The sequence below is a fragment of the Dipodomys merriami genome, unplaced genomic scaffold (genome assembly GCF_024711535.1).
Source record: "Dipodomys merriami isolate MVZ:Mamm:240054 unplaced genomic scaffold, mDipMer1.0.p SCAF_1, whole genome shotgun sequence".
In the NCBI taxonomy this organism is placed as follows: Eukaryota; Metazoa; Chordata; class Mammalia; order Rodentia; family Heteromyidae; genus Dipodomys; species Dipodomys merriami.
In genome coordinates, this window is record NW_027202270.1 from 128,308,650 (window position 1) to 128,562,480 (window position 253,831).

General features: G+C 45.1%; 6 protein-coding genes and 1 pseudogene across 20 annotated transcripts; 3 read left to right on the forward strand and 4 right to left on the reverse strand.

Annotated features, from left to right (window-relative positions):
• The first annotated feature begins 53,127 nt into the window (after window positions 1-53,127).
• Window positions 53,128-131,037, forward strand: Mideas (mitotic deacetylase associated SANT domain protein). Of its 4 annotated transcripts, none has more exons than XM_070030448.1 (13): window positions 53,128-53,266; window positions 104,456-106,140; window positions 108,033-108,332; window positions 118,265-118,610; window positions 120,450-120,516; window positions 120,924-121,066; window positions 121,179-121,282; window positions 121,799-121,874; window positions 122,756-122,844; window positions 126,238-126,387; window positions 127,560-127,772; window positions 129,255-129,451; window positions 129,694-131,037. In XM_070030448.1, the coding sequence occupies exons 2-13, from the start codon at window positions 104,707-104,709 to the stop codon at window positions 129,854-129,856; spliced, it is 3,282 nt and encodes a 1,093-aa protein (XP_069886549.1). In that variant the 5' UTR covers window positions 53,128-53,266; window positions 104,456-104,706; the 3' UTR covers window positions 129,857-131,037. The 4 variants fall into 4 exon arrangements, with proteins under 4 accessions (XP_069886549.1, XP_069886570.1, XP_069886559.1 ...); XM_070030439.1 differs by lacking the exon at window positions 53,128-53,266 and adding an exon at window positions 85,096-85,622; XM_070030469.1 differs by lacking the exons at window positions 53,128-53,266; window positions 127,560-127,772 and adding an exon at window positions 85,094-85,622.
• A 4,273-nt stretch (window positions 131,038-135,310) lies between these two features.
• Pnma1 (PNMA family member 1) lies at window positions 135,311-136,994 on the forward strand. Its single transcript, XM_070030483.1, has one exon. It carries the CDS (start codon window positions 135,809-135,811, stop codon window positions 136,868-136,870), a length of 1,062 nt encoding a protein of 353 aa, XP_069886584.1. The 5' UTR covers window positions 135,311-135,808; the 3' UTR covers window positions 136,871-136,994.
• An 8,253-nt stretch (window positions 136,995-145,247) lies between these two features.
• Window positions 145,248-146,426, forward strand: LOC138824041 (cytoskeleton-associated protein 2-like pseudogene; annotated as a pseudogene).
• Window positions 146,427-148,045: 1,619 nt separating this feature from the next.
• On the reverse strand, window positions 148,046-167,079 carry Dnal1 (dynein axonemal light chain 1). Of its 2 annotated transcripts, none has more exons than XM_070030524.1 (8): window positions 167,038-167,079; window positions 162,696-162,734; window positions 159,362-159,471; window positions 157,088-157,143; window positions 154,742-154,797; window positions 152,597-152,723; window positions 150,771-150,911; window positions 148,046-148,158 (listed from the first exon to the last, which is right to left on the reverse strand). In XM_070030524.1, exons 1-8 carry the CDS (start codon window positions 167,038-167,040, stop codon window positions 148,118-148,120), a joined length of 573 nt encoding a protein of 190 aa, XP_069886625.1. In that variant the 5' UTR covers window positions 167,041-167,079; the 3' UTR covers window positions 148,046-148,117. The 2 variants fall into 2 exon arrangements, with proteins under 2 accessions (XP_069886625.1, XP_069886634.1); XM_070030533.1 differs by lacking the exon at window positions 167,038-167,079 and adding an exon at window positions 166,291-166,537.
• An 866-nt stretch (window positions 167,080-167,945) lies between these two features.
• Acot6 (acyl-CoA thioesterase 6) lies at window positions 167,946-178,651 on the reverse strand. Of its 3 annotated transcripts, XM_070030503.1 has the most exons (4): window positions 177,883-178,651; window positions 176,709-176,911; window positions 175,152-175,244; window positions 174,676-174,792 (listed from the first exon to the last, which is right to left on the reverse strand). In XM_070030503.1, the coding sequence occupies exons 1-4, from the start codon at window positions 178,358-178,360 to the stop codon at window positions 174,766-174,768; spliced, it is 801 nt and encodes a 266-aa protein (XP_069886604.1). In that variant the 5' UTR covers window positions 178,361-178,651; the 3' UTR covers window positions 174,676-174,765. The 3 variants fall into 3 exon arrangements, with proteins under 3 accessions (XP_069886596.1, XP_069886613.1, XP_069886604.1); XM_070030495.1 differs by having other exon boundaries at window positions 167,946-175,244; window positions 177,883-178,644; XM_070030512.1 differs by lacking the exon at window positions 177,883-178,651 and adding an exon at window positions 177,707-177,733 and having other exon boundaries at window positions 167,946-175,244.
• A 9,432-nt stretch (window positions 178,652-188,083) lies between these two features.
• Window positions 188,084-236,937, reverse strand: LOC138832475 (peroxisomal succinyl-coenzyme A thioesterase-like). Of its 8 annotated transcripts, XM_070030547.1 has the most exons (5): window positions 236,262-236,902; window positions 228,260-228,462; window positions 224,501-224,831; window positions 217,164-217,366; window positions 213,493-215,748 (listed from the first exon to the last, which is right to left on the reverse strand). In XM_070030547.1, the coding sequence occupies exons 1-5, from the start codon at window positions 236,737-236,739 to the stop codon at window positions 215,149-215,151; spliced, it is 1,815 nt and encodes a 604-aa protein (XP_069886648.1). In that variant the 5' UTR covers window positions 236,740-236,902; the 3' UTR covers window positions 213,493-215,148. The 8 variants fall into 8 exon arrangements, 6 of the variants coding, with proteins under 6 accessions (XP_069886657.1, XP_069886692.1, XP_069886683.1 ...); XR_011373570.1 differs by lacking the exons at window positions 213,493-215,748; window positions 217,164-217,366; window positions 224,501-224,831 and adding exons at window positions 190,109-190,195; window positions 190,368-190,532 and having other exon boundaries at window positions 236,262-236,937; XR_011373573.1 differs by lacking the exons at window positions 213,493-215,748; window positions 217,164-217,366; window positions 224,501-224,831; window positions 228,260-228,462; window positions 236,262-236,902 and adding exons at window positions 190,109-190,195; window positions 190,368-190,532; window positions 190,644-190,846; window positions 197,672-198,164.
• Window positions 236,938-242,932: 5,995 nt separating this feature from the next.
• Window positions 242,933-248,879, reverse strand: LOC138832499 (acyl-coenzyme A thioesterase 1-like). Of its 2 annotated transcripts, XM_070030621.1 has the most exons (4): window positions 248,366-248,879; window positions 246,071-246,273; window positions 243,539-243,726; window positions 242,933-243,426 (listed from the first exon to the last, which is right to left on the reverse strand). In XM_070030621.1, the coding sequence occupies exons 1-4, from the start codon at window positions 248,838-248,840 to the stop codon at window positions 243,126-243,128; spliced, it is 1,167 nt and encodes a 388-aa protein (XP_069886722.1). In that variant the 5' UTR covers window positions 248,841-248,879; the 3' UTR covers window positions 242,933-243,125. The 2 variants fall into 2 exon arrangements, with proteins under 2 accessions (XP_069886722.1, XP_069886714.1); XM_070030613.1 differs by having other exon boundaries at window positions 242,937-243,726.
• Window positions 248,880-253,831: the final 4,952 nt, after the last annotated feature.

Here is a 253,831-nt window from a genome sequence, read left to right on the forward strand (position 1 = left end):
ATTCCAGCCCCGCCGTCCTCGCGGGGACCGGGAGGGAAGGGGGGACGGGACCCCACTTCGAAGGATTACAAACTAACTGGGACTGGTGTCCTGTGAATTCCCCTGCCTTCCGGTCCAAAGAGTAAACTGTTCGACCTTGACCAGAAAATTCACATCCGTCATCTGTCAGTCCTTGAAGGGCTGTGTCTGTGCCAGTACTGAGGTTGAACGCAGGACCCTATCTCCAGCCCCTCCCCCCTTCCCCCTCCCCCCCCCCCCCCCCCCCCCCGTCGTGGGGCCTGAACTCTGGACCTGGGCGCTGTCCCTCAGCTCTTCAGCTCAAGACGTCTGGATTCAGGTGTTTGTTTTTGTCAGTCATGGGGCTTGAACTCTGGACCTGGGCACTGTCCCTCAGCTCTTCAGCTCAAGACGGCTGGATTCAGGTGTTTGTTTTTGTCAGTCATGGGGCTTGAACTCTGGACCTGGGCACTGTCCCTCAGCTCTTCAGCTCAAGACGGCTGGATTCAGGTGTTTGTTTTTGTCAGTCATGGGGCTTGAACTCTGGACCTGGGCACTGTCCCTCAGCTCTTCAGCTCAAGGCTAGCGCTCTACCACTTGAGCCACAGCACTACTTTCGGCTTTTTTCTGCCGAGGAATCAAACCCAGGGCTTCATGCATGCGAGGCAAGCACTCTACTACTGAGCCACCTTCCCAGCCTGTCTTCTTGTTCTCATAGCTAATGCTCTAACCACTTGAAACACATCTTCAGTCCAGTTTTTCTTCTGGTTAACTAGAGATGACGTCTCACAGACTTTTCTAGTCTGGCTTTGAACTCTGATCTTCAGATTTCTTCCTCCTGAGTAGCTAGGATTACAGGTGTGAGCCAGTAGCCCAGTGCTCTACCACTATACTATATTCATTCTATCTCCACCCTTTCTTTCCCTAAGCCTTTACCTCCCTCTTCCACTACTTTACCCTCGTGAGAGTGCTGTATCAGAAACACAGACAGACTTGTGACTTTCCACAAAGTCATAATTTATTGGATAACAAATTTACAGTCTACATCAATTTCATTTCATACTACAGGTTCTTTTACTCTAAATTACTAATTACTCTCAGATCACACATTAAGATAGCTGAGCTACAGAGTTCAAAGAGGCCTTGTTGTCTAAAGCCAGAGCAGAGCATGGACACAGCTGTAAAAAGGTCATTACAGGCAGATACGACACTGGTAACAAACTCTGGCACAGCTGTCACAGAGCTGCTGAGGTCCAGTTGTGTGAAAAGGTTCAATGCCAACTGAAAGTGTACAGCTGATTTCAAGCACAGATATGTTTTCCGAGTCTAGGCACAGAGATGATTTGGGGGCTAACTAGGTACAGAAGCATGGCAATTCTGACAGCAGTTTCACAATTCAAGTGGGCCTTGTGGAGCAGGTGATTAGGCTGAGCTGAAGTCCCAGGAGCATATTTAGTAGTCCTCACCTGTTAATCCTTGACACACACAACAATGAATCATCTGCTGACGAACTGGTATGTGTGGCTGCGTCCCAGGACTAGAAGTTCTTCCTTTTATGTGATTCAGGTAAGGGTCTGGTGTACTCAAGTTCATGGGCCTGGTTTTATTGATATGATGTGAGGTATTTGTTGATAATAGTGACATAGTTAAATTATTTATCTTTCCAGATGATAGTTGTTTATGTGTATAAACAAGATGCATTCTGTTTTGGAAGTTAAAGTAGAAATATCTTATGTCAAAAGGCTTATTACAAAATGGGAGTGGATGGAAATAAGGCACATCCCTAAAGCTGCTGTTCTATGCAACCTGCAGTAATTCAGAGCAGGATAAGTCTGTTCCCTTTACTCCACTCCCCACTGTGCCAGTCTCTTCCCTTTCTCTTCTCTCTCTCTCCTTCTGTCCCCCTCACCTCCTCTTTCCCTCCATTCCTCCCCCTTCCAGATCTCTGTAGCTCCATATTTACCCAGGCTTTAATCTTTCTTTCACAAAGTATTCTTGATTCTCAAAAGTAAATTGCCTAAGGACTTCCACTCATCTTGTTGTATCATTACTAAATGACCCCATGCTGCTGACTACTTATATGGTATATATGCACACATCTGAGGAAAACTAGGAGGAAGACACAGAAACAGGGGGAAACACAACAGAGGGACTCATCAGCTGCACATTGATGAAAATGAGCTAAGCAACTCAAGGGCAGGGATGGGAGGGAGAGAATGAGAGGGATAGAAGGAACAGCTAACACTAAGCAAAAGGAAAGAAATGTACATATTACCCGATATGGAAGAAATAGTTGTCAAAGGTCATGGAATTCACAAACTTTATAAACCACAATAATGACAATTTGCCTCAGGAAGGTTAGAATGTGTTTGTGACTTTAAGTATCACTATCTCACAATACTATGAAATTTGTGAAATTTATGTAATAACTTCATCAAAATAAAATTTTTTAAAAGTAAATTGCCTATTGTGGACTAATTTATCAGTTCCATTCATTATTAAGGATCTCCATTTATGATGAGCTAGATTAAGAAAGGCTATTCCTAGGAGAGCTTCGGATTTTCAAATCTAAGAGAGAATTAAGAACTAGTCAAATGTAGGAATTGCTGTTTATGTTGTAAGACTTACAATGTAGGAGCTAATAGAGTAGCACAAGTCATGGTAAAGAATAGCTGGTTGAAATGGCGGTGTCAAGAACTTTAGTCCTGAATGGGCCTTGAACCATGATTCTTCTGATCTCTGCTTTCCAAATAACTAAGATTACAGGCATGGGTCACCGTGCCAGCTAAATTTTCTTATGGAGATATAATTCCCATATCATAAATTTTACAGTGAAATTACAATTCAGTCATTTTAAAAACATTCACCAAATTGTGACACCATCATCATTCTCTAGTTATATATTATCTTTATCATTCTGTACCTATTAGCATCATTCTTCCTGTTTCTCCTAGTCCAGAAAAAATGATCAATGAGCCAGATGCCGGTGGCTTAAGCCTGTAATCCTAGATACTCAGGAGGCTGAGATCTCTGGATCATGGTTCAAAGCCAGCCCAGGGCAGGAATGTCCGTGAGACTCTTATCTCCAATTAACCACCAGAAAACCAGAAGTGGTGCTATGGCTCAAGTAGTAGAGCACTAGCCTTGAGCTGAAAAGCTCAGAGACAGCGGCTCAGACCCAGAATTCAAGCCCAACAACTGACAAAAAAAAAAAATCAATAGTCATTTGTGTGTGTTAGTACTAGGCCTGAGTTCAAGCTTTTTTTTTTTTTGTCGGTCATGGGGTTTGAATTCCGGGCCTGGGTGCTGTCCCTCAGCTCTTCAGCTCAAGGCGAGCGCTCTACCACTTGAGCTACAGCGCCACTTCTGGTTTTCTGGTGGTTTATTGGAGATAGGAGTCTCACGGTCTCTCCTGCCCGGGCTGGCTTTGAACCGCGATCCTCAGATCTCAGCCTCCTGAGTAGCTAGGATTACAGGCGTGAGCCACCAGCGCCCGGCATGAGTTCAAGTTTTTTAGCTTAGCTTCTGCTCAAAGCTGACACTCTACCAGTTGAGCTAGACCTCCACTTCCAACTTTTTGTAATTAATTGGAGATAATAATCTCATGGACTTCTTTGCGTGGTTGACTTTGAACCTTGATCCTCAGATCTCAGCCTCCTGAATAGCTAGGATTACAGCTTTGAGCTACTGGCATCTGGCCGTTATTTTTGTTTTTGTTTTTATTTTGTTTTTTTGAGTTTCATCAGGGAATAAATACACAAGCAAACAAATACATCAATTTTCTGTAACAGGAGGGAAATATGTTGTTTCATCTCATCTCTACTACCAAGCTCAGAAAACAATAACCCACAGTATGATACTTTAGTGTGACTAGTACTTTGAATTAAGGCCATGCAGAGTCCTCAGAAGCTGCTTCAGATTCAGCTTCTCTCTGGTCTTCTCCTGCCCTTTGGTGTCTTACCTTCCTTTTCCTCAAAACAAATTAAATAAACAAAAATTCCTCTTCACAAGTCAACCATAGAGACTAGAACACTTTTCCTCCGAAACAAGCCTTAAATCGTCCTCTGCCTTTCTACCTAGGAGCTAGCCATAAAGAAACTCTCTGACCTACCTTGTCTGATAAGAGGTCATAAGATCCTTTTCTTTCCAGAGGAGCAGGCCCAGGAGGAAGGAATATGCCAACTAAGAGGCCAAGGAGAATCTGAATGTACAGGCCTTGCTAAGTTTACTCTACTTCATCTTTTTGTATTAGATCATAATACTATGATCTTTTTGTCCAATTGTATTTCTTCACAGTGGTCCCTACTCATTATCCTAAGCATAAAATAGGTATGTTTCCCCTGTGTTTTGTCTTCATTCTAAAGGCTCTCATACTATGTGAAACTATGATTCATTTGTTATGCTAACATAGTTCCATTAAATAAGATGTTGGGCTTTTCCCTTTGCTAACTTATCTTTTGTTACTGTAGTATGAGCCCTGACCCCTGTGATAGTGAGGAAAGGGGTTTCTGCTTTTGCCTCCGCACACTTCATGTTTGTTGATGTTGATAGCTACTTCCAGGCTACAGACCCTGGCCACGAGGCATTATTTTATCTTGTTTATCCTCTCTTCTTCCTTTTATTCCTCCATTTTAGGTACTTTCTTTTTCTTTTCTTTACCCGTCCTGGTACTGGAGGTTGAACTCAGGGCTTTGCACTCTTGTTTAATTTTTCTGTTCATGCTGGCATTATACCACTTGAGCCACATCTCATATCAAGCTTTTTTTTTGAATGGGTTAATTGGAGATAATAGTCTCTTGGATTTGTCTCCCTAGCTGGCTTCAAACTGAGATCCTCAGATGTGAACCACCATTGCCCAGCTCACAATCTGATTATGGTTGCCTTTTAAAAGAGTCACTCCGCAGACTCTAATTTCTTTTCAGATCAGATAAATCCTTCTCCTTTTAAAGGAGTCACTCTGCCTAGAATAAGAAGATGGATTTTAAATGCACTGGACTGGAGGCAGGAAGTCTAAGCAGAATATAATTGTGACCTGAATAAATACAATGATAGAAGGACTGGAAAGAGAAGCACAGACTATGGGCTATTTAGAAGTGAGAGCCAATAGAACAAATAGACTGAGATGGAGAGTACCAGCAAGCAGAGTACAAATTGGCATATGTTGTCTAAGCAAGACAACTAAACTAGAAATACAGAAAGTCAGGATCTGTGGCACGAGATGAGCTCACTCACTCAAGGACAGGAAGAAAGCCCCAGAAAGAGGGCCCTAGAAAAAAACCTGAATAACTCAACATTTAGAGGAAGGATACAGAAGGAAATATGCAAAAAAGCAGCAAAAGAATGGTTGGGAAGAAAACCAAGATAGCAAGAAAAGAAATTACTTTAAAGGGAAGGCAAGAGCTAGGGGTATGATGCAGGGTGTACTGTATACCCAAGGCCCTAGGTTCAGTCCCAAGCACCACTAAACAACAATCAAAAAAAAAAAAAAAAGAGGCATCAAAAAAAAAAAAAAAAGAGGCAAAAGCAATGGTACTAAGACTGCAGAAAGGTAAAGGAAGAGGAAAAGTGAGTGTGACTTTTAGATCATTTAGCCTCTGGGAAATGGTTGGATATCTTGGTCAGAAGCATCTCTGTGGCATGGTAATGGTGGTTACAAAAATTATATGAAACAATGCTATTTCTTCACATTGTATATTTGCCCCTTTTGAATAGAGGAAGTCTTCTTCTCGTTCCAAGTTATCTACAGCATCGCAGACAAAATATCTAAGGTCTATGGTCATAGATTTAAAAGTCCTGAAGTGCTAAACCCCACTTCACCCTTATTCAGCAGGAAGCAGCCAGTCATTGTCTCTGTGCCCTCACCGCAGTTACAGTTTTCATCCCAGCGGAGGAATGAGGGAGATAAAGGGGAACTGTCAAGTAGATATGGATAAAAAGTCGTGAACATAACACATGGCAGATAACAGGTGGCCCATTGTGGCACTTCTTGCTACCATAGTACATTCTGCTCAAATACTTCTTCCCATAATGCCATGGGTTTTTGCTCAATCAATGTAAAGAGCCAGGGCAGGGTATGTACAAACCATCAAGCAATCAGCACAGAGCCCAAAGGAGGAGATATGGGAAGAGCCTCTTCCTATAATAACTGCCCTGGGAGAACTCCATCGGATTCCTCTTTGTGGCCCTCTCTTTGGAGAGTCTCCCTACTTTTTTTTCCTGATTTTACTTTCAAGTACAATTTCTTTCTATGGGAAAGGAAGGAAGGAAGGAAGGAAGGAAGGAAGGAAGGAAGGAAGGAAGGAAGGAAGGAAGGAAGGAAGGAAGGGAAAGAAAGAACAAAAGAAAGAAAGAAAGAAAGAGGGGGAGAAGAGGGAGGAGAAAGAAAGAAAGCAAGCATTAAATAAACACACAGATGAGAACAGAAGCTAAAACCAAAAATTCTGTCTCCACGTCATCTGTGCAGCTGCTCATTCATCTCTAGGCTAGTCCCAGGGACTCTCTTTTCTCATTGTTCTCATCTCTGATGTGAATACCTTTATATTCACTACCAAAGGAGTTTGTTCATTTTGTGCATGTTTTGGGGAAATTGTTTTGCTATGTGGGTTAGGGTTGGCCTCAAACTCTCAATCCTAGCTTTCTAAGTGCTGAGATTTCAGATACCCCCACAACTGGCATTGCTAGAGGTATGGAGAACCTTAATTAACATTTAGGAAAGCATTATGACCCTCATAGCCTGAGACCCATAATTGAGAGACCATATCATTATCATGGTCCATTTCATTGTACCTGGTTTTATATTTCAGTGTTAATGAGTATGCATCTCTATTGTTAAATTGAGTGTTGAATTTTCTCCCCAAAGCATTTTCTCCTTCAATAATGAGGGGACAAAAGAAACATACATTACTGCAGAAATAACACCCTTACTTGTGATTTTGCAAGGATCTTAAAACAGGGATTGGGCTGAATTATTGCTAAGAACAGTGCTCTTTGCAGTAAGGACAATCTTTTGCTTTTTCTTTTCTTTTTTCTTTCTTTCTTTTTTTTTTTTTTTTTTTTTGCCAGTCCTGGGACTTGAACTCTGTGCCTGGACTCTGTCCCTGAGCAACTTTTGCTCAAGGCTAGCGTTCTACCACGTGAGCCACAGCTCCACTTCTGGCTTTTTCTGTAGTTAATTGGAGATAACAGTCTCATGAACTTTCCTGCCCTGGCTGGCTTGGAACCATGATCCTCAGATCTCAGCCTCCTGAGTAGCTACTATTACAGGTGTGAGCCACCAGCACCCAGCTGGGGAAATCTTTACTGGTATTATTTACATTTTCCTTTTTTTTTTTTTTTTCCTATTTCCACATTTGATTTGTAAGCATCCAGGAGATGATGAAGTCAGCATCCTAAAGACTCGGACACTTCTTTTAAATATCTCATTTCTCCCTTACTGTTATGTCTGTTCAGTGAGGCTCCTCTCAGGGCCCCTTTGATACTCTAGGAAAAAAAAAAAACAAAAAAACTTTCAGATAACTAGCTCTGGCCAGTCCTCCGTTCCCTGTTGGTTACTGAAGAAGCAGTAGGCAAGAGTTCAGAATTTAAGTAAATTGCCAGTCCATAGTTGTTGTGGATTGAATATGAGATGTCTCCCAGAAGCTTGTGTGCTGAAGGATTGGTCCCCCTTTGATGTCACTATATGGAGTTGTTCTGGAAACTTTAGGAGATTGGCCTAGTTGGAAAAAGTAGGTCACTGGAGGGGTGTCTGGAAGGATATCTTGTCTATGGATACTTCCTCTGTCTCTTTCTACTTTCTGTCTGCCATGAGGTGAGCTGCTTTGCTCTACCACACATACTTATGAGGTGAGCTGCTTTGCTCTACCACACATGCTTCCTGCAGTAAGATTCAGGCTCATCACAGGCTCAGAAACAATGGAGCTAAGTGGCCATTAACTGCAACTTCTGAACCCATAAACAAAAATAAATGTTCCTCCTATGTAAGTTGCCTTTCTCAAGTGTTTGACACAGTGGTGAAAAACAGACTAACACAACATTTCATTGTGAGGAGCCTTGGTACTTGTGAAAGCTCATCCATTTTCTTCTGGAATTCCACCTCTTTCCTCCTACTGAGTCCAGAATTCAGTCATGAGCATGATTCTGTCCCTAAACAAATCTACACATCACTGTCTATTAGTAGTTCAAATTCCTAGATATAAAAGCACACACATTTTCTATTTAGATTTTCTATTTGGACTTAATACAGAAGAAGAAAAAATGCAGTTATTAATTCATTGTGTAATTACTTTGCTTATGACTACTTGTTGGAAAATGAACTTAATAAAAAGTAAAGAAAATTTAGTGTCATTTATAGCAAAAATAAATTTTTTTTTAAAAAAGGAATTTATTTATTTCTGTCAATCGTGGGGCCTGAATTCTGGGCCTGGGCGCTGTCCCTCAGCTCTTCAGCTTAAGGCAAGCGCTCTGCCACTTGAGCCACAGTGCCACTTCTGGCTTTTTCTGCTTATGTGGTGCTGAGGAATCGAACCCAGGGCCTCATGCATGCAAGGCAAGCACTCTACCATGGAGACACTTTCCCAGCCCTGAAAATAAATCTTTTTTGAAATAGCCTATGTAGCCAAAGCTGGAACTTGCTATGTAGCTCAAGCTGGCCTCAATCAGACAATCATCCTGCCTCAGTGTCCTGAGCGTTGGGATTTTAGGTATGTAATAAAATTTGTAGAAATTATGTAAAGTATATTATTTATAGACCTATTTACTAGAGTACTGTATTTTCCTCAAACTCAATGCATTAAAACTCAGGCTTATCTACTTTGAAAAATGTGGAAAAAGCAAAGCCAAGATTATGACAGATAGTTTTATAATAGATGAAAGAAATTGTAGAGATAAAAAATAGTTTAAGAGCTGGGCACCTGTGACTCCCACCTGTAATCCTAGCTACACAGGAGGCTGAGCTCTGAAGATCACTGTTTGAAGCCAGCCTTGGCAGGAAAGTTCATAAGACTCTTATCTCCAATTAACCACTAGAAAACGGTAAGTGGTGCTGTGGCTCAAAGTGGTAGAGTGCTAGCTTTTAGTGGAAATAGCTCAGGAACAGAGCCCGGCTTACTTCAAACCCACAACTGACACAAACACACACACACATACACACACACACACACACACGCAATTAGTCGAAGATTGTATTTATGTTATTACTTGGGTGTCTTCTCTTTAAAATGATGCACATAGGGCTGGGAAGGTGGCCCAGTGGTACAGCACTTGCCTTGCATGCATGAGGCCCTGGGTTCAATTCCTCAGCACCACATAAGCAAAAGAAAAAAGCCAGAAGTGGCACTGTGGCTCAAGTGGTAGAGCGCTAGCCTTGAGCTGAAGAGCTGAGGGACAGCGCCCAGGCCCAGAGTTCAAGCCCCATGACTGGACCCCCCAAAAAAATTATGCACATGGCTGGGCACTGGTGGTTCATACCTATAATCCTAGCTATTCAGAAGGCTGAGCTCTGAGGATCAAGGTTCGAAGCCAACCTTGGAAGACAAATCTAAGAGACTCTTATCTCCAGGTAGCCAGCAAAAAGCTGAAAGTTCAGATGTGGCCCAAGTAGTAGAGGGCAGCCTTGAGCAAAAAAGCTAAGGGAGAACTTGATGCCTTTACTTTGAGTCCCAGTACAGGCACAAAAACAAAACAAAACTTGTATGATCATACATTACTTATTTTATTTCACTGTTCCATCAACTTGAACACAAAAATCCATTAAAGCGGCATTGCAATAATATCTTCTGACAGCTAGCACAGTGCCACTAAATAGATGTGTGGGTATGTGGTAGGCGGAGGATGTACTGAAAGAAAGTGTCTGTATAATAAAATCAGGAGTGAAAATAAATTGGAAGAGGTGTTAAGTGCAACTAGTCTGAAACACAATGTGCATCCAAGTTCTTGACAACGGTATGAAATTGCTCTCAGAAAGAACATCCAATTAAACCACTGTGTTCAGAAGCTAGTTGGAAAGGATTATTGAACATCATCTTTAGGAAGAGCTCAATGACAAATACATAGTAAAAGTGGGTACATAAATACATGAGTAAAGATGGAAGCATTGGGGTTAAATTATTCTGATTGAATTAAGAATTTGTTTTGAGTATATTAAGAATTTCTGGGGCTGGGAAGGTAGCTCAGTGGTAGAGTACTTGCCTTGCATGCATGAAGACCTGGGTTCGATTCCTTAGCCCCACAAAAGCAGAAAAAGCCAGAAGTGGTGCTATGGCTCAAGTGGTAGAGCACTAGCCTTGAGCTGAAGAGCTGAGGGATAGTCCCCAGGCCCAGAGTTCAGGGCCCACAACCACCACCACCAACAAAAACGAAAGAAGATGAAGAATTACTTAGTCAGGTGTGGGGGTACACACCTGTAATCTCAACTATTGGATGACTGAGGCAGGAGGATTATGCATTCCAGGCCAGCCTGGGATACATACTGAGACTTTCTAACAAGGAAAAGAAAAGAAAAGAAAATTTTAAGTTACAGCAAGAAGAAACTTGTTAAATAGCTATTTAAGTGACAGCAGATTTTAATGTTCCCTATCACCTGTGGTGGCTGTGATGCTACAGCTGCTGAGATCCTTGTCTTAAGACACCCAAACCAACACACAGTTCCTGCATTCTACAAAGATACGTACGTGGAGTTTGTTAACTCTTACTGCACAAGTCCTAATGCAGCATAAAGTCTAGCTCACTGCATGTCAGAGTCATTGGAACACCTGAAAATTTGCTACTTGTTCTTTTTTTTTTTTTTCTTTTTTCTTGGGGCCTGAACTCTGGGCCTGAGCGCTGTCCCTCAGCTCTTCAGCTTAAGGCCAGCACTCTACCACTTGAGCTATAGCGCGGCTTCCAGCTTTTTCTGCTTATGTGGTGCTGAGGAATTGAACCCAGGGTCTCATGCATACAAGGCAAGCACTCTACAACTGAGCCACCTTCCCAGCCCCTTGCTACTTTTTCTGGACTGACATTTTTCAGCCTTCTTGATCTAACTTTAGTTTACAGATTTAGTTTAGTTCTACATATCTGACTGGATTAGGGGTGTGTGTGTGTGTGTGTGTGTGTGTGTGTGTGTGTGTGTGTGTGTGTGTGTGTGTGTGTGTGTGTGTGTGTGTGTGTGTGTGTGTGTGTGTGTGTGTGTGTGTGTGTGTGTGTGTGCGTGTGTGTGTGTGTGTGTGGTGGTTTTTGTTTTTAATTTCTCTCAGTACTAAGGTTTGAATTCATGGACATGTGCTTGCTAGGTAGGCAACTCTACCACTTAAGCCACTCCAGCCATTTTCATTGTTTTCTTTTTTTGTTGGTTGTGGGGCTTGAGCTCAGGGCCTGATGTTGTTCCTGAGCTCTTTTGCTTAAGAGTAGCACTCTACTGATTTGAGCCATATTTCTACTTCCCAGTTTCTGGAGGTTTATTGGAGATAAGAATCTCAAAGACTTTCCTGTCTGGGCTGGCTTTGAACTATAATCCTTAGATCTCAGACTCCAGAGTAGGTAGGATTACAGGCATGAGTGGCCAGCACCCAGCGCGTTCATTATTTTTTAAATAAGTTCTCATATTTATGCCAGGACTGGCCAGATCTGTAATCTTCCTAATTTGAATAACTAGTATGTATGTACCCAGCTTTTTGGGGGTTTTTTGGTCGGTTGTGGGGCTTGAACTCTGGGCTTGGGGGCTGTCCCTGCGCTCTTCAGCTCAAGGCGAGCGCTCTACCGTTAGAGCCACAGCGCCACTACTGGTTTTCTAGGGGCTTTTATTGGAGATAAGAGTTTCACGGACTTTCCTGCCCTGGCTGCCTTTGAACCACGATCGATCCTCAGATCTCAGCCTCCTCAGCAGCTAGGATTATTGGCGTGAGCCAGCAGCGCCTGGCTTCCAGTTTGTTTTTTTTTTTTTTTTTTTAATTTAGAAAGTCTCCTGAACTGGCCTCAAACCATTATCTGCCCAATCTCTACCTCCTGAGTAACCACCCTCAGTTTAGATTTGTTTTAAATCCAAATGCTTTAGCTGAGCAATGATGGCTCACGCCTGTAATCCTAGCTATTCAGGAAGCTGTGAACTGAGAATCAAGATTCAAAACCAGTTGGGTCAGGAAAATCTGTGAGATTTCTTTTTCTTTAGTTAACCACCAAAAAGTCAGAACTGGAGCTGTGGCTCAAGAGGTAGAGCATTAACCTTGAGCACAAAAGATCAAGAACAGTGCCCAGACCCTGAGTCCTAGTCCCAGTAATAGCACAAATAAAAATAAAAATAATAAAAGCTGGAAATGTGTTCTCTAGCATGACCCTGGAATTTGGCAAGCAAGTGGGGCACAGAAACAAAGGTGTCACCATATCTGAAGGGAAAGCGGCAGTGACTTCTTTTTTTCTTTTCTTTCTTTTTTATGTCAGTCATGGGTCGTGGACCTTGAACTCTGGGCCTGGGCGCTGTCCCTGAGCTCTTCAGCTCAAGGCAAGTGCTCTGCCACTTGAGCTTCCAGAAGTGACATCTTCATGGTAACATTCAGTGATAGCAGGCACCAAATCCAACTTGGAAATTAGAAACGATTTGAAATCTTCATCGGATTCCAAGGTGGAAAGCACTAGGAATGACCAAAGTTAAGTATGTCAGCAGCCTGTCAGAGTGGAGTTCCCAAGCAGAGGCTCAGTTGATATGTCTAACAATGAAGATGCTGCTCTGCAGACCTGACTGTGGACAAGAAGTCACAGAGTCCATCGAGTGCCGCTGGAACTACATTTCCCAGAATTCCCTTTGCTGTAGTAGGTGAGACAACTTACAATTCTGAGGATTGGAAGGATGAAGTGGAGCGGCACAGCCATGCTCTGAAGACCTCACACGTTGCCACTCCCCTGCTGACTCACCAAGTTGCTGTGGGCAGCAGCTGGCCCCACAACTCTCCACCTCCCTAGCATTCCTAGGGTGCTTCCCAAATGATCTATTGCATTCAAATCCTTCCAGTGAAAACCCAAACCAGCTGCTCAAATACAGGAGAGATTCCATGCCAGAGCAGCTACCAGTCTTAGAGTTGGAGCAGGCATCCCGTAGTATATATTGGAAAGTCCAGGAAGGCCCCCAAGGAGCCCAGGTTTTATCTATCTATCTATCTATCTATCTATCTATCTATCTATCTATCTATCTATCTATCTATCTATTTTTAATGTGTGAGCATCACATTTGCTAGGCCAGCACCCTACCACTGAACTGTATCCCTACCCTTCAATAATATCACAGCCTGGACAGCCATTCCAGTAGAATAAATGTTGTTTGTGCATGACATGTCGCTGATGAAGATAAGGCAGAGCACATGAGTCTGACCCAAATACATCTGAGCCCCTGTTTCCTTCCTTACGATCTGCAGCACTGCACCGAGGTCAACAGAAACACAAAGCTCACTCCAGTCTTAAGTAGCAAAGCCTTTCTGCAACATCTCTTGGCGTCACATAGGAAAGGAGATACTGTATGCTACAGATAGCAACTTCTCTAGCCCTGAAATTGAATTGCTTAAATCTTTCCTCAGTTCTTCAAAAGCTTCAGGCTCTCTTCCTAGCCCTGTCTTTCCAGACTGTTCAGGTCTCCTCAGGGTAGTATCTGCCTGTCTCACAAACCAAAAGTTAGGTCAAGAGGTTGGGATTTGGGGGAAAAGAAGACAGGCAGAGGGGAAAGAATTTGGAAACACATCACTATATATGAAAGCAGCATAAGGAACCTCAATGAAAACTGTTGGTCCATAGGGAATTGGGAAGGAGGGGAAAAGGAAGCAGGATCTGTTGGGAAAGGTAGGTAATAGTGGAATGGGATTAGGCTAACAAATTTGGTGAATGTAGATTGTTTGCATGTATGAGAATAGAACAATGAAACCTGTTGAAATTGTTTTAGGAAGGGGATAAAGGAGGGGTGGGATTGACTGGAATTCGTTGTATACTTGACTGGAAATGTCGCAATGAAACCACCCCTCCCCCCCACCATAACTCATGTATGCTAATAGTAATACAAATAATTTTTAAAAGGATGTTGGGGAAGGGAGAACAGAATGATTGACTAGTTGTACTTTAATTTTTTTTCCTGTAGCGTGTGACTAAAATGAATCACAAGTTCAGGATTAACTTTCTCACTACTGTTAAGCCGCCTCTCAGAGAAAAGTGACATAGAATAATAGTATATCTAGAACCCAGTTTCCTCCTCCTCTTTTTCCTTCTCCTCCTCCTCCTGATTTTGCTGGAACCTGAATGCTGGGCCTGGGCTTTTGTGGTAAAGGCTAGCACTCTACCACTTGAGCCATAGCTCTACTTCCAGCTTTTTGCTGGAGATAAGATTCTCATGGAGTTTTCCTGCCAGGGCTGGCTTCAAACCATGATCCTCAGATCTCAGACTCCTGAGTAGCTAGGATTAGAAATATGAGCTACCAACAAGTGGCTCATTTTACATTTTTGTAATGTCCTTGTCCGTTTAATAAGTTTGTATACTTTTTCTCCTTTTAATCTGGTTGTTGTCAGCTTGTTTCAAAAGTCTGTATTATAAAACCTTTAGAAAACAGAGGGAAGCTTCTCTTCAGTTCTGCACTGGACTCTTCAAAATCTTGCCTCTTAGTTAGGTGCCAGTGGCTCAGGCCTGAAACCCTAGGGATGTAGAAGGCTGAGATCTGCGAATTTCGGTTCAAAAGCCAGCCTGGGCAGGAATGTCTGTGAGACATTCCCCAGTTAACCAGCAAAATGCTGGTTGTACAGCATTAGTCTACACAACCTTTTCCTTTCAATCAGAATCAGTTGATACTATCCTAACTTGTGATACCCTTCCTTCCTTCCTTCCTTCCTCCCTTCCTCCCTCCCTCCATTCCTCCATTCCTCCCTTCCTCCATCCCTTCCTCCCTCCCTTCTTTTCTCTTCCTTGATGGTGGTACTGGAATTTAAACTGAGAGACTGATACTTGCTAAGTACATGCTCTACCATTGAGCCATGTCTCCACCCCTTTCTGGGTATAGTTATTTTTGAGATATAATCTTGCTTCTTGTCTAGGCAGGCACCTAGGCTGAAATCGTCTTATTTTAGGAACCATTGTAGCTAGCATGATAGACACGTGACACTACACTCAGCTTCATCCATTGATGGAGTTTTGTGGACTTTTCTGCCCAATCTGTCCTGGAACCAAATCCTTTCCAGCTCAGCCTTCCACATAACTGAGAGGTACACACCAGTGCACCCAGCTATTAGTTGAGAAGAGGTCTTCCAAGGCTGGCCTTGAACGCTAATCCTTCTGATCTCAGCCTAAGTAACTAGGTGTATCAATGTGAGTCACTAGCTCTTAGCTTCTTCTTATGCTTTATAATCAACCACTCATATTTGAACTTTATTTGTTTATATTTCCACTGCATATATTATTCTATATCATGCTTCTTTCACTCAAAATTGTGTTTGAGAGATACAAGTTGTTTTTGATAGCCTTAGGTCACTTTTATTGCTGTATTGTAGTCCATCATGTAAATATAATACATTTTTCCATTCTATTTTTGATGGATAGGGCTGTTTCTGATTCAAGTCCATTATAAACAATTCTGCCAAGGGCATTCTTGTATATAGATCCTATATTGAAAATGAACTATATAATTTTGGGTGGGAGTGAGAGGGAAAAACTGGGAGAGAGTGAGGAAATGGGTAACACTGTTCAAAAAGAAATGTACTCTTTACCTGACTTATGTACTAATGACTCTGTACATCACCTTTGTAATAATAATTTGTTGTTGGTGGTGGTCCTGAGTTTTGAAATCTGGGCCTGGGCGCTGTCTCTGAGCTCTTCAGTTCAAGGAGAGTACTCTACCACTTGAGCCACAGCACCACTTCCAGTTTTCTGGTGGTTAATTGGAGATGAGATTCTCACAGATGTTTCTGCCCAGGCTGGCTTTGAACCACAATCCTCAGAACTCAGCGTCCTGAGTAGCTAGGATTCTAGACATGAGCCACTTTCACCCAGCTGTAATAATAATTTAAAAAAAAAACACTTTAAAAACAATCTTGGCCGGGAGCTGGTGGCTCACGCCTGTAATCCTAGCTACTCAGGAGGCTGAGATCTGAGGATCACGGTTCAAAGCCAGCCCGGGCAGGAGAGACTGTGAGACTCCTATCTCCAATAAACCACCAGAAAACCGGAAGTGGCGCTGTAGCTCGCCTTGAGCTGAAGAGCTGAGGGACAGCGCCCAGGCCCAGAGTTCAAGCCCCACGACCGACAAAAAAAAACCAAAAAAACAAAAAAACAATCTTGGTGCTGGGTGCTAGTGGCTCATGCTTGTAATCCTAGCTACTCAGAAAGCTGAAATCTGAGGATCTTAGTTTGAAGCCAGCCTGGGAAGGAAGGGCCATGGGACCCTTATCTCTAATTAACCACCAAAAAATCAGCAAGGCAATGGTGGCTCAAGTGGTAGAGTGCTAGCCTTGAGCAAAAGAGCTCAGAGACAACACCCTGGTCCTGAATTTAAGCCCCATAACTGAGCAAAACAAAACAAAACAAAAACAAGCAAAAAAAAGTCCTGGTACCCATGAGCTCTTGCTCTTTCCTAGGGTAATGATCTAGTATGGGCTCCCTTTAATCCAGGTTTAGTGCATTCATGCTTCTCCCTTATCTCCTGTTTCAAAACAAGCTCCCAGGAAAGGATCATAAATTCACTCACACTAAGTTATAAGTGGCCAAGAAGGATGAATATCTATTCTTTCAGACCTAATTATGAGACAAGATCAAATGAATTAATTTCTAATTGTAGAAGTTTAAGTATCTGGAGGCTGGTGGGAAAGAAATTCATTAAGTTTGGCCCTGGTGGGGAAAAAGTATTATATCATGAAAATACCATGAGCCAAGAACATTAAAAGAAAATAAATAGCAGGTAGTGGCTACAAACCAGCCACAGTGTTAATATTCTATCTGAAAAGTAATAAAACCAGACATAAGAAGTGATGATTTAGCTGGGCCATTTTAGCTGGTGGCTCATGCCTGTAATCTTAGTTACTCAGGAGGCTGAGATCTGAGAATCTCAGTTCAAGATCAGCCCTGGCAGGAAAGTCTGAGAGGCTCTTATCTCCAATAGCTACCAAAAGGCCAAAAGTAGAGCTGTTGCTCAAGTGGTAGAGCACCAATGGAGAGTTCAAGGGCCTAAGTTCAAGGCCCAGTACTCCTATTAAGATTTAATTTCCCTTGTGAGGATGGTGTTAGATGTGGGGCCTTGAAGTAATCAGGATAAGATAACGTCTACCTCATGGTAAATCCTGGTGGTTGCCTGAGACTGTGAGAGGACCCATAATACGTGTATTCTCCCTGTCTCTTGTCATGTGCTGCCCTGTGTATCACACCTTGGGTCTCTGCCAGAAAAATGGCATTTTCATCCAGATGCAGCCCCCCCCACTTGAAGCAGGCCCTGAGCCACAATGAAAGTGATTTCTTTCAGATGTATCTGTCTGTGTAATTAATAACAGAAAATAGACTAAGACAATGCTTAACTCAACTCTTTACATCTGAGATCCAAAAAAAAAGGGGGTCAGGGAGGAAGGAAGGCAGGAAGGAAGGAAGAAAGGAAGGAAGGAAGGAGGGAGGAAGGGAGGAAAGGAAAGAGGGAGGAAAAGAAGGATCATTATAACCTTAAAAAAAGGAAGGTATCAAAGTAGAAACTGCAAAAACAGGACTGGGGCATGGCTCAAGTGATATAGCACTTGCCTAGAAAACCTGAGTTTAAACCCTTGTGATCCCCAAATAAGAAAGGAAATACATAAATAATAAAAGAAATATTATAACAATACATTTTTTAATGTCAACATAGCATTTTAGCTAAAATGTGGAAACAACCTAAAGGTTCATCAAGGGAAAAATGGCTTATTGTGGCCAGTTTATTTCAGATCCTTCAGACACATAAATATACACACATAAATATACAGGAGTCAGATGTGCATAGTATAAAATTTAAGGAGCCTTTTTTTTTTTTTTTTTTTGGGTCCGGTCATGGGGCCTGAACTCTGGGCCTGGGCGCTGTCCCTCAGCTCTTCAGCTCAAGTTTAGCACTCTACCACTTGAGCCACAGTGCCACTTCCGGCTTTTTTCTTTTTGCTTATGTGGTGCTGAGGAATCGAACCCAGGGCCTCTGGCATGCAAGGCATGTGCTCTACCACTGAGCCACCTTCCCAGCCCCTTAAGGAGCCTTTTTAATTTTTTTTTTTGTCAGTGTGGGACTTGAACTGTGGGCCTGGGTGCTGTCTCTAAGTTCTTCAGCTCAAGGCTAGCGCTCTATTACTTGAGCCACAGAGCCACTTCTGGTTTTCTGGTGATTTATAAGTCTCACAGATTTTCCTCTCCCAGGCTGGCTTTGAACCACAGATCTCATCCTCCTAAGTAGCTAGGATTACAGGCATGAGCCACTGGCACCTAGATAAAGAACTATTCTTATAAACAGCAGTGTCTTGCTTGTTTCACCCTAGCCCTGACCACTCCAGGACATATCAACAAGAGAAAGAAGCAGGTCAAATAATAATAAATAGGATATAATACAATTTATATTTTTGAATGGAGAAAAGGCCCCAAAATAAGTTTGTATTTTTCCTTGAATATTCTGTACATACGTAAATACCTAGAGTAATTCTGCTAAAAATTCCGTATGTGAAAATTGGGTAGGGAACAGGAAAGGGTTGCTACATGACTAATTGTTCTGTGGCAAGTACCTCCAGAACAGTTTTGAGCAATGAGGCCAGTCTTTCCAAACGTCATTGAGTTCTTAAATATCACATCTCCTTGATTCTATCCTTGGAGAAATGCCTTGGGCCAGAGCCTGTACTTCCCCAAACTTTCCAGCAGGGGTCAGAAGAACCAAGAAAGGGCTGCCCTGGCAAAGTGCCCTGTGACCTGGAATTTAGAGCTGGGTCTTGCCTGCTAGAGCTGTAGACTTTTGACCTGCTTTTCCACCATCAAAGGATGCTTATTTTTTTAAGTTTTCCTGCAGAGCAACACATTTAAATATGTGTTCTTGGCTGCATGATTTTAAAATTCTGAACTTGTATTTGAGTTCAGAGGTAAGACTTAAGGAAATGACCACGTTTTAGCCTACATTATTGGTGTTGTTATTATAGTAAAATGCACTGATTAGGAACTATTTTTACTAGACTTTTTTTTTTGTCGGTCGTAGGGTTTGAACTCAGCCTGGGCGCTGTCCCTCAGCTCTTCAACTCAAGGCGAGCACTCTACCACTTGAGCCACAGCTCCACTTCCTACAAAGTATTTTTGGAAAGTATAAAGTGGAAAAATTCTAATTCTGTTACCTGGAGAAAATATTAAGGTGGGACAGTACATTCGTAATTTCAGCATTTGGGAAGCTGAAGCAGGATGATCTTGCTTCTAGGCCAGCCTGAACTATGTTTGTTTTGTCTCAAAACAAACAAACAAAAGTCAAAAGGGGGTGAACTAATGAGTCCTTTTTTTCATACGCAAATAGTTTGTCAAAAGGGGTCATCAAACTATACAAATTATTTCATAGATGCCTAATTTCAACTAGATCAATAAAATCTCATGGTTAAAGTTACTCTGGAGGCTGAAATAGGGAGGATCAAGGTACAAAGCCAGCTCAGTAAGAATAGTTATTGAGATTCCTTCTCAAGCAATAGCCGGGCATAGTGGTTAATTCCTGTCATGTCAGCTGGGATTAGGAAGAACATAATTCCAGGTCATTACTGGAAATAAAAATGTTCTTGAGACTCCTTCTCAATAGAAGAAATTGGATATGATGATGAGCAAGCACTTGTCATCCCTGCCACTATGGGAAGCACAAAATACAGATAGGGTCTTTGTATGTACCTCAGCTATCTGCCAAGCACATGGCCTAGGCAGAGGCAAAGACCCTATCTCAAAATAACAGTACAAAAAATGGGCTGGAGATGGCTCCATAGAACACCAGTATCCATGAGACCCTGAGTTCAAACTCCAATATCAACAAACCAAAACGTTCTCCTGGGAGAATGACCCACCCTGTCCCTAAGAAGTGAAGACTTGGGATAATTAGATTTACATTTAGCTACTTCTCCTTTAGGGGGAGATGATTGTCTCATTGCAGAAATGTACACATTTAGCTCATGCTAACTACTTTCATTGAGAAGTTTGGCTCAAAATAAAGGATAAAGTAATGGCTTCATACGCTAAATGGCTTCATATGCTAAATCTAAACTAGGAGAAGTAAAGGGATGGGAGGAATTCACATTTGTGGGGGAGGGTTTCAGTCATGGGGTTTGAACTCAGGGCCTGGGCATTGTCCTTGAGCTCTTTTTGCTCAAAGCTAATGCTCTACCACTTTAAAACACAGCATCACTTCTAGATTTCTGATATTTAATTGGAGATGAGTTTCATGGATTTTCCTGCCCCAGCTGGCTTTGAACCATGATCCTCAGATCTCAGCCTCCTGAGTAGCTAGTATTGCAGGCATGAGCCACCAGCACCCAGCTCAATTTTCTTTTAAAGTGAATTTGTTTACTGCTTGGGAAGAGGTTGAAATAGAAAGTTGAAGGATTTGCTAACAAATATGAGAACAAATAAATCTACCATTTAGAGAAGATCAAGAACCATGCTCAGGGCTGGAAAGGTGGTTCAGTGGTAGAGTGCTTGCCTTGCATGCATGAGGCACCACACAAGCAAAAAAGAATAAACCTGGAAGTGGTGCTGTGGCTCAAGTGGTAGAGCGCTAGCCTTGAGCTGAAGAGCTGAGGGACAGTGCCCAGGCCCAGAGTTCAGGCCCCACGACCAGACCCCCCCCCCCCCAAAAAAAAGAACCATGCTCAAGGAAAGGAGAACAAATTTTGCCACCAGTTTACCATAATCAATGAATAAAGGCTACAGGGAGAAAAATGTGAGATCATTTGCTCAAGGGCAGAAGGAAAGGTTTCCAAGCCCAAACATCTTGACAGACAATGGCTCAAACAATAGCTGGACTAAAAAAACAAAAGCACAGAACAAGGAGCCCCAGATGGAAAAGAGCCCTGGGGTGGTCAGGCTTATGGAAGGTGACAGATTGCCAAGCAACAAGGCCCCTTCAAAGAGCCCTGTAGTTGACCTCCTTCCTCAGGATTGAGGTCAGAGGAGACTGACCTGCTTTAAGCCACCAAGCTTCACCATTACAAAGTTGTCAACTCTTATAGTACCTCTGGTCTTGGTCTAAGGTAGAACACAATCCTAATTTCAGGCTGGAAAGCATATTTTATTACATACATGTTTGATTTTGACATGATGGAAGTCAAAGGCAATTCCACGGATGAATGTCTGTTTCACAGAACTAAGTATGACCAACTTTGTTAAAGACATAGATCTTACTCTAGTGTAAAAGGCAACAACAGATGATCTAGAGAAAATTACACCAAGCAAATCTGCAGTAAAATATATTTTCCCTGAAAATGAAAGGAGGGGATAATGGATATAAATGCTAGAGCTTAAAACTCTAAAAATTCTTAGAAGAAAACAGCAGTAAACCTTTGTGCTTTTTATTAGGCAATGGTTTCTTAAATGCTACATCTAAAGCACAAGTGACAAATGGAAAAGGACTTCATCAAAATGAAGACTTTTGCATTTCAAAGAATATCATCAAGTAAGTGAAGATAACCAGGTACCAGTGGCTCATGCCTGTAATTCTCCTGAGTACAGGAGGCTGAGATCTGAGGATCATGATTGTTATTCACAGCCAACTCAGGCAGGAAAGTCCCTGGGACTCTTTTATTTTCTGATAGATATTTATAGCAACATTATTCATAATAGCGAAAAAGTGGAAAGAATTCAAATGTTCATTGTCAGATATATAGATGAATAGATAAATAAAATGTAGTATGCCTTTATAATGGAATATTATTCAGCCATAAATTACTGGGCTCAAGAGGCTCACGTAGCTTGGAAAGGAACATCTCCCTAGCAAGTGTAAGGCAGTGAGTTCAAACCCCAAACACAAAGTAGGGATACAGGCTAGAACATAGATGATCCTTGTGTGTTGGGTAAGGGGTATAGTGTATTTGTAGAAAACTTGCTGAGTATAGTGTATATACATGGCCATAGCTCAATTCCCTAGCACCACAAAGAGTCACAAAGCTATGTTCTGTGGAAGGAGCTTGTGACAGGGTCTTGCTGTGTAGTCCATCCTACCTCAAACCTGCCATCCTCCTACTCAGTTTCCAAAGTGCTAGGGTGAAGGGAAGTGGAAATGGAGAATGAGCATTCATGGGCTTGGAATTCCTTTTTGGGAGTGAGGAAAATGTTCCCAAATTAGTTAATGGTAATGGTTTTGCAACTCTGTACCTACACTAAAGCTACAGTATGGCCCACACTAAAAAGGTAGGCTTTGGGAGATATAAACTATATCTCAATAAAGCTGTTAAATAAATAAGGGAGTCTAAAATAAACAAATAAAGGGAAACTCACTGGCCGCCCTGGTTCCCTCTGTCAGATAAGCAGGAGCTAGGTGGAGTGACCAGGCCTAGCCAAAGTTCCAGCTGCCAAGGAGAACTGAGAAGCATTTAGGAGGAAGTACCGATAGACTGAGGTATAACCAGTACCCACCAAGATGTCATTGCTCACCGGGAAATCCTCGGAGGTGGCAACCCAAGGAAATCGAGACAACTAAAATCGAGTAAAAGGCGTGGCAGGAAGGTAAGAGCTGAGCTTCTCTAGGTTTAAAGGACACAGCCAGTTTGATAGGTAGTCTGGGAGCAGGTATAAGCAGGGAGAGAGCTGCTGAGAAGAAGTTGTGTGTATTTCAAGAAAATTCTTTAGGGAAAAAGTCCATCTACTGTCTCCAAAGTGGTTTGTGACTTCTTTAGGGAAAAAGTCCATCTACTGTCTCCAAAGTGGTTTGTGACCTCCAACTTATTCCAGTAAGTCTAGACTCTATGCTAGTCCTAGAAAATAAAAGGAAAAGTAAGAGTCATGACTTACAGCTGTGTGAGAAAGACATACAGTAAATCATGCTGCCGCAGGATAGATGCTTAGGTGAAAACAGATACTAGAACATGGAGAAAAATCACCAAATTCATGCAGAACACAGCAACCAAGCAAGATAACAATTTGGTACTCTGAGTCCATTGGGACATAAAATCCTGTCTTTATAACATGTTCCCCAGTGTCTTTAGTTATATATTGAATGTGACAACCCTCCACCCCCACCACAAAAAAAATAGTATGTTGAAATTTTAACCTCCTGTATAGATCCTGATTCTATTTAGAAATTGATCATTGCAGGTATAATTAATTAAGATGATGTCATACAGGAATAAGATGGCCCTATAAGCCAACATGACAGGTGTCATGAGAAAATGGCCATGTGAGGTGAGACTATGTGAGAGTGGGGACAGAGGTTGGAGTGCTGCAGCTGCAAGGCCAGGCAAACCCCAGCAGCAGAGAAGAGGCAAAGAAGGCTTTCTCTGAACCTATGGCGCTGTCCACACCCTGACTTTGGACATCCAGCCTCTGGAACTGTGAACAGTAAGTTTCTGTTCATCCACCCGGTTTGTGGAACTTTGTGGCAGAGCTCAAGGAACCCATACAACCTCCTAACACTGAGCCTTAATAAGCCTGCACCCAAACACCATTGGTAGTCTTGATTTAAAGGGTGGAATTCTTTCTTTTTAGATCCCCTGCGTCCTCAATGCTGCCTCTGAGTGCTGGAGTTTCCTGGAGGAATCTAGGCCTTTTACCCCTCAGTGAAATGGATTCAGATTCCTTGAGCAGCATCTGAAAATGTCATTCTTCAAGTCCTTCTTGGGACTGACATAACGAAAGAACTGGGATCCTTTTTTCTACTGGGTTTTAACAAACATTATAGAACTCGCACTGGTGCAGGTGTGGGTTATTATTCATTAAACAACCCATACAGTATGCGATAGACAAAAGTCAGTGTCGGGGCTGGGAAGTGTGGCTCAGTGGTAGAGTGCTTGCCTTGCATGCATGAGGCCCTGGGTTCAATTCCTCAGCACCACATAAGCAGAAAAAGCCAGAAGTGGTGTTGTGGCTCAAGTGGTAGAGTGCTAGCCTTGAGCTGAAGAGCTGAGGGACAGTGCCCAGGCCCAAAGTTCAGGTCCCACAACCAACAACAACAAAAAAGTCAGTGTCCATGGCCAATACATGGTCATAGCCCCTGTCCTCCCTGAACCTTTAGTCTGGGATGACCACACCCTTTCCCACCTGTGCTGACACTCTCTCTACACTTCTCCAGGCCTCCTCGTTAAGTAAGGTCTGACTGTCTTTTGTAGTACATCCTCCATGGGGACAGTTCTTTGAAAGAAAATATGAGTTTTTGACTGTTCAGTGTGCTTCAGAGACATGTCTATGAAATAAAATGTATAGTAAGCCAGAAAAAAGTCTAAAAACCTCAAGGGAAGAAACTTCCAAATATTGTGTGTGTGTGTGTGTGTGTGTGTGTGTGTGTGTTCCTAGGGCTTGAACTCAGGGCCGGGGTGCTGTCCCTGAGCTCTTTTGCTCAAGGCTAGCATTCTACCACTTGAGCCACAGCTCTATTTCTGGCCTTTTGCTGGTTAATTGGAGTTAAGAGTCTTATAGATTTTCCTGCCCAGGCTGGCATTCAACCATGATCCTCGGATCTCAGCCTCCTGACTAAGATTACAGGCATGAGGCACCTACTCCTGACCTCCAAAATACTTTTTTCCAGTCCTGGGACTTGAACTCAGGGCACTACCCCTGAGCTTCTTTTGCTCAAGGCTAGTACCTTACCACTTAAGTAACAGCACCAATTCTGGCTTTTTTTGTTTATGTGGTACTGAGGAATTAAACCCAGGGCTTCATGCATGCTAAGCAAGCACTCTACCACTAAGCCAAATTCCTAGTCCCCCAAAATATTTAATAGCAATTCCAATGGGATAGATTCATAGCTCAGAAGATAAGGATGTTGAAGAACAATGTTATTTGGATATACAAATAATTTATTTTGTATCACAGACATATAAGTTCAGCCTTTAAACTCAAGCCCAGTGTTTTTTTTACAGTGGCCTTCCTGTCATCTTTCTTCTGTATATTTCCTGCTCTCAAAATAGAGGCACATGGTGAAGGCAACTGTGTGCTTCATCTCTTTCTCTTGAGTTAATAGATGGTGATTAGGACAGAGTCCCCACCTTTCCAAGCACCCAGTTCTCCCCAGAGTGACTCTTGATTGTCCTCATTCTTTTTCCTGACTTGTCCAGAGCTCTCCTTCCCAATGTTGTCATCTAATTGGGACATGAACCTCATCACAGCTTCCGTAACACATCACAAGACAGCACACCGCAGACACTCACAGAACTGAGCTGCAAGTGAAAACAGGAAGCAGCCTGGGCTTTCCATTCACAGAGGGAAGTAAGTGGCTCCGGATGCCTGAGAAAGTGACTCCTGTGCTGCTGCCCAGTGAGCTTATTCCTAAGTCAGAAGAGTTTCATGAGGTATAAAATGGCAGGTTAAGTTCTGTGCTTGAGGAAGCAATCGCCTATCTGATCACTACATTTGTTAGTGGTGAAATATTACCAATCAGCTGGCTGGGGTCATTTTACTCTACTTAGATAGAAATAATGAATAGGCAAGAACAAGCTCTTCTAATCCCAATGCTTCTGCTCCCAGTCCTGAGAGTTATTGTTCTGGGTTTTAGAAACCAAAGACTTAGGGCTCCACATACTCAAAGTTAGCAGCTCATAGTTCTGGCTTTAACCACCAGCCCCTATCATTTGACAGCTCCTATTGTTAGTCCTCAGCTTCCACCAGCTGCAAGCAGAATCAGGCAGTACTTCTTCGTGGTATAGATCTTGAAGAGGCCTCAGATGCTGGGATTCTCAGCGTCAGCAACAGGTGCTACAGCTCTCAGGCCCTAGGTGTCCAGATCCTCAGGCCTTCATAGAGGCTAGTGTTAGAACTTAGTGGCCTAAAGTCCCTGAGACCTTGGCCCTCAAGGCTTGCAGCTTCCAGCTCATCCAGAGACCAGGATCAGCAGTTTCTCACCTTCAGTTTTTCATCGCTTTCATTGTCTTTTTCATTGCCCTTTCTGTCCCAGCCACTTTCTGGAACTCTTCGGTTGCCCTCTCAATACTGCCGTTGCCACCACAGCCCCTGTCTTTTCTTCATGTTTCCAGTGCAGCTCAGTCCATTTTACTAATGATAAACATCAAGAGTAAGTAAGAGAAGATATTTAAAAGAGGGCTTTTATTGGGCCTATTGTACCTAGAGAGCAGGAAAGGTGGGTGTCTCCTAGCTCAGTGAGCTGAACAGCCTGAATGGCATGTGGCAAGGATTTTGGCACCAGTCACGGGAAACCTTTGTGCAAATGAAGAACTATGTTGGTACCAATCACAGCAGCACAGTTCCCCATGCAAACGCAGGGCTGTGTTTGCATCAGTGACAGGCCTATTGCTGTGATATAAGGGAAAATGCTCTTACTCTGTCTTAAGTAGAAATAGCTGCAGGGTCATCTAGAATTTATGGAGGTTTGTGATAGCCAAAAATCTGGTGCAAGCTGTTTGAAATAGTCATGGCTGGAACAGTGCCTTCTGCAGTAAGAGTTGTGTTTTGGCAGCAAGCAGTTATGGTTGCAGCGTAGCTTCTTCAAAGTGTCTGTGGGAGGTGTTTAAGCAGCAGGGCTGGTGTGAAGGCAGTCCAGCTGGCTGCCTGGCTGATGGCACTTTACTTAAGGCAGCTGGGATACCAGGGAAAAGCCTGTCAATTAGAGAATACCAGGGAAAGGACTAACAATCGTCAGCTAGGAAGTCAAATTTTCTTGACCTACATCTCTGCCTAGTTAAAGGAAAAATGAACATTCAAAGGATTTCTTATAATAAAGACTTATCATTAGCAGTGATTTAGTGGTATTTAATGGTGCTCTAACAATGCCCAACTCCTGCCTAAGTGCCCCAGCGAGAAGTGGGCAGCAAGAAGACCACCATTGCAAAGGCTGAAGGGGTGTATACTCTTTCATTTTCTTAGTTATTCACTGGATATGGCCGTAATAAATCTGAAGCCGGAAATGTAGTCTCTATCTTTGAGGGGTTTATGGTAGGATGACAGAGATAAACAATCTGGTGGGAGAGGGCCTGAAGTTAACGATGGCTTTGTGGAAATCTTTATTCTGCTCCAAAATCATTCTGAGCAGGTAGGGGGAGGAGGCAGGCACCATATATCACCACCAAAAGTCCTTAGTCATCTTCTTTTAAAGCATCTCTGCTCTATCCCCCAAACACCTCTAACATTGTAGTTTCTGTATCTTGGCTGTCCTTCCTGTCATTCAAAAGCAGATTTGTAGCTTTTCTCTTCTCTCCACATCATACCTCAATCTGACTTAGTAAAATAAGACTTAATGTTTCTTAAGACTGCCTCTAAGGATCCTTGATCCAATGTGGGTTGGTGTTGTTGGACTGTAGTGTGTAAAGCAGGAGGTAAAGAGAGCAGAGAGAAAGCTTGCAGCCAAAGTACTATGTACCGCATAAACCTGGCTGGTTTTTCCCCCTAATGACTATACTTACCTTTGATTTTTTTATTCAGAGTGCAAACAATATTCTCTCTCCACTGTGCAAACATTTCTGACTCCACTATTTGAAATTATAATAACCCATTTTGCAGAGAAACTATGTACCTTGAGGTGTATTTACTTTGATCTATGTTTTCTCTTCTATCATCTTCTAACATGATGTAATCTTACATTAATGATGTTGACTGCCTGTCACCCACCATGAAACAATGGGATTCTTAGGTGTAGGAACTTTTGTACATAGTACACACTCAGTATCCTTTAATGGAAATGTTTGTTCTTGCTGTGGTAGAGAGGGACCATTCAGAAACAGAGAGGCCAGTTAAGAGGCCATGTTATTTATCCAGGTGAAAACTGATGGTGGCTTAAAGTTGAACCATATCTGTGGAGATGGACAGGAAGGTAGGGTAGTGACAGTATGTCACTTTGATTGAACAAAGTAATGGATTGCATGTGGAAGATAGGGGGAAAGAAAGGAGGAAAGATGGCTTCTAGTATTTGGCCTAAGCTGAAAGATGGATAAAGATACTGAAGGAGTGAAAGGGAAAGAAGAAATGAGTAGAAGATTTTGCAGATAAAGTTAATCCAGAGCCCCGTTTTGGATGCATACGTGAGGTGCCTATGTATGTAAGGATGGATCTTAGCTCAGCAATAGAGATGTAAAATTGGAGTCATCAGTATCCAGGTGGTCTTAAAAGCACTGGGAAGAATGAGGTTATCTGGAGAGCAACAGACAGAAATTAGAGACTCAGTATGAAGCCAAAAGGTATCCCAACAAGGAAGAAAAGCCTGTCAAAGAGACTGAGAGTTTAAGGACGTGGAAGGAAAACCAGGGAAGAGGGTCATCATTAAAACAAAGAAAGAAGGATGCATCAAGGAGAAAGTAGTCATTGTGTCACATGATTCTGGGGAGGTCATGTTTTTGGGGTTTTTTTGTTTTGTTTTGTTTTTTGTTTTGTTTTGGTTGGTTGTGGGGCTTGAACTCTGGGCCTGGGCATTGTCCCTAAGCTCTTCAGCTCAAGTCTAGTGCTCTACCACTTGATCCACAGTGCCACTTCTGATTTTCTGGTGGTTAATTGGAGATAAGAGTCTCACAGATGGGCTGGGAAGGTAGCTCAGCGGTAGAGTGCATGCCTTGCAAGCATGAGGCCCTGGGTTCGATTCCTCAGCACCACATAAACAGAAAAAGCCGGAAGTGGCGCTGTGACTCCAGTGGTAGAGCGCTAGCCTTGAGCTAAAGAGCTGAGGGACAGTGCCCAGGCCCAGAGTTAATGCCCATGACCAGCAAAAAAAAAAAAAAAAAAAAGAGTCTCACAGATGTTCCTGCCTGCGCTAGCTTTGAACCGGGATCTTCAGATCTCAGCCTGCTGAATAGCTAGGATTATAGGCGCCCAGCCAAGGTTTTTGTTTTTTTTGTTTTGGTTCCATTTCCTGAAGTTCATTTCAATAAATATTATTTTATATGATCAGAGGCACATAGGTATTGTGCCTTTGGTTGGGAGGTCAGTTTTGATGAGGACACAGATAGATCCACTGGATTTTGCAGTACATAAATTAGAGGTGACTTTAAATAGCATCTGTTTAAAGAGGTGGAGAATGATCAGAGACTATAAATAGAGGTGGGGAATAACCAGACTACAGATTATATAAAGCTTGCAAAATCATGGGGTTTGAACTCAGCGCCTGGGCACTGTCCCTGAGCTCTTCAGCTCAAGGGTAGCACTCTACCACTTGAGCCACAGCACTATTTCCAGTTTTTTGGTGGTTAATTGGAGAAAAGAGTCTCACGGACTTTCCTGCTCAGGCTGGCTTTGAACCATGATCCTCAGATCTCATTCTTCAGAGTAGTTAGGATTACAGGCATCAGCCATCAGTGCCTGGCATTGCAAAATCATTTGGTATATAACAGTCAGACATGTGTGCATATTGCCTGCTTCCCAAAACCCATCTGGCTGTATTGATAATTTTTATGGCCCATGAACAGTGTTATAAATACCCAAATGGTCAAAGGCAGGAAAAAAAAAAAAAAAGATGTGTTAGTAACACAAGAAGTTTCAGTGGCACAGTAGGAGGAGATAAGAGAGAAGAAAGTGAAAGATGGAATCAGAAAAGTCAGAGTATTATTTCAAGAAGTTTGTGGTGAAGGGGGGGAAATGGAATTAGGAAGCTAGGTGCAATATAGGGTGGGGTGGGGGGAGGAGAGGAGATCTTCAAGATGGCAGATGTCCCAAGCATATTAGGACAGCCTAATGACACAGAGTTAAAAAGCAGCCATAGGAGACTTTTGGCAGGATCCATGTAAGAAAGAAAGAACCTAATACAAAGTACCAGAGCTTACTAAACTTCTGAAGCAGGTTGACTAAGGGGGTCTCCCAATTTCAAACCAGGAGGCAAATACTTTGGGATCCAAACATACCTGCACAATAGTCTTTCCCCCTCTTCATCCTCATTCCAAATAAACACATGAATCACTCGACTCCTTCAAAAAGCACAGAAAATAGGACTCACATTGAGATCCTGGACGAATGCTCATCTGTCCCCAGAATGGCCTGATGTGGGCCCAAAGCCGAGAAGGATCACAGGCTTTCCTTGTTCCCTTCGCTGGATTGAAGTGGTTTTCAAGCGCTCTTCCCGGCTACCCAAGGATTAGCCATGTGTTTCAGCAAGTGATTTTAAATCATTACTTGTCTCTTTTGGTTGAACCTCAGACATTTGAAATGTACACAGCTTGACAGGCTGGATAGTGCGGCTGAGCATCAACAAGACGTGTCCCAACCATCTGTTGTCCCACTTAATTCCAGTCTTCTGCCCTTCTCACTGCTGGGGAACACAGTGCTTGACAGGCAGATGTAGGACAAAGACAACTGCCGCTGTGGCTCAGACAGTTGTTCCACGCAGTGTTCTGGGTGACAGTGGGGAGGAGGGGAAGTTACTGAGTTGCTTTTAAATGCTGTGTGTGTGTGTGTGTGTGTGTGTGTGTGTGTGTGTGTGTGTGTGTGTGTGTGTGTGTGTGTGTGTGTGTGTGTGTGTGTGTGTGTGTGTGTGTGTGTGTGTGTGTGTGTGTGTGTGTGTGTGTGTGTGTGTGTGTGTGTGTGTGTGTGTGTGTGGTGGGAGTCCTGGGGCTGGAACTTAGGGCTTGGGTGCTATCTTTGAGTTTGGGGTTTGGTTTTGTTTGTTTTTATTTTTATTTTTGCTCAAGGCTAGCTCTACCACTTGATCAACAGTGCCACTTTCAGGTTTTTGGAAGTTTATTGGAGATAAGAGTCTCACAGCCTTTCCTGTCCCAGCTGGCTTTGAACTGCAGTCCTCAGATCTCAGCCTCCTGAGTAGCTAGGGTTACAGATATGGAGTTTTCCCTCTATCTCAGAGGTCCAGAGAATTTTAGGGGCAGAGACTAAAGACATTTTTATCTTTGATTTCGCTCCTGTCAGAGCTGCTTAGGGGATTTCAAACTCTGGTCAACAATTGAGGTGATTCAGTGATGTCAACAGGAAATTGAGAATCTTTTAAAATGTGTTATTATATTTTTTGTGTTGGTACTGGGGGGCTTTAACTCAGGGTCGGCTACTGTGCCTTAGCTATTTTGCTCAAGGCTGACACTCTAACACTTGAGCCACAGCTCTACTTCTGGCTTTTTGGTGGTTAGTTGGAGATAAGATTTTCATGGACTCTGCTGCCCTGGCTGGCTTTGAATTGCAATCCTTAGATCTCAGCCTCCTGAGATCTGTATTATAGGCATGGCTACCAGTGCCCAGTTAGAATCTTTTTTTTTTTTTTTTTTTTTTTGGTGCTAGTCTTAGGGCTTGAACTCAGGGCCTTGGTGCTATCCTTGAGCTTCTTTGGATGAAGGCTAGCACTCTACCATTTGAGCCACAGTGCCACTTCTAGCCTTTTTGTGAGTAGTTTATTGGAGATAAGTGTCTCATGGACTTTCCTGCCTAGACTGGTTTCGAACTGCAATCCTCAGACCTCAGCCTCCTGAGTAGCTAGGATTTTACATATGAGCCACCAGCACATGATTCCAGCTAGAATCTTATTATACTGTATATTTCAATAATTTAAAAAGGACTATTGAAATGTATTTAGTCCAAGCTGGTTGTTCACACCTGTGGTATGGTGATACACATCTGTATAGTCCCAGCTAGGCTAAGACAGAGAATCTCTCAAACCTACAAGTTCAAGATCAGCCCAGGCAATAATGTAGTCACTCCATTTCTCCTCCCACAAGCGTTTAAGCTACAATATAAATGCCTTGCCTACTTATTTTATTTTGTCAAAATCTTAATGGCAAATTAGGCACCAGTGGTTCACTCCTGTAAACCTACTTATTTATTGATTGATTGATTTTGGTCTGGTTGTGGGGCCTGAACTCGGCCTGGGCGCTGTCCCTCAGCTCTTCAGCTCAAGGCTAGTGCTCTACCACTTGAGCCACAGCGCCACTTCTGGCTTTTTTTTTCTGCTTATGTGGTGCTGAGGAATCGAACCCAGGGCCTCATGCATGCAAGGCAAGCGCTCTACCACTGAGCCACTTTCCCAGCCCAAACCTACTTATTTAGGAGACTAAGGTCTGTGGATTGCTATTTTGAAGCCATTTGGAACAGACATGAAACTCTAATGTCCAATTAACCATCAAAAAGCCAGAAGCAGAACTGTGGCTCAAGTGGTAGAGCCTCAGCCTTGAGTGAAAAAGCTAAGGAAGAATGTAAAGTCCTGAGTTCAAGCCCATGGTACTAGCATAAAAAATTATATAAGTATGGACTCAAAGGTATTTATTTAACACATGGGTTGTAATCTAATAGTAATTAATTTTGTTATTTAAGTAGTTCCCACTTTGGGAGCTAGAAAGGTGGCTCAGTGGTAGAGTGCTTGCCTAGCATGCATGAAGCCCTGCGTTCAATTCCTCAGTACCACATAAACAGAAAAGGTGGGAAGTGGTGCTGGGCTCAAGTGGTAGAGGGCTAGCCTTGAGCACAGAGAAGCTCAGGGACAGTGTCCAGGCCCTGAGTTCAAGCCCCAGGACTGGCAAAAAAAAACAAAACAAAACAGTTCCTACTTTGGCCTTTTGGAGTTCTGTCCATTGAACCCTGGGCCCCTTTCTCATTTGGAATCAGCATGGAGCTTTGGTTTTGTTGTTGTTTTGGGAAACTGTGTTTTGTGCAGTTTGGCACCAGATCCTCTTGGCATCCCTGAGCCTGGGCTGGTCTTGAGAATGGGTATGTCATGTTGAGGTTGCCATGCTATGCCAGTCTGGGCACGTCTGCTTCTCAAGGGCAGAGCAGTGAGAAGCAGAGCACTCCTGTACTTAGGCTTGCCAGGCTTCATAAACAAGCAGGCTAATAATACTATGACCGGAAGAGCCGTCACTTATCTCGTTCCTTTAGCATTTATATATTTTAGTTGTTTATTGCCTAGTTTTTATGTTTATGATGAGGGGAAAGAGCAGTTGTACATGTTCATAGTTACTCATTCAACTTGGGAATAAAAATTTTTACTGCTTTTCTTTCTAGCTTCTAGATTGCTCTTTTAATCTCAAAAGAGACACTGTGTGAAGGTGGCTCAGTGGTAGAGTGCTTGCCTCACATTCATGAGGCCCTGGTTCGATTCCTCAGCACCACATAAGCAGAAAAAGCAGGAAGTGGCACTGTGGCTCAAGTGGTAGAGCGCTAGCCTTGAACTGAGGGACAGTGCCCAGGCCCAGAGTTCAGGTCCCATGACCAGAAAGAGAGAGAGAGAGAGAGAGAGAGAGAGAGAGAGAGAGGCACTGTGGGGCTGAAGATATAGGCCAGGGATAGAGTGCTTGCCTAGTACATATGAGGCCCTGGGTTCAATCCCTAGTACCACAGAAAGAAGAGAGAAGACTAGGGAGAGAGAGTAAGAAAGAGAGAGACACACACAGAGAAAGATAACTAAGGGCATACATATTGGAATGTAACTGTTTTGATTTAAGCCCTTGACCTTGAATAAATTATTTCTCCTTACCTCAGTTTTGTCTTTTGTAGCAGGGGAATAGAGATGAGCACTCATGCCTGTAAATCCTAGCTACTCGGGAGGCTGATCTCTGAGAATCAAGTTTCAAAGTCAACCCAGACAGGGGCTGGGAAGGTGGCTCAGTAGTAGAGTGCTTGCCTTGCATGCATGAGGCCCTGGGTTCAATTCCTCAGCACCACAGAAGCAGAAAAAGCCGCAAGTGGTACTATGAGCTGAAGAGCTGAGGGACAACACCCAGGCCCAGAGTTCAGGCCTCACTTCCAACCAAAAAAAAAAGGCATTCCAGACAAATCTAAGAGACTTTTAGCTGGTACAGCGCCAGCTATAAACACAAAAGCCAAGTGAGAGCTAGAGACCATGAGTTCAACCCCCACTCTCCCCAAAGTGAGAAGAATGGTGGACCTGCCTCAAAAGGCTAGCATTAGCACATGCAAAATAATGAGAATAGGTTCTAGCATATACCAAGTACTATGTAATGGTTGCTACCATTAGTATTTATAACTATCCATCTGTAGAATTAGAATTTTCTCAGAACTGTGTGTACCCAAGCAAAATACAATAAGTTGAATGCTGAGATTGACATGAGATTGGGTTGGTAAGAGTTCTGACTTCAAAATGCAGCAAGCATTTGCTCTGGATAGTTAAAACCAAAGAGGAATTAGTAGAAAGGATGGTGGGTAGCTGTGAGAAGGCTGAAGAGTCAGATTTAGGTTATGAATGAGAACAAAGGATACTGGGCCACCGCCAGGAGCAAAGCCAAAACAGTATCTGACAAGCACTCCCAAAAGACTGGCTGTGGTCTCAGAACCTTGGGCAACTGCTACCATGACCCTGGGATCTGCACATGGCTTTGCCATCTTTGGCCACTCCTACCAGAAAAGATTCTTAGTTGGGATCTGTGGTGGGTATAGGATCTAGAGTCAGGGCAGTGCATCTGATTAGCAGAGCCCACCTCACATTTCTAAGCCCTGTGGATAAAGGAGGCTGGTAAATGGATGGTTAGCATTTTCCAGTTTTTAACCTTTATTGTAAGAGCGAGCAGTATGCTTTAACTTCACCAAGAGTCATAAGATGGACTCTTCCACAAACCTAGGAAGGGATTCCAAACCTGGGTGGTCAAAAATACAACAAATATTACCCCTCAGCGTGGCTTTCCAATTTTCCTCAGCATATTATTGACATACAAGTGATACTAAATACTAACATCCCTTGATTCCCACCTTCCCCCGAGGTCAGAGACATAGGTACCTGATTTCTGTAAGCTCTAAGGAAGTTTAAGGGCTCGGCTGGTTAGATTAGGGTAGGAGCTTGGCATGACTCTGAGCCTGACACTGACACTCTAGCCTTCATTCAAGGAATGAATTCCAATGTGATGAAGAGTGAATGCGAAGTTTATTCAGAAGCTTGAAGGCTCCTGATACTGGGTCAGTCTGCCATGTGTTTGTGTATCTGTTCTGCTGGCTCAGAGTTTATGGCTTTTTATACCCTGGGCTGTGTGCTGACTGGTTGCTTCTATTATAATTAAATGTTTTGGAAGATAGCATTTTATTAGTTGAGTCCCATAACATTCTGATTGGGTTAATTCCTGATCAAGTCACTATGGAAATTCTCTTCTGAGGGTGATTGGGATTTTATCAAAACCAGAAGGGGAAATTGGGCCGTGGTGGCTCATGCCTGTAATCCTAGCTATTCAGGAGGCTGAGATCTGAGGATAGCCGTTCAAAGCCTGGGGCAGGAAAGTCCATGAGATTCTTTTTTTTTTTTGGTCGTGAGGCTTGAACTCTGGACTTGGGTGCTGTCCCTCAGCTCTTCAGCTCAAGGCTAGCGCTCTACCACTCGAGCCACAGCGCCACTTCTGGCTTTTTTCTTTTTGCTTATGTGGTGTTGAGGAATTGAACCCAGGGCCTCGGGCATGCAAGGCAGATTCTTATTTCAAGTTAACCACCAGAAAACTGGAAGTGGGGCTGGGAAGATGGCTCAGTGGTAGAGCGCTTGCCTTGCATGCATGAGGCCCTGGGTTTGATTCCTCAGCACCACATAAGCAAAAAGAAAAAAGCCGGAAGTGGCGCTGTGGCTCAAGTGTAGAGTGCTAGTCTTGAGCTGAAGAGCTGAGGGACAGCGCCCAGGCCCAGAGTTCAGGCCCCATGACCGGACCCAAAAAAATAAAAATAAAAAAAAAAGAAAGAAAGAAAACTGGAAGTGACACTATGGCTCAAGTATTAGAATGCTCTCCTTGAGCTGAAGAGCTCAGAGACAGCGCTCAGACCCCGAGTTCAAGCCCCATGGCAAAAAACAAAACAAAACAAAACAGGAGAGGAGGAGGGGCAAAAGCAAGCCTTTTTGAAACAATGTTTCTTTTGCATCTGATTGTGGCTTGCTAGATCAAGATGGTGTCCTAGAGGCCTGGATCTACCCTTTCAAAAGAATGCTATAGGGGCTGGGAAGGTGGCTTAGTGGTAGAGTGCTTGTCTGGCATGCATGAGGCTCTAGGTTCAACTCCTTGGTACCATATAACCAAAAATTAAAGTTAATTAAAAAGACTATAGGTCTCCCTAATGTTTAATGAAACAAATTTCTTTCAAAAGATACACAAGTTGTTTTTTTAAAATATTGTATTTTTTAAATTAACAGGTACCAAATTCCTAAATTTCCATTATGATCATGTGGAGGAGTCTTTGAAGAGTTGGGTTTTTTTGTTTTGTTTTGTTTTGTGGTACTGAGGAGGTACTGGTACCTAGAGCTTCATACATGGTAAGCAAGTGTTCAACTACAACCAAGCTTGAAATGTTTTTCATTTAGAAAGAAGTCTTCATAGCTGGGCTCCAGTGACTCATGCCTATGATTCTAGCTATTCAGGAGGCTGAGATTTGAGAATCACAGTTCAAAGCCAGACTGGACAGGAAAGTCTGTGAACATCTTATCTCCAAACACACACACAGACACACACAGACACACACAGACACACACAGACAGACAGACAGACAGACAGACAGACACACACACACACACACACACACACACACACACACACACACACACACACACACACACACACACACACGAAGAGGTCTTTATATCCAAAGGTTGAAAACATTCATTACATTTCACTCATCCTCATACTCCTTTTCTAAATGCAGAATAGAGGCTCAAGAAGTAGAGTGACGTGTTCAGGGCCACTCAGCTGGTTATGCAGCAGATTCTGGGCCTTGTGCCCCAGTCCTCCATGCTTGCTACTGCCCTATTGTCAGCTGCTGGCCAGGGAACAGGCTTGTTCAGCACTAGCCACACCTTCCTGAGGCAGGTCCTGACAGGAGACCCACAGGTGATTTGCCATATTGGCCTGTAGCTCCCGCCGCCGCTGCATTCACCTCTTCCTCTGGGCCAGGGAGTCCAGAATGTTTTTCTCTCTGCCTCCTAGTTCTTCACCCAGAGAGAAGAAAGAGGGGGGAAAAAAGAGCAAAAGGCCCCCACAACCTACTCTTTCTGAATCTATTTCTCTGCCGGGGTGGGAGGATGTCACCTGCTGGACTCTGACCTTTAGCAGCCTCAGCTCTGCCTCCTGGCATTTCACTGGCCTCCTACCTTCACCTTTGACTTGCCTAGTCCTGCCTTCCAGCATTGGCTCCAGGTCAGATCCTGATGATCTGTTGTGTACATCCAGCATCAAAACTGCTTGTCTCCTTGTCTAGCCAGCCAGATGTGGACTGAGCCAGCCACTCTATAGGAAGTCCCTGGCAGCTGGCCTCATGCTCTCCTCTCTCCTGCATCTTCAGCACCCACCAGCATCCCTGCCACCCTCTGTTAAAGGGTTGAATGCCTTGCTGTGATTGGGTATTGCTCATACCTCGTCTTGACTAGTTAGAGCAAGGGGAGGTGGTGATCCTGAGAGGACAATTGCAATGAATTGTGAGAGGAAAACTTCCTTCCATACTACCTGAGGGATTTCCTGTCTTGTATTCAAGCCAGCTATTGAGATCTGAAATCAAAATGCCATCAATAAATTTGGGTTGTAACTTGCCCAGACCAGAACAAGGAAAGTGGGTGCTGAAAATCCAGAAATAACTGCAGGATCAGGACAGGTTTGTTGAGTTAAATTAGGGAGTAAAACATTCTTCATTTAAAGACCTGTATTCAGTACCATATGTGTTAGGTTCCGTGTGTAGTGACACCCAGAGACTCAATGGTGAATTTGACATACTCTCTGCCCTCAGGGAAGACCAAGCAGGGAACTGCCATTTACAAAAGATCATGATGCATTCAGAAACAATAATAGGTAGTATTTATGGAGTGGTCACTATATGTGGGACTCTGCACAAAGACACTGGCTCTATACTGTTTCATGAAATCATCACAGTATTCTTATCTCTCCTTAGAGATGGGGAAATAGAGCCATAGACAGGCTAAGCCCAAGGGCAAGCAGGATCCCTTGAACTTTAATCCAGATAGTTTGACTCCAAGACCACATACTTCCAGTTTCTCTGCTATAGTTCTGTCACATGCTGGTGAAGGAAAACCTAGAGTATCATCTAAGTATATCAAGGAAAGTGTGAGGCAGGCTTCTTTGATGAGATGATTTGTAAAGAGTCTAAAAGGACCATTAGGAGGTGGGTGGAAGAATAAGATGGAAGAAAGTGCATTTCAGACTAAAAGAACAAAGATAGCAGCAAAAGAGCAGGTGCATCAACTTTTTTTTTTTTTTTTTTGCCAGTTGTGGGGCCTGAACTCAGCCTAGGTCCCTCAGCTCTTCAGCTCAAGGCTAGAGCTCTACCACTTGAGCCACAGCACCACTTCCAGCTTTTTCTGCTTATGTGGTGCTGAGGAATGGAACCCAGGGCCTCATACATTCGAGGTAGGCACTCTACCACTGAGCCACCCTCCCAGCCCGCACGTTTTTGTTTTTGTATTGATACTGCAGCTTGATCTTAGGGCCTGGATGTTGTCCTGATGCTATTCGAAACTGATACTCTGCCAGTTGAGCCACATCTTCACTTCCAATTTTTTGATGGTTAATTGGAGATAAGAATCTCAAGGACTTTCCTGCCCAAGCTGGCTTCCAATCATGATCCTCAGATCTCAGCCTCCAGAGTAGCTGAGCCACCAGATTCTGGCTTTGACTACTGTAAGTCATGTCATATTACTGGCCCATAAGGGACAAAGAAAAGATTAGACAGAGAAGAGGTTAGAGTGTTCACTAGGTATCAATAACATAGATGTTTTGAATCTAGAATGATAGGTGAAGGCTTTTTAAACCACTGATCGTAGGGGAGATGCTGAAGGATAAGCAAGAGTTTGCAGAAAACTTACTTGTTTGTATTTTTCAGAGAAGGAATAGAGTCAGGCAAGACTGAAGACCAGCCAGGCACTGATGGCTCATACTTGTAATCTTAACTACTCAGGAGGCTGAGATCTAAGGATCATGGTTCAAAGCCAGTCTGGGCAGGAAAGTCCATGAGACTCATCTCCAGTTAACCACCAGAAAATGAGAAGTGGCATTGTAGAGCAATGTGGTTGAGCACTAGCCTTGAACAAAAATTGCTCAGAGACAGCGCCCAGGCCCTGAGTTCAAGTCCTGTGACGAACCAAAAAACAAACAAACAAACAAAAAACACCAAAAACCTGAAGGCCATTGTAACAAGCAAAAAGTCAGTGGTAGAGCACTATCTTTGAGCAAAAAAGCAAAGTGACAGCACCCAGGGCCTGAGCTCACACCCTAGAATGGACACACACTCACACATACACACACACACACACACACACACACACACACACACACACACACACATATACCTTTAATTGTGCAATCATTAATATAGTGAATTTTAGAAAATGTTTATAATTAACTTACTTTTAAAGGAAATTTCATGTCTGAAAATGGAAAACAGGCATTATTTGCCATAAATGGAAACATTTAACATTAAAAACAAAGCAAGGTGGGCCGGGCAATCTTTCTAAATGTTCTCTAGAGAGTGCTGCCTGTTGAGCATCAGAGTTTAAGACTTTTGTCTTTTTTCCAAAACAGGGAAGTTAGTCAAAGAGTTGTTAAACATGCACCAGCATCAAGCTGAGACTATCTATGTGATATAGACAAGAAAAATAAAAGGAGAATTAAAAAGAAAATTTAATTTTTAGATGTAAGTTAATACTATGTCCTCAAAGCCATTTAAAACCATCTGTGTCTTCATATCATATCTGTATCCCTTAGGAAAGGATTGATTTCCCCAGGACTCTGCAGCCAGGTAGTGGCAAACTGGGCTCAGCATGCAGAAATCTTAACTTCTAATGCTGTGTTCTTTCCATTCTATTATAGTCAGATTAGGTCAAGTGCCTAATGTGTATGCAAGGCAGCCCTGTTACAAATTTATAAAGCACAAATTTTCCAGCTAGAAGGATCCTGAGAGACAACCTGATTCTACTCATTTTACAAATGAGAAAACCAATGAATTTGTTCATTTGAGCAAGTTTACAATTGTCTGTCAGTCAGTTAACTGAAACATACAACAAGGAAGGGTCCAGAATTACTATGATCCTCCTCTGGTCTCAAGCTTAAGCCAGTCTTGTAGACCTCTCAGCCCTGTCACCACGTCCTGCCCTACTTTCAATCATGCTCTTTAATTTGATCTGTCTTCACCTCTTAAGGGTAGTTTCCCTTTGGCTCCAACTGCCAAGATGGCTTTCAGGATCACAGATGTGAAGGGAATTAGATGGATTGAGGAGGTGTGTTATATGAAAAAGAAACGAAAGAGTGTCAAGAGGTGTGGAGGGCCTGAGAATTTTGCCTTGCCTGCAAGCTAACGAGTGAGCTTGCTGCAGTGTTGTGCAGCAGGTGGGCAGAAGACACAATGCATCTGGCATATCAGAAGCAAAGGTCTTCTTTATTCATAGCAATAGCATTAGGACTATTGACTTCTGCTTGTGCTTCCTCCCTGAGTCCTAATTATTCCTTTCTTTCTTCTTTCTTTCTTTCTTTTTTTCTTTCTTTCTTTCTTTCTTTCTTTCTTTCTTTCTTTCTTTCTTTCTTTCTTTCTTTCTTTCTTTCTTTCTTTCTTTCTTTCTTTCTTTCTTTCTTTCCTTCTTTCTTGCCAGTCCTGGAGCTTGAACTTGGCCCCTGGGTACTGTCCCTGAGCTTCTTTTGCTCAAGGCTAGAATGCTACCACTTGAGCCACAGCCCCACTTCCAGCTTTTTCTATTTATGTAGTGCTGAGGAATGGAACCCAGGGCTTCATGCATGCTAGGCAAGTACTCTATCTCTAAGCCACATTCCTAGCCTAATTCTTTTTTTTTTTTTTTTGGGTCCGGTCATGGGGCCTGAACTCTGGGCCTGGGCGCTGTCCCTCAGCTCTTCAGCTCAAGGCTAACGCTCTACCACTTGAGCCACAGCACCACTTCTGGCTTTTTCTTTTTGCTTATGTGGTGCTGAGGAATCGAACCCAGGGCCTATGCATGCAAGGTAAGCACTCTACCACTGAGCCTCCTTCCCAGCTCTACTAGCGTAATTCTTTTTTTTTTTTTTTTTTTTTTGTCGGTCGTGGGGCTTGAACTCTGGGCCTGGGCACTGTCCTTTAGCTCTTCAGCTCAAGGCGAGTGCTCTACCACTTGAGCTACAGCGCCACTTCCGGTTTTCTGGTGGTTTATTTGAGATAGGAGTCTCACGGTCTCTCTTGCCCGGGCTGGCTTTGAACCGCAATCCTCAGATCTCAGCCTCCTGAGTAGCTAGGATTACAGGCGTGAGCCACCAGTGCCCGGCTACTAGCGTAATTCTTTTTTTTTTTTTTTTTTTTTGGGTCCGGTCGTGGGGCCTGAACTCTGGGCTTGGGCGTTGTCCCTCAGCTCTTCAGCTCAAAGCTAGTGCTCTACCACTTGAGCCACAGCGCCACTTCCGGCTTTTTTTTCTTTTTGCTTATGTGGTGCTGAGGAATCGAACTCAGGGCCTCAGGCATGCAAGGCAAGCGCTCTACCACTGAGCCACCTTCCCAGCCCACTAGCGTAGTTCTTAATGCAAGGAAGGCCAGGTGACATCTGAATACACAGCGACGTAGTCTTAAGATCCTAAAACCTTTGATAATCTGACTCTCCGGTACTAGACAATAAGCAGCCTACACCTTGCTTTGGGAGACTGCTTGTGTGTGTGTGTGTGTGTGTGTGTGTGTGTGTGTGTGTGTGTTCAAGAAAGGGGTATGACTGGGCTCAGGTGGCTCACGCATGTAATCCTAGCTATTCAGAACGCTGAGATATGAGGATCACGGTTTGAAGCCAGCCCAGGCATAAAGTCTGTGAGAGGCTCTTATTTCCAATAAACTACTTAGAAAAAGCCAGAAGTGGTACTGTGGATCAAGTGATAGAGTGCTAGCCTTGGACCCTGGCTCTGAGTTCAAGTCCCAGGACCAGAAAACAACAAAACCAAGAAAGGATTTTGCTATATAGCCCAGGCTGTCCTCAAACTCATGATCCTATTCCTTAAAAGACAGTGTGTACCTTGGGACTGGTAGCTCATTCCTGTAATCCTAGCTACTCAGGAGGCTGAGACCTGAGGAGCTAGATTCAAAGGTAGCCTGAGCAAGAAAGTCTGTGGGACTCTATTTCTAATTACCTAGTAAAAAAAAAGCCAGAAGTAGAGCTGTGGTAGAGCCATAGCTTTGAGGGAAGAAGCTAAGGGACAGTGCTCAGTCCCTTATTCAAGTCCCAATACCAGCATGAAAAATAAATAGGCCAGCCCCAGTGGCTCATGCCTGTAATCCTAGCTACTCAAAAGGCTGAGATCTGAGAATTGAGGTTCAAAGCCATCCCAGGCAGGACTCATCGCTAATTAATCACCAGAAAACCAGAAGTGGCATTGTGGCGCAAAGTGGTAGAGCACTATCCTAAAAAGATATATAGATAATGATAGTGGGGAACAAAGGCAATCACTGATTATTCCTGAGGCATGTAGATATGTAGAAGATGCATGAGGAACTCTCTCCCAAATGTAATATACACATGCAGAAAATAAGCTCACGGAACTATGCTATATTAGAAAGCAAGAGGTGGGGAAGAGGGGCATGCAGAAGCCCAAGTTGACTGTTCTTTCAGCTTCTTATTGGTGGCCAGTTACAGAAAGAGCATTAGGAGGCGCATTGTCTCACTTTTCAGTATCCATAGCTCTCAACACACTGTCTGGACTGTGTCGAGACAATTTAAAGCATCCCTTTGCATAACTGTAAGAAATCCCTAGAACCCGTCAACTCCTCAGATAGGATAAGAATGCAGCCCTCTAACTGTCATCTGCTTCCTGGAAACAGTGTGCGCGCAGGGAGAACCCACAGTTGCTTCAGTGCCGTTTCTTGGAGGTTATGCACGCCTCTCTTGTATGGTGTCCATCAATACCTACGGTAACTGTGGTAAGGTTTGCTGGTCACCACAGTGTAGATGACACTGTTAACTTATCTAATCTGTCATTGGAAACTATGAGTACATGGGCCACAAAATAGACTTCATTTGCTACCATGGGACTCCATCTCTGAAGCAGCTATTTTGTATTTATAAACCAAACCGAGGATCCAGAGCTTTGGTTGTAAAGTTTAAGGCTGTTCATTTTGTTTCTCAAATTTAGAAGAGGAGGTAACCTTGGACAAGAGAGCAAAAATGACTGCCAGTACCAAGCAGGGATGTGGTGCCCAGAGGGACTCCACATCTGATGGGAGTTAGCCTATTGACAGGACTTAGGCAGTGGGTTCCTGCAGGTGAGTCAGCCGCACACCTTCCAGCTGAGGGCAAAGGGCAAAAATTATGTCAAGAGAACAGGCAAAGCCCAGCCACACCACAGGGCAAAGGTCGTTCAAGTGAGATGGCTTTAGGGATTCTAAAAGAGTGATATGGGAGCTGTGGGTCTGCCAGCTGATGTGGCAGCTCTCAATGGAAGTATCATATAAATAGAATTAGAATTGGCCATCCAATGTGGTCCTTCTGGAGAATTCTATTTGGAATTGGAAAGTCCAAAAGGATAAATTAAGGGGTATATGGAATTTTTTTTGGTACAAACAATCCACAATTACAGTTTCTATATACAGTTCCTAGGAATCTGTGAAGAATTTCAATCACAAAGATCCTGAACAGTTCCATATGGATACTATATGTTGTCAAAGGCCTGGTTCCGGGGCTGGGAAGGTGGCTCAGTGGTAGAGCGCTTGTCTTGCATGCAGCAGGCCCTGGGTTCGATTCCTCAGCACTACATAAGCAAAAAAAGAAAAAAAGTCGGAAGTGGTGCTGTGGCTGAAGTGGTAGAGCGCTAGCCTTGAGCTGAAGAGCTGAGGGACAGCGCCCAGGCCCAGAGTTCAGGCCCCACAACTGGACCCCTCCCCAAGCCCCCCCCCAAAAAAAAGGCCTGGTTCCTTGCTGGGCTCCAGCAAGGATATTCCATGTAGATATTACCACACCCAGGACAGGAGGACTTCCTTTAGGGCCAAAAGAAGCCAAGGCCTAAAGTAACCTCATGATGCCTAGCCCTCTTGGCAGTAAGCCCAATGACACCTCCCATATTACACTAAGGCTCATGTCCCAGGATTCACCCTTATTACTGGTAGAGGATTAAGAGAAGATTTCCTTCCCAAACTTTGCAGTGAGCTCTGACCTTTGAGCTGTGCCTACCAATAAACATTTACCTGTCAACGAGGAAAAAGCAACTTATGCAGGTTGATGGTACAAGACTTTGGCATTCCTGCCAACTTAGATTGCAGGAATGCTGTGCGTAATGCCTTCATTCTTGGGTTTGTTTGTTTTCTTTCTTTCTTTTCATTGTGAAAAGAATTATTCACAATTCTTGGGTGGTGGGTCAGCATTGCTGCCTCTTTGGAGGGGGTGTGGGGGGTGTGGGGGTGTTACTGAATACCCAGAACTGTTCACTGAACACTGACCTTTGACTATGGTCACTATTGTGAACCATTTCTACTCTTGACCTCCACACTGAGGTTTATAAACTAATGTGTTAGTCAGCCTTCTATGGCTGTGACAAAATACCTGAGATAATCAACTTCATGAAGCAAAAAGTTTATTTTGGCTCATGATTTCAGAGGTTTTAGTCCATGGTGGCCTGGCTTTGTTGCTTTGGGCCTATGGTGACACAGTACATCATAGCAGGAGCAGAAGATTATAGGAAGACTGTTCATTTCACGGCAGCTGGAAGCAAAGATAGAGATAGGAAGAGGCCAGTGCCCTAGTAGCTCCTTTAAGTGTAGCTTCCTCCCACAAAACTCCACTTCCTAAAGGTTGTACCACCTTCTAACAGTGCTACAGTCTGGAGTGCATAAACTTTTGAGGAACACTCAAGAAAACTAGTTTGTAAAGAAGCTCCAAGAACAATGTGTGGCTCAAAGGTCATGCCTAAGACAATGGACTACATACATCTTGTACTTTTTTTGGGGGGGGGGTCCGGTCGTGGGGCCTGAACTCTGGGTCTGGGTGCTGTCCCTCAGCTCTTCAGCTCAAGGCTAGCGCTCTACCACTTGAGCCACAGCACCACTTCCGGCTTTTTTCTTTTTGCTTATGTGGTACTGAGGAATCGAACCCAGGGCCTCGAGCATGCAAGGCAAGCGCTATACCACTGAGCCACCTTCCCAGCCCCATACCCTGTACTTTTAAGACACTATCTAAGAGTTTGGAACTAATGCCCAAACTGAGTGTCTAAGGCCTGTTACTCTGGAAACCCCCTGGTGACCTGGCCTCCTGGGACTTTGCCTGGCCAACCCAGTCTAGTTTCCTGCTCAAGTTTTAATATGAAAACTAGGGCTTGTTATACACAGCATTAAGACTTTCCAGAAAGCATCACATTTAGAAAATGTTCCTACATTGTTTAATTCCTATGGCTTCTGTAACGAATTACCAGAAACTTAGTGGTTTAAAACAATACAATTTTTTAAAAAGTCTTATAGTTTTACAAGTCAGAAGCCCAACACAGCATCACTAGGTTTAAATCAAGGTATTGGCAAGACTATTCCTTTCTGGGGCTCCAGGGGAGAATTTGTTCCTTTGCCTTTGTTAGCTTCCAGAAGCTGCCCACATTTCTTGGCTTGTAACCACTACTTTCCATCTTTGAAACCAGCAACACTGCAGCTCTTCATTCATTCTTTCAGTTACATCTCCATGGGTCCCTGATTATGCTTTTGCCTACCTTCCACTTTGGAAGATCCTTGAGATTACATCAAGCTCATCTCCATAAGCCAGAACAATCTTTTCATTTTAAAGTCAGTTAATTTGTAGCTTTAATTCCATCTGCAATCTTAATTCCCTCTTTGCCACATAGTCTAACATGTCCACATATTCATTAGGAGATGGATGTGTAGCAGACCATTAGTGTACTTATTGCAGTCTCTTCTTGAATGTCATCTGAACTCTCAGAGGTAACTGTAAAAGCTTACATTGTCTATCTTCCCACATGGACTGAGTAGAGGGATCAAATCTTATGTACTAACTCTTCATGACACAGTCTACAACCCACCTGGTTCTCTTCATGAGCTGAGAGTTGGGGAGATTTATTATTGTTGTTGTTGTTATTATCTTTAGGGAGTTGCACAAAGGAATTGCAATTTAACAAAGCAGTTTATGAATACATAATGCACCTTGATCAATGTCACCCCTTCCAATATTCACACCCATGGGCTGGGAAGGTGGCTCAGTGGTAGAGCGCTTACCTTGCATGCATGAGGCCCTGGGTTCGATTCCTCAGCACCACATAAGCAAAAAGAAAAAAGCCGGAAGTGGCGCTGTGGCTCAAGTGGTAGAGTGCTAGCCTTGAGCTGAAGAGCTGAGAGACAGCGCCCAGGCCCAGAGTTCAGGACCCATAACCGGACCCCCCCAATAAAACAAAAAAACAAAAAACCCCACAAAAATCAATATTCACACCCATCCCTCCGTCCCTTCCTCTCTCTCTCTTTCCCTTTCTCCCTTCCTCTCTCTCCCTCCCTCTCTGTCCCTCTCTCTCCTTCCTTCCTCCTTCCTTCCTTCCTTCCTTCCTTCCTTCCTTCCTTCCTTCCTTCTTCTTTCTTTCTTTCTTTCTTTCTTTCTTTCTTTCTTTCTTTCTTTCTTTCTTTCTTTCTTTCTTTCTTTCTTTCTTTCTTTCTTTCTTTCTTTCTTTTCCAGAACCTGGGCTTAGACTCAGGACCTGGGCACTGTCCCCAAGCATCTTTTGCTCAAGGCTAGCACTCTACCACTTGAGCTACAGCACCACTTCTGGCTTTTTCTGTTTATGTGGTACTGAGGAATGGAATCCCCTCAGCATTTCCCCTCCCCCCACCCCAAGGCTGGTGATCTGCCACTTGAGCCACAGCTCTGCTTCTATTTAGTGGCTAATTGGAGATAATGATCTCATGGACTTTCCTGTCCTGGCTGGCTTTAGATCTCCATTCTTAGATCTCAGCCTCCTGAGTAGCTAGAATTATAGGCGCGAGCCACTGGCACCCAGCTATCATTATCTTTAAGAGTTGTACAAAGGGGTTTCAATTCAACATGTTCTGCTTGCTCTTTAGAGCTCTGCTACTGTTTTGAGAAAGCTTGTGGCTCATTCTTCACCAGGGACATCCCCTTGTACCTTGTGTTCTCTCCCGCTTGCAACCTGACCTTCATCTTCCCCTCCATTTTCACAGGTGCAGACTCCTAATCCTTCACTGAGCTTGCTGAAGTTTCATTTTGCTCCACCAGCAGGCTGCTCACTTTCAAGTCTATGTCCATGCTAGGAGGAAAATACAGAGATTCAAGGGAGTAAGACAGAGCCTCTCTTGGCCCACTCAGGTTTGACTACTGGTTCCCTTAACATGGCAATCCCTGGTTTGGTGTAAATCAGCCTTGGACACAGCTTCCTTCCAGAATCACCAGTGTGGAGATGACTAAAAGCCCCCCTTCTGTGCGTAGAGAACAGTCATTAGGTAGTGTGCCTTTCTGGCTCCCATCCTAGTCATGGAAAGGAGGAAAAAGCATGACGCACTTCTGATCCTTCCTTTTCGCCTTTCTCCTTCTCACCACCTGCTAGGCAAGAAAAAGGGTGAGGCCTCTGTCCTGAGTGGCAACCTCGCCTTGCAGTTCTGAGTGCCAGGGTGCTGCTCTATTAAGAGAGAACTCAAGAAGCTCCATGTTCAGATGTGGCCTTTAATTCACTAGAGAAGAAGAATTTGGAAAACTTCTAAATCAGAGCTAATTTCTTATCTGATTCATCATTCTCTAAAAGGAGAACCTTCACACTTCCTTGTCTGGATGTAGAACATATATTTTACATTCTGACCTCATACAAATATACTGTACATGCATATTGTATACAACCAGAACAGATGCTACATGATACAATACCTGGTCTTACTCAATACAATGAATCCTGATGAATATATATATATATATATATATATATATATATATATATATATATATATGTATGTATGTATGTATGGCAGGTGCTGGTGGCTTACAGCTCACATCTGTAATTCTAGCTACTCAGGAGGCTGAAATCTGAGGATCATGGTTCAAAGCCAGACTGGGCAAGAAAGTCTGTGAGACTCTTACCTCCAATTAACCACCAGGAAACTGGTGCTGTGGTTCAAAGTGGTAGAATGCTAACCTTGAGAGAAAAGGCTCAGGGACAGTGCCCAGGTCCTTAGTTCAAGCCCCACAACCAACCAAAAAAAAAATCATATATATGTGTGTGTGTGTGTGTGTGTGTGTGTGTGTGTGTGTGTGTGTGAAAATGCCTGATGAAATATGCCCTTGCTTGACACAACAGAAAAGAATGGTGTAGCATACCCACCTAGTCTGGTATTGGAGAGCTCAGAACTTGACAGCGAACAAGTAGGGTCTGGAAGGTATCCCTGTAGACACTAGTACATACCCCTCTTGCAGACAGGATCTAAATGCATAACAAGAACCAGAGATTAACTAGTTCTTTTTTTTTTTGCCGGTCATGGGGCCTGAACTCTGGGTCTGGGCGCTGTCACCCAGCTCTTCAGCTCAAGGCTAGCGCTCTACCACTGGAGCCACAGTGCCACTACCGGCTTTTTCTGTTTATGTGGTGCTGAGGAATCGAACCCAGGGCCTCATGCTTGCAAGGCATGCACTCTACCGCTGAGCTACCTTCCCAGCCCCCATTAACTAGTTCTTGACCCTTGATTTCCCCCTGCCCCAAGCCTACCTATATGTATCCCTACCTTAAATTACATCCTCCACAGTAATTTAATGGTGTAAAAAGTGTGCAGACTCAAACTTGGGCATTTGGAGTTTTTGTAAAGCCAGACTCTAGGAAACATGCCCATTGCTGAACATTGGATGTGGTTTAGGTAGCAAAGCAAATGACCTAACAAGGAATATATGTGCTGAGCCCAGGTCCTGAGAAATTAATAGATTCACATTCTGGCACATTCACAACCTCATGAGTCATAGCAACCGGATGACAGCATAGCAACACAGCAGCTGTGGCCACTGCACAAGAGAAAAAAATCTGAGCCTGGTATCCCTGGAGGGAAAACAGAAATGGCATGTACAATTGCCAGTTACTGCAAGGTTGGTTAAGGGGAGGAGGCTTGGGGACTGAAGCCTGTGCTAGTCAGGGCTGAAGAGAATGATATCTGTCTTGCTTTTTAAAACTTTTTTTAAATCTCAAGAGTAAATAATTGGGCTGGGAAGGTGGCTCAGTGGTAGAGTGCTTGCCTCACATACATGAGGCCCTGGGTTTGATGCCTCAGCACCACATAAGCAGAAAAAGCTAGAAGTGGCGCTGTGGCTCAAGTGGTAGAGCCATAGCCTTGAGCTGAAGAGCTGAGGTTCAGCGCCCAGGCCCAGAGTTCAGACCCCAGCCACAGAGGAAGTGATACTGAAAGACAGATCACACTGACAGCCTGTTCTTAGTCCTGCAGCAGTACGGAGATGATTCTTATCAGAGAGCCAGTGATTTGCTCTTGCAGGACCTCAACTCTTTCAGGTTTTTAGGCTACTCCTGCAGGTCATCTACCCTTTCTGGCTGCCAAAGTTGAAAGCCCTTATTTCAATCTCTCCTTCTAGAATCAAGGTTCAACTTCATGCTCCCTGACTGTGCCAAGACTTCGGGGATCAGAGCAGATGTCCCAAGGAGGAGGGACACAAAGACATCTGCTGTCAGGTAGGTGACACCCAATACCAAAGCTACCTGCAACTGAGCAGTAGTCCACACCCTTTGACCTAGTTTTAATGGAAGGATAACCTTTGTTCTGCAAAAGGAATGAGGGCCAGGACTTATGTATTACACTTGAAATCTGGTTCTAACTCTCTTACTTTTTTTCTTCACCTTTTTGTTTTCCAGATGAGGGATTAGGAAAGTCTAGTAGGGTTGTTACTGGATGCCCCTTGACTGTTCTGTGGACCTCTATATAAGTTATTGTGAGGCTACCTCAAAACATAGCAACTTGGACTAGGGACCTACCTTATTCATAATCTTGCCAAATCCTCACAAAGTCCTCAGTTCAAACCCCAGAACACACACACACACACACACACACACACACACACACACACACACACATTTTTAAAATACAACAGCTTGAGACATCAAACATTTGTTAATGTACAGTTTCTGTGAGTCAGGAATCCAAGTAGCTTAGGTGCTGTGAAGTTGTAGCTAAGCAGTTGATGGAATTGCAGGTAGCGTTGGAACACTTGTTTAGCAGGGGATAGAGGAGACATTATTTTCCAAACTCAGGCAGTTGGTTGTGAGCAGGCTTTACTCCCTCTCCACAGGACAGTCTTAGGATATGCTAGGTGGCTTCTCTCACAGTGAGCAGTCCAAGATAAAGTAAAAGACAGAGAGTACTGAAGATGGAAGCTATAGTTTTCTTTATCATCTAACCTCAGAAGTGACAAGACCACTGGAAGTAGAGGCCTGCCTTAAGAGGAAAAAGCCAAGCAAGAGCACAAGGCCCTGAGTTCAAGCTCCAGTACCAACACACACACACACACACACACACACACACACACACACACACACACACACACACACACAAAAGGAAATGACATCATATCACTTAGTCCATTTGTTAGAACTGAGTCAATGGGTCCAGCCTACACTTCAGCAGAGATTAGGCAAGGCTGTGGCTACCAGGAGGCAGAGATCATTGGCAGGGCTCATGATCTAGAAGCTGTCTACCACATCGTCCACACAGTGCCCTGAAACTTCAGCAAATGCCACCCATGCGGAGAAAGAACATGCATGTGCATATGTAAGTGTTGAGGCTCCACAAGTTTACACTATCTGCTAATTACTGCTGGGCATGAAGAAATACTGAATATTCATGCAATTGTGGCTGAGAATTTAAAATCACAATACTGAACAAAGAAATATTTTGTTTTTAGCAAATAATGAAATATCACATGATTGTCTTTAGAAGCCAGACTTGACACTTCTCTTTTTGTTGGTTGCCTTAAGCATAAGGCACTAAGGAATTACTTCCAATTCTTTCAATTCCAAAATTGAAATACTCAATCCTACCACCATCTACCCCCTTCACCACAGCATGATGTAATAAAAATTTCAGAGAATTATAACCATTAAGTCTAATGATGCACTTATTTCTTAAAACAGTATTATTTTTCTTACACTGTACATTATGTATTTATAATGTACCATTACATGTACCCATAGAAATCAGAACTAGCATATCCATAGCTGTAACTTGGAGGATTTCATGTTGCTGGGAGAGCTAGGATCTATATTTTCCCAATATTTGAGTGGATCTGTGTTTTTTCTGGAGGGATTTTTTTTTTTCCAGTCCTGGGGCTTGAACTCATGGCCTGGGCACTGACCCTGAGCTTCTTTTGCTCAAGGCTAGCACTCTACCAGTTGAGCCACAGTGCCCCTTCTGGCTTTTTCTGTGTCTGTGCTACTGAGGAATCCAATCCAGGGCTTCATGCATACAGGGCATACCACTAAGCCACATTCTCAGCCCTTTTGTTTTTAAAGCAGACCCAGGAATTGTTCCCCAGATGTCATTTCTTTTCTACACAAAAATATCACTCATACTTATGGTCTTCTGTGCTTCAGAAAAAGAAATATAGGGAAGTCTTATCCTGCCATGTGTTAGTTTAGCTAGGAGTAGGATTTGGGGGGAAAATGAAAATTGTTCAGACTTAATTGAGGCTTTTCAACCACCTTTTAAAGGTCTCTTTTCCAGGGCAGGCTACAGTAAGGCTAATGTTCCTCTTAGGAAACCCTCTACTGTGATGAGGCTGTCTGCTATTTTGTAAACCACAGTCAAGGCTAGCTCTAACTTCTCAGTTGAAAACAATTAAGAATTCTTGAACACAGCTGTTTAACTACTTTGTTGCTACTTACCAGAAACTCCAAAGATAGTCTTCTTCTTTAGCTGGGCTCCAGTGGCTCATACCTGTAATCCTAGCTACTCAGGAGATCTGAGGATGGCGGTTCAAAGCTAGCCTGGGCAGGAAAGTCCGTGAGACTCTTAGCTCCAATGAACCACCAAAAAACTGGAAGTGGAGCTGTGGCTCAAGTGGTAGAGCGCTAGCCTTGAGCTGAAGAGCTGAGGGACAGTGCCCAGGCCCAGAGTTCAAGCCCCAGGACTGAAGGAGGGGAGGAGTAGGTGGGAACATAGCCATCCTCCTCTTCTTTTTATTTGGCAGTCCTGAGTCTTGAACTCAGGGCCTGGACATTGTCCCTGAGTTTGAGCCACAGCGCCACTGCTGGCTTTTTCTGTTATGTGGTATTGAGGAATCAAACCCAGGGCTTCATGCATGCTGGGCAAGCACTCTACCACTAAGCCACATTCCCAGACCTCAAAAGGTGGTTTTCTATTATATCTATTTTTTTTATTATAAGTGAACAAATTTATTCTGGGCAATGTAAATTTCAAAAGTACTATTATTACCTGAAGCTCCTGTTCTCAGGTCTCTACCCTATCTTTTAGGTCACTTTTGGCCAGTGATGGACTGCCTTCTCCTTCCCCATCCATCAGGCCTCAAAGAGACATTCTGAGATTTGAGTGCAAAGAATGAAGTGGAAATCAGCCCGGGGGGGAGGTGCGGGGGGGGGGGAGGAGAGGACGAGAACGGTCCACGGTCTCTGACAACTAACATACTGGAAAGGTACTGCGCTCCCCCAACCCGTGAACCAGACAGGCAGGCAGATAGATAGTGAGGACCTTTTAGGGAAATGTAGGGCCAAGTGAAGGCATAGCTTGATCATTATTTGGGAAAGCACAGAATGCACTGCGTTCTAATGGGATTTTTAAAATCTCAACAGCAAACTGACAACGTTTGTCTTTCCCTTGGCTTGTCCGTGCGTGCGTGTGTGTGTGTGTGTGTGTGTGTGTGTGTGTGTGTGTGTGTGTGTGTGTGGGTTGGGGGGCGGGGGGGGAGCAGTTTTCCAGCTCTCTGGGGTCCTGCATCCTAACACCACCTTCCAGGGCAGCTTGAGAGCAGGGCCCCTCGGCGTGGCGCCCCCGATCGCACTTCGGATCGCAGTTGGAGCGAGGCTTCCCCAGAGGCAGAGCTCCGAGGCCGGGGGTGGGGGGGGGAGGGGGCGCAGAGCCCGGAGCGCGCCGAGCCCGGGGCTCGGGCGGGGCCGCGGGCGGCTGCGGGGGCCCGGCGGGGGCGCGGGCCGGACGGGCGGCTGCAGGGCCCGGCGCGCCGCCACGCTAGTTACCGAGTCACAGCCTGGGCCGCGCCGCCGCCTGCTCGGCGAGGAAGTGACGATTGCGCCGTCCCGTGAGCAACAAAGTTTGGGTCTGCGGGGCCGCTCTGCTCTGCGCCCCGCGTCCCTCGGAACGGCTCCAGGATCCTGCGCCCAGGTGAGCAGTGGACACCGCGTCCCGTTCCGCCGCGGGGGCGCCGACGTGGAGCTCGGAAATGCTCCGGGGCTCGGGCGGGGATTTGGCGAGCCGGGCGCCGGGGTTCGGGGTGCGCTGCGCCGGAGCGGGACGGAGAGAGTCGCGTCGCTGGGCTGCGTCCCCAGAGTCGTTGCTTTGCGGTTTTGTTTTTGTTTGTTTTAATACAGCGATGGCTGTAGCCAGGCTGGCTCTAGACGCAGTTCGCGAGAAGAGGGGTGCGGAGGAAAGGGGGTTCCCCTGGGCCTAGATGCGGGCCCCGCTCCCCTCCCCTCACCCCCGTCCCCCGTCCCCGCAGGCTGGGCTCTGCCTGGCCTCCCGCTCCTCCGCCCCCAGTGGGAAACATGCTCTTCTTCTTTGCAGCCTTCCACTCGACTGCTGGAAGGAAGTTAAAGGAACTTTCCCCTCTTTTATTTGCTCGGCCTTCCCAGTGAGGGAGAGTGGAGCAACATCGAAATGTGGAGGAAGAAAACCTTACGGATTTCCAAAAAGCAAAACCCGAATCGCTTCCGATCTCTCGCGCGCGCCCCTGCATTCTCCCCCCTCCCCACGTCCCCAGCCCGACTGTAATCCTTTGCCCTTTGGCCATAAAAACTGTCAGCGCGCCCATGTCCATATGTGTGTTTTCTATATAAAACCCAGAAAGCCGCTTCCAGGGGGACTCGGTCCTTTCTGTTCTCTAAAACTGCTGGGGCTGCAGGAATGCAGCCTGGAAACTTTGATGGTGGTTCCTGCCGCCGCCCTCGGTAGCCTCGTGGCGCTTGGCTTTTTAAAAAAGAACAGCTGAGAAGTTTATGACATCTCTGAGAAGTGTTGGGCCTTCCTTGGCGGGCGGAGCACATGGCCGCGTGGACTCCTGCTTTTGAGTCTGTCTGCCACTGTAGTGGCAGAGGGGTCCTGGGGGTTGTGTGCCAGAATGTGCTTCTGAGCTGTGGAGCCTCCTCCATGGGATGTTTAGAGGTTGAATGGTGCCGTTCCTAGCAGCAGCTTCCTGCCAGCCTGTAATTACAGCCTGACTGCACAGTCAGGCATTGTTGGTGGGGATGTTTATACACTGGCTATTGTGCAAGACCTTGGTAGAGTTGGCCTCCAACAACATGCAGATTTGCATTGCAAATACTCAGGGCAGATCTGGGCCTGCAGCTTCTGAGTTCTTTTATGCCCTTTAACCTTACCTAGGTGGTTTGGTTCCTTGCCTTTCCCTGAACCTTTGATAACTTGCTAAAAGCTTGAAGAGCTGGAATGGACCCAGTAAGGCAGGACCCTTCCAACTCCTGCTTTAGGCAGCCCCAAAGAACCGTGCCAGTAATTTGTGTCCAGAGAAAATGTGAGATGACGTCAGTAGGAAAGAGGTAGGAGCTGGCAATCAACCCCTTTAAATGGAAAGGTTGTTTGAATTTGCAGCTTTGCAATGGTAATTGGTCAGATCACGCAGGTATGTCTGAGTAGGCCAGCTAGACTTTGAGCCTGGAGGTGTCAGCTGCAGGTATTTAGGTCACCTTTAATTCCTTAATTGTGTTCCACAGTTCCTTAACAGTGTTCTAGGGAAAACATGCTCTATCTTTTTTTTTTTTCTTTACTGGGGTATGCCAGTATTGAGTGAGGCGAGTGAGGCTTGAACTCAGCCTGAGTTCTTGCTTTTTATGCTCAAGACTCGTGGTCCATCCACTTGAGCCATACCTCCACTTCTGGCTATTTGCTGGTTAATTGGAGATGAGTCTCTCAGATTTGTCTGCCCCAGCTGGCTTTGAATCTTGATCCTCAGATCTCAGCCTTCTGAGCAGCTAGGATTACATGCACGAGCCACCAGTGTCCAGCAGGAAGCTTCTCTCTGGGACTTTGAGAATGTGTATTTGTGATGGTGTCTTCAGGGACAAGAGACGTCAGAGTGACTCACTCATGTTTTCTCCAGTGTGGTCCCTAGCTCTTATTTCCTGAGTAGGGCCTGAAGTACAGGGCATGTCCAAGGTCCTTGCAAAAGATGATACCCTGCAGGAAGAAAACCAAGCCTGCAAATGGGGGAAGTAGGCACTTTCTCCATGAGGACCTCAGAGAAGGCCAGTTATAATAGTGAGATCACACAATTTCTCTAGTACCCAATCAGAAAGCATGTACTAAAGTTGTGCCAGACTATTCTTCTCTCATTCTAAATGACCTCACATCCTGAACTAGGCAGAAGACTTTCCAGGACAGTACTCCACCCCTCTGTAGTACATGGGTAGCCTCTTTGCTCAGAATGGCAGTCATAGATGGCCCTGGCATGCTGGAGCTCCTTCATGCACAGCTTTTCCCTCTACCAAACAGCTGAGCTTCACCTGGAAGGAAAAGGCTGTTTGCAGTCTTATGCCAGCTGTATGTCACAGGCAGTGACCATTTGTCAAACCAAAACATGAACAGTCCCAGGAAGGTCGATATGTGCTTCTAGATACTCAACAGTTTTGGACAGTCTGGGATGGTTGGTCACAGAGAGTGAAGTTTAGAGCAAAGCCCCATTCCAGTAGGAGTCACTCACCACAGGTTGCATAACTCCCTGTTCTAGGAACATTGAGTTTTTACTGAACTTGACTGTCAAGGTCTGGGCTAGCTGTATCACCTGACTAGGACTGCTTTAATAAGGGCCTTGTGGTGCCCCAAGCTTAGTTGGATGGGCAAGAAAGGATCACATTACCTTCTGTTCCTAAAGGAAAGAAAACAATGGGCTGGGAATGTGGCTTAGTGGTAGTGTGCTTGCCTAGCATGCATGAAGTCCTGGGTTCGATTCCTCAGTACCTCATAAACAGAAAAAGCCAGAAGTGGCTCTGTGGCTCAAGTGGTAGAGTGCTAGCCTTGAGCAAAGAGACTACAAATGCCTAAAGGCCTTCCAGAGTGTGACTGGGAGAGGGGAGGATCCTATGCCAGGCCAGAAAAAGAAGGAAGCTCAGTTGCCTGGAGTTGTAAAGTCACCTGAGCAGTCGTCACCTGCCCACACCTTTAGTTCAGCCTGGCTGAGTTTCGCATAAAGCCCAGGCCCTTTCCAGGCTTGTGTGTACTTTGATGCTGTGCTTCCAGAGTTTGTCCTGCAGTGGTACACAGCCCAGTTTAAGACTGGAAACTTGGCCCTGACTTCCTCCCCAACTTTATATAAATGGTTATTTATGGCTTGAAGTTGCCATAGCCCAGTTCATAGCCCCTGAGCAGCCTTGCCTGCCATGTAGCTGTGCAAGGACTGGCACTGAAAACACTGTTTCAAAACTGGACAGGTTTTTAAGAACAATTTTCCAGTTCCGAGAGGAAAAAACACTGCAGGTAATTAAGGAGTGCTACAATTCTAGCAAAACTTGAAGATGCTACTGAGAAAAGCTTGAGGTCTCCGAGTAGAGGCCTTTTATGCTGTCCAGGCCTGGTATTAATATTTTTATTACTGTGTCCTCCTGGCTATCTCCCTACACAGCCTAGTGTTTTGACATCATAACTAACCTCCAAAAAAGGAGGCTGAGCACCCCTAGCTGAAGGGGCATTCCATATTCTTCAGAAAGAGCTGGAATTTTCCAAAGGCTGTGGCTGATTGCTGTGCCCTGCAGATTTAGTTCCTTCTTTAAGATATTCCCCCTCTTCATTTCACATTCTCACTAAAGCATCTCCTTGTAAGATCCTTAAGCCGCCCTTTTCTGGTCTACATGACACCGGGGCAAAAGCATTATGACTTCTCTGTCTCAAGGGCCACTTGAAACTCACACAGAGCTTTGGCTATGCCTCTGATGAAGAGCTGCTCTATAGCCTCACTTCAAATGCCTGTTGGCAAGGGTCACCCTTCTCAGCAACTTTCAGTGGCTCCCCATTGTCTGCACAGTAAAGATCAAACTGGTTGGCTGGTGGTCAGGGTCTTCTATACAGGGGTCTTGTTTCTGTTGTTGTGCCCTTATTCACAGCCCTGACCCAGTGACCCAGTCTTGGTGTTTGTCCAAACCACTGGTGGCAAGCATCCCTACCTCCCGTGCTTTCCTGGAAGCTGCAGATGACTCCCTCTTCCACTTGGCTCAGTCCTGCCCCGCTATTGGTCCTGTTCAGGTTCCTATCCTTAAGAATGTTGCTGTCTTACCCATTATGCTTTAATAACATTGGCTGAAGAAAACCTTGAATTTTGGCCTAAAGATTTTCAGCTTCTTTGGGGGGCTATGGCTTCATCCATACCCTTTGTCCAGCTCTGTAAATGTGCTTTAGATAGATAAAAATTATCACTTTTTTTTGGGGGGGGGGAGGGCCTGGTCCTGGGGCTTGAACTTAGAGCCTGGGTGCTGTCCCTGAACTTCTTTACACTCAAGGCTGGTGCTCTACCACTTGTGCCACAGCACCACTTCCAACCTTGGTAAGAGTCTCACAGACTTTCCTGATTGGGCTGGCTTTGAATCATGATTCTTAGATCTCAGACTCCTGAGTGCTTAGAATTACAGACGTGAGCCACTGGTGCCCAGCACTTTTTGTTGTTGTTGTTAAAATAGAAGTTGGTGTTTATTTGATTTGTTGTTTATTTGATTTTGATTATTTATTTGATTATTTATTTATTTAGTGGTAATAGGGTTTGAACTTTGTGCTTGCTAGGTAGGTGCATTACTGCCTGAGCCATGCCTCCAGCCCCCCTGAAATGATCTTTTTTTTTAACTAAATAGGAAGCCCCTTCCCCCTTTTTCTATATCATCTCTGTATCTCCAAGATTAGTGCTCTACTCAGCAATGTCAGCAAACATTTGATGATACAAATGGTCAGACTGTATTTATCAAATTCTGCCCTCTGTGCACAGGTATGCCCATAAGCCAAGCACAGAGTGTAGTGGCTTTTGGTTATCTTTCCAAACATTTGCCTCAGCCTATTTCTTCTCTCTTCGTTTTTCCTCTGGCTCCTTTTAGCTTTGCACTTTATTGCTTTTTTCCATTTCCTGCTCCTCTTTCCCTTGGGTATCAGACAAGTGTCCACCTTGGGACACTTCCTCCTTGTCTCATTGACCTGCCTTGATGTCTTCCTGTGCCTTGGGGCCAGTTCCAAGGGGAAAAGGAATTATTGTCTGGTGTGACCTGCCTTTTGCAGGAACTTAACCACTGGGAAGAAGCAGGAACTTCTTTGCACTTTCAGCCAAGCTTGTGAGGAGAAATAAGACCTGCTGCCTGGCTGGCTTGAAGGCTTGCTTTGCCCAATCAAGTGTGAAACCTATAACACTAGGTTAAACTACAAAGATTAGAGATATCCTGGCCACATGCTCATGCTGGCTTGATGGGGTGAGGCTAGTTCTCTGTTAATCCCAGCCTTAACTCATAAATAGAGTTTTTCTTTTTAAATTAAGATACAGTTCACAAAGTATAAGATGCACCCATTTAAAAATGACATCTGGCTGGGCGCCAGTGGCTCACACCTGTACTGATAACTACTTAGGAGGCTGAGATCTAAAGATCACAGTTCAAAGCCAGCTTGGGGAGGAAAGTCCTTGAGACTCTTATCTCCAATAAACCACTCAGAAAACCGGAAGTAGTGTTGTGGCTCAAGTGGTAGAGCCCTGACCTTGAGCTGAAGAGCTGAGGGACAGCACCCAGACCCAGAGTTCAAGCCCACCACTGACAAACAAACAACAATAACAAAAAACATCTGGTAGATTCTTCTCGCAGTTGTCTATTTGGAAAGCTAGTTCATACACATAGTTCAAAATTCAGAATTCACAGTGTATTTTAAAATAATCTTAACATAGATAAGATTATTATATACATATATATGCAATAGGATTAGAAAAAAAAAAGGTTGTTTTTTTTTCTTTTTTCACAGTCCTGTGGCTTGAACTCAGGTCCCTGAGCTTCTTTTGTTCAAAACTAGCACTCTACCACTTGAAGCCACAGCATCACTTCTCGCTTTTTCTGTTTATGTGGTACTGAGAAATTGAACCCAGGGCTTCATGCATGCTAGACAAGCACTCTGCCACTAAGCCACATTCCTCCCATCCCCCAAATTAAGCAGTTTTAGCTAACAGAGAAAGAAGACTTTCTAAAGAATGATACAAAGCCCAAAAAGCATAAGAAAATATTGATAAATGTGATTATATAACGTTTGGAGAAAGCGAACTTTTCATCCTTTACTTTCTTTTTTATTTATTTATTTATTTTTTGTTGGTCGTGGGGCTTGAACTCTGGGCCTGGGTGCTGTCCCTCAGCTCTTCAGCTCAAGGCGAGCGCTCTACCACTTGAGCTACAGCGCCACTTCCGGTTTTCTGGTGGTTTATTGGAGATAGGAGTCTCACGGTCTACTCCTGCCCGGGCTGGCTTTGAACCGCGATTCTCAGATCTCAGCCTCCTGAGTAGCTAGGATTACAGGCGTGAGCCACCAGCGCCCGGCCCTTTTACTTTCTTCTATCCAGTTTATAATCCTCCCTTCTTAGCTACAACAAAACATTTTCCCCTACTCTTCCAGACTATAGTCTTAGAAGGTAGAAGAAAAGTCAGACTCAGGGCTGAGAAGGTAGCTCAGTGGTAGAGCGCTTGCCTTGCATGCCTGAGGCCCTGGGTTTGATTCCTCAGCACCACATAAGCAAAAAAGAAAAAAGCTGGAAGTGGCACTGTGGCTGAAAAGGTAGAGCACTAGCCTTGAGTGAAGAAGCTAAGGGACAGTTTTTAGGTCCTGAGTTCAAGCCCCAGTACTGGCACTCAAAAAATGGTAAGAGAAATGTATAAATAAGTGCTATATGCTTTATATATTCTAGAGACTGTTCTATACCGGTATACATAAATGCTTCATTTTTCCAATGGCTATGAAAATGCCATGAGTTATTTCACTGTTTCCTACTGAAGAACATTGGAATTGTTTCTACGCCTTCCCAACCGTGCATAGTGTTGAACTCATTTTTATAGTTGAAAATTCTTTTTTTTTGGTGCGGGTGGGTTTGTACTCAAGGCCTGGGCCCTGTCCCAGAACTCCTTTGCTCAAGGCAAAGGAGTCTACCACTTTGAGCCACAGTGCCACTTCCGGTTTTCTGTTGGTTAATTAGAGATAAAGAGTCTCACAGCCTTTCCTGCCCGGGCTGGCTTTGAACCGCGATCCCCAGATCTCAGCCTCCTGAGTAGCTAGGATGACAGGCATGAGCCACCGGCACCCGGCTTAGTTGAAAATTCTAAATAGCTCCATGTGAGTAAAACTAGATTACCATAGAAAGCTATTTCTGAAAAGTTATGTGTAAAGTGATTTAATAAGTCAGTATATTTTAGAATCTGCTGCTTCACAAAAGAATCAACTTTTTGAACTGCATAGGATCTTAGGAATTATCATTTTGCCCCAGGATTTTGTTTTGTTTTGTTTTTTGTTGATGGGGCCTGAACTCTGGGTCTGGGTGCTGTTCTTCAGCTCTTCAGCTCAAGACTGGTGCCCTATCACTTGAGCCATAGCACCGCTTCCAGTTTTTTTCTGCTTATGTGGTGCTGAGGAATCGAACCCAGAGCCTCATGCATGCAAGGCAAGTGCTCTACCACTGAGCCACCTTCCCAGCCCAGGATTTTTTTTTTAATTAAAAAATATAAGTATTTGTACAGAGGAGTTGCTATTTAACAAAAGTTTATGAATACAATGCATCATCACCCCTTTCAACATCCTTCCCATCCCTTCCTGCACTCTTCTTAATTTTGTAGGATATACATTGAATTGTTGACTGCATTCTTTCCCCCTACCCTATTCCCACCCCCTTTCTACCCTACCGGTTTCCTGGTGTTTATTTTATTGAACTTTGACTTTGCCTTTCTAAGGAATTATACTATTTGAGTTTTCCCTTGCATCTATCATGTTTCAATTAGTACATTTGTATATAATTGCATACCACCTAATGTATTTACTTGTAAGTTAATAAGCTTTCCTTTCTAGCCCCAGGGGTTTTTCTTTTTGTTGTTGTTGTTGTTATTGTTTTGGTCAGTCATGGGGCTTGAACTCTGGGCCGGGGCTCTGTCCCTCAGCTCTTCAGATCAAGGCTAGTGCTCTACCACTTGAGCCACAGCGCCACTTCTGGCTTTTTCTGCTTATGTGGTGCTGAGGAATAGGACCCAGGGCCTCATGTATGCAAGGCAAGCACTCTACCACTGAGCCACCTTCCCAGCCCATCTATTCCCAGTTTTATAGTGACTGCAGCAAGAGCATCTCTTCAAATCCATGCAGTTATCAAGGATTTACACAGGAAAGATACCTGTGCTAAAGCTCTCATTTGAACCAAGACTCAGAGCAGGTGTGCAACATTTACTAAGGTTACACAGCTGTGGAGTGAACACTTCTTTTCCGTTGCCTCTTGCATTGATCATCATAGCAAATCAGTTCCTTGGTTTGTCAACCAAGAATTCCTTAAGGCAGTACTCAAATGTTTACAAAGAAGAAACTTATAAAGAAACCAAATGGGGGCTGGGAAGGTGGCTCAGTGTAGAGCACTTGTCTTGCATGCTCGAGGCCCTGGGTTCGATTCCTCAGCACCACATAAGAAAAAAGCCGGAAGTGGCGCTGTGGCTCAAGTGGTAGAGTGCTAGCCTTGAGCTGAAGAGCTGAGGGACAGCGCCCAGGCCCAGAGTTCAGGCCCCACGACCGGACCCCCCCCCCAAAAAAAAAAAAAGAAACCAAATGCCAGATGAGAGGGTGAAAGTCTTTGGGGAGAGGTTGGGATGTGAATAGATATTTCACTATTATGTTTTTTCATTTTACTCTTAGTTGAGTTTGTTTTGATTTTTGGTTCTGAGGTATGACTCAGGGCCTTGCATATACTAAGCACACACTCCTGCCATTGAGCGACACCCCCAGCCCTTCATAGACTGAATCCCCAAAACTTTCTCAGCAGACTTAGTTGGCTAACAAAACCACTTAGTGCTTTAAGTGTGGAAAGTGAGTTGAGTAACACCAAGAAATAGAGGAACTTCCCCAGTTCCCAAGGAGCAAGAAGAGAAGGTTCTAGAACATAAATGTGACACCTTTAAAACAGAGAGTTAATGTAGACCCAGCTGTCCATGTCCTTTATGCAACAGCTGCAGTACTCTCTAACACAGTCCAGCACAATGACCACGCATACAAAGTAGGTCCTGAATGCTCTTCCCCTCTAGGAGCCTTGCAGCCAACTCTGGAAACAGATCAGACCCAAGAGGGAAGGAAGAGCAGACTCAGGGTGAATCTGTCACTGGGAGCAAGGAATTTGGTGAAGCATGTAAGATAAAAAATAAAATTGTAGGGCTGGGAAGGTGGCTCAGTGGTACTGCGCTTGCCTTGCATGCCTGAGGCCCTGGGTTCGATTCCTCAGCACCACATAAGCAAAAAGAAAAAAAAGGCTGGAAGTGGTGCTGTGGCTCAAGTGGTAGAGTGCTAGCCTTGAGCTGAAGAGCTGAGGGACAGTGCCCAGGCCTAGAGTTCAGGCCCCACGACCGGACCCAAAAAATAAATAAATAAAATTGTAAGCAAGTCAGGGACCACTAGTGCATGCTTGTAGTCTTAGCTTCTCAGGAGGCTGAGATCTGAGGACAGTCTATGAGACTTACCTCCTGATTAGCCACTGAAGAGTTGGAAGTGGAGCTATGGCTCAAGTGGTAGAGTGCTAGCCTTAAGCAAAAAAGCTCAGGGACAGTGGCCAGGCCTTGAGTGCATGCCCCAGGACTGGCACCAAAACAAAACAAAAAGATAGTCAAGATTAATCTTGAAAGTATTTTTATATTTTATTTTTTGGTCATGGGGCTTGAAGTCTGGGCCTGGGTATTGTCCCTCAGCTCTTCAGCTTAAGGCTAGTGCTCTGCCACTTGAGCCATAGAGCCACATCTGGTTTTCTGGTGGTTTATTGGAGATAAGAGTCTCATGGACTTTCCTGCTCCGGCTGGCTTTGAACCGTGGTCCTCAGATCTCAGCCTTCTGAGTAGCTAGGATTACAGGCGTGAGCCACCAGCGCCTGGCTTTGAAAGTATTTTTTAAGGATGGTAGCAGGTGGGTGGTGGGCAGACTGCTTCCCGTTTTGGTGTTCTCTTTGGTTTTGGTTTTGTTTCTTGATGTAGGGTCTTGCTATGTAGCCTAGGCTGGTCTTCAACTCATGATTTCCCTGCTTTACCCTCACTCCAAAATGTTAGGATTGCCATTGTACATCATTGTGTGTGGTCCTACTGCCTCTTGATACTTAACTTGTTACTCTTGTTCTAGAAGTTACCATCTCTCAGGCTGAACACCAGGTGAAGTGGAGAGCATTTGGTGTGCAACAGATGTGTGTTTAAATGCTACTGCCTCATACAGTATACTTATATTACACTATCCCTATACCAGTGGGGCTATGGTTCTTAGCCGGTGAATCCCTCATTAGAACTGCAGGTTTACAGGACTATTTTTCCTTGTTTTCTTTTGCTTTTTTTTTTTTCTTTTTTTCTTTTTGGTCAGTCATGGGGCTAGAACTCAGGGCCTAGGCGTTGTCTCTGAGCTTTTTCGCTCAAGGCTTATGCTCTACCACTTTGAGCTACAGCTGTACTTCTAGTTTTTAGGTGGTTAATTGGAGATGAGTCCCATGGGCTTTCCTGCCTGGGCTGACTTAACTATGATCCTCAGATCTCAGCCTTCTGAGTAGCTAGGATTACAGGAGTGAGCCACTAGTGTCTGACTCTATTTTGCTTTTTTCCTTCTTTCCCCCTGTGCCTTTACTTTCCTGTCTTTTGCTAAGTAAGGCGATTTGAATTTCTGTCAGTTAAATGTGCCTATCAAGAACTTCCATTGCCCTGTGTCCCATGGGAAGATCATGGGGGCTGTAAGCTCGAAGATAACATAGGCAATTAATTAATCAAGACAGGCTCTAGAATACGTGTGTAGAGTGTTATGGGGGGGAGAGGCCCTGGAGGAGGTTTTAAACTGCAGTCCATGTACTCATTGCAGATGAGAGCCTTAGGCTTGGCTTGTCCTATCATTAGTGTGGGGCTGGGAGAAGGCAGCATCCATATGCAGTGGGCACTTTATTCCAAGGCCGGCTGCCTTGTTCCTTGTCCTCTTCCAGTTTCCTTTTGGCAAGAGGCCTGTAAGGAATCTACCACCACGGCTCTTTGTCTTCCTTCCTCTGGGGTAACTTAGAAGTCAACAGACACTTCCTAGGCCCCTCCTGCACTTGTAGCACAGGGAGGAAGGCTCAGAATTCCATCCTCCATCTCTGTAAGGAGGCTGTGCTGACCTAGCAGATAGCATTTAGGATTCATTTCCCTGGTTCTAGAGAAAAAAAAAAAACCCAGCTGAGCATGGCAGTGGTCACCTTGCTCCATATGATTTATAAAGTACTTTCCCTCCCATATTCATCCTTTCACTCACCAATGCTATGTGCATATGTTGAGTCCTTGCTGTGTGCTTGGCTGTGTGCTTAGTTCTGAGGACACGGCCATGAAGAAGGCTCAGCCCTCCCTCCTCCCCCACTTCAACATGTTCCCAGTCTGTGAAAGGAACAGCTGTGCACAAAAGCTAAGAGCAGCCAAGTGCCACAGAAGTCAGTGAGAAAGAGTTCATGAGTCTCTTGGGCTCAGAGGAGGGTTCTGGTCACTTCTGACAGGGCCCAAGGGGTAGGAATAGTGAGGAAAGGCTAGAATGGACTCCTGCCTCCAATGGTGCCTGTACTCAGCGACTGTTGTGGAATTAGTGAATGAGAGGCTGCCTGAGGGGCCTGAGGAACAAGTAGACATCTACCAGGTGGCCAAGGGCACCAGGGCATTGTAGGCATAGCAGCAGCTCAGCGAGGCCTGGAGGTACAGCAAAGCTGCTGGGAACAAGTGGTAGGGTGCTGGGAAGGCAGGAGCCAGATCATGAATCAGCAGCGCATGTCGGCTAAGGGGGACTAGATCTTCTCCCAAGGCAGTGGGAAGCTTCTGAAGATTAGACAAGTACAAGTGGGTGAGTGGAGAGATCAGAGTTTCCTGACTCAGATATGAAGATAGACTGGAGGGGGGGGGGGAAGGTGGGCAGCAAAGACACCAGGAAAGAGATCAGTGCACACTTGAGGCAAGAGGAAGAAAGGTAGATAATTGGTTTAGGGAGGTTAGAAAGGTGGGTTGATAAGTTTTGAGGGCTCCCCAAAGATACAGTGTGAGTGAGAAATAAAAGGGTTTGCTCAGATTTCTGCTTAAGATACAGAAGGTAGTCAGGTGCCAAGTGGATCATGCGAGTAATACTACCTGCTCAGGAGACTGAGATCTGAGGATCACAATTCAAAGTCAATCCCAGGTAGGAAAGTCCACAAGACTCTTACCTCCAATTAACCACCAAAAAAGCCAGAAATGGAGCTGTGACCCAAGTGGTAGAATGCCAGCCTTGTGCAGATAAAGCTCAGAGACAGTGTCCAGGCCTTGCGTTCAAGTCCCGGGATGAGTTCAGTCCTAGGACAGGCACAAACAAAAGAAGATAAGTGGTTTTTAGAGAGACAATGAGTCTAATTCCAGCCATATTGAATTGTTGGAGCCTGCGGGACATCTGAAAGAGACATACAGTAGGCAGTTTGGAGCCGAGAGAGATGATTTTAAAGAGAGGCATGAGGGAGTTAGTCTCTGTACCTGATATGAGGGAGTTAGTCTCTGTACCTGATATAACCTCCATGAACCCTGACCAACCACCAGCATCATCTAAATAAAAATGAGACAAGCGGCAGACAAAGCTGATCACTTCCTCTTAGTCCCCTTTGTCTGTCAGACGTTCTGGAGCAGATATCTGGAGAGTCCCCACCACAGAGAAGAACAGCTGGAACTCAGGGAGCTACTAACGTCTTCCAAGTAGTACATATAGAAGAAGTGAGAGAATGACTGTTTGGAGGGGCATTAGCCACGGAGACTAAAAGCAAGCAAGTGAGGAAGGAAGAACAGCAGGAAAGTATGTGTGTCAGGAGAACCGGAGGAGGAGGATGGAGCTTTGCACTTTATGCCAAAAGGGTCCATCATTTTGTGTACACAGTATGTACGGTGTGTTGCCCTTGCAAAGTTCTCCATTAGTGTTTCTTAAACTGAGTTGAAATTGATCAGCCATTGATCAGTGGCAAGTCAAGAAAGAGTGCTTGAAAAGATGTATTGATTTGTGAACTAGGAGGTTATGGAGGCTGGAGGAAGGGGTACCTTCCCATCTGGTGTAAACTCCCTGTTAACAAGGCAGTGCCAGCACCACTTACCTCAGGTTGAAGTGGCATGTGCAAGTTCTAGAATATAGTTTCCCTGAGCTGATGGGGAAATATGAAAGAGACTAAGGCAAGAGGGATGTCTTTAATTCTGATAGTAATGCCCTAGACTGGGACATCTGGTTAGGTCTGGGAGCCAGGGTTGTGGTATTTCAGCCTTGTAGCATTTGTCTTTGCTTGCTATTCCTAGGTGATTGTAATGCTTTTGGACTGCGTGGATATTTTAACTAGATTCTGCACAGAGGAGAAGATAAAGGCTTGAGGGGAGTGTTGTTCCAGGACAGAGGACCCCATGTGCACACAGAAGGAAATGCTGGTGGCAGTCCCAATCTTAGGTCTTCAAATAGCAGATGATGACTCTGGCTAAATTGAGGAGAAAAGGGTTTATTGGGAGGATAGCTGTTTTGGCTCATTAAGTGTCTTGGAAGTTGTAGAACATGACCCACAAAGCAATTAGGACTTGTGGGAAGTTTGATGGCCAGAATCAAAGCCAAGATGATGAAGACACTTCTCTGAGATCACTGCTCTTAGCTCTTAGCAGACCTGGATGCTCTAGATTAGGTCATTTCTTCCCAGTTCTTGCTGTTGATCCTGTAGAACAAGGCACTGGAGGCTGCAGCTTCCCTCCTGTCAGGTGGAATTCTGTCTTCCATTGGGTGTGCATGCTAGATGGACAAGTGAACTTCCCTCTCCTAGAACCTGGAGCTCATTTTACTACTCAAACTGGGATGATGGGGCTGTGCTGGGTATGAAGGAAGAGACAGGACATCCCTCTTGAGCCACTGACAACATCCATAGCTCGATCTTAATCACTTTGGATATCTTTCTAGATCATTAGCTTCTAGCTGAACTTTAAAGATTCTTATATGCTCTAGAGAGCTGAATATTTTAAGCAACTGGATTTCTCCTGTGGAATCTGAACTATTCCAGTGGAAAAGTATGGTCATCTCAGCCAGCATCTGGCTCCTTCCTGTACTTTTAATTTCACTTGGAAAACTTCTGTGCTGCCTCGTGAGAACAGAGGCCAAGGCTTGGCACTCTCTGGCTAAAACAGTTACAACTTGGATTCTTTCCTCTTCCAAGATTGGGTGAGACTGACAGAGCCATGGGGTGTTTGGGAGGTACCACAATGCTTCTGAGACTATAGGCTGGAGTTTGACTTCTGGTTTGATTTGTGGAGTAATTGAAATCCTTGTGGCCAAGCTGCTCAGATGAGTACAGAGGTGGGCATCTATCCAGTTCTGAAGATGTCAATCTAGGTAAGATATTCTTCCTAGCCTCTTGCCTAAAGGAGCTAAAGGAATAAGAGCTTTGTTTGCCTGGGGTTGTCAGCTTCACCTAAAACATCCTTGCCCAATCTTGCATCCAAAAAACCCAGTGAACTGAACTCACTTCCCCCTGCCCCCACCCATGCACCTTTTCTTTGGTGTACTGGGGCTTTTTAATTGAGGGCCTTGGACTTGCTAGACACAGACATTCTACTATACCCCTAGCTTCCTTCCTTCCTGCCTGTCTGTCACCTTTCCTGCCTCCCTCTTTCCTTCCCTCCGTTCCCTTCCCTCCCCTCCTTTCCCTTCCCTCCCCTCCTTTCCCTTCCCTCCCCTTCTTTCCCTTCCCTCCCTTCCCTCCCTTTCCTTTCCTTTCCTTTCCTTTCCTTTCCTTTCCTTTCCTTTCCTTTCCTTCCTTTCCTTTCCTTTCCTTTCCTTTCCTTTCCTTTCCTTTCCTTTCCTTTCCTTTCCTTTCCTTTCCTTTCCTTTCTCTTGTTTTTTTCTCCCTCTTTCTTGCCTGCCTGCCTTCCTTCCTTCCTTCCTTCCTTCCTTCCTTCCTTCCTCCTCCCTTACTTTCTATCTTATGTTTTTGCCTGATGCTAGCTTCAGACTATGATCCTCCTACCTGTGGCCTCCCAGCTGGCCTTCTGTTTAGCTGGGGATGGCAGGCATATGCCCTCATACCAAGCTTATTGATGGAGACACTATATCCAGCTTATTGATTGAGATAAGGTCCCTTTTTTGCTGCAGTTGGCCTTGAACCTGAGTAATAAGATTGTAGACATGAGCTACCATGCCCAGCTTCTAACACTTTTCTTGTCCTCAGATCACCTGGTTTAGCTCTTTGAAGTAAGGGTACCTTCACTGAAGATGTGGTTATTCAGTTCCCATGACCTTAGGTTAATGAGTTAATTTCCTTCAAAATGCAAAAGAAAAGTGTAATTTTGTGGGGCTGGGAATGTGGCTTAGTGGTAGAGTGCTTGTCTAGCATGCATGAAGCCCTGTGTTCAATTCTTCAGTACCACATAAATAGAAAAAGCTGGAAGTGGCACTGTGGCTCAAGTGATAGAGTGCTAACCTTGAGCAAAAGCAGCTCAGGGACAGTGCCCAAACCCTGAGTTCAGGCCCCATGACTGGCAAAAAAAAAAAGGCGTAATTTTATGTTTACAAGCTCTTGGCTGTGATGATCGCTGTGGTCTAAGACTTTGCCTTCGTATCTTGAAATGGGGAGCCGCTGACCTCACAAAGCTTGATGTGTCATATCCTGGGTTCTTGCAGTCCCGAACTGGACACCATTCCCAACGTGGAGGCTTTGTGACCCGTGACCAGTGGTGGGGAGGAAAGGATGGGACCTTGAACTTGCCTATTTGTGCCTAGGTGAAACATTAAAGTGGAAATGAAGTCTCAAGGGACCCGATTATTTATTCTATGGAAACACCACTTAGGTTGTGTTACCCTCTTCACAACCTTTGAGATCAGCCCACATCCTGTAGGAGAAGCCCCACCTTCCTTCGAATGGTCTCCAAAGCCCTTGTTTCAGCCCCAGCCCCCTTCTCCCTCCCCTGCCCACTGGTTCTACCCCCAGTACAGCCCTTTATGTTCCAGCCAGCTCCTGGCTTCATTTGTACTCTTCTGTCCATTTGCTCATTGTTGCTTCTGCCTGGAATGCCCTCCTTGCCCTTTTCCTCTTGGCAGACACCCACAGGGCCAACCAGAAGTCACCTGCTTACATACCGTCCTCCTGCGCCACCAGCTTTGTGTTTCTGCCACTGGATTTCCTCACTGTAAGATACTGGAGTCAGATGCACATGTTTCTGGCATCTCATCACCCTGGAACTGTGCCTAGCACACAGTAAGTGTCCCACGGTGGGCACTGGCTGTGCAGCCAGGGAGACCTGAGCTCGGGGATGGGCATGCTTGAAGAACTGGTTTTCTGCACAACAGCTCCCAGTCTTTCTTGGTGACTCTGCTGTTTTTGTTGTTGTTGTTTTTTGAACCATTCACCAACCAGACCCCAGAAGAAGTGAGTGGGAAGGAGTTTGGGAATACAAAGCCCAGCAACTGGCCTTGCTTATTATTTTGAGGATAACTCTGAGGGATCACCCTTACAAGATGCCGTGGTGCGTTGCTGTTTAAAGGTGGCAAACGCAAGGAAGGCACCAGTGGCTCACACTTGTAATCCTAGCTACTCAGGACACAGAATCAGAGAATGGTGGTTTGAAATCAGCCAGGCCAGGAACGTCCATGACACTCTTATTTCTAGTTAATGACCAAAAGGCAGAAGTAGAGGTGTGGCTCAAGTGGTAGAATGCCAGCCTTGAGCAGAAAAAGCTAAGGGACAGCACCTAAGCCCTGAGTTCAAGCCTTAGTACTGGTGCGTGTACACATGTGTGTGTGCACGTGCATGCATATACACACACACACACATACATACACACACTCTGGCAAAGACTTCCTTTCCCACCTTGAGGAAGAACGAATCATGGCTACCCTCAGAGGACCCCTCTATTTGCATGCCTAGCGCTATCTATCTATCTGCTGGCTTTGCACTGAGACTGAAGGGTGGTGGTAGGGACGAGTCAGCAGGCCATAGGAGGAGAGGTGGGGCGCTTTCAAATGAAAGCCCTGTTCAGTGTGGTCACGAGGCTGTCAGAGTGGGCTGCAGCTCTTCCTGTTGGAGGGTGAGAGGAGCGGATCTTCTTGTCAGTGGCTTTAGGGTACAGCTCGAGCCTCAGCACAGGAACACGAGGTCACAGCACATCTATTCAATGAGGGGCTGGAGCACCTGGGGTCTTTCATCACGTGGGGATTGTGCAGTCCCGTGAGCAGAGTCTGGGGGAGGGGGGTGTCTTCATGGTGTCTCACAATGCGAGCTGGAGGGCTTGCAGAGGCTTCCTGATGCTGACTAGACCTCCTGATGAGCAAGTGTGTCACTTACCCCTGGGGAGCCCTTCCCACCATGATGGGCTGGTTGGACCTTCTTTCATAAAAGCCTTTTCTTTCTTAAAGCTGGAGTGTCGTTAGGGTGGAACTCAGATGTGCATGGTCCTGCTAGACTGTCGGAGAGTGCGCCACTTAGGTTGTTTGCAAGGTATGTTTCCAGAACATTCTAGACACATGTGATGTTTTTGGAATCCCATTTAGGGGACCCATCAATATGTGTTCCTTTTCTTACTTCCTAGAAACTCAGCTCTGGGTCAGCCTGAATGGGTGGGGAAATTTTGATGCCCAGAATTGTTGGCTCATTTTAGGAGGGACAGTATGTCAAATCTGCCTCCCTGTGTGTGTGTGTGTGTGTGTGTGTGTGTGTGTGTGTGTGTGTGTGTGTGTGTGTGTGTGTGTGTGTGTGTGTGTGTGTGTGTGTGTGTGTGTGTGTGTGTGTGTGTGTGTGTGTGTGTGTGTGTGTGTGTGTGTGTGTGTGTGTGTGTGTGTGTGACTGGGGATTGAATTTAACGCCTTGTGTTTTTTAGGCAAGTGTTCTACCACTTGAGCCATGCTTCTGCTCCTTTTTAGTTTGTTTCATCAGCTAGTGTCTTACCTTTGGCTAGACTAGCCTCAAATCCTGATTCTTCTACCTCTATCTCCGCAGGAACTAGGCTTACAGATGTGTGCCACCACACCCAGCTTACTTATTGAGATAGAGGTCTCACTAACTTTTTGCTCAGACTGGCTTCTAATCTCAGTTCTTACGGTCTCTGACACTTGGCTCTCACTTTGTTTTTGTTTCCTTAAGGCCTGTTTTCCCTTCTCTACCCATCTCAGTCTTCTACCTTCTGATCCATATCCTTCCATCTTCCTTCTTCATCTCGTTAGCCTATCAATTGTGCTTCCTCCAATATACCCTAAGTAGTTGGGTGTGACTTGGGTGCCCATCCCACTGAGGAGTTGGGAAAAGTGCATATTAAAATAGATCTGTTAACTCACTAAACTTTATGTTGAAGATGAACTATACAACATATAGGTGGGGACAGGAGAGAAAAACTAGGAGAGAGTAAGGGAAGGGATGACATTGTCCAAAAAGAAGTGTACTCATTACCTGACTCATGTAACTATAACCCCTTTGCATATCATAATTATAATAACAATAAAAATTAAATTAAAAAATTATAAAAAGATGGGCTGGGAAGGTGGCTCAGTGATAGAGCGCTTGCCTTGCATGTCTGAGGCCCTAGGTTCGATTCCTCAGCACCACTTAAGCAAAAAGAAAAAGGCCGGAAGTGGCGCTGTGGCTCAAGTAGTAAAGTGCAAGCTAGCCTTGAGCTGAAGAGCTGAGGGACAGAGCCCAGGCCCAGAGTTCAGGCCCCACGACCGGACCCCCCAAAAAAAAATTGTAAAAAGAGGGTTGGGAAGATGGCTCAGTGGTAGAATGCTTGCTTTGCACACATGAGGCCCTGGGTTTGATTCCTCAGCACCACATAAGCAGAAAAAATAAAAAAGCTGGAAGTGGCGATGTGGCTCAAGTGGTAGAGTACTAGCCTTGAGCTGAAGAGCTGAGGGACAGCGCCCAGGCCCAGAGTTCAGGCCCTATGACCAGACCCCCCCAAAAAAAAATTGTAAAAAGAAAAAAAAAAGAGCTGTATACAAGGGCCTGGATTCAGTCCCTAGCAACAGAAAAAGAAAAGAGATAGACCTTGATTTGTGAGACTGGGAAGTGTTGCCAGGTAAATTCTCTTAGAAAATAAATAATCCAGGAACCAATACAGAACAATATGTATTTTAAAAGGTAGGATGTAAAGTTGTAAGAACATGTTCATTTCCTTTTATTTATTAGTGTTACTGCTGGGAATTAACTAGTTCTAAAAAGGATAAGAAAATATAGACACAAAGCTATTTATGGCAGTTTTTTTTCTTTTGCTCCCATTCTGGGGATTGAACTCAGAATCGTAGTGCATCCTTAGCTCTTTTATTCAAGGCTAGTGTTCTACCAATTGAGCCACACTTCTACTTTCAGCTTTTTGGTGGTTAATTGGGGATAAGAGCCTCTCAGATTTGTCTGCCCAGGCTGGTTTCAAACTGCAATCCTTAGATCTCAGCTTCTTAAGCAGCTAGGATTATAGACATGAGCTACTGGCACTTGGCTGCCAATGTTGTTTAAAATAGCAAGAAAACTGTGTGAGCTGCCTGTGTTCAATGAGGCTATATAATTCATGATACCTGAACTCTGGGAAGTGTTGTACATTATTATGTTAACATGAAGATGATGTTCATTCATGGGAAAGTGTTGATGAATTTTGATGGACATGGTAACAAAAGAACATACACTGGATGAATACATGAAAACTTTGTGCAGGGGCTGGGAATGTGGCTCAGTGGTAGAACTTTTGGCTAGCATGCATGAAGCCCTGGGTTTGATTCTCAGTACCACATAAACAAAAAAAGCTGGAAGTGGCACTGTGGCTCAAGTAGTAGAGTGCTAGCTTTGAGCAAAAGAAGTTCAGGGGGCTGGAAGGTGGCTCAGTGGTAGAGCGCTTGCCTTGCATACCTGAAGCCCTGGGTTCGATTCCTCAGCACCACATAAGCAAAAAGAAAAAAGCCAGAAGTGGCGCTGTGGCTCAAGTGGTAGAGCGCTAGCCTTGAGCTGAAGAGCTGAGGGACAGCGCCCAGGCCCAGAATTCAAGCCCCACAACCGGACCCCCCCCCAAAGAAAAGAAGTTCAGGGACAGTAACCCTGAGTTAAAGCCCCAGGACTGGCAAAACAAAACAAAACAAAACAAAAAAACCCCAAAACCATAAAACCCAAAACTTTGTGCAGGGGCCATAGTATAAACTTGAATAATGTTAATACTAGATTTAGATGAAGAGGTCATATGTGGAATATTTGTGTTTGAAGCAATTCTAGTAAAGCATACCGTGTTTCTACATTATTTCTTTTTTCACTCTCTTTCTTTCGCTTGTTTGATAGCTGCTACTAAAAACTGCACTCTCTCAACTTTTTATGAACAAGGTTGGTGCTCTACTATTTGAGCCACCACTCCACTTCTGGCTTTTTGGTGGTTAACTAGAAATAACAGTTTAACATACTATCCTATCTAGGCTGGCTTTGAACCTTTATCCTTAGATCTTAGCCTCCTGATTGGATTACAGGCACAAGCCACTAGGAGTGGCTTTTTTTTTTTTTTTTTTTTTTAAGACAAGGCCTTAACATCAAAGAGACCAGAGAGGGACTCCTAGCCTCCCATCTGTTGCTTCCAGGAAGACAGAATTGCTCAGTCTTATCAGCTACCACTATTGCATGCTGGGGCTGGAGGGGTCAGATTGGCTTGCCTGCACAGGCTGCTAACTGAAGGTACAACTTCAGGGTTCAGAGTATGGACTCAGCTTCCTGAGCTGGGGCATGCGACCTCAGGTGGCCTCAGAGCCTTAGAAGATTGCTCACACTTGGGTTTCCAGGGAACCAGCCAGGGGGCGTGAGCACGAAGCCCTGGGGGCTCTGTACCCACCACCCACTCACCTGCAGGCCCCAGCCACAGCAGGAGGGAGTCAGTTCTTCTGCAATTTCCTACGGCTGCGGGAGGGCGTGCTCTGCTGACCTTCGGTAGCACAGCCTCACCCAGGTGGGGCCCTCGTGAGGTAGTGTCTTGGGTGTGTCTGTTGTTGCACATATTTTAGTATTGAATTTAGACTTGTTTCTTCAGGCTAGCCTCGGAAAGGCCCCGTGTGCATCCAGTCTACTCCTGTTAAAGGCAGGATCATTTGGCTCTCTTATTTTGCAGGAATGGCCCTGTGGCTGTGCAGCCAACCTTCTGATCGACCACCTTGTCATAACCAGGTATCTCTGAACCTTTTGTGCCTGGTAAATGGTTTACTCCCTCCTCCAGGCTGTGTGGGCTAGTGTGGGTAGCCTTTTTTTTTTTTTTTTTCCTGAGTGGAGAACTTTCTTGTCTTGTGGAATTTCTGTTTAGAAAGGCTTTGCTCCTCCTATGCTGTGACTAGCTGGGGGCATGATTGGGAATGGGACCCCCCCCCCAAGGAAAAGGAGATTTCCTTGGTATTGTTGGGTAGCCTAAGGAGGGTAGGGGCCGTGGAGCCCTGGGAGTTCCTTGAGCAGGCTTATTGGAGCTTGCTAAACAGAGACCACTGCAGCACAACCTGTGTGGAGAAAGGTTCCTGTCCCCCCGGGGGACCCAGTTATCTCAAGTATATATCTGCTGAAGCCAAATCCCAAAACTGTCAAAGATTTTTTTTTTTCTTAATGTGTGTGTGTTCTGTGACCAGACTGAAATAGGACTAAAGAATGTGGGTTCCAGCTGGGTGCTGGTGGCTCACACCTGTAATCCTAGCTACTCAGGAGGCTGAGATCTGAGGATTGCAGTTCAAAGCCAGCTGGGGCAGGAAAGTCCCTGTGAAACTCTTATCTCCAATTAACCCTTCAAAAACCAGAAGTGGCGCTGTGGCTCCAAGTGGTAGAGCTCTAGCCTTAAGCAAAAGAGCTCAGGGATGGCACCCGGGTCCTGAGTTCAAGCCATACCACTGACAGATTAAAAAAAAAAAAAAAAAGAAGAAGAAGAAGAAGAATGTGTTTCTGGGCCTGCTGGAATGCTCAGGAGGGGTACCCAGGCCAGTCTGTCTGTGAGTTTGTGTGTAGTGGGGGTGGTGGCCATGCCAGTCCTCTAAAGTATCGTTCTCAGAAGCTCTGGCCCTATGGTCACCCTACAGTGACATGGAGCTCAGTTCTGATCATTGCTGGTAACTGAATATTAACTGCCACAGATCTAAGAAATCAGCTTTCTTTTTGAGCTCAGGACCTAGCCTGTCTCGGTTCCCTTATTTAGGGAACACATGTATACCCCAGGGTTGTCAGCAACTCAGTGTATTTGAGGCTTGAAACACATTTCCACAGAAACAATACTATAAGGAAGTGGTGCTGTGGCTCAAGAGTTAGAGTACTCGCTTTGAGCTGAAGAGCTGAGGGACAGTAGTACCCAGGCCCAGAGTTTAAGCCCCACACCGACAAAAAAAAAAAAAAAAAAAAAAAAGAAACAATGCTATAAATGGCAGTTGCGTTTCTGGGCTAGCCCACAAAGAGCCCTGATAGCACCTCAGAAGCTGCTGAAATAAGTTATTAGTAAAATTGAGAGTGCAAATACAGCAATCAGAGCTCAAACCCAGGGCAGTAGAGGTTAAATGGTGTGGGTTTATTTGGGTAATTTTTGTTTGTTCCGTGAGAAGTGCATTTCAAAGTCCTCCAGGTAAGGGAAGCACTGAAGCCCTTCTGCCCAGACTTACAAACTATGCTAAAACTTCCACAGGAACACTGGAGGCGATCCAAAGGGAATACTTAACATGACATGCTCTGTCTCCATTTGCATTCTTCTTCCTGTCCTCCAGTCAGGGACCTGGGCCTACCTGTGTCCTGGGACCCTGGCCTAGGGTATTTTTATGATGAGGAAATCCTGCTCAGTGACCCTTACATCATGATCACGGTCAGGATCATCATAGTCTTTATTGTTACTTAAACCATCTTCCTTCGTCAACTGGGTAGAATAAACATTACGCCCTAACAATTTACAGTGTTAAGAATTCCCCTCTGATTGCTTCTAATGTTCCTGTGGAAGTTTTAGCATAGTTTGTACGTCCACTTCTGCGTAGTTCTTTCTAATTTTGTCATTTCACATGATTTTTATCAGATTGTTTCATGTAGTGAGCCCATTGTATTTCATTCTACTGAATTGATTTTGATTTTTTTTTTTTTTTTTTACTTTATAGCTAGGCACTATGAACATCTTTTTAAAAAAACTCTTTTGTGCTGGCATTCTAGAATATTTTCATGGAAGGGTCAGGGCCTTAGGACCTTAGAGTCTTGCAACAGAATGTCAAACCTCATTGAAGAAAGACTCAAAGTTTATAGCAGCACAGCAATGTATGAGCAGCTGTTCCCCCATAGCCCTGCCAGCAGCAGCATTCTTGTCTTATTTATTTACTTATTTTCAGGTTGACTGGGGCTGTAATGAGGCCTTAATGGTTTTCTAGTTTGCATATCTTAAATTGCTGCTGAGACTATATTTTTCCCTCTTGATGATTTGCTGTTTGTGTTTCCTCATGTGTCAAACCCTGCTCATCTCCTGCAACTGCAGAGCCTCCTGCTTGCATTTATCTCCAAGAACTACCTTCCTGTTGGGAAACGCAAAGTCCTCCCTCTCTGGGTTGGGCAGGGCTGGCTCCTCAACCTTGTGTAACTCATCCCCACACCTGTTTCATTCACCACCCCTAGTCCTCGGACTGCTGGGGATAAAACTGATGGACACTGAGGGCCTGGGCTGGAGGCTGAAGGACCAGAGGTTGAAGGGGGAAGCAGGGGCCTCATCTGAGTGGTTGTTAAGGTGTTCATAAGGCAACCTCCTTGGAGGGGAGGCTGTCCAGGGAGAGTCTAGGCACTTCCTGCCTGTAAGAGCTGGAAAGGGCACAGGAGTTCCTCTGATTCAGGGTTATATACTCAAAAGACCAGCAGGGAACAGACAGAATGAAATGATAGAGGCCTGGCACAGTGTGATGATAAATGATAGTGACCCGTGACCTAGTAATGAGTAGGACCAGCAGATAATTAGAATGTGTGAGTCTCAGCCAAGAGCTACTCCATGCCACTCAGCTCCACCTTCAAGAAGCAAGGCTTCTTGTAGCCAGAGTTCAGTGATTTTCTTTTTCTTTTTATGACAAAGTAGAATTCCTGCTTTTTTTTCAGTAAATTCAATTAGAATAAAACACAATATATGGGTCAACTAAAATGAACTAGTGGGGGAGAATGGCTTGTCAGGCTTCCGTCTGACCCCTCATTTTGCTCAACTTCCTTTTGGTGGAAACACAGACCCTTCTCTGTGATGAAGCAGAGAGGACTCCCAATCCAGGGTCACATTCCATCTGTGTGACCTTAGGAGAACCGTTGAACCTTTATGAACTTCAGCTTCCTTACCTATAAAATGGGGACAATGGCTTCCTCTCAGGATGCTGGGTGGATCCAGTGGACTTGCATCATGTCAGGCATGCAGTAGAAACTCGATAGATATGTTAGATAGGCGCTGTGGTAGGGTCACCCAGAAAATTAGACCAGGCTTAGAACTTGGCTCACATGACTCTCAGTCCAGAGCTCATGCCACATGTAAGCTTGCTTTTCTGGGAGTTTCTGGAAGTTCTGGTCATAAGGAGTTTTTCTTTCTTTCTTTCCTTCTTTTCTTCCTTCTTTCTTCCTTTTTTTTTTTTTGTCTTTTCTTTTTCAGTACTGGGGATCAAACCCAGGACATTGCACTTGCTAGGCAAGCACTTTGCCATTGAGCTACATCCCAGCCCAAAGGAGTCTTTCTTATCCCTAGGAATTTTGGTCACTTTGTGACTACTGGGGCCTCACAGCTCTTTGGACTTTGCACTGCAGCACCTAGAACTCAGGAGACCAATCCTTAGTAGTTATGATAATAATGCCACACACTATTAAACCTAAGAAGCCATTGATTATTATATGTACCATTATTTAATATCTTGTTTAGAAAGAGAAAGTGCTGCTAATTAAACCATACATACAACTTGGGCATGGTGGGTCCTAGCTTCTTGGGCATTGAGGATTTCTTGAGTCTGAGTTTGAGGCCAGCCTGGGCTACACAGAAAGATACCATCTCACATATACATACAAAACAGAAATAAAAATCATGCATGCTATCCATCATAAGAAACATCTTTATTCCAAAGATGTTAAAATGGGGGAAATGTAGCAGGTGCTGGTGGCCAGCTACTCAGGAGGCTGAGGTCTGAGGATCATGGTTTGAAGCAGAAAAGTCAGTGAGACTCTTAATCTCCAATTAACCACCAAAAATCCAGAAGTGGTAGAGTGTTAGACTTCATCAAGTAAAGCTCAGGGATAGCACCCAGGCCCTGAGTTCAAGCCCCAGGCAGGACTGGCATTAAAAAAAGGGCGGAAAGGTGGCTCAGTGGTCGAGTGCTTGCCTCACATGCATGAAGCTGTGGGTTCGATTCCTTAGCACCACATAAGCAGAAAAAGCCGGGAGTGGCACTGTGGCTCAAGTAGTAGAGCGCTAGCCTTGAGCTGAAGTGCTGAGGGACAGCGCCCAGGCCCAGAGTTCAGGCCCTACAACCGGAAAAAAAAAAAAAAAATGGGCGGGGGTAATGTATATCTTAGAATTAATGAAATAGAACTAGATTACCAATAACAGTAGTAGTGATTGTCCCATTTTAGTGATTACTTTAAAATGTATATTGTTTTATTCATATAGTTCTCACAAGTATTCACTAGGCAATCACTATGTGCAGGCAGAGTGGAAGCCAGGGATTCCAAGACAAGGGAGATCTGGACCAGCCCTTAGTGGGCTCTGCTTCTAGATGGTGGTGCTATGATCTCAGAGCTGGGGCAGTAAACACAATAGAACAGTGTGCAGGCAAGGAGGTAGAGATAAACAGAGGTGCCATGATGTGCAGCAGAGACCAAGAAGGGCTTTGGATGCCTGGAGTTTATTTAGGAAGTGCTCTCAGGAGGACCAAAAGCAAGATAGAGCAGGGGAAGCAGCTAAGCAAAGCGGGACACATTGCAGCTGGAGCCCACAGGGAGCCCTGACATATGAATTACCCCATCACAGATTTGATGCCACCATAAGGCTTACTTTGAGAAGGGGCAGCTGTGAGCTCTTGGCAGCCAACACTCACAGTTGCCAGGGGATGCTGCACCAGCTGATAAAAGACCTGGGAGGGCTCTAACACTAGGCCCTCCAGAAGCTTTCACATTCTTTGAGAAATTAACAAAGACTTCCTAGAAGAGCTACTGTGAAGCTCTGGGGTCTGCTGGGAGACCTGGGCATGATTTACCTGCAGATCAAGGTGGAGGGAGGGGTGAGTGAGGCATGGGCATGAGAAGGCAGACCTCTTAGAGAACCTCAGATTGTCTGGGTTGGGCTAGAGCTGGGAAGAGTAAGATGGCACCGAGAATGTCAGTGGTTAGCTGGATGCCAGTGGCTCACACCTGTGGCTCATGACTGTAACCCTAGCTTCTCAGGAGGCTGAGATCTGAGGATCACAGTTCAAAGCCAGCCGGGGTAGAAAAGTCCGTGAGACTCTTATTTTCAATAAACCACCAGAAAACCAGAAGTGGCGCTGTGGCTCAAGTGGTAGAGCACTAGCCTTGAGCTGAAGAGCTGAGGGACAGCACCCAGGCCCAGAGTTCAAGCCCCACAACTGACAAAACAAAACAAAAAAGAATGTCAGTGGTTAACAGCCCCAGCTTTATGTCAAAGCCATGGAAGCCATGGAGGGGTGAACACTCTGATGGCAGTGTGGTTAGTAAAGTGTGCAAGACTAGAAGCAAAGAAATCAGTTAGGAGATGAGGAACAATGATAGCCAGCACTGATCAAAGACTTGATGTAAGGCAGTTTTTAAGCTCTTATCATCTTCATTTTGCAGAGGAGCCAATTGAGTGGTTAAATAACTTACTCAAAATCCAGTCAGCACAAGCCAAAATTCAGTCTCAGATCTCAGCCTGTACCCACATGTATGAATATGAAGTTTGGATTCTGGTCCATGACTTAGCAGTATTTGTTTTCATTTTAAAATGCAGCTTTAAAGCATGCTTCGTGGCACACATTGGCTCTCCGGGGATCCCCGTTCCTCCTGGCTCAGAGCCACAAACTGAAGCCAGGCTCCAGAGAACAGCCAGCCGGGGAGTCTGCTCAGGGACGGTTCTGCAGGGGGTTTGGAACTGTGCTGAAGCTGGCAGCTCTTGTTCTCTGATGAAAGGGTCTTTCTGTCCCAAGGCCCTGCTGGCCGGCCCTCCCTGGCAGTCACACCTGTTTTGTCCTTCTTCCTACACCCAGCCAGACGTCTCTTCCAGAGTGACAGCAGCAACTGGGGACATCTACAGAAGTTCCTTCTCAGACCTAACAAAGGCACTCAGAACCTGGCCCAGCTCAAAGAAGAGGGTGTCAGGAAGGGCCAATGGGAAGACCAAAGGATGCAGACAGCTGTGGGCTGGTGTGGCAGGCTGGGGCCCTGCCCCTGAACAGGTGAAGTAAACTTGAACTGAGAAGGAAGGTCCCTAGGTGCTCAAGGGTAAAAGAGACGAGCGTGCAGGAACTTTGCAGTACAGTGGCTTCACTGAACAAGTTTTGAGCTCCCTGTTCCCTCACAATGGACCTGGCAAACAGGGATGAGGAGAAGGCAGCCATCAAAGGGGTCCCTATTCAGTCCAGCAGGACGACATTATGGAAAGCTGTGGAGGAAGAGGCACAAAGAGCAAGGGTTGGAGAGCACTCTCGGCAGGACACTTCAGACAGACAGACAGGACACTAAGTTCATATTGTGTAGTCTTTGAGGCCAGTAAGGCCTCTGGCAGGGGCAAAAAGATCTCTGGAACTTGACTCTTGAAAGGGAGAACCTACATTTTGGGAGGAGGAACTATGGAGAAGTAACAGTTGTAACTTATTTGTACATAGCATGATGCAGTGGCAAAGCAGATTTTTTTTTCTTTTTGTTTTTGTTTTTTTTGGTTGTTGGGTTTGAACTCAGGGCCTGGGTGCTATCCCTGAGGTCTTTTGCTCAAGACTAACCCTCTACTACTTTGAACCACAGCACCACTTCCAATTTTCTAGTGTTTAATTGTAGATAAGAGTCTCACAGACTTTCTACCCCGGGCTGGCTTTGAACTGTTATCCTCAGATCTCAGCTTCCTGAGTGGCTAGGGTTATAGGTATGAACCACCAGCACCCGGCCATTAAAGCAGTTTTTAGGACTAGTACGATCTTGTCAGATCCTAGAAGGTGGGTACTCTTTCATTATTCATACAACAAACATGGTGCAACTGTTATGGGCCCAAAATGATGAAGTGCAAAGAATTACTGACCACTGTCTTCAGATCATGCAACAGGTTGGTTTCAGACAGCCCTGATTCTCAATCTTGGTTCTCTGTTCTTTCCATAATGTTCTTTCGCCTCTTGCAAACTGAAGGCAATGAAGTCTTGGTTCTGCAAAGGGGAATGACTATAGGAATGGAAGCACATCAGGGTCACAAGAACCTGGCACTTGTACCCCTAATTCCTCAAATTAAGTAAAGATTAATGGTTCATTTACACACCCCATATGGCCTTCATGGAAAGATCCTGACAGGAAGAGGATAGGAACAGGAATGCAGGCGTAGGGACTGAGGACAAAGCCTCATTTAAATCATGAGCCATGGCAGCAGGAAATTAATGGAGGTGGGTGGGTAAGTGGTAAGACCCTGGCTTCCTTGGAAGCTTCCCCCCACCCTTCTTTATAACAGCTTTATTGAGATAGAACTTACAGGGCATAAAATTTGCCCTGGGAAGATTTTATGGCTTGAACACTGGTGATGACCACTCCAGGCACTGCACTCTGAGCAGAGTCTAGAGAGTTGACCCAGACCTAGGAAGCCTCTATAATACCACACTCCACCTTTTGTTGGACCTAGGGTTTGGAGTCCTGATCCAGGATGCTTTGCTTCCTGGAGTATTTCTCAGCAGACACCCCCTGGGAAGTGGAGCGCTATACACCTCTCTTCTCAGCAGTTTGTGGAGAAGTAGGATGGAGGAGAAAATAGCACTCTACAGGTAAGGTCTCAGGAACACCTCCCTAAACCCCTAGTCCTTATATTTCACCTTCTTGGTTGCCTAAGAGGCTTGTAGAAGAGGCTAGAGTTTCTACATCCAAAACTTTCACTTCATAAGTCAGTGATTATCTTTTTGCATTGTCTTATCTGCAGCAAGACTGACCTCCAGGGCTTTCCCAGAAAGGCCACAGCTTCCTTTCTACCTTCTCATCTGCCCACTGTTGGGAGACAGATTTCTTCTGCCAATTGGAACTGTCTTCAGCCCTCCCTCCCCTCCTTGCTGAGGCAGCCTGCATATAGTTTAGTTGAGGTGAAGGAGTATGGCTGCTTCAAGGGTCCCTACATCTGGCCACCTGCCTCTGTTCGCTGCCTTGTTCCTGGGCCAAACCCCACAGCTGGTCTGGGAAGGGAGGAAGCCCTGGCAGGATTGGGCCGAGCAGTACTCTTTGGAGTGGCTCCCACTTCTTCCCTGGAGGCTGGGCCCTGGCTCTATGGTGGCAGGCGCTTCTAGGAATGTGCTCCCCAGCTGGGTTTTCTGGTTGGTTGGGAATGTCCCTGGCTAGTCTGCATTCTCTCTCAGGGGCCCCCTCTGGGCTAGCCCTAGGCTAACTGAAGGGGCTGGGCCTTTACAAGTCAGGATACCTTACAGGTCTGCCAAAGAACCTAGTAGCAGTGGGCTTTGGAAGCCAAGTGGCTGCTTGTTGTTTTCCTCATCTGGATGAACTGTCAGTAGGAGGGAAGAAACCAAACAAACAAAAAAAGCAAAAAGATTTTGGACCCCGCTTCTGCCAGGAATCCTGACCTTCTAGTCTCTACTGGGCTTGTACACTGCTGTCCCTCAGTTGCTTATTTCCTTACTCTGTGGGAGACTGGAAGAGAGGTGATACATGATTGACTTGCCCCATGGCCTTGCATAAACACCCAATCTCTGCAAACTCATGTTCTCCTCTGTTGCATGAGAGGGATAAAGATCACACAGTTGTTCACTAGCTTATGGGACTTGAGCTATATCAAGAATACTGTGTATGGATGTTTGATCTGGGAGTCTGAGCTGAGCTTTTCTTTGCAGAACTGGGTTTCCCCAGTTTTTCCATATTTCTTTTTTAAAAATCAGAATCATGGATCTTTTTTTTTTTTTGTCCTGAGGTTTGAACTCAGGGCCTGGGTGCTGTCCTTGAGATCCTTTTTCTCAAGAGCAACACTCAACCACTTGAGCCACAGCACCACTTCTGACTTTTTCTGAGTAGTTTATTGAAGATAAGCAGTTCATGGTCTTTCCTGCCTGGGCTGGCTTCAAACTGTGATCCTTAGATCTCAGCCTCCTGTGTAGCTAAGATTATAGGCATGAGTCACCAGCACCCAGCAGAATCATGTATCTTAAACTAGAAGGTATTTCAAGAGGTCATCTAGTCTGGTTCCTGGCATAATAAGTGGTATTTTGTAGATAAGACTGTTTTAAGTGGTCATTACTTTGACATATCTGTCATAACATAGGTCAAATAAGCCCTTGTCCTTTGGATGAGGCTTCTAGGTGGTCACCAATGCTCCAGCCAGTCAAGGGAAGAAGAGGGCAGATGACAGGAAAAAGTCCTGTCTCTTAGGAGCAAGTTTAGGTTTTATGGGGTTTCTAGGCAGAGGGGCTATATGTTGTCTATGTCATCTACTCCCTAGGTGGGGTGAAGGCCCAGGCCCTGCAGACTCAGGGTGTGCATAAGAATCCTATTCTTGGGCTGGGAATGTGGCTTAGTGGTAGAGTGCTTGCCTAGCATGCATGAAGTCCTGGGTTCAATTCCTTAATACCACATAAACAAAAGCTAGAAGTGGCCCTGTGGCTCAAGGGATAGAATGCTAGCCTCAAACAAAGGAAGCTCAGGGACTGTGCCCAGGCCCTGAGTTCAAGACCTAGGACTGGCAAAAAAGAAAAAAAAAAAGAAGAATCCTATTCTTCTTTCCTCCCTCCCCAGTCCCCGCTTCTCTCCTTTCCCTGAGAAAGCAGAGATGTTTCTAGCTCTTAGGACTGACCACAAGGGAAAGTGGCTACCAGTATACAGTATATTCTTTGCTGGTTTTTCCTTCAAAGGAAAATCTCTTTCTGACTCATCTTAAAAAGCAACACCAAAATGCACGGAAGGAAGAGCAAAGTCTCCTCATTTGACTTTGCCTTGGCCCTGTTAAGACCTCCCTGAGCTGAGCTGCAGAAATTGTTTCCTATCTTTTGCCACTCAGGCCAACAGGCCAGAAAAATATTTGGGGCTATTTACGGTAGGCAGGGTGGGAAATGGCCTGAATTGCTAGACTTCAACCCAGGAGTTTTTCGTCTCTTGTAAGGGCCTTGTTGGCTACTGTATAGGGGCTGGGACTGTTTGTCGGTAACCTTTACAAACTGCCGGGAGACTGGTGGGCCAGAGGCTGTTTACTAAAGTGACTTGGAGAGGATTGTGCATGATTTCCCCGCATCCAGCAGCAGCATCTTCTTTGTGGAAGAAAGCGACTTGTGTGCAAACACACACACACACACACACACACACACACACACTTTCCTGGCAGGCTCCATGGGTTTCCAAACATTTCGTCACCATCTCCTCCTGACCTTGGTGTGCAAGGAACAAACCGCGTGGCCTGTTGGTTCCAGCAAAGCCATTGGGGGCGCCGGCCTGGGCTGAGAGAGGGTGACAACCGACTCCGGGAGTGGAGGTGAGGTCTGCTGGAAATCCCCAGCCTGGGCAGCCACCCGAGGAGGTTTGAAGACGCCTCCCTCGGCCTTATTTGGTCGCAGGAAGTGGGCGGCGCCAGGCCTGCAGGCGGAGAGGCCGCCCGAGACAGTTGTGCTGATGAAGTGGTAGAGCTGGTTCCTGCTCGCCGCCGCGCCGCGCGCCGGCCCGCCGCTGGGCGCTCCGCGCTCCCAGCCTCGCTCAGTTGTGCAATCCTTTGTAGCACGCCAGAGTCCTCCTCCTTCGCTGTTGCCTCTCGCCCTCTCTCTGTCTCTCTGTCTCTCTCACTCTTTTTTTTTTTCAAGCTGTGAGCTCAACCGATGAGTCAGAGCCGTGCAATCCTGACACTGCATCGCAGGACTGGGGGTGACACGGAGGGAGGGAGAGCGCTCTCGAGGCGGACCGTGCGGACACAGGGCGCGCCACGGCTTGGGGGTGACAGCCCGCCTGTCCCGCCTGGGCCCTGCCAGCAAACTTCCTTGCTTTGGGAGGCGCGGGCTGGCGGAAGCCCCTTAAACGCCGTGGGGAAGGCGGCAACGACGACTGTTTGTTTTTAAAACCGGAGAGTGCGTGCAAGCGGCTGGAGTCCCGGAGGCGGCTGGAAGCCTGGGCGGGCGGCGGAAGGGGGACAGCCGAGGCCATTGCTCAGGCAGGAGCGGGGTAAGTGGGGCTGCCCGGGCGGGCGGCCGAGGCCTTGCACGCGGCGGAGTGGCGGGGGAAGGCGCGGTGGGGGGGGGGCGGTCCGGGCGCCGCGCAATCGGTGGCCGCTCACCCCGCGGGGTTTTGCAGGCTTGGCCTCGAATTGGGGGTCGGGTACCGGGTCGCGGGAGGGGGGGAGGTGGTGGCGCCGTGCGCTTGCGCGCGCCAACTTCTATGGCCTGGGCGGCGGCGGCGGGGGAGGCTGCGAGGGGACACGCGGGGGCCGACACGCGGAGGGGGGGCGCCGCAGCCCGCCCCCGCGTCGCCCGCACCCCGCACTCGCTGGCTGCGTGTGCAGCCCAACCCCGTCTCGGTGGTGCAGCTACGCAGCTCACGCGCGGCCCCCGCCCACCCAGGCTGGGTCCCCAGCCTCCCCGAGGGGCCGCCGCCGCTGCGCCCTCCTCCACCGCTGCAAAACGTGGTGGCCGCAGGGACCCGCTGGTGTGATGGAGCCCAGGCCCGGGAGGCGAGACGGGGGGGGGGGGGGGGAGGGTGGGGGTAGGGAAGTCGCGAGCTGTGAGAACTTGGCCTGGGATCCCCCTCCCCCCAAAAGTGGGTTTGGACGCTGTGTTGATGCCAGGGGCACTTCTAGGGGACAGAGGTGCAGCGGGGGCAGGGAACTGGGGCAAGTGCAATGGAGGCCTAGGCTGGAGCGCCGAGCGCGGGCGGGCGTAGAGCCGCCGTACCCGCGCGCCCCGGTGCTGCAGGCGCACCCCAGATCTGTCACCCGTCTCGCCCGCCCCCGCACTCCCCGGCCCCGCTGCGGCCCCGCCGAGCCCTCGCGGCGCCCGGCCGGGGATTGGGAACTCTGGAGCCCCGGTTTGCCTAGCCTCCATGTATAGGGCAGACTCAGTGGAATGAACCCAACCCTCCACATTCACACCGACTGGAGCATGTGTCCGAGGGTGGGGGGTGGGAGGGTGAGACCACCCAGGCCTGTGGCGGGGGTGGGTGAGTGGGGTGGGGGAGGAAGGAGTGGGGAGGCCAGAGATACTCAAGCACCCTGGAGTTTTCAGGCTTCAGCTCTAAGGTAGAGGTGCTAGTCACCCAAAAGGGAGGCCACTGAGTCTTCCAACCTATCCTCTGGTCTGAACTGCTGGACAGATGAAAGGGGAAGTTCCTTGCCCCATTTAAAACTTGGTTGGTCACAACTTCGGTGACTACTTCCTGCTTGCACCGTCCTGGAGACGGTGTGCCAGGCTGTGGAAGCTCACGTGCAGGTGGTGGGACAAGGGAGGGCTAGCTGGGCCTTGGCTGGTCCTAAAGGCCACCGTGGCACGCGTTTGCAGGGGATGCTTGGCATCAGTGGCTGGGGAGGGGACACGTGTCTGGCTTCCTCCAGCAGAGGAAACCTGGCCTGAGGTTTAGATTGGCCTGTCCATGGAGTTTTAGAACTGAGGAGATCTGGTGAAAAGTGCAAAGGAGAATTATGGCGCGAAGGGGAAACTACTTCAACCTTGGGGTCTTCAGATGATGGGAGGAAACCATCAGTCTTGCTCCAGAGCCTCCCAGGAAATGTGTGGCCCAAGTTCCTGTAACATAAGAGAAATGCTCCCTGTCCACAGGTGTTCGATGACCTCAGAACCAAAAAGAAAGGTCAAACTTTCCCAGGCCGAGAACTTCTGGGACCTCTCCTGCCTGCCCCTCTGTGTAGTGTATAGGAGTATAAACATTCAATTACTGTGATAAACCATCTCACTGCATGGCCCTGGTCCAGTCTCCACTGTAATTGTATTGGCCGCTGGCTGGTTTCTCTGGTCTGTGTAGCTCCCAGGGGACAAAAGGGTGAAGAGCCTGAAGAATCCCTCTACCCCACCTCAGGTCTTACAGCTTGCTCTGGAACAGTCTGCTCTAAGTACCTGGGCAGAATCCTCACACCCTGTGACTTTGTCAGCCTCTCACCCCACTCCAGGAAAGCATGTCCTTGGAGTGCCCAGGAAGATGGAAATTTAACTTTTAAACATGGAACTTAAAAATAACCCTAGTGGGCTGCTACTTCTAATAAAGAAAAGGAAAAAAAAAAGGCAGCATACAATTATGTATGTAGCAGAGGGTCTCTTGTGGCTGCAGAACCCAAGGGAAAGTCACACATTGGAGCCAAGACCACTGGAGGAAGAGGGCAGTGGGAGGAGAATTAGGGTGTGGTGGGTGTGGGGGATAGTGTTCTGAAAGGGAAATGACTCCATCTAGGAATCTTTGGCCTTGCATTGGGACTCCCAGAAGAAAGCTTTGCACATGGTAGAGTGGAGCTGGTCACCAATGGCTGGAAGATCCCTGCTTATTCTTTTAGTCCTCTTTCAAATGCCATCAGTTTGGCTCCAGAGTGACGTGATAGTTAAAAACAGAGACTCAGGCCTGGATTCTTTGTTTCCTTTGTAGAGTTGCTGTAAGGATTCTGAGTTAAGAGTATGTAAAACATAACTTCTACTCTAGCCTAAGCTATGTTGTTCTCACAATGCCTAGTATCCAGTAAGCATTTAGCCTATGCTAGTTGAATGAGTGAAAATTTTCCATTAAAAAGAAAAATTGGGACTTGCCTAGCAAGTATGGAAGACTTAGAGGATCACTTAAGCTCACAGGTTTGAGGCCAGCCTGGCTACAGAGTGAGACTGTCAAAAGAAAAAAAAAAAAGATCTGGCATGCAGAGGGTCCAGTGAGCTCCTACTGCTAGAGTGTCCTTAATGCTGCACCATCTGGACCATCTGGTGTTGGTGAATCCAGTTCCCTAGCACTGTCCTGCAGCTGGCCTTCTGGAGCTGGTGTCTCGGTCATCCTGACCCCAAGGGGGCCTCACAGTGAAAGAGTTGTGCAGCCTCCTGCCTCTGGATTTGCTAAGCTGGACATTTCCTGTGACCAGGCCCGGTTGGCATCCTTCCTGTGTGTGTGCACATGTACCAGTGCAGGGGCAACTGTGGGGCACCATTCTTCCCTGACTCACTGCTGCAGACTACAGGAAATGCAGCCAGTGGTCACATTTGGCTGGAGGGATTACTTCTTCTACACCTTAGAACTTGTACCCTGGACTGGAACTAGGTGGAGTATGCTGAAATCCCCGTTTCTTACTAAGGGATCTGCATTTGCATTCAAAGCAACATTCAGGTTACAGTCAGGCTGTGAGCTCATTTTATGAATCAGAAGCATTACGGCATAACTTTGGTGTTGGAAACTGCTCTTTGGAATCCAGATCACCCTCCCTTCCTCCACCCCAGTGCGCATGCACACACACACGCACACACACACACACACACACACTTACATTGGTTCACACAGTCACACACTTGGGAATGGTATAGTTAGTAGGGGCATTGATTCAGATTCTAGAGCCATCAAGCAAAACTTTGTCCACACTCACTTAAAGCACCATTCCTGGATGGTGTATGCACCGTCACCCTGGCAGTGACTCTGAAGGAGCCTGGCCCATGCATGCATGGGAATGAGGTCTGGGCAGACCCAAAGTTCATACTCCAGCTTCTCCATTCTCAGTGTGGCTTTGGGGCTTGCTTAATTTCAGTTTCCTTCTCTGTAAAATGGCGAGGGTAATAGTTCTTTGCACAGTTGCAGTGCAAGTTAAACAAGATTTTGCATGCAAAATGACTGACACATTGTAGATTCTCAGAACATGGTAGTTGGCATTTCACTGGTCCAGGTTCAGCTTCCTGTTTGCCTTTTGTTCCTACTGGGGAGGAAATAAAAGGGGTCCTGCCTGCAGTAGGAAAGCACTGTCCCAGGCCCCTGGGATTTGTGCAAATGAGGCTCATTTTCTAACTTCCCAGTCTCTGGGCCCAATTCATCCACTTCCTGCTAGATGACCCCAGGCTCTGGTGCCTTTGTGGAGGTCTCTGTCTCTGAAGACCAGGTTTGAGGGCTCAGATTCCCAGAGATCTGATTGAGCTCTGGGGAAATCTACCTTCCTGGCCCCAGGCTGAACTGCTTACATGGGTGGGAGGTACTTTCTCCACCTAGGAGAAAGTGTCCTCTTTGCAGTCTGCCACTGTGATTTGGGTGCAGTGTCCCACCCAAGACCACTATGGCATTTCTCCAATTAAATGAGGAGCTGGGGTGAGGAGAATACCAAGATTTTTAGAAGAAAGTTGCCACAGGTCAGAAAAGAGCTGAGGTTTTCCTGAGTAGGGGTGAGGGTCTCCCTGGGGGAGGCGATTGCTGGCTGTGGTTTGTAGGGCTGGGGGCTGATGCTTCCCTTAAAGCCACCATTGCTCTTGCTCTTCCTGGAATGGAGCCTGTAGCTGAGCTGTGGCCAGCCTGGAAGGTGCTCCCGGTTCTCTCCGCTGTTCTTCCCATCTTGCCTGCTGCAGGGAGTTCGTGTTGACAGTGTTTTTTTCCAGGCACTGTTGCTTCCTCCACAAGACTCCAAAGGCAGAGGAGGGGAGCAGCCAGGGTGAGGTTTCCCTTCCATGTGCTGAGAGACAGAAGTACTCTAGGCCTGCAGTCAGAAAGGGCTTCCCTCAGAAAGGGGGGTCCAGAGAAGAACGAATGTGATGAGAGCTTTGGGTCCTTGGCCTTCCCCGTAGAGGAGCAGGTAGAGGTCCCAATTCAATTCTGCTACGGCCCAAACTTGCCAGTGCTTCTGGAAGGTAAGGATCCTAGAGCTCGGGAAGGGGCCAAAGCGGGTAAAACTGGAAACTTGAGAACAGAAAGGCTCATCCTTCATCTCCTCTTCCCAACCTCCTGTAGCTTCTGGAACAAGCACCTGGCTTCTCACCTGTCTCTGCTCTGTCTGAGATCCCAGCTGGTCTTGGGCTCCCCAGCTCTGGCGAGTCAGTGTAGCACTGAAAAACACTGATATTGAGTCCTCTAGTCCTTCACTTTCATACAAGGAAGCCCAGAGTGGCTTGATGGCTCCACTCTCCTCCCAGAGGGTGGGAAGAGGGCTGGGCCTGCCTTTGGCCCTACTAGCTTTCGGCACCTCCCAGTTTGGAAGTTGGGAGGGCTGCTGCCGTGCAGGAAGAGCCCACAGGAATACTGTCTCGGCTCCTGGGTGTGGCTCAGCCCTCGACTGGCTCCACGGTTATTTATTTGTCTGTTTGTATGTATGAGCTCTGTGGTTGGAAGGCTGGATCTGAGTGAAAGCAGAAGTACCCACACTGTGTCAGCTATGCAGTATGCAGGTTGGGCCTTATAGAGGATTGAGGGCGAAGGGGAACAAAGGGGCAGAGGCCCCTCTGCATGGTAGCTGCTGGTGCTCTCTCCGTCCCTGCCACAGGCCTGCATACTCAAGCATAAACAGCTCTTCCATGTTGCTAGCAGCTGCCTTTCCTTGCTGGCTCTGGGCAGAAGAAGTGCCAAAAATAACCAGACGGGCACTTCCACTTGTGGGACACTTACTGTGGTGGCCTCTGGGCAGGCTTGCTTGCTTGCTTGTTGCAGGCCCAGTGTCTGTGCTGTCCCTGTTCCTACTTCCTGTGGCCACTCTTCCCCACCCTCCTGCAGGCAATGACGCTGTCCCTTTTATTGCTCTTCTAGTGGCTCATCCTGTAGGCCTGGAAGCTCTGCCTGTATTATCTGGGAAATACTCCTGGGCCCATGGTGTCCTCACAGGCCCTGCTGTGACATGGCTGTATCCAGAAGAGGCCTGTGCTGTGTGTGTTTTGGAATTTTTGCCAGCCCTCTCTCCTGGGTCTCAGATGCCTTGTGTACCCACTGAGCCCAACACTGTTGCTAGGATTTCTTGTCTCCTTGTTCTACTCTGGCCTGGCCAGCCCTGCTTTCAGCCATGTGTGGAGCTGGAAGAGACAGACCATTTCTCCCACATGGTTAGACTGCTTCTAACATATCTGAGCTACCACTGCCTGGCAAAGGGGTAAGGAAATCCCATTTGCTGAGTATTTCGTGCCAAGCACTAAATCTATGTATTTCCTCATTTAATCTTACAATAACTGTAAGACAAAACTATTATGCTCATTTACCAGTAAGAAACCTGAGGCACAGAGACTGATGATGAGGGGAGAAAGGCATGAGTCCTGTCTGACTCTTACCTGACATCTCTACTCCTAACTGTTCTCATATGCAAAGAGAACAGTGCTTTGCCTTTGGAATGAAGTGCTGATGGTAGGAATTTGAATACCATTAAGCCCATTAGGAGTGAGAGTTGAGGCCTGGAAGGGGGGGGGGGAAGATCCCTCTGTGCCTCCTTCTCTAGACACAAAGATGGGCAGCCGGAAGTCCAACCTTGAGCATTGAAGCCCTGTTTTAGAAGGCTCATTGATAAGCCTGGGGATTGTCATGCTTGTGAGTCAGTCCTGCATGGGAGGAGTGTAGATAGGCCTTCCAGGGACCTCCCAATTGTCTTCTCCCTGCCCCTCCTGCCCCCAATACACCATGGTCTCTGCAGTTCTGAGAACTATAGGCTGGGAGTTGATGGGATCTTGGGTCTCCCTGGCTGCAGGATTTGGTCCTGGGGCTTATTCCTGTTGCTGTGGCCCAAGTCCCAGAGAGCCTGGTCGGTGTGTTCTTGGGACTTAGGCTGAATACTCTAGTGTGTTATGCCACAGGCTTCTGGGTGTATTTCAGGAACAGTAAAGGATAAATCAACATAGGAGAAAAGGCCCTATAGCAGCTGCTCAGAGACTGGAGAAATGTAAGGAATGTGTAAACATTTGGCAGAGGTCCTGCATCTTGACGGGCCTGAGAGTGAGTTTGACGCTGATGATGTTCCAGTCTGTAAGACAGGCATTCCTCTGCAGCCCCTCTGGGATGCTCCAGGCAGCCATTCTGGGAATCTTCCTCTGCAGTTAGCAAGTTTTTGTGTGTCCTGGTCACTAGCAGCATTAGGGAACCATATCACCTTCCTTCTTTTTTTTTTTTTTTTTGTCTGTTGTGGGGCTTGAACTCTGGGCTTGGGCGTTGTCCTTCAGCTCGTCAGCTCAAGGCCAGTGCTCTGCCACTTGAACCACAGCCCCACTTCTGGTTTTCTGGTATTTAACTGGAGATAAGAGTCTCACAGACTTTCCTGCACAGGCTGGCTTTGAACCTTGGTCCTCAGATCTCAGCCTCCTGAGTAGCTAGGATTACATGTGTGAGCCACCAGCACCTGGCACTTTTATTCTTTATTCTTACCCCCAAGCCAGCAGACACCAACCTTACCCCTCTGCCTTCCACTCTTGGCCACTGGGTGCACATTGGGCTCTCTAGAGGTGGTCAGACATTTACTTGGGATCCTTTACTCCATATATCAGAGTCCACTGTTCTACTCCATGCTAGAGGGAGGAGATAAGCTAAACAAATGTCAAGGACCTGGCTTGTAAAGGGCTTCCAAGTGTGAGGACATCCACCTTAGACCCCTGACCACAGCTTCACCAAGTCTTCTATTTGTCCTTGGGCTCAAGTGACCATGGGCCTATGATTACTTTCCCTCTAGGATATTAGTGTCATTAGCCATGAAATAGGGATTTTAGTGTGGTCTTTGGACCCTAGTCTCCTCTCCCCTATCCAGGATGTACCATGGATAGCTTTGACTTAGAAATTTAAGTTGTTGGGCAAAGCAGCCTGCTGAGAGTCCTAGGCTAAGATGTAGGTGGTGAACCTGAACTTCATGGGGGTTTGGGGCATCTGACAGTCATTGGAGAGGCTTTGTTTTTAAAGAGTTGTTAACCCGGCTGGGCGCCCGTGGCTCACACCTGTAATCCTAGCTACTCAGGAGGCTGAGATCTGAGGATTGCTGTTCAAAACCAGCCCGGGCAGGAACGTCCGTGAGACTCTTATCTCCAATAAACCACTAGAAAACCAGAAGTGGTGCTGTGGCTTAAGTGGTAGAGTGCTCGCCTTGAGCTGAAGAGCACAGGGACAGTGCCCAAGCCCAGAGTTCAAGCCCCATGACTGACCAAAAACAAAAAAAAGAGTTGTTAATCAACTATGTGCACTGGATAGAGGGTGTGGGAGAAGTGTGGCTTTGTCTAGGGGAGAAGATGTAACACCTTCCACAGGTTGGCCCAGGCTGGGAATCACTCACCTGCGGGCCTCTCCCAGCCTTCTTCCCCAACCAGGCACAGCTCTAGAATATCACAGTGATTTTCAGGCCAGCTGAAGCCACTCTGATTCTGAGAGGTGTGAGCAGCCTGGAGGCTTCTGTTCTGATGCAGACAGCCGGGTGTGGCATCCAAGCAGGAAACTGGAGGAAGAAGTTTGTGGAAAGACCTTTGGCAGGACTTTGCTGCAGTCCTGGCCTTGTTTCTGTACTGGGACCTTAGGCAAGTGATGTGACCTATTGATTGGATTGTTTCGGATTCCTTGTTGGGAAAGAAAGAGAATAAAATATTTGCCTTGTTGTGAGAGTTAAACAGGATTAAGAGTGTATAGAGTTCTGTGAACCATACCTACACGGTAGCACCCTCAAGAGAGGTTAGAGGTCTTGGGAAAGCCTTATTTGTATGATGGAAGATTAACCTTGGCTCCAAGTATAGCTCACTATTTTGCAAAGAGGTGGGGCTTGCCTGACTTGAGGCATTGTTTATTGGAGTCCTAGATCCTGAGGCCTTGCTGTCCTCCTGGCTATATATCCTAAGGCAAGTTTCTTTCCTTCTCTGGCTGGGTAAGCACCCACTTCCCTTGTTATTTGGAATCATTTGAACCCTGCTTTGTTCTGGAGGTAGGCTCTCCAGGAGGCTCTGGAGGTAGGGCCAAGCCATCTTCTTCATATGGTGGAAGGCCTTTATCCAGACAGATACTACAGATGCTGCACCTTTCAGGGTACTTCTACAGGAAACCCTTTTCCTCTCCACTTATATATCCTGTGTGCACTCCTTTTTCAGGGGCTTTTAACTAGTGTCCTAGGCTGGAGGGGAACCTGTTTCTGGAAGTCAGGCTGGGATTATCTCTGGAGAAACATTATAGACTGCACTCTGGAAATGACCCTGGGAAAAGCAGCCTTGGGAAGGAACAAGTGGCAAGGGAGAGAACCTTTGCTAGCTTTTCAAATGTAGCATTCCTTCTGAGGCCCATAAGACTTAAATGATGCAAAGAGTAGAGAGCTAGGAGGTAGACAGTAAATAAGCATTTGACTCTTCTGCCACTTTGACAGAAGAATCTCAGTTTCCCTCTGCAGAAAGGAAAGATCCCTCTATGGGGGGTTTGTAATGTTAGCTTATGGATTAGAATTTACAAAGACATACCAGGTTTAGCAAAGTGTTTGGTAAAATGTTAACTCCTGTTTTGGGGGAAGCTTTCCAATAGGAGTGCTCACTTCAATGGAGGAAATAATTGCCTGTTGAAATGCAAGGCTGCAAGACCTCTTCATTCCACAGCTGTTTTAGTTCTAGGATCAAAATTGGGGTAAAAATTAGATGTGTCGGGTGAGGAATGGGCAAGAGTCTATCTACCTAAGGCATTCACGAATACATATGAGGGTCTACTGTGAAAGAAGACATGGAAAGCAGTAGCTGGTGGAGGGAGGGGGCTTTTTGAGCTGGGAAACTGTCAATAGTTATTTCTAACCTTAAAAATATTTTTTTTTTGGCTGGGCGCCAATGGCTCATGCCTGTAATCCTAGTCACTCTGGAGGCTGAGATCTGAAGATCACAGTTCAAAGCCAGCCCAGGCAGAAAAGTCTCCATGAGACTCTGATCTCCAATAAACTATTCAAAAAAGCTGGAGGTGGTACTGTGGTTCAAGTGGGAGAGTTTTAGCCTTGAGCACAAAGAAGCTCAGGGACAGTACCCAGGCCCTGAATTCAAGCCTCAGGACCAACAAAACATATTTTTTTGCCTTTATTATTTATTTACTTTATTATCTTTGTAAGTAGTTGTGCAAAAGTTGCTGTTTAACAAACTAGTCCTAACCTTTGTTTTCTGTAATTTTCTCAAATTTATTATTTCAGCCCATTTTAATCAAAGAACATACTTTATATGATTTCAGTTCCTTTAAACTTGGCTTGATTTTTTTTTTTTTTTTTTTTTTTTGCTGGTCCTGGTCCTGCTTGAACTTAGGGCCTGGGCACTGTCCCTGAACCTCTTTGTCTTCAAGGCTAGTGCTCTACCACAGCACCACTTCCAGCCTTTTTTGAATAGTTTATTGGAGCTAAGAGTCTCATGGACTTTCCTGTCCAGACTGGTTTTGAACCATGATCCTCAGATCTCAGCCTCCTGAGTAGCTAGGATTACAGGTGTGAGCCAGTGAGGTAGTGCTTGGCTGCCCCCATGTACTTTTTTTTTTTTTTTTGGTCAGTAATGGGCCTGAACTCTGGGCCTGGGCGCTGTCCCTCAGCTCTTCAGCTCAAGGCTAGCGCTCTACCACTTGAGCCACAGCACCACTTCTGGCTTTTTATGCTTATGTGGTGCTGAGGAATCGAACCCAGGGCCTTAAGCATGCAAGGCAAGCACTCTACCACTGAGCCGCATTCCCAGCCCCACCATGTACTTTTAAGAAGACTATATTCTGATGTTCTTGGGTGGAGTTTGTATACGTGTCTATGAGGTCTAATTGGTTTATAGTGTTTAAGTCTTCTTTTCCTTGTTGATTTGTTTAGTTGTACATCCAATATTGAAAGTAGAATGTTGAAGTCTCTGATGTTGAATGATCTGTTTTCCCCTTCAATTTGGATAGTTTTGTTTTGGGGGGGCTCTGATAGTTGTGTGTGTGTGTGTGTGTGTGTGTGTGTGTGTGTGTGTGTAGCTCTGATGGTAGGGTGTGTGTGTGTGTGTGTATTCCAGTTAGGGGGCTTGAACTCAGGGCCTGGGCACTGTCCCTGTGCTTTTTCACTCAAGAATAAAGCTCTACCACTTTGAGCCACAGTGCCACTTCCAGTTTTTTGGTGGCTAATTGGTGATAGCCTCACAGACTTTCCTGCCCAAGTAGCTAGGAATTACAGGTGTGAGCCACCAGTGCCTGGCTTGTAATGGCTTTTTGATGGGCAGACAAAACTTTCCTCATTTCTAAATGTCCTATGCCTGCAGTTACCATTTTTGTCTGAAGGCCTATTTTGTCTGATGTCCATTCGAGCCATTCCAGCACTCTTTTGGTTGTATTTACATGGTATCTCTACTGTCTTCAAATCTACCATGTTTTTGAATGTAAAGTATGTCTTCTGTAAACCATATGTAGTTGAGTAATCTTTTTTTTAAATTTTATCACCCACTGGTTTTGATGCATTTATATTTAAAGTAATTATTGATAAAATAGAATTTCTGTCTATCATTTTGCCATTGGATATTTTATGTCTTACGTATTTTGTTCCACTGTTGCTCCATTATTGGCCTTCATTACTGTTAAATAGGTATTTCCAGAGTATGCTATTCCTAGCCTGTAAAGTGAGACAAAGGTAAGGTTTGAATAAGATGCTGTCGGTGGTGCAATTAAGGACTGTGCCTGACAAATAGACAGTGCCCCATAAACGTGGGCACTCATTTGGGTCTCATGCTCTGTAAGAGCCACAGCCATCCCTATGGTTAACTGAGAGCAAAATCCATCCAGAACAGTGGACCCTTATGTCTTCTGGGTAGGGTACAGCACACTGGCAGGAAGTTCCTATTGAAGGGTGGGTAGTTATGGGTGTTGGAAAACTTTACCGTATTAGACTTAATCTCATCCCCTGTTCCAGCACCTGGCATACTTTTTTTTTTTTTTTTTGGTCAGTTGTGGGGCTTGAACTCTGGGCCTAGGTGCTGTCCCTTAGCTCTTCAGCTCAAAGCTAGCACTCTAACACTTGAGCCATGGCACCACTTCTGTTTTTTTCTGCTTATGTGGTGCTGAGGAATCGAACCCAGGGCCTCGTGCATGCAAGGCAAGCATTCTACCACTGAGCCACCTTCCCAACCCTGGCATACTTCTTGTGAAGATGTGTCCTCTTGTTCCTTTCTTACCCCAGCCAGATCCATGAACCTCTTATGGCGAGTCTTCTGCGCACACTGAAGTTGGATACCCACAAGGATGGGCAACAGAGTGTGACAGAGAAAGACTCGGTTTGGAATCAGTTAACTTGGATTAAATCTTGGCTCCTTGCTTGTGAGCTCTGGGATCTGGGATGAGCTGCTTCTCAGAGCCAGCATCTTCATGTTTCAGATAGAATAAGTGCTTCTACCAGTAAGCCATGGCCACATACCTCAGGCACACAGACTGTGCCGATGGCTACTGTTTCATGTGGCAGATGCTTGTTACAGAGGTGTTTCCTTGGTTCCTGCATCCCCCTTACCCCACCCCTAGTTCTTAAGTTCTTCAAAGGCAGAACCAGTGAGTGAAGACTATTGAATGGGACACCTGGTTCCCTGTAAGCAGTCTGCTGTCCTCTGCCTCACTGCCTCCAGATCCTGCTGTTTCCAGCCTTGGGGCAAAAACAGATGGGACTTGAGGAAACATCATGGGATAATGCTGGAACAGAATGAAGATTCAGAAAGAGTGACAGTAGTATGTGTTCAGGGCTCCATGGAGGAGGCTGGCTTGAAGAAAGGAGATCATTAGAGTAGAGGTGAGGTTTTCAAGGCAGGAGTAGCTTCAGCAAAGACTGAAAGTCAGGGAGATCTGGATTGAGGGTAGGGAGGGTGGGAGATCACCTGTTCCTTGTGTTTATCTATAGCCTTTGAACCAGCCACCTTGCATTATGATTAATATGTGTTTCTATGTCTCTCTCTGCCCACCCACCATTTGGGAGGCTCCACAGAATAGAGACACAGTGCCTTGTCTCCCTGTCTGCCCAGTGCCTGGCCTCCAGCCAGCATTAACTGGCAAATGCTTGCTGAATGGATGAAGAGGCCTAGGCAGACCTACAGGGCTGCAGCAGGGTGTGTGGGGTGGAGGAGGAGGCAGGGCGGGCCTGGTAAGGGAGGCCCCTGTGACTGGCCTCCTTTGTATCCTGGCACAGGGCCAAGGTAGGCACTGGGGCACTCACCGGGGCAGTCATGCATGGACTCCACAGGGCCCTGCCCTAGACCTGCTAGGAAGCCAGACCTTTCTAGAAGAGGAGAGAAGAGCCAGAGCAGCCTCTGGTGGTATGCATAGAGCATAAAGGGTGTTGTGAGGGGCCAGACCCAGAGGCCCCAGCAAAGCCCAGAAGGCTCTCAGCAGGGAGTGTCAGTCACTTTGTTTATTGTACAGAAAGCTCACCTCTGCCAGCTAAGTCTTATGCCCTGTTGGGAAGGGTTTTCTTGGACTACCTGTGCTCTTGGCCTAGGCTATAGCACCAGCTATTCCCGCAGTAGAGACACTCACTAAGCCTGGTGACGTGATTCTCTGCTGGCTTTGCTTATGATTCTGAGTTTCAGTCTACCTCAGCTTCCACCCTGTAAAATGGACCTAGTTATCTTGTCCTCTGCTGGACATATGACCATATTTGTAGGACAGTAGGGGAGGGAGATGACAAAGGTAGATGCGGATGCTTGGATGGAATCTGGGATGTCTCACACACCAAAGGATTCACTTCTCACATATCCCTCTAAAAGCATCTCGGTGATGGCAAGTTTGCTGTCAAACTGCAGCCAGCCTGAACCCTGGCCAAGATTCTGAGTCTGGCCAAGACCCTAGGACTCGCTCCTTGATCTCTTACCTGGCTTCTGTGTCTCAGAGTTGAAGTTCAGTGCAGGGAATATTTAGGGATTCTGGATTGAGAAGAGGGTTGAAATAGGTCTCTTGCCCACTCCCCTCTTCCCTGTGACTGCAGGGCTACACCTCTTGTATTGGAGCCTTCTTCATTACTGGTTTGCAAACCTCCTGAGAACAGGGCTTATGTGTCCAGTGATCTGGAGAAATGGAGTCCTCTGGACTAGGGCTAAACTCTCAGTTATAGTAGGGTAGTGAGCAAATGACAAATAGCTACTATGTCCAGGGTAAAAGTTCAGGGCCTGGACAACTCTAGCTAGCCCACGATGGCAATTCCAGACTATTTTCTCAGTCTAGCTGTACCCAGAGAACCAGATACCTGAGAGACAGCCTTTCAGAAAGTGAGCCTGAACTAGAGAGCCAGCTAAACCACACGGGACACCTGGTCAAAGCCCCTGGTATTCTGACCCGACCTCGACTTCGGTGTTTTAAGATTCAGCCCAGCCATGTCAGGGCACATGGTAAACAGATCCACAGCCCATGTTCCTGGCCATGGTGTAGACAGGAGTGGGAAGCTCATGGAGGGAGCTGGTTATTTTTCCAGGTGTTTTACATGTAGTGTAGGAGCCAGTGACTCATGGACTGGCCACTAGAGGACTTGTGTTCAGCCTTGTTTTCGAGGGCCTGTGTTGTGAGGGTGATAGGGTTCTGAGACTGGGCCTCTTCATATGATCTCAGCTTTTTGGGGAGTTCTGCTGAGCACTGGAGAGAGGGGGGGGGAGAGAGAGAGAGAGACTGGCCTCAGGACCAGGCAGGAACTGTAGCTGGACACCTGGCTATGAGTAGTGCCTTTGCCTGGGCATGCTCTGACTCACCTGGGGCGTTGTCTTGAGTGAACATTCTATGTGTGAAAGCACAAAGGCCTGCAAGCTCTGCCTCAGAGCCCACCTGGGGGATGAGGAACCAGGCATGAGGAGGTCGCGTGGTGAGCACGTGGGAGCCGGCTTAAGACTAGGTGCTACACTCACAGCAAGTTCCTGTCCTTGCCTGGGGGTTAAAGAAGCTTCCTGGAGGGAGGTGTGTGAGGCCTGGAGGACAGCCTGGGCCAGATGAGAAGGGTGGGAAGCTTTCCTAGTCAGATGTACAGTCTGCATTGAGATCTGGAAGCAAAACAGCAGCATCACATTGGAGGCCTTGATTGGAGGCCTCAAGCATGAGGAGACGTGCAGGAGCCAAGGTTGGCCGGGATTTGGAATTTAGACTCCTACGTACTCAAGAAGTGACTGTCTTGAGTTTAGGGCTTTGTCTTTATTTTCCTCTTTGCTTGGGAGATCATGAGCTCTGTCGCCTCTGCTTCCTTGTGTTGAGCTTGCAGGGCCTGAGGTTGTGCAGATTTAAGAGCAGGAGCTGGAGGCATCAGCCTCCAAGTGCTGGGGTGGGGGGAACTCTCCAGCCAGCTCTCACCGCCAGATCAGAGCTGAGCTGTGGCCTTAGGATGAATAGCTCCTTCCTACCCTGTAGGACTGACTCACAGCCATCTGGTTTCTCAGATGAACACCTGGATGAATGCCCCAGGTGACTTCTGTTGGCATCCAAGGGTATGTGTGTGTGCATGTGTGTGTGTTGGAGCTGCCATCCCTATTATGCCCCAAGCTTTTCTCACACTTGCCTCTCATGAGTCTGGAAAACTCCTGTGTGGGTACAGTACTGCTTTTTTTTGGAGAGGGAAAGGTGTTTGTTTGTTTTCTTACCATAGATCTTTCTGAATGCTGACATTTGCCTGGTCTTCAGCCTTGGCAGACCTCTGGGTCTGGTCAGAAGTTGGTTGCAACAGAGAGGAGGAAGCCTGGTAGAAAGGGAGAGGGAGGGTTTAAGAAAGAGTGACAGACAGGTAGTCACAGGGACTGACAGCAGGCTGCAGCGTGGGTGCCTGGGCCTCATGGTGGCTGTGGGTTTCCTTTTGTAGTGTCAGATGCTCCACAGCTGGTTCCAGAGGGGAGCTGTCTGCAGAGGTTCCTCCTTACACCCTCTTTCCTGCACCTCAGCTGGTAGCAGCCTTGGAAAAAGTGGCTTTCTTCCTCTTCTTCACTGAGAAAGGCCAGACAGAAGCCACCTGAGGGACAGAAGAGTGGGGGCGGGGAAGGAGAAATGGAGGAAGTGGCTATGCTCTCCTGAGTTGCCAAGTTGGGATATGCCATGAGCCCTGAGTGTTGGGACCCCCACCAGCTGTAACCACGTCTATGTAACCATGCCAGGGATGGGAGTGCAGTGGTTGGAAAGGCCAGGTTCAAGGGGTGGGCCAAGATGGCTAATGCAGGTATCAGACCTCCCATAGCTAGACCTCACACCCGCACTGGCCCACCTCTGTGGTGAGATCCCTGCTTCTTGTACTAGTGTGCGTCTTAGCTATGGTAGGGGAGAAAAGCCATTGAGGAGGGAGATCTGTCCAGCAAGTCCTTGGTCTGAGCAGGGTACTGTGGACAGATGGGTGCAAGGGGACCGGAGGTCTTAGAGGAGTCTGGCAAAGCTGGCTTCAAGTCTCTGCTTTGTAACATAATTGCATGCACCATAGGCAAGAAACGTAGCCCCTTCAAGCTTCCTCTAGTTCACCTGCAACGGTGGAGGTTAAGATAGCAATGCTTAGTTGTGGGAATTAAAAGAATGCAAAAGCTCTTTGGGTCCTCCTGGTGCAGGCTTAGTATTACTTCTGCTATCAGTGTTTGCTGCCTGGGTGGTCTCTCCTCATTTCTCCCCCTTGCTGCCCCCCCCTCCAGGTTCCCCAGCATCCACTCCTCTTTTCCCCTGCCTCACAGGGCCTGTGTGTCCTTGTCCCTGGCACTCTTACTCTCCAGAGAGACCTCTGTGGCAGGAAAGTTCTTGGGTGATTCATCCTCCCCTATACCAGGCCCCTTGATTTGTTTTAGTCAAGTCCCTGTCTCAGCTTTAGAAAACTGCTGTGGTGTTATGTGTGATGACCCTTGTTGGTGAGCAATGGAAAGGAGGCCGAGCAGATGAGCCTAGCCTCTCCTTGTCTGCCTTAGGCTTCTAGTCCCTTCTTTGGGCCAGAGCAGCCAAGTCCTGGAGTCCATTTCATAGGCTTTACGTTGTTCCAAACTCTGTACCAGGTCTGAGTGGCCTTTCCTTTGCCAGTATCAGGAATCCACTGGCGCGTGTCCCTGAGCTGGCTGGCCACGTGGACCAAAGCCCTGTAGTGGCTCACAAATTGACAGGGCTGTGATGGGAGGGAGGCATAAACACATGTGAGTATCCTGGAGCTCACAGCCTCCTGGAAACATGTGGTTTGCTGGGCCACCTCTGTACTGCCCCCTCTATTGCACGTTCTTCCTTCCTCTCTCGCTTCTGTATCTGCAGTGAAAACGTTCACTAGGCTTAGGCAGTGTCCCAGAGAAGTGCACAGTTCCACCTTGCAGCTTCATGGAGTTGCCCAGGGTGACTCAATCTAGGGATGGGCTTTTGGGTCTTTGCTCTGAATGGGATTGCCAATAACAACAACAAAGGGTTTAAAATCAAGAGAAAAGGCGATTTCTCTGGTTTAAAATCAAGAGAAAAGGCGATTTCTCTGGCCTTCCGATCTTTCTTGTCTCAGTCTACTCCCAGATCTGTTAGCCTGGATGCTTACTAACTAACCTGCCTCTCTCCCTCCTGGCACCTTTTCACAAATGAAGACAAAGAGGGTGTACTGGTAGGGTCTCTTGGGGTCCAAGAGTTGAGGAAGGAAATGGAGAAGTTAATTTCCTTCTGGGTGCCTGGTGAAAGTGAAAGACAAGGAGGGGACCTCCAGTGAGTCAGGCAGGCCTGCAGCAGACAAGCAGGTAGGCGGCAAGTAGGCAGGCAAACAGGCCCAGGAGCCAGGCGCAGGGCTGGAGCTGAGGAAATGTGCTGAGGAGTGATAGCTTGGCAAATTGAGGGGAGGGGCTAGTACTGGGTGTCGCTGGACTTTGGACCCGCCCACCCTCCCTGTGCTAGGCTGGTTTCCTGGGAACTGCCTGGGCTGCTGACAAGATCTGGAAAATCCAAGGACTGAGGTCACCTGGACCTGCAGATTCACTCTCCCAGTGAGCCAGCAGGCTGCGTCCCTCTTCCCTTCTCTCTCCCCTCCCTGGCCAAGTAGCCCAGGACCAGAATCTTGAGGAAGAGGTGAACCATTGGACCACCACCAACTTTCTAGAGAGAAACAAGAACAACACACACACACACACACACACACACGCACACACACACACACGCACACACACAATCTGAAGAAAGAAAAAAATAAAAATACATGGAAGCAGCTATGTAAAATGCAGGTCTGGATTTTGCTCTGTAGCAGGATGGACCTTTTTAAAAATCAAGTCTGAGGGAGCTGGGGGTATGGCTTAGCATGCGTGAGGGCCTGAGTTTAAGCTTCAGCTTTAAAAAGAAGCTCAAGTTAGCAAAGGCAGAAAAACCAGGCACTTTACACATGCTGTCATGGAGAATACCTGGACCGAAGTTCTAGCAAATGTACCCCTCCTATTGGAGTTGGGCTATTCTTTGCCCAAAGTAGCAAGGGCTCTAGCAGTAGAGGGGCAAGGATTGGGGAGCAGCAGCAGCTACTGACCCTGATGGGCTACTGAGCTAGATCTTGCCTCTAGCCTGCCAGGGCTGCAAAACGGGTTCTGTGCTAGTTCAGAAAAGACTTGGCAGCCAGAGCCCCACCTAGTAGCTCTTGCCAGGGGTGGGGCCTCATCTGCACACCTGAGCGGGAAGGACTGAGCCTGGGTCCTGAGCGCTGGACTCTGTGAGCGCCTGGCGGGACTACCCAAGAGCCATGGCGGTGCTGGGAGTGACCTTTGACCTCCCACTTATTGTGTCTGGGATGTTGGAGTGTGGAAGGAGGCTTTGTCTGGATAAAGAGCCTTCTGGGTGTGGTGGGAGGATGTTACATGGACAGATGTGTGAGAAGGGCCAGACTTAGCTGCCCAGTGGTCTGTGGCCTGGGCTAGGAGGACAAGGGAGCCCAGTTTTGCCTGTGTCATCCATTTCCCAGCTTGCTTCAGGGACACAGGCTGAATATCAGTTCTGCAGGGCACAAATGACCCAACCAAGCACCACAGCTCTGGAGCCTAACCAGGAGGTGGTGGGACAAGAGGAGAGAGGCAGCATCTCAGGGGAGGCTGCCAGTTCTCCTGCCTTTCTGGCTCTTGTCTCACTAGTGCTGCTCTGTGGCATAAGGTGGGACCTTCTTGGGGGATCTTCGGGCCTCCTTCTTGCATTTATACTGGCATACCATGGTCCTGAGGCTGACACTGCCACTGTGTTTCCTTCTGCAGGCTCCCAGACCCTGTGGAACATCATGAACTGGGAAGCATAGCCGAGCCCAAGAGCTTCCAGAAGGAGGAGGAGGAGCCAGCCTTCCTCTCCCAGGACCTAACCCCTGATCCGGTCATCTAGCATCTTCCTCTGCCTCTGCTCTACCCTCACTTGGCTTCTGAACAGGGACCTGGTTTCCTGCAGGCTCTTTCCCCAGGGAATGGGCAGCTGGTGAAGGAAGTCTCAGTGCCCAGGCTCAGTTGGTCACACCATGAACCTCCAGGCCCAGCCCAAGGGTCAGACCAAGCGTAAGCGCTGCCTCTTTGGGGACCAGGAGCCAGCTCCTAAGGAGCAGCTCCCACCCCTGCAGGCCCCACAGCAGTCCCTCAGGGGGAAGGAGGAGCAGTATCGGGGGCACGAGGCCCCCCCAGGAGCTGCTTCCACCTCTCAGCCTGTGGAGCTGGCTCTGTTGAACTCTGTGGTGTACGGGTCCGACCGAACCACTGCGGCCGTGCTGTCCCAGCAGGTGGGCTCCTCCGTGAAGTGGCCCAACTCCATGATGGCTCCAGGGAGGGGTCCCGAGCGCGGAGGAGGCGGGAGCGTCAGTGACAGCGGCTGGCAGCAGCAGCCGGGCCAGCCTCCACCCCACTCCGCCTGGAACCGCCTGTCCCTCTACGGTGGACCCAAAGGGAGCCCTCATCCTGGTGTGGGGGTCTCTACCTACTATAATCACCCAGAGGCACTGAAGGGGAACAAGGCCGGGGGCCCACAGCTGGACCACTATGGAAATGCAATGCGGCCTGTGATGCCGCAGAAGTTGCCTCTGGAGGTGGGGCGGCCCCAGGCACCCTTGAACTCTTTCCACACAGCCAAGAAAACACCAGGCCAGACACTGCCCCTGCAGCCCTTCCAGCTGGCTTTCGGCCACCAAGTGAACCGGCAGGTCTTCCGGCAGGGCCCACCCCCACCCAACCCCGCCGCGGCCTTCCCGCTGCAGAAGCAGCAGCAGCAGCCACAGCAGCAGCTGCAGCAGCAGCAGCAGGCAGCCCTGCCCCAGATGCAGCTCTTCGAGAACTTCTACTCCATGCAGCAGCCACCCTCTCAACAGCCCCAGGACTTTGGCCTGCCACCCAGTGGGCCCCTGGGACCGTCCCACCTGGCTCACCACAGCATGGCCCCCTATGCCTTCCCCCACAACCCGGATATGAACCCAGAACTGCGCAAGGCCCTCCTGCAGGAGTCCGCCCAGCAGCCTGTGCTACCTCAGCCCCAGATCTCCTTCCCTCGCCGCTCCCGCCGCCTCTCAAAGGAGGGGATCCTGCCCCCCACTGCCCTGGACGGGGCTGGCACCCAACCTGGACAGGAGCCCGCGGCCAATCTGTTCCTACATCACTGGTCCCTGCAGCAGCCGCCACCTGGCTCCTTGGGACAGCCCCACCCTGAAGCTCTGGGGTTCCCACTGGAACTAAGGGAACCTCACCTGCTGCCTGATGCGGAGAGACTGGCACCTAACGGTCGGGAACAGGAAGCTCCTGCCATAGGCAAGGAGGAAGGTTTGAGGGCAGGGGGCACAGGGGACTGTGGGCAGATTGTACGAGGTGGGGTGATCCAGAGCACAAGACGGAGGCGGAGAGCGTCCCAGGAGGCCAATTTGCTGACTCTGGCACAGAAGGCAGTGGAGCTGGCCTCGCTGCAGAATGCAAAGGTGAGCTCCACACTGGGGGCTTGGCCTAGCAGGGGGCGGGTAGCAAGTGCCCCTAGACTCAGAGTAGGGTTTTTTTATTTTGTCAGTTCATTGAAAGAAATGGGAGAACTTCTTCAGTGCAAAGAAGCTTTGCTCAAGGCACTCTACCTGAAGGGAAGCCAAAGTTTGTTATACTACAGAGACAGGCAGGCAGACAGAAAGAAAGGTGTCACACACCACCCTGCTAGCTTCTTCATGTAGGACTTGATTGGGAATTGAGGGAGGTGAGACCGTTTCTGGATTAAGTTTGCTAAAAGACAAGAGTGTGGAGATTGCCAGGTGCCAGTAGCTCACTCCTATAATTCTAGCTACTCAGGTGGCTGAGATTAGAGGACCAGAGTTCCAAGCCAGTCTGGGAAGACAAGTCCAATTAAATTAGCAAAAAGCCAGAAATGGAGTAAGTGGTAGAATGCCAGCCTTGAGCAAAAAAAAAGCTAAGCAAGCGCTCTAGACCCCAAGTTTAAAACCCAGTACTCACACACACATAAAGAATATAGTGATCATTACACAGTAGTTTTGTTGGTCAAAATGCATTGAAGTGTAAATAGGTTTTAGTCAAGTGTTGGTTGCTTACCCCTGTGTTCCTAGCTACTCAGGAGATTGAGATCTGAGTTAAGGATTGAAGTTCAAAGCCAGCCTGGGCAGGAAAGTTCCTAAGACTCATCTCTGGTTAACTACCAAAAAGCTGGAAATGGAACTGTGGCTCAAAGTAGTAGAGTGCTAGCCTTGAACAAAAAAGCCCAGGGACGCCCAGGTCCTGAATCCAAGCACCACAACTAACCCTCCCCCCTTTCTACTCCTCCCCCCAAGATAAAGGAAAAAAAGGCTTGTTTAATTGGGCATGGTGGTTGCATACCTTCTAGAGTTAAAGATTGGGAGGATCAAAATTCTAGGCCAGTTTAAGCAAAAAGTTACCAAGACGGCCATCTTAACAAACAAGTCAGGTATGGTGGGGCAAGTAATTAAAGTTACACTGGAGTTATAAGTAGTAGGATCACAGTCCAAAGCCAGCCCAGGCATAAATACAAGACCTGACTGAAAAATAACTAAAGAAGAAAGGAATTGGGAGTGTGGCTCAAGTGGTAGAACACCTGCCGAACAAGTGTGAAGCCCTGAGTTCATACCCTAGCACCTCAAAAAGAAAATGTTGTATGTTAATTGTAAAACAATAAAGTTGTTCTAGAAAAATGAACAGAATTTGACCACCGTTGTTATGCTTGGAGCTTTTAATGCCAGATCACAAATAATTTATCACACCCAATAGGAAAGGTGCTATTACCTGTTTTCTAGTTAAAGAAGCTGAGACTCGGGTTGCATTTTCCAAGGCCACATAGCTGAGGTGGAAACCTCATTTCTGACTGCAGTGCTAATGTTTGTCCCTTTCTTCATAGAGGTCTCACTGCTGATGCCTCTAGGGCCAGGCTTGGTATATAGGGGGCTTCACAATTAGCTTAGAATTTCCTTACGGACCATCTATTTACTATGGCCATCGGCTTGGGGAGACATAGATGCAGGAACCCTTCCACAGGTTCCTTGCTTGCTTCTTTATAGATAGTATTTTTTGAATATTTACATGCTATGCTTTGTGCCGTACATTGTGTCTAACACACTTGTGGCATGAGATGGCTATCCAGAACCCCTGCTCTGGGGCAGGATGGCAGGCCTGGTGGAAGAGAAGTTATAGAGAGAGAATGCTTGGAAAATGTGGGTGGAGAGAGGGCTAGATTGTCAAAGACCAGTGGGAGCCATTGTGGTTGTTTGCGTTCCCTGGATTCATGGGTACTGGGGATAGGATGTTCTAGGGCTTCTCTTCTGAATCTCACTTTCATCTACTTAATTTCCCTTTTCTTTAGGATGCCAATGGCTCTGAGGAGAAGCGGAAAAGTGTATTGGCCTCCACTACCAAATGTGAGGTGGAGTTTTCTGAGCCTACTTTAGCTGCCAAGCGAGCACGAGATGAGAGCGGGATGGTACCCCTCATCATCCCAGTGTCTGTTCCTGTGCGGACAGTGGACCCAGCCGAGGTGACCCAGCTTGGCAGTGTGGATGAAGATGGGAAGGGCCTGGAACAGAGCCTCTCCGAGCACAAGCCATCCGTCATCGTTACTCGGAGGCGGTCCACCCGTATCCCTGGAATGGATGCTTCGGCTCAGGTAGGAGAGACTGTTCTTCTAAACCCCTCCTCTCTAGGGCTGAGAGCTTCAGAGGCCCAGGATGTCATGGGATGAGACCTTTTCGTATTTGAAATTAAGACTGTCCGGGAAGATCTAAGATGTGTGAATCACTCTTGGTTCAGGTCAGCAAATTGTGACTGTCCCCTAAAGTGAGTCAGGGCCCTATATGTAAGGTAGTGGGATGTAGCAATGTTTACTTGCTATGTTAGTACTGAGAGATAGGTACCCTGAAATCTTCCATTCAGATGGAGGTTTTTGTCCATTTCTCCTTTTATTTCTGTCATTATTTGTGGTATATGTTTTCAGGTAATGCTATTCAGGTACATACTCCTTTAGAATTGTATTAGACACTTCATTGCTATGAAATGTTTCATTTTATTTAGCAATAGTTTGTCTTAAAATCAACTGGTATTTGGCTTCCATTTGATTAATATCTGGAAGGTATATTTTTTTTTGTTTCTTTTTCTTCTTTTCTGTGTCTTTATATTCAGTTTTTCAAGTTTATTAATTTTTAGTCTAACAACTTGTCTTTTTAACCAGAGTATAAATACAATTTACCCTTTTCTTCTGTTTACCTCCTAATAAAACTATACATGGTCCCAGGCATACTTATGCATAGCTGCAATGCCACTTACTTGGGAGGCAGAAACAGGAAGAGGCTAGCAGGGCAGTATTAGGAAAACCCTATCTAGAAAACAAAATACAAAAGAGAAAAGGATTGGTAGTATGGCTCAAGAGGTAAAGCATATGAAGCACAAAAGGTTTCAAACTCCTGACTGGGGTGAAAATTGTATATATGGTGAACAACATAATGTTTTGTTATGTGTGTACTTTGTGGAATGACTAGATCATGATAATTAACCCAGTCATTACCTCACATACTTATTTTTTGTGTGTGTATGGTAAAAACACTTAAAATCTGCTGTCTTAACACTTTCAAATATGCAATACGCTGTTATTAATGAGAGTCCGTTGGAGTATATAGTCGATCAACTTGAACTTAACTTCTGTCTGACTGAAGTTATGTTTCCCTTGACAGCCTGTCCCCAGTCCTCACCCCAAGTTCCATCTATGAGCTCCACTGTTTTAGACGCCACGGATCTACTTATGATGGACTCTTTTATTTACTCTTTGCTTTCTTTGTATCCTGTCCTGTCTCTCCTGCACTGTGCAACTTTCTTCTCTTTTCCCCTTGATTTTGATTGGTCAGCCTTGTCATTGTGTTTTGCCACTTTGGAAATATGTTAGTTTTTTTTTTCTTTTTGTCTTTTTATTTTTGGTACTGGGGATCGACCCAGGACGTTGCACTTGCTCAGCAAACACTTTGCCACTGAGCTACATCCCAGCTCGAATTTATTAGTTACATACTGGGATTACTCCAGCAGGTCTCTTGGATTTCTGTAGAACTAGAAAGAAACCGATGCATGAACTGTTCTCTGACGAATGGTCAGTGGTGAGTACCAGTGTAGATGAGCAGGAGGGAAGCTAACTTGTTATGTACACTGAATGCACCCTGATACTGGGGCTGAGAAGACTGCTGGAGATTTAACCACGTGTTCTTGGCTTATTGAAATCTAATGGAAGCACTATGACCTCTTCTTGGATTCTGAGTTTTTACAGGACTCTAACTCTATTTGCCACAAATATAACATGATTGACAGGCATTTTCGTTTTGTAGGTATTTTAACATCAACAAGGCCTTGTAACATGTTTTTTTTTCCATTTGTTATTAATTTTAGATTTGCCCCTAACATATATCCCTTTCGCTGCTTTTACATAGTTTATCTCGTACCTCTAAGCTTTTCTCGTGGATACGCAATATGCTGTTTGTGAAGAATATCCTATAATATTTATTTCCTTTACTGTGAGTCTACTAATGATACATCTTTGTTAGACTTTGATTTCAGAAGATGTTTTCATTTTATCTTTCTTTTCGAAGGATAGCTTCACCAGGTAGTAGATTCTATGTTTGTGGTTATTTTCTTTTGACTCTTTAAAGATAACATCCTATTGTATTCAGGCTTCTTTTTTTTTTTTTTCTTTTTCTGGTTCTGGAGCTTGAACTCAGGGCCTGAGCACTGTCCTTGAACCTCTCTGTGCTCAAGGCTAGTGCTCTACCAGTTGAGCACAGCACCACTTCCGGCTTTTTCTGTGTATGTGGTACTGAGGAATCAAACCCAAGCTTCATGCAAGCCAGGCAAGCACTCTACCACTAAGCCACATTCCCAGCCCTCAGGCTTCCATTTTATTTGCTGTGTTAAACAATTCCGGTCCTTAAAGTAGGCTGAGGCAGGAATATTTCAGGTTCAAGACCAGCCTGGGCTACCTAGTGAAATCCTGTCTCAAAAAATTTTTTTTAATTGATTGATGAATGTTTAAGCCATAACTATCATTTAGATGTAAGGTACCTTTTTTTTTTTTCTTGTTACTTTCTAGATTTGGGATATCTTTTTTTGTTGGTGGTGGTCATGGGGCTTGAACACTGGGCCTGGGCACTGTCACTCAGCTCTTCAGCTCAAGGCTAGTGCTCTACCACTGGAGCCACAGTGCCACTTCCAGTTTTCTGATGGTTTATTAGAGATAAGAGTCTCATAGACTTTCCTGCGTGGGCTAGCTTTGAACTGCAATCCTTAAATCTCAGCCTCCTGAGTAACTAGGATTACAGGCGTGAGCCACTGATGCCTGGTTTGGGGTTATCTTTTGTCTGATTGTTTTTTGCTTTTACTTTTCAGCAATTTTGTTTCCATAAATGTAGTTATTCTCTTTTAGAGTTTGTAGTTCATCTTAAATATTTCTTCTTCATCTTCTTTCTTCTTCTGGAATTCGTTACATGCTCATTAGACCTTTTCACATATATTACTTATTTTATGACTATCATGCATTTTCTTGTATTTTCTAATTTTTTTCCTGTCTGATCTTTCACTTCACCAATTTCTCACTAGCTGTATCTAATATGTTGTTAAACCCATTGGTTGAGTCATTTTAGTTCTTTCACTTTTTAATTCTGAGATTTCCATTTAGTTCATTTTCAGAGTTTCTAGTTCTTTGATGAAAGTTTCAAATTTGGCTTTTATTTCATAAATTAAATCTAGTTTTTCTTTTTTTCTTTTTTTTTTTGGGTCCAGTCGTGGGGCCTGAACTCTGGGCCTGGGCGCTGTCCCTCAGCTCTTCAGCTCAAGGCTAGCGCTCTACCACTTGAGCCACAATGCCACTTCCAGCTTTATTTATTTTTGCTTATGTGGTGCTGAGGAATCGAACCCAGAGCCTCATGCATGCAAGGCAAGCGCTCTACTACTGAGCCACCTTCCCAGCCCTAAATCTAGTTTTTCTTACAGTTTATATCTGGTGGTTCCATTAATATGTTTTATTCTATTGCCTCATTGGTTTTTTGGGTTTTTTTGGTTTTTTGGTTTTTTTTTTGTCAGTCATGGGGCTTGAACTCTGGGCCTGGGCGCTGTCCCTCAGCTCTTCAGCTCAAGGCTAGCGCTCTACCGCTTGAGCCACAGCGCCACTTCCGGTTTTCTGGTGGTTTATTGGAGATAGGAGTCTCACGGTCTTTCCTGCCCGGGCTGGCTTTGAACCGCGATTCTCAGATCTCAGCCTCCTGAGTAGCTAGGATTACAGGCGTGAGCCACCGGCGCCCGGCTGGTTTTTTGTTTTTGTCGGTTGTAGGGCTTAAACTCTGAGCCTTGGTGCTGTCCCTAAGCTCTTCAGCTCAAGGCAAACGCTCTACCACTTGAGCCACAGCAGCGCCTCTTCCCATTTTCTGGTGGTTTTTTGGAGATAAGAGTCTCACAGACTTACCTGTCCAGGCTGTGAACCTCGATCCTCAGGTCTCAGCCTCCTGAGTAGTTAGGATGACAGGTGTGAGCCACCAGCACCCAGCTTTTATTTCTTGTTTTTAAATGACGTCTTGCTTTCTTGTCTATGGAGTCACTTTATTGAGAGCCAGTATACTAGTCCATTTTGTTATAGTAACCTGAAGTTACATAAATTTTTTTTAATTTAAATTTATTTTATTTGTGAACATACTGTACAGAGGGGTTACAATTACATGGGCAGGATAATGCGTACATTTCTTACCAAGCATTGCACCCTCCTCCTTTGGTTTACCCCTCACATCCTTTCCCAGCCTCCCCCCTCCCCCCCACATACTTAAATTTTTTTAATGATTTATTTTGCTCATAATTTTGGAGCCTAAAATTCCCATCTGTTCAGCCTCTGGTGAGGACCCCCTGACCACGTACATCACAGCAAGGCAGATGGCATCAAGGTGGGAGTCTGCAAGAGAGAGCAGTCATGTAGTGAGAAGGGAAGCAAGAAGAGTGGGACACATGGGGCCAGACTTGATCTTACAGCAATTTATTCTCGTGAGAAGGAACCTACTTCTTGAGAACAGTGTTAATCTCTCTGAGGGCAATGGCCTTCTGACATAATTACCTAGCAGTAGGCCCTAACTCTTAAAGCTTCTGCCACTTAAACACCACCAAACTGGGCTGGGGTGTATGAAGTCTCAGGGAACAAACCACATCCAAGCTATAACATCAGAGACTATGAAAAGATTGCTTAATGTCTGAGGAGTGTGGCTTTGATTCCTAAAGACCCGCCCTCTGATTCCTTCTTTCTTCAGAGCTTGATTGGGACTATGTGCAGGTGGGTCTGGGAACTCTCTGTACTAGCCTCAGTGTACACTAATCCCAGCACTTTTCCCATGGTCCTCCTATTGGAAATCCTGAAAAACGGGTACCTAATTCTAGTATTCTGTGTCGTGTGTGTGTGTGTGTGTGTGTGTGTGTGTGTGTGTGTGTGTGTGTGCGTGCGTGTGTGCGTGTGTGTGTGTGCGCGTGTGTGCGTGCGTGCGTGTGTGTGTGTGTGTGCATGCATGCTGGGGCTTAAAATCGGGACCCAGATGCTATCCCTGAGTTGTGGTTGTTTTACTTAAGGCTAGCACTCTACCAACTTGAGCCACAGCTCCATTTCCAGCTTTTTGGTGATTAATTGGAAATAGGGTCTCAGGAACTTTTCTGGCCTGGGCTGGCTTTAAACCACAATCCTCAGATCTCAGCCTCCTGAGTTGCTAGGATTATAGGTATGAGTCACTGGTACCCAGCTCTAATACTTTATTTTTTCATATAAAAATGTAAGTCTCTTCTCCTTCATTCAGTATTGTTCAGTTAGCATCTCCCCATTTCAGGCAAGATTTAAAAGCTTTCTTTTTTCCATTTCAATTAGATATTTTATATGTTCAGAGGCACATAGTTAAAAGCGTTCTTATTATGTCTCCTCATTGTCATGCACCATTTATTTCCCAGATTGGAAACCATGACTTCACAACTAAGTTCTAAAATGACCTGAAATAAAAATGTGTTTTGTATGTATGTATATCTGTGTCAGAGAGACAGAAAGAGACAGAGAAGAAAGAGACAGAGAGAAAGAGACAGAATTCCCTCCAGATGTGATTCTTTATTTTTACTTAAAGACTGGAGCCAAGTGCTGATGGCTCCTGTCTGCAATCTCAGCTACTCAGGAGGCTAAGATCTGAGGATCACAGTTCAGAGCCAGCCCAGGCAGGAACGTCTAGACTCTCCAATTAATCAGCAACAGGTCTGAAGTGGAAGTTGGCTCAGGTTGTAGAGTGCCAGCCTTGTGCAAAAAAGCCAAGCATGAACTTAAGGCACTGAATTCAAGGCCCCCCCTGCCCCACAGTACCAGCTCATCCCCAAAATAAGGCTCTAGATGATATTTTCCTCTTCCAAAGAGGATTTATCTTCACTGTGGTATGTAGCAAAGGGCACACAATCTTGAGTTTTTGTTTTTTTGGTAGTGGGGCTTCAACTCTAGGCCTCTGGGCGCTGTCTCTCAGCTCTTCAGCTCAAGGCTAGAGCTCTATACCTGAGCCACAGTGCCACTTCTGGTTTTGGGTGGTTTATTGGAGATAATAGTCCCATGGACTTTCCTGTCTAGGCTGGCTTTGAACCACAATCCTCAAATCTCAGCTTCCTGAGTAGCTAGGATTACAGGTGTGAGCCATGGGTGCTTAGCCCTAAGTCATTTTAATCAGAGGTTGAGATGGGAGGATTGGAGCTATGAATTAGTTTCCCTAAGGACCAGCCTATTTCTGATTCACCGTTGTTCTCAGATACAGCTCTTTGCAGTCCTAGTCCAAACCTGGTGTTTACCAGACTCTCCTTCCTTGGTAAGCCCTAAACTCCAGTTCTTATTCTGATAGCTTCTTTGGGTTTCTTAGCCCCTCAGCTTGCAGTTATGGCATCTACCTCTAGGGAAAAGGTAGCTAGCTCCCGTGCGGCACTTACCTCCTGAGCTTCCTCCCCCTTCTCCCCCCTGCCCCCAAAACCCACTACATCCTTGGTTCTTTAATTTGTTGCCAACCTGTGTGTGCTCTGATACCTTCAAAACAAGTGTTGTTTGTTGTTGTTTTTTTAATTGAGATCAGGTTTTCTAGTTATTTCCAGTTAGAGAGTTGGCTTGCTCTCTATAACAGAGTGGTGGTGTTTGAGCAAGAGGGCTAAAACTCCCAAGATTATTATGTTAATTAATCCAAGACTATCTGTTTTCTGTGGTTTGGGGGGGAATGTTCAGGAAAGAGCCTGAACAACTAACTACATGGAGGTGTTTAATATTTCAGGTGAGGAAATAGGCCCAGAATAGACAAAAGATAGATTGTATTAGCCTGCTTTTCATTACTATAATAAAACATCTGAGGAAGGCTAACTTATAATGAAAAAAGGCCCATTGGATTCATGGTTCTGAAGGTACAAGGTCCATAGGCCTTATCTGGTAATAGCTTTTTGTTTTTGTTGTTGTTGTTGTTGGTCATGGGGCCTGAACTCTGGCCTGGGCGCTGCCCCTCAGCTCTTCAGCTCAAGGCTAGCTCTCTACCACTTGAGCCAACGGTGCCATTTCCGGCTTTTTCTGCTTATGTGGTGCTGAGGAATTGAACCCAGGGCCTCATGCATGCAAGGCAAGCACTCTACCACTGAGCCACCTTCCCATGTTGTTCCCCTACCCCCCGCCTTTTTTTTTTTTTTTTTTTTTTTTACTGTCACAATCCCAAGGTAATTCAGAGAATCATATGGCAAAAATTAGGGAGCACATATGTCTGGTCTTTGTTCTGCTTCCTGTAAAGCCATGAAGATTCATCTAATGACCTCATCTAAACCTAGTCATTTTCTAAAGACTCCACCTCTTAACACCATACTAAGTATCTGCCTTTTTAATGCCCTTGCACGAGTATGTGCTAGGGTGTGAATTTACACCTTAGCACTATCTGCTCAATGGTAGAGCACTGGTCTAGCATCGGTGATGCCACAGTTCCGTTCTCAACACCAAAACCCAAAACTCAAACCTAAGCATGGCGATCATCTCATGCAGCAGATAATGGCAGTGCTAACCCTGGAATTCGGGTGACGTGAATCTGTGCTCAGGCTTGTCACAACACCAGGCATTTGTGGGAGGTTTATTTTTATTTGTTTGTTTGGTTCTTTTTCTTTGTATTGTAGATGTTTCAATCATGAATAAAACAGAAAGGTATAGTGAGGAAATGTTTAGTCATCACCCAGTTTTTCCACTGGTCATAGCCGTATGCAGGAGACTCTGACTAAAGCAAACAGGGCTGGAGGTATGCCTCAGACATTAGGGCATCTGATTAGCAGGTGAGAGTCCCTGGGTTCAAACCCTACTACTATCAGAAAAACAAACAAAAATTATAGCCATCTGGGCACCGGTGGCTCACGCCTATAATCCTACTTAGGAGGCTGAGAACTGGGAACGTGATTCAAAGCCAGCCTGGGCAGGACAGTGTGAGACTCTTATCTTCACCAAACTAGGTAGAGTGCTAGCCTTGAACAAAAAAGCAGCTCAGGGAGAGCACCCAGGACTGGCATGTTACGTGTGTGTGCACGTGCGCACACGCAAACACTACACTACACTCAGTTGTATTCCATCTTTATCTTCAGTTTTCCCTGTCCCTAGGTTATTTTGAGGCAAATCTCAATACACACAATCCCTACACACTATCTGAATATATACATTTCATACATACATGCATACCATACATACCATCTGAATACAGAAACACATGCATCTGAATACATCCTTTTTTTTTAATTTGCCAGTGCTGGGGCTTGAATTCAGGGCCTGGGCACTGTCCCTGAGCTTCTTTTGCCCAAGACTAGCTCTTTACTACTTGAGCCAAAGTGCCATTTCCAGCTTTTTCTGTTTATGTGGGTACTGAGGAAGCAAACCCCAGGCTTCATGCATGCTAGGCAAGCACTCTACCACTAAGCCACATTCTCAGCCCTATATCCTTTTTTTTAACCTACTCTCCATACCATTATCACATTTAAAGAATTGTCAGATGTATGGGATCGTTTCTTTTAACTATGAATACTCTAAGCTTTCTGGATTTACGTTTTATTTCTTGTCTAGCAAGTGGTGGAGGGAGGCCTTTTGTGCTGCTGCATTGTTTTCTGTCTAGTCGTGTTGTTCCCTTTAAGAGTAGAGAAATGAGCACTTCAGTTTTATTCTGTGTATAAAAGAGAAAAGAGGGCACAGATGGAGGAAGACCATGGCTAGGGCTTCACAGGGAGTCAGGGCCCTCTGGTGGAAGGTGGCATGGGAGTTGGATTGTCAGGGAGGGGGAGAGCCTATTCTCCATTCAGTCAACATGGCCAGCCTTGCTGTTCTGTGTACCCAGAGAGATGGATGGCCTGGGTGCTGCTCACCCCTGCAAGTTCTATCCTCTCCGTGTATGACTGAAGCAAGGAAAGGTTTCTATTCCCTCACAGCCCTTCCTATAGGCTGTGAGACATACCATGGAGTCTGAATCAGGGGGCCAGCCTCTGACAGCATGAGTGGGGTAGCCTCTGATAATAGATCGAATCCTGCAAAGGCCAGGGATTCTCTTGTTCCATTTTGGTAGTCCTATGCCTAGCTCGGGTCTTGGCACAAAATAGGAGCTCTCATCTAATGCAGAGACTAGAGTTTAAGTAGTGATAGATTTATGGAGTTGTTACTCTGTGCTAGGGAATGCACAGATTGGTTTCCATGAATTAGATCACATGGTCTTCAAGCTAGCGTATTAGTTTAATTTTTTGAGACAGGGTCTCCCTATATAACACAGATTGGCCTATGTAACTAAGGTGGCCTCAAACTTGATATCCTCCAGCCTCTGCCTTCCAGGTGCTGGGATTACAGGCCGGGACCACTACAGGTAGACACAGACTTCTTTTTCCCATGTTAAAAATGACACATATAGGTTGTATAATTTTAAGTGGCATGGGGCTGGGAAGGTGGCTCAGTGGTAGAGCTCTTGCCTTGCATGCCAGAGGCCCTGGGTTCGATTCCTCAGCACCACATAAGCAAAAAGAAAAAAAAAGCCGAAAGTGGCGCTGTGGCTCAAGCGGTAGAGCGCTAGCCTTGAGCTGAAGAGCTGAGGGACAGTGCCCAGGCCCAGAGTTCAGGCACCATGACCGGACCCAAAATAATAATAATTTTAAGTGGCAAAGAAAAGTGATAGACCCCAATGCAAGCAGTGTAGCAGCACCGCTGAACCCTTCACCGCTGAACACTCCACAAAAGGGCATCAGAGCCATGGTGGGGCCACATAACAGAGCTCAGGATGGTTTCTACGTTTTTACAAGATTTTTTTTTTCTTTTAAGAAGAAGAAAAAGAGATGACGTGAGCAGCACAGAGAACATGCAATAACACTCTCTGGCCCTTTACAGAGAAAGTGTGTGACTTCTGAGGAGGACTGAGACCTGCCTCCTCCTCCCCAGCGTGCTGGGTGAGCACAGAGGCCCGCCGTTTCCGAGGTGGCACTGGCCGGCCAAGATGTGAGCTTCCTTTGGGCTGCAGGAGGCTGAAGCCATCTTTACTTTTCCTTCTCTAGGCTGAGGACCTGAATGTTAAGTTGGAGGGGGAGCCTTCTGTGCGGAAACCAAAGCAGCGGCCCCGGCCAGAGCCCCTGATCATCCCCACCAAGGCGGGGACCTTCATCGCCCCTCCAGTCTACTCCAACATCACCCCGTACCAGAGCCACCTGCGCTCCCCCGTCCGCCTCGCTGACCACCCCTCGGAACGGAGTTTTGAGCTGCCCCCTTACACGCCACCCCCCATCCTTAGCCCAGTGCGGGAAGGCTCCGGCCTCTACTTCAATGCCATCATATCAACCAGCAGCATCCCAGCCCCTCCACCCATCACGCCAAAGAGTGCCCATCGCACCCTGCTCCGGTCTAGTAAGTGACTGAGAATGCAGGGGAAAGGGCAGGGGAGCAGCTTGCTTTATGGGGTTGCTGAGGATTGGACTGGACGCTGTGGGAGACCAGAAGTGGAGTGGGGGTGGTTGTACTGTTCACCTTCAGATCCCAGTTCCATTATTTATTACATCCCCCGCGCGCCCTCCCCCCCATACAAATCATTTAAACGCTGTTTCTTCAGTATTAAAATGGACCTTAGTAGTACTTGGTTGGTGATGAAATTGCTGGTATTTAGCTATGTTTTGGATCTACAATTGCAGTTTCCTATGGTACAACTTGATGGCTACCTACCTCTTAGGGTTGAAGTGAGGATCAGATTCATTAGCAGGTAGGAAGCACCTAACATCGGGCCTGGCAATTCATAATGTTATGGTATTATGTTACTCATAATATCATAATATTATAATATTTATGCAGTAGGTCTTGTCCCCTAGGCCTCTTGGGTAGTATTTTGACCAAGAGCAGATATTTTGGCAATGTTTGACCTGGGTGGTATATTGCTGGAAAAATGTTGCCCATTCCAAAAAGGGAAAACAAAACGAATAATCCTAGCTATCCCTTAGGGAGAGGATATTGTGGTATAGCACTTGGTTGGTTGCCTTCACCCAGTTCACCTCTGACCTTCACCTCTGACCTAGACCTCACCCATGATTTAGCTCTCTGGCGACCCCTAGTGTCTGTGGGCAGGAATGGTTTGCCCTGTGTCTGGCAGGGCAGCCTGCTTTCCCCCCACCTCCCCCGCTACCCCCCCACCCCCACCCAAGGAAAGCTTTTCTCCCTGGCTAGGTTGTGCAGGAAGCCATTGTAGAGAGCAGACTGGCAGACAAGAGGAGGTCAGTTTGTTCATGAGTATTTATGGAGTACTTGGGTATAAAACGCCTTGAACTGGGTCTTGTGAGGAATCCAAGAATGTATGGGACATCATGATCTATTCTAGAGAGAAAGTGCAATGCAGGGTCATTAGGGAGCTGGCAAGAAAGCCTTGGAGACAGAAAAGCAGAGGTTGAACAGTTTGAGACCAGCAGCCAGTGAGTGAAGCTGACACTAAGTTCCAAGCCTGGGAGGGTGGAAAGCATTTGGGAGTGGGTGGGGCTAGGGCTGAACTCTGGAGGGGGAGGGGCAGGAAGAACACGCCAGGCCAAGCAGATGACTGCTGCAAAGATCTGTAGGTGAGTCTGTGCAGGAAGTATGGCCAGGAGGTGAGCATGCCATAGGGCTGCTAGGATGGACAGGCCAAGCCTTGGGCTGGTGGGAGGCATAGACAACGGGAAAATCTGGAACTCCTAGCTATGGATTTCAGGCTTTATCTCCTGTTGTGGAAGGTCTTTTGTTTGTTTTGGATCAAGGGAGTATCTTAATCTTGTGGAGCCTGAAGATGAGTTTGGGAGAAACTGAGGCAGAAAATCCAGAGATAAAGTGAGAAGTTAGTTATAAAACCATGATTCTGCTCACCATTTTCCTAGTGCACCCAAAGTTTCAGCCTCTCTGCTAGCCACCATAGTTTTAGGTTATAGTTGGTTCTGTAGAGTAGAGCTTGTGGCAGTAATAGCTCTGTGCATTATTTCATGCAATCTTTATGTTAACTCTCAAGACATAGAAAGAGCCCCTTTAACAGATATGAAAAACCAAGGCACCTGAATATTTAGTAAAGGGCCTGAGTTGGCACATGCTTATCAGTCTGGGCATCAGGACGGGTGCCTGAGTTCCAAGTGCACTCTGAGTCACCGCTGTGACTGTTGCATGCAGGACTGTCACCCAGGGCTGTGGGTGCTTTGCTGGAGGAGGGTGCCATTTATCAACATGCTCTTTGTCCCATAGACAGTACTGAAGTTACTCCGCCTGTCCTGTCTGTGATGGGAGAGGCCACCCCTGTGAGCATCGAACCGTAAGTGCCCTTGGAGGCTAGGGGGTGGGGGTGGGGGCAGAGGGATTGCATGCAGGTGGCTTCTGAGAACAAGGGGGGGGGGCTAAATTGTATGTGTAGAGAGCCAGGCTACTTCTTTGGACTTTTCTGCAAATTGGTCCTGGCATCTGCTATCTGTCTTCTTCTGCATTCCATGTGGAAGTTTTCCTGAAACTTCCAGCTCAGCTTGAATTTTTCTCTGAGAAGAGCAGGACTGGGGAGGTGGGGGGGGGGGGTCCCAGAGATCTCCCTGTCAGCATGGAACAGCTTCTCCCCCCTCCAGCTTCTGGGCCTTTCCTTTCTGGTGGTGCCAGGCTGTCTTCACAGTCTTCCTAAAGCCAGACTCCCTGCACCAAGTGGTCTTACTCTCTGTCCTTTCCACCCTGCAGACGGATCAACGTGGGCACCCGGTTCCAAGCAGAAATCCCCTTGATGAGGGACAGTGCCCTGGCAGCTGCAGACCCTCACAAGGCTGACTTGGTATGGCAGCCATGGGAGGACCTGGAGAGCAGCCAGGAGAAGCAGAGGCAAGGTGAGGAGAGTCTGGGGGCTGAGCATGTCGGGTGAGGCTGGTATGAATCAGGCTTAGCCAGGCATGGCCCTAAATATGATTGCCTTCTCTTTATGATTCTCATGAAATCCAGTGGAAGACCTTATGATAGCTGCCTGCTCCAGCATTTTCCCTGGTGCTGGCACCAACCAAGAGCTGGCCCTTCACTGTCTGCACGAGTCTGGAGGAAACATCCTGGTAAGACAGCACCATTGGTTCAGGGCTGGCCCCTTGGAAAGGCCGCCATAGATCTGTGTCTGCTGCCCAGAAGCTAGGCCTGCTGACATGCTGTGTGGAAGGAGGGGGGAGGGGGATGCTTGACACTAAGAAGGGGTTCAGCCCAAGAACTCTAGTTCCATATTCCAGATTGGATGTGCAGAATCCTCTTGTCTGTTCCAGTCCCTAATTTTAAGGTCTCAGGGTCCCACTGTCAGACTGGACTGTCACCGCAGGCCTTCTGCATCCGTGCTACTTGCTTCCAGGACCATGTATCCCCTTAAGAGCCCTGGTAGCCTAGTAGTTCCTGAGCAGCCCTGCCTCCCGTGACTTTACCATCCTCCTACACTTCCATCCCTCAGCAGTTAAGGGGGGCAGGAATAAGTGCCCGCCCCACTGAGAGGTTTGAGGAAGTCCTCTGCCTTTTATCCAGGCCTAGGATGCTAGTCCTTCACTGAGACCACACTGACCTTGACCTTCCCTTTGCTTTCCCTCCAGGAAACACTGAATAAGCTGCTACTGAAGAAGCCCCTGTGGCCCCACAACCACCCACTGGCAACTTATCACTACACAGGTGGGTGGGACCAAGGTGGCCTGTGGCCTGGAGTCTTGAGTCTCCAGCCTCCATGTCCCTGCTTAGGGCTGAGTCATAGATAACCCATTGGGGTCAGCTGAGAGCTGACCAAGTTAGGTAGGTCCTGAAAGACTTAGTGCCCTAGAGAGGAAGAGTGAAAAGGGCGGGCAGGTGGGTGTCCCTCCGGGCAAAAGAGCCCAAGTCAAACATACAAGGGACAGGAACCCAGGAGTACCATCTAAAATGCCCATGGGTACCTGGGAGCTTAGGTGTCTCCTGGAGTATCATTTTGGAGAATCTACTTTAAAAGGGATATCGAAGCTGGGTGCTAATGGTTCATACCTGTAATTCTAGCTACTGAGGAGCCTGGGATCTGAGAATTGCAGTTCAAAGCCAGCCAGGAAAGTATATGAAACGCTTATCTCCAATTAATCATCAGAAAGCTGAAAGTGGTAGAGTGCCAGCCTTGACTGTAAAAGCTAAGGGACAACACGCAGGCCCTGAGTTCAAGCCTCAGTACCAGCACACAAAAAAAAGGGAGGGGGAGGGACATTGACCAAATCATTTAATCCTAGCAGCCACCATATTCATCTGTTCGAGTGCCACATTTTGTGTGCACTGCATCATGTCTGTCCCCTGCCCCTTAGTCCTCACCACACCTGGTGGGTTCTGGTGTCAGCTTCCCATTTCTCAAGTACGAGAGTTAGGCTCCAAGTGACTGCGAGTGAGTAGCCAAACTAGGATGCGGAGTCAGCTCAGAGTGCCTGCAGAGGCCATGTTAACACTTTTCTAAGCAGGTGCAAACCACCACCATCTCCTCCTCCTCCCCCATGCTTACCACCCTGCCTACCTCACAGCCTGCCTCTCTCTCTGCATCTCAGGCTCTGACCAGTGGAAGATGGCTGAAAGGAAGCTGTTCAACAAGGGCATCGCCATTTACAAGAAGGATTTCTTCTTGGTGCAGAAACTGGTGAGCCTGGGGCACGTGAGGGCTGGGAGCTATCGCCATAACTCCCTCTACAGGAGCCAGGGTGAGGAGAAGGGGAAATGTAGCTGCTGACCGAGCTTGCTAGGGATGAACTTAGTGGTTCAACATGTGCCGGTTACACCTGGCGCTCTGTTTCCATCCCTAGCACCGCAGAAGAAAAGAAAAAATGTAATTCCATTAAATAGACTGAGAGACAGTTTTCTAAACAATGCAAGAAGGGGAAAAGATCTGACCTTGGTCGTCCTAAGTTCCCTTCCCCTACTTTAAGGTTCTGTGGTCATGCTCTAGCAGGGTTGAAGAATGTCTAGCCAGCAGGCCAGGCCTTCTAAATCATTTGTGTATGACTGGACAAACACATGACAGACATGTATGTCTCTTGTTGGCTCTAGTGGGCTATCCGAAGTGCATCTGCTTGTACTGATAATTTTGTACACATGTGTGCAAGTACTGGGGCTTGAATGCAGGAACTCAAGCTCAGGCTTGGCTTTCTTGCTCAAGGCTGGTGCTCTACCACTTGAGCCATATCTCTACTTCCTGACCTTATGCTGGCTAATTGGAGATAAGAGTCTCATGGGCTTTTCTGCTGGGTCTGGCTTTGAGCAGCTAGATTACGGGTTTGAGCCATGAGCACCAGCCTATAGTGATAATTTTGTATGGCCCTCTAAAGTTACAAATATCCAAGTGGCCTTGGACAGAAAAAAAGATTCCCTAATCTTGCCTCATTGTCTCAGTTTAGAGGGAGGCCTTGGTGGCAAGACAAATCAGGTATGAGGGCTGCACACAGGTGAACCTGTTGTTTTTTGTTGTCGTTGTTGTTTTTGCCTTTATTTATTGGGCGCTGTCCCTCAGCTCTTCAGCTCAAGGCGAGTGCTCTACCGCTTGAGCCACAGCACCGCTTCCAGTTTTTTGAGTGATTTATTGGAGATAAGAGTCTCACGGATTTTCCTGCCCAGTCTGGCTTTGAACCGAGATCCTCAGATCTCAGCCTCCTGAGTAGTTAGGATTATAGGCATGAGCCACAAGCGCCCTGGCTCGTTGTTTTTGCTAATCCAGAGACATGCATCTTTTCCAGCATTATCTCACAGACTCTGGTCTATGGGGAGAGTGAGTTGTGTGGGTGGCCAAAGGAAAAGAGCTTCTGAGAATGGGCTGCTTCCTCTTGGGATGTACATTGTATCTGGAATGGTCCTGAGAACCTGACCAAGTGTTGACAAATCTGTGAAGGCCCTGTTAGGGCAGTTATTTGTTAGGCCTTAGTAACATTGTTGCCAGTATTTCCAGGAAGCACATGTTCATGAAGTTCACTGAGGCATCCAAATGCCTAATGAAGACAGCAGACTAATGGTCAGATTAAGGAGCAGGGAGAATTGACTGGATAGCTGCAGTCTAATTAATAAATGTGTGGCTTGGCCATTCCCATGAGACAAGGCATGTCTTCTTTCTTTCACGGATCAGAGTAGTGCACTGCACCTGGGCTCTCTGAACTGGACGCCCAGCCCAGTAGTGGCTGGGTCCAGGGAGTAGGGGATGAGGGAGGGGAGCATCGGAGAAAACAGCCCTTCTGTAGGAGAGTAGTCCAAAACTAAAGCCCAGTGTCCAAATAGATTTATGAAATGGAAGGAGCAGAGTGTCAGGAGTCCTTGGGGATGACTCACCTCACTGGTGCCATGTGGAAAACTTCAAATTAGGAAGTGGGTGACTTAACCTGAGGTTGTACAGCCATTTGTTGGGAAAGTTAGACCTTTTGCTTCCTCTCAGGCTTTCTTACTGGTTTCCTTGGGGTTGCTTTTCCCATATTTTTCTCCCTCTCACTTGTCAGGTGCTGCTCCCTGAAGAGCAATCCAACAGCTCACATGAAGGGGCCCGTGTTGCTAGGTAGAAACTGGCTTAAGATGGGGAGTGGTTTAGATCTTCCTCTTACCTTTATTTGCTTATTATTTTGTCAGTCTTGAACTCAGGGCCTGGGTGCTGTCCCTGAGCTTTTGTGCTCAAGGCTAGCACTCTACCACTTTGAGCCACAGCTCTACTTCCAGATTATTATTGTTCATTTGAGATAACAGTCTTATGGACTTTTGTGCCTAGGCTGGCTTTGAACCTTGGTCCTCAGATCTTAGCTTTCTGAGTAGCTGGGTTTACAGGCCTGAGCCACTAGCATGCAGCTTTCTCTTCCTTTTTAATTGGAAAAGTTTCCAACTCATACAAAATAGAACAGTATGATGAACACTCACTATTGCAAACGTTCACCCTATTTACTTTTTTACTTTGTCTACATCTAAACACTATCCCGCCCTCAACTATTTTCTCATCTGTTTTAGATCAGCAAGCTGGGTACCCATGGCTCACGCCCATAATCCTAAATCTGTCATCCTAAGTACTTGGGAGGATCATGGTTCAAGGCTTCCATTTCAGCTGAGAGCTGGTCACAGAAATGCACACTGTTAACATAGCTCCAATGGGAAGCCTAAAAGGCATATTGAAGCTGACCGAAGTGTGGCCTGGCAAGAAGTGAGATACTATCTCAAAAATAACAGTGCAAGCTGGGTGCCGGTGGCTCACTCCTGTAATACTAGCTACTCAGGAGGCTGAGATCGGAGGATCACAGTTCAAAGCCAGCCCAGGCTGGAAAGTCTGAGACTCTTACCTCCAATTTACCACCAGAAAATCAGAAGTGGCATTCTGTCTTAAGTATTAGAGCATTTGCCTTGAGCTGAATAGCACAGGGACAGAGCCCAGACCCAGAGTTCAAGCCCCATGACCAACAACTAATAATAATAGTAATAATGACGGTGCAAAAAAAAAAGGGCTAGAGATGCAGCTCAGCCAGTCTGTTAGCAAGTGTGAGGCACCAAGTTCAAACCCTAGTTCTGCCTAAGAAAATAAAAGTAAGTCATAGCTATCCTGGCATATGACTCAACAGATTTTCAGCATGTATCTCCCAAAGCAAGAATTATTTTCCAATAAAACCACAGTACCATAAATACAAGAGTGCTTGCCTAGCAAGTGCCAGACCCTGGGTCAATCCACAGTACCACAAGAAACAACACAAAACACTCCCAAGAAATTAAAACTGACATGAACCCCTCCAGTATGTGGTTCACTGTCAAATGTCCCCAGTGACTCCAGTGTTGTCCTTTATGGTTTTATTTACTTACGAATTGATTGATTGAAGTCAGTGTGGAAGCATTGGTTAATTGCATTGATCACAGGTTTGTGGCAGAATAAGGCATAAGAGAAATGCTTGAATTTCTTGGGTTTACTGGATTGGATTTTTTTAGCCTAAGGCTAACATATTTTCAGAAACAGGAAAAGCTGGATTCTCTCCAAGTAGGTGAATTAAACCAGCAGCTTCTGACCTCAATTTTGGCTTTAAACCAGATCCAGACCAAGACTGTGGCCCAATGTGTGGAGTTCTACTACACCTATAAGAAGCAGGTGAAAATCGGCCGCAATGGGACTCTCACCTTTGGGGACGTGGATGCAAGTGATGAGAAGTCAGCCCAGGAAGAGGTTGAAGTAGACATTAAGGTGACTCCTTTCCCAGCTTCATCTGCCTCAAGCATGGCTGGGGCTGAGCCCAGAGCTGAGCTGGCAGGCTGAGGCCAAGCTCTCCAGGCATCTGTGGAGGGCAGGCAGAGGAAAGCAGAGTCCCCTCACCCTGCAACTGATGTCCCAGACCCTGGACCTTTGGGTTCTCCTTGCTAGGCTACAGATGCAGAACATTGGAGAATTTGCTACAGTAGCATCTGCTTTCCTGAGAGCAGACCTCTCACATTTTCCCAGACTCTGGTCATTCTTGCATCACCTTTATGATTTCTACTCTATCTGCCTCCCACCGCATGTCAACATTATTATTCCTGTCATGTCCACACTCCGCATGTGCTATTACTGAACACTTCTCTTTGAGTCAACTTTTTTTTTTAACTCAAATAAAATGGAAGCTTTATGTGACAATGATAAATAGAAAGCCAGGATTGTTTCCCCCGAATAGAAGGTACTGATAAAAGTAAATATGTTGAAAACCAAACACTGTTACTCTAGTCTAGCTTAGAAACTGTTGTTGCCTGTTAGCACTCTGAGAATGCAGCCTGACCTCTCTTTGTTAAAGAGATTATCAGGTCTAGAGCAGTATAAAAAAACACAGTAACACAAACCCCAGACTTTGTCCTTGACATAACCAGGACTGAAAGAGAACTGAAAAAGGGAATGTTACTTAACTCTGCATTTGTATATCCTTCTGGCATCATCTCAGGGTTCTAAGCTCTTATGTGGGGATATGCTGCTTTCATACAAGGAGTGGGCTGGACCCCATTTTCCAGATGGAAAGGGAGTGGAGATACAGAAAGCGTTACAGACATGGTGAGGAACTGGAAACTCGAGGCTCCTGCCTGGCTCACTAGACCACTGTGTCAAGGCATGTCTTCAGTGAGCATCTATCCAAGAATGCGGGTAGCTTATGGATCCTTGCATACTTCCTCTGCCATTGGCTCAGTTTCAAGTGTTCAAGCTCATCCTAGGGGCTCTCAGGGTCAAAATTCTTTTTGTTCCCAGGTAGACTAGACATAGGAGGGCTAGTCTGTGACAAGAGTTCTAGTACAGGAGGCTGGGCCAGGCCAGGCCAAGTAGTGGCTTATGAGCTCTGGCTGAGTCAGAGTCAGTGCACTACAGCAGTGTGACTGAGTGTGTTCTTGTCCCCATAGACTTCCCAGAAGTTCCCAAGGGTGCCTCCTCCCAGAAGAGAGTCCCCAAGTGAAGAGAGGCTGGAGCTCAAGGGAGAGGTAAAGGAGCCCAAGAGAGAGGGGGAGGAAGAGGCACCAGAAACCCAGGAGAAGGGAGAACAGGAAGAGGGGCGAGAGCGCAGCCGGCGGGCAGCTGCCGTCAAAGCCACGCAGACACTACAGGCCAATGAGGCGGTAAGTGTGACTTCCACCTCTACTCCCTGGACGCAGGGCCACGAGGGCTGAGATGGGCCTGGGGTATGGGAGGAGGGCAGAGCAGAAACATGGTGAGAAAACCTCACCATCACAATAACAGGAAGTGAATGAAGTACTTTTTGCTGTCAACTGCTCTACTCTCAGCCCTAGGTGGTAGAGGCTACGATTAACCCCATTTTATAGACAAGGAACTTGAGGCCCAAGTAGTAGGCAGCCTGATGCCGGTTGCTATTTATTTTTATACTCTACTGCTTCTATGTCTTAGATTTAGAGGGAAAATAATTACCTTGTATAGACCTCGTAGGAACTGGTGCTGATGACTCAGGCCTAGAATCCCAACTACTTGAGGGTCAGTTCAGAGCCAGACAAATCCTAGAGACTCTTATCCTACAATTAACTGACAAAATGCTGCAAGTAGAGACATGTCTCAAGTGGTAAAGCGCCAGCAGTGAACGGAAAAGGTCAGATGAGAGCATGAGGCCCTGAATTCAAGCCCCAGTGTCTGCTGCAAAACAATAACAAGTTAAAACAAACAAACAAACAAAAACTTATCATCTCCCTCCTACCCCAATACTCCACAAAGTCGTAACCCATTCTACAGATGTCAACTGATGCACCTGGAATCATACCCTGTATCCTTGGGTTCTTAGTACAGTACACTCTGTCCACCACATCACACATCAGGAGGCTAAACCTCCTGCTAGAGCTGCCCTTATCGGCAAGAGTTCTGTCAGAAAAGCAGAGGGCTGGGAGTTCCTTTGTACATTTTGGCCTGAGGATTGCCTAGCAACTGAACACACCTGCTCTCTCCCTTCTGAGCATGGCCACTCCTGTGCCAAGACCTGCACTGTGTGCCCCAACTCTGTCCAGCTCTGCTTTCCCATGAGAATTGGCCTAGGACACTTGCCACTTCTGAGGGCTCCTTCTCTAAGGCCTGCCCCACAAGTCCTCTGCCCTCTGACACCTGCTTTCCTTCTGCTCTTTCTCTTTCTTAGCATTTTCCAGGCTTTGCTCAGAAAGTTAGCCTTCCATGAGATTAGGAGCTCTTGGAGAGCAGGGGCTCTTGTCTGCCCACCTCTGTGTCCCCAGTGCCTGGCACATTATGTGGATCTTAATCCCTTTTATGACATGAAGGCATGCATGGACTAAATGACAGGAAACCTGAATTCTTTAAGTGCGATGCCAAGATTTCAGGTCATCAGCACCAAGCTGTCTAGTAGCTGAGGGCCACCACATTGAATTATTGGGCCAGCCACTTTGGGAACAGTAGCACTACAGTTGATCCAAGACACACCGGGCTCCTGAAGAGGCACGGCCTGTCACTGGAAGGACGCAGGATGCTAGGTGACCCATTGGCAGGATTGAAAGGCTCCTGTTCTTGAGATTTCACAATTCTGGATCTATCCTTCCCCAAATCACCTGACACTTCTTGCTGATTCTCTTCTCCATTGTTCTCTCCAGGCCAATGACATCCTCATCCTCCGGAGCCACGAGTCCAACGCCCCTGGGTCAGAAGGTGGCCAGGTCCCAGAGAAGCCAAAGGAGGGGACAGGAAAGTCCCGAAGGGCACTACCTTTTTCAGAGAAGAAGAAGAAACCAGAGACATTTAATAAGACCCAGAATCAGGAGAACACTTTCCCTTGTAAAAAATGTGGCAGGTAAGATGGCTAGTTCCTGAGGGCCGTGGGACAGAGGCTGGGCAGCGGGAGCTGCTAGTATTGAGATGGCATCAGATTGGCACCATGGGGTCCCAGAGCAGCGGTGTCATCAGGTGGGCAGCATGTGGAAGAGCGCCCATAGGGGTGAGGGGGTAAGGGTGGGCAGAAGCCAGGTACACACATCCCTACCCTGGGATGTCCGGGGCCAACCAGCCCTCACCTGATTCCCTGCCCCACTGCAGGGTGTTCTTCAAGGTGAAGAGCCGCAGTGCACACATGAAGAGCCACGCGGAGCAGGAGAAGAAGGCCGCGGCGCTGCGGCAGAAGGAGAAGGAGGCCGCGGCAGCTGCAGCCTCGCACCAGCAGGCGCTGCGGGAGGAGAGCAGTGCAGGAGAGAAGGGCTGAGAACAGCTGGCCCCGCTCACTGGACTCCCCAGCCCTCCGCACCTGGGAACATGAGGGAGCCAGGAGAGGGCCCCATGGACTTTGCAACAATGAAATAGATGGCTTTTATTGATAAAGGCCCCAGGAGCAGTGTTAAAGGGCTGCAGGATCCACGGTCTCTTGGCATCTGGTCTGTTGGAAGTTGTCCTGCTTTCCTGGAAGCTTGAGAATCCTGGTCCCCTTGGAGTGTGGGGGGCTCTGCAGCTGCCTCTCACTCTGATTTCTGCTGCCTTTGCCGCCGCGCAGTCTCTGCCCTCCTCTTTGCCTCTCTACCCTACTCCCTCTGTGTCCAGGAAGCCACCTCGGCAAGCCAAGCACAAACCCAGCCCCCTTGCAGCATTATTTCTCCCTCCCCACAGGACTCGGAAGGCTGCACCAGCCCTGTCTCAAACCTTAGAAAATGGACTCCATTAGAGGGACTGTGGTGGCTTAACACCTGCTGTTGTCCCTGTGCCAGTGACCTGTTCAGGCTCCTTCCTTCCTAGGAGTGATGCCCAGGGCAGATCCTGGCCCTCTGCTGCTTACAAGCAGTCCTGCTGGGCTGGGAAGTTTTCTCAAGTATTCATGTCTCTGCTCTCACCTGCTGCAGGGAAAGGGAATGTCAAGAGGCTGGAAGCTGCAGGGCTAGGTCTGAGAGCTCTTGAAAGCCTGGCTCTTGCTTCTCACCATTTTGCCAAATACCTTGGGGCCCTGGAGGCTGCTAAAAGGGAGCTTAGCCTCAAACAGGTCCTGGAGAGGCCCAGCCTGCTCCTCCTTGGTGCCAGCTCCCTGGCTTGCCCCTGACCTGCCCTCAGCAGCTGCCACCTAATGCCACCACACTCCTCAGTGTTAGTGTTCACAGCCAACCTCCCCCGCCACCCCCACCCCAGTCCTGCATGCTGGAGAGTTTCTGGATCCTTCCCTGGGAAGGGGAGGTCTCCCCACTAGATTGGACAGGAGCCTTCATTCCTTGACTTGTGTCACTTTGGAGCTATTTATTTATTCTTAGTATTTAATTTTTAACATCCTCTCAGGGACCAGTGGCCTCTTGCTTTCTGAGGCCCAAGTGCATTTATCCCCAAATAAGGCACCTTTTCGGCATCCCCTCCCCATCCCATCCCCAATTCCCAAGGCGCTAGGGTCCCTTACCTTGTTGCTCTGGAAGCTTTTGCCAATAGGACTAATAGTAGCATTGAAGGAGGCTGGAAAGATGGAGGATGTCACCAGAGCCACCCAGAGACTAGCACAAGTGGGTGAGTTCAAAGGCAGTTCGCGTGGCTGCCTCTTCTGTACTTTGAAATTGCTTGAGGGTGTTGGCAGGGAGTCAGAATTCTGGTTTTATTTATCAGGCCTGGATTCTGCCTTGAAGAAGCCATATTTGGTGTGGAATCACTGAAATAAAAGGAGCCAGAAAATTCTAGAGGCTCCTTTACTTGCCAATCCCGAGAAGGGGGGTGGGGTGGGGTGGGGCGCGGCCACAGTGATTAGTCATTTTTTTCTGATCTCATCAGTCAACTTTAGTTGTGAAAAGAAGTTGAGGTGTGTGTGTATGAGAGGTTAACATGTCAGGAAGACTCCTGAGGAGGGAGATATACTAAATGCATTGTGTTGGTAACTGGGAATGGAGAGACAGCTTTCTTTTTAAAGTATGCACGTCAGGTCATTTTCAGTTTCATGTATGCATTCATGTAATGCATTAATGTAATGCATTGATATAGGACCCCAGCTAGGGGAGTGACAAAATTCTCCCAACTGCCTGAACTCCTGAACTGTTGCCTCAGTCTTCAGTTTTCTTGTTAAGTTCCTTCCATAGGCTTCTCTAAACTCAGAGCCCCAACACTGCAAAAATCTGATATACCATCTAGAAGGAGGGCATCAAATTTATGTTCTCTTCTAAATCACTTGTATAATGAGTGCCTTCACAGCTTAGCCCCAAAGTGCTACTTATGTTTCCCAAGGTTTGTGGGGGTTTTTTGTTTTTGTTTTTGTTTTTCCTATTCAGACCATATTTGGCTTTAGGCCCCTTTACGGATGTAACAAAAACCTTCAGTCACATGAAACCATCCTGTTCCGTGGTAATGTCGTCTAGTACTTGGAATTTTTTTTTTTAATAGGGCAGTAATTCTATAATAAACACAGAGTCAGAGCAGGTAAATGGAGTCAGGAAAATTCAGATGGTACCCAGACACCAGATTTTCAGGAGTGTCCTTGCTCCAGGATGCATTTATAGGAGAATGCACTGTGAAAAGTGAAATATTCAGAGAGCAGATGCACTTTTGGCAAGTAACTTGCCAATAAAGTATTTACACCCATGGAAGCTGGCATAGGTTTATCTTTAATGGTGCTTTCCCCCTGTGAACACATTAGGCTTGTCTTTTGTCTTTTTCCTTTTCAGAGCTCTCAGCTTTAAGAAGTGACAAACACCTCCAGCTTTACAATGTCCTTTCCACACTGTCTCGTTATGGCCACCTCCATCTGCACTCAGCTAAGGGTGTGAAAACTGACCTAGTGCCTATGTTTAGACCATTTCTGAGGTCTTTTACCCATCCAAGGAGACAGTGCCATCCTTGCTGTCCTCCATGCCTTCAGCAGTCCCCCCTCACAGCTAAGGTACCCATCTGCCCCTTCTGTCACCCGGCCTCTAGCCCTTGGCCAAAGGTCTTGTGCTGCTTATGTCTAAAGGGATCGCCTATATTTAACTGCCTCAGTGACCTAACCTCTTTCTTCTCATGTGCCAGATGTTAAGATGAAGGAGGAATACAACACATACTCAAGACTCAGTTATTCAAATGTTTTCACTGGGACTTTTTTTTTCTGGGATATTATTTATTACTAGACTGGCAAGCCTAACTCCTTAGGTTTACAAGAAGTTTGCATATTTTTTTATAAAACAATTGTGCCCACCCCACATTTGGCTGTGTTAATATTTGCCTCTAACAATTAGCAGCTGTTTTTACCTTTTCCTCATTTGTCTCTCAGTTGAAGGCCTTGCTGGGACAGAGCACAGGAACAGCCTTGACAGTCTGTAATTATTGTACAAATATTTTAATAGCATATAAATAAGTATATTCCTCTTATTTTGAAACAAATGATCAGACACTGCCTTTTGTGTGTTTGCTGCCTGTGGCACCACCCCCCCTTTTGTTTAAAAAAAAAGACTGTTACATATTAAAAGTGTACATATATAAATATTACCTCTTTTGCTGTACAGTTGTGATAGACCAGACTGAAGATTTTATTTTTTGTGTGCTTTTTATAAAAAAAATTAATACACTAAAGAGAATCTTGCTGATGTGATTGTAATGTACCTATGTAACTTATTTACTTTTGAATGTTCTTCTGTATCTTCAAACCTTTTATTAAATAAGGTTTCAGAAAAACTCAAGAGTTGAAGGCTATTTTCTTTTAGCAGGATTTTAACCATCTGGGATTGATGTAAATAGGCCTTGTTTCGGTTGAAGGGAGATTACTTGACATTTTTTAAGCAATAAGGGTTCTGTTTTACTAGCCCAAGTGGGTAAGGCCAAGAGGGGAAATAACAGTTTGCTTTACAAAAATGAGTGCATAGACAGGTCTTTCTATAAAATTGTAGAGAACTTTGAAGTCAACGCCTTGTACACAAACACAGATGCTTTTTCATTTGGATGAAATATGGTCAAGAAGTCAGGAAAGTCTGAGTACTGAGGAGTTTGGTTTTGTTTTTTTTTTTTTTTTTTTTTTTTTTGGGTCATGGTGCTTGAACTCTGAGCCTGGGTACTGTCCCTCAGCTCTTCAGCTCAAGACCAGAGCTCTACCACTTGAGTCACAGTGCCAGTTTTCTGGTGATTTATTGGAGATAAGAGTCTCACGGACTTTCCTGCCCAGGCTGGCTTTGAACCATGATCCTTAGATCTCAGCCTCCTGAATAGCTAGGATTACAAGCATGAGCCACCTGTGCCCAGCTGAGGAGTATTTTTATATCCAGTATAGATTGCATATAGAATGAATGAGGAACTGTTTCCAGATTAATGATGCTCCCAGAGAAGGCCTCTGCCTGGCCCTTGGGTACCAACTTCCTAGTGTTGCAAATAATAATCATTTTAGGACATAATGAGGTAGAGACCAAGAAAGCTTATCAGTAAAGCAAAACAAAGATAGTACACAAGCCAGACAGGTGTGTGTATCTGGTACAATAAGTGTTCTAGCATCACTTATTTATTATATATTAAAAAGTAAGTTGGAGAGTTGTGCTCCCTTGTGATCTTTTGCATTCCATCAGTCTTGTCAGCGTTTTATCAGTTGGGCAAGTTGGTCTTCTCATTAACTTCAGGTCATTGTGACATTGATATTTTAGTGTCCTTTCAAAGTAAGGGCTGCTTGGTGCTCCCTTCAAGACAGGTATTCATACTTGAGATATATATTCTATCTTGTAAAATACTTATGTGCCCAAAGGAGTTATTTTACTAAGGGTGTTTTGTTTTTGCAGTATTTTAAGATAACCTTGCTCAGTCCCCAGAGCACATTATTTGGACAAGTGGACACAGGGAAAGCGCCTCCCTCTTTCTCTTTTTAATAAATGTTACAGTTTGTTGGAGGAGTTTAAGGCTTAAAGCAAATAGTGCCTTTGTGCTTCTCATCAAGCTACTCACTAATACAGTGTTTATCTCTGAGTTTCTGGCTATTTCTCTTGTTTCATTTTCCTTCATCTAGCCTGCCTCACAACCTGATAAGTTGACTGCGGTGCATGCATTTTTCAACAGGATCAACACCAAGTTTAGGGTTGGGGGGGCAGTTAAGCGCAATTTTTATTTTATTTTTATTTCTTTGCTAGTCTTGGGGCTTGAACTCAGGTCCTGGGCACTGTCCTTGAGCTTCTTTTGCTCAAGGCTAGCACTCTACCACTTGAGCCATAGCTCCAATTCCGGCTGAGGAATTGAACCCAGAGCTTCGTGCATGCTAGGCAAGCACTCTACCCCTAAGCCACATTCCCAGACCTTAATGCGACTTTTATGAATATTGTTTTTAAAAAAATGGAGCCCACGCTGGTGGCTCACCTCATACCTGTAATTCTACTCAGGCAGCTGTCAGCCCCAGCAGGAAAGTCCATAAGCCTTGCCAACAATTAACCAGCAAAAAGCCAACAGTGGAACTGTGGCTCAAGTGGTCGAACACCAGTCCTGGAGCCAAAAAAACTCGGGGACAGCACCTAGGCCCTGAGTTCAAGGCTGGGCGCGTGTACACACGCACACACGCACACACGCATAACCCTGGAGAATATGAGAAGGAAATGCGCCCTCAGAATGGCGTTTCAGAGCCCTTCGCTCTCACCATGGCAACCAAGAGACCCGCTGGGGGCCGGAGCCCGCGGGTCTCGCGTTGTCTGGGACACGGTTGCCATGGCTACGCCGGCGCAGGCTCCGCGCGGGCTGCTCGAGGGCGGCCCCGCCCCCCAGTGCCGCAGTAACGTCTCAGCCGGCGGGTGCGGGAAGGACGCGCCGCGGCCGCGCTGCGCAGAAACAGCTGCTGCGGCCCGCGCTGTGGGCCGCCCTCTCTCGCCCTCGCCTCCCTCGGCTGCCTCCAGCCTCGCTTCTCCGACCTTCCCGCACCTCACTCTGGCCTCGCTTCCCACGAAGAAGCCACTCGCCGGCTGGCCCGGCCACCGGTGCTGCGAGCTCGGGACCGCGTCTCCTGCCGCCTGCCAACCACCGGCCGCCCGCCCGCCGACCCCAGGAGCGTGAGCGCATCCGCCATCTCCGGCTGCGCCAACCCCACGGCCGCAGACCTGGGCTGGAGGTGCAAGATGGCGTCGGCTGCGTGACCGACCCGGCGGCCTCGAGACCCCCGCCAGCCCGGCCGAGGCCCGGAGGGCGGCCCGAGGACCCGGCGAGGCGGCGAGGCTTGCGTGCGCCCGCCGAACCTGCTTCCGCAGACGCGGCCCCTCGGTAGCTGGGGAAGATGGCGATGACACTGTTGGAAGACTGGTGCCGGGGCATGGATGTGAACTCCCAGCGAGCTCTGCTGGTCTGGGGGATCCCCGTGAACTGCGATGAGGCCGAGATCGAGGAGACCCTTCAGGCTGCCATGCCCCAGGTGCCCTATCGGGTCCTCGGGAGGATGTTCTGGAGGGAAGAGAACGCCAAGGCGGCCTTGTTGGAGCTCACCGGCGCCGTGGATTACTCCGCCGTCCCCCGGGAGTTGCCAGGCAAAGGCGGCATGTGGAAGGTGGTCTTTAAGCCGCCGACTAACGATGCCGAGTTCCTGGAAAGGCTACACCTCTTCCTGGCTCGAGAAGGGTGGTCCGTGCAAGATGTGGCCCGCGTGCTCGGGTTTCAGAGCCCGGCCCCGGCCCCGGGCCCAGAGATGCCGGCGGAGATGCTCAACTATATTTTGGATAATGTTATTCAGCCTCTCGTGGAGTCTGTCTGGTACAAGAAGCTGACGCTGTTCTCCGGGAGGGACGTCCCGGGCCCCGGGGAGGAGGCCTTTGATCCCTGGCTGGAGCACACGAATGAGGTCATAGAGGAGTGGCAGGTGTCGGACATAGAAAAGAGGCGGCGGCTGATGGAGAGTCTGCGAGGCCCCGCCGCTGACGTCATCCGCATCCTCAAGACCAACAACCCGGCCATCAGCACCGCCGAATGCCTGAAGGCCCTGGAGCAGGTGTTTGGGAACGTGGAGAGTTCTAGGGATGCGCAGGTCAAGTTTCTGAACACTTATCAGAACCCAGGAGAAAAGTTATCGGCCTACGTCATCCGCCTGGAGCCTCTCCTGCAGAAGGTGGTGGAGAAGGGAGCCATTGATAAAGATAGCATCAACCAGGCCCGGCTGGAGCAGGTCATTGCCGGGGCCAACCACAGTGGGGCCATCCGAAGGCAGCTGTGGCTGACGGGGGCCGCGGAAGGGCCGGCTCCCAACCTCTTCCAGTTGCTGGTGCAGATTCGCGAGGAGGAGGCCAAAGAGGAGGAGGAGGAGGCTGAGGCGGCCCTTCTGCAGTTAGGCCTGGATGGACACTTCTGAGTCCCTGGAGAGGGGCTGTATAATGGCGCCCCACCACAGCTGCTTTGCTCGTCCCTCTGCAACCTTGAAGGCCTGTCTGAGTAGTAAAGACCTAGCCTCGTTCTGTTTCTGTTGTTTATTGGGGGGGGGGGAGGTGAGGAAGGGTATGGGAGGTTGGGGAGAGGGAAGGAACAGGGGGAGTCAGACCGGCCTATTCATGTAACATTCGTGAAATTGTGCAAGCGCCATGAGCTGCTGCAACAATATAAAGTGGGTCAAGCTGACTCAAATGCCAGGGAAGAGCTGGACCCAAGTGCTTGCTGTAAGCTGTTTTTAAGACATCGTTGGCAGTCGTGAAAACCATGAACCTGTGACGCTTCCCATCCAGGTAATTCAATGTAAAATTGCATGTTCAGATGCTTAGTCCAGGCTTGGCTCACAAGAAGTGTTTGGTAAAATTGTGAATTGTTATTTTACTAATGTTGTGAAGTTCTCTTTACTATAAATTGCTCCTCATATTACTGAAATGTAAATTAGATATTATGCAACTTCATGATGCAAATTTCTTCTCAAGATGTGGGCCCATTTAATTAAAAAGTATTCTGAGACTATAAAATGGAATTTTTAAAAATACTGCCGTTATGGAGCTGTGTAAATTTTTCATGAGGAGGCTGATATGCACTAGTTGATCCATTCCCCTACTTCAGATCTTTTGTCATAGTTCTTGTTTAGGCTGATTCTGTGTTCTAAATTTGAGGCTATCAAATAGATGTATGCAAATAAAAGTAATTTTAAAATTTCTGTTGTCTTGTTTTTTGACAAGTATATTTCCAGTGTAAATAACTGCATCCTTTTTCTTATTAAAAAAAAAAGTTCCCCTATGTCATAAAATCTAACCTTAATTACTATGTTAGTTTAAATTGCAAATACTCTCTAATGTACTAAATATTTACTTTTTCTAGACAAATGTTACCTTAAACTAGACTTTTACTAAAAAGTTTTAGAAAATCGGAATATCTGACTTTTTTTCTCCTTTTAAAATCACTTTGTGGGCTGGTGACATGGCTCAAATGGTAGAGCACTTGCATAGCAACTAGAAGGCCCAGAGTTCAACCTAGTACCATAAGAAGATGTACTTTCCAGCTAAGAACTTGTTTCACTGAAAAAATAACTATAGCTTCTCACACCTGTGTAAAGTGATTTCTTTTTTAGTATCTATACCAAGATGTGAAAAGGGAAAGACTTTAAAATGTTGGCCTGTGAAAATATTTAGTGACTACAGATGTCTTGAAGTTCTTAGGAAAATCAAGTAATTTTCATAAGCGTTAAGTGATTTGGCTTTTTTCCCTTAAAGTTTTAAAATTTTAACTGATATAAGCATACACTGTGGAATTGATAAAGGTGCTTTCCCCTTCTTCTGTTCACTCATATCTTCTCACATCTCTGTTCCTCCATTCTCACAAGTGCATATCCCACAATTCTTGTCCTTCTCCCTCAACTGATATGCAGTTCTTCACTTCCACCACAAACATTTGCAAGACCCCCTTGTCCCCTACCCAATCAGACTCAACTTCCCTGTCCACTCCCACCAGTGTGGAGAGTGCATACTTCTGCACACTGTGTGCAGGCGTGCACTTAGCACTCTCCATTCACGGAAGTACCATACCATTCTCCCACCCTCAACATTCATTCCATGTCTCATGTTGTATATACATATGCCCTTTGTATCATATTCTAACCAGGCACACTCCCATACATACCCATATTCACAAAAATGGGGTCCGTTTTTAACCCAGTATGTTATGGGTATCCACTGTACAAAATATATGTTTTTGACTGGTATTTTGGAGGACAGGCTTCTGTGGCCCAGGCTGGCCTCAAACTCCTGATCCTTCTGCTTCAGTCTCCCAAGTGCTAGGATTGCAAGTATGGGCCACTAGACCTAGCCTTTATCTTTTCATCACTGCAGAATTGATTACATCATAGGAAAAAAAGGTCTTTTAGTATTATATCACACATACTTCTAATGCAATACGCAGATGTAACATGTCAGGATTCCCAGAAACTCATCCTTTTGTAACAAACCCAGGCTGGCCTCAAACCCTCCTTAGTCTTCCAAGATGCCCACTTTGTCCTAGAAAACAATGAACTATGATTTTTCAAGGCTTTCTCTTTATAGGCTCAGAAATCAAAATATATTTTTTAAGTCAGATGCTGGTGGTTCATACCGGTAATCCTAGCTACTCAGGAGACTGAGATTTGAGAATCTCAGTTTTTTACCAGCCCAGACAGAAAAGTCTGTGAGACTTTTTTTTTGGGGGGGGGGTGTCAGTCGTGGGGCTTGAACTCTGGGCCTGGGTGCTGTCCCTCAGCACTTCAACTCAAGGCAAGCACTCTACCACTTGAGCCACAGCTCCACTTCTGATTTTCTAGTGGTTTATTGGAGATGAGTCTAATGGACTTTCCTACCCTGGCTGGCTTTGAACCGCGATCCTCAGTAGGTAGGACTACAGGCATGAGCCACTGGCACCCAGCGGGTGAGACTTATCTCCAATTAAACACCAGAAAATGAGATGTGGAGCTGTGGCTCTAGCGTTGAGCAGAAAAGCTCAAGGACAGTGCGCAGGTCCTGAGTTCAAGCACCACAATAGCAAAAAAAAAAAAAAAAAAATGTATCCTTATACTTGGAATAAGTAGAATCTGCACTATAGTGCTTGTCCAAAATTATATTTTATCTGATAGCACAAAATGTATACTTGTAGGGGCTGGGAAGGTGGCTCAGTGGTAGAGTGCTTGCCTTGAATGCCAGAGTCCCTGGGTTTGATTCCTCAGCACCACATAAGCAAAAAAAGAAAAAAGCCAGAAGTGGTGCTGTGGCTCAAGTGGTAGAGCGCTAGCCTTGAGCTGAAGAGCTGAGGACAGCGCCCAAGCTGAGTTCAGGCCCCACGACCGGACCCAAAAAAAACCCCCAAAAAATGTATACTTGTAAAATGTCTAATGTTACTGATATTGTGGTGGTGGTGTTCTTGAAGGCTTGCCAGCTAACCTTTATCTTATGCATGTTTGTAAGTAAAGCAAGGACTAAGAATGGCAAGTTCAGTAATACTGTCCCTGGAAGATTTCCAGGGGTTAAATAATTCCAAAAATAAATGTTATCTCTGATAGTAAACTACTGAAAAAGCATAAAGAATTGTCTCCTCCTGTCCCTTCAACTTCCTCTCCCTCCCTGCCATTGCCTCATTCTTCCTACTCCTCTCCTCACTCCCACAGCTGCATGGACTATGTTACCTAAAAGGCTAGATTTCTTCACAACTGAATATAATTTGAAGTTCATGTAGTTAGTCTCTACTAGCTCATTTAACCAAACAGGACACATTTTTTTTTTATAAAATAACAATTTATTATTTTAAAACAAGTCACAAAATAACCTTCAGAAACAATATTTCTAAATAATTTAACACAATAAGTTTAGTCAAAGTCATGCTACAAAATTCTGGTGTATAAAAGATTATTACCAAAATATTAATAGATGGTAAAATGTTTTTCAGAATGGAATTGCTTCTAGAAGCCAAAGATTGTGGAATGACTCTCATGATCATAGCTGATAACCTGGGAGAAGTAGCTAGATACAAGTCTATTCTCCTTAGCTTCCAACTCATCAGACTTTTGATGGAAGTGACCCCTCCAGGCAATAGCACCTCAGAGCAGGTACCCCCTACTTACTGATCAAAGAAGCAAAGAGCTTCCTAGCATGTAAGTTAGCCAAAACTTACATTTAGTCAGCATCAAAATTAACTTTGAGGATTCAGATGTGGGGAAGTCAAAGTTTCTATTCTAAGTAAGAAAATGACTTGATATCCCCCAGACAGGCAACTGGATGTAGTAGACAGGGAGATGACCCAAGTAGGGAAGCTGGAAAGTCCTGACTCTAATTATGCCCACAGACAGCAACTCTGGAGTGGGGCTTAGGAAGAGCAAGGGTGGTTCCCTAACATCTCCATACTGGTGAAGTGTTTATCTGCCCTTTGCAAGTACTTTCAACAGCCAGGTTATAATTTTAAAGTGCAAATCTATGGAAAAATAGTTAACTCTCCCATACCCCTTTTTCAATTTGCTAGACCATAATTGGGTGGTTTGGTTCCCCTCTAACTTGCCCAATATGAGAAATTAGCTAAAGCCCAATTATGATTTCTCCATGTATTGAGAAATGTTATTCATTCATCTTACATCCAAGATAAGACTCAGTCTAGTTTTTCTTTGTTTTCTTCCTTTGCAGTTACCAATGAATAAAAAATGGAGGAATATATACATGTAGTATTTCTACAAGCTTAATGCTTTTTTAAAATGTAACTTCATTTAAAATTTTTCATCTATTTTATAGTTCACTAAAAAGAAAACAGTATTCCATACTTGAGAAAAGATAAAGGAACATGATCAAGTTAGCCATGTCAGAAGCACCAACTCTTGCTACACTGACTCGTTTCATTATTTATAATCTTGTTTCATTATCCCACATACTAAAAAATGAATATCTAAGTAATAGATTTCTGGTAAAGAGTAATTTGCTGTTTAACAGTTCTCTTTTTCAATAATTTACCACATTAGTCTTAGCAAACGGATAGTCTACTGCAAAGGCAACAACCACTCATGACTGATGCTTTGACACTTCCCCTAATTTTTTTGAAGTAAATTATTCAAATCCAACTTTTGCAGAAAAGTCAGCCGCTTTCCTATTTAGAAGATGCCAATTCCTTAGACATTGCCAACTCTGAGAATAAGTCAACAGTAAAGATTAGTTCTCATCCACTGGCACCTATTCACACAGAAATGACCAGGCAGGACCACATCAAAGTGTCCTACACACCTGAATCCATGCAGCCGTCCAGTAAGCTTCCCAAGTTACGGACCAGCTAGGAGTAGGCATTCTTTTCACCACACTCAAAGTTTCAAACATACTACACTGTATGCAATATCTTTCTGTGTATAACATCTGCAATAAGTTGTTCATTATTAAGCAAGGAATAATGATCTATTTTTAAAATAAAACCATGTCAAAGCACAATTTATCATAAAGTTGGATTCTGTTGATAATAACAAAGAGGTAGGTTAATAAACATGGTCCTAAGACAAGCAAGGATACTAAGAAATAAAATCTGAGCCCCTGCTGAGAAAAGATAAGTTGAACCTTCCGGCCCTGAGTTTTTAGTTCTATGTGAAATTTATATTGAGCACTACAGAAAAGGGATATCTCACTGGCCCTTCTCTTCCTTCCATAACGATGAAACACTCTGCTTTCTTCACACTCCAGTGGCCTACGGCTACAAACTGAAAATAAATGGGCCCTGGACAAAAAGACTGTTGGAGCAGAAAGCACTGGTGCCCCAGGAAGAATTTGTTCCCACACACCTTGTCCCAGCAGGCAGGTGGCAAGGTCTGGAGACATCTTATCACAACTGTGGAGGAGGAAGAGGTGCTACTCACCTGGAGCAGAAGCTAAAGATGGTGCTAAATATCTTCCAGTACACAGCACTGCCTCCTCCATACAATGAATCATGCACCCCAAAGTAATTAGTGCCAGAGTTGAGAACCTCTGGCTTAAAGGAACAAACTCCTATGAACTGAGAACATAAAACCTTTCAAGGCCTGCCTACACAGGCCATAAAATTTGAATTATGGGACATTGCAAAGTTAAGTTCCTTGGTAGACAAAATCAAGTTTGCTGTGAAACATCAAACACCAGAGCGATTCCCGAGCTGTACATGATTAGAAATTCAAATGATCCATGAGCATAGATAGGAGCACACACAGCGTCCACTCCTACTCTGTCAAACATCGTAGCTCAGACGCATAAACCAAAGACATTTTTTATATCAACAGGATTTTCAGTGGTAAAGGATGATTTCTAGTACAATTTAGGAGAGTATCCTGAACTTTGTCTTGTACCCAACCTTCCATTTTTTAATTGCATGGATTCTGGCATTAAATCCATGGGCAGGGATGCATAGAAGTCACTCAAATATTTGTTAAGTTGGACTGAATATGCATTTTGTCTGAAATGGACACAGAAAAGCACATTGCATTTCTCTGAAAATGACCAGTGATTAAACATAAAAGAAGAACATCAACTAACTTCTATATTACACAATTTAAAAAATCAAACACTAAAACTCTAAGCCATTTTCCAAACTCAATAATAAGTCATCCATTTCTAGTATACTACTGTCTGGGTAACATCTAGGAAATATACTTAATCATAGCAATATGGCTTCCAGCTTGCCTACTAGTTAAGTACAAACAATAACAAAATATCACCAAAGAGAATGAAGACTCATTACCCATGACTCACAAAAGAACTGCCAACCCCGGTAAAGGTTTCTTCCTATCAGATTGAAAAGAAGAGCAGAAGAAAGCAGAAGGTGTTAGACTAAATGCTTAGATTTAGATTTAGAGTTGATTGTCAAAGCAGAGTTCCCATTTGATCAGAGCAACTCTCACAGAAATCTAGTAATTCCTACTTAAACAACAGCTGCAAATTTCTCAAGCCTAGGACTACTAGGCAATCACTCTCCCCTCTTTCACTGTGAGTTCAAGGTGAGTTAACAGATGGGGAGACAAGAATCTGCAGTCTCTGGCTAAGGGACTTTAGGCACAATTAGGCAGGGCGGGGGTGGGGGAGGAAGGGGGGGACACTGATGTCTTTTCTGCAGTGTATTCGCTGCATGGACTTCATCTGGTCACTGACATCTTCCATTTTCCATAAAGCATTATTTTCTTACATGATCCATTCCAACCTGTGCACCTCATTATTGCTTTGCAGTGTTGAGGTTGTCACCTAAAGGCTGCACACAGGAAGTAACCTTCAAATGTGCTGCCATCCGCCTGGCAGCAAACATGCCGCCATGCTACTCATTCTGAATCATCTCCTCTTCTCTTCCCTTCCAACAACTTGCAGAACATACTTTAAGAGCTGTTAACTTAAAACGTCTCAAAAAATATTTTGAAATGCTAAGCTAATTTATGGAGAGGCACCAAATTCAATCTTTTAAGTCTGTACTCTTATAGCTGTAAAAGTGAGACACCAGGCAAAATCATTAGGACAACTTTGGATGTTATCAATGGTTAGCACTTATGCCAGGACTACACACATACAGAGGACTATATGCGAAGTGTGCCTCTTCAGGCCAGGTCCACAAGAACAGAGCAAAATGAAGGATCCTGCCACTCACTTTAGCCACTCACCTGAACCACAGGTAGACAGTACACAATGACTGTACACAAGTGGCCATGAATATGAGCACAAGCTAACTTCCAGTTGATAATCAGTTTTGGAAAAACAAATAGCCATCATTTCCTGGACAATAGGGCCTCCAAGACAGTAATTATTTCTTTTTTCTATAAAATTTCTGATTGGACTTTGAGGGTCTTAGTCCTTGGGCTCTGGGGTTCAGAGGGGAACCTCTTCTTTTCACCATGCTGTCTTCTGAAGCAAAGGCAAGATACACTTGTGTTTCTGCATCCTACAGAGATGGCCCTCTACAAATATTGAAGTATCTTTTAAATGCCTGGCTGAAAAAAAAAAAAAGACTAAGCAAATTGAACAAAGAGCATTTGTTCCTTTGCTATTATAGATGACTGGTCTATCAAGATCAGTAGATGAGGCCATGCAGTAAATAAATGGGACCCAAGACAAAAATGGAAAATCTGGAGGCCAATGAGAGCGCAGACATGTGGTTCTGCAGGCGCGGCTCTGAGGCCCGGCCGTTGAAGGAAAACTCCATAGTTGGGAGTCATGGAGGGGCCTGGGCCCGCTGCAGCCACAAAAAGCTCCAGGCGCCTCTGTACAGTATCTTTACAATAAAATACAATTAGAAAAAAAAAGCTCCAGGAGTACCTAGCAGCCAAGGGAAAACTGAAGAACCTAAATACCAAGTCTTACTGAGTGTATGGCTTACGTGGTAGAGCCCTTGCCTGGCAAATTAGATCCTGTGTTCAAAATCCTAGGACATAAGCCCTCAGAGGGTCTTATCTAAAAGTCAAGAACAATGCCTTGATCCTACCACCTTCTAAATCCACTATAAGACTACAAAAGGATATTACCAGCTATGCTGTTCTGCCCATCAAATCTACAAGGACTATCCACATTAAACTCCAGTTTGGACCAATTGATATAGTGTCTCAGAAGCCAAAGCTGGAGCCACTTCTGAGCAAAATGCTGACTTCAAGATATGCTTCTTCTAACCCAAATTGTAAACCATACAGCAAGAGTCAGCAGCAGCATTAAGCTGGGTCATCCACTGCAGAACTGCCAACAAAACCTAGGAAGTCCTCCACTAGAAGGGAATTGAAAACTACAAAGCAGCATGGAGCCAGTCAGGGACATGCTAAATGGATGAACTCTATGTATAATTCCCATGTTGAAAACAAATCTTTGGGTGGCTTTCTAAAAGAGATGAACAAAGAGAACTTCATCAGAACCAAAGCAAAAGCCAGATCCTGAATTATATACTATAAGTTAAGCCAAAGACTGACACTTACAAGCAAACCAAATGCAGTTTGGCTCCTAAACAAGTATTAGGCAAAAGTTCAGTTAATAGTGCTGTTCTGAAAGACAGAGTTAATTAAAAAAATTGTTGGAGAAACACAAATACGGACTCTACCAGTAAAATCACAGCAACTCTCTAGAATTGCAGATCTTACAAAACCAAGAGAATACCCCTCAAGACAGTTCTCTCTCATTTTATTCACACTCCTAGTAGGTCTCAAGAATCAAAGAAACAAGTGGTTAAGGGCCAATAGGATATAAAGGCCAATGGGAGTAAATATGGAAGACCAAATGAAACTAAATTACGGTCACTCCATACTACTGAACAGAAACTAAAACCCATGAGACTTACAACATATCCCAACTTGTTTGAGGGAGCACCAACCAACCAACATCCAAACATCAAGCAAGACCAGAAGACCAGGCAACATTCTCTAAGACCTCAGACATCAGTCATTCCAAGCACTCCTAGCATAAAAGCAAACAGAATCAATGACAACAGATTTAACAATATCTTTCAACCAAAAGCACAGACTTTGAACTCCGAGTTGAAAATGCTCTTCCCCCAAAGAATTTTCTGAACAAGACAGCTCCCAAAACTCACGCAGGAATCACAACCATAAATGGGAGAGGAGTCCCAGATGATACTGAACCAATCCAAATATTAAAAAGAAGGCAGCAACAAAGGACTGAAGGAAACAACTGGAAGAATGGCAGAAATTCTAGGGGAAAATCTATAAATGCCCTCCTATGGAACTTAAAACAAAAAGAAAAATAATAGAAGAAATGAATGTTTTATTCTAGAAGAGCATTGAAAAAGAAGAGGAAGAAAAGAAAGCACAATGGGAACTGTTCAAGAAAATTAACAATACTCTGAAAGAATGTCTGCAGCACATTGAAGATGGTGTGCCTTTTCAGACATATTTATAGTATTGCCCAGCAATCCTAAAGGCTGAGAAACTTGCTAAATTCTGAATCTGCAAAGCAAAGTTGCTGGCAAGTAAAGGCATCTTTGATGTTACTGGGCACTATTAACTGAACTTTTGTCCAAGACTTGTTTAGGAGCCAAACTACACTTGGTTTGCTTGTAAGTGTTCATCTTTGCCTTAACATTAACTTTCTAACATTAAAAGTGGGGCAGCACCAATACAAGAATTACAGCAAGTTGTTCTTAAGATTTTACAAGATCCAAACAGAACCACAGATGGGAGTTACTTTGAACTCTGGTTGCTGAAACCACAGCAACAGAAGAGGAATCTGGGCAGACTTGTCTTCCTCCAAGAGAAGCAACCGGTTATGGCAACACCCCGCGTAACCAAGACAGAACAGGATAACCTTCCTGGTATCAAATTACAGATTGCCTCAATCCCTAGAATCAATGGGATGCCAGAAGTGCAAGACGTGAAGCCCATCGCTCCTGCAAGGCACTCTGCAAGGATGAGCGAGAGGTATCCTGCTACCCAGAAATGCTGCAGAAACATGATCTGGTTGTGGCTTCTCTTGATGAACTTCTAGAGGTGGAAGACACAGAGTGCTTTACATTCTGTAAGAATGAGGCTTTGCCCGTGACATTAGGGTCTGAGATCCTTGAATTGTAATTTTTATGTGTGTGTGTATGATTCAGAACCTTCAAGATAATCTGTCCAGATAATCTGAAGAAAATGTCTGATATTGAGACATCACAGATACAGAGAACTCTTGAGACTGAGGGAATATGTCACCAGATTTACCCTCAAGTTTATATACACACAGAAAGTGTTCAGTTTATGTACTTAAGACTGTAATTTGCCAGTTTTATAACGTAAGTTTCAAAGCACGGAATATTCATCTATTTCACAAGTTTGGAAAAAATTTGCACTTACTATTCTACTTTAATCCCATTGCCACAGTCTTTTCAACCCTAAGATTATTGTGCAGCATGGTGAGACTTCCTTTCACATCCTCCTTAGCAGAGTGGGTAGTAAGTTCTTCCGGTTGAAGAGCTGAGCTTTGAAGCCAGCTTGCCAGGCTGCATGAGCACCCCTCCCCTATGTTATAGATGAGCTGTAGGGTAGCTCTGCCTTCTCTCGGAGATCACAGATGAGATTTGCAGTGATCTGGACTTCCCTCCCAGTGACCCCGCAGAGAAGGGGTCTTGCTCTTCAGTCCCAGTAAAACACAATCCTGCAGTAGGTGATCATTTAACTTTTCATATCCAAACCTTGTTTTGCATTTGTTACTCAGCAATGCTTCAAGTAAAAATAAAAGGCAAGGGAAAGGGTGTAGGGGAGAGGACAGTTTCTGCTTCACTTCAGTTCTTCTCTCTGCCCTGGGACAGCTCACCTAAAAAGGCCAAGTGAGCCTCACAGACAGGTTGCTCTTTCTCCATTCTGGGCAACCACTTGTAGTAGGAAGAATCAGAATTGTTTTAGATATATAATGTATAGAAAAGCCTAGTCAACACAGGCACTACTCATTTTCTTTGTATTTAAGTATGATTTATAATAAAAAATATGAAATTGTTGAAAAAAATGGAAAATTTGTAGTACCAAAAAGAAGACTAAGGTTGGTGTTACTTGCTTAGGGAAGAAACACTAACTAGGATTAAAGGAAGATGGAAGGAGAGATTTGTTTTATCTTCAGAACTTTTTGTCCCACACAGAATCTTTAAAATAGACAATTATACAAAACTTATCTATTGTTCTCATGACATTTAAATAAATTAACACAAAGTGGAAAATATGGCCTTAACCTTCTTCTTCCTCATCCTCTTTGATTACTGGAGTACCTACAATGCAAGCAAAAGTGATTTTTGGTCATTCTCAACATATGGTTAAAATTGTTTTTGTTTTGCTGTTGCTGCTCCTTCCTTTCCTTCCTTCCTTTCTCTCTCCCTCCCTCCTTTCCTTCCCCCCTCTCTCTTTTCTTTCCCTCTTTCTCCTTTCTCTCATTCCTTCCTTTCTTTCCTTTCCCTCCTTCCCTCCCTCCCTCCCTTCCATCCTTCCTTCCTTTTCCTCTTTCTTCTTTCTCTTCTTTCTTTCTTTCTTTCATTCTTTCGTTCTTTCTTTCCTTCCTTCCCCCCCTCCCTTTCCTTTCTCCACAAGGTCTCACTACCAGAAAACTGGAAGTGGTGCTGTGACTCAAAGTGGTAGAGTTCTAGTCTTGAGCAAAAAGAGTTCAGGGACAGTAACCAGGCCCTGAGTTCAAGCCCTACAACCAACAAAAATAAGGGGGGGCGGTCACAAAAGTAATAGGTATATACTCATTACGTAGTTTAGGAAATAGGACATTACTAGCATTGTAGAAATCTGTTTGCCCTCTTCCTGATTATTCTTGTACCTCCCCACAGGAAGGAACTTGTCTACTGTGTCATTTTATTTCTACGTATATGTCTAGAGGGGAAAACAAAAGAACATTCTGCATAGTTCCATCTGTGGGAAAAAAGAACACAAGAAGATACAAACTGATTGAAAGGGACAGAAAGAAGCTCAGTGACCACCTTGAGAGGAGTGGTGGCAATGAGTGGTGGCGAGGGAAGGAGTATGAAGAAACCTTTGAGGGCCATGCTGACGTTTGTGATCTTCACCTTGAAGACGCCTTTGGTGCATATGTACATATCAACACTTACCTAATTGTGCATGTTATTTATTTGGTGTTACTGGGTTTGAGCTCATGGCCTCACCCCTGCTAGACTGGCACTTTTACCCCCTGAGACATATTTCCAACCCTGTTTTTTGCTTTTTTTTTTTTTCTGTGCCAGTTCTGGTGCTTGAATTCAGAGCTTTCCATTCTTGCTTAGCTTTTTTGCTTAAGACTGTATGCTACTACTTGAGCCACAACTCCATTTGTGGCCTTTTGCTAGTTAACTGGAGATAAGAATCTGTTGGATTTATCTGCTGGCTGGCTTCAAACTGCAGATCTCAGCCTGCTGAGCAGTGAGGATTTTGATCATGAGTCACCAGCACTTTGGCCTTACTAGTTATTTTTGAAATAGAGTCTTACAGACTTTTCTGACCAAGCTGTATTCAAACTATGATCTCTCGCCTTCTTTTGAGTAGCTAAGATTACAGGCAAGAGCCACTATGCCCACTGACAGACTCAATCTCTTTAATAGCTGAATTGGGATGGTGGTGTTCAAAGTCAACATATATTAACATATATTGTTATACTAAAATATTTTTCATATCTTTGAACTTTTGGATTATTAAAATCTTTATGAAATAATTATCTTGTTAAAATAATTATAATAAATATTGTTGGATACTTATTTTGTGTTAGCCACAATGCTTAATAGATTATTTTGTTTAACCTTCATTAACAACAATATGCCATATACTCTAAAATGATTACTAATGATATTATCATCATCCCAGCTTTTATATTCCATATAAACAAGGTTTGCTGAGATGAACTGACTAGTACAATGTTAGCAAAGCTATTAAGTGGCAGAATGGGGGTCCTGAGTCAGTCAGTCAGCAATACCTAATAGTGTTAACATGGACCTTAGGGACTGAAAAAGTAAATTAGTGGGGAACTGACAAGACAGAAAACTACAATTTTGATCTAACCATGGGAAAGCAACTACTTATCACTTATCTCTAGTTCATTCCCCAAATAATACTTTCTGCAACTTGAGAATAATTCTAACTTTCTAGAAGCTTTAGGTCTAAGGATGATTTTGGACCAATCTAAATATCCTAGCAGTTTTTCATTTCACCCTGGGCTATTAAATTTCATACATTAAATTTTATAAATCAACAGAAATAGCCTTGATAATTAGAGACAACCTAGCATTTAAACCAGTTTCTTTCTCTTTGGTCTATGGGCATATACTAGTTATACAAAGAGGTTTCATTGTATTATTTCCAAACATGCAACATAATGTACCTTGATCAAATTTGCCCCTCTATTGCTCTTTCTTATCATTTTTTAAGCTTTGCTTCTTATCATAGTCTTACGCCAAAACATGCTTTTTTTCTTTTTTTGTGTGCCAGTGCTGGGGCTTGAATTCAGGGCCTGGGTTTTTCTCTCTGAGCTTTTTTGCTCAAGGATAGCTTTCTACCTCCTATCCCAGCCTCCTGAGTAGCGACAATTAAAGGTGTGAGCCATTGATGCCTGGCTCAAAAAACATAATTTTTTTTTTTTTTGGTCCAGTTGTGGGGCCTGAACTCTGGGCCTGAGCACTGTCCCTCAGCTCTTCAGCTCAAGGCTAGTGCCCTACCACTTGAGCCACAGCGCCACTTCCAGCTTTTTTCTTTTTGCTTATGTGGTGCTAAGGAATCAAACCCAGGGCCTCAGGCATGCAAGGCAAGCGCTCTACCACTGAGCCACCTTCCCAGCCCCAAAAATCACAATTTTTATACCTAGGAAACATTCCCACACTAGCCCAGGGTTACTCACCATCCAGCTTTTTGAGTTTGGAAACCCTCTTGGTTGCTTCTTCAATCCAGTTGCCCTCAGCAGAATGCTTCTCTTCCAATGGATTGCCTACAAACACTAGGTCCTCCAGACATGGCAGATCAGCCAGCTTCATAAATTCAGCTATAAGTATAAAGAATACTTGCTACATGAAAGTGGTGACATATACTGTTACACTTTTTTGGAAACTAAGTTAATAACCCTAAATTTGTCAGTATTCAAAACATTGGTTTAGACTTTGAAGAAGGCTAGAAAAATAGTGTCATATGAAGACATTTTCTGAAGACATTATGGGATGGAAGGAAAAATGAATACCTTAATTCTAAGGAATTCTAATTCCTTCTACCTTAATTATTTTTGTTTGTTTTATGCCAGTAGTATGGCTTGAACTCAGGGCCCAAGCTTTCCCTTAGCTTTTTGACTCAAGGTTGATCTCCTACCACTTCAAACACACATTCACCCCTGGCTTTTTGCTAGTCTCATGGATTTTCTTGCCCAAGCTGGCATCAGAAGGCAATCCTCAGATTTCAGCCAACTGAATAGGTAGGATTCCAGGCATGAGCCACCAATACCTACTAGCCCAAGGATGGGATGAAAAGAGATGGTGGTTCAGATTTGAAAAAAACCCAAAGCAGTCTTTAGTGGCAGGTCTTCTCTATGCTGTGCCAGCTCTCTCTCCATGCAGTGCCCTCATCTTTGAATTCATAAGGCGATTCACCACACACCCCCTCCCACCGCCACCACATTCCTGGGGTTTCAATTCTGGGCCTTGTGCTTGCTGGACAGGAACTCTACCTTGAACTTCTTTGAAGGCAAAGGTAGTGTCCTGTTCAACTATCTATATCAAAATCCTGACATAGGTCATGGTTTATAACAGGGCTTGATGACATGTTGAATAAATAATGTGCAATAAAGGGCAAAGTAGTATAGATATCAAATGTCTGCTGCCCCCAAATTCTAAATTTAAACAGATTTCTTTAGACTTTAGACAATTTTTTTCATAATTAATAGGACCAGGACCTGCCCCAATTATGTTTATTATAATTAAACATATTTAAATGCATTTAAAATTTAGGAATTCCTATAGCTAATTCTATAGGAAATACAGAAACTCTTACAGAAAGTCTCTGTGCTTAGAGATAAAAATTACAATTTTTGTATCTTTTTATTCTTATTGGGCTCTCTCTCTCTCTCTCTCTCTCTCTCTCTCTCTCTCTCTCTCTCTCTCTCTCTTTCTCTCTCTCTCTCTCTCTCTCTCTCTCTCTCTCTCTCTCTCTGCCAATCTTGGTACTAAGGTCCTGGGAATTGTTTCCCACCTTTTTCTGCTCAAGGCTAGTGTTCTACCACTTGAGCCACAGCACCACTTCTGGCTTTTTCTGCTGATGTGGTACTGAGGAATTAAACCCAAGACTTCATGTATACTAGACAAGCACTCTACCACTAAGCCACATTCCCAGCCCCATATTTCCTCTTCATTTTAGTTTGAGACATAGCCTTGCTATGTAACCCAGACTGGCATCGAAGAAGAACCTCTGCCTCAGCCTCTTTAGTGCGGGGCTACAGGTGTGTAATAACACACTGGGCGTTTTCTTCTCCTTCTTTTGTGCCAAGCCTGGAAGTCCTTGAGCTTTTTTGCTCAGGTCTAGTGCTCTATCATTTGAGTCACAGTTGCACTTCCAGCTTTTTGGTGGTTAATCAGAAATCAGAGTCTCGGAGATTAATCTGTTCTAGTTTCAACCATGATCTCAGATCTCAGCCTCCTGATTATCTAGGTTAGAGGCATTAGCCAGCGCCATTTCTTAGCTTACCCCAGTCTTTCACCAGGTTATTAGACATGTAGAGAATCTTCAATTTCTTCATTACATGGATACCTTTCAACTTTTCAATAAAATTGTAAGAGATCCACAGTTCTTCTAATGTGTCCCCTACTGCTTCCTGAAAAAGAAAGAAATCTGATTTATGTTTTTGAGGGTTTTTAAAAATTTATTTATTTTTTGTCGGTGGTGGGGCTTGAACTCTGAGCCTGGGCGCTGTCCCTCAGCTCTTCAGCTCAAGGCGAGCGCTCTACCACTTGAGCCACAGTGCCCCACTTCCGGTTTTCAGAGTGGTTTATTGGAGATAAGAGTCTCTCACGGACTTTGGTGCCCAGGCTGGCTTTAAACCGCAATCCTCAGATTTCAACCTCCTGAGTAGCTAGGATTACAGATGTGAGCCACCAGCCACTGGCTATTTTATGTTATTTTTTGTTTTTTTTTTGTTTTTTTGGTGACAGTCCTGGGCCTTGAACTCAGGGCTTCAGCACTGTCCCTTAGGAATGTTTTTGTTTTTGTTGATATTGTTGTTGTTTTACTCAAGGCTAGAGTGCTACTATATGAGCCACAGCTCTACTTTTGGCTTTTTTGATAATTAATTGGTGATAAGAGTCTCACAGAGGAGTGGCAACGTGGCTCAAGTGATAGAGTACTTGCCTTGAGCTGAGGAGTTGAGGTACAGCACCTAGGCCCAGAGTTCAAGCCCTACAACTAGGAAAAAAAAAAAAAAGAGTCTCACAGACTTCTCAGCTCAGGCTAGCTTCAAACCATGATCCTTATGTCTCAGCCTCCTTAGGTAGTATTATAGGCCTGAGCCATTGGCACTTGGCTTTTTATGCGCCCCCCCACCCTTTCTCTCTCTCCTTTTCCCTTCCTTACAAATCTATAGACAATCAATGGCTTTGTAAGGTGTTTGGGGGGGGGGGAGAATACAGGTTCTAAGGCCCTCGGTGGCCTGGCTCCTGGCTCTCTTTCCACCATCACTGAAGACCTTTCCTAATCAGCAATTCTTGCTCTTACTCAAGCACTTCAAACAGATCAGATATAGTACATTTGCACTTGCTGCTCCTTTAGCTTAGTATAGTTACTTTCTCCTTGTCAGCTCTGTAGCTCTATAACCTATATACATAACTTTCACAGAGAGAACTGTCCATTATTCTTTTATTCTGACTCACTTTATTTCCTTGAATTCATTACCACCTAATAAACTGTGCAATTATCTTGGCTGTGTCTTTGTGTCAGTGCTGGGGCTTGACCTCAGGGTCTTTGCTCTCACATGGCTTTTTGCTTATGGTTGGCATTCTACCACTTGAGCCATACCACCAGTTACAGCTTTTTGCTGATTTGTCTGCCCAGGCTGGTTTTGAACCATGATCCTCAACCTCCTGAATAGCTAGGGTTACTTGTGTGAGACATCAGTGCCTGGCAGGCACAATTATCTTTAAATATATCTCCTATGACTATAAGCTAAGTTCTATGAGAGCATGCGCTGCTTATTTTTTAAATTTTTATTATTATAAAGGTGATGTACAAACAGGTCACAGTTACATAAGTCAGGACATCACCCCTTCCCCTACAGTCTTAAATTATTTCCCTCCATGTTTTATATTCTTTTTTTTTTTTTTTTTTGGGTCCGGTTGTGGAGCCTGAACTCTGGGCCTGGATGCTGTCCCTCAGCTCTTCAGCTCAAGGCTAGCACTCTACCATTTGAGCCACAGCGCCACTTCCGGCTTTTTTCTTATGTGGTGCTGAGGAATCGAACCCAGGGCCTTAGGCATGCAAGGCAAGCGCTCTACCACTGCGCCACCTTCCCAGCCCCCTGTTTTATATTCTGTTGTGTCTTTAATACCTAGACTAATACTTGGCTTAAAGTAGGTATTCAGGAAGTAAGTTGAATGAATGACACAGAAAACTGTTTTTGTACATGAAGGGAAAAAAAAGGTGCAAACAATATGTAGTTGATTTCAGTGTCTATATATCCATTGAAGAACTGAAAAAATAATATAAATCAATCAAAATGTTAGCTGTGTTTAAATATCAGTGGCTTATACTTTGCTTTCCTCCTTTGTAAACTTTCTATAATGGACAAACATTATAATAAAAAAGTATGTGCTGTTTTAAGAGTAATAAATAACAACTTACCAGTCCATTCAAATTCTTTATGTTGTTTCTTCCTAAAGACAATATTCTCAAGTTTTCTATAGTGGAAAGAATTTTACGAGAATCATATCATACAACTGTTATAAATAATAAGACTTTGGAAATTTTATGTAATAATTATCCCTTACACAAGAATAAAAAAAGCTGTACTACTAAAAATAGGTAATCCTGGAGGAAATAGCACAGATCACTGACACTAAGCACTGAAACAATAACTTCAAATCATGCCAATATTAAATTTATAACTACTTAGTTATTTAAATTGAATGGTCTTAAAATGCTGACTAGTAAAACATACTAGAGGAAAAGGTTTTAATTTTAATGTTTGGGAGCACATGTATTTCAAATATGTATGAAAATATAGTAAGGACTTGCACAGGAAAATAGAAACACATAGTTATGACTAGCTCACCTGTAGTTTTTTAAAGGATGTTTCTATGTGTGTATCTTAGGTTATTTCTGGAGGAAGATTAGACAGCAGTGGCCTTTAGGGAGAAACTGAGAGTCTATGGCCAAAAGATTTTCATTGTAATTTCTTTTAGACCATTTGAAGAAAACCATGTATATTATTTTTCCAAATTAAACAAAAGAAACAAAACAGGAATCCTCATTTCTGTTACAAGAAACTACTGTTATTAATTTTGTGTAAGAATACAATTAGCTTTTACAACATAAACTTCTGTAACTACTTGTCTCATCAATTTGTCATTAGCCACATGTGGATATTTACTCTAAATGCATTTAAGTTAAATTTTCATTAAATTAAAAATTAGTTTTCAGTCATATCAGCCACAGTTTAAGGGCTTAGTAGCTATATTTGGCTAGTTGCAACCATACTGGGACACTGCAGATAGTGCTGGAAACCATCAATTTCTCTGAATCTGCTTTTGGGGTTTTTTTTTTACTACTAGTAGGACTTGAACTCAGGCCCTTAGCTCTACTACTTGAGCCATAGCTCCAGTTCTTGCTTTTTACTGGTTAAGTGGAGATAAGAGTCTCACAGACTTTCTTGTCCAGGCTGGCCTCAAACATCAGTTCTCAGATCTCAGCTTCCTGAGTAGCTAGGATTAGAGATGTAAGCCACCAGCACCTGTTTTCTGCACCTGGCTTGCACAGACTTTTTTTTTTTATTGCTCTGTTGGACAACGTGGTTCAGAAACCTTTGGAACTGGTTTGTAGGATGAAATCAGAAAAACTTGGAAAAGCTGGGCAGATAAAGTAAGTAGGGCAATTCTGGTGTGAGCTCAGAAGACCAGACTGCTGATAGGAATGTGGACAGAGCCCGTCCCGTGCTCATTAGGTTTCAAGTGAAATGAGGATTCTATTGGGAATTGGCCTGGAGGTCATTCCTGTGACACTGTGGAAAAAACAAAAATGTCTATATTTGTCTGTGAGCTGGGACAATGTGGAGACTGAGTTTAAAGGTGATGAATTAATTAATTTGGCAGAGAAAATGTCAAGCTAGCCCAACATTCAGGCTGACTGCTTTTAGACAGTTACAGTGAGAATCAGGGACAAAATTCAGAGTGGAAAGATTTGAAAAACTTGAAGTTTGGTCAGAAAAGCCCTAGGTAAAGTTGGGGCTAAAGAAGGTATGGTTTCTGAAGAGAAACTAAGTTACCATTTAAAAGAAGCCAAGGGCTTTGCACTAGCACAACAGAAAAATGTGCCTTGACACTATGTCAGGAATCACTGAGACTCTACTCCGTACTCAGCTGACCAGGTATGCAGAGGCTGCTGCAGTCATGGTACAAGGAGGTCTGGCTACTGCTTGAGTTAGTGGCAGACCCTGACATCTTCCACATGAGGGTACCCTGGAGAATGCAAGAAGTTATAGGGTCATGGAGGCCTCCTTCCAGATTTCAAAAGAAAGTTTAGGAGTCCAGGCCTTGTATGACAGACTCAGGATCTCTGTGAATAGTCCTGGAGGTCTCATGCTGTCTTGAATTTTCTTTGGATAACCAAACTTTTTTTCATTTGCCAGTCCTGGGGCTTGAACTCGGGGCCTGGGCACTGTCCCTGAGCTTCTTTTGCTCAAGTCTAGCACTCTACCACTTGAGGCACAGCATCACTTCTGGCTTTTTCTGTTTATGAGGTACTGAGGTACCCAGGGCTTCATACATGCTAGGCGAGCATTCTACCACTAACTCACAGTCCCACCTCCTGGATAACCAAACCTAAGCCATGTGTTTTATATATGTTCTTTGTCAATTGACAATTACTGTGGTTAAAACAGGTGTCAGTTGCTAGAACTACACAGTGTTTCTGGAGTGTTCATTCCAATAACTAAACAGATCTGAGAAACATCTGCTACTGTAGATCACTTACTTAAGCCATTCAGGTTGGCAATTTTTTCAATGCAGTTTGTAGACAGTGAAAGCTTCCTTTAAAAGAAAAAAAAAGAAAACATAAATGGTACATCGGAAATTATCCTTCAATGGTAGCTCTTATAGAAGCTAATATTTAAATCATGTTTCTTTTTTATTTCTTCATTTTGAAATCTTTTTCCCCTTTGATTATAAAAGTTAATACACATTCACCATAGAAATTCAAAAAACTATTTTGACAGTTTGGTGTTGTCTATTAAATTTTTTAACGAATGTATTCTTGGATCCAATATTTCACAATCTTCTGGGGTGAGTATTATTATATACATTTATACATGAAATGGAGGCACACAAATGTTAAACAATTTCCCCATTATTATAATAGCTATGAAGTGACAGAGCCAAAATTAAAACCCAGGTAAGTTTGACTCTAGAGTATGTATCTTACCCTTATGATTTGACTTGAAGAGGAATTATTCATTTTTTATCTGCTTGAAAAAGCAAAAGCAATTACTATATAGTGTTAATAACTGGTCAAGTTTGCATGTTTTCTAATCATCCCCCACTCTTGAGAACTAACAGTAGAGAACATGGTGCCTTTAAATCTAGGGATATTGTTAGAAAATATTTGTCTTATTTAGGCAGCCTGCCCAAAGAGATGATCAGAGAAAATATGAACAAGTTGACTCTCTCTTCGTGGTTTCTAAGCTGCTTTGGTATGGAGTACAATATTTTCTCAAATTTGAGACAGTTTTATGAAATGATGCTTGAAATCATGCTTGAAGAAAAAAGAAAAAACCCAAACCAACCAAATGCCCAAAGATAATCTTTAAGTGTTACAGTATGCTTTCATAGCAAAGACCAAGTTACATACAATACCTAAATCTGTTTGATATCCCCTTTAATCTTCTACATAACTACCAATCTAATGAACAGGTGGCCGAAAACCACCACTCAAAGAGCTTATTGTTAACATGGGTTCCTAGAGGTGAGAGCTTATCTCCTGCAGAAAATGCAAGTGGTGAAGGGCTCACAAAAAACCAAACAGCAACAACAACAAAAAACACAGGGTGAAGGAGTCAGGCAGAACCTCTGTAATTCTGTGTTTTCTACAGTCCTGACAACAGAGTCACAAAGTACAATTATGAGGCACTGTGGTATAATCAACTCAAATTAGCCACAGGTTCCCGATTAAAAAAAACACCTGTGGGTTATGTAGATAATAACAGGAATTAATATAGATCTGATATTTAAAGTCATGGGAAATACAATTACAAAATGAGTATAATTCAATCCCAATTAGAATCTTTTTTTAAAAGTCAGAAAGCTCTACATCAGTAGAGCTGGTTCCAATACATACTACTAATTTTCTTTCTGGTTCTTAAAAACATCTTCTTGATGGTTTGCAATGTATTTTTAGTTTAGTATTTCTTTAAGAGGAATCTCTTATTAGGCATCTAGGAACTAAGTGTGGTCTGACTTTGGTAAGTGATTTTTCAAAAGAAAGTGGATGACTTTGTGTGTAGGGATGTGGGGTACTGGGGATTGAACCCAGAGCATTGCACATGCTAGCCAAGTCTTCAGTCACTAAGTTAAACTCCTGTCCTTTAAAAAAATTTTTGTGGATGGAGTCTCACTACATTGGCCGGGCTGGCTGGAACTCACAATCCTCCTATCTTGCCCTCCCAAGTAGATTGGATGAAAGATGTGCACACCACGAGCAGCCTACACAGAGTAATAATAATAGCAATTGTGTTATTTAGTCTCTGTCAACAGACTGTGTATTCTCTATTTCCAAACACATTAAAACAACTAAAAAGAATATTGAAGAAAATATACTGTGTAGTATTACTGTCAAAAGTCCAATAAACCAGCTGGGCACTGGTAGCTCACACCTATAATTGTAGCTACTCAGGAAGCTGAGATCTGAGGATGGTGGTGTGAAGCCAGCCCGGGCAGAAAAGTCCATGAGACTCTTATGTCCAATAAACTACTCAGAAAAAGCTGGAAGTGGTGCTGTGGTTCAAGTGGTATAGCGCTAGCCTTGAGCACAAAGAGCCTCAGGGACAGGGCCAAGGCCCTGAGTTCAAGCCCCAGGACCAGCAAAAAATATATGTAAATAAATAAAATAATAGTAGAAAAAACTTAAATCCAATAAACCAATAATCTTTCATATTTGATGTTTCCAAGAAGAAAATTGTAATAAAAAATGGTGTGCAGGAAAAGGAAGAAAAATATAATAGCAATACTAGGAAAATGAAAAAAGAGAACTTACTCGCAGTTACCAAGCATAGACAAGGATGCGTCCATCTTCTCTATTGGGGGAATCTGGGCATAAAGCTTTATCTCTTTAGCGTCAGCTGGCCTCTGCCCAGTTTTCTCTTCCTATGAGATAAATAACAAATTTGGAACAAAATGATCCCTGGTTGTAATGTGAAACAGAGACTAGAGTTTTCTAAGGCCTTTCTATGTTTATTTCAAAACAATGATTAAAATCTAATAAATGTTGGATAATTATTCATCATTCACTATTTGATACATTTACTTGCTGACTCTACCAGCCTGGTTTCTACGCTATTTCAAATAATCATTAAGTCCCTAACAAGTGCAAATTAGGGGAAAAGAAATATTTACTTTTATGGTATTTTAAATCCTTTAAGAGTCCATGTTTTTTGTTATTGTTGTTGTTGTTGTTGGTTGTGGGGCCTGAACTCTGGGCCTAGGCGCTGTCCCTCAGCTCTTCAGCTTAAGGCTAGCACTCTACTACTTGAGCCACAGCGCTACTTCCAGCTTTTTCTGCTTATGCGGTGCTGAGGAATCGAACCCAGGGCCTCATGCATGCAAGGCAAGCACTCTACCACTGAGCCACCTTCCCAGCTCCCTGAGTCCATACACTAATAAAATCATAGCACAACAAAAATATTATTCAGGCCGGGCGCTGGTGGCTCACACCTGTAATCCTAGCTACTCAGGAGGCTGAGATCTGAGGATCGCGGTTCAAAGCCAGCCCAGGCAGGAAAGTCTGTGAGACTCGTATCTCCAATATACCACTAGAAAACTGGAAGTGGCACTGTGACTCAAATGGTAGAGAGCTTGCCTTGAGTTGAAGAGCTGAGGGACAGTGCCCAGGCCCAGGCCCAGAGTTCAAGCCCCATGACTGACAAAAAAAAAAAAAATTATTCTGAAAAGAATTCCTTGCCCCTAAACAACTATTTCTTAAATATCACCTCTAGATGTGTAAGACAGATTTTTTTCTCTCATTATCTTTTCCTTTTGAAACACTGTTCAGCTTACGTGAGAGCCCCAAATACTAAAAGCGTCAATTTACAATATAGCCGAAGTCAAAGTTATCCATACTACTCTGATTCACTACTAAATCTTATCTTAAAGTTTAATTTCATTATTGAGCCCACAATTCAAAATTTAATTATCAGTATCTGCTGCCTATTAATCTTTTCAGGGACCATTTGAAGTTCAGAGACCATTTCCTCTGCCTTCCTATGTTTTCTGTGACCTGGTACAGTTTAAGACACAAAGAAGGTTCATTTGAAAAATTAAATCACACACCAACAATAGAAAATATTCTATCTATTGAAAGAAAGTGACTGAATACACATCTATTCATACTTCTTTTTGTGCCATACATTTGTAGCTTATGGGAAAGAAAACTGACATCTAGTAAAGTCCTCCAATAGATCTCCAATAAATACTGAGTTTGTTGTGGCAATGTGAATGAGCTTGGAGAACTCATTTATTTTGAATGAAACATGCCAGGCACACAAAGACAAATACTGCATGTTTTCATTCATGGAAGCTCAAACAGTTGCTCTTACAGCAATTAAGAAAATACTGGTTAGCAGAGACTTCGGGAGCAGGTAGGAGAGAAGGTTAGGGAGAAGGTGGTTAACAAGTACAGAATTATAGTTAGATTAAAAAAAGTAAGTTCCAGAGTTCACACACAGCAAAATGACTATAGTTAACAATAATTAGTTGTGTATTTCCAAATAGCTATGAGAAGATTTGTAATGTTTTAATTTGGGAGTGATGGATAAAATAATTACCTTGATTTGATATTTACAGGTTTGATTATGTATTTATCAAAATGTCACATTGCACTCCATAAATATGTACAAATTGTTTGACATGCATTAAATGTTTTAAAAAATAAATGAAAGAGTGATCTTGATGTCTTCAAATAATCTTGAAGCTAAAGATTGATAGCAATGGGGCTGGGAAGATGGCTCAGTGGTAGAGTGCTTGCCTTGCATGCCTGAGGCCCTGGGTTCGATTCCTCAGCACCACATAAGCAAAAAAGAAAAAAGCCGGAGGTGGTGCTGTGGCTCAGGTGGTAGAGCACTAGCCTTGAGCTGAAGAGCTGAGGGACAGCGCCCAGGCCCAGAGTTCAGGCCCCACAACCAGAACCCCCCCCAAAAAAAAGATTGATAGCAATAATATACTATAAATAGAATCTACAAACCAAAACAAACTAAAAATGCACTAAAAATAAGTTAAAGTCCTAACATCTAACTTAAAAGAAATCAAATCAAATCTGAGTCTATGTAATACTCACATATTTATCAAATATTTAACCTGATAAATGAATTTTCAAAATGCAATTATTTAGAGAAAATAATCTGTAAGCACCAGAACACTAATTTATTTTATTATTTTATCCACTTTTGTCCCTTTTCCCCACAATACAACTCCTAAGAGACTTTTTATTCAAAGTGACAAAAGCAAAAGGTTCACAATTTTGTAACAAAATATACTGCCAAACAAAGAAAACTCTGTACTCTATGGAAATTCAATCTATAATGCTGAATTACAGCTGTTCAAGCTATTCAATGTTACAATATTCAAAACACTTAGGGTTCATAGTTACTACCTATTTTGAAATGCGGTTTTCTCTAAGGAATTCAGTATTTTAACTCTGTGTTTTTTCATTTGTCTATGTGTGATTTTCATTTGTCTGCATGGGCTGTCTCTGTTCTAACCTCATGAGACTAAGACAATGTACCCAATATACACTCTATTACTTGAAATGAAGTAGAGTCTAATGATGACAAAGTTTAAAGTGTAGCATGAAGATTTCAGTCATTTTTATAGCAACAGATGAATCAGCCATACTTAAATATTGTAGTGGCCAGAATTTTCTGGCTGAAAATTTTATTAACTTATTTTATTAACATAATGAAAGATCCACCTGCAAGTTGTAAAAAACAAACTACTACAGAGAACCTGGATTTCATCTCAAGCAGTGAAGACAAAAACAAAGCAGAGATTATATGTTCAGTTTCTCCAGTTTCTTTCAGTGGGAATATTCTGTAAAACTAGAGTATATCACCACTAGAGTATTGTTGTTGATATAACTTTATCAGTCTTGCTCAGTTTTCCCCAGATTTCAGGTATGTATACATATTTGTAAGTATATATTAAGTCATATACAATTTTATCACCTGTGTAGGCTCATGTATCTACAACCACAGACCAGACAACTGGACAGCTGCAAGGGCACTTGGTGCTCAACTCTTGTGTTGAGTGGTCAGATTTCAATAACTACCCAAATATTTTTATATAGTTTCTAAAAGAAGTAAAATTCATATACTCACCCAGCGGGCTAAGGCTTCTTTGATGGTTGTTGCTTTAGCCTTATAAAGGAAAGAGGAGAAAAAGGAAGAAGAAACAAGATTGTTTTTATTGATGTGGTTAGACGGTTCAATTTCATTAACTTTGTTTTCTACCATTACACTTATTCATTTTTTTCCTTTGAGACTTTAAGATAAGAAGTTGTTTTAACTTTGTAAAATGAGAAGGATTTCTTTTAATCTCGGAAAACAAAGAAATTATTATGCAATGGTCATATATTTCACTTGCATTAAGTTTACAAAAATTCGTAGCTTTCAACATTTGATAGTAAAGTAAATCTTCATTAATTCTGTGCAGTATTTGCCGTTCTTTGCTAGGCAAGAATGCTGCCACTTGAGCCATGATTCTAGAATATTTTAGTTCAGGTTATTTTTCAGCTAGAGTCTCATATTTTTGCCCATGTTGGCCTTGACCTTCATCCTCCTACTTATCCTTCCCATGTATCAAGGATTATAGCTATTCACCACCATGCTCAGCAAGAAAAGTTTTTAAAGTCATCATTATATCTAAAAGGTAGACATATATATATACACATATGTTATATATTAACAACCCTTACATCAAAAAGAAAATTATAAATTAAATTTAAAAATAAAAGACATGCTGGGCACTGGTGGCTCATGCCTGTAATCCTAGCTACTCAGGAGGCTGAGATCTGAGGACATGGTTCAAAGCCAGCCCAGGCAGGAAAGTCTGTGAGACTCTTATCTCCAATAAACCACTAGAAAACCCAGAAGTGGCACTGTGGCTCAATTGGAGAGCACCTGCTGAGGGACAGTACCCAGGCCCAGAGTTCAAGCCCCATGACCCTCGCCCTCCCCCCATCTCCCACACATAGACAGGTTAGATGCTGGTGGCTCATGCCTGTAATCCTAGCTACTCAAGAGACTGAGACTTGAGGATTGTGTTTCAAAGCCAGACCAGGCAGGAAAGTCTGTGAGACTCTTATCTCCAATTAACCACCAAAAAAGCCAAAGTGCGGCTGTGGCTCAAGTGGTAGCACATTAGCCTTGGGCAAAAAATAATAAAAGAACATTCACAGACAGCATCCAGGCTTTGAGTTCAAGCCCCAGGACTGGCACTGCCACACACACACACACACACACACACACACACACACACACACACACACACACACACACACACTTACATCACTGAAAATTCAAAGAAAGTAAGAAGAATATGCAATGAAATCAAAGAGAATAGGAGAAAATTATTAACAAAACTGAAAAGTTTTTGTTTTTTTGTTTTTTTGCCAGTTCCAGGGCTTGAACTCAGTGCCTGGGCACTGTCCCTGAGCTTCTTTTGCTCAAGGCTAGTGCTCTATCACTTGGCCACAGCTCCACTTCCCACTTTTTCTGTTTAAGTGGAATCGAACCCAGGGCTTCATGCATGCTAGGCAAATGGTCTACCACTAAGCCACATTCCCAGCTCTAAAATGTGGTTAAGTTTCTTTCAAGCCTGATTAGGCAAAAATGAGAAATATACAAACTAAAAATAAAGAGGGGGAAATAATTGGATACCACAGAGATTCAAATACAAAATAGTATGAGCAAAATATGGTGATAGTTTTAAAAAGTCAACAAGTTTTTTTCTATTAAAAAAACTGTCAATCAAACCTGTCACAAGCCAGGTTCAGTATCTCACAACTGTAATCAGGAGGCTGAGATACAAGGATCAAGGTTTGAAGCCATCCTGGGCAGACAAATCTGGGAGACTCATGTCTCCAATTAACCACTAAAAGAGGAGCTGTGGCTTAAGCGTTAGAGCTTCAGGCTTGCATGTAAAAGCTCAGGGACAGCAACTCTGACAAAAATCAACAGGAAAATTGGGAGAAGACATTTTCTCATATGAAGCCAACAAAAGTCTATTACAACATGTAGTGCATACAAGGAACTCGTAAAATTCATAAGCAGAAAGGGAATTGGAAAAAATATGAATGGACTCGGGTAACTAATGAGAATTAGCAGGAGTTATTGAACTCATTGAAAAATCAGAAAAGTTCAAGTAAGAGCAACAGGATATTAGAAAAACAAAACATTTTCAGACTGGCAAAAGTTAGAAAGTTAGTGAGATGTAGAGAAACAGAAACTCTTCTGCATTGCTGGAGGAAATTAAAACTCAGGTAGCCTTTCAGAAAAGTAGCCAGTGAGCTAAGGAAATCAAGTACACCCAGACCCTCTGTGAGAACAATCCAATCCTGGTTGTGTGTCCCAGAGAAATTTTGTGTGGATCTATAAAAAATACAACACGGTTTGTGATACAATGTTAGAAGCAATGTAGCTACAGATTGGGGCAATATAAACTGATAGAGGCCACGGATTTCCCCATGGTAGAAGCTCAAACCTCAAATGCCCAATGGATCAAGTGGATCTTCTTAATGGGTCAAGTTGTCCTGACAAGGCCAGAACCAATGTAGAGAGGGTAACTTCTACTGAGCTCCAAATAATTGCTAGCAGGCAGAACTTGGAAAAGAGAGTTATCCTAGCAACATACTTTTAAGTGTAAGCAGAACCTTTATCTCATGTATCATTAAGAAAGAAAAAGATGGCCACATCATTTAAAAAGAAAAGATTGCTAGGCTTTGTGGTACATGCACGCCTGTAATCCTAGCACCTCAGAGACTGAGGCAAAGAGGATCATGTTTGAGGCTAGCATGATCCATGTCGTGAGACTCTGTCTCACAAAAGAAAGAAAAGATGCTACCAATGATTTATCACTATATTTCATCAATACTCAAATGTGAAAAAGTGTGTCCAATGGTAAAATATGATAGTTCTGATTTTTCAGAATATAAAACAGAGTTTTTTTAGACTTTGGAAGCTACTTTTAAAAACTTTAAATACTATATTGGCCTGCATTTCTGGAGGATCCAGAACTACCACTCTGTAGCCCCAGCTAGCTCCATCAATGACTGGTTCCGATTCTCTGATGGAAGATTTTCAATAATCTTATGGTTAAAACTTTCTTAGTTATTTACCACTAAGTGGTTGTTTTTTTTTTTCACCAGAATAGGTAAACCTAGAACCTGAACACAAACCTACATTGTAAAGTTTTTTTTTTTTTTTTTTACTTTCCTTGATAGTAGTTTTTAGTTAATTGCTTGTGGAGTAACTAAGAAATGGAGAAGATATTTAACATAATTTAAGGTTGGCATGACTTCATCGTTTTAATCTCCTGGGCTCAATTTCTGCCACTCAAATGGCATTAGAAGTCTCTCTCTCTCTCTCTCTCTCTCTCTCTCTCTCTCTCTCTCTCTCTCTCTCTCTCTCTCTCTCTCTCTCTCTCTCTCTCTCACACACACACACACACACACACACACACACACACACACACCCCTGATATAATTACAACGTTCGTTCGTACGGGGGATCCAAGGGCAGGCTGAGTAAATGCTCTATCAACAGTGAGCTATCCCCCCTAGCGCCAACAGTCATTCTTCATCAACACCTCCATCCATCCTGTCAATCACACACTTTGCTCGATAGCTTCCTCAGGGATTGTTAACTCTCTCCCAACTAGTTGGAAATACCAAATCACAAAGCAAGAGAAGCGCACACTTTAAGCCGTGGTGGTGGAAGAGCATTACTCCGGAAGAACTCTGGACAGGCGGCTGGTAGGTTTCAACCGGAAGGCAGCAGCGTTTCTCCAAGCGTGGTGGGATGCTCCCCGATTTTAAAGTCAGTTGAGGTGCACTGTTGAAATGCTCGCTCCTGGGCCCCCCCAGGAACATGGAAGATACCTACGTTGCACTCCAACGAGCTCACCGTGGCACCCGGGGGAATCCGAGACCACTGTCCTAACTCCATCCATGGGGGGGGGGGGGAGGCTCAGCGTTACCCAGTAACCGCTTTCACCCTCATCCACAGGGCCATTGGGCACGCTGCAGGTTACAAACCCTGCCACGATCCATGTGGCAAGACCGACGGTGGGGTGCAGCCAGCCCCCTGACCCCTTCCATCTGGCTGGGGGCGTGGGGTGAGCGCTGCAATCACTGCTAGGCGAAGATACCTTTGTCACACGCCCCCTTCCCACGTCCTCGCCCCCTCCACTCCCTGCTTCCGCCCTCCCCCCTAAAGCCAACTTCCAATGCTCCCCCCTCACCCCCCCATCTCCGGCCGCCCTCTCCCGGGGTCCACCCCAGAGCCCGGGCTCCTCGTTCGCCTCGGGCCTGTGACTCCAGCCTTCGCCACGGGCTCCCTTCCCCGCGGTTCGAGGACCCCGCCGCCCACGGCCCCTCGCAGTCACCCCTTCCCACACCCCGTCTCCGCTCCGCCCGGCCTGCCAGCCCCGGAGGGTACTCACCATCCCGGCGGTTGCTACTGTCACTGCTCTGGTTGCTAGGGCCCGCCGGGGTCAGCGCGCATGCGCAGCGCTCGGCGCGCTCCGCGGACGCCTGCCCCGGCAGCGGTCCTTTCTCCCCGCCCTCGGGTGGCGCGAGCGGGGCATTGTGGGACGGGGGGGACCTCCCGCGGGGTCCTCCCGTCTCGGCCTCCTGCTTCCCCGTGGCTGCTGTGTCGCTCAAAGGCCGGATGCCCTCCGTGCCCGGAGTGACTGGGGGTGTGCTTGTGTCTCCCCCATCCCCTCCCCGCGCAAGCCTCTCCAGCTGATCGCCAGTGAAGTTTCTGCCAAAAGTCGAGCTCTGGGACCTCCCCCAACGTGGCCTTTGTCCTTCTCCTAAAGGAACTTTTAAAATTCCTTTCTCCTAGATTGACGAAGGGGAGAAAACAAACAAACAAAAACAAAAAACACCTCTGAAATTCTCCAGCGCTGCACAAGATCTGATTTCTCATGTTTCCTAAGCCCAGACCCTGGGACCCCCGACAGCCTGGCTCCACACGCAAGATATCTCAACATGTTGGTTTTACATAACGGACTTATTTTCCCCAAAATTAGCTAGTAATTATGGTGTGTGTGTGTGTGTGTGTGTGTGTGTGTGTGTGTGTGTGTGTGTGTGTGTGTGTTTTGTAGAGTTACTAGGGCTGTGGAGAATAGAGATAAGCAAATATTATTACTGTTAATAATTCGGTACAGCCTTCTAAGGAGGGCTGTTGACAATAGCATTAAGGATTTTCATATCTCTTGTGACCAGCCTGGAAGTTCCATTTCTATTATTTTGTCCTGAAAAAAATTCAATCAAGTGCATACACACATACACAAGCACACACATATATCTAGTCATATACAGATGCAAAGCTTAAATAGAAACCCAAAGATGAACAAAAGAGAATTATGTCATAGTGTTGAAATGAATAGGCATTGAAAGAATATATTAAAAAGATTGCTCAAACTGGGAAGTTGGCTCAGTGGTAGAGTGCTTGCCTTGCATGCATGAGGCCCTGGGTTCGATTCCTCAGAACCACATAAGTAGAAAAAGCCAGAAGTGGTACTATGGCTCAAGAGGTGCTCAAGAGGTAAAATGCTAGCTTTAAGCTAAAGAGCTGAGCCCAGGCCCAGAGTTCAAGCCCCACAACTGGCAAAAAAAAAAAAAAAAAAACAAGATGTAATTCTTTGGGGCTGGGAAGGTGGCTCAGTGGTAGAGCGCTTGCGTTGCATGCATGAGGCCCTGGGTTCGATTTCTCAGCACCACATATGCAAAAAGAAAAAAGTCGAAGTGGCGCTGTGGCTCAAGTGGTAGAGTGCTAGCCTTGAGCTGAAGAGCTGAAGGACAGTGCCCAGGCCCAGAGTTCAGGCCCCACGACTGGACCCCCCCCCAAAAAAAAGATTGCTCAAACACTTAAATGTATGCTTATATACATAAACAGGTATCTCAAAAAGAAAATGGTGGGCTGGAAGTTGGCTTAGTGGATAGAGTGCTTGCCTCATTTGCATGAGGCCCTGGGTTCGACTCCTCAGCACCACATAAGCAGAGAAAAGACAGAAATGGTGCTGTGGCTCAAGTGGTAGGACACTAGCCTTGAGCCGGGAGCTGAGAGACAGCGCCCAGGCCCAGAGTTCCGCCTCCCTGACCAACAACAACAACAACAACAAATAGGATAATGGTTGTGATGGACAGAAATCTATGCTTATCAACCCTATCCTCCACAGTGACAATACAAGGAGACATGGCCATGAAGGCCTGCAAGCCTATAACGGTGAGGCCATGAGCCAACAGGACTGATGTCCTGATCAGAGGGGTAAGAGACACCGGGGGCACCAGCACAGGAGCAAAGTCACACAGAGCTCACTTAAGAGTAACCCTATCAGCACCTTGATCCTGGCCTTCCAGCATCTCACAGCTGAGAGAAAATCAATTTTGTATTAAAGCCATTCAGTGTTAGTAGCACCCTAAGCTGACTAGCACAACCTTCTTGCTGGTCTATTTTCTGATTGTCCCGTAATGCAGATTTATTTTTATTTTTATTTTTTTGTCAGTTGAGGGCCTTGAACTCTGGGCTTGGGCACTACCCCTGAGCTCTTCAGCTAAAGGAGAGCACTCTACCACTTGGAGCCACAGTGCCACTTCCAGTTTTCTGGTGGTTTATTGGAGTCAAGAGTCTCGTGGAGTTTCCTGCCTAGACTGGCTTTGAACTGCGATCCTCAGATCTCAGCCTCCTGAGTAATTAGGATTATAGGCGTGAGCCACCGGCACCCAGCTGAATTAGCCAATTTTGTAGACAACAAACAAATGATCATGGTCAGGAGCCAGCAGATCAGATGTCTTCTTGTGTCTAACAGGTTTGATTAGGGAATTGAACTCGGCCACATCAATGTCACAGAGTGTCTTCAAAGCCTGGTTGATCTGTTGCTTGTTGCCCTTGACATCCACAATGGACACTGTTATCTTCTGCCTTCTTCATGGCTGACTCAGGGATGAGGGGAACTGGTAAGTGGCACTGTGGTCAAGCTTGTTTTCTCCAGCGGATGCTCTTCTAAGCATATTTGGGCTGCAACATCTTGGGCTGCAAGAAGGTGAGTGACATGTGCAGCTTCTTTTTATGTCTGTGGATGCTTCTTGGCCTTCAATGCTTTGGCTTTGGTTTGGCTTTGGGAAAGGTAGGAGCTTTGGGTGCTGTTTTGGTGAAAGGGATCCCATGCCCATATCCACCTTAATTTTTGACATACAAAATTTCATTTTGAAGACCGGTAATTGAATCACATCAAATAAAATAATCAGGGGCTGGAAGGTGGCTCAGTGGTAGAGTGCTTGTCTTGCATGCATGAGGCCCTGGGTTCAATTCCTCAGCACCACATAAGCAGAAAAAGCCGGTAGTGGCGCTGTGGCTGAAGTGGTAGAGCACTAGCCTTGAGCTTGAAGAGCTGAGGGACAGTGTCCAGGCCCAGAGTTCAGGACCCATGACTGACCAAAAAAAAAAAAATAAAGCAGCCAGGCACAAGTGGCTCATGCCTGTAATCCTAGCTACTTAGGAGGCTGAGATCTGAGGATCGTGGTTCAAAGCCAGCCCGGGCAAGAAAGTCTGTGAGACTCTTATCTCCAATAAACCACCAGAAAACCGGAAGTGGCGCTGTGGCTCAAGTGGTAGGGTGCTAGCCTTGAACAGAAGTGGCGCTGTAGCTCAAGTGGTAGGGCTCTAGCCTTGAGCTGAAGAGCTGAGGGACAGCGCTCAGGCCCAGAGTTCAAGCCCACAATTGACCAAAAAAAAAAAAAAAAGCTAACAAGTGGGCCTGGGCACTGGTGGCCTACCTATAATCCTAACTACTCTGGAAGCTGAGATCTGAGGATTAAGGTTTGAGGCCAGCCTCAGGAGGAAAGTCCAAAAGACTCTTAATGCCAATAAAACTGCTTAGAAAAAAAACCAAAGTGGCAGTGTGGTGCAAGTGGTAGAGTACTAGCCTTGAGAAAAAGAATCTCAGGGACAGTGCTCAAGCCCTGAGTTCAAGCCCAGGACTCCCCCTTCCCCCCCCAAAAAAAAACATGAAAAGTGAATTGTTTTTCAAAAACCCCTTTTGTGCTGCCTGGATGCTACAACATTAGGCCCAAAGAAAAGCTCTCTCAGATGACCTGGCCTACTTTTGATCTTTTTCATGAACTAGTAATGGAAGGAAGAGGTGGCAGGGTCAGTGGCAGCGCTTCAGTAACAGTGCTAGAGGCAGAAGTGGCAGTAGCCACTGGCCCAGAGTTGAAGAGTTCCAGAGAGTGGATGAAGGGCAGAAACCATGGGGAGCAGAGGCAGCAGGGGTAAGGAAGGCCAGTGGGAATGGAGGTGAGAGCGGGTGGGAAGCCAAGGCTGAAGGAAGGAGTCTGTGAAGAGCCAGGTAAAGAAGCAGGCCCCTGTTTGCTGAAGTTGCAGAGAACTGCAATCTTTAATGGGCTAAGGGTGTCAGACCCTATGCCTGAGAGCTATATCACTGTGAGCTGCCAAGGGCAGAGGGCTGCAGCACTGTAGCCCCAAGAGCTATATGTGACAGTAGCTGCTGTGGATCTAGCACCCAGGAGCCAAGGCCCATTCAGGAAACTGTAGGACTAGCTGGCACTGCCTGCTACTTACTGCTGTCTGTTACTCACTGATGCTGGAAGCAAGATTACAATAGCTGTCAAGTGCTAAGGCCCTGTGGTAAAAGTCCAGAGCAATAAGCCTTCAACATGAACACATAGAGAAATCAGCTCTGGGTTTGCAGCAGTAAGCCTCTGGGTATGGCACTCTCAGCTGTGGGGATGCGCCTGGCCCAAGGCCTAGCAGATCTTCTGAAGTAATTGGTACAGGACGGGACAGACATGTATGCTTCCACTGCGCTGTCTGTGGCCAGCTGCATGTCTCGGTAATTTTGCATGGCTCATGAGTGATGCTAGAAAATTCCAAATGGTAGAAAAAAAAAGACTCCCCATCCCTTGGCACTCAGTGACCTAAGATTGTTACCACTGGAGGAGCTCTCCTCGCCAATTTACAATTTCTATCTGAGTAGAGTAAAACGATCACGCCTAACTGACTAAACCAGTATAGAAAACCAGTATCTATCTATCTATCTATCTATCTGTCTGTCTGTCTGTCTGTCTGTCTGTCTACCTTATCTGTCTATCTATATCAGTATTGTTGAGCCTCAGGGACTTAAAGAGATATCTTATTTTTTTGTTCTGGTTCTGGGGCTTAAACCCAGGGCCTAGATGCTGTCCTTAAGCTTTTTGCCCAAGGCTGGTGCCCTACCACTTGAACCACAGCTCTACCTTTGGGCTTGGTAGCTTTTCCCCCTTTTGGTAGCTAATCTGTTAAGTCTCATGGACTTTCCTGCCTGGCTTCAAACTACAATCCTCAGATCTCAGCATGATTACAGGTGTGAGCCACCAGCACCAGGCCACTACCAATCTTTTTTGTTTTTTTTTTTGGTTGGTCGTGGGGCCTGAACTCTGGGCCTGGGCACTGTCCCTCACCTCTTCAACTCAAGGCTAGTTTTCTACCACTTGGGCCACAGTGCCACTTCCAGCTTTTTCTGCTTATGTAGTGCTGAGGAATTGAACCAAGGACCTCATGCATGCAAGGCAAGCACTCTACCACTGAGCCACCTTCCCATCCCTACTACCAATCATTTTTAACAAGAAATAGTAACAGGAAAAATGGAATGAACATCAGTTTTGTGCTTAGTATATAACAGAAGAAAGGTATATACTGCCAACCTACAGTAGGGGTTTGGAGTGAGGACAGCTGGCAGAAGAGAGGTGTTCAAGCAGATAAAATGTCAAATCCTAGCCACCATCCAGGGAGGATGAATGTTCCACCACAATATGTGGGAGGAAAAAATTAAACAATTAAGGCGCTTACTTTGTTTTCAGATGACATATTAACTACCAAAGCAAACCATCCAAAGGAGGCCAGATACTCTCCAGAAAAGGCCTCTAGTACCTGGGGCCACAGGAAGACACTGGACGGGCAGCACACTTGTAGCCAGCCTGTTTGCAGCCAAGTATCAAAACTCAGTACTGCCCATAGTGAGAGGCCAGCAGTGTTGTGCTATTACCTCCACTTTGAAGTTGGGTTGTTTTGTTTGTAATCACGTCATTTAGCATCTGGCAAATGCTGGGATCAGAGCCACATGCGTTCCATGCATGTGAAGTTGTCTCCCAGATCCAGGCCCCTGACTAGATCGAGGCTATAGCCATCTTGTGGTGGGGCAGTGCATCACCAGGCAACTGTCCTCCAGGGCCTATGCTCCTCCCAGGAGCTTTCTAATTTAATTAAAACTACTAGTGCTGTGGCTGTAGTGGCTTTGATGTGGGCCTGGTATTCCAGGCCTGGAAACAACACCACATAGTCACAACGTAGGAGCCTGAGGAGCACCCAACAAAGTACTTCAAGATGATGTCACTGAGGAGGCCACGGTGGAACCACCGCAAAGAGTCAGGATGTCATAATCAAGAAAGAGAAGTCATGATTTCTAACAAAATGTAAGTGCCAGTTGTCTTCACCAAAACCCTCACTGGCCACCACAGGGCACTATTCCCTTAAGCTGGCTTGAAGGAAGCCACTTGTGCCAGGCAAATTCATGTCCTTCCTTGAAATAATTGTTTCATTGTAAGAAAGACTGATGAGGTTAACATTTAAATGTTTCAGATGACTGAGTTGAGCTGTATTAAAATGGCAGATGTGACAAAAAAAAAACGAGCAGAGAAAGTTCCTTGACTTGAATGCTATAAAGCCCAGTTGGGATGGGAGTCTAGAAATTTGGCTTTTTGGTTTTTTTTGTTTTGTTTTGTTTTTGTGGATCATGGGGCTTGAACTCTGGGCTTGGGTGCTATCCCTCAGCTCTCCAGCTCAAGGCAAGTGCTCTACCACTTGAGCCATAGCGCCACTTCCAGAAATTTGGCTTTTTAACTGAGAAAGCTGAAGGGAAAAAAAAATCCTCTATTGTCCTGTAGCCTGACACAAGTATGAACAATGTGTATTTTGTTTGTAAAAAAAAAAATCTTACCTAATACAACTTTTAGGATTTATTTTTGTTTAGAAGAAGCACTGAACTTCAATAATAAAACCATGTTTTTCCATTCATTCATGCCAAAAATGGTTCTACTTCAAGTTGGTGATGGTAACTACCTTTGAGAGGAGACTGAAATTGGATAATGAATTAAAAAGGTCCTTTTAAAAAAAAATTTTTTTTGGCAGTACTGGAGTTTGAACTTTGGGCCAGGCACATGGCACTTTACCATGTGAACCACACCCATAGCTCTTTTTGCTTTCATTATTTTTCAAATGATGATTCACATTTATGTCTTTTTTCTGTTTGAAAAGGATCTCAATTTATGTGAGCTTGTCTGGACCATGCTGTCTGTGCTCCCTGCACTGCTAGGGTAACAGGTCCATACACCCAACATTTACTGATTGAGTAGGGAATCTTGTGAATTTTTTTTTTTTATCAGTCATGGGGCTTGAACTCTGGGCCCAGGCACTGTCCCTCAGCTCTTCAGCACAAGGCAAGCACGCTACCAGTTGAGCCATAGTGCCACTTCCGGTTTTCTGATGGTTTATTGGAGATAAGAGTCTCACAGACTTTCCTGCCCAGACTGGCTTTGAACCTTGATTCTCAGATCTTAGCCTCCTGAGTAGGTAGGATTACAGGTGTGAGCCACCGGTGCCGGGCTCTTGTGAATTTTTTGCCTGGGCTGACCTCCAACCAAGATCCTCCTGATCTCTATTTGTGAAGTAGCTGGAATTATAGGCATGAGCTACTATGCCAACCAATACCTTTTTTCATCTGTATTACTTCACTTTTTCACAATGAAGAATGCACATATAAATATATCTTTTGTGTGTATACCAATCTTAGGACTTGAACTAAGGACCTCTTGCTCTTGCTTTGTTTTTTAACTCATGGCTGGTGCTCTACCACTTGAGCCATGCCTCTACTTACAGATTTTTTCCAGTTTATTAAGACTCTCTTGGATTTGTCTGCCTGGGTTCAAATTGTGATTTGAAGATCTCAGCCTCCTGGAGTGGCTAGGATTATAGGCGTGAGCCACCAGCACCTGGATGCTTCACAGACTTTTTACCATTGAGATGTTTATGAAAAAAAGTTTGAATCTTCAGCCAGGCATCTTCCTGTGCCCTTGAGTGAGCCTTTGGCTCTCCTCCATAGAACACTGCTTCACCCAGCACTGCATGCACAGAGGCTCTGGAGGGAGGAAAATAAGGTGGGTCAATACAATGACCAGTTTCTGGATAGTAGATTATTTGGGGTCTGTCTTTCCCATGGGCTTGTAACCGTTCAGAGGCTATTTGAGCATAGAACGCACTCTTCCAGTTATGATCATCCATACCAACAATAAACAGAAAGGGCCCTTGGGCCTTTTCCAATGGAATGAGACTTCCGTGGTTGGGTTCCTCCAGTGGATTATTCCAAACATCTACAAAATCCAAAAGGCCTGACTCAGTGGTTTTTTGTTTTGAGGGGTCAGTGCCAAGATCAGAAATGATCATATCCTTGTAATGCAGAGGAACTATAGTGTTGGCCACACAGGAATTGATAAGTACAGTGGCTGTGATGTCCTTCAGGAAAGCAGCCATGGAAAGACACAGGTCGCCTCCTTTGGAGAAGCCAAGAAGCCCAATGCTAGGGCCTTTCACCTGAGGAGAAATGGGGGAGGAGAATAAGCCCAGAATCCATAGGTAAATGGTGATTTTTTACATTCTCTCAGTACTTTTCTCAAATATAACTTGCTTCCCTTCTGTTTGTTTGTTTGTTTTTGGGTCTGGTCGTGGGGCCTGAACTCTGGGCCTGGGCACTGTCCCTCAGCTCTTCAGCTCAAGGCTAGCACTCTACCACTTGAGCCACAGCACCACTTCCGGCTTTTTTCTTTTTTCTTATGTGGTGCTAAGGAATCGAACCCAGGGCCTCAGGCATGCAAGGCAAGCACTCTACCACTGAGCCATCTTCCCAGCCCCTTGCTTCCCTTCTTTAGGCAACAATATACAAAGTCCAAGTGTATCTTCTATTGATTTCCTAGTATATAGGCCATCTCCTAATATATATACAGGGAGGACCTTATACCTAAACCAAATGAAAACTGTTAAATATATTCTTTGTCCCCCCCCCCTTACCTTGATAAGTATAATACCATAAAATTTTACAAGATTGGCTCCAATTTAAAACCTTAGGACTCACTGGAGTTCTGTATTGAAATGTGGCACAGGCTGGGCACTGGTGGCTCATGCCTATAATCCTAGCTACTCAAGGTTGAGATCTGAGGATTGCGGTTACAAGCCAGCCTGGTAGGAAAGTTGCTGTGAGACTCTTATCACTACTCAAAAACCAGAAGTGGAGCTGTGGCTCAAAGTGGTAGAGCAAAAGAGGCCAGAGACAGCACCCAGACTTTTCTATCAGACTTTCTTTACAAAAGCATAACGCTACTTATCACCCTTAGCATGAATAATGATTCCTTAATACCATGAAATACACTGCTCCTATTTCAAATGTCACTGATTGCCTCAAAAACGTGTTTTTAGTTAGACTATTCCAGCTACACTTTAGCATTATAAATGAGAAAAATTAAATCTCTGAGAGGGCACCTGCCTTATTCAGGATGGTAAGCCACTGTGTGGTAGAGATAGAACCAGAACACAGGGTTAGTACTGACTTAGTTCAGTACTTTTTGAATGACAACAAATAGTCACAAAGGGAACTAAAATATTCAAGTCTTTAGAGACAGGTGGAAATAAAATCATAACTAGTAACTAGTTTTTTTTTTTTTTGGTCGGTCATGGGGGCTGAACTCTGGGTCTGGGCGCTGTCCCTCAGCTCTTCAGCTCAAGGCTGGCACTCTACCACTTGAGCCACGGAGCCATTTCTGGATTTTTTTCTGCTTATGTGGTACTGAGGAATCAAACCCAGGGCCTCATGCCTGCGAGGCAAGCACTCTACCACTGAGCCAACTTTCCAGCTCTAGTAACTAGAATTATTAACTAGTAATAATAAATAGTAACCTTACAAAGAGCCTTTGTGTTTCCTTGTATGTCCTGGTAAGGCTTTTGTGTCCAGCCCTGTGTGAACGATACCACTTCTATTCCATTCAGGAAAACACTGGGACTCACCTTTGGATGTTGCAGCATAAAACCCACAGCTTCTTCAAAGTACTCCAGGCACACGTCACTCAAATACTCAGGGAGGTCTTCATATCTGAAATAAGCCAGGGCAAGCACAGCAAAACCATGTCCCGCCAAGAGGCTGGCTCTGTATTCACAGAGACCACCACCGCTTCCAAACAGATCAATGATCCCTGCAAAACACCCCTCACCTGCAGAAAACAAATCATGGGAAACTTTAGGCTCCCAAATATCATTCTGAAACAACAGAGTCAACTAATTGTGTAAAGAGAGGAAAAATAAAAGGGAAGGGAAAGGAAGAAAAGGGAAGGGAGATGTTCTGAGTTTGAGATTTTGGCAGTCAGCAGGGGGAAAATCGGGAAAAAGGATTCTATTTTAATTTTTGGTTTTAATAACCTACAGAGAAAGTAGTGCTGTGGATCAAGGTGGTAGAGTGCTAACTTTGAGTGAAAGAGCTCAGGGACAGCATCCAGGCCCTGAGTTCAAGCCCCATGATCAACAAAATAAAAACAAACCTACAGAGACAAAGGACAATAAAGAAAAGAGCTTAATTTCTGATTTTTGTCATATACTTGCATAAACAATACTATAAATGCATTATATAGACATAACATATAAGATATACATTTCCACCAACTTTTTTCTCATTTTTCTCAAAAAGCAGTATCTATCTGAGAACTGTCAAATGTCTGCCTTTCTTAAAGAACACCCTCACTAAATCTGCCAAATTTTTGGCCATGCCAGCGAGCCAAAAAAGCCAAGTGTGAGAGGCCCTAACTTCAAGCCCTGGTACCAATACACACACGGAAGAAAGAATGCCAGACGTGGGGGGCTCTGGTGGTTCACACCTGCGATTCTAGCTATTCACAAGGCTGAGATCAGAGGCTCCGCGGATGGAAGCAAATCCACCTAGGAAAGTCTGGAAGACTTTATCCCTCTCCTGGGGAGTTGGCCTAAGGTAGAGAGCCAGCCAGGAGCGCACATACCAGAGAGAACTCCAAGGGAGTTCAAGTTCCAGCCACAGGGATGGGTGGAGGGACCCGGGGGGCGGGGAAGGGGGAGTTTAGACATTCCGTGATCACGTGGTTAGCAGGCTAAATCAAAGACCAGGGACCGGACCAGACCTAGGGAGCAAGTCAGGCTCTGGGCAGCGGCGGCTCACCTGGCGGCAGGAAGAGGGTGGCCCGCACCCGGCCCTCGCGCACCGGCACCCGCCGCACCCCGGCCGCCATGAAGTGCCGCTCGTGCACCGCCCGCGCCAGCACGCGCCCGCCCTCGGGCTCGCCGAAACCGGCGGGCTCGCGGCCGTCCAGCACCTCCAGCTCCAGCAGCAAGGGCGTCTGCACGTCCCGCTTGAGCAAGCGCCAGAAGGGCCTGTCGGGCTGCAGGGCCCAGACGAGCCCCATGGGCTCGAGCCCCGCGAAGCTGCCGCCCAGCGCGGGCGCGCGCTGCAGGTCCAGCTGGCCGCGGGCGTCGGCGCGGTAGCGCGCGTGGGCCCGGAAGAGCGCGCCCTTCTCGTCGCGCAGGGACGCGCGCAGCGCCACGGGCTGCTCGGGGGCCAGGCCGTGCACGGCGATGCGCACCGGCTCGTCCCAGCACACGCGGCCCGCGGGCTCCACCACCACCCTCGGCGCCGCCATGCAGACTAGGGTCCCAAATCAGAATATACTGGCTGGATGGATCTGGTTAGGGGAATTCAGTCACCACTGACTCTTCTGCTTCTGCCCTTCGACTGGGAGCCGCTGGCGCGCTGTGGAGGATTGCAGGGTGGAGAGGTTGATCGGCTCAGACTAATGATTCATTCTGAGCTGAAGTAGAGCAGAGAGCACGTGATGATTGCGAAAGCGATCTCCCTCCCTCCCTCTACTTTCAGCTGCTACCCATATCCTTCCTCCAAAACCAAAATACTAAATCAAAGTCAACGCTTATGGTTCCAGATTTTTCTCTCTCTTTCCCTCCCTCCCTCTCTCTCTCTCTCTCCTTCTCCCCCTCCCACCCCCTCTCAGATATGGTCTCACTAGGCAGCCTGGACTAGCTTCAATTTTTCAGTCTTCCTGTTCTAGCCTCCCAAATGCTAGGATTACAAGTGTGTGACTGGCTTCAGCTCTTAACATTTAAATGTTACAAATTCATGCTGTGTTGAATTATATCTGTTGTCCAACCCAAATCCAGGAATTTAACCACAAACTTGTGTGGATGAAAAGTAATCCTTCCTCCCCCATGTCCCGGGGCTACTATTGTCCTTGGGGAGCATAGAAAGGCTTTGGGGATGGCAAGTTCCTGCACTGACAGCACATACTGTTGAATGTGCACACACACGACAGGGGCAGAAATGGATGGACAAGTTTTTGTGACCTAATAAAATAAGCACAGATTTAAGAAGGGAGAAGGAACTCAATTGGAGAGTGTTAGTGAGGAACCTAAGCAACTCCATTTCACTTAAGACCCCCCCATCTCAGTTCTGCAAGTTAACCCTTGACCCACTTCGGCCCCAAAGCCTGGAATTATGATAGCTGAAATTCCAGAACAGCCCCTCCTAGGGTCTGGTGACCATTATCTAAAGCAGACACCCTGCAGTTTAGCACCTATCCTCTTGAGACTCCCCTGTGGTGCAAGCCCACCAGCTTAAAGTACTCCAGCCCCCTTGATCTAACAAACAACTTGTTTCTGGTCCTTTCTTGCTTTGTAGTGCGCCAATCATACTATATTAGTTTTATGATTTTCCCATGGTTTGTAGTCATTTGTTACAAGAAGTTATGATGCATGCAAAACCCCTGCCTTCCCTAAAAAATGTATAAAAAGTGCTGTAACGCTGGGCTCGGGGCCTCTCAGCATCATGGGCTGCTGCCATGTACACAGGGGGGACTGGGGGCGGGGGAGACCAAGCTTGAGCTTGCAATAAAGACTCCTTTGCTTTTACATTGGTGATGGACAGTCTCTGGTGGTCTTTTGGGTAAGGATTTCCGAATTCGGATTTACATTTGGTGTGTCGGCCGGCAATCCCTCCCAAGCCCACCCAGACTCCTTAACCAAGGAGTCGTGAGAAACCTGGTCGGTAAGTCTGAGGCATTGCCATTCTGTCTTTGTCTGAATCTGAAAACCTAGGTGTCTGGTGGGCAAAAGGTCTTGGTGGACGCACTATAAGGCCACCGACGGGGGGTCTGTGGGACACGTCCCCATTCCCTCATCTGAGTGGATTGTTGTCTGCTGGAGATTTTTCTCCAGCACCTGCTTGACTTTCCACACCTGAACCAGAGTGGCCACATCTGAGTGGATTGTTGTCTGCTGGAGATAGATTTTCTCCGGCACCTGCTTGACTTTCCACACCCCTGCAGCGCTTTCATTTCGTGTTATCTATCTGTCGTAACTATGTTTCTTCCTTGCCCTGAGACCACTGTTCATGATATTTACTTTTGATTTTCCGCAGGAAACTAACCAGACCAGTCTCCCCCCGGAAAATTTGTGCTTGTTCCCATTGTCCTGTCCTCTCCCTCCCCTGACTCTTGCAGGTTAATAATGCACGGCATTTGCTGTTTTTGTGTGTGTGTATCATAACCTTGATTTTATAAATTGCTTATTCCTGTTTGTTTGCTAGATTAGTGCTGGACATTTTAGTTGGCCTGACTACATGTGCATGTAAAAAAGGGCTGGGGAGACTTGGTGAAATTCTTCTAATACCCTGCTGGTTCTGTTTTTGTACTTGCTTCTTTGTCAATTATGAAACTGTCACTGGCCACCTGCAAGTGGCCCCAGCAAGATCTCAGCCTCAGGCCTTGGCTCAGGGGGTCTGAGCACGGGGGAGAACCTGTCAGTCTGAGGGGACGGCCACTAGGGACTTCTTTCTCTTGCCCAAGATGACTGGGAATTCTCCTCCGCCTTGGAAGGCCCCTGGGTCAACGTTTGCAGGAATCTAAAAGAAAAATTCTCTGGAATGAGTATAGGGGGTTTGAGTTGCCTAGTAAGTGGATTTGAGATGTTGCCCCATTCACTGAGACCTGATTTTGTCTTTGTGGCCATGTGTCTGTCTTGTTTACTGCGGTGTGTTTTCTGTTCTGTTTCCTGGGGTAGGGAAGGTCTGAGTGAGAGTGGAAGGCTCACTCAGCAGACTCTGGATTCAGCTTGCTGAGTGAAAACAGCACAGAGTTCTGGTAGAGATAAACTGGGGGCCCATTAGTCCCCAACTCAGCTTTTGGTTGTTGTCTTGTCTAGTTCTGTTTTAGAATTGGTACCAGTATTAAATGTGGATCCTTGGTCTTTGTATTTATTTGTGTTTTTGTTATTTATTTGAACATCTCTGTGGGAATAAAAGTTCCTGCCTCCGGCTGGGCTTGGTCACAGACCTGCTATGCCCCCCTCCCTGTGAGGCATGGAAGGTTGCTGGACTAGTTTGGTTCCCTTCAAGCCTCAGGCTGCATTTTCCCCTTGTGGAGGCTGCCATCGGTGAGGGTGTAGAAGGCTGTGTGCCTGGTTTGGACTTTTCAGCTAGTCCTGACAATGTAACAATTTGAAAAGTGCTCTTGTCTAAAATTGGATTAAAAAAAAAAATCAGGCCAGTTTAGTTTCAGGTGACCCCCTCCCCCAGCCCTCCTCCAACAGAAGGGATTCAAAAGACCCATTAGTGAATTGCCTGACTAAATAAGCAAGCTCTGGGAAAATGAAGCTCAACAAAGGTACTTAGTTTAAAAGAAATACTATCTTAAATTTTTGTTTAAAAACTTTAGAAAATGTACATACAACTGATTTTGATTTTTGCGTGCTTTAAGATCTGTATGAGTGTTTTGTATGTTTGTGAACATGTTTGAGATAAGAATTGTCAGCATGCTGTAACAATCGGGTGAGTTTAAGTGACAAATTTAAAAGGTTCTGAGGTTTGGACATTACCAAAAAAATTTAAAGAACTTTCACATTATTTTAAAAGGCCTTTTAAGTTTTCTTTAACTTAAAAGTTAGAAAATTTTGTATTTTATTTTATTTTATTTTTTTTTTTTTTTTGTCGGTCGTGGGGCTTGAACTCTGGGCCTGGATGCTGTCCCTCAGCTCTTCAGCTCAAGGCGAGCGCTCTACCACTTGAGCTACAGCGCCACTTCCGGTTTTCTGGTGGTTTATTGGAGATAGGAGTCTCACAGTCTCTCTTGCCGGGGCTGGCTTTGAACTGCGATTCTCAGATCTCAGCCTCCTGAGTAGCTAGGATTACAGGCGTGAGCCACCGGCGCCCGGCTAGAAAATTTTGTATTTTAAAATCTAATATTTTTAAATGCATAAGGTTGTTAATACTGTAATAAGATTAGCTGGCTTAACAAAAATGCATTGGCTGTTTGGGATTTAGTTCACTTGATTAAAATTTGGGGATAAATACTAGAAATTTAAGTGTAAAGGTTAGTTTAACACTGTCAAAGATGTTACCCGTTCTGTCTGTCTAAAAGTGTATTTCATTCAAGAACCAAGAGAAAAGAAAGGAAAAAAAAACTTAGCCAACAGAAGACCTATCTTTAGGGGTGAGGGGTGAGCAGGCAGAAGTGAGTTCAGGTGGTCATGCATGGTGGGACAGGCCCTGGGGGGTGTATGTCACAGATGGTGGGACAGGCCCTGGGAGGAGTCCACGCATGGTAAAAGAGGGCAAGCTGGCACAAACGCAGTTCATCTAACCCTAAAGAGTCGGATTGGGTGAGTGCCCATTCCATAGGAGGGGCTGAGTGCCTCATCATTGTTCTGTCCCTTTTCCCTGCAGATATATACTGGAAACATGATGGTTAAAATTAGTGATGTGATTATCTGAGTAGTATTGCTAAAACTGCCCCTTGGATGTATTAAAATTAAAATTTAATAGGCCATAAAAAGAGGGTTAAAAAGCTTATTTGTATAATGTGACTTGCTTTCAATGATGTTCTACAAGTAGGATATATTTTTAAAAGTCATAAAGGTAAGTCTTGGTACAGTGATGGTGATTGTAATTCTTGCATTAAGGAAAAATTGTCATTTCAGTTTAAAAGTTTTAATGTGTATCTGTTTTAAAACAAGCAGCCAAGAGACAATGAGTGATACTTGGCCTCAAGATTTCAAGGGATCTTCCCAAAACACAAACGAAAACTAAAGTATAAAGTATTAAAGGAGATTAAAAAATTAGAAATGGGGGGCTGGGAAGGTGGCTCAGTGGTAGAGCGTTTGCCTTGCATGCATGAGGCCCTGTGTTCGATTCCTCAGCAACACATAAGCAAAAAGCAAAAAGCCGGAAGTGGCGCTGTGGCTCAAGTGGTAGAGTGCTAGCCTTGAGCTGAAGAGCTGAGGGACAGCGCCCAGTCCCAGAGTACAGGCTCCATGACCGGACTCCCCCCCCAAAAAAAATTAGAAATGGATTTTTGGATATAAAGTTTAAAAGGAAAATTGTTCTTAACATTTGCTTCAAAGTGCACAAAGAAAAAATTAGGATTACCAAAATAATTGCTATTCCAGTTTGCTCTTATAGGTTTTTTAAGTTTTCAGCAAGCCCAGAGCAAAGCACAGAGGATTCTTACAAGTTTGTCAGATGTAACTTTGGCTCTTAATAAGTTTCAGGTAAGAGCATGCTTAAAAGCTACTTCTATGTTGACCACCTTGTTGCTTTTAATTGGAGTAAAGTGGCCTTCTATAAGACTCATTGATCTGCAAACTGGTTCAAAGCTACCCCGGGCAGAAAAAGGTCCCTGTGAGACTGTCACCACTACTCAGCCAGCAGAGTGCTGAAAGAGCAAGCAGAGTTGCTTTGGGACTCAAAGTGGTAGAGTGCTAGCCTTCAGCTGAGGGACAGCACTCAGGCCCCAAATTCAAGTCCAGCGACCAGCTAAGGGACATGCCAATGAGGCATTTACCCCAGTGTAAAGAAGAAACTCCTGGGACAAGAGCAATGGAGGAGCATCCAGAGGCAGTAAGCCATTGCTTGGATGGCAGAAATGTCAGATCCTAGAGTCATTTGTGCATGGCCCTTCAAGAATTGGTTAGAGCCAGGAGGTCATGGGAAGATAGTCATGGACATTAGGCATGCTTACAAACTATCTACCTTGTAAGGGACAGGAACTTGACATCCTCTGTGATAGTAGTAAAAAGCTAAAGTTATAAAATGCGAGGGATAGTTTAAATCCCAACCCCTATATGTGCCAAAAATTCTAATTGGCAGTAACTTTTGTGCTGACACCAGCTACATGAAATTCATCTGCTCAGGAAAAAAGTTTGTAAACCTGAGAGTGTGTTTCTACTGATATCTGCTTGAAGGCCTACATAGGTAACTTAGGCATTGTTAGGATCATTAGAGATCACATTCCTAAGCCATCCAGAAAGATGCTTTTGCAAACCAGAGTGCTAAACAAGCTACACTGCTGTAGCCAGAGAAAAGGTTTGTGCATTTGTCAAAAGTTAAAATATTGTTCTTTTTTTTTGGGGGGGGGCAATCTTTTTTTTTTTTTTTGGGTCCGGTCGTGGGGCCTGAGCTCTGGGCCTGGGCGCTGTCCCTCAGCTCTTCAGCTCAAGGCTAGCACTCTACCACTTGAGCCACAGTGCCACTTCCAGCTTTTTTCCTTTTGCTTATGTGGTGCTGGGAATCGAACCCAGGGCCTCAGGCATGCAAGGCAAGCGCTCTACCACTGAGCCAACTTCCCAGCCCAATATTGTTCTTTTTTTTTTTTTTGGTCAGTCATGGGGCTTGAACTCTGGGCCTGGGCGCTGTCCCTCAGCTCTTCAGCTCAAGGCAAGTGCTCTACCACTTGAGCTACAGCGCCACTTCCTAAAATATTGTTCTTAATGATATATTGATATATATATATATATATATATTTTTTTTTTTTTTTTTTGTCGGTCGTGGGGCTTGAACTCTGGGCCTGGGCACTGTCCCTCAGCTCTTCAGCTCTACAGCGAGCGCTCTACCACTTGAGCTACAGCGCCACTTCTGGTTTTCTGGTGGTTTATTGGAGATAGGAGTCTCACGGTCTCTCCTGCCCGGGCTGGCTTTGAACTGCGATCCTCAGATCTCAGCCTCCTGAGTAGCTAGGATTACAGGCATCTGCCACCAGCGCCCGGCGTTCTTAATGACATTTAACCCTGGTAACCTCTCTTTGTAAAATAGGCTAAGGTTATAGGTTCCTGGCTAGATAGAATCAACACCCCTGATCCAGCTTGAAGAAGTTTCAGAAGATGAATCTTCGCCCATCTTCCCCTTTTAAGAACAAAGGACCAGAGTCACTTAAAAAAAAAAAAAAGTGGCCGGGTGCTGGTGGCTCACGCCTGTAATCCTAGCTACTCAGGAGGCTGAGATCTGAGGATCGCGGTGCAAAGCCAGCCCAGCAGGAGAGACCATGAGACTCCTATCTCCAATAAACCAAGAGAAAACCGGAAGTGGCGCTGTAGCTCAAGTGGTAGAGTGCTAGCCTTGAGCTGAAGAGCTGAGGGTCAGCGCCCAGGCCCAGAGTTCAAGCCCCACGACCGACAAAAAAAAAAAAAAAAAAAGTGGCAAAATAGATAGAAGGAAAAGGCATGGAAAATAGTAGTACAGGCCTGAGCCCTCTATATCTGCCTGAAAAATCCTAGCCTTCTTAAAAGAACTATCTAATTTAAAAAGTTGTCATCTTGGTAATTTGTCCTGGGCTATTGTCTAAATAGTCTTAAAAACTAGTGGGGCCACAGCCTGCCAAGCCTATGTTTTACTTGTATCCTTAACCAGTCTGTGTAGGAATTTGCAGCCCAGCATGAGGTGTGACAGTTGCTTGGAGCCACTGAGAGACCCTACTGCTGCTGCTGCTGGTGCTGCTGCTGGTGCTGCAGCTGCACACCCTAATGGGTAAAGCTCAATGACAGCCTGACAGTCACCTGGAGGAAATCTACATCATCACCAAGACCACCTTCACCGTGGTAAAAGTAGACTGAACTCCTGCCTGATTCCATCACCTGAGACTGCTTCCCGGTTGAAAGCTGCTAAAACTAAGATCTTGTGGGACATTCTTATGGTGATATCCAGAAGCCCTCTCTGCTCCCTACAGTAGGTATTGGGGGCAAGGATATCACTGGCCTGCCTTAGGCACTTCAGGGTCACAGCCTAGTTTGTCTCTGGTATGGTAATAATCTGCTTCCTCCCAGTGCGGGTTAAAGATAAAGAAGAGATTTTTTCTTTTAATTAATGGAGGTGGTAAATGAGACCCAGCCCTACTCTTAGCCTTAAAATCTAGCAAGCTTCTGCATCCATGGTGCCTTAAGGCTGTTCTGAGATAACTTGGTTCTGCAAGCCAAAGGGAAATTGGGCAGTTTTGAACTCTAGCCACAAAGAAGCTCAAGGAATTGTAAAGAAGAGGAGGGTAGTAAAGAAAGCCTTGGGAAAGGAATTGGGGAAAAATTGGTATCCTCTGGATAAAAAAGGATTTAAAAAGGATTGTCTTAAAATGTTTGTAAAGAAGACAAACCTCAGAAAGTTTAAGTATGTAGCAAATGGTATGAGTATGTCTTAAAATTAAAACTTACAAGTACAGCTGGTATAAAATTAAGTTAGCTGAGATATACGGAGTCAGGACTGGTAGAAAAGAATGTAAAAAATGAATGTTGGTACTGTTAATTTTGTTACTCACAATTGGACCTTGTATACTCAACAGACTGGTGTCCTTTGTAAAAGAAAACGATCAGCGCAGCCCATCTATTAGTTCTGAGATCCCAATACCAAACTGTACATATAAAAGATTGTGCCAATAAGGGGACCACGATTGGTCCCTGATGCTCTAGAAGAGGAGGGAATGAGGAACCTAAGCAACTCCATTTCACTTAAGACCCCCCCCCCCCATCTCACTTCTCTGCAACTTAACCCTTGACCCACTTCAGCCCCAAAGCCTGGAATTACGATAGCTGAAATTCCAGAACAGCCCCTCCTAGGGTCTGGTGACCATTATCTAAAGCAGACACCCTGCAGTTTAGCACCTATCCTCTTGAGTCTCCCCTATGGTGCAAGCCCACCAGCTTAAAGTACATCAGCCCCCTTGATCTAACCAATAACTTGTTTCTGGTCCTTTCCCACTTTGTAGTGCACCAATCATACTATAGAGTTTTTTATGATTTTCCTGCGGTCCCTAAAAAAATGTATAAAAAGTGCTGTGACCCTGGGCTGGGGGCCTCTCAGTGTCTTGGGCTGCTGCCATGTGCGCGCGGGGGGGAGGGGGGGGGGAAGGGGAGGACACCGAAGCTCAAGCTTACAATAAAGACTCCTTTGCTTTTACATTGGTGATGGTCTCTGGTGGTCTTTTGGGTAAGGATTTCCAAATTCGGCTTAACACTAGAACCCTGACTAGGCTATAAGCATGTGTGTGTAAACGTGCCTGTAGTGGGGCTTGAACTCAGGGCTTCGGCACTGTCTCTGAACTTTTTTGCTTAGAGCTAGTGCTTTACCACTTGAGTCACATCTAGCTTTTTGCTAGTTAATTGACGAGGTAAGAGTCTTATGGTCTTTGCTACCCAGGCTGGCTTTAAATCACAATCCTCAGATCTTGGCTTTCTGAGCAGCTAAGATTACGGACTGAACAACTGATGCCTAACTTAATATGTTTTTTTTTTTTTTTTTTTTTTTTGTCAGTCATGAAGCTAGAACTCTGGGCCTCGGCGCTGTCCCTCAGCTCCTCAGCTCAAAATGAGCACTCTACCATTGGAGTCATAGCGCCAGGTTTTCTGGTGGTTAATTGGAGATGAGTCTCAAAACCTGAGCTGGCTTTGAACTGTGATCCTCAGATCTCAGCTTTCTGAGTAGCTAGGATTATAGACATAAGCCACCAGCACCTAGCTGAACTTCTTTAAGACTGGGATTCCTCACTGAGAAAATGAAGTTTTCACCAGGTACAAACTTTTTTGCTCCTACCTTGAGCAAAAAAGCTCAGGGACATGCCTAAACCCTGAGTTGAAGCCCTGGGAATGGTACCAATAAAATAAAAAGGTCTTTTTTTTTTTGTCAGTCGTGGGGCTTGAACTCTGGGCCTGGGTGCTGTCCCTCAGCTCTTCAGCTCAAGGCAAGTGCTCTACCACTTGAGCTACAGTGCCACTTCTGGTTTTCTGGTGGTTTATTGGAGATAGGAGTCTCACGGTCTCTCCTGCCTGGGCTGGCTTTGAACCGCGATCCTCAGATCTCAGCCTCCTGAGTAGCTAGGATTACAGGCATGAGCCACCAGCGCCCGGCTTAAAAAGGTCTTTAGCCTCAGAGAACAGTGAGATTCTTATCTCCAATTAACCACTCAAAACTAGAAGTGGAACTGTGGCTCAAAGTGGTAAAGTGCTAACCTTGAGCAAAAGAGCTCAGGGACAGCACCCAGACACTGAGTTCAAGCCCCACAATCGATCAAGAAAAACAAAACCAAACCATAAGAGTCTATATGTATAAACAGGAACTTAAATATTTTATTTACTAGAAAAATCCTTTTTCATCCAAGGAAAATAAAGAACTACAAAAAAATTTTGAATTCTTTCTTATTTTTATATCTAATGATCAGTTTGCAGTAAGATGTTACTTCTATAGTAATAGAAAAAAACTCAAATCTGGTATTATGAAATTTTTGATCTTATAGTTGTCACACAGTATTCATAGGGGATTACTCAGACCCCTTGGATATTAAAACCTGTAGAGGTTCAATGACACATAATTTCCATATAACTTCCTGTATCCTTTAAAATCACTCTGCATTATTTAGAATATCTAGAACAGTGTAATTACTGTACAAATAGTTGTTACATTGTATTATTTAGGAAATGGTGATATCAAATGAGTCTGCATAAGGTTAGTACAGAAACTGTATTTTTTGTTTGCGTGCTGATACTGGGACTTGAACTCTTGCCTCCTACTCTTGCTTGTCTTTTTTTGCTCAAAGTTAGTACTCTCACAGCTCATAGAGTGGTTAGCTTCAAACTTCAGTTCTCACATGTCAGTCTCCTAAGTAGCTAGGAGTATAGGCCTAAGTCACCAGTGCCTGGCCAGATATAAAATACACATATGTATATATATATATATATATATATATATATATATATACACACACACATATATATGTGTGTATATATGTATATATACCCATATATATGTATATATAAAGTTTAATCTGCAGTTACTTGGATCTGCAATGTAGAACTGACAGACATAAATGTATTGTATATACTTCTCTTACAATTAATAAGAAAAGCACAGTAACTAGTCATAAGGCATTCCGTAAATAATCATTGCACTTTAATTCTAAAGCTGGCTCTCCTAATCCGTGTTATTTACGTTGCTTTTCAGAGCTAAACCCTTGCCAGTTTCATGTTGTGCCACAGTAAGGGGCAGACTTTACCCACCTCTTAAGTTCTCTACAGAATCCCCCAGCTAGGGACTGGGAAGGTGGCTCAGTGGTAGAGCGCTTGCCTTGCATGCCTGAGACCCTGGGTTCGATTCCTCAGCACCACATAAGCAAACAAAACAAAACAGAATCTCCCAGCTCCCAAACTGAGAAAGTCTGAAGTTTATGTTTAAAACTTTTGGGAAGCCAGGTGCCGGTAACTCACACCTATAATTCTAGCTATTCAGGAGGCTGAGATCTGGGGATCATGGTTCAAAGCCAGCCCAGGCAGTCCAGTCAGGAAAGTCCGTGAGACAGACTCTCATCTCCAATTGACCACCAGAAAAATGGAAATGGCACTGTGGCTCAAATGGTAGAGCACTCACCTTGAGCTGAAGAGCTGCCAGACAGCGCCCAGGCCCAGAGTTCAAGCCCACCACTGGCAAAAAACAAAAACAAAAAAGCAAAAAACCTTTTGGGAAAGAAACTAAGAATTTATTACAAAGAAAAGTATGTTAAAAGTGGTGGCAATTCCTAGGGCAGACCAGCATCAGATGTGACTCAGTCAAATAGAAATTACAGTTTTGCTGGGATTGTGCCCTCTGTGCCACCCAAGTGTTTGTGGAAGAAAGTCTGGAGTTGCTTCCACGCATCCAGCTGGGCCATGGCATGAGGCCGGGGTTCTCCTCCAAACAAGATATTAGCCCCAACCAAGAAGTGCATGCCAGCCCTGCACAAGGGGAAGTAAGGGGGCTCAATATAGTGCCCTGCCTCGGGGTAAAGAATGATCTGAGGCTTTTTTTTTCCATGGGCCTGTAGGCGCTCAGAGGTCATATTAGCATAAAACTCGCTCTTCCAGTTGTGGTCATCCTGACCTACAAGGAACAGGAAGGCAGTGTCAGACCTTTCCACAGGAAAGATGCTCTTCTGATCAGGTCCTTCCAAAGGGTTGTTTATGCCATCCACAATATCCATGATGCCATCTTTGGTTGTTGTGACTCGACTGTGGTCCATGCCCACCGGGGGCACAGTCTCATCCTTGTAGCATATGGTTCCCCCAACACTGGATAGAGAGCCATTGATTATAACAGCAGCGGTGATGCCTTTCAGGAAAGAGGCCATGGCAATACCAAGTTCTCCCCCTTTGGAAATTCCAAGCACTCCAACTCCTGAGCCCTTTACCTGAGAGAAAAGAAGGGAAATGAGTTCACATGGAAGGGAGTATGGTGTAAGTGCCAAATCTGGGACCTCAGGTAGATCTGAGCCTGAATCTGACTCTATGATTATCCCTGCTTTAGAAATCTTGTTAAGCCCATATAAAGCTCACTGTCCCCAGTTATAGGCTAAGGCTCACCTCTGGGCTACAGAGACCCTGTGAAGCACAGTGAGGAGCCCCAGGGAAGGCGCTGCACATGGAGATGTCAAAAAGGTACACTCAGACAAGTCAAAAGTGTTTTGCTCTTTAATCTCTGGTACCTGCTCCCCCAGGAACCCAGCACTCACAGAAGGTCATGATTATCTGTGAAAAGGAAGGTGAATCTGAGAAACTTCCCATCTGTGTGCACAACCCCAGGATCTAAAGCAGGTTTAGAACCGTGCTTTCTAATCCAAAGACTAAAAGAGCAGCTACCTGAGGGTGCCTGAGCAGGTAGCTCACAGCTTCTTCAAAGTACTCCAGGTGGAGAATCTTCATGTCCTTGGGGAGGTCGTCATAGTTGTAATAAGCCAGCGCCATCACAGCAAAACCCTTCCCAGCCAGCAGACTTGCTCGATACTCCAGAAGGCCTCCTCCAACTCCAAACAGGTCTATGATCCCAGGGAAGGGTCCAGGACCTTACGAGAACACCCCCCCCCACCACCACCCAAACACATAAATTTAGTCCACAAATGGATTTTGGAATCTGACTCATTCACTTATGGGGCAGTTTTGTGAGTGTTGAGCATCTAAACCTCCTTTCCTATTTTAAAGAACACCTTTTTGGGATGTTATATTAGTGGGTCTTTCCTGTCATTTAAAAACTGAAGTAGAGCCAGGCACCAGTGACTTACGTCTGTAATCCTAACTACTCAGGAGGCTGAGATCTGAGGATCACATGAAAACCAGCTTGGGCAGAAGTCTGTTGAAACTCTTATCTCCAATAAACTACTCAGAAAAAGCCAGAAGTGGCGCTATGGCTCAAGAGGTTGAACGCTAGCTTTGAGCACTGAGAGGCTCAGAGACAGAGTCCAGGCCCTGAGTTCAAGCCGCAGAACTAGAAAAAAAAAATTCCATTCTCCACTAATGACCTAGACTCACTCCCATGAGTGATACAGATAAAGACTGTTTAGAATCCTCCCAGGTCAACATTGTTGGCACTAAATAGACAGCAATTCTGAATTGGCAGCATTCTTGATGGGAGGGGGAGGGGTGCGACCATGGGTACTGGTTGTGTCTAAGCCAATGCCCTTGCAATATGATTTCCTATTTCAGTGTTCCAGAGTCCATTCCTGCTTACAACTCAAAACATGGATCGAGTTTCCAAGTACCGCGATGTCAAAAAAACATCTGGCAAAGATATATTTTTTTTTCAAACTTGTGATTCTGGCTTTTTAAATTTTGTATAATAATATTGTTTGAAAAACACAGTTCTTTAACTTGTTTTCAATGTATGTTGATACTAAAATCTGAGTGTCATTAATGAGAACAAAATACATGCTTTTAGTTATTTTGATGCCCTGATCTTGTTTATAAAACAGTTGTCAAGAAATTACAAGTAGGGCAAGAAGTCCTTTAAGAATGAAAAGAAAATGGATGGGAGAAGAAATGATTTCTCCTTTCTTAAAGGTTTATAGGTTGAAATTTTAAAGGTTCTGTCTCACCTCTATAGTTTCAAATGATCAACCAATTAGAAATAATCATAACTTTTATCTTTGATGACTAGTTAAATATTTCAATCACCTACACATTTAGTAATTAGTTTTACATGCCACTTTATTACTCACAAACTATTACTTGTATAAGCTTACTTGTTCCTCAAAATAGTTTAATGAAGGATCCATTCACCAATTAGCATATTTCAGATATTGTGTTAAAATTTCCACAGGTTGTAAATTGTATTCTCTTTCTCAAGTTGACAAACTAAACTAAAAATTTTTTTTCTTTTGGTCGTGGGGCCTGAACTCTGGGTCTGGGCGCTGTCCCTCAGCTTTCAGCTCAAGGCTAGCACTCTACCACCTGAGCCACAGCACCACTTCTGGCTTTTTCTGCTTATGTGGTGCTGAGGAATCAAACCCAGGGTCCCATGCATGCAAGGTAAGCGCTCTACCACTGAGCCACCTTCCCAGCCTGACAAACTAAAATTTTAAAGCAGGTAACACACTAGAGGATAACAGAGCCACAGGGATCAATCAACGGTAATTGCACTTTGAGTGTGTCCCAGTTGAGAACAATGCCACTCCCAAGGCAATATAAACACAAGTGTGTGATTCTGTGATGAGAAACAGCCTATGCTAGGACCTTGTGACAAACCAAACAGATGCCACCACTTTAACAAAGGGAATTAATGTAGAGCGACCCCGGCGAAAAATGTGAACAGATGAAATACTTGTTACTAATTTACTTTATTGTTGTTTTATAGACAATGGGTTACCTTTACATACAGCAGGGAAGAAGTACATTTCCTTTTGCATAAGATCACTTGATCCCTCATTCTTTCCCACCCCATCCCTCCCATCTCCACCCACGAATTGCATAGTTCACTTTCATCAATGTCCAGCGCGCTCCACTGCTGCACTTTTTCATCCTTTTTCCTGGTTTTGTGTCTTCCCCCCAACCTTCCCACAGATGTGCACATGAACATACCATATATAAGGTAAAGAATACAGTTGTAAGAAAAAAAAACAATTTAAGAAATGTAACTCCAGCCGGCACCAGTGGCTCACGCCTATAATCCTAGCTACTCAGGAGGCTGAGATTTGAGGATAGCGGTTCAAAGCCAGCCCTGGTAGGAATTCTGTGAGACTCTTTTTTTTTTTTTTTTGCCGGTCATGGGACCTGAACTCTGGGCCTGGGCGCTGTCCCTCAGCTCTTCAGCTCAAGGCTAGCGCTCTACCACTGGAGCCACAGTGCCACTACTGGCTTTTTCTGTTTATGTGGTGCTGAGGAATCGAACCCAGGGCCTCATGCTTGCAAGGCATGCACTCTACCGCTGAGCCACCTTCCCAGCCCCTCTGTGAGACTCTTATTTCCAACTAACCACAAGAAAACTGGAAGGGCGCTATGGCTCAAGTGGTAGAGTGCTTGCCCTCAGCTGAAGAGCTCAGGGACAGTGCCCAAGCCCAGAGTTCAAGCCTCACGATCTACCAAAACCTCTCCCCCCCCCCCAAAAAAAAAAAAGCTCCATAGTTTTGGAGTTCATTTCAGTATGTATTATTATTTTTTTGGTTGGTCATGGGGCTTGAACTCGAGGCCTGGGTGCTGTCACTAAACACTTCAGCTCAAAGCAATCACTCTACCACTTGAGCCACAGCAACACTTCCAGTTTTCTGGTGGTTTACTGGAGATAAGTGTCTCGCAGACTTTCCTGCCCAGGCTGGCTTTGAACCTCAATCCTCAGATCTCAGCCTCCTGAGGAGCTAGGATTACAGGTATGAGCCACTGGTGCCCAGCCAGTATGTATTATTTTATATATGTGTTAAGAGCCACTTGGGTATTACACCTTTGTGATTTTCTCCTAAGACTAACTTCTTTTAATCTCACTGTATCTAGATTTTTGTGTAATTTGTCATGTCCCATTGCATTTTAGATCTAACTTCTGCATATCAGGGAGAACATGCACCATTTTTTCTCTCTCTGATCTTGGCTTACCTCACTTAACATGATTTGTACTAGTTCCATCCATTTCCCTGCAAATGACATTATTTTATTCTTTCTAATGGCTGTGTAAAATTCCATTGTACATAGGTACCATATTTTTTGGATCCACTAATCTAATGTGGGGCATCTGGGCTGTTCCTGTATCTTGGCTATTGTGAATAGTGCAGCAATGGACATGGATGTACAGATGTGCTTATCATATCCTGGTTCATGATGCTCAGGGTAGATGCCCAGGAGTGGTATAGCTGGCATGAGTCACTGGCACCCAGCCTTATGCTTAGTAGTTTTTTGAGGAACTTCCAGATTGTTTCCACGAGTAGCTATAGTAGTTTACATTCCCACCAGCAGTGCAGTAGAGTTCCTTTTCCCCACATCCCCACCAGCATTTGTTGTCAGAATTCAAAATGTTGGCCAATCTAAGTAGCAGAAGATGGTATCTCATGTTTAATTTTCATTTCCTTTATGGCAAGGGATGATGAGCATTTCATCACGTGTTTCTTTGCCATTCTTACCTCTTCTTCTGAGAAGTCTCTTCTTAGCTCCCTTGCCCATTTAGTAACTGGTGTATTAAGTTTGGGAGGGGGTTAGTTTTCTGAGCTCCTTGTACATATTGGATATTAGGCCTTTGTCTGATGTATTGCTGGAAAAGATTTTTTCCCAATTGGCTGGCTGTCTTTCTAGTTTAGTAACTATGTCCTTAGCTGTGCAGAAACTTTTTAACACAGTTCCACTTGTCAGATGGTCTCCTATCTGATTGTGCTCTTGGGACTCTATTCAGGAAGTTTCTGCCTGTATCTATAAGTTCTGTCTCTCCTATTCTCTCTTGCAGTAGGTTCAGTTTTGGGTCTGACATTGCGGTCTTGGATCCACTTTGAATTGATGTTGGTGCATGATGACAAGCAGGGATCCACTTTTAGCTTTCTACATGCGACTAGCAAAGCATTCTTAATTCTCAGCAATGTGTGAGTGCATACCCTATAATCTCCAAGAGAGCCATCCAAATAGTCAAGCAGAGCCCATATTTGATGTGCACCTGTCACAAATTCCCACATCTTGATCACTGGAGTGAAACTTCAACTAGAACTCGAGTTGTCATTGTTTCTTTCCAAAATTGGGGGGTGGGGAGGGTTGATCTGTTCTTACCAATGGTATCATATTGAAAAATACAGGACAATTTATGTTTGGATTTTTTTTGGGGGGGGGGTTCGGTCGTGGGGTCTGAACTCTGGGCCTGGGCGCTGTCCCTCAGCTCTTCAGCTCAAGGCTAGTGCTCTATCACTTGAGCCACAGCCCCACTTCTGGCTTTTTTTCTTTTTGCTTATGTGGTGCTAAGGAATCAAACCCAGGGCCTCAGGCATGCAAGGCAAGTGCTCTACCACTGAGCCACCTTCCCAGCCCCAATGTTTAGATTTTTTATGATCATTAAATGCTATGGATTTTTCTTTTCTTACAATGCTTCTATAAACATCCTTTAAGTTCTAGGTAATTTTATCTAGCAGCACATCCCTAAGTTACTGATATTACATGTAGACATAAATTTACACTACTACTTATATATCATACTTACACTTTGATATGTCTATTTCAGTTTATGAGTGTCTACTTTTATCTACTGACCTATGTCCATTCATAAATCAACACATTTAGTCACTGAAGCTTAATATCATCACAATTCTTTATGAAGCAAATATTTGTCGCTTGGACTTTGATTTTGTTTTTAGAAGTGTCTTAAACAGTATACCAAAGGTATACAATACTTCTTTGTTTAGAAAAGATCATAGTTAGCCAGGTTGTTCACTCCTATAATCCTAGCTACTCAGGAGGTTGAGATCTGAGGATCATGGTTCAAAGCCAGCAGGGGCAGGGAAGTCCATGGAACTCTTTATCTCTAACCACCAGAAAACAAGAAGTGGCACTGTGGCTCAAAGTGGTAGAGTGCTAGCCTTGAGCAAAATATTGCCCTGGCTCTGAGTTCAAGCCCCACAACCACAAAAGAAAAAAGAAAGAAAGAAAGAAAAAAGTTCAACTGCTGATCCATATATGTAGACCTATTTCGCACTGGTTAGTTTGAGATTAAGGTCTCACTTCCTGCCCAGGTATGTGCCTGGGACATTTTTTCCCCCATTCCCCAGCCTAATACTGGGATGACAGATGCATTGCACCTGCTTAGTTATTGAGAATGGGGTAGGGTGTGTCACGAACTTTTCTGCCTTCACTGACCTTGAGCTGCAATAGTCCCAATTTTCAACTTCTCAAGTAGCTAAGAATACAGGTGAGAACTCTTTAGTGTCAGCCTTCATTCTGGCAGTTTTCAAAAGCAAAACTCAAGTCAATGACTTGTAGGAGCTCTGTGTGCAATAAGGACAGATGACAATATAAAATGATCTCCAGATAGAGAAGAGGAATCTCCAGTAATGAGAGTAATGAGGATTGCAAGTTGCCATTTGGGAATGGGTAGAAAAGAATTATTAAAATGAGACAATGGTGATAAACCCAGAAATGAACAGTAGTTTCAGAGTGCCCAGGAGTCCTCAAGTTTCAAATGGGATATTGGATCATGTCCCAGTAAAACATAGAAGGAAATAGTTGCCCTTTCATATGGAACAGTCCTTTTACTTTGAACTGTGTAGTTTTTGTTTGTTACTACTTAAATATGTAGCGATATTTTATGGCTTACCAAAGAAACACATTCTCAATTTCACATTTCTTTGATATCCTAGGGCAGCAGTAAGACCACTGAAAGTGACAATGGGAAATTTTATTATTATTATTATTATCTGCTAGTACTGGGGCTTGATCTCAGGGCCTAGGCACTGTCCTTAGCTGTTCTGCTCAAGGCTAGCACTCTACCACTTGAACTACAGCTCCCTTTCCAACTTTTTGGTGGTTTATTAGAGATAAGAATCTCCTCAGATCTCAGCCTCCTGAATAGCTAGGAACACAGGTATGAGCCACTGGTGCAGGGCCAGTGTTTATTACTGTATAAGAAATAAATATCCAGTCTGGGCCAGTGGCTCTCTCCTATAGTCCTAGCTAGTTAGGAGGCTGAGATCTAAGACTGCAGCTTGAAACCAACCTGGACAGACAAACCTGAGAGACATCTCCAATTAAACACACACACACACACACACGTATGGCTCAAGTGGTACAGCAACAGCCTTGAGTAAAAAAGCTAACAGTGCCCAAGCCCTGAGGTCAAGCTCTAGTACCCACACAATAAATGAAGAACGAATGAACATCCTTTTCCTTAACTAAACTTCTCCTTTCTGTCAGTGCCTCAACAATTCAAAGGAACAGGAACCATGGCCTACAACCTGAGAACTTTGAGCAACTGTACTACCCAAGCCTCAAGTTCAGCTTGTCTCAGATGGTCCTTGCGAACTGGTTAAATCTGATTTCGCCTCCACTCCCATCCTTTGGGATTCCTTCACTCCGGGTGGGTCTGAATGCAACATTCTCACAAATTCCTCGCAGACACTGCCACACTTTGCAGGAACCATAAGAGAAACTGGGCTAAACCTGCATGTACACACAAATGACCTGCGAGTCCCTTCACATTTTAGGTTGTATTTCAGCTGGGTTTGGGGAAGATCCAATGATCTTCTTCCCTAGGCAACTCCCAGTTTTGCTCCTACAGTGTGACTCTAGGATGACCAACTAACCAAGCAAAGACTCATAAAGTCGGCCATGCTTTTCCAGTGACCACTGAGAGTCTGCGAGTGGGGAACGTGAGGCTGGTGGGATGCACTGCACCTGCGACCCATCCCCTCCCAGACAGAGCAGCGAGGCCAGCAGACACTCACCTGGCGGCAGGAAGAGGGTGGCCCGCACCCGGCCCTCGCGCACCGGCACCCGCCGCACCCCGGCCGCCATGAAGTGCCGCTCGTGCACCGCCCGCGCCAGCACGCGCCCGCCCTCGGGCTCGCCGAAACCGGCGGGCTCGCGGCCGTCCAGCACCTCCAGCTCCAGCAGCAAGGGCGTCTGCACGTCCCGCTTGAGCAAGCGCCAGAAGGGCCTGTCGGGCTGCAGGGCCCAGACGAGCCCCATGGGCTCGAGCCCCGCGAAGCTGCCGCCCAGCGCGGGCGCGCGCTGCAGGTCCAGCTGGCCGCGGGCGTCGGCGCGGTAGCGCGCGTGGGCCCGGAAGAGCGCGCCCTTCTCGTCGCGCAGGGACGCGCGCAGCGCCACGGGCTGCTCGGGGGCCAGGCCGTGCACGGCGATGCGCACCGGCTCGTCCCAGCACACGCGGCCCGCGGGCTCCACCACCACCCTCACCGCCATCTCGTCCAGGGAGGTGAGTTGGGGGATTGACGCGGAAAAATCCAGGCTTGACAGAGTTAAGTAGGCGCCTCCGGGCCGGAAGGCGGGACCGGAACCGTCGCACTGTTCCCATTGGCTGGGAGCCGCTCCGTGCTGCCACCTAGCGTTTGTGGGATGCAGCAGCGCCTTGCGTGCAGGAAAAATCTTCCAGGAACACCAATCCTGCCTTACAGTGTAGGAATAGAGACATAGAGACCCCGGAGGTCGGCATGGGATGTAGATCAGTGCCAGAGCGTTTTCCGGGCATTTACCAAGCGCGAGAAACCTCTGTAGGTCACCAGCGCCGCAAAAACACTAACATTGAAAGATTGGAAAGGATTCCCCCAAAAATGATGATTTTGCTTACCTTTGGCCTCGTAGCCGACTGTAATTCTGGTGATCCCCAAGAAACATGGCCTAGATCCCCTCATCTTTTAGCCTTTCCCTCTCGTCTTATCTCAGACCTCAAGGGATCTGGAGTTCCTTTCAGAGCAGTTTTGTTTTTTAAAGAATCAGACCATTGGGACTGTGGTCTTGATTCTGCTCCTTGCTAAATTCATTGTTTAACCAGCTATGTGTTCTCTGAATCTAATTTCCATTTCTCAAAAGGTTTGCACGGAACTAATACCTAAAAACATTTCGCTAACACTCCTGTGGCATTAGTACGCTGGGAAAGGGGATTGTTTTCCAGCCGGCAGATCTGGTCACTGAGTGCATTTTTGGGTTGGATCAGTCACAGGTCAGTCAAGAAAAACAAGTTGCCTGAAACTTTCATCCTTTAAGAAGTGTTTCACAAACGGACTATGTACAAAAACAGCTTTCTTGTTTGTTTGTTTGTTTTTTTAAATAAAACAACCACAGGGGCTGGGAAGGTGGCTCAGTGGTAGAGTGCTTGTCTAGCATGCATAAAGCCCTGCGTTCAATTCCTCATTACCACATAAACAGAAAAAGCCAGAAGTGGCTCTGTGACTCAAGTGGTAGACTGCTAGCCTTGAGCAAAAGGAGATCAGGGACAGTGCCCAGCCCTGAGTTCAAGCCCCAGGACTGGCAAAAATAAAACAAAAAGAAACACATAAGGCAGCACTGAGGTCCCCAAGAGTTAGGACTGAGGGCTGTCAGGAAAGACATAGGCCCTATGATGATGATAGAGGGACTGGCAGCCTACGATGATGATGTGTAATTGAGGAAGAAGCAATACCTTGATTTCATTCTCCTTTTGTTTCACAATATGTTGACATTACCTCTCGCTATGTACAGATCCCTGTACATAGAGCACAGTGGAAAAGGAAGAAAGGCACGTGGAAGTTTTGTGGCAAATGGAAACTCAATACTTTTTCTTTTTAAAAAGTTATCAGAAAGCTGCATGCCAGTGGCTCAATCTTATAATCCTAGCTACTCAAGAGGCTGAGATCTGAGGATCACAGTTCAAAGCCAGCTTGGGCAGGAAAGTCCATAAGACTTTTTTTTTTTGGTCCAGTCGTGGGGCCTGAACTCTGGGCCTGGGTACTGTCCCTCAGCTCTTTAGCTCAAGGCTAGCACTCTACCACTTGAGCCACAACGCCACTTCTGGCTTTTTTTTCCTGCTTAATGTGGTGCTGAGGAATTGAACCCAGGGGCTCATGCATGCAAGGCAAGTGCTTTACCACTGAGCCACCTTCCCAGCCCTCCATAAGACTCTTATTGCCAATTAACCACCAGAAAACTGGGAGTGGTGCTGTGCCTCAAGTGGTAGAGTGCTAGCTTTAAGTGAAAAAGCTCAGAGACAGAGTTTAAGCCCCATGACAAACAAACAAAAAAAGTTATCAGAGTAGGGGAGTAAAGGTGTAGCTCAGTGGCAGGCGCTGCTTACTTAACATGTACAAAGTCCTGGGATAGATCCTCAGCACCACAAAAAAATAAAGCAAAACAACAAAAGTTCTTGGATTAGGCCCTAGGTCTGAGAATTCAGTGAACTTTCCCTCATTTGACCTAATGAATAAAGTACTGCTGGAACTTGACATTTGTTATTTAAAGTGTAACAGACTATGGCCCAGTCTAGGAAACTCAGCTTGTAAAGAACTCACCTGTGTTACTGCAGCCCCCAACACAAAAATTGAGAAGTACAGGTAGAGTTCAACAATTGTACAGGCAGCTCTTCCTCCCCATCCCCCAAGCCCATGTTGCTGTGAGACCCACAGAAATGGCTCAGTGACACATGAAGGAAAAGCAGCTGAGAATGTGGCCTGGGCCCAGCCATTCAGCACACCTTCACTGCGAGAGATCTGTGCCTAGACACTGCGTGGAAGAAGCAGGTGCAGCACCAGCCAGGTGACAGGGCTGCCCACAGTCTGCAAAGCATCACCTGACATAGAAAATTCTTGGTACTTGGGCTGGGAATGTGGCTCAGTGGTAGAGTGCTTGCCTAGCCTGCATAAAGCCCTGGGTTCGATTCCTCAGTACCACATACACAGAAATAGCCAGCAGTGGCGCTGTGGCTCAAGTGGTAGAGTGCTAGCCTTGAAAGAAACTCAGGGACAATGCCCCAGGACTGGCAGGAAGGAAGGAAGGAAGGAAGGAAGGAAGGAAGGAAGGAAGGAAGGAAGGAAGGAAGGAAAAAGAAAGAAAACAGAAAAGAAAATTCTTGGTGCTTATGAGAGGAGGGTGACTCCACACAATTCCAGTGTTTGTTCAGTGTCTTGATGATGGCTGAGTTTAATACCCAGATAGAAGAAACACTGTGCCCGGAATGAAACCAAACCATAAGTTTCTGTGCCCTTAACTAGGGGTTAGGACTTCATCAATAGGCAAAATCCTTTGTGGATTTTGGTTCTACATATATATGAACACTCACCAAGGCCTCTCTGAGAGGATCCCCGAACTTGTCCATAATTTATAGGCCCTGGCTTTCAGCTCTGCACTCAGTGTGGAAAGGCTAAGCCAGGGGAACAATGGCACCAGAATCCTCACTTCCCACACCATCAATTAGAAGAGTCACACCGTCCAATCGACTGATAGAAACCCTTACTCTGAGGAATAAATGGTTGCCTCCTTCTGGAATTAAGATGTTTAAAATTAATTTTTCATTTTATCCTGTGACATGGTCAATGGTGACTCCGGGAGATTTTTCTATATACCCACAATGTAAACTGCTTTTAACTCAAGTTCATTTAGTTTTCTGTGGTTCTTGGATGAACATCTGAAATGGATCTCCTTTTCTCATAGGCCCAAAGTAAAAGAAAGTGGAGGGGGGTGCAACATACCTCTATGTGCTCCGTGTCATGATTGTAGTCATCACTTTGGACATAGTTATAAGACATATGTGTAGCGTAGGTGAGACAAGAAAAAGCCACTTGATTCCATGTTTTTGTAGGCAGTATGCTACACATTCAAATGTTTTCCTGAAGATAGCATAGCATAATTTGAGTGATACTGTCATCTTTAAGAGTGTTATACCAAGCCTGATTTCCTGATTTCAATGTGAATATGTGCCATGTGAATATTAGAGAAAGCTTGATAAAGCATATTTTGTTTTGCAAGATTTATGTAGGTGTAAAACAATTTCAAAATAAAAAGTTTATACTGGGTGCCAGTGGCTCACACCTGTAATCCTAGCTACTCAGGAGGCTGAGATCTGAGGATCGCAGTTCAATGCCAGCCTGGGCAGGAACATCTGTGAGACTCTTATCTCCAGTTTGCCACCAGAAACCCAAAAGTGGCACTGTGGCTCAAGTGGAAGAGCGCTTGCCTTGAACTGAAGAGCTCAGGGACAGTGCTCAGGCTCAGAGTTCAAGCCCCACAACTGACGCCCCTCTGCCCCCGCCAAAAAAAGCCAAAAAGATCAGAAAACAGGCAGAAATATCCACATGTTGGAATGATAAGACTATCAGAGAGGATTTGGATCATCTTTGTCCCACTAGTAGGGTAAATGTAACCTTCAGATCCTAACTTCTCTATATCACTCAAGTGCTCAGTATTTTTTTTGGATGGACTTCCTAGATATTATATTATCTATGATCTTGTCTCTGAAAATTCCTAGAAATTCTGGACTGAGACAGTTTCTCCAGGGAACTGACACTGTGATGAGTCACTGTGGCTACTTGTCTCTCCCTGTGAGGGGCCACATCTTTAGGATTTAAGAGAATAGATTAGTGAGCTTTCTATCGCTGTGACAAAAATACATAAGACTATCAGCTTATAAGGAGAAAAGATTTCTTTTGATTCCAGTTTTAGAGATTTGAATCCGCAGTTGTTTCCCCCATTGCTTTGGGTTTGTGACAAGACATTATCCATCATCATGGCAGGGAGCCTATGGCTGAGGTGAGATGCTCACCTCAAGGCAGTTAGAAGTATAAAAGAAGAGAAGAGGTCCACTTCTTTCAAGGTTACCCTGAGCCTCACTTCCTTCCGTTAGACCCCACTGCCTGGAAACCGAGCTTTAAGCACAAAGCCTTTGGAGGACAGTTAAGATCCAACCATACTAGAAGGTTCCCTACATTCAGGACAATTATGTGGAAAGTACAATTTTCAAAACAGCACTTACTCGGCACAAGAGACTCAGCAATATCCTGGTGAGTCTCGGATCACTTCCCAGAACCTTGTTCTGTAATTCACCTACTTGATTACTTGCCAAGACCTTTCCCCTAGTTACAGCTTAGAGAAATATGAGATGAAATCTTTCAGGAATGTGGATTGCTTTTGAAAGTTCATTGGATAATCAATAAGTGTGATTACAGGCTTCGTCATGTAGATATTGTATAAACAGAAAGTAACATTGGATTACAAAAATACAGTATTTGCACCGCCTCTGGTGGTGCAGTCCTAGCTACTCAGGAGGCTGAGATCTGAGGGTCACAGTTCAAAGCTAGCCCAGGCAGTTAACTGCCAAAAATGGGAAGCCAGAAGTAGAGCTGTGGCTCAGGTGGTAGAGCACCAACCATCAACAACAACAAAAAAAGCTTAGAGATCGTGCTCAGGCCCTCAGTTCAAGCCCACAAAGCATCTCTCTCTCTCTCTCTCTCTCTCTCTCTCTCTCTCTCTCTCTCTCTCTCTCTCTCTCTCTCTCTCTCTCTCACACACACACACACACACAAGTATTTGCTGATTATCTGACTATTCACTCCCCACAGTATTCATTCCCTGTAAAAGTTTTGCTCTTAAGTTTTGTAAGGGGAGAATTTAAATATTTGGGATTCTAGGTAAATTTGTGTGTGTGTGTGTGTGTGTGTGTTTTAATGAAATCACTTGTGCTATTGTTCTCCAGACATCTCATAAATAGGATCATGAAAATAGCTATGCCAATAAAATACAGAAATAGAGCATCTGGACCTTGTAATGTCAGATTGAAGGAGATTGCTACCTATAAAACTCTCTCCAGGGCTGGGAAGGTGGCTCAGTGGTAGAGCGCTTGCCTTGCATGCATGAGGCCCTGGGTTCGATTCCTCAGCACCACATAAGCAGAAAAAAAAAAGCCAGAAGTGGCGCTGTGGCTTAAGTGGTAGAGCACTAGCCTTGAGCTGAAGAGCTGAGGGACAGTGCCCAGGCCCAGAGTTCAGGCCCCATGACTGGACTCCCCCCCAAAAAAAACCAAAAAAAAACCCAAAAAACAACTCTCTCCAAATTCACACTGATCAATCTGTCTTACCTTTATCCCAGAATCCTTTCATCAAAAACAATGTACCTCAACATTTCCAGTACTTTCTCAGCACTCTAAGGTTTCCCTTCATAGTGGAAATGTTGCAAAGCATTCCAAAGAAATTCAGTGACTTGCAAGCCTACATTCCTAGGAAAGGGAAACCACAGGGATTTGTCTGCAGCCTCCTTTCTTCACTGCAGCCCCATCCCTTGCTATGGCCCACCTTTCCATAATTGTAATATGCCACCTAGGAATGATCTCTGATAAGACCTCCTCCCTTACCTTTGCAGTAGTGAAGGGGAATACTGATGTACTCTAGTAAAGAAATCACAAAGGTAACTATTTAGGCAATACTAAATAACAATTTGAGATTCTCCAAAGATTAATGTTTTTTTCTTGTACTAGATTTGTAGTAGGAATAGACATGTTAGGACAAGAAGTTTTCTTACCCTTCCTTCTCTTCTCTTTCTTTCTTTCTTTCTTTCTTTCTTTCTTTCTTTCTTTCTTTCTTTCTTTCTTTCTTTCTTTCTTTCTCTTTCTTTCTTTCTTTCTTTCTTTCTTTCTTTCTTTCTTTCTTTCTTTCTTTCTTTCTTTCTTTCTTTCTTTCTTTCTTTCTTTCTTCCTATCTTGCTTGCTTCCTATCTTGCTTGCTTGCTTGCTTTCTATATCCTTTCTTCCTTCTTTCCTTCGTTCCTTCTTTCCTTCCTTTCTTCTTTCTTTTGTGCCAGTTCTGGGCTTGAACTCAGGGCTGGGCACTGTCCCTGAGCTCAAAGCTAGTCTATTACCACAGCTTCACTTCCAGCTTTTTTGGTGCTTAATTGAAGAGTCTTACAGAGCCAGATGCCGGTGGCTCACGCCTGTAATCCTAGCTACTCAGGAGGCTGAGATCTGAGGATCGCAGTTCAAAACCAGTCAGGGCAGAAAAGTCTGTGAGACTCTTATCTCCAATAAATCACTAGAAAACCGGAAATGGTGCTGTGGCTCAGGCAGTAGAGCACTCGCCTTGAGCTGAAGAGCTGAGGGACAATGCCCAGGCCCAGAGTTCAAGCCCCACAACCAACAAAAAGAGAGAGAGAGAGAAAGAGAGAGAGAGAGAGAGACAGAGAGAGAGACAGAGAGAGAGACAGAGAGAGAGAGAGAGAGAGAGAGAGAGAGAGAGAGAGAGAGAGAGAGAGAGAGAGAGAGAGAGAGAGAGAATCTCACAGACTTTCCTGTCCAGGCTAGCTTTGAATAACAATCCTCAGATGTTGGCCTCATGAGTAGCTATAGTTACAGGTGTGAGCCACTAACACTCAGCTACAGGAGAAGTTTGTTTATTGTTGTTGTTGGTCGTGGGGCTTGAACTCTGGGCCTGGGCATTGTCCCTCAGTTCTTCAGCTCAAGGCTAGTGCTCTACCATTTGAGCCACAGCGCCACTTCCGGCTTTTTTCTTTTTGCTTATGTGGTGCTGAGGAATCCAACCCAGGGCTTCAGACATGCAAGGCAAGCACTCTACCACTGAGCCACCTTCCCAGCCCCCGTAGTTGTTATTTATTGTAGTATTTTATATAAGGTTGCAGCAGCCTGTGTGCGAGATTCTGTTTCTGGCAGAGTCTTTGTGATAGTATTTGAATAGTATATGTGAGAACACTTCATCATCCCTAGATTTATATGTTTATAAATTTTGTTTTGTCAAAATCAACATAAGCCACTCCTATTGGACAACTTCTACATTTTCACAATTAATTAAGATAGTTTCTCTGAAACACTGCCCATCCTGGAGTTAGGGTTTGATCACTTCTCATCACCAGGATGGGCAATGTCCTGGTTGTTCTCAGTGGTACGTGACTGGTGACAAGGAGTTAGTGTCAAAACTTATGTAGCAATGTTTGAGCAGATAAGGAGGAGATGTAAGTAAGCTTCTGAGGCTAAATTGATCTGTATTCCATTGCTAAATTCAAAACTCTGGGCCAGCATTATTGGTTAGGAGTTTCTGTAGAATGTAATTTTTCACTATGAACAAAAAGCAGCAAGTTCAACACAAGGTAGAAATACGAAGTGCAGAATAGGACAAAGTCAAAGGTAGGAAGAAAAAGGCAATAACAAAACAGATGTCATAAAACTGATGAAAGGTGTCTTGTTGCTTCTCTTCTGGGAAGTGACCAAAAGATGAAGATGGTGGTACACATTTCCAAATATGCTGATGCTTCTAATTGTCTCCTGCTATAAAGAGAACACATTCCTACTGAACATATGAAAGCAGTAATATTGTATCTATAAAAATAAATAAAAGGCCAGGCACCAGTGGCTCACGCCTGTAATCCTAGCTACTCAGGAGGCTGAGATCTAAGGATCGTGGTTCAAAGCCAGCCAGGGCAGGAAAGTCCATGAAACTCTTATCTCCAATAAAACCACCAGAAAACCGGAAGTGGCACTGTAGCTCAAGTGGTAGAGTGCTAGCCTTGAGCTGAAGAGCTGAGGGACAGCACTCAGGCCTAGAGTTCAAGCCCCAGGACCAACAAAAATAAACAAACACTCCTGAATAGGAGTTTGGAGGAACCACTGTTGTTTACAAAAGTACATTTTGTCAAATTCCTGTAACTATAGATAGCTTAGGAAGTTTCCTTAGGTCTAGAAAACAAAAACCTTTAAGAGTCAACAAACTCTTTCATAAGAGACATAATGAACTCTTAAGTATGATCAGTTCATTCAGTCTGTATAATTTATGTTCTGTTTGATTTTTTTAATAGTGCTGCATTCTACCACTTGAGAACAGAGCCCTGTGCTTTGCTAGACAGGCACTCTACTACTTGAGCCATGCCCTCAGCCCTTTCTTACTTTAGTTAAGAGCTGGCCTTAGATTTTGATTCTCCTGCCTAATGCCTCCCCCAAGGCTTGACTTTTCAGGTGTGTACCACCACACTCTATTTGTTGAAATGAAACGTCACTAACTTTTTTAAAAAAATGTTTATTATAAAGATACTGTACAGAGGGGTTACAGTTACATGCGTGAGATAAGGAGTATATTTCCTATCATGAGAACTCACTAAATTTTTGCCTGGATTGTCCTTGAATCTTGATCCTCCCAGTCTTTGCCTCCCAAGTAGCTGGGGTCACTGCACATGGCCCTGTTTATCTCCATTAAACAATTTTATGACCCTGTCACTTAGTACATTAGAGTTTAGTGAGTTTTTATTTTGTCTATTATCCTTAAAACTATCAGAAAACTATGCATAAGAGTATTGTTAGAGTCTTCTCCATAAACCTGGTTGCCAATGTTTTTAGAAAAGCATCAAAACCAGACGATAAAAGTCTTAGTTTAAATTTTGATTTTATTTCAGCAACTAACAAGGAAGTTCAATTATTTTCACTGTCTATGCCATGATTAAGGTGATCATAACTCACAGTGACCCTAAGACTTCAATGAATTTTATAATCTGTGGAACATTCACATTAATGACATATCCATATAAATATATCATAAAGAAGATTAAGCACCAGTTTATTATTTCACAGTGTTTTCCATGATATCATATAACCACTAGACCTAATTAACTTTTTATTATCAGTACCATCTGAGAACTACGTACTTGGAGGAGGTCAAAGGTCCTAGTGGAAAAAAACCTCACCATCCAAAAGTCTTAATTTAGAACTTTGATCCCAAGAAAGCCTGCCAAATATGTCAAAGGTTTAAAACATTCTGTCTAAAATAGGATGACACATCATTGTGGAACCATATTCACTCATTTTACCAGGGTTATAAAAGTTATAAAGGAATTAAAAGGTTTTAAATGAAAATAGATTTTTTTTAAACCAACTCTTTTTTTTTTTTTTTTTTGGGTCCAGTCATGGGGCCTGAACTCTGGGCCTGGGCGCTGTCCCTCAGCTCTTCAGCTCAAGGCTAGCACTCTACCACTTGAGCCACAGCGCCACTTCTGGCTTTTTTCTTTTAGCTTATGTGGTGCTGAGAAATCGAACCCAGGGCCTCATGCATGCAAGGCAAGTGCTATACCACTGAGCCACTTCCCAGCCCCCAAAACCAACTCTTTTAAGGCTCACTTTAACACAGTGATCAAATACTAACTAGAACAACAGAAAACAGAAGAAATTATCTTCACAAAAAAACGAAGATCTGGGGGGGGTGGAGGGGGGAGGCTGGGAAGGGAGGTGAAGGGTAAACAAAGGAGGAGGCTGCAATGCTTGGTAAGAAATGTATGCATTATCCTGCCCATGTAATTGTAACCCCTCTGTACAGTATGTTCTCAAATAAAATAAAATAAAATATAAAAAAAATTAAAAACAACAACAACAACAACAACAACAACAAAACAACGAAGATCTGTGTGTTGAGTCTGGTAAGCCAGAAGTAAAGAAAATCTTTGTGACATTGCTTCTGCTGATGGAGGGAAGGCTGTTCTAGTCACCTGGAAGTTAAACCTGCTACAAAGGGCCTTAAGTGTAGTTAGGCACCCAAAAAGTCTGTGTTTAAGTTATGTGTGTACATTTTATTATTGGAAGCATATAAACAAGAAATTGGCTCCCCCACGGTATAACCCCTGCTTTCACTGTATTTGATGTTGGTATAATTTGTGGAGGGGAAGGGAAAAAAACCAATCATTTAAATAGGGATACAGGTGGACTCATTGCAACAATGAGACGTACAAGTTGTTATTTCAAAAATGAACTTTACAACTTTGGTGGGGGGGAGGGATGGGAAAGGTTGGGAAGGGGAAACAAAGGAGGAGGCAACAATGCTTGATAAGAAATGTACTCATTACCTTGCCCATGTAATTGTAACCCCTCTGCACGGTATTTTCACAAAAAAAAAAAAAATACAAAAACAAGAAATTGGTATTGTAACAGTACTTTTAAGTACTGACTACTTACTTGGGTCTACAACAAAAAGCAGGATAGCTTGTCATCCAAGCCTTCTCCATTTTGAATCCATGTTCTTTTCTCTGAGCCATTCTCTCCTGCATGCACTTTATATCCATCTCAGAATCCAGGAAGGATTGGACCACTACTCAGGTATCAATGACTTATTTCTCCTAAGTAGCCTGCCCTGCCTAGGTAATAAAGTTGTACAACTGCTACAGAACGCTTCTCAAAGCAAGGACTGAAAAATGACCATCTGATCACACTATGTCTGGGACTATGGATTTAGGTTTCCCTCCCTTTCCTCCCCCCAGTTCTTTGTCTATTCACATCTACATCTCATGGCTATACCCAGAGATGACTGAGAAGTGCTATCATGCTGTGACTGCTTGTGCCATCTGACACTTCACCAAGTCTCTCTATTTGGCAGACAGTAGCTTGTAAGTAGACAGAACCGACATGGGATTCCAGGAGTTTTATGCCTGGGGTGTTTAATCATTACAAAGACATTTTCATTTTTGTTCTACCAATGAACTTAAAATCAGTGTATTCAGCAAAGGTTTAAGTTATGTGACCCAAAAGCATTTTAGGATACTTACTATAATATTGCTTACTATAATATTATTATATTAACAATTGTTCATAGTTAACAACCTGAGTGTTCATCTATCTGGAAGCCAAGTTGAACAGAATTCCTCAGGAGATTTTTTTTTAACTATGGAGATCCAATTACATTCACACATATATAATATACATAAATAAACATATACAGGATCTTATAACTTTAGTTTTAGAATATTAGTCAAGACAAAGAAATTGGGGCTGGAAAGGTGGCTCAAAGGTAGAGTGTTTGTCTTGCATGCATGAGGCCCTGGGTTTGATTCCTCAGAACCACATTAACAGAAAAAGCCTGAAGTGGTACTAGCTCAAGTGGTAGAGCACTGGCTTTGAGCTGAAGAGCTGAGGGACAGTGCCCAGGCCCAGAGTTCAGGCCCCACAACTGGCAAAAACAAAACCAAATAAACAAAAAAAGACAAAGAAATACAAAAATAGCCTGCACTTCTAGCTACTCAGGAGGATGAGATCTGTGGATCCCAGTTTGAAGTGAACTCAGTGGGGGAAGTCTGCAAGACTTTTATCTCCAATAAACTATCAGACGATCAGGAAGTGGAACTGTAGCTCAAGTGGTAGAGCACTAGCCTTAAGCAAAAAAAAGCTCAGAAACAGGGCTAGGAAGGGCTCAGGGGTAGAGTGCTTGCCTTGCATGCATGAGGCCCTGGGTGCAATTCCTCAGCATAAAAAGCCGGGAAAAGCCGAAAAATCTGGAAATGGCGCTGTGGCTCAACACTGAGGAGCTGAGGGACAGTGCCCAGGCCCAGAGTTCAGGCCCCACACCAACAAAACAAGCAAACAAACAAAAATACAAAGGCGCTCAATACATAGGTAGATTTTAAACTCATCAGTTTATTTAAAAAGTTGAATGTGAATTATGTTTCTGATAAAATGAGACAAATGAAAGTTATCTGATCATATGGCCAAACTCAAAGTTTTCACTTACCTTGTTACATAATCTTTTCCCTACTGTGGCTACATTTTTGGTTCAAAGTTTCCTTAGCATTTTGTTTCTTGAAAATCTCTTGCCTTTTTTGGTTTGTTTTTTTCTTTCTTGTTTTCAGCCTTAAATGAAATTATGGATTCACTGTTAGATGTTTACAGTTTGGGCCAGACTGACCAAAATAACAAAACTCTAAGCAATCTTGAATAGAAAAAGAAAATTATCTTTGCTGTTTGTTTACTAGTCTGGTTTGCTTGAAAATTTTGGGGGAGTAAATTATTTGAGTCCTTTGCTTTTGCTTTTCCTTCCTGAGATGGCACACAACATTAATAAGTAAATGATAGATAGGTGATAGTTGATTGATAGATAGATGATAGATAATATTAAATAGAAAGTATAGAAAGATTCACATACCATGCTCATTAACATCCTAATGCAGTTCTTCTATCGTTGACATCTTGCATAAATATGACACTTTTTTTTTTTTTTTTACAATTGATGAGCCAGGATTGATTTTTTTTTTTTTTTTAACTAGTCCTGGGGCTTGAACTCAGGGCCTGGGCAATTGTCCCTGAGCTTCTTTTGTTCAAGGCTAGTGCTCTACCACTTGAGCCACAGTGCCACATCTGACTTTTCCTGTTTATGTGGTACTGAGGAATCAAACCCAGGGCTTCATGCATGCCAGGCAAACACTCTACCACTAGCGACATTCCTAGCCCTGATTTATTTGTTTTTGTGCTTATCCTGGGGTTTGAATTCAGGGCCTGAGCACTCCTTCTATTCCTATTACTTCATTCTTCCCAATGTCCCTTGCAAGCACTGACCTTTTCAATGTCTCTGGAGCTTTGCCTTTTTAAAATGTCATATAAGCTGGGTGCCTGTAGCTCATGTCTGTAACCCTAGCTACTCAGGCGGCTGAAATCTGAGGATCAAGGTTCAAAGGCAGCCCAGGCAGGAAAGTCTGTGACACTCTTATCTCCAATTAACCACCAGAAAACTGGTAGTAGAGCTGTGGTTCAAAGTGGTAAAGCACTAGCCTTGAGCAGAAAAGCTCAGGGACAGCACTCAGGCCCAAAGTTCAAGCCCCAGGAATGACAAAAAAAAAAAAAAAAAAAAAAAGAGGTCATATAGTTCTAATCATATAGTATATCACCTTTCAGATTGGCTTCCTCAGCATAAAAATAAGCATTAAGGTTATTCTGTGTGCACCTGTGAGAGCTCATTTCCTTTTATTGCTTTTTAGTACTACTCCATGGTATGGATGTGCCACTGCTTATCCATTTGTCTATGGAGGACATTTTGGTTGCTTCCATACTTTGGCAGTTATGAATAAAGATCTGATAAACATTAGTATACAGGCATTTGTGTGGACAGAAGTTTTCAATGCATTTGAATAAATAACAAGGTGGGTGATTGATCAATCATATAGTAGCCACAACTATTTTCTAACAGCAATGAATGGAAATTCCTCTTGCCTTATACTATCACCAGCTTTTGTATTGCCAATGTTTTTGATTTTTGCTATTTGACATGTGTTTTGCTTCTTGTTGTTTTATTTGTAAAAACCTTGTTGTTGAGGGGCTGGGAAGGTGGCTCAGTGGTAGAGTGCTTGCCTTGCATGCTCGAGGCCCTGGGTTTGATTCCTCGGCACCATAGAAGCAAAAAGAAAAAAGCCGGAAGTGGCACTGTGGCTCAAGTGGTAGAACGCTAGCCTTGAGCTGAAGAGCTGAGGGACAGCGCCTAGGCCCAGAGTTCAGGCCCCACGACCGACCGGACCCCCCCAAAAAAAACAAACCTTGTTGTTGAATACTTTTTCAAATGCTTATTTGCCATTGTTATGGTTTGGATATTAAATGTTTTTCTGAGACTATTGGGTAAAAGGCTTGGTTACTGGTGGATGGGAAGTGGTGCTACTGGGAGGTGGTAGAAACTTAAAGAAGTGGAACATGGTAGAAGGAAGTGGTCTGAGACCAGCCTAGGCAAAAAGTTAATGAGACTCTGCCTCAAAAAAGCAAGCTAAGTGTGGTGGTGATGCCCGTGATTCCAGCTAATGCAGAAGTAGGATTACAGTCTGAGGCCAGCCTAAGCAAAAGAGACCCTACCTGAAAAACGAGCTAAAGTTGGGGTATGACTCAAGTGGGAAGCCTTGAGCTAAAAAAAAAAGTTAATGAATTCATCTTAAATATTCCCCAATGGCCATCCTGCTAAAAGCTTGGTCTCCAAGCTGGCTTTATTGGAAAGTAATAGAAACTTTAAGAGGTGGGACTAGAGGGCGGTTTTCAGGTCACTGGAAGCATGCCCTCACAGGAGACTGAGGGAGACCAGTCTCTTCTCTCTGTTACTTCCCAGCCATGAGATGAACAACTTTGCTCTGCCAGGTGCTCCTGCCATGATACTGCACCATGGCGCAGATTAGCAGTGCCTCCAAAACTGTGAGACAAAATAGACCTTTTCTCTTTATAAGTTGATTATCACGTGTATTTGTTATACTTGGAGAAAAATGACTGACATATCATGGGACTCAGCAAAATACAGCTCACAGGCCAAATCTAGCCAGGTGACTGTTTTTGTAAATAAAGTTGTAGGTAGAAGGAAAGACGGAAGGAAGGGAGGGAGGGAGGGAGGGAAGGAAAGAAGGAGGGAGGAGGGAGGGAGGGAGGGAAACACTGACTGAAACCAGAGGTCAGACTAGCCAACAGAACCTATTATATTGGTCACGAGTTTATAGAGGAAAGAACATTGTATGTAAAGACAAGAAGTTTGATGTGTGTAGAGTATAAGAGAAGCAAGATGGGCTGGGAATGTGGCTTAGTGGTAGAGCACTTGCCTAGCATGCATGAAGCCCTGGGTTCGATTCCTCATTACCACATAAAAAGAAAAAGTCAGAAGTGGTGATATGGCTCAAGTAGTAGAGTGCTAGCCTTAAGCAAAAGAAGCTCAAAGACTGCCCAGGCCCTGAGCTCAAGCCCCAGGACTGGCGAGAGAGGGAGCGTGGGGAAGCATGAGATAAATCAATGAGATTTTAATTAATGAAATACTCATGATCAGATTTGGACTTGAGAACAATCACTTTGGCTCTAGTGGAAATTATTTGAAGAAATATTAAACTACAAGACCAAACAGGAGTTGAAGTGTGCCTGAATTGATGAATGGCAGTGGAGAAAAGGATAATTTGGAAAAGGATATAATGTTATCAGGACTTACTGATGGCTATGTAAGGGAGGCAGCATGAACAGATTGAAAATTGTCAATCAGTTGTGACACTTCTGCTTCTTTCAGATATAAATTTGACATGGTATACTCTACTATTTCTGATAGGAAGAGTTTATTGATTTTATTCATATTATAAATTTGATCATTTAGGCCGTACAGATTCTAAGTCTGTAGAAATTAGTTGTTTTACAATCCCAGTTTATGTAGCTTATATCAACTTTTGAATGTTCTTGAACTGAGGTGTGTTTCCATTAAAAGCATACAAAGATATGTGATATAGAGTATAATGACGTAGTCAGACTTCACATATAGCTCAGGACTACAAGAGCAAGTGTGCCAGAAAACAAGGTAGAATCCTCGTGATCTGTGGAAAACCAGCCTGACACACACAGCAACCCTTCTGTTCTGTTTTCCTGATGGACACAGTCACAAGCTCACACAGCTGGAAGGGAGAGAATGCAGGTTCCACTGTCAGTGGCAGAGTGGCCAAGAATTTACAGCTATGTTATAAAGCCGCCATAATCAGTTTGGGCTAAGGACAATGCTCTTTGTATTTATCCTGTCTGGGGCTGTATTGTATCTTGAATATGAGGCTTGATGTCATTGACATGAACTTTGGATAATTTTTAGTTGTGGCTTCAAACACATCTGTACAGTGCTGCATAGTCCTGATGTTAAGATCGTCATACTATGATTTTTCAAAGTCTGGTCCTAGATCATATGCATACTTGGAGCAGAGTTCACATTTAACCATTCTATAAACATGCGTCCCACTCCTCCTTGCAAAGGATTCTTCTGACTTCTGTAATAAAGAAGTCAGCTGCCTTTCCTTATATAGCAACAACTCTTTGTTGCTTTTGCCCACTAAAGATTTACCTTGTTTCCAGTTGTTGGGATGTTAGATGATCATACTCTCTCAGTTTCTCAACCCTGTTCTCACAGGTGAAAATAGTCACTCTTGTGTTTGCTAAGAAAGTGCTCACCTCCTTGAATTGTGCCTCCTGCCCTTTTTGTAGCTTGAGTTATTTTTCATACAGGGTCTCATTCTTTTTGCCCAGACTGGTCTTGAACTGTGATCCTCCCAACCTCTACCTCCTAAGTAGCTAGGTTTATAGGCATGTACCACCACTTCTAGCCACTTATCTTTAAAATTCATCTACAAGTCAGACATCAAAGGCTCACACTTATAATCCTTGCTTCTCAGGAGGCTGAGAACTGAGGATCACAGTTTAAAGTCAGCCTGGGCAGAAGTCCATGAAACGCTTATGTCAATTAACCACCAAAACACCGGAGATAGAGAAGCAGAAATGTGGTTCCAGTAAAAAAGCTAAGGAACAGCATCCAGCTTCTGAATTCAAGTTCTCCTACTGGCAATACATATATACATACATACCACATGTGCGCACACACGCGCACGCACCCCCCCACACACACACATGCACAATTCACCTACAAGTCAAAGCATTAAAAAGAACCCCTAAAGCCTAGAAGGAAATGTAAGTTTTAATAGTAAGCATGCATTTATATTTCCTTGTGTTGTATATGTCTGAATCTTCTGCAATAAGCATGTGATACATTAGTAAAATACAGTATGGGCAAATAAAACCGATTCAACAAAGTGATCTAAAATATAGCATTAATTTCAAAGAATGAGTTTAGTATTGTATATGAGAAAAAATGATTCACCTAAACTGACCAAACACTACAATTTGACCTTGAATCTTCCACGTCAACAAAGGCTAATACATGTATTACAATCTAGAAGTCCTCTTCTGGGTACCCAAGTGTTTGCGAAAGAAGGATATAATTTGTTCCCATGCATCTATCTGGGCCTTTGAGTGAGCCCTCATTTCCCCACCCCACATTACAGCTTTGTTTAGCAATACGTGCAAGGAAGCTGGGCACATGGGGAAGTAGGGAGGCTCAATGTAATGCCCAGTCCCAGGATAGGAGATGATCTGGGGCTTTTCCTTTCCATGAGCCTGTAGCCGGTCAGAGGCCGTTTGGGCATATAACTCGCTCCTCCAGTTATGATCATCTTGGCCAACGATGAAGAGGATGGGCCCCTGGGCCTTCTCTATTGGAATCATACTGGGGTTTTTATACCCTCCTACAAGATCATTCCGTATATCTACAATATCCAGAATGCCTGAGAAAGCCACCTTGCTTCTCCTCAGGTCAAAGCCCAAGGGTGGAATCCTAGTCTGCTTGTATTGAATGGTTCGGTTCCCACTGAACCCAGAGCCATTGATGGAAACTGTGGCTGAGATGTTCTTCAAGAATGAGGCCATTAAGAGACAAATATCAGCTCCCAAAGAAATGCCCAGAAGCCCAATTCCTGGGCCCTTTACCTGGAAGAAAAGAAGAAAGAGTCAAGAATGTACCTAATACAAAAGTGCTTGCCAAACAATGCAACTAGAGATGCTTCTAGTGTCAACCTGTGAGTTGTTCATATTAACTAAAGGGAGTGTTTCCCAAGTACTGAATATTTGCCTAAACACAGAAGAAACAAATCATACTCACTGTCAAATTTACAATCAGTTATAAATGCTCCAGAACGATCATCTAGTAGAGAAGACTGAGCCACAGCAACCATCAAGTTCTGAGCCTCATTCAAAGTGAAATTGATCTATGTCTTTTTTGGGGGGAGGGGAGTCCGGTCGTGGGGCCTGAACTCTGGGCTTGGGCGCTGTCCCTCAGCTCTTCAGCTCAAGGCTAGCACTCTACCACTTGAGCCACAGCACCACTGCCGGGTTTTGTTTTTTGCTTATGTGGTGCTGAGGAATTGAACCCAGGGCCTCATGCATGCAAGGCAAGCGCTCTATCACTGAGCCACCTTCCCAGCCCTGATCAATGTCTTTATGTGACTTGATATTCAACCGTGTCAAATTGAGTTCTATTCCAAGCTGTGAAACACTCATCAGCTTCTATCCAAATATATTGGCAAATGATTAACTTCAAGAAAGCAAAGCAAGATGTGAGAGTCCACTTCAGGAGTTCTTAGCCTCAGAGGAGAAGAAGGAACATTCAGATCAGAGTGTGGAAAGATACTCTGATGCCAGAGAATTAAAGGTTAAAAACAAAACAAAACAAAAAAAAAGGTTAAAAACTCATTAGACACAATGTTGAAAACGAACAACTAGTGGGTGGGGAAAGAAGGGCCAAGGAAGGCACAACATTATCCAAAAAGAAATGTACTTACTACCTGCCTTATGAAACATACATTAAAATACATCGAAAAGTTGGGAAGGTGGCTCAGTGGTAGAGCACTCACCTTGCATGCTTAAGGCCCTGGGTTCAATTCCTCAGTACATAAGCAGAAGAAAAAAAAAGCTGGAAGTGGCGCTGTGGCTCAAGTGGTAGAGTGCTAGCCTTGAGCTGAAGAGCTGAGGGACAGCGCCCAGGCCCAGAGTTCAGGCCCCACGACCAGACCCAAAAAATAAAAATAAAAATAAAATAAAATAAAATACACTGAAAATACTCCAATGTATTTTTAAAAAGCAAGCAGGCAAAGCTGAAGAGAAGCTCATCATTTGTATTACAAGAGAAATCCCAATGTTATTGAGATTTGGCATCAGTTTTACAATTCATTCTACAACATGGATCCATTTGATAGGGGGAACTATTAGGTGGCTGTAACTAAGGAAATCTCCAAAAGAAATGTATGGGGAAAAGGAAAAAGGGCAGCTTTAGTGCACCTGGTACAAGTAATGTCCTTTATGGAGAGATTTCTAGAGACTAGTTCAATAAAAAGCAGGCGGCACACCTGGGGGTGCTGGAGCATGTAGCACAGGGCTTCTTCAAAGTAGTCCACCGATAAGCAATGAAAATCCTTGGGGAGGTCCTCAAAGTTAGAAAAAGCCACAGCCAATGTGGCAAAGCCATGGCCAGCCAGAAGGCTAGCTCGATATTCCAACAGGCCCCCTCCAAGTCCAAAGATGTCAATGATCCCTGGGAAAGGTCCATGGCCTAAAAAAAAAAAAAAAAAAAAAAAAAAAAAAGAATATTATAATGGAGGCATTATGCAACTTAAAGAATCTACATTCTGTTTAGACACTTTTCTTTTCTTGCCAGGATGTGGGTGATCTCCCTGAGCTTCTTTTGCTCAAGGCTAGTGCTCTACCATTTCAACTACAGCAACACTTCTAGATTTAAAAAAAAATTATTTATTTATTTTGCCATTCCTCAGGTTTGAACTCTGGGCTTGGGTGCTGTCCCTGAGCTCCATTTGGTCAAGGCTAGCACTCTACCACTTGAGCCGCAGTTCCATTTCTAGCTTTTTCTGTGATTTAATTGGAGAAAAGAGTCTTGAGGACTTTCCTGCCTGCGATGGCTTTGAATTGTGATTCTCAGATCTCACCCTTCTGAGTAGCTAAGATTACAAGCATGAGCCACCTGCGCCTGGCTACTTTCCTAAGTTATTTAGCGAATTTCTATGAATCAAAGGTAAGAGGACATGATCCCCAGATTACTACTAAAGAGTGCCTTCGAGGAAGAAAAACCCAAAACACAGAGAAACTTCTCCTGGATGTTATTTACTAGGTTTGAAGAATCCTTAGTTATTGTGAGGGAGAGTGGTAAAAGCTTTCGTTAAGGAATGCATCCCAGAGGGAGGTGACAGGCAATGCCCATTCAAAGATGGAGGACTGGATATAGAAGATTTTGAAAGAAAGTTGCATGTTGTGCTGCCTCTGTCCCACAGCCTCTCTTTCCACCACCACCTGTGTGTGTGTGTGTGTGTGTGTGTCTGCGCGTGGCGCTCACTGACATTCCAGATGTCTATGTAGGAGGAAAGAAAAATGAAACACCGGAGTTGGCCTTTGGTGAGGAAGGCAGCAAAGCCTTAAGTGCGATAGAAATGGGCGAAGAATTGAAGCAGAGACCCAGAATGCCCAGATCACCAGAGAAGGATATATTGTCTCTTTGGGTGTCATCATTTCCCCTAACCACTCCTGCAGCTGGGAGGTGAGGGGGGCCGGGGACTGTAGACAGTGAACAATAATAAATAGCAAAGTGAACCTCTTTTGACAACACACAATAATGATGATCACTTCATTGGGATGCTGTTATTAAATGAGTTAATACAAGTTAAAGACACCGGACAGGGCCTAACAGCCAAACCCTTCGAATTGGTGGAGCAGCCACTGACGTGGTGCAGGTGGACGCTGCCAGTCCCAGATCCCCCAGGAGGAGCAGGGAGGTCCCAGGACGTGCAGAGGAGCCAGACCCAGCAGGGGCCCCGCGGGGAGAGCAGCGGCGGCCAGCTCCTAGCCAGCTCCTAACTCCAAAAGGCCTATAGCTCACCTGGCGGCAGGAAGAGGGTGGCCCGCACCCGGCCCTCGCGCACCGGCACCCGCCGCACCCCGGCCGCCATGAAGTGCCGCTCGTGCACCGCCCGCGCCAGCACGCGCCCGCCCTCGGGCTCGCCGGGCCCGGCGGGCTCGCGGCCGTCCAGCACCTCCAGCTCCAGCAGCAAGGGCGTCTGCACGTCCCGCTTGAGCAAGCGCCAGAAGGGCCTGTCGGGCTGCAGGGCCCAGACGAGCCCCATGGGCTCGAGCCCCGCGAAGCTGCCGCCCAGCGCGGGCGCGCGCTGCAGGTCCAGCTGGCCGCGGGCGTCAGCGCGGTAGCGCGCGTGGGCCCGGAAGAGCGCGCCCTTCTCGTCGCGCAGGGACGCGCGCAGCGCCACGGGCTGCTCGGGGGCCAGGCCGTGCACGGCGATGCGCACCGGCTCGTCCCAGCACACGCGGCCCGCGGGCTCCACCACCACGCTGGGCGCCGCCATGCGGGACTCGAAGCCGGGCCACCAGAGCCCTTGCAGGTCGTAGCGAGCGCGCCCCGTGGGTCCCAGCCCCGGACGGGGGAGCGCGGGGTGCCTGAGCGGGCCCGGGAGGGGGCCGGCAGTTCAGGGTCCACAGGCCTCGGCCGGGAAGCCGCTGGTCGGCGATTGGCGGCCGGCTGGGGGCGGCACGGGGGCGGTCCCCGGTGCTCGGGGCCGCGGAGCCTCTCCCGGAAAAGGATCTCTGCCTCTCACCACGCTCCACGTGCTGCAGTGGAAACTACTGAGTGATCTATTAGTGGTGACGCCCGATGCCAGCGAGGGCAAGCCCGGGTCCAGCTTCATCATGGATTGACTAATAGTTGAAAAAAAATTTTTTTTTCTTTAAAGCCGGGCGCCGGTGGCTCACGCCTGTAATCCTAGCTACTCAGGAGGCTGAGATCTGAGGATCGAGGTTAAAAGCCAGCCCGGGCAGGAAAGTCCAGAGACTCTTATCTCCAATTAATCATCAGGAAACCGGAAGTGGCGCTGTGGCTCAAGTGGTAGAGCGCTAGCCTTGAGCTGAAGAGCTGAGGGACAGCGCCCAGGCCCTGGGACCAGCAAAAAAAAAAAAAGGGGGGGGGGGGAAGCTTCAATGAAGTAAAAGTTTGTCTTAGATTTTTTGGGGGAGGGGATGGGGGAGTCCGGTCATGGGGCCTGAACTCTGGGTCTGGGCGCTGTCCCTCAGCTCTTCAGCTCAAGGCTAGCACTCTACCACTTGAGCCACAGGGCCACTTCCGGCTTTTTTCTTTTTGCTTATGTGGTGCTGAGGAATTGAACCCAGGGCCTCATGCATGCAAGGCAAGCACTCTACCACTGAGCTACCTTCCCAGCCCCTGTATTAGATTCTTTTTTTTTTTTTTTTTTGCTGGTCATGGAGCTTGAACTCTGGGCCTGGGCACTGTTCTGAGCTCTTCAGCTCAAGGCTAGCACTTTACCACTTGAGCCATAGCACCCACTTCCAGCTTTTTCTGTGTATGTGGTACTGAGGAATCGAACCCAGGGCCTCATGCATGCAAGGCAAGCACTCTACCACTGAGCCACCTTCCCAGCCCCCCCTGTATTAGATTCTTTTGTGACTGTCATGACAGAATGCCTGAGGTCTGGCAATTTATAAAGAACACGAAGTTATTTCTTAGAGTTCTGAAGGCCAAGTTGAAGAGTCCATTTTTGGTGAGGGACTTCTTTCTGTGTCATCTTATGGTGGAAGGATAAAAGAAACACATAAGAAAGGTATGGTGGGGGAGGCAGTGGAGGTATATTTCAGTAGTAGTGTGCGTGTGCTTAACTATGGGCCAGGCTCTGGGTTCAATCCCCAACAGCCCCCTCACCCCCCCCCCCCAAATAGCCTAACAAAATGGTGAGACCTAACATCTTTTTAGCAGGAACCCATTCTAGGGATGACTACAGGACTCCATCTGTAAGGGCATTAACCCATTCTTCAAGGCTCTGTTCTCCTGACTTTTATCTCTCATATCTGGAGTCCTAAGTCTCACTGTGATGGTATTGGGGACTAAGTGTCCCACCCACAAACTTTGAAGGACTTGTTCAAAGCATAGACAATTTACATACCAAAGATTGTAAACCCATGTGAACAGTTCAGTGAATTTTCTTAAGTTCAACACCCATCCTCCCCCTCCCCCCCCCCTTCCCCCACACACATAGGTTCATGCATATCACATAAGCAAGCTTGGGAAGCCAGAAAATGATCGATGCCAAGTTCCACAAAAACGGCTCTCACGCGTTCTCCCTTCTCCCAAGGGTACTTGTCTGGTTCACATTACTTCAATGAAATACCTGAGGCCCTTTACTTATAAAGACAATGTTAGGGAAATGAGCTCCCTTCCCATAGCTTACTACACTCCTTCTTTTCTCCACAGCTTAGCATGCTCCCTTCCTTGGCAACACTAGGCCCAGGTAGTAAAGCAGTGAATAATCAACTTCAACCCCCTTTACCTTGGGATGGTCTTCTCTGGGCATCTATCACCATATAAGGACACAAGAGCCCCTGAGAGTGACCTTCAGGTCTGGGCAGCTGTAGGACCCTTATCTACTATTTGGACAGCATCCATATACCCTATTCTGCCATGTGAGCCCCTGGCCCACACGTCCACACTGGGTTCTCTGCCTCCTAGCCCCTTCTAGCTCCTCCTAAACCTCCTAGGTTATATAGGTCACCTCAGACAATAGCTGGTGCTTCTTCTCACTTCTCCCTTGAGAGAAGGAGACTTGCTGGCCCCTTTTCCTGGCAGTAAACATCTCTTTGTTCTCTGTACCTGGATGTATGTGTGGTTGGTTCTCTGGCAAAGTCTAATAATCTTTCAGACAAAATGTTTACCTCACAGTTCTGGAGGTTTAGTTTAAGATCTTGTAGCCCCATTTCTTTGTGATTCTGGTAACACTAGATGACAACGGTGGGTTGTGCCTGGGTAAACTTGCAAGTTTGAGAGTAGGCAGAGCCTGAGACATTGGATTCCCACAATCCCATTCAAGGACACAGCTCATCAACCTAGGCTCTTGCTTCCACCACAAGAAGGATTAAATCAAGTCTGGAGCATAGTAAATGTGGTAGGAAAGTTTATGAGGAGACAAATAGGGCAAACAAAAAGATTACAAGGCATGCATGTGCCACATGAAGACAGTATCTTAGGTTCACTTTTGCCATCATTGGCCTTCTGGGGTACAGAGAATGACCTCTAACCTCTGGTTACATCGAGGGTATTGGGAGGAATGGCATAGTTAAAATAGCCTAAGTCCCAGGCTGGTTTGGAGGTAGAAATAGGCAGTGTGATACTCCAATGTTTCAGAATTGATCTGGTTTTGTTATGATGAGAGCCTTTAACAGCTGGCAGGTGGCCCAATCTTTTCTTGATTCCAGGATGACAGCAGAGAGAAGGCAGAAGATAGGAGCTCTGGAGCACTAAGCCAAGCCCCAATCAACCAGCCCACAGGGCAGAATCACTGCTGAGTTACATTTGACCTCTAGGACCTACCTTACCAGTATGGCTAAGCAAGTTACACATCTTTTGTTGTAGAACTATTTGTTGAGCCACTTTAGGCTGGAATGAATCATAGCCTTAATCCTTAGGTAAGTGGAGTACTTCCAAAAAATACTGGGAACTGGGCACTGGTGGCGCATGCCTCTAATCTTAGCTACTCAGGAGGCTGAGATCTGAGTATTACAGTTCAAAGCCAGCCTGGGCAGGAAACTCATGAGACTTATCGCCAATAAATTACTCGAAAAAGCAAGAAGTAGTGGTGTGATTCTAGTGGTAGAACGCTGGCCTTGAGCAAAAGAAGTTCAAGGAGAGTACCTAGGCCCAGAGTTTCAAGCCCCAGGACCAACTCAAAAAAATGAAATAAAAAATCCTGGGTCATTTTATGACCTTCGTGGCCTCATTGGAAAGCTCAATTACAAAAAAATTTGTCTCAGAGACCCTGAGATCTTAACTTGTCCATTTTGGATTCCCGTTGCAATTCCTTAGTGTAAGGTCCATTCCTGGACTGCGAACAGACCTCGCCCAGTACCTGCATTACCTAGGCAACTGGGACACCTGGAAGAGGTCACATCCACATCTGCTGAGGTCACATCTTAACCTGATGTGGCCACACCTTTCTCCCACCTGATCCCACTTCCCTTTACCTGGACACACCCTTCCCCACCCCCTACCCTATATAAGGCCTAAACCGCGGCCAGACCGCCCTTTTCTTTTGCCAGCCACGTGGAGTGCCAACCTTGCCTGGTCCCAGCAGGTCTACTGAATAAACCTACCCCTTACCTGAATACCACGTGCGTGGTGCAGTTCTTACTCGGCTACCTCTTTTTAAAAACCTAACACTTAGGTGCCTGAATAATGGGCATTTATAGCATGAAGACCTCCCAGTAGCTACTTCTCAGAGATTCCAATCCATCCCAACAGCCTCCCCCAGTCGACCAAGCCTTTAACGTGTAACCTTTGAGAAATACTATCCACATTCAAACCATAGCACTTAAACGTGTGTGTGTTTGTGTGTGTGTGTGTGTGTGTGTGTACTGGGGCTTGAACTCAGGGTCTTGAGGTCTTGTCTCTTTCTGTTCAAAGCTAGCACTCTTGAGCCATACTTCCACTTCTTGCGGCTGCTCCTCCCCCTCCCCCTCCCCCTTCTTCTTCTCTGGTGGCTATTTCTCCTTCCCCCCCTCCTCCCCCTTCTTCCCCCTCTGCTTCTCCCTCCTTCCTCTTCCTCCTCCACCTTCTTTTTCTTCCTTCTTCTTCTTCCTCTTCCTCCCAATCCTGAGGCTTGAACTTAGGGCCTGGGCACTGTCCCTGAGCTCCTTTTGCTCAAGACTAGCACTCTACCACTTCAGCTATATAGTACCACTTCCAACCTTTTCTGTGTATGTGGTACTGAGGAATAGAATCCAGGGCTTCATGCATGCTAGGCAAGCACTCTACCACTAAGCCACATTCCCAGCCCAACTTCCGGCTTTTTGTTGGTTAACTCAGATAAGAATCTTTCCTCCTGGGCTGGCTTCAAACCTTGATCTTCAGATCTTTGCCTCCTGAGTAGCTAGAATTATAGGTGTCACCCATACCTGGTTTTCTTTTTAAACTTCTACAGTGTCTTAAGAATTTGCAGCTACGTTAGTAAGTAGATAAATACCTAACCTTGGCCCATTTTGCTTAGGTTATTTTTCAAATACGATCTCTGTTTTTTGCCTAGGCAGCCAGTCCTGACTGTAATCCTCCTATTTAAGCTTCTTGCAAAAGTGAGATGACAGATGAATGCCACCACTTTTTTTCTACCAATAACTGTATCTACCTATCTTGATCTTTATCTCCATCTCTGTTTATCCAAACTGAAAACATCTGCAATTTTGTTTATCTTGAAACTTATTTTATTGGTAAATTTATTTCTACTCTGATGAGGAAACACTTTTGTCATTCAAAAGAAAAAATAATGCAAATACACTCACTAATAGCACTAGCTATTCCCAGGAGAGATCAACATTGGACATGTCACTCAGTCAAATAACAATTACAGTTTTGCTGGAATTGTGCCCTCTATACCACCCAAGTGTCTGTGGAAGAAAGTCTGAATTTGCTTCCACGCATCCACTTGGGCCACTGCATGAGCCCTGGGTTCTCCCCCCCAGAGGAAACCCCCCAGGAGGCGATTCAGGGAATATTTACACAAGGGGAAGTAAGGGGGATCAATGTTGTGCCCTGCCTCAGGGTAAAGGATGATCTGGGGCTTTGCCTTCCCATGGGCCTCCAGGCGCTTAGAGGCCTCATTTGCATAGAACTCACTCTTCCAGTTGCGGTCATCCTGACCCACAAGGAACAGGAAGTTGGTGTCAGACCTTTCCACGGGAATGAAGCTCTTCTGGCTAGGTCCTTCCAAAGGACTCATCAAGACATCCACAGCATCCACGATGCCATCTTTGGTCATCTTTACTCGATTTAGGTTAATGCCCACAGGGGGCAAAGTCTCATCTTTGTAGCACAAGGTTCCTGAAGAATTGGCCACAGAGCCATTGATGATGACAGCAGTGGTGATGCCCTTCAGGAAAGAGGCCATAGAGAGGCAGAGTTCTCCCCCTTTGGAAAGCCCTAGCAGCCCAATTCCTGGGCCTTTTACCTGTGACCAGGACAGAGAAAATGAAGGAGGATGAGTCCATACATAGTATAGTAGAGTGAGTGGCTTGAGACCACCCTGAAAGTCAGGTGGAACTGACTGTGAATCTAGGCTTTAGCAATATCCTGGCTTTAAAAAGGAGCATTAATTTCACAAAGTTTTAAATAGGCAAAGCCATCTTTACTGACTTCAAAATATATTACAAAGATATAGTAATCAAAATAGCAGGGTATTGGCATAAATACAGACACACAGCCCAATGGAACAAGGTAGAAAAGTAAACTCATGGAACTATAACTAATTGATTTTATTTTGGGGGGTTGGTTGTAGGGCTTGAACTCAGGGCCTGGGCACTGACCCTGAGTTTTTTTGCTCAAGACTAGTGTTCTACCACCTTGAGCCACAGCTCCACCTCCAATTTTCTGATGGTTAATTGTAGAGAAAAGTTTCACTTTATTGCCCAGGCTGGCTTTGTACTGCAGTTCTCAGATCTAGGTCTCCTGAGCAGCTAGGATCGCAGACTTGAGCCACTAGTGCCCAGCCCAATTAACTAAAAATAGTTTTTATTATTATTATAAAGGTGATATACAGAGCAGTTACAGTTACATAAGTCAGGTAAAGAGTGTATTTCTTTGGGACAATGTCACCCTTTCCCTCACTCTCTCCCAATTTTTCCCTCCCATCCTACCCACAAGTTGTAGGGTTCATTTTCAACATAGTGTCCAGTGAATATCATTGCTTCATTTGTTCACCCCCAATGTATTTTTTAAGCCAAAGTTCAAAAGATAGCCTCATTAAGAAATTGAGCTGTGAGAATTAGATATGCACATGGAGAAAGAAATTGAACCTTCTGGGCTGGGAAGGTGGCTCAGTGATAGAGCACATGCCTTGCATGCCAAAGGCCCTGGGTTCCTCAGCACCACATAAGCCAAAAAAGAAAAAAGCCGGAAGTGGCGCTGTGGCTCAAGTGGTAGAGCGCTAGCCTTGAGCTGAAGAGCTGAGGGACAGTGCCCAGGCCCAGAGTTCAGGCCCCATGACCGGACCCCCCCCCCCCCAAAAAAAAGAAATTGAACCTTCTTCTTCACATTACGAAAATCATACCAAAATGGATTAAATATTGTTGGAGTGAGGAGCAGCATTCAAATAGGAGAAGAAGGGCTAATGATGAAGGTAAATAATGAATATGGGTCAAAATAGTTTATTTGCATTATGAAAACAGAACAACAAGGGTTCTCATTTATCAAGATGTATTATACTCATAAACTGACATGCTGAAGTGAAATCCCTTGGTATAATTACTTAAATATAATTTAAAAAGCCGGGCGCTGGTGGCTCACGCCTGTAATCCTAGCTACTCAGGAGGCTGAGATCTGAGGATCGCAGTTCAAAGCCAGCCCGGGCAGGAGAGACCGTGAGACTCTTATCTCCAATAAACCACCAGAAAACCGGAAGTGGTGCTGTGGCTCAAGTGGTAGAGCGCTCGCCTTGAGCTGAAGAGCTGAGGGACAGAGCCCAGACCCAGAGTTCAAGCCCCGCGACCGACAAAAAAAAAAAAAATTTAAAAAGGAAAAAAAAAACACTTTTTTTTTTTTTTTTTTGTCAGTCGTGGGGCTTGAACTCTGGGTCTGGGCTCTGTCCCTCAGCTCTTCAGCTCAAGGCGAGCGCTCTACCACTTGAGCCACAGCGCCACTTCCAGCTTTTTTTCTTTTTGCTTATGTGGTGCTGAGGAATTGAACCCAGGGCCTCGAGCATGCAAGGCAAGCGCTCTACCACTGAGCCACCTTCCAGCACCCACATTTTTTTTTTGTTGGTTATAAGGCTTTAACTTGGGGCCTGGGTACTTTCCCTGAGCTCTTTTGATCAAGGCTAGTGCTCTACCACTTTGAGCCATAATGCCACTTCTGGTTTTCTGGTGGTTAATTGGAGATAAGAGTCTCACAGACTTTCCTGCCAGGGCTGGCTTTGAATCACATCTTCAGATCCCAGCCTCCTGAATAGCTAGAATTACAGGCATGAGCCATGAGTATTTGGCTCAAAAACATTTTAATAGAACAATAGAATGTGTTGAAAATATTCTAAGAAATGAGGAGTGGGGAAAGGAAAGTGGTTATTGGGAGGGGGAGTTTAATTTAGATACATTGAATGCGTGTATGGAAACATCACAAGGGAGCCTCTTCCCTTGTACAATTGTGTGTGTGTATGTACAAGAAACTAATGTATATAGAAGAAAACCCAAAGGAAATGCTTAAATGTAAGACCTGAACCTATGAGGCTATTAGAAGAAAATTGGGGGGAAATGCTTTAGGATACTATAATAGACAAAGATTTCTTTGGAAAAGATCCTAAAATCATTGGAAATAGACATGAGATTATAGCAAATTAAAAAGCTTTGAACAGCAGAGAAAATAATCACCTAATAAAAAAGACAACCCACAAAATGAGAGAAAATATTTGCTAAGTCTTCATCTGAAAAAGAGTTGATATCTAGAATATGTGAAGAATCCCCCCCTTTTTAAAAAAAAAAGCAAAAATGTCCAAAATAATATATTTTAAAATGATCAACAAACCTTACAGAAACATCCAAATGACCAACAGGTATTTGAAAAAAAAATTAGTCAACATCCCTAATCATGAGGGAAATGCACCAAACAGCCTCTCCTAGGAAACCCTCTGTTTTGGACAGGATGCTTAATTTCCCTAAAGACAGAAACCATCTGGGCACACAAATGGTCTATTTCCCATGATATCATCCTGACTCAGAAATTTACATTTCTGCCTGGTACTGGTGTCTCACATTTGTAATCCTAGCTACTCAGGAGGCTGAGAGCTGAGGATCACAACTCAAAGCCAGCCCGCGCAAGAAACTCCATGAGACTTTTATCTCCAATTAGCCACCAGAAGTGGTGCTGTGGCTCAGTTGGTAGAGCACTAGCCTTGACCTAAAGAACTGAGGGACAGAACCCAAGAGAGTTCAAGCCCTATGACCGACCATAAAAGAAAAGAAAAGAAAAGAAAAAAGAAATGTGCGTTTCTTGTGAATTTTGGAAAAGACTAAATGTTTGATTTTGTCATAGGACATCTTCAGATGAGTGAGTTGCAGATTTAACCTTGGCTAGGGAAGATATTTAAAACTCTCCTATCTAGCCAGGCACCGGTGGCTCACGCCTGTAATCCTAGCTATTCAGGAGGATGAGATTTGAGGATCACGTTCAAAGCCAGCCCGGGCAGGAAAGTCAGTGAACCTCTTATCTCCAATAAACCACCAGAAAACCAGAAGTGGCGCTGTAGCTCAAGTGGTAGGGAGCTAGCCTTGAGCTGAAGAGCTGAGGGACAGCGCCCAGGCCCAGAATTCAAGCCCATGACCGACAAAAAACAACAACAACCTCTCCAAAAAACTAAACCAAAACACTAAAAAAAACAACTCAACCAACCTGAGGGTGCCTGAGCAGGTAGCTCACAGCTTCTTCAAAGTACTCCAGGTGGAGAATCTTCATATCCTTGGGGAGATCATCATAGTTGTAATAAGCCAGCGCCATCACAGCAAAACCCTTCCCAGCCAGCAGACTTGCTCGGTACTCCAGAAGGCCTCCTCCACCTCCATACAGGTCTATGATCCCAGGGAAGGGTCCAGAACCTGGAGGGGGGGGGGGGCGGGGGTGGTGGTGGCAGGGAGAGGGAAAAAGGAAACACAGATAGAGTCCTCAAACCACTTAGATTTTGACTTTTTATATTTGGGAAAGGGCAAGTTGAGAAGTATTCCCGTCCTGTTTTGAATGAATGTTTTTGAGTGTTATGTTAGTGGAACCTGGGGCCCTAACTTTCATATAAAAATCCAAGTGGAGGAGTTGGACATTTAGTTTAGTTGAAGAGCACTTGCCCGGCAAGTGCAAGGCCCTGAATTCAGTCATCAGCTCTGCAAGAAAAAAACAACACAACAAGTACTAAAAAAAAAAAAAAAATCCAAGTGGAGATATTCTCACCTCTCATATCATTCTCTCTCCTGAGTGAAACTGAGGAGGCACAAATGAAAATTAATTCAAGTAGCAGTCTTGGCATTGAGTCAAAAGTGGCCCCCAGGATCCTTCATTAGTTTTGCCCAGTGTTGGAGTGACTTGGGTGGTTCTTAGTGTAGCCTCCTTAGATATTCTGTGTAATGATCAACTGTTTTGTTTTTTGGTTCATCATAGGGCTTGAACTCTGGGCCTGGGTGCTGTCCCTCAGCTCTTCAGCTCAAGGCTAGCGCTCTACCACTTGAGCCACAGCATCACTTCTGGCTTTTTCTGCTTATGTGATGCTGAGGAATCCGAACCCAGGGCCTCATGCATGCAAGGCAAGCACTCTACCACTGAGTCACCGTCCCAGCCCCTGATCAACTGTTCTTTTTTGTTGTTGTTGTTGTTGGTTGTGGGGCTTGAACTCTGGGCCTGGTGATCAACTGTTCTTAAATCAATGGCCTTGTGATAGATTCCTTTCCACTGTCTGTTCAGGATTCTTGACACTCAAAATTTCAATTAATTGACCTTCTAAATATTGTGATGTCAAAAGCCAAGATCACTCTCCTTGGAAATATCTGGGAAGAAACTCAGAATTCTCAGGCAATGTGTGAACATTCTGTGTCAAAGCTTTATTTTCAAAATTACCATCAAAACAGGCCAACTTAACCACCTACCCTTGTTTTATATTTATAGTCACAAATTCCAGATCTTTAAAATTTCAACATTAGCTCAGGTGATTATTTTGTTTTTCTTCCCAACTAGGAAAGAATATCCATTTGTTCTGTAATAATGTGCTGATAAATATAACATTATTTATTTATTTTTAGATGATAATGAATGTTGTGATTGTGTGTGTGTGTGTGTGTGTGTGTGTGTGTGTGTGTGCGCGCCCATGTGTGGGCAGGCACGTGCCAGTACTGGGTCTTGAACTCATGGCCTCATGCTCTTGCTTGGCTTTTTTGGCTTTTTTTTTCCCCCAGTTTTGGGGCTTGAACTCTGGGCCTGGGCGCTGTCCCTCAGCTCTTCAGCTCAAGGCTAGCACTCTACCACTTGAGCCACAGCGCCACTTCCAGCTTTTTCTGTTTATGTGATGCTGAGGAATCAAACCCAGGGCTTCATGCATGCAAGGCAAGCGCTCTACCACTGAGACACCTTCCCAGCTTGGCTTTTTTTTAAATTTTAATTTTATTGTAAAGATGCTGTACAGAAGGGTTACAGTTACATGAGCAAGGGAATAAGGACATTTCTTGTTGAACATTGTCACCCCCTCCATTGTTTTTCTCCTACTATCCCTTCCCTCCTTGCTTGGCTATTTTAATCATTTCTACATTTCTAATTCTGGCTTTTTACTAGTTAACTAGAGATAGGTATCTCTCCTGTTTTTGTGTCCTCGTTGGCTTGGAACCACGATCCTTGTATCTCAGCCTTCTAAGTAGCTGGGATTACAGGTATGAGCCACCAATGCCACACTAATGTTTTAATTTTTAAAGTTGACTACAGTGTTGAGATTACCATTTTTAAATTCAGGTGCATTTATCTGAAGATACAGGTAAAAGTTACAAGATAGGTTATTTATAGTATATGTATGTTTCAAGTATTTTTCAATATGTGGCAACTTAAAAACTACCAGACTGTTCACCAAAAGCTGCTTTGCTGACTTATACTCCTACCTATAGAGTAGACTATTCTCCATTTGCGGTGATAATCTTCTGCCATCCTTTTTATTGTATTTCTACTAGCCAACAAGTGGTTGAGTCTTGTTTCATTAATATCTTGCAGTCTGTCTTTTGACTAGAAAACTGACACTATTAACCTTCAGCCTTATAATTTAAAAATGGATAGTAATTCCTATCATTTTTGGCATTTATGTAAAGTTATGATCTCTTATAATCCTCATTTTGGGGGGGGTCAGTCCTGGAGCTCAGCCTGGAGGGCTGTCCCTGAGCTATATATATATATTTTAATTATATATATATATATATATATATATATATATATATATATATTTTTTTTTTTTTTTTTTTTGTCAGTTGTGGGGCTTGAACTCTGGGCCTGAGCCCTGTCCCTGAGCCCTAGTGCACTACAACTTTGAGCCACTGGGTCACTTCTGGTTTTCTGGTGATTAGTTGAAGAGTCTCATGGAGTTTCCTGCCTGAGCTGGCTTTGAACCTTGATCCTCAGATCTCAGCCTCCTGAGTAGCTAGGATTACAGGCATGAGCCACCAGTGCTGGACCTGAGCTCCTTTTTGCTCAAGCTAGCACTCTACTGCTTGAGCCACAGTGCCCCTTCTGGCTTTTTATGTGAATAACTGGAGATAAGTTTCACAGACCTGCCTTCCCTGGGCTTGCTTTGAACCTTAATCCTTGGATCTCACCCTCCTGAGTAGCTAGGATTATAAACTTGAGCCACTGTTGCCCAGAAACCCTCATTTTCTGCCTGGGAATATGGCTTAGTGGTAGAGTGCATGCATGAAGCCCTGGGTTCAATTCCTCAGTACCACATAAACAGAAAAAGCTGGAAGTGGCACTGTGAGTCAAGTGATAAACTGCTATCCTTGAGCAAAAGAAGCTCAGAGACAGTTCCCAGATCCTCTTCCAGGACTGGCAAAGAAGGAGGAGGAGGAGGAGGAGGAGGAGGAGGAGGAGGAGGAGGAGGAGGAGGAGGAGGAGGAGGAGGAGGAGGAGGAGGAGGAGGAGGAGGAGGAGGAGGAGGAGGAGGAGGAACAAGAACAGAAATAAATTCTCATTTTCTTTCTTATCTACTCATTTAGTGAGATTTATTCTTTCCCATATTTTCATTGTTGTATAGTATTCCTTCATGTACCTTCTACAGTGCTGGATTAATGGTGATGAATTCTTATACTTTTTGTTTATCATGGAAGGTTTTTATTTCTGCTTTAATAATAAAGGATAGCTTTGGTGGATATAGCAACCATAATTGGCCGTTTCTTTCTTTCAGGGATTGCAATTTATAATTCTATATCTTCTTGGCTTACTAGAAGTTATTTTCTGATCTTCATTTGGTACCTTAAATAGCCTTTTATTTATTTAGTTTTGGTTGGTCATGGGGTTTGAACTCACAGCCTAGATGCTATACTTGAGTTTTTTCACTCAAGGCTGGTACTCTGCCACTTTGAGCCACAGTGCCATTTCTGGTTTTCTGGTAGTTAATTGGAGATGAGAGACTTTCACAGACTTTCTTGCCCAGACTGGCCTCAAACCATGATCCTCAGATCTAAGCCTCCTGAGTAGCTGAGACTATAGGCATGAGCCACATGTGCCTAAATCTTTTTCAAGCTTTGAGAATTTTTTCCTATTATCTTATAGAATATTTTTATCCTCTTGTCTTACTCCTCTTCTCCTTGTTCTGCGTCCTTGATTCATACATTTGGTCTTTTAATGATAGCCCAGAGGTCTTAGAAATTTCATTTGCACTCTTTATTTTTCCCTTATCTTTATGCACGTGTACTAATTAATCTACCTTATCTTCAAGCTCTAATATTTCATTTTCAACTTGATCCAGATATTATCAAGGAAGGCTTTCAAATGATGGTCAGGTTGAAATTTTTAATTTCTAAAATTTCAACTTGACTTTTTTTCTTCAGCATTTCTATATCATATTAAGTACTACATGCTAACTGATGGTACCACTGAAGCTCTAGGATTTCTCTATCATTATTGAATTCATCTTCCTTATTTTATCAAGGTACTTATTTTTATTCTCTTGAAGTTCATTCAGGTATTTATGTGTCCTCTTTGTTAGTCATTCTTGTTGTATTTTTTGTTTTTCTTTGCCAGTCTGGGGCTTGAACTCAGGGCATGGGCACTGTCCCTAAGCTTCTTTTGCTCAAGACTAGCACTCTATCATTTGAGCCACAGTACCACTTCTGGCTTTTTCTGTTTATAAGGTACTGAGGAATTGAACCCAGGGCTTTATGCATGCTAGGCCAGCACTCTACCATTAAAGCCACATTCCCATCCCTGTTAATTTGTTATTGTTCTTTTCAATTCTTTGTCTTTGATTTCATTCAAGTCACAATCATTTGAATGTTTTATTTTGAGTGTTCACTTTTGGAGAAGTCATGTTTGTTTTTCATTTTTGTTTTTTCACATTTCTTGTGTGCATTACTATTGTGTATTAGTATTCCCAGAATCAAGTCAAAGTCAAGTAATTGGTTAGTTTTGGTTTTTCCCTTCACCTGAACACAAGGGGGAGAGAGCGAGAGAGAGAGAGAGAGAGAGAGAGAGAGAGAGAGAGAGAGAGAGAGAGAGAGAGAGAGAGAGAGAGAGAGAGAGAGAGTGCTAGCTGGCCTTGGGGCATAAGCTCAGGGACTAAGCAATGTCCATGAGCTTTTTTGCTTAAGGCTAGCACTACCACTTGAGACATAGTTCCACCTCAGGCTTTTTGTTGCTTAAAAGTCTCATGAATTTTTCTGTCAGGGCTGGCTTCAAACCGCAATACTTAGACATCAACCTCCTGAGCAACTAGGATTACAGGCATGAGCCACCAGTGCCTGGGGACACAGATATTTTAATAGGATTATATAATTTATATACATACATCTCAAGTCATGAATACTAAAAGGTTATTTTGAAACAAAAAGAGAACATATTTAGATAGGCTTGAAGCTATAGCACTCCATTCAACATTAAGAACATTTTCTCTAGATGCATAACAATGTGGCTTCTTTGGTTATTGCATGGTCTCATGGATGATTTTGCATTTTCTTCATATTTTGTTTTTTTCTTTTGTCCCCTCAACCCTCTCTTTTGGTAGACCTGGTACCTGAACCCAAAGCCTTGGGCATACAAAGCAAACAATTTACCACTGAGCTACATTCTTAGCACCCGCTAGACTTTGGTTTTCTCAAGCTGTATAAGAAATCTTTCTTGCTATACGCTGGTGGCTCATACCTGTAATTTAACTACTCAGGAGGCTGAGATCTGAGGATCATGGTTAAAAGCCAGCCCAGGCAGGAAACTCCATGAGACTTATCTCCAGTTAACCACCAGAAAACCAAAATGGTGCTGTGGATCAAGTGGTAAAGTGCTCACCTTGAGCTGAAGAGCTCAGGGACAGCACCCAGGCCCAGAGTTCAAGTCCCATAGCCAAAAAAAGAAAAACAAAATAAGAAAGAAAAGAAAGAAAAAAGAAACCTTTCTTGGCTTTGAAGTTATAAAGCTATCCACGCCCCTCCCCCAACAGTTATAAAGCTATCCATGCCCCTCCCCCAACAGTTATAAAGCTATCACACCCCTCCCCCAACAGTTATAAAGCTATCCACGCCCCTCCCCCAACAGTTGTAATGACTTGTTTTTCACATGTATGTCTTCCATTCTTCTGGAATTCATTCTGGCATATGACGGGAGGTAAGGGTAATAATAAGTAATAAAACTGAGTTTCCCTAAACATGTTTACTCCTACCACCATGCTTCCACATGCATATGCACATTATACAAATGCTAACTTATGAAATGTCTATTCTGTACTGTTGCCTTACTAGTTAATTTCTGTATCAACATATGCTTTAGTAACTGGAACTTAATAATGAAGTTTAATTTGCAATACAACAATTGTATTCAATATTCCCTTGAAACTTTTTTTTTCTTATTTCATGTGATGATTTAGCTTTGCTATCAACTTCATTGGGTTGAGAACCTAGGAGATTAGTAAAGCCAACCTCTAAATGGGAACACCAACACCAAAGGTGGGCAGCATTCCTTAGGGAGGGGGCCAGGATGGATGTAAGGGGGAATGGAGAGAGCATGCTAGCTCAGGCCTTCTCTCCACTTCCTGGTTCCATGAAGTAGGCTGCTCAGCTCCACCACACCTTCTTCCTCATCATGATAGATCAAAATAAGCCAAAATAAACATTTCATCCTTTTAAGTTGTTTATATCAGGTATCCTGTCACATAATGTGTATACCTAACACATATTATATAGCAAGTTTTTATTTTACTGCTTATAGATGCACTCTAAAATACACAGACAAAATTGCTCAGAAAAGTGAGATCATATTACACTCATTTCTGAGGCTTACTTCGTTTGATGATACATCCTAATAGCTTCACCTCATTTTTAACAGCTGCATACATTTCAAAGTATGGCATAAATAGTTCTATCAGTTTTTTTTTTATTTCTTCATCTTTTAAAAATAATTTTGTACTACTGGGCCTTGAATTCAGGCCTTGTGTTTGTTGAACAGACATCCCTTGAACTGTGCCCCCTCCCCAAGCACTTTTTTGTTTTGTTTTTTATTTTGTTTATTGTCAGTCCAGGGGATTGAACTCAGGGCTTGGGCACTGGCCTTGAGCTTCTTTTGCTCAAACCTAGCACTTTACCACTTGAGCCATAGTGCCACTTCCAGCTTTTTCTATGTGGTACTGACTAAATGAACCCAAGGCTTCATGCATGCTAGGCAAGCACTCTACCACTAAGCCACATTCCAAGCCCATTTCTTTGTTGTTTTTTTTTAGACACGATCTAGTGCTTCTTTCATGGAGCTGGTCTTGGGCCAGGATCATCCAACTTTTATCAGTCATACAGCTGGTACGACTGATTTGTGGACCACTGTGCCAGCTTATTGACAATCTAACTGACTTCTTATCTGGGCTGACCTCCAACTCTAATCCTACTGGCCTTCACCTCATGAGTAGCTGGTTACAAGTGTAAGTCACATCATCCACCTTTCAGTTTTTCATTGTAACAAGTACTGCTAAGAACTGGCTGTAGCTTTCAGCAGGGGAGGTTTCTGGAGGCAGAACTCCATGTCAAAGAATATTCTGGCAGTTTGGAAAAGAGAAATTAATTCAATGGCTTCTGGAAGCCCACTGAATACTAAGAGTATGAGGTACCAAATCAAGGACAGATTATATTCATTAAAGGATAGCAGGATAAACTCTAGTAATAAAGAAAATAAGAACAATCTAATTGACCCAAAGTTGGAACCTCGGCCTTTTAGAAAGTGAGAAAACGTTGAAATGAATGATTCTAACAGAGCCCCAGGACACAATGAAGAAGTTTAAAAAGCCCTATCTGGGTTGTCAGGTTCTGGCAAAGTAACAGTTGGAAGGCAACATAGTTGCCTAGGAGATCAGTAGTGATTTTCACAGGAAAGATCTTTTCCGCAGATCCCTTTAGACTGTTGATTGTTGTGCTTGTTACTACTTCAGTGACAATATTGTACGACTTTTTACCAAAGAACTATTTTCTCAATTTCATGTATGCCTTAGAGAAGCATTGGGACCACTGAAACTGGTAGGAGGAAGCTTTCAGGATCGAGAAAAAAATCAATGTTGGCCACACTTTCTCAGCCTCCACTGACCTCTAAGTGCCCCGTGGAGGGTCTGGGAGTGGGGAACGTGAGGCTGGTGGGATGCACTGCACCTGCGACCCATCCCCTCCCAGACAGAGCAGCGATGCCAGCAGGCACTCACCTGGCGGCAGGAAGAGGGTGGCCCGCACCCGGCCCTCGCGCACCCGCACCCGCCGCACCCCGGCCGCCATGAAGTGCCGCTCGTGCACCGCCCGCGCCAGCACGCGCCCGCCCTCGGGCTCGCCGGGCCCGGCGGGCTCGTGGCCGTCCAGCACCTCCAGCTCCAGCAGCAAGGGCGTCTGCACGTCCCGCTTGAGCAAGCGCCAGAAGGGCCTGTCGGGCTGCAGGGCCCAGACGAGCCCCATGGGCTCGAGCCCCGCGAAGCTGCCGCCCAGCGCGGGCGCGCGCTGCAGGTCCAGCTGGCCGCGGGCGTCGGCGCGGTAGCGCGCGTGGGCCCGGAAGAGCGCGCCCTTCTCGTCGCGCAGGGACGCGCGCAGCGCCACGGGCTGCTCGGGGGCCAGGCCGTGCACGGTGATGCGCACCGGCTCGTCCCAGCACACGCGGCCCGCGGGCTCCACCACCACGCTGGGCGCCGCCATCTCGACTTGAGCCGGAACGCAGGGTGGGAGGGGAAATCCTTCCACGGGTGAAGTCAGCCTGTGGTCGTCAGCAATCCGACTGCTCGAGTTCGGCCCGCCTCTCCGCTCCGCACGCCTCTCCCACCTCAGGTCGCCCTGACCTGTCCTGACCACCTGGCCTGACTACAGACGCCAATCCCCACTCTCACCCTGCACATTCTCGCCCCCCCCCCCCCCCCCCCCCGGCCAGGTTCAAAGGTGGCGGCTATTCTCCGTCCGGACAGAGGCAGCCCGTCAGCCCGTCAGTCTTTGCTGATTGGAAAGTTTTTCTTCCCGGCATGTGTGGTGTGCTTTATGCCGGCGAGACACGTAGCAGCGGGAGTGGCCTTTGGGGCAGAATTTGAGACTGAGTCCTTCTGTGTATTGACTGGGAGCCGCATGCCAAGACAGGCCCCTGGGTGCTTGGCATTCTATGCACTCTAGATTGAGAAAACTGTGTTGAAATAGATGTACAAAGGACGCTTAAGCGGAAAGACTAGAAAGGATGGTTTGGTGAGGGTAAAGCAAGTCAGTGTCTTAAACGTGTCCCTGATTCCCATTTAACCCATGCGTCTCGTCCTACGCCTTTCCTATAGACCATACATTTAAATTGGAGCTGGTTACCACCGCCAGTACAATACAGTCTCACTGCTCTTCTGTAGCTTGGATATCTTTTCTTTTCCCTTTCCCCTCCCTCCCCCTTCCTCTCCCTCTTGTCTGAGACCAGGGTTCAAAGCTGATTGGCTGTTGCTCTACTAACTGAGACACGCCTCCAGCTCCAAGCTGAGTGTCTTTAACAAACTACCCAGTTAAAGATTTGTTAGGAATATTAAGTGGAAAAACACTGCCAGATTTGCCTGTGGTATCTACCCAGAAAGATCTAGTCTGTATTGGTAGGGCTAGGAATTCCAAAAAGAAGCAACATAATTTGAGAAGATTTTTAAATGAAGAAAACCATATTCACAAAGGCTTTGGAAAGCTTGAAATAAAAAAGACCCAGGGCTGGGAAGTTGGCTCAGTGGTAGAGCGCTTGCCTTGCATGCCTGAGGCCCTGGGTTCGATTCCTCAGCACCACATAAGCAAAAAAAAAAAAAAAAGAAAAAAAGAAAGAAAGAAAGAAAAACCTGGAAGTGGCGCTGTAACTCAAGTAGTAGAGCGCTAGCCTTGAGCTGAAGAGCTAAGGGACAGCGCCCAGGCCGAGTTCAGGCCCCAGAACCAGACCCCCCCAAAAAAAAATAATTAAAAAAATAAATTAAAAAAAAAAAAGACCCAACAATGTTTGGGGCAGAATAGTCATCCTTAAAGCATAACATGGCAGGTAGGGGCACACTGAATATCTTGACTTGACTCTCCTCTTACCATCCTGTGCCTCTCTTTGGCTGAACTCAACCACACAGCTTAGCCTGCTTGGACTCTGATCAAGATGGAAAAGGAAGGGTATGTGGAGGTGTGGGGTAAATGACAGCTAAATATTTATACATTGAAAAAAAAAGCAAACTAAGACTCAGTTCCCAGATTTCTGTGACCTTTCCTACCCAAATCCCCACTTTCTGTGACCTTTCCTCCCATTACATCTAATGAAGCAACTGCTTTTGGGTATTTGAAATACCTGTTGTTTAAGGTGTAACAAATAGGCTAGGCCCCAATCTGGGAAATTCAGCTGGCTAAAGAACTTGCCTGGATCACTGCAGGCTCCCATCACAGAAAATGAATGGTATAGCCAGAGTTCAGAAGTTGCACAGGCAAGATTCTCATCTCCAATGCCCAGGTTTCTGAGAGGTACACAGAAATCACTCAATGAAGCATGAGGGAGAAACAGCTGACAAGGGGACCTGAGCCTGGCCATTTAGAGCACCACCACTAAGGATGGCTCTAGGAGAGGCGTGGAGGAAGCACAGGCCAGGTCTCAGAGCTGTCCACAGTCAGCAAAGCATCAGCTGCCATAGAAAGTTGCTGGTACTCATAAGAGGTACCAACAAACAATTCCAGTGTTTATCTGGCATCTTGATGATGGCCAAGTTTAATATCCAGATGGAGGACATACTGTGCTCAGAATGAAACCAAATCATAAATCTCTGTGCCCCTAAGTAGGCATGAGGACCTCATGGATAGACAAGATCCTGATCCATGGCCAGTTTGTAGGGTTTCATTCACCTTAGATCCTTCCTCCTCCACATCCTTAATCACTGAGAGACTTTATGAATGGCTTATAATTAATAGAAATGTACATTGTTTATGAACTTGTGCAAAAAATCCCCTGCCGGGCGCTGGTGGCTCACGCCTGTAATCCTAGCTACTCGGGAGGCTGAGATCTGAGGATCTCAGTTCAAAGCCAGCCGGGGCAGGAAAGACTGTGAGACTCCTATCTCCAATAAACCACCAGAAAACCGGAAGTGGCGCTGTAGCTCAAGTGGTAGGGTACTCGCCTTGAGCTGAAGAGCTGAGGGTCAGTGCCCAGGCCCAGAGTTCAGGCCCCACGACCGACCAAAAAAAAAAAAAAATCCCCTGAAATTCTTGTTTTTCTTGTCCAAAGCTTTGAGACTGAGACATGCAGTTTCTCAGAGGAATCTACCCTTGCAGTGAGTGATAGAATTCTCATGTCTCTTCTTCAAGAGATCTCGCCATTATTCCTTAAAGGAAGACTCCTCACAGTTAGGGATTTTCGTTTATATGGAAGTCATGGCTTTCAGACCAGACACTGGCTGGCTGGGCAGAGTTTCATCATTATCCTGATAAGCCCTGTCAGTTTACTCCCCAGTACCTTGAACTATGTCAGTTAACTTAGTTGGGTTGTTTACTAAGACCTTTACCCCATTTCTAGTTCATATTTGGAAGTTTGAGAAATTAAACTTTTCAGGTGCTGTGTTGATCACTTTTGTAATTTTGTTAGATAAGAAGCTTGACTGGACTGCTGGGTGAAACAACTGTTGTATAAACAAAATGACACAGTGGCCTACAAAATAACTCATCTTTTTCCCTAATGTCCTTCAGTTGTTTCAGAATTCTATCTAGAATGCCACATTACTGTTAGCATAGGCGGTCATATAGAGAGAGGTGAGCAGGACCAAAGAAATGCCCTAGACCCCCAGATGGCTTAGGTCCAGATCTTAAGCCAATGATTAATATAATGGGTCTATGCCCTCTGTAAGCAGCCTGTACCTGTATCAAGCTAAAGTAGGAAAGATACAGAGGATCAAACACATTGCCTATGTCTTCTTACACCAGGGAAGCCATTGAATATTCATCAGACCATCCTCAGAAACCTCAAAACTGAGGGCCTCAGTTTAATGTCACTTAGTAACTCTACCCTATTGGGTAAAACCCCAGGCCCCAAGCCCTTCGACAAAGCAGCAATTATCTATAGGAGCCACTTCATCCCTTGAAGTACACTCATACTATTTAGGCAGCTGACTGCTTTTCCAACTGTTCCTCGTACCCTCAAAATGTACTTTTGCTTTGCTTTGTGAATAAATCACTCTTTACTATGTCCAAAAGAAAGAAGAGGAGGGGGAGGAGGAAGAAGAGAAGGAAGAGGAGGAAGAGGAGGAGAGAGAGAGAAAATGAAGAAGAGGGGATTTTCTCTTTTTTTTGCTTTCAAAGCCAGTTCCTTAGCGAACAGAGTCATCCATGTCTATTTTACTTCTGGTTGTTTTTTTTTTTTGGGGGGGGGGGTTTCGGTCGTGAGGCCTGAACTCTGGGCCTGAGCACTGTCCCTCAGCTCTTCAGCTCAAGGTTAGCGCTCTACCACTTCAGCCACAGCGCCACTTCCAGCTTTTTTCTTTTTGCTTATGTGGTGCTGAGGAATCAAACCCAGGGCCTCAGGCATGCAAGGCAAGTGCTCTACTACTGAGCCACCTTCCCAGCCCTATTTTACTTCTCTTTTAAGGTTCTGTCCTGATCCAAAATCTCGGAGATGCTTAGTACTCCAGCATGATAAATAGTGGAAGAAATTACCTTGGAGAGTGTTAGAACAGTCTAATATCTTGCTGTGTGCTTCCCAAGGTACTAAGAAAGCATAATCACCAGGGAAAACCAAGAAAGCCACTCTTACTGCTAGTTCTTTTCTGAGCCTACTCATGTCTGTGCAAGGTGGAAACCCAAGCATCAGGTCATCTTCATGTGGGAAAAAGAATCTTCTACTCATTTTTTTTTTGTCCTTTGAATTTTAGCTATCAATTATTGTCCCCTCACCCTTTCGACCCTTTGTTTACATTTCTCCTTTTTTTTTTCTTTTTGTCAGTCGTGGGGCTTGAATTCTGGGCCTGGGTGCTGTCCCTTAGCTCTTCAGCTCAAGGCTAGCACTCTACCAATTGAGCCACAGCACCGCTTCTGGTTTTGAGTGGTTTATTGGAGATAAGAGTTTCATTGACTTTCCTGCCCGGGCTGGCTTTGAACCACAATCCTCAGATCTCAGCCTCCTGAGTAGCTAGGATTACAGGTATGAGCCACCGGCGCCCGCCCATTTCTCCTTCTTTTCGGTAGAAGCAAAGGAAGTTATTGAGCTGGAAAGTTATAGATAACAGCCTCAATTTTCCTTTGTATTCAGCCTAGCTAGGCAGAGCCAGGGATTACAGGCTATTAGAAAACACAGCTTTAAGCCAAGCACTGGTGGCTTATGCCTGTAATCCTAACTACATATGATACTGAGATCTGAGGATCATGGTTCAAATCCAGACCAGGCAGGAAAGTCTGTGAGACCCATCTCCAATTAACCACCAGAAAACCAGAAGTGATGCCATGGCTCAAAGTGGTAGAATACAAGGCTTCAGCAAAAGAGCTCAGGGATCATGCCCAGGCCCTGAGGTCAAGCCCCACAGCAAAGAAGTTTTAGCCAAAATGCATTTTATTTAGTTAACATCTGAATCTAATACTGAATGCTCAGAAATACAGCAATATAGAAAATTCCATGAAGAAAACAAAGGGTATGGGAAATATAGAGGTTGGAAATTGTAATTCACTTAAGAAAAAGAAGGAACTACTTGCCATATTTATATCTTATTTATCCTATGTTCTTTTCTGGTAATTACAAATGTCCCATGACATTTTTATTTGTACATACTTTTTTTCTTTTCTTTTCTTTTCTTTTTTTTTTTTGTTGGTCACGGGGCTTGAACTCTGAGCCTGGGCACTGTCCCTCGGCTCTTCAGCTCAAGGCTAGTGCTCTCCCAGTTGAACCACAGCACCACTTCTGGTTTTCTGAGTGTTTTATTGGAGATAAGAGTCTCATGGCCTTTCCTGCCCTGGCTGGCTTTGATCTCAGTCTTCTAAGTAGCTAGGATTACTGGTGTTAGCCACCCTGCCCCGCTTTGTACATATTTTCTGAAAAAAAATGTGTGAACCTCCAAAATGTCAAGTTAGGGCCTGTGGAATATTACTATCCATATTTAAGCTGAGTTTATTATGCAAAATAACCTTGCTGGTTGAAATGCCCTATGTGTCAACATCTGAATTTTCATTAGTAAGGGAGAGTTTAGATGGATTTTTTGTCACCCTAATCTCTTTTTGCCGAAGTTACAGTAAAACATGATCCTAGCAGATTTTGGCTATAAGATGTTGTGAAGGGGGCTGGGAAGGTGGCTCAGTGGTAGAGCGCTTGCCTTGCATGCATGAGGCCCCGAGTTCAATTCCTCAGCACCACATAAGCAAAAAGGAAAAAGCCGGAAGTGGTGCTGTGGCTCAAGTGGTAGAGCGCTAGCCTTGAGCTGAAGAGCTGAGGGACAGCGCCCAGGCCCAGAGTTCAGGCCCACAACCGGACCCAAAAAAAAAAAAAGATGTTGTGAAGGTCTCTGCTTGTACATGTATTCGTTTACTTACCCACAGATAGGTTGTGGGATTAAAGCTAGGCACAGCAAAAGTGATGGGGAAGCCCTGATTTCTTCCTCAGGTGCTTATTTACTTTCGAGACTAAACTGCAAGTCAGTCCTACATCCTACAGTGCCATAGGGCTTGTTTCAGGTAAAGGTGCTTTTTCTTCCAATATTTTCTTGTTTTGTAAAAACCAATGTTCTTCCTCAAATGACATTCATGGAACGAGACTTTCATTTATACATTCATGGTTGTTACACAAACTATCTGAAGAGGAACAGAGCAAAATTACCACACAGAGTATTTGTGGAAGGGTAATGATGTAGTGACAATAGGAATTAAAAGATTCACTGTATCAGTTACATTTCTAAGTTTTATTTTCAAAAAGTACTTGTTCTTACAGCTTCCATGTTATTAATGAAAATTATTTTATAAAGTATTGTAAATAGTAACTTTTTTATTTTTGCAAAAAGGAATATTCCTCTAATACATAAGGATGAGCTAATCTAAACTGAAGTTCTTACAAATTGTTGAGTATTACAGTCAGACCAACAAAGAATGAGCTACTTTTTCTGGAGAATCCCCTTAACTCTACCTGCCCAAATGTTTGTGGAAGAAAGTCTGGAGTTGCTTCCACGCATCCACTTGGGCCACTGCATGAGCCTTGGGTTCTCCTCCAAACAAGATATTAGCCCCAACCAAGAGGTGCATGCCAGCCCTGCACAAGGGGAAGTAAGGAGGCTCAATATAGTGCCCTGCCTCAGGGTAAAGGATGATCTGGGGCTTTGCCTTCCCATGGGCCTCCAGGCGCTTAGAGGCCTCATTTGCATAGAACTCACTCTTCCAGTTGTGGTCATCCTGACCCACAAGGAACAGGAAGGCAGTGTCAGACCTTTCCACAGGAATGAAGCTCTTCTCTTCTACCAAAGGGCTTTGCAGGCCTTCTATCACATCCATGATGCCATCTTTTGTGAACTTGACTCGATTCCTGAGCAAACTCACAGGGGGCACAGACTCATCCTTGTAGTGTATGGTTCCCCCAACAGCAGCCACAGAGCCATTGATTATGACAGCAGCCGTGACACCCTTCAGGAAAGAGGTGACAGCAAGGCCGAGTTCGCCTCCTTTGGAATTCCCAAGGAGCCCAATTCCTGGACCCTTTACCTGAGAAAGAGACACAAAACAGAGAGAGAATGAGTCCTCAAACAGGGCAGTGGAGTGAGATGTGCCCAGCTGGCTCAGGTGGATCTGGGGCCCCCTCTGGGCTCACCTCTGGGCTCTACTTGTTCTCAAGGTGACAGATCCTTCCCCCTTTCCTTCCTCCTTTTGGTTAGTCATGGGGCTTGAACTCTGGGCCTGGGCACTGTCCCTGAGCTCTTCAGCTCAAGGTGAGCACACTACCACTTGAGCCACAGTGCCACCTCTGGTTTTCTGGTAGTTAATTGGAGATAAGAGTCTCACAGACTTTCCTGCCTGGGCTGGCTTTGAACTGCGATCCTCAGATCTCAGCCTCCTGAGTGGCTAGGAATACAGGTGTGAGCCACTGGCGTCCCGCCCTCGCCACAATTTCTCCATCACTATTCTTGGTGACTTCAATGGCATCAAGATATATTACATGGACTTCCTAGTCCTCCACACCTGTAATCTTTTATCTACCCCATTTGAGCTCCTATTACTACGTTAACTCTTCATGATCAATGAGTACATTACTGCAAAGCCACAGCTTTAGGCATTCCATGTTCAGAGCACCATCTTTAATTCCTCCAGCTTGGCCCTTCTGTTTTATCCCTTCCATGTCCAAATCTCTGAGACCACAGCCACCACTTTTTTTTTTTTTGCTGGTCCTACGGCATGAACTCAGACCTGGCATGGGCGCTGTCCCTGAGCCTCTCTGTGCTCAAGGCTAGTACTCTACCACTTGAGCCACAACACCAGTTCTGCCTTTTCTATTTATGTGGAACTGAGGAATCAAACTCAGGGATTGATCCATGCTAGCCAAGCACTCTATCACTAAGCCACATTCCCAGCCCCTGCTTCTTCATTTCCCACCTCCTCCAGCTTAGATTTCATGCTTCATTAATGTGATTGCACCTTACAAACACTCTCACTCCTTTATTACCACTTCCGCTTTGCTCATACTGGTCTGGAACAGATCGCCTGTTCATGTCCATCAGACTAGTGCTGGGTTGGGGAAAAATATACAAGGGTGCTGATCACCTTACTTTCATCCCAATGAGCATTCAGAGTGTCACACATCACTGGTATTTTGCTTTCCACTTCATCAGAGTCATCTACATCTTCTACCTCCTCCAGCCACTTCAGCCCTTACATTCACCTCAGCTTTCCATTATTCCCTGGACACTGAAGCAAATAGGTACGGGATTCTCAATTTCCCACTGCCTAATCTACCTACTTTCACATGAACTCAAGTTCTTGAGTGTCCCCCCTGACCTTCTCAAAGGCCACCATCGACTTGTGCTTAGGGAACCATAACGCCATTCTCTAGGACTGCCTCCTGGGATTCTTCCCACCTCCTTTCCACTTTTACTATGTTTTCGCTACTGGCTCTTTCCCTTCAGGTACTTTCGCTCTATTAGTGACAATTTGTGACCTCAGCCAAGATAACTATTGCCCTGATAGTCTATTCCTGTTCAAAGCAAAATCTGTGGGAAAGGTTATCTAGATTTGTTCCCTTTTCCTCAATACCCCACTCAATGCTACCAACAGTAGTGGGCTTGTTTTTTGCAGTTTTCCACTAGAATGATTCCTGTCCTTGTATCCCAGTGTTTCATGTTGTAAATAAATGACCCTTTGTTTGTATATTAAAGTTCTGGTAATTAAAACCATTTTAATCACCCTAAGTTTTCAAAGGAGAAAAGAGGTGTTAAAGTCATGGAAATAGAAATTGACGAAAATAATCTAGGTGCTGGTCACTCACACTTATAATTCTAGCTACTTAGGAGGCTGAGATATGAGAATCATACTTCGGATTCAAAACTTCCATGTTTGGTCAGGTGCTGGTGGCTCATGCCTGTGATCTTAGCTATACAGGAGGGTGAGATCTGAGGGTTGTGGTTCAGAGCCAGGCAGGACAAGAAAGTCTGTGATACTCTTATCTTCAATTAACCACCAGAAAACCTAAAGTGGTGCTGTGGTTCAAAGTGGCAGAGCACTAACCTTGAGCTCAGGGACAGCACCCAGGCCCTGAGTTCAAGCCCCACAATTGATAAAAACAAAAACAAAACTCTCTCATGTTCAATGAAGCAAAAAGGCAAATAGAGGTATGGGACAAGTTGTAGGGGAGCAGCCATGAACAAAAAGATAACAGAGAGCATTAGGCTCTAAATTCAAGTTCCAGTACCAGTATGCAGTGTACACCTGCACCCACATGTGGACACACACACACACACACACATACAGACAATGTAAAGACAATGGTAGGCAGAGGCAATGTATGAAGGAAGAGGAGACCTGTTATATAGCCCAGAAAACTCAGAGAAGTTCTAACCTCAGGGTGATTGCGCAGGAAGTTCAAAGCTTCTTCAAAGTACTCAACATGCATGGTATCCATGACCTTGGGGAGGTCGTCATAGTTGTAATAAGCCAGCGCCATCACAGCAAAACCCTTCCCAGCCAGCAGGCTTGCTCGATACTCCAGGAGGCCTCCTCCAACTCCAAACAAGTCCACAATCCCTGGATAGGGCCCAGGTTCTTGGAAAAACAAAACAAGACAATGCAGAATAGTAAACAATTCCTGAAACTCTTGGCAGTGATATCAAAAGCCATTTGCTGACTACATGAGGATGATCAGGTTTTCCACTGTTAAAAATGTTGAAAGAAGCCAGGTGTTAGTGGTTCATGCCTGTAATCCTAGCTACTCAGGAGGCTGAGATCTGAGGATTGCAGTTCAAAGCCAGCCTGGGCAGGAAATTCCAGGAGACTCTTATCTCTAATAAATCACTCAGAAAACCAGAAGTGGCACTGTGGCTCAAGTGGTAGAGTGCTAACCTTGAGCTGAAGAGCTGAGGGACAGCGCCCAGGCTGACTTCAAGCCCCACGACCAACAAAATAAATAAATAAATATATAAATAAATAATAAAAAAATAAAATGGTGAAAGACTAAAGTGGCTAAAACTAAATCCACATTCCCTGCACACTCAGAATCTCAAAACCCCACAGAGTTTTAAAAAGAGCATGGAGGCCGGGAGCTGGTGGCTCACGCCTGTAATCCTAGCTACTCAGGAGGCTGAGATCTGAGGATCACGGTTCAAAGCCAGCCCAGGCAGGAGAGACTGTGAGACTCCTATCTCCAATAAACCACTCAGAAAACCGGAAGTGGCGTTGTAGCTCAAGTGGTAGAGCGCTCGCCTTGAGCTGAAGAGCTGAGGGACAGCGCCCAGGCCCAGAGTGCAAGCCCCACGACCGACAAAAAAAAAAAAAAAAAAAAAAAGAGCATAGAGTACTTTTTGATATTAACACTTCATAGGCCATGGATACAGTTCACTGAGAAGAGCATTTGCCTAGTATACACGCCTGATACTAGAAAAAAAAATCAATGAACTTCACATGCAGCCTGCTAAGTGAATGGACACAGACTCCAAAGGCTACATTCATCCTGCATAAGTCTGGGTATGGGATATTTTCACATTAGAGAAAGTGTGTCTTTAACATTCCCAAGAACTCAGCAAGCACCTGAGAGGCATCACTGCATCTGGGCCCCCTTTCTCCCTTCCCACCATCCTGGATTCTGTGTACTTCTCTTGGTTTTCTTTACAATATCACCCTTCTCGTTTGGCTTTTTGTGAACTTTATCTCAGGGAAGGAACTGTGGATGTGGTGTCTGGGGGAGATGATTGCTTGAGACTCCTCTGTGTTGGTTCTTGCAGCTGTGGTCCAATCACTTTGACAGCTGGAAATCTGCCTCCATTCACTCATCAGGTCTGTTGGTGGTGGACATTTGGGCTGTTTGTAAAGCATTTGCCTCCTGGTACACATGCATCATGAACAGATAGAATTATATCATCTATTTAATGGAAAACTTTCCCAGAATAGCTGAACACTTCCACTCCTAGCTGTATGGAGGAGTTTCTTTTCCTCCAGTTTCTTTTCCTCCTTCTGTCCTGTCAACAAGTGACAGGACAGACATGACAGGACAGACTTGCAACTCTTCATTGCCACTATGGAGGCTGTATAATGAATGTACTCTGTAGTTTTATTACTAAAGAGTCATTGGCAGGCGGTGTGCTGCTCTCACACCTGTAATCCTAGCTACTCAGGAGGCTGAGATCTGAGGATCTCGGTTCAAAGCCAGCCCCGGCAGGAAAGTCCATGAGACTCTTATCTCCAACAGAAAACTAGAAGTGATGCTGTGTCTCAAGTGATAGAGCACTAGCCTTGAGCTGAGGGACAGAGACCAGAGTTCAAGCCCCACTACCAACAACAACAAAAAGTCATTGACAGTAAGTCTTGATCCAAGAATCTCAGCAGATTTCCAGTTGATAGAAACAGACCTCCCTCCTACTGTAACTGCTACTTCCCACCAACCTAAGCCTAACAGTGGGCGTGGAAGAAAACTTTTTGTTAAAGTTCTAAAAGAATGTACGAAAGTTGAAACTACTTGTGGAGGGCATCACTCTGCTCTCCACTCCTCACGGTGGGTCTTACCTGAGCAGCTGGGTCACCTCCCCATCCACTGCATTCCTTCACCCCACTCTTCTGAGCACACCTCGAGTGTGTTACACAGGTAAATGCAGAGGATCCAGGGCACTAACACGTGAGCAGCAGCGAGGCCACAGGCACTCACCTGGCGGCAGGAAGAGGGTGGCCCGCACCCGGCCCTCGCGCACCGGCACCCGCCGCACCCCGGCCGCCATGAAGTGCCGCTCGTGCACCGCCCGCGCCAGCACGCGCGCGCCCTCGGGCTCGCCGAAACCGGCGGGCTCGTGGCCGTCCAGCACCTCCAGCTCCAGCAGCAAGGGCGTCTGCACGTCCCGCTTGAGCAAGCGCCAGAAGGGCCTGTCGGGCTGCAGGGCCCAGACGAGCCCCATGGGCTCGAGCCCCGCGAAGCTGCCGCCCAGCGCGGGCGCGCGCTGCAGGTCCAGCTGGCCGCGGGCGTCGGCGCGGTAGCGCGCGTGGGCCCGGAAGAGCGCGCCCTTCTCGTCACGCAGGGACGCGCGCAGCGCCACGGGCTGCTCGGGGGCCAGGCCGTGCACGGCGATGCGCACCGGCTCGTCCCAGCACACGCGGCCCGCGGGCTCCACCACCACCCTCACCGCCATCTCGACTGGAGCCGGAAGGGTCTGCCGCGCATAGATTAGCCTGGCGTCTCCCCGCCCCTGTCTCTCCGCCTGGCAGCGGAGGCCAGAGCACTGGCTTCCCTCCCATTGGTTGAGGATCGGGATGCTCTCCCTGCTGCTGTGTGAGCCTTGTTTGGGTGAGAAAAAGTTTTCTGATTGAAAGCAGGAACATCTGCCCCGGGCAAATGCTGATCCTGGCATGCACATAGTTGAGTATTGAAACAGGCACAAAGACAGACGCAACAACAAAGGCTGAGAGTCCCACCACTCGGATTTTCAGAGCCATCCTTGGTGATTGAAATTCATGTGATCATTAAGAAAGAGGTTCCTGGATCCCTGTTTATCCCGTAAGCCTTTCCTGAAGCTCAGGGGAGATCTGCTTCCAGATCTGTTAGCCAGTCTTGATGCAGTCAGATCCTTTGGCTGCTGGCATGACTTTGCTCTTTTGCAAAGTATATAACTCTCTGGATACATTCTCTTTATCTGGACAGCTTGTTACAGTTATTGAAGGCAGAACCTGTTTAAAAAAAAAAAAAACCAAAACCCAAAAACCTGGGGCCCATGCTCCTGCAAGGAAAGAGAATTTTTTTTTTTTTTTTGCCGGTCGTGGGGCCTGTACTTTGGGCCTGGGCACTGTCCCTCAGCTCTTCAGCTCAAGGATAGCACTCTACCACTTGAACCACAGCGCCACTTCCAGCTTTTTTTTTTTTTCCTGCTTATGTGGTGCTGAGGAATCAAACCCAGGGTCTCACGCATGCAAGGCAAGCACTCTACCACTGAGCCACCTTCCCAGCCCAGAGAGAGAATTCTTTACCTCACAAATCTAATTGCTCTCGGTGTCAGGTTCAGCTTGTTTTGTTTTATTTTTTGCTTGTTTGTTTGACCACCTCTAGCAGAAAGGAAGAGACTTATGAACCTGGGCAACACAAGGACTGTTTCTTAAAGGAACTAAGACATTTGCCAAGGCATAGGAACGTTAGAAGCAAAAGACCCTGTGAGGTTCGTTGAAGAACTTTGGGCCGCAAAGCTAAGTTGCAGAAGTTCTGACTTCCTAGAGAGAGAACACTAAATACAACTATTTGCTGGGTGCAGGTGGCTCCTGTCTGTAATCCTAGCTACTCAGGAGGTGGGATCTGAGGCTCATGGTTCAAAGCCAGCCCAGACAGGAAAGTCTGTGATACTTTTTTTTTTTTTTTTTAATTTATTTTTTGGGTCCAGTCATGGGGCCTGAACTCTGGGCCTGGGCACTGTCCCTCAGCTCTTCAGCTCAAGGCTAGCGCTCTACCACTTGAGCCACAGCGCCACTTCTGGCTTTTTTTTCTTTTTGCTTATGTGGTGCTGAGGAATCGAACTCAGGGCCTCAGGCATGCAAGGCAAGCGCTCTACCACTGAGCCACCTTCCCAGCCCCTAGTCTGTGATACTTTTATCTTCAATAAACCAGGAGAAAACAGGAGGTAGCACTGTGGCTCAAAGTAGTAGAGTGCTAGCCTTGAGCAAAAGAGTTCAGGGACAGCACCCAGGACTTGAGTTCAAGCCCCATGGCTGACTGAATAAATAAATGTATTTCATTCTCTTCTCATTCTGCAGTATCTCTCCCAGTGGCCTCTCTTTGGTGGAGCTCAACTGTACAGCTCAGCTGATCTAGATACCAAGCAGGGTGAAGAAAGGAACTAAAGAAGGTGTTGGGTAAATAGAAGCTCTATAAATACTTAAATAAACTGAAATAAAAAGTATCATATTAGGTCTTAGGCTCCATTGACCTTTCCCCCATTCCACTTAATGGAGCAATTGTTTCTGGGTAGTTGAAATACCTGTTTGTTTGCTTTTTTAAATGTGTAACAATCTGGGAAAGTTTCCCAGTTTAGGAAACTTAAGATTACAAAGAATTTACCTGGGTCACTGCAGTGCCCAGCATAGAAATTAAAAGGTACAGGCAGAGTTCAGAAATGGTACGGGCAGCTCTTCCTCCCCATCCCCCAAGCCCATGTTGCTGTGAGACCCACAGAAATGGCTCAGTGACACATGAGGGAAAAGCAGCTGACAAAGTGGCCTGGGCCCAGCCACTCAGAACACCTTCACTGGGGAGACCTGAGCCTGGTGAAATACGGATACTGGGTCTAATTAATACTATCTAGTCCTCTCCCCCAATCTTGGCATCTTAATAGATGATGGGAACTTTCTGAGAAGTACAGAGGTGATGTGGGTCATTGTTTGAATTGCAGATGTATCATGGGTTGTTTAGCTCCAGAAAAGTTTTGCTCCAGAGAATATTTGCCCTTGGTTGTCCTTGATTGTATCTCCTAGTTAACTTGCCCTTGATGGCATTGGTTGTTCCCCATAGATAGTTTGCTTTGCTTCTGTAAAGCAAACTTTGCTAGTCCCCATACCATGTGACTTGCCTTGTTGTGGTTTTTGCCTTTATAAGCTTTATGATAACTGCATTCGATACTGCAAGTTTTGGAGGGACATGAGTCCACTTGCAGTCACTGGCTTTCAAATATAGAATCATGATTCAACCTTTCATTTTGGGTCCGGTCGTGGGGCCTGAACTCTTGGCCTGGGCGCTGTCCCTCAGCTCTTCAGCTCAAGGCTAGCACTATACCACTTGAGCCACAGCGCCACTTCCGGCTTTTTTTTTTTTTTCTGCTTATGTGGTGCTGAGGAATCGAACCCAGGGCGTTAAGCATGCAAGGCGAGCGCTCTACCACTGAGCCAACTTCCCAGCCCATGATTCAACCTTTCAAAATGTGGCTGCTCTGTATCTTGCTGATCAAGATACAGAGTGTTGTACATAGTGTTGTACAGTCCATGAAACAGAGAAGCCACATTTTGAGAGGTCATATTTGGAACCTTTATTAGAATGCTGGTGGTCTGCAGCTGGACTCCTGTTACAAAGATCTGCTGCCCAGCAAATATACTTACACTGTTAGAAAACTGAGCCATGAGAGCCGGAGAGGAAAGAAAGAGCAGAAATACAATACCAACAAACCAGATCAACACCAATGGGGAGCTGAAGTGGGAACACCATGTTGACCAGAAGAGAGACAGGAGACATGGAGACATGAATGTGGAGACAGGAGACATGGCGTACCTGCGCCTGAGCTGGTCCAGGCCTAAATAGGGTCAGGTCAGGGGGCAGGGTTAAAGGGAGCTTGAGAGTTCCTAACCTAAACACCAGCAGATCCAGTAACCTATTGGTCAAGTCCCTGCCCCTGCCTCTAAGAATTCAGGCTGGCCAGACTCAACTCCCACCATCTACTGTGTGGCCAAGATGGCGCTAGCCGGATCCAGCATCCCTACTTCAATAGGAGCTACATGGAAGAAGCAGGTCTGGTGCAAGCCAAGTCTGGTGTGCCCATAGTCTGCAAAGCATCAGGTACCATAGAAAATGATCAGTGATCATGGGAGGAAGGTGGCTCCATACAGTTCCAGTGTTTGATACAGTTTGATATAGTTCCAGTGTTTGATACCACTCCATACAGTTCAGTGATGTGATGATGACTGACTTTAACACCCAGATGGAGGATATACCGTGCTCAGAATGAAACCAAACCATAAGCTTCTGCGCCCCTAACTAAGGGTTAGGACTTCATGTCCTTTGCTAACCCAGGGAAGAATTTGTTAGTTGTACAGATATAAAGGTGCTCACTAAAAGCCTCACTGAAAGGGTCCTGAACCTGTCTGTGATTGACAATTCCTGGCTTTCGGCCGTGTTCTCAGTACAGAAAGGCTGCATAATGACAGAAACAATGACACTCGATCCCTGCTTCCTATATTATTAGTGAGTCATCTCACTACATACATTTGATTTAGTGTCATCCTACTTTAATAGATTATGAAAAGTGTTAGAGAATTGAAACTGGAAGTACACTCATAGGCTGGGAATATAGGTCAGTGACAGAGGCCTGAAATTCTAGCATTTGGGATGCAAAGGCAGGAAGGTTGAGTTTGAAGCCAGGCCAGACTCTATGGTGAGAATCTGTCTCAAAAGATTAAACAAACAAACAAACAAAATTTAAATGTGTTAAATAAACCCAATGCTGGTGGCTCATGTTTGTAATGTTAGCTGCTGTCAGGAAACTGAGTCATGCGTATTAGGAAAGATGGAGCAGATGAAAGTATTGTAAGGTGAGAAAATGGAGAAGCCACATTTTGAAGGATTGAATCTTGGAGTCTTTATTAAAAGGCTGGCAACTGCATGGTGGGACTCCTGTCTTGAAGACTAGCAGCCAGCAAATATACTTAACTGCCGGAACCAGCCGGCAACGAAAGGGACTCCTGATTTAGGGGGCGAGGATGGAAAAATAAAGACATAAGACAAAGGATGGGGTCGGGAGGTCTGCAGCTCAGGACTGCAGCCCTGTTTATTTTTAACTCTCCTTATTTATACTATTAGAAGTCAAGAGGTAACCTAAGGTCACCATAGTACAGAAAAGCAAGAAAAGTCTTTAATAAAAATGAGGGTGCAGAAAGAAACAAGACAAGGTCAACTGATAGAAAGTAAAGCAAATTCTACAGACATAGCAAGGCAAACCCGGACACCTGGTGTTATTCATGAAAGCCAGTTCCTTGTACGTGCCTTCAAGTGAGCACAAGGGTCAAGATGACCTTGGAGCTTTACTGTCGGCTCCCAACACTTAACGTAGTTAGGAAACAGGCCAAAGAGGGAAAAAAGGAACAAAACTATACCAACAACACTCTGATGCTGAACTGGGATGCCGTGGTGACCAGAGAAGAGCCAGGAGACAGGACAGGCACACAGACATGTGGCATGGCATAATGGTGCCTGACCTAGTCCCCGACTAAATAGGGCCAGGTCACAGGACAGGGCCACAGGAAACTCCCAGTCCCAGACACTTGACTGACAGTTTTATAACCTATTGTCCAAGTACCAGTCCCTGTCTCCAGGGATTCAGGCAGGCTATCACCTGGGAGGCTGGGGCTTCATCTTCCCCCATCCTGAAGACAAGAT

What these genes read in the sequence shown, in the direction of transcription:
- Mideas (XM_070030448.1), top strand. Translation starts at nt 104,707, where the DNA reads ATGAACCTCCAGGCCCAGCCCAAGGGTCAGACCAAGCGTAAGCGCTGC. An exon ending in AGGTTGAAGTAGACATTAAG is followed by an intron (nt 126,388 to 127,559) that starts GTGACTCCTTTC and finishes TTGTCCCCATAG; the next exon opens with ACTTCCCAGAAGTTCCCAAG. An exon ending in CCTTGTAAAAAATGTGGCAG is followed by an intron (nt 129,452 to 129,693) that starts GTAAGATGGCTA and finishes GCCCCACTGCAG; the next exon opens with GGTGTTCTTCAAGGTGAAGA.
- Acot6 (XM_070030495.1), bottom strand. Translation starts at nt 178,360, where the DNA reads ATGGCGGCGCCGAGGGTGGTGGTGGAGCCCGCGGGCCGCGTGTGCTGG. An exon ending in CACCCTCTTCCTGCCGCCAG is followed by an intron (nt 176,912 to 177,882) that starts GTGAGCCGCCGC and finishes TGTTTTCTGCAG; the next exon opens with GTGAGGGGTGTTTTGCAGGG. An exon ending in TTATGCTGCAACATCCAAAG is followed by an intron (nt 175,245 to 176,708) that starts GTGAGTCCCAGT and finishes ATTTCTCCTCAG; the next exon opens with GTGAAAGGCCCTAGCATTGG.
- Pnma1 (XM_070030483.1), top strand. Translation starts at nt 135,809, where the DNA reads ATGGCGATGACACTGTTGGAAGACTGGTGCCGGGGCATGGATGTGAAC.
- Dnal1 (XM_070030524.1), bottom strand. An exon ending in TAAAGAATTTGAATGGACTG is followed by an intron (nt 152,724 to 154,741) that starts GTAAGTTGTTAT and finishes TTTCTTTTTCAG; the next exon opens with GAAGCAGTAGGGGACACATT. An exon ending in CAAACTCAAAAAGCTGGATG is followed by an intron (nt 148,159 to 150,770) that starts GTGAGTAACCCT and finishes CTTGCATTGTAG; the next exon opens with GTACTCCAGTAATCAAAGAG.
- LOC138832475 (XM_070030547.1), bottom strand. Translation starts at nt 236,739, where the DNA reads ATGGCGGCGCCCAGCGTGGTGGTGGAGCCCGCGGGCCGCGTGTGCTGG. An exon ending in ACCTGCTCAGGCACCCTCAG is followed by an intron (nt 224,832 to 228,259) that starts GTTGGTTGAGTT and finishes TCCTGGTCACAG; the next exon opens with GTAAAAGGCCCAGGAATTGG. An exon ending in ACATGCTCCAGCACCCCCAG is followed by an intron (nt 215,749 to 217,163) that starts GTGTGCCGCCTG and finishes CTTTTCTTCCAG; the next exon opens with GTAAAGGGCCCAGGAATTGG.
- LOC138832499 (XM_070030613.1), bottom strand. Translation starts at nt 248,840, where the DNA reads ATGGCGGTGAGGGTGGTGGTGGAGCCCGCGGGCCGCGTGTGCTGGGAC. An exon ending in CACCCTCTTCCTGCCGCCAG is followed by an intron (nt 246,274 to 248,365) that starts GTGAGTGCCTGT and finishes TGTTTTTCCAAG; the next exon opens with AACCTGGGCCCTATCCAGGG. An exon ending in TCCTGCGCAATCACCCTGAG is followed by an intron (nt 243,727 to 246,070) that starts GTTAGAACTTCT and finishes TCTCTTTCTCAG; the next exon opens with GTAAAGGGTCCAGGAATTGG.